Below are 288,358 nucleotides of genomic sequence, written 5' to 3'. Positions count from 1 at the left end.
TCCTTCGAACCAAATGCCAGCTTGCTAAACATTTAGCCATGGAGCCGGATGTTGTGAGGTAATTAATGTTGTTCAAATGTACAATGTTAACTTATACATCTGTCGAAATTATAATGAATTAGGCCTACGGCTAAATTCACCGTATAGCGATAAAGTCCATCTGTGTGGTGTAGTGGTTAATGTGATCAGCTGCCACCCCCGGAGGCCCGGGTTCGATTCCACGCCCTGCCACGAAATTTGAAACTTGGTACGAGGGTTGGAACGTGATCCACTCAGCCTCGGGGAGTCAACTGACTAGAGGTGGGGGGGGGGGGGGGGAGGGGAGCGTCGATTCCCTCCTCAGCCATCCTCGAAGCGGTTTCCCGTGATTTCCCACTCATCCTAGGCAAATGCCGGGATGGCACCTAACTTAAGGCCACAACAGCTTCCTTCCCATGCCCTTACAAGGGCCTTGTTCAGCATAGCAGGTGATGCCACCTGGACGGTGTACTGGTCCTCCTCTCCAGTTGTACCCTCCGACCTAAAGTCTCACACTGGAGGACACTGCCCTTGAGGCGGTAGAGGTAGGATCCCTCGCTGAGTCCGAGGGAAAAACCAATCCTGGAAGGTAAACGGATTAAGAAAGAAAGAAAGAAAGAAAGAAAGAAAGAAAGAAAGAAAGAAAAACGATAATTCCTTCTACAACAATATTAATGTCTGGTTCACCCAATGTCGTTGTATAGAGATTTCACTGTATACCAATTAAGTACAAGTTGCAGATATTCCATTATTGAGCAGTTTTTCAGGTTAGTCGTCACTTTATACAGAATAGCAAGGGAATTTTCAGAGTTAACAATCAGGTAAAAAAAAAATACTGTCGCATACGAGCTCCAACAAAACTACTGGTTACTGTAAGTGTCAAGCGATTTATGGCCCACCCTTTATTAGTGCTTCTCGTCTTTCAGTCAACAATGAGAATATTAATAATTACTATCTTTATATCTCTAGACGGAGGCGGCTCAGACAAAGGAAGAAGGTGCCCGACACAAAGTATCTAGGCGCTCGCTGGACGACAATGGCGTGTCTTCTCAGCACGTCCAACAAGAGGTACCTGGCGGAGTGGCTGACTGGGGACACACTCCGTGTGCCAAGAAGATCTTCTGTGACGTCATGATTCACCAGAGTACGGACAACGTGATCCTCATGGAGAAGAAGATGGCAACACTGCTGTCACTGTGAGTAGATTTCAAATCCACAAAATAAACATGGTGTCAAATTTTATTTTGGGAAAATCAAATGATGGCTTTCAGTAAATGAAACTCATATCGATATCAACTGAGCTCGATAGTTGCAGTCACTTAAGTACGGCCATTATCCAGTATTCGGGGGATAGCGGGTTCGAACCTCACTGTCGGCAGCTCTGAAAATGATTTTCCGTGGTTTACCATTTTCACACCAGGCGAATGCTGGGGCTGTACCTTATTAAGGCCACGGCCGCTTCCTTCCCACTCCTAGCCCCTTCCTATCTCATCGCCGCCATAAGATCTGTCTGTGTAGGTGCGACGTAAAGCAACTTGTAAAAAATTGATATCGATTAATTTGTTAGCATCTAACGAATAATTATCGAGAGACATCTGTATGCGAACTGGAGTCGACAAGTGTAGGATTCAGTGCAACGAAAGGGCGAAACTGACTCAGGGCTAGGAAACTACCACGAATGAAATAATCGGTTCTCTGGCGATGAGACGAGGCCTCTTTGATAAAAGAGCCTTCTATATGTCTCTCAGTCATGGCCATCCATCAACAGTTCACATCACAGCCTGCAAGATCACATCAACCCTCTGTCTCTATCGCTCCTCTTTGAAAATATGTCTCTCAGGCATGGTCATCCATCAACACTTCACATCACAGCCTGCAATATCACATCGACCATCTGTACTCTATCGCTCCTCTTTGAAAATATGTCTCTCAGGCAAGGTCATCCATCAATACTTCACATTACAGCCTGCAAGATCACATCAACCCTCTGTCTCTATCGCTCCTCTTTGAAAATATGTCTCTCAGTCATGGCCATCCATCAATACTTCACATCACAGCCTGCAATATCACATCAACCCTCTGTCTCTATCGCTCCTCTTTGAAAATATGTCTCTCAGCCATGGCCATCCATCAGTACTTCACATCACAGCCTGCAAGATCACATCGACCATCTGTACTCTAACACTTCTCTTTGATAATATTTCTCCCAGTCATGGCCATCCATCAGTACTGTACTTCACAGCCTGCAAGATCACATCGACCATCTGTACTCTAACACTTCTCTTTGATAATATTTCTCCCAGTCATGGCCATGCATCAATACTGTACTTCACAGCCTGCAAGATCACATCGACCATCTGTACTCTAACGCAGCTCTTTGATAATATATTGTGTTTGTCATGGCCATCCACCAGTACTTCACATCACAGCCTGGAAGATCACATCGACCATCTGTACTCTAACACTTCTCTTTGATAAGATGTCTCTCAGTCATGGCCATCCATCAATATTTCACATCACAGCCTGCAATATCACATCGACCATCTGTACTCTAACACTTCTCTTTGATAATATGTCTCTCAGTCGTGGCCATGCATCAGTACTTCACATCGCACCCTGCAAGATCACATCGACCATCTGTACTCTAACACTTCTCTTTGATAATATGTCTCTCAGTCGTGGCCATCCACCAGTACTTCACATCACAGCCTGCAAGGTCACATCGACCATCTGTACTCTAACGCTTCTCTTTGATAATATGTCTCTCAGTCGTGGCCATCCACCAGTACTTCACATCACAGCCTGCAAGATCACATCGACCATCTGTACTCTAACGCAGCTCTTTGATAATATGTCTCTCAGTCATGGCCATCCACCAGTACTTCACATCACAGCCTGCAAGATCACATCGACCATCTGTACTCTAACGCTTCTCTTTGATAATATGTCTCTCAGTCGTGGCCATGCACCAGTACTTCACATCACAGCCTGCAAGATCACATCGACCATCTGTACTCTAACGCTTCTCTTTGATAATATGTCTCTCAGTCGTGGCCATCCACCAGTACTTCACATCACAGCCTGCAAGATCACATCGACCATCTGTACTCTAACGCAGCTCTTTGATAATATGTCTCTCAGTCGTGGCCATCCACCAGTACTTCACATCACAGCCTGCAAGATCACATCGACCATCTGTACTCTAACGCTTCTCTTTGATAATATGTCTCTCAGTCGTGGCCATGCACCAGTACTTCACATCACAGCCTGCAAGATCACATCGACCATCTGTACTCTAACGCTTCTCTTTGATAATATGTCTCTCAGTCGTGGCCATCCACCAGTACTTCACATCACAGCCTGCAAGATCACATCGACCATCTGTACTCTAACGCAGCTCTTTGATAATATGTCTCTCAGTCGTGGCCATCCACCAGTACTTCACATCACAGCCTGCAAGATCACATCGACCATTTGTACTCTAACGCAGCTCTTTGATAATATGTCTCTCAGTCGTGGCCATCCATCAGTACTTCACATCACAGCCTGGAAGATCACATCGACCATCTGTACTCTAACACTTCTCTTTGATAAGATGTCTCTCAGTCATGGCCATCCATCAATATTTCACATCACAGCCTGCAAGATCACATCGACTATCTGTACTCTAACGCAGCTCTTTGATAATATGTCTCTGTCATGGCCATCTACCAATACTGTACTTCACATCACAGCCTGCAAGTTCACATCGACCATCTGTACTCTAACGCTTCTCTTTGATAATATGTCTCTCAGCCATGGCCATCCAACACTACTTCACATCACAGCCTGCAAGATCACATCGACCATCTGTACTCTAACGCAGCTCTTTGATAATATGTCTCCCAGTCATGGCCATGCACCAGTACTTCACACCACAGCCTACAAGATCACATCGACCATCTGTATTCTAACACTTCTCTTTGATAATATGTCTCCCAGTCATGGCCATCCACCAGTACTTCACATCACAGCCTACAAGATCACATCGACCCTCTGGATTCTATCGCTCCTCTTCGAAAACATGTCTCTCAGCCAAGGCCATTCAACAATACTTCACATCACAGCCTGCAATATCACATCGACCGTCAGTACTCTAACACTTCTCTTGATAATATGTCTCCCAGTCATGGCCATCCATCAGTACTTCACATCACAACCTCCTCGGTTTCTAGGTAACATGGCGTCACACATTTTGTATCGCTAATTTTGTGACACAAATCTTCAGATGATCCTCAGTTATAAGAAATATTTATGTAAAAAAACAAAACATTATGGCAATAATAAACATGGGGAATTTAATGGAAATTAAATGTCCAATTTGTACTTCTTTCTGGTACTTTTTCATTAAGGACTGTTTTGCCTTTCAGCGTTCAGTCTGCAAGCCTCTGTAAATTAACTCTGTGCTTCCACAATCCTCTATGTGCAGCCAGCTATGTTCTCTCATGTACTCACACACTTCTTATCATTATGGAGAGTAGATATATCTAATATCGCCAATCTTAAAATTGCCGAGTTTGTGTTTTTTAATCTCTAAAACGTGTTCAGCAGAATATTACACATACTGTATTTTAATCTGATTTTGGCATATATTAAACTTCACTTGAAGTAAGTAAAAAGTTTCAAGTACATCGGCTGCTGGATTGACCATCAATTAAAATTTAAATCTACGAATCAGATTTGTTAAGTGCGGTGTTTGGTCTATCCTCCCAAATGGAGTAGAATCACGGACTCTTAAAATACGTATGCAGCGCAAACTCGAATCTTTTGAGATGTGAGTATGTCTGTCCGCCTCTGTGGTGTAGTGGTTAGTGTGATTACCTGCCACTCCCGAAGGCCCACGTTTGATTCCCGGCTCTGCCACGAAATTTAAAATAATTGGTACGGGGACTGGAACGGGGTCCACTCTGACTCAGGAAGTCAACAGAGTGGATGGTTTTCGATTCCCACTTCACCCATCCTCGAAGTGGTTTTCTGTGGTTTCCCACTTCTTCTCCAGGCAAATACAGGGATGGTACCTAACTTAAGGCCACGGCCGCTTCCTTTTCTCTCCCATGTATATCCTCTATCCCTTCCAAACTTCCCATGCCCCCACAAGGCCCCTGTTCAGCATAACAGGTGAGACCGCCTGGGCGACGTACTGGTCCTCCTTCCCAGTTCATCCCCTACCCAAACTCTCACGCTCCAGGACACTGTCCATGAGGTGGAGGAGGTAGTATCCCTCGACGGTAAACGAATTAAGAAAGAAAGATTATGTCTGCGTATGATGAAAACACCCTGGACAGCGCGGATTACGAACCAAGAAGTTCAATACAAAGTACAGTATGATCAAAATGAAAACAGCATATAAGAAAAACAACATAATCTTGGTCACGTTCTTATGCATTAAATATGTTAATTGCCTCAGTTTATAATGGAAGGAAGGATTGGGGGAAGGAGAACAAATGGCTAAAGAGGAATTTCCTGGCACTCCAATATTTTACAATGGGCAGGTCTGAAACTACAATAGCTTTTTTTAGAACAGCTCAGGACAGAAATGCAGGTGCCATAATCCCCATCCTTCATTAAGGAGTCGGCACTAGAAAAGAAACTCCACTGGACCAGAATTAAGTGAATTTCATAGTTTACTTAAGATTGATAATTTCCTTTTACATCGAGCTTTGTTCGAGGAGAACAACGTTAATAATTATGACGAATTCAGTTAGTAAGATTGTGTTTGCTATGATATTGGTTCAATGGTTTACTTCAATTATTGAAAAGAACTGATCTACCACTGTGGTGTTGTGGTTAGTGTGATTAGCTGCCACCCGAGCAGGCCCGGGTTCGATTTCCGGCTCTGCAACGAAATTGGAAAAGTGTAACGAGGACTGGAACGGCGTCCACTCAGCCTCGGGAGGTCAACTGGGTAGAGGGGATTCACTTCCCACCTCCGCCATCCTCGAAGTGGTTTTCCGTATTTTCCCACTTCTTATCCAGGCAAATGCCAGGATGGTACCTACTGTAACTTAAGGCCACTGCAGCTTCCTTCCTTCCTTCCTTCCTTCCTTCCTTCCTTCCTTCCTTCCTTCCTTCCTTCCTTCCTTCCTTCCTTGCCTATCCCTTCCAACCTTCCCATCCCCTACCAAGACCCCTATTTAGCATAGCAGGTGAGGCCACCTAGGCGAGGTACTGGTCATCCTGCCCCAGTTTCGTCCGCGACCAATGTCTAACGTTCCAGGACACTGCCCCTTAGGCGATAGAGGTGGGGTCCCTCTCTGAGTCCGAGGGAAAAACCAACCCTAGACGGGAAACGGACTAAGAAAGAAAGAAAGAAAGAAAGAAAGAAAGAAAGAAAGAAAGAACTGATCCAATTCTTGTACTTTCCGTCGGTAGTTTGTGGGGTACGAGTCGCCTACATTTTATTATTATTATTATTATTATTATTATTATTATTATTATTATTATTATTATTATTATTATTAATCATCGTACTCATTTCTGAGTGTCGTTATTTACACGATATAAGAAGATAAATCAGAAAGAATCCGCTGTGTTACGCAGGAATTTCGCTCGATCACAAATTCAATTTGTCTCACTACTCTATTTTGCAGAACTGGGAGTAAGTAAAGCCTTGTTTATGAGAAAGTCCACACACTCTACTGTCACATTTCCTACATTAAGTCTTCTTCCCTGTCGATATCATTTTAATCAGTGGAATGCTATTTTCGTAGCATAATAAAATTGCTGAATTTCCTATCCGAAGATATTAGAGCGCAGAATCTGCTTATCCTCTGGAGGTCACAATTAGTGAAACTTGCGTTGCAACCCCGAGGCACAAACTGGGTCTTATATACAACCCACTCACTTGTAACAGGGTCTGTATTCTATCCATTCTTCATCTCTTGTTTGATTCCTATCTGGATGGTATTAACTTTACAAGACCTGGAAATTATTTCATGATTCTTCTCTTTCTTTAGCCAGAACCTCGACTTTCGAAAGGTCATACCTTATTCTATCCCATGCAAGGAGTGATAAACTAGTTATTTTAAACATCCACTACCATATCAGCTTTCCTGAAGCTTGATTCAACGTATACTTGATTGTACTACTATACTTGAAGTAAACGCTGCCTCCCTACAGCCTTTACCACCAAGCAAACCATTTACAAGTGTTCATGATTTCACTATTGCCCCTTTATGTTATCCAGTGACCGAGCAAGTAGTTGTGCGGTTTGGGTCACGTAACTATCAGCTTACATTCGGGAGATAGTGGCTTAGAACCCCACTCTCGGCAGCCCTGAAGATGGTTTTACGTGGTTTCCCATTTTCACACCAGGACAGTGCTGGGGCTGTACCTTAATTAAAGTCACGGTCACTTCCTTCCGACATTTAGCCATCTCCTATCTCATCCTCGCCTTAAGACCTCTCTGTATCGGTACGACGTAAAGCAGCTTGTTAAAAAAAAAAAAAATCAGTGAAAATTCAATGTACACTATAAATAATAAGGGGCAGAACTTTCTACCTTACGGGGCCCTATATGCATTTGAATGTAATGCTATATTCTACCACAAACTATAACTACAATCTAATCGTCAGTGTAGATGCAAAGGACTGTCTGCGGGGTAACCAATATTCGACACCAGAATCCCTCAGTCTGGGCAACATCTTTTAAGCAAATATTCTGTCATATGTATTCCCGATGTGTACCAGTCAAAACTTTCGCATAAACAGACCCATATGCCTCAAATGGTAGCAGGAGCCGCCGCTGATTGAGCAATATTGAGCTCCGCTGTGGGCCATACAATTGCAGCTGAGAGGATCCGGGTCACCACTCTCTCTCCATTGAACTTGACCGGCCAGGCCCCGTCCGCTCTCGCGTGTATACACTTTCTCTGACCCGGTCCGAGTTTCACTCACTGCATTCCTCCGTTCATAGTACCATTACAGTATGGTGCACGCAACCGTCTGCTCCGTAAGTGCCCCGGGCGGGAAATCCTGCAGGAAGAAATCTGTGACTTTGGACGGGTGGTCCAGCTGAGTCTGGCACTGTCGCCGTGCGAGACTTCTTTCGCACTTGACTCCGAGATTCGATTTCTGTGTGACCGGGACAGTGGCGGCCGGTGGACTCTCAGGCCGGGGGGGGGGGGGGAGGGAGTGGCGGCCCCAGTACTTTTTTTCAACAAATCTTTGTTTGCTACTGACCAGTACCACTGCACTCATTCAAGTCTTCCGCGCGGAAACAAACTAATTCACTGCTGCCAACCCTCACAAAACGCAGGATGCAAGCCAGAGGTCCAATTTGAATCAAAATTCCTGGTCTCAAATGTTACATTTCAATATAATTATTTATCATTTTGCTTCTTAAAATGTAACTAATAGTGCAAACAAGGCCATAAATTATTATTTAGCTGACGAATGCTCGTATAGGGGTTTGTGAGCACATCTTCACTGCTACGGACTCTGCCCAAGTGAAAGCCTCTTTCCGCACCCTTCCACCCCCGGAAACCATCGTCCTGCGCGCTTCCCCTTTACATCTCAACCCCTTCACCCACACTATGTCCTCGGACGGAAGCTCGGGAGTCCGTGCCTTACCTTCAACCTGATAAGATTTACCAGTGAACCGCAAGCTGAAAGTCAGTTAGTCAGTCACCTAAGTTTGATATTGCCGAACAATCTTCCTTATTGATTACAATTTACAGTTTTACAAGGAAATGTAATTTTCTTAGCATTATTTGACTTCAGAAGTCGAGAAAAAATTAAAGAACCTTTTCGTTCTAAATAGGAAGACCGAGCTCGATCGCTGCAGTCGCTTAAGTGCGACCAGTATCCAGTATTCGGGAGGTAGTGGGTTCGAACCCCACTGTCGGCAGCCCTGAAGATGGTTTTCCGTGGTTTCCCATTTTCACACCAGGCAAATGCTGGGGCTGCACCTTAATTGAGGCCACGGCCGCTTCCTTCCCACTCCTAGCCCCTCCCTATCCCATCGTCGCCATAAGACCTATCTGTGTCGGTGCGACGTAAAGCAACTAGCAAAAAAAAAAAAAAAAAAAAAAAAAGTAGGAAGAACATCGACCGGGAGTCCTTAAGGACCGGCCGCTACTGAATGAGTTCCGGACCCATATCTATGTATTGACTTCTTTTACATGTGCAGAATGTGTCCTGAAAATTTGGCCTTTGTTCTTTTTTGTATTTTTACAACTTGCTTTACGTCGCATCGACACAGATAGGTCTTACGGCGACGATGGGATAGGAAAGGCCTAGGAGTGGGAAGGAAGCGGCCGTGGCCTTAATTAAGGTACAGCCAATATCCAGTAATCGGGAGATAGCGGTTTCGAGCCCCACTGTCGGCAGCCCTGAAGATGGTTTTCCGTGGCTTCCCATTTTCACCTCAATTAAGGCCACGGCCGCTTCCTTCCAATTGCCCGGCCTTTCCTATCCCATCGTCGCCGTAAGACATATCTATGTCGATGCGACGTAAAGCAAATAGCAAATATATATATATAAGGTACAGCCCCGTCCGTCCCCGCTATATAGGGGGCAACGCGTCCGTCTGTCACCCGACGGCCCCGGGTTCGATTCCCAGCCGGTTCAGGGGTTTTTAATTGTAAATGATTAATAGCCCTGGCCTGGGGACTGGGTATTTGTGTCGTCCTTAACGTTCCTTTCCTCACATTGAACACTCTACACTTCCGCAATTACACTTACACAGAGGTTCCTATCATATGATGAAAGTAGTGGCAAAAGATCTTGCAGTGGTCGGCGCCACGAACAAATAAAAAGATAAAGGTACAGCCCCAGCATTTGCCTCGTGTGAAAATGGGAAACCACGGAAAACCATCTTACGAACTGCCCACTGTGGGATTCGAACCCACTATCTCCCGAATGTAAGCTGATAGCTACGTGACCACTTGCTCGGTACCGTATTGTTATCGATATACTGTATATATAAATGAATGAATGTTTGTATGTATATCTCGAATGGACTCAAAAACTACTGGAGCGATCTGGCTGAAATTTTCACAATTTGTTCTTATTACCCCTGGGAGGGTTTAGGAAGTGGTTTGAACGAAATCTGATGGGTAGTTCGGCATAGGGGGTGAGAAGGGTGTAGAAAAGAAAATAGGGGAAGGTAAGTAAACCGCATGACAAGTCTGATCAGCGAGTTGCCTAACCAACAGTATGTAAAGATTATGATGTGTTTCTTAAAACTTGTCTTCTTTTTCTTATTCTATAAATGGTATATAAAAATGAAAAGTCCAAGTTCTGTCCCTATGGCATAGAGGGTGAGAAGGAGTGAAGAAAGAAAATGTCGAAAATGACAGAGAATGCGGGTGTTTGTGTGTGTATGTTTTAGCATAGCTTTCGTCCGGCTCCATGGCTAAATGGATAGCGTGCTGGCCTTTGGTCACAGGGGTCCCGGGTTCGATTCCCCGCAGGATCGGGAATTTTAACCATCATTGGTTAATTTCGGTGGCACGGGGGGCTAGGTGTATGTGTCGTCTTCATCATCATTTCATCCTTATAACGACACGCAGGTCGCCTACGACGTTAAATCAAAAGACCTTCACCTGGCGAGCCGAACATGTTCTCGGACACTCCCGGCACGCCATTTCATTTCAGCACAGCTCTCAACCGAACTAGATACATGAAATATAACTTACTATCCGAAAAAATTACTGTAGGGGCAAGAAACCCCTAGCACCCCTAAAGGAAGGGGTAAAATGTAATAATCCGAAAATTGACGGATATTAGTGGCGAGTTCGTAATATTTGGGGGTAGCTGAGATGAACCGTGACACTCTGGATGTCGTTTGAGCCAATGGTGATGGGGATTTAAAGGGGTGCAAGAAATGTCCAAAGCGACCGAGATCATGGATGTTCGTGTGCATATCCCAGCTCTCAACCAAACATGATACTCATATGACTTACTGTTTGGGAAAGAAAACTGTAGGATAAGACACCCCTACGGGCGGGGGGTTGAAAGGGGGTCAAATATTAAAATAATAGAAAACGACCAATATTAAAAGTGAAATAATATAAGTTAATAAATATAATTTTTCTTTTGCATTTAGTTAAACGGTTTAGAAAAATCTAACGCGGTTGAATTAATAAACGCGGGTGAAGCCGCGGGCACCTGTTAGTAATTAATAATAATGTTATTGGATTTACGTCCCACTAACTAATTTTATGGCCTTCGGAGACGTCAAGGTGCTGGAATTTAGTCCCGCAGGAGTTCTTTTACGTGCCAGTAAATCTACCGACACGAGGCACCTTCAAGTACCACCGTACCGAGCCAGGATCGAACCTGCCGAGTTGGGTTCAGAAGGCCAGCGCCTCAACCGTCTGAGGCACTCAGCCCGGCACCGTATTGTTACACTCTGTATTTCAGACATGACCGTTCTTAGAATTCGTTTTTTTTTTCTTTTACGTTGCGCCAACACAGATAGGTCTTATAGTGACGATGGGACAGGAAAGGGCTAGGGATGGTACAGAAGTGGCTGTAGCCTTAATTAAGAAAATGCGAAGCCACGGAAAACCATCTTCAGGGCTGTCCACAGTGGGATTCGAACCCACTATCGTCAGAATACAAGGTCACAGCTGCGTGACCCTAACCGCACGGCCATCTCACTCGGTAATTCGATCTTACATTACTCTCAAAGGAGGAGAGGTTGAGAGGACATTATATTTTCTCTCAGTCTAATGATGGAATGCGAGGATATAGACGTGTTATTGCTGCTTCTTACAGAAAAGCCAATTTTGTTTTGAAGTGCATTAAATAGATAAAGGCTGGGCTTCTTGAAAAATGCATATTATTTAATCAGGATCGTGGGTTTGTCTGGATAATAGGTACTCCACTTCCGGTAAAGCGAGAAGTAGAAAAGTAGTTTCATTAACATAGGATTTTATCCGGATAAAGTGTACATCTAGGCAAAATTAGTGTCATCGTTTGTTTAAAGATTGACAAACCAACATCATGAAAGTGTCCTACCGGTGATGGTGCAAGCAAAATGGAACTGTGCCAAATACAGTGTTACGTGCAATGAGCAATTGAGCAAGAAGTGGGATGGCGAACAGATAAAAGAGGCTAAACTGTATTAGCAATTCGCATGGGGACACACTGGACATTTGATTCGTACAAATTATTACTCGAATATGTTTATAACCGATATTGTTCTGCTCATTGACGAAGGTAACGTGTGACAAAGAGATCACTTTTTAAAACTTTTCTTTACAGTGCTAATATTCAGGAACCTGATTAAATAATATGCCTTTTTCAAGAAGGAATACTGAAGGAACGTCTAAGTTCGTTTCAACAGTCATCAAAATCAAATATAACAATATGTTCATCTGTTTCCTCGTGATGTCGTAACAAGCAATCAATAAAACAACTGAATCTATCTCTGAAATTTTTCTTCGCTAAATTCAAGAAAAAGACGAAGTCATCAAAATCTTAAGCTTCACACTTTAAGATTTTAAACCTGTTCCGTCTCCGAAATGACTTGATTTCGCAATTTTTCCACGTGTCTTCCTCACGTTCTTCTACTTGTTGATTGGTACAAGGCAGAAGTTGATTTTCGCTTTGAGGTTGTAATACACTGACTGACAGAGCAAATGCAACACCAAGAAGGAGTGGTCAGAACTTTATGCCAATTGCAGGGTAGACTGACGTCACTGAGGTATGCTCATGATGTGAAATGCGCCGCTGTGCTGCGCACGTAGCGAACGATAAATGGGACACGGCGTTGGCGAATGGTCCACTTCGTACCGTGATTTCTCAGCCGACAGTCATTGTAGAACGTGTTGTCGTGTGCCACAGGACACGTGTATAGCTAAGAATGCCAGGCCGCCGTCAACGGAGGCATTTCCAGCAGACAGACGACTTTACGAGGGGTATGGTGATCGGGCTGAGAAGGGCAGGTTGGTCGCTTCGTCAAATCGCAGCCGATACCCATAGGGATGTGTCCACGGTGCAGCGCCTGTGGCGAAGATGGTTGGCGCAGGGACATGTGGCACGTGCAAGGGGTCCAGGCGCAGCCCGAGTGACGTCAGCACGCGAGGATCGGCGCATCCGCCGCCAAACGGTGGCAGCCCCGCACGCCACGTCAACCGCCATTCTTCAGCATGTTCAAGACACCCTGGCTGTTCCAATATCGACCAGAACAATTTCCCGTCGAGTGGTTGAAGGAGGCCTGCACTCCCGGCGTCCGCTCAGAAGACTACCATTGACTCCACAGTATAGACGTGCACGCCTGGCATGGTGCCCGGCTAGAGCGACTTGGATGAGGGAATGGCGGAACGTCGTGTTCTCCGATGAGTCACGCTTCTGTTCTGTCAGTGATAGTCACCGCAGACGAGTGTGGCGTCGGCGTGGAGAAAGGTCAAATCCGGCAGTAACTGTGGAGCACCCTACCGCTAGACAACGCGGCATCATGGTTTGGGGCGCTATTGCGTATGATTCCACGTCACCTCTAGTGCGTATTCAAGGCACGTTAAATGCCCACCGCTACGTGCAGCATGTGCTGCGGCCGGTGGCACTCCCGTACCTTCAGGGGCTGCCCAATGCTCTGTTTCAGCAGGATAATGCCCGCCCACACACCGCTCGCATCTCCCAACAGGCTCTACGAGGTGTACAGATGCTTCCGTGGCCAGCGTACTCTCCGGATCTCTCACCAATCGAACACGTGTGGGATCTCATTGGACGCCGTTTGCAAACTCTGCCCCAGCCTCGTACGGACGACCAACTGTGGCAAACGGTTGACAGAGAATGGAGAACCATCCCTCAGGACACCATCCACACTCTTATTGACTCTGTACCTCGACGTGTTTCTGCGTGCATCGCTGCTCGCGGTGGTCCTACATCCTACTGAGTCGATGCCGTGCGCATTGTGTAACCTGCATATCGGTTTGAAATAAACATCAATTATTCGTCCGTGCCGTCTCTGTTTTTTCCCCAACTTTCATCCCTTTCGAACCACTCCTTCTTGGTGTTGCATTTGCTCTGTCAGTCAGTGTACGTTCTTGATACATGATTGTACCTATTATTTTATAGTTATGTATAGTGTTCATATATTTTTCATATTCAGTTGTTGTCGGATATGTAATTGATGTAAGTGATCCAAGATGTGAGGCAGGAAAAATTCTGTTACAAGCGAATTTCTGTTCTCTTTCTTATGGTAGATGATACGACCTATAATTCTGACCCATAAAAGTAGAGTTGACATATTCATTGCTTTCTAAACCTTTAGAACAGTATGTTTTTTTGTTTGTTTTAGTAGTAGTATTTATTCACTCATTATGTAGTTTACATATTTACAGGACTCTGTTTCTTATATACATAACTCTTCTAATAACATTATTAATTGAGAAAAATTAATCTTGTAACTAAACCATATATATTACAGAAGTAGTAGTATTATTCTTAACATATTAATATTTAAAATAAATTGAACTTCTAACTTTCTCTTGCACACATTAAATAAATTATTATTATTATTATTATTATTATTATTATTATTATTATTATTATTATTATTATTATTGTTACCGTGTTTTAGCGGTAGTTATACGTAAAAGAAGGTGCGGGTGTGAATGGGTTTCAAGCTACGAAATTATAGTGCATGTAAAATTAATTTAAAATTTAACAAAGTTATATTTTCTTTTCAAAAACAAAGCAATAACAGACATGGCAGGTACAATGTAGCAAAACAAGGGGAGTTACAATATTTACAGGTTTTGGGCTTCACGCCCTGACTTCAGCGATCAGCTCAGTTTTACCACAAACACAAGTTTTAACAGAGGGGCAGAAAACCCCATTCATCCCTAGGAGCCCCTCGCTCCGAATTACACAGAAAAGCCTCCATGAGGCATATGACACTCCATTTCCAAAAGAGCGATCCGCTCTCAAAATTTAAGCCTCTCAAAGGCCACACCAAACTCTACCTTCAAGCTGTCCACTAAGGACGTATTCACAGGGGTAAAATACCCAACCTACTGAGGTCTATTACATGAAAAGAAGGTTGATTACCTGACCTCTAAAATAACAATTTGAGAGGAGGCTAACCGCACTCCTGATACACTTTGTTTAAGACCTACTTGGCACTAGGCCGTTAATACAAGGGCTAATCCCATACTACAGAGGTGACTTAAGGAAATAACAATTTACATTACATCACGGAAGAATGGGTTTGAGAAAATAAGTTCACCTCAAAACAATATGAGTGGGAACTCGAGAGGGTTAGCACTCTCTATCCCAGTATGTAGTTTAGAAGATAGGATAGGTACCAGTAGTCTTTACATTTTAAAGGAAGGTTACATGGTGGAAGGCCTAGAACCCGCCCCGAAAGTTAAACTGCTGAGCAAGCAAAGAAAGAAGTTATTACTTGGCCATTACCTTGTTGTAGACGCCGCCGAAGAAAGAGGCGCTTCCCGCCTCCTGCTATGTACTTAATACACTGAAAGATGGAACAGAAGTGGCCCCGAGACCCTAAAATCAGCAGTTTATATCCTCTCGCGGAAGATTCTAGGCGTTAGGGGAAAGAAAACACCCTCCCACAAAATTTTTATTGGCTAGGGAAAAGAAACCCCTACATAGAGGAAGAAGAAACACATTATTGGTGGAAAATTAATTAAAGAAATTCGGGATTGGCTAGATCCAAAATAAGGGGAAAAAGAGGGGTATACAGCCAACTTAAACAATGACAGAAAGAAATTTAACAAAGAACAAACTCTTGAAATAAAAATTTCTCCAACAAAATAGTTCTTTGACTCCGCACTAGGTCGCACTATTGTTGATCTTCAGTAGTGTCCTCTAGAAGAGAAAGTTCACACTTCTTACTTCAAGCGAAACAAAAACACATCAAAAATGACACAGTTCACAAACTCAAAAATTTCCAGGTAGTGACATCTTCTGAAAAATTAGTAGATTAATAGTGTAGATAAAAGTTCAGACTTCCTCCAGAAGAGGAGTTTCAACTGGCGCAACTTTTAAATAAACCGAGTAGAGGTGTACCGCCCGGTACAGACCTCCCCCCCCCCCCAAAAGTTCCTCCAGGGGTGACACATGAAATCAGTTTGAAACAAGTTCCAAGTTATAAGGTGAATATGAAAATAGATTACAAGATTCTCAGAATGTTGTGTGATTCAGTTTCACAATTTGTTGTTGCAGGTGAAGCGAAGTCTTTCAGTTTGTAGAAGTTGAATTTTTGAAGATAAACTTTTAATACTTGAAAGTGATGAAAAATTTGGCAATGTCCACCAAATATTGTTTTTGAATTCCCAAGTGTAATCATTACTTATAGTAACTGTTCATGTAGTTGATGTCGATGAAGTGAGGTGGCCAGACCGGCCGTTGCAGCTTGCGTCCAAAGGAGGCCGCTCGGACCCCTCAAGTACCCTGAGATACCGCTCGCCCGCACAATGAGGGGAGCAGAGGAGTTGAAACACGCCGCGCCCGCGGTGAACATATACAGGCTGCGGGCAAGTAGCAGGTCGTGCGCCGCACATCAGCCTTGGCCGGGAGGAGAGCTCCGGCTCGCCGGGCACATGTCGTCTTCGCTGGAGAGGAGGGGGCCCATCCCCCTCCCCAGTTGCTGCACGGCGCTGCGTGGCTGCGGGGGCACTGAAACATTAAAGCTAGGCGGCAGAATTGTGTTGGACCATCATGTTTCTTTGAGGGCACAGACTTGTAGAGAGATTGAGGGGCCAGCGGCGTGCAGATATTCATGGTATTCATTAAGCCACTGTGTAGAGTGGAGCAGGAGACGGGAGCGTGGTAATGGCCGTGGCAAAGACAGGATGGCAGTTTAATGGGTCGGGGCAGGTTTCACAAACATGCTTACATAAGAAACAAAATCCTATAGAAGGGGCAGAATGCCTAGAATTTGGAAACTCAAAAAAAATATAACCTTCATATTCCTTTCAAAATAATATGAAGCAAGTTAACACGTAAATTACACCGGTTTCACCTGTGACAGGTGAACCCTAAATATCCTCTCGGTGGCTGGATTGCTAACTAACAACGTAACTGGCGTAAGAAAATCGAGAATGATACAAGGCCCATGAAATCTGGGGGCAAGCTTGCCCGCGGGAACAAAATTCTTGACCATTACTTGGTCGCCTACCTTCAAAGGGGTGGGTCTCCGTCCACGATCATACCTTTCCCTAACCTTTTCATGAGACACTTTAAGATTGGCTTTAGCCTTCTTCCAAAGATTTTTAATGCTGTCCGGATCTATTGTCTCGGGTAGAATGTCATTCAGAGACCAGAGGTTAGAGAGCGGCGAGTTGGGAACAAACTTAAACATCAAAGAAGCTGGAGTAAACTTGTGAGATTCATGAACCGCCGAATTCAAAGCAAAAGCTATCCAATGCAGGGACGTGTCCCACCTGGACGGATCTTCATGATGATAGGCAATGAGTGCGGACCTGAGATTACGGTTAACCCGTTCAGCCAGAGATGGTTGAGGGTAATAAGCAGAAGTAGTTACATGAGAGATGGACAAGTCAAAACAGAATTTACGAAATAAATTTGATGTGAACGCCTTAGCATTATCAGATACAATATATTGACACGGACCAAAAGAAGCAAAAATAGAATTTAAGCAGGTAATGGTAGACTGAGCGGTAGCCAGTTTAGTCGGAAATAACCAAGAAAATCTTGTAAAACCATCTACACATACAAAGATGAACTTATTAGCATTACCCTTTGACTGGGGGAAGGGTCCTACATAATCGATATACAGGCGTTCCATGGGGCGCGACGCTTGATGCGAAGACAAAAGGCCTACCTTGGTGGACATGGTGGGTTTACTAAGCAAACAAGATTTACAAGCTTTTACAAGTTCACGGATTTCACCGTCCATACCTTTCCAGATGAACATTTCACGAATCTTTTCACGAGTTTTAAAGATACCCAGGTGCCCCCCCCAATGGGGTCTCATGATAGTATTTGAAGATCATAGGCACAAGAACCGCTGGAACGACAACCTTCATCATCTTATCATGCCTCGAAGGGCAACATAAAACACCATTCCTCAGAACATAAGGGATAACATGTTCCCCAGAAGAAAGGGTTTCCATTATCGGAGCCAGCGTCGGATCTTCACGTTGGTATTTCTCGATATCCCTAAAAAGCATGGGGGCATCTGTTAAGATGGCATTAACCTCAGATAGTATGGACTCGGGAGGTGATGAACTGTCGGCCGGTTCCTGGGTCTCGACGTCGTTAGAAAACATACGGCTGAGTCCATCAGCCACAACATTTTCAGTACCTCTGATATGCCGTACATCGAATTGGAAGGCAGAAATACGGATGGCCCAACGGGCTATACGACCTGTACGACGCGGCCTACCTAAGACCCAGCTTAAGGCTTGATTATCTGTCTCCAGATCGAATTTGACGTGTTCCAGATAGAGACGGAACTTTTCTAAGGCGAATAAGACTGCCAAACCTTCAAGCTCATATATGGAGTACTTTGCTTCTTGAGCTGACAATGTCCTAGACGCATAGGCGATGGGTCGCCTCCCTCGTTCAGTCTCTTGAAGAAGGACTGCAGCTACCGCCGACGACGACGCGTCGGTTTGGACGATGAATTTCTTCGAGAAATCAGGCATAGCAAGTACAGGGGCATTACAGAGAGCTAATTTAAGGTCTTCAAAAGCGGCTTGTTGAGAAGGTCCCCACTCAAATTTGATGCCTTTCCTACGTAGAAGGTTTAGGGGCGCCGCTCTATTAGCAAAATTAGGAATGAACTTCCTGAAGAAATTCACCATACCGATGAACCTGGCGATACCTTTAATGTCCTTGGGAGGTTTAAAATCACGGATGGCCTGTGTTCTAGAATGATCGACTGCTACTCCATCGGGTGACACAATATGCCCTAGGAATGACATAGAGGGCTTAGCAAAGGCAACCTTGGACAACTTAACAGTTAACCCAGCCTTACGAAGGCGATCGAGAACTTCTCGCAGATGATCTAGATGTTCTTCAAAAGTCTCTGAAAATACGACGACATCATCTAAGTAGTGATATAAGTACTCGAATTTGATGTCGGAGAAGACCCTATCTAGCAGCCTAGTGAGTACAGCTGCTCCCGTAGGGAGCCCGAAAGGCACGCGGTTGTATTCATATAAATTCCAGTCCGTGGCAAACGCTGTAAGATGTTTAGACTCTTCGGCAAGGGGAATTTGATTATAGGCCTGATTTAAGTCCAAGATGGTGAAGAACTTGGCCTTACGAAACCATGAAAAACAAGAATGAAGGTCGGGAAGGGGCACAGATTGCAACACCACCTTCCGATTGAGAGCCCTGTAATCAATGACAGGCCTGAAGCCTCCTTGGGGTTTCGGGACTAGAAAAATAGGCGAAGAATACGCTGACTTAGAGGGCCTAATAATACCATCCTTCAACATCTGATCGATGATTTCTTTCAGAGCTTTCATTTTAGGAGGAGACAGCCTATAAGGTGGAAAGCGAACAGGAATCGAATCCGTGACCTCAATTTTGTATTCAATAAGGTCAGTAACACCAAGAGTATCAGAGAACACCTCGGGAAACGACTGACACAATTTGCGAATACTATCAGCCTGCTCCTCAGGTAGATGTCTAAGGTCTAACAACATCTCATCCTGGGTAGGCGAAATAGATGAACATGATGCAGAATTACACTTTAATAGAGGGATTTTACAATTAGAGGCAAATTTGAATGTGCACGACTTACTCTGAAGATCGAGCACAAGACCAGTGTGCGACATGAAGTCCGCTCCCAGTATGATGGGGCAAGACAAATGCTTGGCCACAAACAATTTGATTTTCCATGTAAATTTAAAAACACGAATTTTGACATGTAAGGAACCTAGAATTTCTAATGGAGATGAATTAGCCGAAACATATTTAACAGGAGATGAGTCATAGTCAGGGAGTTTACAAACAGATTTCAATTTAGGATACCAATCAGCCGAAATAATGGAACAAACACTGCCTGAATCTAAGAGAGCTGTTATAGGCTCGTTATTTAACTCAATCTTAAGAAAAGGAACAGGTGCGGGGGTATCCGCCGCAATCCTAAGACACTCTCTGGGGCATTCAAAAAAAGAATTTGAAGATTGCTCATTCCCTGAATTCTCGACCTTTTTGCCCGGGGCTGAGCCTTGGAAAGCAGAATTAGTCGACTCAGCCGAAGCCGCTAGTCACTTTTTATTATTGGCATAGGTGGAATTTGCACCAGAAGTTGAGCAGGAGGGGGTGCTATTTGAGTTTGGGCAATTCTTGGCGATATGTGAGAAAGCCCCACATTTAAAGCAGCCTTGTGATGAACCAGCTCCATTCCTAGTCCCACTTGGCTTGATCAGTGGACACTTGTTGCGCAGATGGTCAGGCGACCCGCAAGCATAACATTTACGGGGATTGACTGGTCGGCGAGGTGGAGGCCGAGTGTTACTAAAGGAAGGCGGGGGTTCTTTCGCGACACGCAAAGAATCGGCGTATCTAACTCCTTCCGCTGAGACGGCCAATGCTTCAAGTTCAGAGAAGGTTTGCGGACACGCCGCGAAACACAAATATGACCTGTAGGATGGCGAAATACCTTCTACAATAGCCTGCACAATCTGATCTTCAGGAAAGTGCAGAGCAAACACCCTAGTGTAGAATTTGATATCTTGTATGAAATCAGCCAAGTTTTCATCCAAGCGCTGTACACGGTAATAGTACTTCTGAATCAGGGAGGACCTGGCCCTAGCCGGGATGAAGTTAGCTAGCAAATGGGCATGGAAATCCTCAATAGATGATTGCTCGGCAATGGCTCTTACGATTTTATCAGAAAGAATACCAATAGCATACGGATAGATAATTTGCAAAATTTGACATGGCGAAAGAGAAAAAACAAGAGCATGATCCTGAAATTCCACTAGAAATCTTAAAAATGAAATTACATCACTGGTGGTGTTGACGGAAAACTTAGAGATACCTCTAAGCAACATTGCCAATGGATGAGGCAAGCTACTGAACCCAGGTGACATAGTCGTTAAAGGTTTCAATGGCAAAGAAGTTAATTCAGAGCGGATGTTACCCAATGACGCACGGCGTTCAGATTCGTTGTTCGATGGGGCAGAGATAGTTTGAGCAGCAACGGTTATCCTATTGACTTCTCCCTGAGGAGGCTCTTCATCACTACCTACATTCACTGTGGCGGGTTGATCAGTTTTGGGAGGAACTTCGCCGGTTAGCAATTGAGTGACCTTATTAGACAATTCCGAAATAGTTTCAAGGAGCGTATTAGCGTCCTTCCTCTGAACGTCATTCACCTTTAGAGATAACAGATCATTAACTCTATTTACAAAGTGATACAGCCTGCCTTGCACACGCTTAATTTGATTAGGAGACGGATCGTTTTCATCAAAAAAGCTGACTACAGATGCTAGCCCAGTAATATTCTCGACGATCGTGGAAAGAGAATCATCAATTTCTTTCTCTCCCAAATTGGGGATGGAAATGGGCAAATCAAGGGACTCTCTAAGCTTGTTGGTGTCGATTGCAACCGTGCCTCCAGATTGCACATTTCTGATAGTTAACTCGTAGATCAACTCCTCTTTGCGCAAATAGTTAAGGAGGAGAACGTCGCGAGGGCCGGGCATGATGACAGAACAATTTTGAAAAACTCAAAAAATTCCAGCAACTGAGAAAATTGTTAGAGTTCGAATCAAAGCAATGTTTAGCCGTCAAAAGGGGCTAAATTGAGACCCATTCAACCACGCTCTGCTACCACTTGTTACCGTGTTTTAGAGGTAGTTATGCGTAAAAGAAGGTGCGGGTGTGAATGGGTTTCAAGCTACGAAATTATAGTGCATGTAAAATTAATTTAAAATTTAACAAAGTTATATTTTCTTTTCAAAAACAAAGCAATAACAGACATGGCAGGTACAATGTAGCAAAACAAGGGGAGTTACAATATTTACAGGTTTTGGGCTTCACGCCCTGACTTCAGCGATCAGCTCAGTTTTACCACAAACACAAGTTTTAACAGAGGGGCAGAAAACCCCATTCATCCCTAGGAGCCCCTCGCTCCGAATTACACAGAAAAGCCTCCATGAGGCATATGACACTCCATTTCCAAAAGAGCGATCCGCTCTCAAAATTTAAGCCTCTCAAAGGCCACACCAAACTCTACCTTCAAGCTGTCCACTAAGGACGTATTCACAGGGGTAAAATACCCAACCTACTGAGGTCTATTACATGAAAAGAAGGTTGATTACCTGACCTCTAAAATAACAATTTGAGAGGAGGCTAACCGCACTCCTGATACACTTTGTTTAAGACCTACTTGGCACTAGGCCGTTAATACAAGGGCTAATCCCATACTACAGAGGTGACTTAAGGAAATAACAATTTACATTACATCACGGAAGAATGGGTTTGAGAAAATAAGTTCACCTCAAAACAATATGAGTGGGAACTCGAGAGGGTTAGCACTCTCTATCCCAGTATGTAGTTTAGAAGATAGGATAGGTACCAGTAGTCTTTACATTTTAAAGGAAGGTTACATGGTGGAAGGCCTAGAACCCGCCCCGAAAGTTAAACTGCTGAGCAAGCAAAGAAAGAAGTTATTACTTGGCCATTACCTTGTTGTAGACGCCGCCGAAGAAAGAGGCGCTTCCCGCCTCCTGCTATGTACTTAATACACTGAAAGATGGAACAGAAGTGGCCCCGAGACCCTAAAATCAGCAGTTTATATCCTCTCGCGGAAGATTCTAGGCGTTAGGGGAAAGAAAACACCCTCCCACAAAATTTTTATTGGCTAGGGAAAAGAAACCCCTACATAGAGGAAGAAGAAACACATTATTGGTGGAAAATTAATTAAAGAAATTCGGGATTGGCTAGATCCAAAATAAGGGGAAAAAGAGGGGTATACAGCCAACTTAAACAATGACAGAAAGAAATTTAACAAAGAACAAACTCTTGAAATAAAAATTTCTCCAACAAAATAGTTCTTTGACTCCGCACTAGGTCGCACTATTGTTGATCTTCAGTAGTGTCCTCTAGAAGAGAAAGTTCACACTTCTTACTTCAAGCGAAACAAAAACACATCAAAAATGACACAGTTCACAAACTCAAAAATTTCCAGGTAGTGACATCTTCTGAAAAATTAGTAGATTAATAGTGTAGATAAAAGTTCAGACTTCCTCCAGAAGAGGAGTTTCAACTGGCGCAACTTTTAAATAAACCGAGTAGAGGTGTACCGCCCGGTACAATTATTATTATTATTATTATTATTATTATTATTATTATTATTATTATACATAACAAAATCACACCAACCTCAACAGAGTCGAGTAGATACCAGTAAAATACCACGTAAGGTGAAACCTTGTGTGTGGTAATTTAGAAGATTCATTACATAGAGAGAAATATATTTTTAAATGATGCCTGAAGTACGAGTATGGGTATGAGTGAATGACGGATATAATCAACAGCACACGGTGGAGCATCGAATAGAAATTTAATATGGCGACGTGATAGTCTCATTTAGTTATTTCTTCAATAACAGTTTTATTATCCCTGACAAAGGATTTAAGACACTTCAGACTCATTTTCTGACTTAATGAAGTAGTTTGTAAAGAACCGGAAAGGATATTAAAGAATTTTGGAATGAAGTACAAGAAATTGCACTTTTTTATGCTAACTTTGGGTTTGTATAACATACAACGGTGGTTCATCTTACTGCGTGTTGAATATTCATGTTTAATGTTCTCAATTATATTTTTGCTTTTGTTAATATATTTGTATATTTCAAGGGCATAGAGCTGTTTTACATTAAATATCTTTGCTTCAGCATATAATTTACTACTTGGGTATAATCTTCCCTTTTGGTACATTATTCGTAATATAAGGTTTTGAACAACCTGTATTTTATTGATTACATATTTGTATGCTCCTCCCCATGCTAATATTCCGTACATTTTCTTAGCATGGTTTTTCTTAATCTTTTCCGTAATTTAGTTAGTTATTTCATTGTTTTGTATGAAAAATATTCAAATATTCAAAAACTATAAATAAAGAATTATACGATATTATATTATACGTATATTATATTTTCTTCCACAGCTTTAGCTCACATCCTGATGGGCCACGGGTTGTATGTAATTATTACATAATGTATTGTTATTCAATACATCATTTAGCTCTCACACAACAAAACTTTTAATAAAAATGAGTGAAGTACAATATACTTAGTAGATAATCTTGACCTATTATTATTATTATTATTATTATTATTATTATTATTATTATTATTATTATTATTATTATTATTATTATTATTATTATTATTATTCTGTTCCAGCATTCAGCACAACGATGAAGCGGTATCGTTCCACCTGAATGATGTGATGGACGCTGTCAAAAGGAGGGATTGCTCCGCCTTCACGTGCTCAAACAGCTAGATACGTTCGTTACCTGAGACTCAAACAAGATATTATTATCTTCAATACAATATTCACAGTATTATCGAACCTAACCCCGTGGTTAAAACAAGCACTAAATACAGCAAGCGGATTGGTGCAATAACGCCGAGGATAGGACAGAGGACTTCAGCATTACCAGCATCACCGTCTTTTCGAGACAGAACTAATGTGGCCGCAAAAGAACTCTGATGAAATGACACGTATGCATGCTAAATACTTTTAAGATCGTATCCATCTGCAGCGCTAAGTGGCAGTAAAAGAAAGACACATATCTTTAATATAAGTATTTTAATATACTGAGGATTTATATGTTCTGGTCTTTGAGACTTAACTATCTTTTTGTGGACCAGGTAAGTCTATCGTAATAACCACCCCTCAAGTCATCCTTTACGGCATGCTTCTAGCTTTCACCAGTTGTACTTCCTCTTTAAACAATAATCACTACCACCGCCTTCTAATTTTCATTTCCACGACGATTCCGGCAAGTCCCACTGAGTCACCACCGATGTCACGATCAAAAATTAAGAGGGCCGTGGATCGAGCGAAACGGGAATGAAATATGAATTACGCTGTAACAATACGGCAGTTACAACTTACAAGCGTAAATTCTCAATCAATCAATCAATCATGATAATAATGGTATTGGCTTTACGTCCCACTAACTACTTTTACGGGTTTTGGAGACGTCAATCAATCAATCAATCAATCAATCAATCAATCAATCAATCAATCAATCAATCAATCAATCAATCAATCAATCAATCAATCAATTAATCAATCAAATCGTCTGAATTGAGGGCTGTCACCCAGGTGCCAGATTCCCTATCAGTTGTTTATCTAGCCTTGTCTTAAACGTTTTCAAACATTTACCGAACATTTCCCTTGATAAATTATTCAAATCCTACACTCGTCGTCCTATAAGTGAATATTTTCCCCAATTTGTCCTCTTGAATTCCAACTTTATCTTCATATTATGATCTTTCCGACTTTTAAAAGCTTTATTCAAGCTTATTCGTCTACTAATGTCATTCCATGCCATCTCTCCACGGACAGCTCGGAACACTCCACTTAGCCGAGCAGCTCGTAACCTCACTACCTTGTCGTTACCTCACAATTCACAAGAAATTCGCATCATAATAATTATCATCATCATTATGTATTATGTGTTGTTCATCTTTTCAGTACCAGCCTTTTCATTCTACTTCAAAACAAGTCGAGTTCGGTTCTTTATCTATTGTTCAGACTCAACGTTGTCTACGCAACCTCTCATGTTCCTTTTTCTAAAGGTTTTAATACCAGTGTTCCCAGACTGCCGCTTTATCCAAAGCATTGCTATTCACTTCAAGGAACTATTAACCTAATCATCAACATCATCATATCGTGATCAGATCCAGAGGACCGTGGGCCGCTGCATCTCCACAGTATCTCCACCATGGTTCAACTCCCAGTCAGAATATGCGAGTGTAAAACGAAAGCTAAAGGTTTCCACCTATTCAATACTGTTTGTTGTAACCTTGAAAAAAAGTTACATATATTTGTTGAAACTAGTTTCGGCCTTACCAGAGAGCATCATAAGTCAAAATAGTCCGACTCGTTGGCTGAATGGTCAGCGTAGATGGTCCCGGGTTCGATTCCCGGCCGGGTCGGGGATTTTAACCTTCATTCGTCAATTCTAATGGCCCGGGGGCTGGGTGTTTGTGCTATCCCCAACATCCCTGCAACTCACACACCACACATAACACTATCTTCCACCACAATAACACGCAGTTACCTACACATGGCAGATGCCGCCCACCCTCATCGGAGGGTCTGCCTTACAAGGACTGTACTCGGCTAGAAATAGCCACCACCAAATTAATTAAAAAGTCAAAATCAAAATCAAGCAGGATGTTTCATTTTATCTATATTCATGTCTTACCTTAACTTCGATTTTGACTGATGATGGTCTCTGGCAAGACTGAAACTAGTTTCAACAAATATATGTAACTTTTTAAGGTTACAAGAAACAGTATTTAATAGGTGGAAACCTTCAGCATTTGTCATCATCGTCATCATCCGTTTACCCTCCAGGTTCGGCTTTCCCCTCGGACTCAGCGAGGGATCCCACCTCTACCGCCTCAAGGGCAGTGTCCTGGAGCTTCAGACTCCTGGTCGGGGGATACAACTGGGGAGAATGACCAGTACCTCGCCCAGGCGGCCTCACCTGCTAAGCTGAACAGGGGCCTTGTGGAGGGATGGGAAGATTGGAAGGGATAGGCAAGGAGGAGGGGAGGAAGCGGCCGTGGCCTTAAGTTAGGTACCATCCCGGCATTCGCCTGGAGGAGAAGTGGGAAACCACGGAAAACCACTTCCAGGATGGCTGAGGTGGGAATCGAACCCACCTCTACTCAGTTGACCTCACGAGGCTGAGTGGACCCCGTTCCAGCCCTCGTACCACTTTTCAAATTTCGTGGCAGAGCCGGGAATCGAACCCGGACCTCCGGGGGTGGCAGCTAATCATGCTAACCACTACACCACAGAGGCGGACTTCAGCATTTGTTCTACACTATATTGCTCTTCAGTACGGATTAATATGAAATGTATTACCTATGACAGTATATACGAGTTTAAAACTATTCGTGACCCTGATGTTTTTGCAATTCCACGTAGAAATAGATCCTGTAGCTTACAGTATGGTCATATAAATCTCTAAGCCTACGCGATTGTTTATTTAAACGGTCATACTCGTACTCTTTGGTCAACCGAGCTCGATAGCTGCAGTCGCTTAAGTGCGGCCAGTGTCCAGTATTCGGGAGATAGTGGGTTCGAACCCCACTGTCGGCAGCCCTGAAGATGGTTTTCCGTGGTTTCTCATTTTCACACCAGGAAAATGCTGGGCCTGTACCTTAATTAAGGCCACGGTCGCTTCCTTTTTCACTCCTAGCCCCTTCCTGTCCCATCATCGCCATAAGATCTATCTGTGTCGGTGCGACGTAAAGTAACTTGCAAAACTCTTTGGTCACACAAGTGTTATATCGCTGTCAGTCTTTTCTTCTTTCTTTTTGAGCGCAAGATTAAACTTGGTCCGTTGTCTGCGCAACCTCTCATGTTCCTTTTTCTAAAGGTTTTAATGCCACTGTTCCCAGACTGCCGCTTTATCCAAAGCATTGCTATTCACTTCACGGAACTATTAACCTAATCATCAACATCATCATATCGTGATCAGATCCAGAGGACCGTGGGCCGCTACATCTCCACAATATCTCCACCATGGTTCAACTCCCAGTCAGAATATGCGGACTTAACCAATGGTGGTTAAAATTTCCGAGGCTGCCGGGAATCGAAGCCGGGTCCACTATGACCAAAGCCCAGCACGCTAACCATTTAGTCATGGAGCTGGACAAAGGACAGATTAAAGCGAGGAGCCTGGCACAATTAAGTAGAAGCAATGCTAGGACTCAGCTGAGGGCCCCGTGGTCGCCAACCCACGCTACCAAGTTAAAAAGTTCTTGGGACTTTCAGGGTAACAGATACAGAGTTATTTATGGAGTTCACAGTCGCTAGTTGGTATTTTCTAGATTAAGAGGCGAGTCGGGAACACCTGGTAAGCGAGTCACACACATACGGTCAAGTGAAAAGGTTTCTTACAAAGATCATTGACCGACCTGGTTTGAGTAGAGCAACCAGCCTACACGAGAGTGAGTCTCCTCTCTCACTTCACAAGGCAATAAACAATGAGCAGATTCCTTCATCTTCATATAAAACCTACTTCCCATAACCAGTGAGAGATATGCGATTATTCCAACTCGTACCAGCATAAATTCCATTTTAAAAGTAACAGCCTGTTGCACATTTCTTCGTCTTCTTCTTCCAGGCCTTTTCACAATTACTTGTGGTGGGCACTACATTTGCGTTTACTCCAGTTTTACGGTTTGATGACTTTCCTGACGCCAACTTTACGTTCTTAAGTTGCTTTACGTCGCACCGACACAGATAGCCTAGGTCTTATGGCGACGATGGGGTAGGAAAGGGCTAGGAGTGGGAAGGAAACGGCCAATGCCTTAAATAAGGTACAGCCCCAGCATTTGCCTGGCGTAAAAATGTGAAACCACGGAAAACCACCTTCAGGGCTGCCGGCAGTTCGGTTCGAACCCACTATCTCTCGAATAGAAGTTCACAGCTGCGCGCTCCTAACCGCACGACCAACTATTGAATGTTTCTCGGGTGGCTAGTAGACTGATGTGTTGTACGTAAGACGACCACCCCGCCCTCGAAGTAGAAGAATTAACCAGCTGAGGCTAAAATGCCCGACCAGGCTGACAATCGAACTAAGAACCGTCTGAACCGGAGGTCACTACGTGGATCGTTTAGCCAGGGCGCCGAGCAGTTTGAACAGATTCCTACTGTAAATTGATTAATTGGTGGTGTACTCCTTTATACAAAGCTACAAACGCAAGCCCCTCTGTATAGGAAGTAGGGTAAAGGGAGATATATTCGGGATACAAATTTCAATCTCATGAACTTCTCTTTCCAGACTATGCATTTCATCATTACTATTAGTTCCCTGAGTTCTCAACAGATGTCTCATGGTACTTGCAGTAGTCTTCATCGCTTTAGCGGACACATGGTACTTGTTCAAAGGTTTATCACGAACTTACCTGTACCACAAACATACCTCCCTCTGTTCTATATAGTAAGACTCAGAATTTCGTAGCTAAGACCCTACTATTTCTTCTTCTTCTTCTTCTTCTTAATCTGTTTACCTCCAGGGTCGGTTTTTCCCTCGGACTCAGCGATCGCCTCACGAGCAGTGTTCTGGAGCTTCAGGCTCTGGGTCGGGGATACATCTGAGGAGGATGACCAGTACCTCGCCCAGGTGACCTCACCTGCTACGCCGAACAGGGGCCGTGCAGGGGGATGGGAAGATTGGAAGGGATAGACAAGGAAGGGGGAAGGAAGCTGCCGTGGCCATAAGTTAGGTACCATCCAGGCATTTGCCTGGGAAACCAAGGAAAACTACTTCCACGATGGCTGAGGTGGGAATCGAACCCACCTCTACTCATTTGACATCCCGAGGCTGAGTGGACCCCATTCCAGCCCTCGTACTACTTTTCAAATTTCGTGGCAGAGCCGGGGATCGAACCCGGGCCTCCGGGGGTGGCAGCTAATCACACTAACCACTACACCATAGAGGCGGACCCCTATTATTTAACGTGTAAAAGGTTTAGACTTTTTCTTTCCTGAATCTATATGTAAACCCTCGCCTGGCTCGGAGAGAATACGCCCGACATTCTTGCCCTAGATCTAGAGGCACTTCACTTTTTCCTTAAAACAGCCTCAGCAGTTGCCTTAGGTGGTGATGATGATTACTGTTTTAAGAAAAAGTACAATGCGCAACTATTCTCTATTAACATTAATCTGGGAAGGGGGGATGGAAGAGGCCCAATACTTCGAAAAATGAAGGTATCGGCCAAGCAAATAAGAGGACCACGAAGGGCGTGAAAATGAAAGATTCCCTCGGCCTCGGAGACCCAATACCGTCGGGGTCGGGAAAGAACAAGAGTTAAACATGAGAGGTCGTGTAGGATAGATGAAAGCGAGGAGCCTGGCACAAGTAAGTGAAAGCAATGTCATTGCTCAGCTAAGAGTCCTGAGGTCGCCAACACACACTCCCATGTTTTGACCCCTTAGGTCCTCTTACGACAGGCAGGGGATACCATGGGTGGGTCTTATTCTACCACCTCCAACGATAGGGGGGGGTGTTGTCTTAGGACACCCTCTTCCTCCCTTCATCTCTTCGATGGCAAGAGCTTTCTGTACTAGATGCTGTTCCTTACGTCTTCTCACGTGGTCGTACCAGAGGGGCTGTTTTCTCCTCTATCTTGCCAACCTTAAAAGATCCTCGCGCATAGCAATCTCAATCAATCAATCAATCAATCAATCAATCAATCAATCAATCAATCAATCAATCAATCAATCAATCAATCAATCAATCAATCAATCAATCAATCAATCAATCAATCACCACTGATCTGCATTTAGGGCAGTCGCCCAGGTGGTGTTGTTTATCTAGTCTTTTCTTAAATAATTGCAAAGTAATTGGAAATTTATTAAACATCTCCCCTGGTAAATTATTCCAATCCCAAACTTCTCTTACTATAAACGAACATTTGTCCCAATTTGGCCTCTTGAATTCCAATTATCTTCATATTGTGATATTTCCTACATTTAAAAACATCACTCACACTTATTCGTTTACTAACGTCATTCCACGTCTTCTCTCCACTGACAGCTCAGAACATAACACTTAGTAGACCAGCTCGTGTCCTTTCTCCCAAGTCTTCCCAGCCCAAACTTTGCAACATTTCCGTAACGCTATTTTTTCGAAAATCGCCCAGAACAAATCCTGCTGCTTTTCTTAGAATATTTTCCAACGTTCGAATCAGGTAATCCTGGTGAGGGTCCCATACACTGGAATCATACTCTAATTGGGCTCTTATTTTTCGTTGATAAACTGTGTATTTGCCATAAGATTAAAAGGAGAGTAGATTGAATGAAAACCAATGTGATTTCAGACCACAGAGGGGCTGTCAGGACCAGATTTTCAGAATGCGTCAAGTATCTGAAAAATGCTACGTGAGGAATCAACCAACAGTGACTGTATGTTTCGTAGATCTAGATAAGGTACATGAAAGAGTACCAAGGATCATATGTCAGCCGTACTGGGGGATTATGAGGTTAGGGGTAGCTTATTGCAGGTAATCAGAGGCGTGTTGGGAATCGGGCCGTAGTGAGAAGTGAATGAGATCTGGGATCAAAGTAATTGCAGAAGCTAGACATGGCTGTATTCTTTCACCCTTATTGCTCATAGTTTACATGGATTATTTTATGAAAGAGATATAAAATGATAGTGAGGGTGTTAGTACAAAGAAATATCTTTATTGTAGAAATGTAAATGAGAAGGCGTATAAGTCACTGGTAAAATTTAATCTCAGGAAACACGGTCAAAACTAAAATGAGCCTGGGGTTATATAGTCGAACCTCGATATCTCGAACCTCCATTACTCAAATTTTCAGTATCTCGAAGTAACTTAAATTTCCCGGCCATTTGTCCTATTCTTCACGTGTAGTTACTCTAAATTCGGTTACACAAATTTCTATATTTCTGGAAGCAACCATTTCCTCCCTTGAAACAAAAAATACCCTGTAACTCGAATTTTGTACAACATTAACTGTCTAATACGGCATTAGTGGTTTGTGAGGAACAGTTAACAAGTAGAGAAAGGGTTACGTGATGCTGGAAGCTAATATGACGGGAACCGAAAAACTAAAACTTCTAGTGATCGGAAAATCGGTTAAGCCTGGCTGTTTCTGGGGTGTGAATTAATTACCGGTCACGTACGAAAGCAAATACCGAAGTCGCGGATGACAAGCTCCATTTACGAATCTCGGCTGCGTGCTATTGACGAGAAGTTCCAACGCGAAGGGAGGAAAGGTTAACACTAACAAACAGAAAAGACTAACGGATGTTTTCCAAAGGTATTAACGGAGGTATGTGTCTTGTTTCACTACTGTATCCAGTCTTCTAAACGTTACTATAATAAGGGTTTTAATTAAAGTGATGTCCAATTCGTTGTCTGAATGGTCAGCGTACTGGCCTTCGGTTCATAAAGTCCCGGGGTCGATTCCCGGACGGTTTGGGGATTTCAACCTTCTTTGATTAATTCCAGTGGCCCGGGGGCTAGGTGTTTGTTCTATCCCCAACATCCCTGCAACTCACACACCACACATAACACTATCCTCCACCACAATAACACGCAGTTACCTACACATGACAGATGCCGCCCACCCTGATAGGAGGGTCTGCCTTTCAAGAACTGCACTCGGCTAGAAATAGCCACACGAAATTAAATTAAAGTGATGCCGTAAAATAGATTTCGTTTGTATATTTTTAATAATAAATAATAGTTTTATTGCAGCCAAATGGCCATGTAAGTAAGTACATTAATTCTAACATTTCCACATAGGTCTCATTCTTCTGAACAGAATTTAGTCAATGATTTCCCTCTATTTGGACATGTCAAGACGTGGTATCTATCACATTCACGATCGCACAATTTACACATGCATCCGAATTCAGGTTCATGAAATGTTTTGGTTTTGCAAAGCTTAAAGTGAAAGCCATACGCGGGGATGGATGGAAGCGAACTACGAATTAAGACATATTTGTATATTTTTAAATACTGTTAAAAATAATGTATTCAGTATAAGCCCATAGATATATATGATTCAATTATGTGCTACACATGCTCAAAAGGGGCATTCTCTATATCTCGATGTTTCGATAACTCGAAATAAAATTTAGCTCCCTTCGAGATATCGAGGTTCCACTGTAGTTATAAAATTATGATAAACCATAACATCATAATGAAGGTGCTTGTTCGTGTGTGGGGCATGCATGCAGGACATTCATACAACCGAATTATGTTGATATTCAGAGTGGAGTATAGGAAAAAATCTTACATTAAAATACAGAACAAGAACAGTACGATCAAGGTCAACAGTTTTACAGCGAATGGTATGTTCAGTTTACAATCTAAATTCCAACTTTCGAGGCTTCTTAGAAAATAGATTCAGCAGATCTGTTGATTTTTCACTTATGTACCTGTGAATGTTTATTGTCAGTTTCTGTATAATATGTAAAATTTTCATGTGGGGAACCCCCAGTAACACACCCCCGACTACACCCCTGGTGAAGAGGACCAGCATCGACCCATGCTCCTTGCCTCTCAACACACAGGCATTGTAAGCTCCATCAGGAACGGTGATTAGGACGGGGGGGGGGGGGGGCAGTCGCCCCACTCCTTGTGGGGAAAACATATTTTTACTCCATTTTAGCCGGCTGAAACTAGGAATTATAGGAACAATTTTTTTAAAAACTTTTACAAGACCTGTAGTCTTATTAGCTAATTCGTTCCTTATTTTCTTTAATTATTAACAAAATTATTAACGGTAATACGCACAAGTGGTGTAGTGGTTAGTGTGATTAGCTGCCACCCCCGGAGGCCCGGGTTCGATTCCCGGCTCTGCCACGAAATTTGAAAAAGTGGTACACGGGCTGGAACGGGGTCCACTCAGCCTCGGGAGGTCAGCTGAGTAGAGGGGGGTTCGATTCCCTCCTCAGCCATCCTGGAAGTGGTTTTCCGTGGTTTCCCACTCCTCCTCCAGGCAAATGCCGGGATGGTACCTAACTTAAGGCCATGGCCGCTTCCTTCCCTCTTCCTTGTCTATCCTTTCCAAACTTCCCACCCCCCACAAGGCCCCTGTTCAGCGTAGCAGGTAACGCCACCTGGACGAGATACTGGTCATCCTCCCCAGTTGTATCCCCAGACCCAGAGTCTGAGGCTCCAGGACACTGCCCTTGGGGCGGTAGAGGTGGGATCCCTCGCTCAGTCCGAGGGAAAAACCGACCCTGGAGGGAAAACAGATTACGAACGAACGAATACGCACAAAACGTCGTTTGTCGCGGCTAACCGATTTGTATAGCGCCACAGCAACTAGTGGAAACTTTGCATGTGTTGTGAGGAAGGGTAGGAGGTGTTTGGTTTTTTTTTTTTTTTTATTACTGCACCCGCTCACCTCATCAGGGTACATTACTAAGATCATGGGCACTGAGGTATGATTCACCCGCTTGCCGCGCGCATTCGTCAGTCTGGCAGTCTCTTTAGTGTGTAGTCAAATACTAAATTATTTTTAATTCTACAATCACGCCATACTTCTATTTAATTGTAATACATGTGTAACTTTGTTGAAAGTTTCATTGTATGGTATTGAATCCAAATCTAAAAAATCTTTTATTACCGTACTTAAGTCCGACACGTTGGCTGAATGGTCCGCGTACTGGTCTTCAGTTCAGAGGATCGCGGGTTCGATTCCCGGCCCGGTCTGGGATTTTAACCATCATTGATTAATTCCAGTAGCCCGGGGGCTGGATGTTTGTGTGGTCCCGAACATCCCTGCAACTCACACACACCACGCACATAACACTACTCTCCACCACAATAACACGCAGTTATCTACACATTGTAGATGCCGCCCACACTCATCGGAGGGTCTGCCTTACAAGAGCTGCACTCGGCTAGAAGTAGCCATACGAATTATTATTACCGCACTTAAGTTGGTAAAAAGTCAACCTTTATCTCTCTCTGAAAATTCGCTCAGAGAGCATCAACAAACTTATCAATTTGTAACTTGTTCAGTTCTGATGTATATAAACCCACTTTACCCCACTCTACCCGCTATATACCACAAACCCGCGTACTTTTTGTTGTCTGTATATTTTTGCCGCCCCCCCCCCCCCGCCCCCTTCCTCCCACACACACTTTTAATTCCCAATTGCTGCTACTGAGCTCTATAACCTTAAAACAGATTACAATGTGCAAAATAGACATTTTAGGCACCATAAAATTCCTATCAAATGTTCGAATTTTATTAAATAACATTAAAGGTAAAGATAGCCTGAAATACGAGTTGTAATAATACATACAAATCCTGGATCCAGCCATGGCATCGAACAAAGGGGGGGAGTATTGTAAAACTTGTCGTTGTCGTGAAAGCAGAAGCCAACTTGTCTAGTTTTAAGGTGGACATGTGTCCTCGTCATATTAACTTGAGATAACTTTCTCCTCGCTGAGGGGGCGGGTCCGTAACGGTCCTGCTCACCGGAAATGAAAGTTACAAGAATAACGAATATGCTAGAAGAATGCTACGGATGTGTCTGCAGTGTTCACAAAGACTCAACTTGTGTTTATATAATTATATTGTTTTTTAATTTATCTCAGATGTACATTTATTAACAAATAAATAAGTTCGTTTTCCTTGTGTTCATTATTGTTTACCCACACGGTAAGTATAAGCAAGAAAATTATAAATAAGTGTACTTACATTTTCACGAATACATGAACAATGGGTAATCTTAAGTTATAATACGAAGGTTGATCAAAAAGTAAGGCTACAAAGCCTACAGTGAAACGTATACATTTTATTTCATACAACCAATACAGCCAACTGATAATACATACATTAGGTTATTTTCGCCATAGTCTCCATATCGTTTCTGGTACTTGTCGCTTTGTGGGATGAGTTTGAATATTCCCTCCTGGTAAAAATCCTGTCCTTGCCACGTTGTCGCGAAGCGTTTCACCTCCTCGCCATACGCCGTAACGTGATCCTCCTGTTGTCCCGAATCAGCTCCTCCACGTGAACTTTGTTCAAATCTGTTGATGACGTGCTGGGTCGGCTACTGCGATCCTCGTCGGTGACCTTTTCTCTACCGGTCGCAAACTCTCAACTCCGTTCTGCGACATGATGACGAGACATTACAGTCTCTCCGTTAACCTTTACCAGCTTCCGGTGAATTTCAGCAGCAGTTACATGTTTTGCCCACAAAAATCGAATAACTGACCAGATTTCTTCGCGAGACCAATTTTCCAAACAAGTCGCCATTTGTGTTACTCGACGTTAGCCCTTGACGGGGCGTACTACCACTGCCTTCGTAATATAGGTACAGGCCGTACTGTAGAAAGCGCGATCAGCTGATCAATTGAGGCGAGCTAAGAGAATGTTACAAATTGTACTTATGAATATAATTCATAAGGATTGCTATTTGTTTTACGTCGCGATGACACAGATAAGTCTTATGGCGACGATGGGGTAGGAAAGGCTTAGGAATGGGAAGGAAGCGGCCGTGGCTTTAATTAAGGTACAGCCCCAGCATTTGCCTGGTGTGTAAATAGGAAACCACGGAACATCATCTTCAGGGCTGCCGGCAGTGGGGTTCGAACCACTATCTCCCGGATGCAAGTTCACAGCTGCGCGATCCTAACCGCACGGCCAACTTGCCCGGTCATAAGGATTGGGGGCATTCTTTGGATAACTGTGACTGTTGAAAGACAGAAATTTATACTTAAGTATATTCATGTTTGTTCTTAAAATGTATCACATCAGGATTTACGTAAACAGCTGTTATTAAGATAACGAGACCTTATAGTTTAGGTTAGTGTGGTATCTTCTCGTGGTGAGTAATATAAATTCAAGGGCGTAATGCCTGAAATGAAATGAAAATCCACAGCCTGCTTCCAGTCATTCGACCGGGTCAGGACTCGTGGAATTTATTAATTTAACTGTTATCGCATAACACGTTTTTCTGTAAATATAATGCGTTGCAGATTTAAATACTGTGTGTGAAAGTTCGCAGTTGCCATAATGTTAAGAACTTGTGAGTACCACAGCAAAAATACAATTATACAATACTAGCTGATGTACCCGTGCTTCGCTACGGAATTTTACATTGTATACAGAATTCTAGGTTAGCTAATGCGCACGTTGTGAGCAAGACTATAATAACTTGCATAGCTCTTAACGTTACCCTAGAAACGCGACGGGGAATTCACCAAACTTCTCATATGAATACTGGGTGAGGGAATTGCCATTGTAATAGAAGGCCCGCTTGTCTACCATCAGTCACAATCAGTTTGGGTAGTTTTCATTATAATGCCAAACAATCACTCTCAACCTGCTTTTCTACATCCTCAGAAAGACTATCTTAGTGGTTTTCCCAACTGAAATGAGCATAGGTCATTACAATGACGTCAGTAGGAATGGCGCGAATAAAAGCAATGCTTTCATATGAAATACTCGATCAACTGAAAAACCACACATTTTCCCACTTTTAACGAATAGCACTGCACTGCCGATCTAACTGTCCAAAGTTCCAGAGCTGGGATGACCAAGCCGCAGACAGCCGTGATCCGTGAACACTCGTCTTTTTTAGGCGGGGGGGGGGGGGGGTCGAATAGTGGAGAGTACCAGGGCAATGACTATGCCCATTTACTAATCAGTTTCCTAGGAGTACCCGATGAGTGGGAAAATCTCAATTCATTACACTGGCGGCGGAAAATTCTATCTGATTTGGAGGCAAATTTTTCCTCCAAGCCAGAGGTGAAACCCACACTTCACAGCTAATTTAGAATAAAATGAATGTAGAATTTAATAAAAGTGAAGAGGAAGAAGCTTTTCTTAAGAAACGGGTCTTTTCAGGGTTGAATTTTGAGTTATTTAGTGAACTGTGGTGCTACAATCTGGAATGGGCTTAAATAGTAATTCTAGACCAGGTCATACTACTACTGCTACTACTACTACTAAAGTGTGCCTCTGCCGTAAGTGTGTACACTGCTCATTCAAAACAGCGCATCAGAACGCTAAGAACTTGTGCGTAGCACGGCGAAAATACAACTATACAAGTAAACAGACATGAATATTTTTATCCTCTTCGTATGGGGGCAGGCTACCTTTATGATAAACGAAAATCGCAAGAGAAAAAGTACCTGTTGCGAAGAATAAAGGTGTATGTTTCACTAATTTTCCAAAGCTGATGATGAGTTCTACTTTTGACTTGCTTGTTACACAGATTTACAGCAGAGCGTTTTATTGGCGATACAGAACAAGTATAAAAGTGGACAGTAATCAATCGAACCTACATATGGTTATTTCTTGGGTTCGTAATGTTGAGTACGCGCTGCCTTTTCTCCCCAAAATTAATGCGAGTAAAAACCATTCCTCGGCAGTTTCCGTGAATGTGGGAAGTAACTGATTGATCTGGCTGATGAGTGCATTAATATTTGGGAAAACATGGGCTATTCCTAAACAAAAAACGATACAAATGTTTGTATAGAAGAAAGGGCTCAAGATAGTCTTCGAACGATAGTGCCAGAAGTGTCAAACAACAACAACAACAACAACAAAAACAAGAAAGCCACTGTATTTATGGCCATTTAGAGATATGAAAGTAACGTTTATTATTGCACGTTTGTTGTCTCCATATTTGTATTAATGCATAATAATTATTTGTTGGGTACATTGACGAGTAAAACACTGAAGCTTTGACCGCGTAGATCGCACTTCAAACCTACTTCTCCTAAAATTACTTACGAGTTATGATGCGATTACAGGTTTTAGTGATCTCACCTGTAATATTAATACAACATTTGTAAATATTTCATAATTACAAAAGGTACAGACGCATCACGTCCTTGCATTACACGGGTCGGATGGAGGAAACAGTTCGCCTCTTTGTGTGACGTCATCGGAGGTACAATACGGGGTCTGTACATCACGAAGGCAATGGCTTCATACATCGAGTATGAGTAGTTCAGACGAACTACCTGATCTTTTTTTTTTTTTTTTTGCTAGGGGCTTTACGTCGCACCGACACAGATAGGTCTTATGGCGACGATGGGATAGGAAAGGCCTAGGAGTTGGAAGGAAGCGGCCGTGGCCTTAATTAAGGTACAGCCCCAGCATTTGCCTGGTGTGAAAATGGGAAACCACGGAAAACCATTTTCAGGGCTGCCGGTAGTGGGATTCGAACCTACTATCTCCCGGATGCAAGCTCACAGCCGCGCGCCTCTACACGCACGGCCAACTCGCCCGGTAACTACCTGATCTGAACTGAACTATCTGAAGAACATTTCTGTCACTGCCTTCGTGAAGTGTTTCTGTATGTTTATTTTTACCCACTGCAGCTTCACACGGTGGTGAATACCATCAACACGTTTTTCTTCATTAATAAGAAAAGAGCTGCAGGACATTAGCTCTAATAGCGCTTCGTTTTATATCATGATTCCAGAGTAGAAAATATGCAGCATTTCTTATTTTTCCACCGCTAACTCGTACCATCTATCGGCCAAGTTAAGAGTTACATATAATGTATCACGGCCGACTTGATGCGTCCCTCTAGCTAGCTGGAGCGCAGTGAGGGATCCAGTCGGCCGAGACTGTACAAGTTATACAACAGTGAAGACATGATTCATAAATTTAGTATTGGTCTATGTGTTTACATTCAAATGTCACTCTTCACATACCTAAAATCACTATTATTGAGGACCCTTTGGATTATCTAAGGCGTTGGAAATCCATCAAAGATCTCCCATGGTAAACTATTCCAATCCCTAACTCCTCTCTCTATAAACAAATATTTGCCCCAATTTGTCATCCTGAATTCCAACTTCATCTGGGTCAGTAAATGCAGAGTGGGTCCCGGCCCGTAAGTGCCCATGGCTGGCCCGTGGTCCAACAGCTCTGCACTCTGACCGGCCAACCGAGCAGAGGAGGGGTGGCCACGGCTCTACCGTGGCTCTACGCCTCTGCATTCGGAAGACGGGACAGGGCTGGACCTCACGGCTGGCCCCAACGTCGGCTGTCCTGAGAATGGTTTTCTGTGGTTTTCCATTCTCCTGCACTAAGGCGAATGCCTGGACAGTTCCTAGCTCAGGCCATGGATGCCAACTCCCTCACCTTCTCCGTGCATCTCCTTCACCGTAACAAATGGTCTGCTCCATGGACCATGTCATCCTGCGCTGCCCTCTTCATGCTTACTCCGGAAGCCCCAGCGACCTGTTTCATCTTACAGAAAGTGCTGTAGAGTGGCTGAAACACTTGGACCTGGACTTATAATTTTGTAGTTACAATCACCATACGATTAAATGAATAACCGTAACAAATCTCCCGGCCTGAGAGACGGCGTCACCGTCTAAGAGGCCCGCCTCCCCCTTCAGGGGAGGAATGAAAACATTTTAGTATTAGTGACTTCATTTTCACATTATGATCTTTCCCACTTTCACGCCATCTTATCATTGACATTGCGCTTAGTCGAGCAGCTCGTCTCCTTTCTCCCAAGTTTTCCCAGCGCGAAGTTTCCCAACATTTTCCTTAACACTACTCTTTTATCGTGAATTAACCAGATTTAAAAAAATTATTTCACGTCGCTCCGACGTCCGACTCGTTGGCTGAATGGTCAGCATACTGGCCTTCGGTTCAGAGGCTCCCGGGTTCAATTCCCGACCGGGTCTGGAATTTTAACCTTGATTGGTTAATTCCAATGGCTCGGGGGCTGGGTGTTTATGCTGTTCCCAACATCCCTGTAACTCAAACACCATACTTAACACTATCCTCCACCACAATAACACGTAGTTACCTACACATGGCAGATGCCGCCCGCCCTCATCGGAGGGTCTGCCTTACAAAGGGTGCACTCGGCTAGACATAGCCACACGGAATTTAATTTAATTTGTCGCACCGACACACATAGTTCTTATGGCAATGATGGGACAGGAAAGGGCTAGGAGTGGGAAGGAAGCGATCGTGACCTTAATTAAGGTACAGCACCAGCATTTGCCTGGTGTGAAAATGGGGAATCACGGAAAACCATCTTCAGGGCTGCTGACAGTGGGGTTCGAACCCACTATCTCCCGAATACTGGATACTGGTCGCACTTAAGCGACTGCAGCTATCGAGCTCGGTAGTGACTGAATAACTCAGAGAATTAGAGTAGGCGAAGCTTTATCTGACCCTGTAATAATTAAGAGGGGAATTCCTCAAGGCAGAATTATTGGACCTTCATGTTTTCTTATATACAGTATATATAAATGATATGAGTAAAGAAGTGGAGTCAGAGATAAGGCTTTTTGAGGATGGTGTTATTCTGTATAGAGTAATAAATAAGTTACAAGATTGTAATCAACTGCAAAATGACCTCGATAATGTTGTGAGATGGGCGGTAGTCAATGGTATGATGATAAACGGGGTTAAAAGTCAGGTTGTGAGTTTGACAAATAGGAAAAGTCCTCTCAGTTTTAATTACTTTGTTGATGGGGTGAAATTTCCTTTTGGGGATCATTGTTCATTGGCGGTAATCACATAAATGGGATTGTAAATAAAGGGTACAGATCTCTGCACATGGATATGAGGGTATTTAGGGGTTGTGGGAGAGGGCATACAAATCTCTGGTAAGACCCAAAATATAGTATGGTTACAGTGTTTGGGACCCCTTACCAGGGGGCGGTAGAATAACACCCACGGTATCCCCTGCCTGTCGTAAGAGGCGACTAAAAGGGGCCCAGGGGCTCAGAACTTGGGAGTGTGGGTTGTCGACCACAGGGCCCTTAGCTGAGTTCTGGCATTGCTGCCACTTATTTGTGCCAGGCTCCTCACTTTCATCTATCCTATCCGACCTTCCTTGGTCAACTCTTGTTCTTTTCCGAACTCGACGGTATTAGAGCAGTCGAGGCCTAGAGAGAGTCTTTCATTTTCACGCCCTTCGTGGCCCTTGCCTTCCTCTGGCCGATACCTTCCATTTGTTTTTCTCTGATCAGTGCTATATAGAGGATGGTTGCCTAGTTCCTCTTAAAACAATAATCACCATCACCACCAGCCGTGACCACTTGTAGGCCGAAGCTTCTCTGCAGCCACCGACTGTGTTCTGGGATCGATGTTCAATTGACGAGGCTCTGAGAGCTTGCTACACCTGTCAGATACTGCGGTGTTGTAAAATGTTGTGCTGGTCATGAGGTTGTCTTCTCCTTGTCAGCCAGTAGCGGCCGGCTCTTAAGGACTCCCAGACGGTGTCCTCCCTAGAAAACGAAAAGTTTATTTTTTAAATTTTCTCTCAACATTTGAAGTCAAATATTGAACTCGAATAACGCTAAGAAAATTACATTTCATCATGAAATTCTCATTAACAAAGAAGATTGTTCGACAATAAGTTATCAAACTTAGGTGACTGACTTTCAGCGCGCAGTTCACTGGTAAATGTTTCCAGGTTGAAGGCAAGACACGGACTTTCGAGCATCCGTCCGAGGACATAGTGTCGGTGAGGGGGTTAAGATGTATGGGGGAAGCGCACCGGTGGACGGTTTCGTGGGGGAGAGGAAGGGTATGGGAAGAGGCGTTACTTGAGCAGAGTCCGTAGCAATAAAGATGACCTCACAAGACCTCTATACGAGCATGCGCCAGCCAAATTTCCATGCTTGCATACAAGTAAATTAAATAATAATTTATAACCTTGTTTGCTCTATTATTTATATGTTAGGAAGATAAATTATTATATTGAATTATATTGAAATGTAGCATTTGAGACCAGGAGTTTTGATTCGTGTTTTGTGAGGATTGGCAGCAATGAATTAGCTTGTTTCCGCGCGGAAGACTTGAATGAGTGCGGTGGTACTGGTCAGTAGCAAAGAAAGATTTGTGGGAAAAAATACTGTGGCCAACCCCCCCCCCCCCTACCCGGCCTGAGAGTCTACCGGCCACCACTGTGCGCAATAATACGTAGGTACCATTAATGGTATACAGTTTCGAAAAATGTTGCTCCAGTCGTGTACTAAGTTCAAGATTATTTCAGTTAAATACCTAAGTTTTACAAATAAATATTTTTGGCAATAAAGAGGAGAAATAGGAAATCGGTCGAGTACCTTGGCGGTTGTGAAGACTTAGTTTTATAACTTCAACTTCTACATGGTCCCAATCCCTATACACATGAAATATTTTGAATTATATCATATTTGACACCTACGACATCCGAAGTTCTTGTAAAATTATAAATTCGTACGTCAAAGGGTTTGAAGGGATGAATAATGTTGTCAAACGTCTTCACCCTCTAGGCAAAATCCCTTAGGGATGTAGGCCTATTGTTTATTGTACTGTTGTATTGTGTATTGTGTTATTATTTAAAATCTAAAACGTATAGGAGCGTTATATTGTCGTAGTTATTTGTCTTGCCTGTCCTTTTCAATGCCGCCCCCGCTGTGTAGGGGTAGCGTGCCTGCCTCTTACCCGGAGGCCCCAGGTTCGATTCCCGGCCAGGTCAGGGATTTTTACCTGCATCTGAGGGGTGCTTCGAGGCCCACTCAGCCTACGTGATTACAATTGAGGAGTTATCTGATGGTGAGGTGGCGGCTCCGGTCTTGAAAGCCAAGAATAACGGCCGAGAGACTCCGTCGTGCTGACCACACGACACCTCGTAATCTGCAGGCCTTCGGGCTGAGCAGCGGTCGCTTGGTAGGCCGTGGCTCTTCGGGGCTGTTGCGCCATGGGGTTTGGTTTTTGGTTTGGTTTTGTCCTTTTCAATAGTTTTATGAACAATTAATAGGAAGCGTGTTATGGCTCAATGGTATGATGGTAAATGGGATGAAAAGTCAAGTTGTAAGTTTCCCCAAGAGGAAAAGTGATGATGGGGTGATATTACCCCATGGGTAACACTGTAAGTACCTACATGTTAATACGAAGTATAAGGAATGATCTTGATTGGGGTAATCACCAGGGTTGCCAGATGTCCCGGATTTTACGGGACAGTACCGTATTCGTGTTAAATGTCCCGCGTCCCGGACAGGTGGTGGTGTGAGTTCGTAGATTTTTTAAATTTTTTTAAATTTCACTGTTTGCAGTTCTCGGCTTGTCCATCCTGGCGAATAAGACGCGTAATAGCGGACAGCCACCTGTGGTAGTCCGAGGCCACTCCATGTTCGTGTGAAATTGTCAGCTCTGAGAAATATAATAACAAGAGAAAAGCACAAAACGTGCATAGATGTTCTGCATATAGCAATTTAGTCGCTACAAAGTTGTGTTAGTGATATACGGCTCTGGTGACACAATAGCGCATGATACCGATCGCTCTGTTTATCGCACTGTTCACAAACACACGATACTTCGTCCGCAGTGTGGAGACCCTTTTTCTTGCATACGCGATAGTAGAACCCGTGCACTGCAAATCGCGTCAGCGTGTGACGTAGATCGTAGTCCGCACCTTTCCAGTCTGTAGACATCATTGCTTCGGTCGAGTAGAATTCCAGCCATATCTCTTTTTTTCTTGTTCTGAAGTTCTTCTAAGATTTCCTGATGCCGGACTGAGTGGCTCAGACGGTTGAGGCGCTGGCCTTCTGACCCCAACATGGCAGGTTCGATCCTGGCTCAGTCCGGTGGTATATGAAGGTGCTCAAATACGTCAGCCTCGTGTCGGTAGATTTACTGGCACGTAAAAGAACTCCTGCGGGACTAAATTCCGGCACCTCGGCGTCTCCGAAAACCGTAAAAGAGTAGTTAGTGGGACGTAAAACAAATAACATTATTATTATTAAGATTTCCTGATATGCCTTTTTGGATGGTAGGGGCATTTTCTGCCTTAATTTTGTATGAAGAAATGTTGTATGACGAGCTCGTATGTTAGTCTAAAGGGAGTGAATTTCGATACACATAATAGTCTCTTAAGATATATTGCTTTGATCTGCTCGATGTCTTTGAGATTTGATTTGGTGAGATGTGTCCATATTAATTCTAGTCCGTAAGTCACTATGGGCATTATCTTGGTGTTGAAGATCTTTATGGCAGTAGGTACAGAGAGTCTGCGCAGGAGTTGGATGTCATTGATGACCATTATGGCTGCGGTATGGTCTGCTGCCATTTCTTGATGGATACAGTACTTTTGTATCCATCTCTTGGCACAGGCCAGAGTAAAGTGTAGCTTTCACCGAAGTCCCAGTCTCATCCATGGCTGTGACAATATGGAAGCTGCTGGGGTATGGGTGGTGCTGTGTAATGACATTCAGAGCACGACTAGTGCATCTGAGTGTTATGAAAGATGTTGCTCATAGGGTCAGTCGTGCTGCAATAGCACTTTCTGACCCAGTGAGGAAAGCAATGGCAAACTACCTCACTCCTCGTCTTGCCTAGTACGCCTCATTTTGGTGCTGCCATTGGTTTTTGCGGTTTCCTTATAACCGCATAACCTTTGGTGGTGCTATTTGAGGATCCAACCAGCCTCTGGGCTGATGACCTAACAGACAGACATGGCTGCAGTTGCTCTATTCCTGATGTACTTAGTGTAGGTCGTTCCAGTGGTCTGTAGTGTCATTCCGAGATAGTTAAATTTCTTTGCTATTTTGATTGGTTCCTGGTTTGGAGTGAAGAACAGTTGGTCTTGGGTCGTTATTTTCCCTACCTTCCTAAATATCATATGGACTGTCTTTTGCTCATTGATCTCTAACGTACATACCTCGAGTAGTACCCCGAGGTTTGATGAGCCTAGTGCCATGTCGTCCGCATAAGCGTAGAAAGTGACCTGTTCCTTTAGATTTCCGAAGCACTGGATAACGTCTGATGTTGCAAGATTGAACAGTAGGGGGCTGGTGCTGTGAGAAATATTATGTTTTGTTGACTTGATTAGGTCTGAGCTGTTAATTTCTGTAATTTTTCTTCAATGACATACAGAGATTCTTATGAAATTTCTAAGAATGAAAAAAAAAAAACTGTTAACAGCACTTCAGAGAAATGAAAATATCTTGAAATTGAAAGAACTGTTATGAATAAGTAAATAAACTAAGTATTTCCCTATTGTTTTACGTCGCACCGACAGAGGCAGGTCTTACGGTGACGATGGAGTAGACAGGCCACAGCCCCAACATTTGCCTAGTGTACAATGAGAAATCACGGTAAACCATCTTTAGGGCTGCCGACAGTGGGGTTCGAACCCATCGTTTCCCGAATACAAACTCATAGCTACATGACCAAAACCGCACGGCCAACTTGCTGGGTATCTACTGTAAGTTTTAAGTCTGTGTGTATAAATGTTAAGGCATGCATTAGTAAACTGCAACATAATAATAAACGTATCCTTACCGAGCTTGATAGCTGCAGTCGCTTAAGTGCGGCCAGTATCCAGTATTCGGGAGATAGTGGGTTCGAATACCACTGTCGGCGGCCCTGAAGATGGTTTTCCGTGGTTTCCCATTTTCACACCGGGCAAATGCCGGGGCTGTACCTTAATAAAGGCCAAGGCCACTTCCTTCTCAGTCCTAGCCCTTTCCTGTCCCATCGTCGCCATAAGACCTACCTGCGTCGGTGCGACGTAAAGCAAAGGGGGAAAAAAAATCATCTGAGACTAAGTTTATAACTTGTAGAATACGAGCCCGTTGATTTCCTTGATCGCACATCTGTCCCGTATTTTGATTTCGAGTATCTGGCAACCTTGCCTAATTACATTAACGAGGTTGTTAAGAAAAGTTACAGATCTTTCCACGTGGTTATGAGAGTATCTAGGGGTTGTAGTAAGGATGTAAAGGAGACGGCGTGTAAGTCTCTGGTAAGACCCCATAATAGAGTTCCAGTGTATGGGACCCTCACCAGGACTACTTGATACCAGAACTGGGCAAGATTGAAAGAAAAGCAGCTCGATTTGTTCTGGTCGATTTCTGACAAAGGAGTAGTGTTACGAAAATGTTGCAAAGTTTGAGCTGGGAAGACTTGGAAGTAAGGAGACGAGCTGCTCGACTAAGTGGTATGTTGCGAGCTGTCAGTGGAGAGATGGCGTGGAATAACATTAGTAAACGAATAAGTTTGAGTGGTGTTATTTAAAGTGGGAAAGATCACAATATGAAGATAAAGTTGGAATTTAAGAGGACAAAATGGGGCAAATTATCGTTTATAGGAAGAGGAGTTAGGGATTGGAATAATTTGCCAAGGAAGAAAGATGTTCACTACATTTCCAAATTCTTTGCACTTATTTAAGAAATGACTAGATAAACAACAGATAGGGAATCTGCAACCTAGGCGACTGCCTTCAATTCAGATCAGTGGCGATTTATTTATTTATTTATTTATTTATTTATTGATTGATTGATTGATTGATTGATTGATTGATTGATTGATTGATTGATTGATTGATTGATTGATTGATTGATTGATTGATTGATTGATTGATTGATTGAGAAAAGAAAAACGCTAGACGTATATGTACCAGACACTGAGGATCTCGGAAAGAGGTATGGGATTGAAAAAATGGGAAGTCATTGCGCATATGATTGGCGCTAGAGGAGCAATTCCTAAGGAGACGATGGACTCAGTGTTGCCAACTTAGCGGATTTTCCGCTAAATCTGGCGGAATTAGAAGACTGCCGGCGGAGAAATATATCATTTAGCGCACAGCGGATTTTTTGGCGGAATTCTAGATTTATTATAGCGGAATTTAGTGGTTTATCCATTTTACGGTTTTTCTAAATTTTGTACTCCAGTCTGTCTCCAAGCTATTCCGTATTTCTTATCAGGAGCTAGCAATCACATTAGGAAAACATGTTATTTGGATTTGATGTTATGAGATCATGTTGTCATAAATTTGTAATGCGTGGGGAAAGGGTACTTATCTCTTAGTTGACGAATGACGATAGATAATGAAACTGTGAGAGAGTAGCATTTATATTTATGCTATGAAGGTAGACCGTTTAATGAACTGGCCTGTTCTGTGTGTGGCCCTTGAGGTAGGGGATTATTATTATTCCTCTTTTTTGCTAGTGGCTTTACGTCGCACCGACACAGATAGGTCTTGCGGCGACGATAGGGTAGGAAAGGCCTAGGAGTTGGAAGGGAAGCGGCCATGGCCATAATTATGGTACAGCCTGGTGTGAAAATAGTAAACCACGGAAAACCATCTTCAGGGCTGGCGACAGTGGAATTCGAACCCACTATCTCCCGGATGCAATCTTATAGCCGCGCGCCTCTAACTGCACGGACAACTCGCCCGGGTTGCTCATTTTTATTGCTCATTATTTGAGATCGGATTTCTTGGCGGAATTTTAGCGGATTTTTAGTAGTATTTAGCGGATCTTGAAAATATAAGTTGGCAACACTTGCTGGACTTCTTCAGAATGAAAAACTCCCGGTCATCATCATCCAGAGAAAAATCGTTGGTGATTGTTAGAAATCATTTGTACTCCCTGGCCTGAAATACCAAGTATTGGGTTTTTATTTTCCAATAAAATCAGAAAGAAAGTCCGTTTGATGGTTGAAAATTTCAGTTTTGATTCATTACTTAAACTCCGTTTGTATCTAAACAACAGATAAAAGTAATTCAATATTATTCAAATGAACTGTAGGGGTAGCGTGCCTGTCTCTTACCCAGAGGCCCCGGGTTCGATTCCCGGCCAGGTCAGAAATTTTTACCTGGATCTGAGGGCTGGTTCGAGGTCCATTCAGACTACGTGATTACAATATTATTGAGGTGCTATCTGACGGTGAGATACCGGCCCCGGTCTAGAAAGCCGAGAGGATTCGTCGTGCTGACCACACGACATCTCGTAATCTTCAGGTCTTCGGACTCAGCAGCGGTCGCTTCGGGGCCCTTGCGCCATGGGGTTGAATTCCTAACAGAGGGCAGCTATCAGGTACATTATCTCTCTTCACATTTTCAGTGTAAAATTGCGTGCACATTCCATAAAAAAAAAATGAAAATCCACAGCCTGTTTTCCAGTCATTCGACCGGGACAGGAATGGAATTAATGAAGCTCAATCAATCAATCAATCAATCAATCAATCAATCAATCAATCAATCAATCTATTGATCTGCATTTAGGGCAGTCGCCCAGGTGGCAGATTCCCTATCTGTTGCTTTCCTAGCCTTTTCCAAAATGATTTCAAACCGGGCGAGTTGGCAGTGCGCGTAGAAGCGCGCGGCTGTGAGCTTGCATCCGGGAGATAGTAGGTTCGAATCCCACTATCGGCAGCCCTGAAGATGGTTTTCCGTGGTTTCCCATTTTCACACCAGGAAAATGCTGGGGCTGTACCTTAATTAAGGCCACGGCCGCTTCCTTCCAACTCCTAGGCCTTCCCTATCCCATCGTCGCCATAAGACCTATCTGTGTCGGTGCGACGTAAAGCCCCTAGCAAAAAAAAAAAATATCACAGGGAAAACAGGAGTACCCGCAGAAAAACCTGTCCCGCCTCCGCTTTATCCAGCACAAATCTCACGAGGAGAGACCTGGATTTGAACCACGGAACCCAGCGGTGAGAGGCCGGCGTGCTGCCGCCTGTGCCACGGAGGCTCTGCACATTCAGTGTGCTTTTCAAATCAGACCGCACTTTAATATTTCCTCTATGAATTTCCTGGCATTCTGCCAACCAATCTTTCGCGTATCACAAGTGGTACGGCACATTGAAAAATCTCTGATTTAACTTATAACCAGAGTTCCTACATTATTATTGGGATATCATATATGTACTTATCGGGGACGTACGTTAGGGCCTGCAGTGCAGGCGGGTCCGGGTCTTTAAGGGGCCCCGCAGATTACTCGCACAAAAAGATTGATAATATACCCTAGCCTAATGCCACTCTGCATGGAAATGGTCTGTGCGGTTTTGTAGAATTAGTTTAAATACTGTAGTTTGATTTTTACAATTTGTACGTAGAGGAATTGTCATTCGGTCGCATCTAGCAACAGCTTATTGTGTTGAGTGTCACACAACACAGCTGTAAAAAGTCGTCTTTTGTCGTCTCTTGTAACATGTTAGCAGTATAGCAAGGGGGTTCTAAACCACCTCGTCAGCATTTTTTGTGTTGAGTCAGCACCCGAGGTCATTGACCCCTAGTAGTGTATCTATGCGCGTTCTCATCCGAGGTCATTCACCCCTAGTATAGTAGTAGTGCAATGCCGATTCGCGGATTTAGCATAAGAGAGCGAGCCTAACCTCACAGACGCCATCTTGGAGGGGCTTAACCTCGCTTTTACGGTTAGTTGTCCTTCCCGACGTCGATTTTGCATAAGAGAGCAAGCTTACCTCACAGTCGCATTCTTGGAGGCGCCTAACCTCACTTTTACGGGCAGATGCCCTTCCTGACGGCAACAGTTGCCATCTTGGAGGGGCCTAACCTCACTTTAACGGCTAGATGCCCTTCCCGACGCCATCTTGAGTATTAGGGAAATGGGGGATTCGCATAAGAGAGCACACCTGACCTCATGGAGGGGCCTAACTACGCAGGGCCTAGTTTTACGGTCAGATGCCCTTTGCGCCGCCATTTTGGAGGGGCCTAACTACACAGGACACAGTTTTACGGTCAGATGATCTTTCCGTCGCTATTTTGATCCATCCACCAGAGGGCGGACATATGGCCTTACCTAGTTTTATGGCCAGATGCCCTCCCGACGTCATCTTGGAAAGACCTCCACCACATTATTTACAAATAATTACAGCAATGAAAACTGATACCAAAAAATCGCATTACTTAGGAAATGACACAAACATTTTACTTTTATCACACATTTATTCGACTACAGAGTACAGTGCCAATATGAAGTTGACCGAGCTCGATAGCAGCAGTCGCTTAAGTGCGGCCTGTATCCAGCAGTCGGGAGATAGTGGGTTCGAGCCCCACTGTCGGCAGCCCTGAAGATGGTTTTCCGTGGTTTCCCATTTTCACACCAGGCAAATGCCGGGGCTGTACCTTAATTAAGGCCACGGCCGCTTCCTTCCACTTCCTAGTCATTTCCTATCCCATCGTCGCCATAAGACATATAGATAGATAGATAAAATGTCTTTATAGGCGTAGTTAAGGCCATTGGGCCTTCTCTTACACTAAACCAATTAGTATACATTAAAGTCATAAGTAATACTACCGTAATTAATACTAGAAGACACAATTAAACCACAATCAAAATACAACTGAAATAAAATTCCACCACAGTAGGACATACATACAACAGCAACGATAATAATAATTATGATAATAATAATAATGGTGACACGTGGTCATATTTTCTTAAACTGCATATATATCTCACACACGCATTTTGAGCGCGCTGTAGCCTTAGGGAAAATTGCGGCCTGACGTCATTGAAGACAACATCACAATAGTCAAAATGTGGCATTACAAGGGCTTCAATTAATCTCTTTTTAAGCTTTAATGGAAATATATGTTTATATTTATATAAAGAATGTAAAGATGAGTAAACTTTTTGACAGATATGTAAGACATGTGCAGACCAAGTCATGCGTTCGTCCATGATAACACCGAGATTCTTCACTTGTGATACAAAAGGAATTGGAACATCCTGCAGGATTACTCCTGGCAACGGACGTTTACTTATACTTGTTATTTGACTTTGATGGCCAAGAAGGATTACTTGCGACTTTGTAGGGTTCAATTTCAGGCCGTGCGCAGCAGACCAATCACTAACAGACCGTAAGTCAATATTTAGTAAGTCGATATTTTCCTGGAGGTCTCGTGCTGTAGAGTCGGTGTAGAGTTGAAGGTCGTCAGCGTACATATGGTATTTGCAGTGTCTTAAATTGGATGATATGTCATTCACAAAGAGTGCGAAAAGAAGAGGACCAAGTACAGAGCCTTGAGGGACTCCTCTCTTCACGTGGCGCCACGAGGAAACGATTCCATTATTACCTTTCACACATTGTTGACGTCCGTGAAGATAAGAATGCATCCAAGCAATCGTACTCTGAGAAAAATGTAGAGCCTTCAGTTTTACAAGTAAAATGTCAATGTCTACGCTGTCGAAAGCTTTACTGTAATCTAGTAGTACCAGAACTGTGAATCGTCCTCTGTCTATTGCTTGTCTAACATCCTCAGTCACCTTAAGTAAGGCTGTAGTTGTACTATGTCCTTGTCGGAAACCGGACTGGAGAGGATTAAGGAGATTGTGCGTTCGAAGGTACTAAGACATTTGTGTATGAACTACATATTCTAAGATTTTTGATAAAGCTGATAAAATACAGATTGGACGATAGTCTCCCTCGTTCGAAGGCGTTTTACTTTTCGGAAGAGGTAGCACAATAGCCTTCTTCCAGAGAGTTGGATATGTGGAGTATAGAAGAGAGGAATTGATTATACGAGTTAAGGTTGGTAATATACAATCAAGAATTAGTTTGACCATGTCAGTCCCTATGTCATCAATTCCTTTTGCTTTCGTGCTTATTCTGAGGACTGCTTTTCTGACTTGGAGGGGCGTCACGTGACTGAAATAGAATTTCTCTCTGTCAGGAGTAGGGTGTGTACCATAATAATTCATAAGTCTCTGTTTGTCGTCATGTCGTACTGCGGAGCAGTTAGCAGTAAAGTACTCGTTAAGAGTCTCGAGAGGTACTGTAATTTTTCTGTGTGGGTGCGACGTAAAGCAAAAAAAAAAAAGTTGGAGTAACAATCACTTAGCTCAGTTTCCAAAGGGGTCTCTTCACATGAAATTAATAACAGGCTTATCAGTTGTGCGGTTTGACATTTTTCAAAATTTCAATTTTGCTCCTAAATATTTTGTGTTGTAATCGAATACATTATTGTAACAGAGACTTCAGTATCGGTTACAGACTATAGTTCTATAGTTACTGAAAACTGAAGCAAATTGAAGTTAAGTACCAACATCTAAGTGGTTCATGGCTGGCAGTTCAGCAGCTCGCCGTTGAAAAAAAAAATGAAATGGCGTATGGTTTTTAGTGCCGGGAGTGTCCGAAGACAAGTTCGGCTCGCCAGATGCAGGTCTTTTGATTTGACGCCCTCAGGTGACCTGAGCGTCGTGATGAGGATGAAATGATGATGAAGACGACACATACACCCAGCCCCGGTGCCAGCGAAATTAACCAATTATGGTTCAAATCCTGACCCTGCCGAGAATCGAATCCGGGACCCCTGTGACCAAAGGCTAGCACGCTAACCATTTAGCTATGGAGCCGGACAACACGCCGTTAAAACTTGGAGACAGTCAAATAAAACCTATTAAAATATTTTTTTAATTATCTTACAATAATGAATAATGTCTTTGTTTGTGTAACGACAATATATTGCATTACTTTTACCTGCTGTAGTTAAATTTATATTAAGTTACTCATAGGTTTTACATTTTATATGAGGGGGTCCGAATGTTTATTTTGGTAGGCGGGCCCGTATTGCATTAATTACTCCCCTGATACTTATATACATACTGCTACTACAACTCATACACAGATCTTTGCTTACATTTTGGTGTCTACGCGTAATACTTGAGCTATTCAGAACAGTTTCATCAACCACCTGCTTTCTGAGAAGACCATTTCATTAGCATCTGTATGCCACCACAGTGCTGCTAGCCACACTGGAGATAACACCCCCAACATTCCTTAGCACCCCTAACGGTACCACGGCTATTAACCTACATTTCGTGAGGGTTAACAAAAAAAGGCATATCATTCCTCAACATCGCAAAAAATCCTTTTATGTTCGAAGGACTTGAAAGTCTAAAGAACACCAATTCTTCTTCGAACATTTTTCTCCATTCCGTTGTAGCCGTACAATATGTATACTTCCAAATAAACCGAGCTCGATAGCTGCAGTCGCTTAAGTGCGGCCAGTATCCAGTAATCGGGAGATAGTGGGTTCGAGCCCCACTGTCGGCAGCCCTGAAGATGGTTTTCCGTGGTTTCCCATTTTCACACCAGGCAAATGCCGGGGTTGTACCTTAGTTAAGGCCACGGCCGTTTCCTTCCAATTCCTAGGTTTTTCCTATCCCATCGTCGCCGTAAGACCTATCTGTGTCGATGCGACGTAAAGCAAATAACAAAAAAAAAAAAAAAAACACAAAAAACAACTTCCAAATAAATACAACTTTAAATTGATAACATTATTTATGGCACAATTGAGTTGGCAGAAGCTGAAAAGCATTAAGTCAAAATTACACTACTTTTTTTTCAGTCAGTAATGGGAGGCCCAATTTTGAAGTCAGAATTTGACAGAGCTTTAAGAGACCTAAATAGGAACAAGGCACCAGCAACTGATGATATACTCTCAGAATTACTGACCGCATTAGGAGAAACCAGCATGGGGTGGTTATTCCATTTTGTGTGAAAGTTGTATGATACAGGGGAAAGACTATCCGATTTTAGACAGGATATTGTTATATCTATTCCCAAGAAATCAGGTGCTGACAAGTGTGAAAACTACTGCACCATTAGTTTAGTATCTCACGCTTGCTTACAGAAAAATGGAAAAACAAGCTAAAACTGAGTTGGAAGTAGATCAGTTTGGCTTCAGAAGAAGCACGTGAAGCAATCCTGACTTTACGTCTGATCTTAGAGGATCGAATTAAGAAAGACAAGCCTACGTACATGGCGTTCGTAGATCTAGAAAAGGCATTCGATAATGTTGATTGGACCAAGGTATTTGAAATTCTGAAGGTGATCGGGATCAGGTACAGAGAAGGGAATTATCTACAAAAATAAATCTACAGTGATACTGATAAGAATCGAAGGCTACGAAAAAGAAACAACAATCCAGAAAGGAGTGAAGCAAGGCTGCAGTTTGCTCCTCCTTTTCAATGTTTATATAGAACAGGCGATAAAGAGGAAGTTGAATAAGGAATAACTATCCGAGGTGTCCGGCTCCATGGCTAAATGGTTCCCGGGTTCGATTCCAGCCAGGGTCGGGAATTTTAACCATAAGTGGTTAATTCTCCTGGCACAGGGGCTGGGTGTGTGTTTCGTCTTCATCATATCATCCCCATCACGACGCTTAGGTTGCCTACGGGAGTCAAATCAAAAGACCAGCACCTGGCGAGCCGAAGTCCCGGCACTAAAAGCCATAGGTCACTTCATTTTACTATCCAAGGAGAGGAAATCAAAACTCAGAGATTTGCCGATGATACTGCTGTTTTATGTGAGTCTAGAATAACTGCTGAATGGTATGCAGAGGGAGTACAAGATGAAAAGAAATCCCAAACAAAAGTAATGGAGTGCAGTCGAATGGAGTCAGGTGATGCAGGAAATATTAGATTAGGAAATGAAGTCTTAAAGGAAGAAGAAGATGAATATTGTTACTTGGGTAGTAAAATAACTAACGATGGCAGAAATAAGGAGGACATAAAATGCAGACTAGCACATGCAAGGAAGGCCTTTCTTTTTTTTCTTTTTTAAAGAAATTTGCTCACTTCAAACAATGATATAGGAATTAGAAAAATGTTTTTGAAGACTTTCGTGTGGAACGTGGGCATTGTATGGAAGAGAACTAGCTCAGAAAAAAAGAGAATAGAAGCCTTTGAAATGTGGTGTTACAGAAGAATGCTGAAGATGAGATAGGGAGATCGAATCAGAAATGAAGAGATACTGAATCGAATTGGAGAGAGGAGTACGATTTGGCGAAATTTGACCAGAAGAAGAGATAGAATGATAGGGCACATCTTAAGACACCCGGGACTTGTTCAGTCGGTTTTTGAGGGAAGTGTAGGTGGTAAGAACGATAGGGGTAGTTCAAGGTATGAATAGACAAACAGATTAGAGTAGATATAGGATGTAGAAATGAAAAGGTTAGCACTGGAGAGGGTGGTATGGAGGGTTGCATCAAACCAATCTATGGAACTGATGGCTCAGAGAGAGAGAGAGAGATTCTGAAATATTGAATCAATGGCCTTCGAATGGCGTAAGAAAAAAAATAAGTCAGCCTTCTCTTTACACCAGAAAACCACCGCTACGTGTAGCGCGATAGAAGGAGGTAAGCACGAAATCGATGTCTTGCTGCCTTCAGCGCCGTATTCCTCGCTTAATGTTCGCCACACTGCAAGAATTCTGCATGTTACATTATTTCGCAGAATTGCCTGGTTACACAGACATTGTTTACTTTAGAGAACCTAATTACAGGAAGCGTGTGTTACTTGGGTATTATGTCTTCCAAAAGAAAAGGACAAGACAATCTTCACAAGAAAAATACAGTATCATAAAACACCAAAACCAAACCCCATGGCGAAACAGCCCCAAAGGGCCATGGCCTACCAGACGCCCGAAGGCCTGCATGTTATGCGGTGTCGTGAGGTCAGCACAACGAATCTTCTCGGCCATTATTCTAGGTTTTCTAGAGCGTGCCTGCTATCTCACTGTCAACTGTAATCATGCAGGCTGAGTAGACCTCGAACCAGCCCTCAGACCGACCAGGAATCGAACCCGAGGCCTCAGGTAAGAGGCAAGCAAGCTACTCCTACATTGAGGGACAGGAAAAATAATATACAGTCGAAATCGGGTATAACGTCTCCGAAGGGACCACCAATTATCGACGTTATAGGCGATAGTAACTGATTTTTTGTGGCTAAAATGCCATATCTATAAGAGTAACCTGCACACTTAGATGGTTAATTCACAGAAAGTTAAAACTTCGAAAGACATAAATGAAATAAATACTGTATTTGTGGAGAGGGACTGAGAGAATGTTCTAATGTTTGCACAGTAGGCTACGTACAGCAATAGTATGTCAGCAAAATATAAAATAAGAAGTAAGGAAGGATGTAGCAACAATGTAAACTGATCAATAATATCACACATGGTCTTGGCTAATAGATGGCTGACGTCTGTTTTGTCATACTATTCGTGACCTTTCTTTAGTATTAAACATTTTTCCTTTCTTATGTGCCATCTTAAAAGCGATGCTTACCTCGACCATTTAAACAGACAGACTGGGTTGAAATCTACAATCTACTGAAAACAACGGTTTGAAAATAAGCTTTACATTGTTGTCAGCGTCATTGTTTAGTACGAAAGGACCAAATATTCAAAATAATTTTTAATATAGGTGATAAACATTAAATACTACTTTGGCAGAGAAGTGTATTGAATTTAGAATTCAATAATGTAAGAGTATTACAGGTAGTATTGTTAAAAGAGATTTTAATAAGAATGTTAGGGGTTGTTATGTTGATCATTTGTGTGTTGATTGGGGTGGCCTTTCTTACTTTATTAGAGCGGAAGGTTTTAGGTTATATTCAAATTCGTAAAGGGCCTAATAAAGTAGGGTTTATTGGGTTGCCACAACCTTTTGCTGATGCAATTAAGTTATTTTCTAAAGAGGGAACATATCCTGTAGCATCATCATCATCTGTTTACCCTCCAGGTTCGGCTTTTCCCTCGGACTCAGCGAGGGATCCCACCTCTACCACCTCAAGGGCAGTGTCCTGGAGCTTCAGACTCTTGGTCGGGGGATACAACTGGGGAGTATGACCAGTACCTCGCCCAGGCGGCCTCACCTGCTATGGTGAACAGGGGCCTTGTAGGAGGATGGGAAGATTGGAAGGGATAGGCAAGGATGAGGGAAGGAAGCGGCCGTGGCCTTAAGTTAGGTACCATCCCCGCATTCGCCTGGAGGTGAAGTGGGAAACCACGGAAAACCACTTCGAGGATGGCTGAGGTGGGAATCGAACCCACCTCTACTCAGTTGACCTCCCGAGGCTGAGTGGACCCCGTTCCAGCCCTCGTACCACTTTTCAAATTTCGTGGCAGAGCCGGGAATCGAACCCGGACCTCCGGGGGTGGCAGCTAATCACGCTAACCACTACACCACAGAGGCGGCTTCCTGTAGCATCAAATTATTTAATATATTATTTCTCTCCTGTTTTTAGATTATTTTTGGCTTTAGTGACTTGAATAATTTATCCTTTTTTAACAACTTTATTTACTTTTAATTTGGGAATTTTTTTTTTAGTATGTACGAGTTTAGGAGTATACACTGTAATGATTGCGGGGTGATCATCTAATTCTAATTATGCATTATTAGGAGGGTTGCGGGCTGTTGCCCAAACAATTTCTTATGAGGTGAGATTGGCATTGATTTTGTTAAGATTTATATTTTTAGTAGATAATTATTGTTTAATAAGATTTATGAGTCTTCAGGGCTATGTGTGATTTATATTTTTAACCTTACCTCTTATGTTAGCATGATTTTCATCGTGTTTGGCGGAAACTAATCGAACTCCCTTTGATTTTGCAGAAGGGGAATCGGAGTTGGTAACGCGTAACAAATAAAAATCAACATTGGACTTATAATCCACACATTTCTCCGAAAATGTGACAGAAATAAGCAGTTTTATAGGATATGATGTAATAAGCGATTTTTTTAAATACAGTGCGTATATAGGATTTAGACGGAACCGTTAGATTTCGCTGTTATATCCAATAGGTCGCCAAAAGCGTTGTCGCAATAAACGGTTTCGACTGTATATGATTAGGCTAAATACCGAACGTGAATGCTTTTAGCTGGTAATTTTTTATTGGGCCCGCCTCTGCGGTGTAATGGTTAGTGTAATTAGCTGCCACACCCAGAGACCAGGGTTCGATTCCCGGCTCTGTCACAAAATTTGAAAAAGTGGTGCGAGGGCTAGAACAGATCCACTCAGCCTTGGGATGTCAAATGAGTAGAGGTGGGTTCGATTCCCACCTCGGCCATCTTGGAAGTGTTTTTCCGTGGTTTCCCACTTCTCCTCCAGGCAAATGCCGGGATGGTACCTAACTTCAGGCCACGGCCGCTTCCTTTCCTCTTCCTTGTCTCCACCTTCCAATCTTCCCCCTCGCCCACAAGGCCCCTGTTCAGTATAGCCGGCGAGGAACTGGTCATTCTCCCCAGCTGTATCCACCGACCCAATGTCTCACGCTCCTGGACACTGCCTTTGAGGCGGTAGAGGTGGGATCCCTCGCTGAGTCCGAGGGAAAAACCAACCCTGGAGGGTAAACAGATTAAGAAAGAAAGAATTTTTATTTATTTTATTGGGCTTCCAATAACATAATCAATCCGGAGCCTCTCTACACATATCCTCCTTGCCTCACCCCGTTTTGGGCGGCCCTGTCGCAAGGTGTGAGCCCCTGAGGGTAATTACTCAGTGTCACTGTCTGTGGAGACAGGTTAAAGTCCTTGTACACGAAGAGAGAGCAAGGGCACTAAATGGAAAATGGTGGTACTTGTACTTTCGATACTTCCCCATTCATAAGAGCACTTTCACAATAATCTGGTGTTAGACAATGGGCCTCATCTTGAACATTGTTCCTTATGGCGCATGCAACATGAGTGATCCCCTGTGCGGGACAATGGAGGAGCATGTGGGGTGTAACGGCATGTAGCGACAACAGACTATATAAAGAGAGGCAGCAGCCCGTGAGCTGGCTTATAGTGACAAGTGAGTTCTACGAGAGCACTTTGACTGTGAGCGCGGCCTGTGAACCTGTGACAGAAAGGTAAGAGTGTGGTCAGTTTTAATTAGCAGTGCTACTCAGCCTCCTTTCTTTCGTTCTTGTATTTGCCGGGCTGAGTAGCTCAGAGGGTAGAGCGCAGGCTTTCTGAGCCCGACTTGGCAGGTTCGATCCTGGCTCATTACGGTGCGGTGGTATTTGAAGGTGCTCAAATACGTCAGAACCCCTGCGGAGAAAAATTCCGGTATCTTAGTGTCTCTGAAAACAGTAAAAATAGTTAATAGTGCGTAAAAAGATTATTTATTTATTTATTTATTTATTTATTTATTTATTTATTTATTTATTTATTTATTTATTTATTTATTTATTTATTTTGCACACTTTAAGGTAATGATATTAAAGGAATTGTACAAATTATGGAAAATCAAATCACAATAAACCTTAATTTACACTATATTTTTACGCAGAATTTGAACCCATAAATTTCCGAACAATTGCAGTTATGGCAATGACACGGCTTTCGGCATGGTCTTGCAGATGTTGGTGTTGACATCCAACTTCTACAGTCCTTCCACCAGAGTTTTAGGTATAGCAACTGTACTTGAAAGGCTGATGGTACAATATTACCACATCTTCATAGTTCCATAGTCTTTGAATATGCTCGACCAGTGGTGCATACTTGTGGATTTTCTCGGTATATTTTTCATGGAGATTCCTGATGTTCAGGACAGCTATTTTGATCACAGTAACGCGTTTTGTTTCCTTCTCTAACACCACTATATCCGGTCTGTTGTGGGTAGTCGTCTCAACCCCCCGCCAAACCCCATGGCACTACAGCCCTTGAAGGACCTTGGCCTACCAAGTGACCGCTGCTCAGCTCGAAGGCCTGCAGATTGCGAGGTGTCGTATGGTCAGCACGACGAATCCTCTCGGCCGTTATTCTTGGCTTCCGAGACCGGGGCCGCTATCTCAACGTCAGATAGCTCCTCAATTCTAATCACGTAGGCTGAGTGGACCTCGAACCATCCCTCAGGTCCAGGTAAAAATCCCTGACCTGGCCGGAGCCTCCGGGTGAGGCAGACACGCTTACCCCTACACCACGGGGCCGGCGGGTAGTCGTCTTATCTGTGATAATTGTTCGCTCCCAGTAGATTTTGATCACGTCATTTTCGACTGTACTTTAATTCCTTTTAACAACTTGCTTTACGTCGGACCGACACAGATAGCTCTTATGGCGATGATGGGAAGGGAAAGGGCTACGAGTGAGAAGGAAGCGACCGTGGCCTTAATTGAATCGTTTGTTTCAGAAACGACACTTCTCCAACGTACCAAATTCTTCAGAAAACAGGAAAAACTGTCTGTAGTGTGTAATGTCATTTCTATCCTTCCGATATTTATTATGCTTATTCTACTGTTGAAATGACTATGACAGATAGGTTGTTTGTATGAATTAGTCCAATACGTTCCTTCACAGACTTTGTTGAAAGTGGTGGAGACGTGCTGTTTCTGCAACAAACACCATTAATGAGAATATAAGGAAGTGTAAGATTGATTTTAACGTCATTTCAATTTCAAAAAGAACTTTATTAAATAAAGTACAAATTTTGTACTGAGGAAATACAGTGTTTAAACCCATTATTTAATAGTTATTTCTAAGACTTACTTATTTGCACATATTATGATTAGACCACATTGTATAGAAAAATAAACAGAAGAATACTCCTTTCATGTCCCTTTCCAAAGTTCAGAATATAAATAAAACAAAACAACACAATATAATACAAGTAACATGTAAGTTTCTTATCTTTGAACAATGCTTCTTACTTCTATTGCGCTGATGTTGTCCATGCAAACAGTTAATTATAAAACTCATGGTGTTCTTCTGGTATATAAGATTCCAACTTCTTTATGTCTGCTAATTTCTTTTCATTTAATGGAACACAGCCTTGTGGATAAGTAAGTCTAGTTGGTAACACAGGGAGACGGGTTGCAGAAATAAGCAACTTGAAAGTATGAACGCACTATCCATCAATACAGTATTTTCCTAAGACATGATTTGCCTCATACTGAAACTCCATAAACTGATTTATATGAAACGCGACTTTTGCATCTCTTTTCACACCTCTTCCTAGCGACTCAAGTGAAGTAAAAACAACACCTCTCCAGGATAAGTGTTCTTTCTACACAAAATGGAAACTTTCATTCGCGACTGACAGGCATAGATATATGGTAGAAGTGTTTTTTCTGCACAAAATGGTAGCCCTTCATGCATTAATCATGGCTGTATTAATAACTCATATAGTGTCAAAAAGTGGAGAAGTGCTGTTTCTGCAACAAACGATTCAATTAAGGTACAGCCCCAGCATTTTCCTGGCGTGAAAATGAGAAACTATGGAAAACTTCTTTAGGGCTGCCGACAGTAGGGTTGGAATCCATTATCTTCCAAATACTGGATACTGGCCGCACTTACGCGACTGCAGCTATCGAGCACGGTAGTCTCTAATAAAGGCAACGCCTTGCCCCTCTTAGCCATTTGCTATATCATCGTCGGCATAAGACCTATCTGTGTCGCTGGGACGTAAAACAAATGTTAAAAAATAAAATAAAAGGTGCAGTCAATTCATCCTCAACTAATATCGTACATTTTTAATAACTTTACTGGTATCACGGTGTTTGTTACGGCCAGATATTTACTATTAAATAAACCGTTTCTTAATTTTCTGTTGTTTGCGGAAAGTTACTCTTTTAAAAGGGTGTTTTCAATCACGACAAAGTAAAACTTTAAAAATTTGTTGTTGTTGTTGTTGTTCGGGTCATCAGTACATAGACTGGATTGATGCAGCTCTCCATGCCACCCTATCCTATGCTAACCTTTTCATTTCTACGTAACTATTACGTTTTTTCTGCACAAAATGGTAGCCCTTCATGCATTAATCATGGCTGTATTAATAACTCATATAGTGTCAAAAAGTGGAGAAGTGCTGTTTCTGCAACAAACGATTCAATTAAGGTGCATCTTACATCTACTCTAATCTGTCATATGCAGGCCCTGTTCTACCTTTGCCATTCTTACCGCCTGCCAAACCGAACCCCACGGCACTTAACGCCCTTGAAAGGGCTTTGGCCTGCCCAGCGACCGCTGCTCAGCCCGAAGGCCTGCAGATTACGACGGACCGTGTGGTCAGCAGGACGCATCCTCTCGGCCGTTATTCTGGGCTTTCGAGACCGGGACCTCCGGGCGAGAGGCAGGCACGCTACCCCTACAATAAGGGGCCAGCTCTTACCGCCTGCACTTCCCACAAAACTAACTGGTTGGATTTTACAATTGCTTAACTTATTACCGGCACAGGTAGGACGTATGGCGACGAGGGGACAGGAAAGTGCTGGGAGTGGGAATGAAGCGACCGTGGCCTTGATTAAAATACAGCCTCCAGCATTTGCCTGGAGTGAACATGGGAATCCGCTGAAAACTATTTTTTTTTTTTTTGCAAATTGCTTTACGTCGCACCAACACAGATAGGTCTTATGGCGACGATTGGACAGGAAAGGGCCAGGAATGGTTAGGAAGCGGCCGTGGCCTTAATTAATATATAGCCCCCGCATTTTCCTGGAGCGAAAATGGGAAACCACGGAAAACCTTCTTCAGGTCTGTCGACAGCGGGGTTCGAACCCACTATCTCCCGAATACTGGCCGCACTTAAGCGACTACAGCTATCGAGCTCGGTGAAAACTATCTTCAAGGCCGCCGGCAATGAGTGGAATCTACTATCTCTCGAATGCAAGCTAACAGCTACGCGGCCCTAACCGCGCATCTGAGTTCATCTAGGCCACTTTGTGTGATAATCCCCAATGAATGTGCTGCATTCCGTAAAGTAGAAGCATTTTTTATTTTTTCGTACGAGTAGTTATTTTTATTTTATTCCAAGTTGTAACATTATGTCTACTAGCGTTTTCTTTTATTTTTATTTTTTATTCTTGTGGTCACACACATTATGTGTGCTGATGTTCTTGTGAATATATAAATATATAAACAAGTCCTGGGTGTCTTAAGATTTAAGACATGTCCTATAATTATATCTCTACTTTTGGTCAAATGTTGCCATTCTCCTGTCATCAGTTCGATTCAGTATCTCTTCATTCGTGATTCGGTCTATCTACTGTATCTCACCTTCAGCATTCTTCTGTAACACCACATTTCAAAAGCTTCTGTTCTCTTCTTTTCTGAGCTAGTTACTGTCCATGTTTCACTTCCGTACAACACCACGCTTCTTTCTAATTCCTATATCAATGCCCGAAGTGAACACATTTCTTTATGAAAAAAGTTACAAACCCACAAGGAAATACAAAAATACTAAATTGAAGGTCCTAAATAGTGGATCTTGCTATTTTTCTGAAAATCTACCCTAGAGGAAAATACATTTTAAAAAATTATTTCTCTGCTCTGGCAGTTAAAAGAAAATTACTGGGAAAAATCTGGAAAAAATTACGATTTGATGTGCAAAATTAAGGTGGTTAGTGTGCATATTTCTTTTTATCATAGGGTACGCTATTATCAAGTGTTATGGCAATAAGTATAAATTCGGTAGGAAGGAACTGGGATGAGCGTGAGAAAGTTTACCAGTCGTCTCACGTATGATACCACTTGAGTGTTAATTGTTGTCCTTCCGTTCCCCAGCTACTGAGTTCGATCCTGACTGAGATCGTGGTTAAGAAAAAAGTTCAAGTCGTTTGTTTCCAGCATATTAAAGAACTCCAGAGGGACAAAATTTATACACCACCGTCTCTTAAAAACTATAGCAACTGAAGAGACTTTAAAAATAAATACAGTTATTATCGTTTCTGTGGAACATTAGTAGAATGCCGGCGTCTGGATCCCAAGACTGCGACCAACTGGTATTCGTAAATTGTGTTAACTGGTATGTTCCAAGCTGTCAGAGGAGAGATGGCGTGGAATTACATTAGTAGACGAATACGCTTGAGGAAAGGTCATAATAGGAAGATAAAGTTGGAATTCAGGACGATGAATTGGGGTATTAGGGATTCGAATCAATTATCAAGGGAAGTGTTCGATAAATTTCCACGTTCTTTGAAATCATTTAAGAAAGATCGACGGAAGAAGGGAACCAGGGAGGAGGACTTCTTGGTTGGATAACGCTCGCAGATGGTGCGACATGACGTCGAGGGGATCTTGAGGGATGTCGTATCGAAAGACATCGCCGACATCCGCAACGGATAGACCACTAAGAAGAGGAAGAAAAAGAAGAAAAATGAAAAGAAGAAGCAACTTATAAGGAATCTGTCACCTGGGCGACAGCCCAAAATGAAGATGAATGTTGATGGATTTATTTATTCGAGTCAGAGAGGTGGTGATTTTTGTTTTAAGAGGAAGTGCAACTAGGTAATCATCCTCTCTGAACAAATAAAGTGGAAAAGAAATTTAAAATACAAAATCATTTATTCAACGAAGGAATTTCGAAATAAAGTACAAAACAAAACAAAACAAAAAAAGGGTTCACTCAAAATGTCTACCATGCGCCTGAATGCACGCCTGAACACGACGCCTCATTGATTGTCGGGCATGTTCGAACACTCCAGGCATTCGAAGGCAACCTTGTTCCACACGCTGGCGAAGTACTGCAATGTCTGTAACGGCAGCCTGACTCCAAACTTAATCCTAAATACAAACTATCCCCATATTGCAGCTAATAACTAAATCAGGCGCAGCTCGTAAACGATCGACCGTAGGACATATGTTCATAGGGACCTTTGTGTTGTTTTGGTGTGTACTGTCCACTCCCGGATTACTTGTCACATGTTTAAGAACACTCTGTATTAAACTTTCTTCAGCTTATCCCAGGTATTACCGAGCTCGATAGCTGCAGTCGCTTAAGTGCGGCCAGTATCCAGTATTCGGGAAATAGTAGGTTCGAACCCCACTGTCGGCAGCCCTGAAAATGGTTTTCCGTGATTTCCCATTTTCACACCAGGCAAATGCTGGGGCTGTACCTTAATTAAGGCCACGGCCGCTTCCTTCCCACTCCTAGCCCTTTCCTGTCCCATCGTCGCCACAAGACCTATCTGTGTCGGTGCGACGTAAAGCAACTAGCAAATATATATATCCCAGGTATTTTTGGGTTCACTGGAGTCGCCCGGCTCATTTAGGGTTTTAAGGCCGGGTGCCTTTCCTATTACCGTGTGATCTTTCAGGTGAAAATTCCAACCCGAAATTGAGCCTCGACCATCCGAATGGAAAGCCATTATGATTAAAATGCTTCCCTCCCAAAATGTTTTTCTTCTCCTTCTTACTCTGCTTACCCTCCAGGGTTGGTATTTCCCTCGGACTCAACGATGGATCCCACCTCTACCGCCTCAAGGGCAGCGTCCTAGAGCTGAACAGAGGCCTTGTAGGGGAATGGGAAGATCGGAAGGGATGGACAAGGAAGAGGGAAGGAAGCGGCCGTGGGCGTAAGTTAGTACTACCCCGGCATTTTCCTGAAGGAGAAAAGGGAAACTACGGAAAACCACTTCGAGGATGGCTGAGGTGGGAATCGAACCTCCTCTACTCAGCTGATCCCCGAGGCTGAGTGCACCCCGTTCCAGCCCTCGTACCACTTCAAATTTCATGGCAGAGCCCAGAATCGAACCCGGGCCTCCGGCGGTGGCACCTAATCACATTAACCAGTACACCACAGAGGCGGCAAATATTAATTAGCTGTAATTTACCGGCATGCATCCCGAAAATATACCATATAACAATTTCAGGTTATCCACAAGACAATAACTTTATATCTTCTGGATATATTGTCTTACATAATCATACTTTCTCGACTATTTTCTACGTTGAAGAATCTAGGATACCACTTCATGCATGCCATCGCTACTACTTACTACGTGACGCGTCAACGTTTGTCACTTTTCCTTCCTTACATAATTTTACTATTCTCACTGGCTGAAGAACTCTTCAGTAACTTAACAGAAATGCAAAAAATTCAAGCTCCGTTACAGTTCTAGGTATCTTCTTTTATCAAAATATTGTAATATGAAAACGTGATTGCCAATTTTACTTTTTATTGAACAAATACTGGAGGATGTAATAGTTATGTAGAAATGAAAAGGTTAGCACAGGATAGGGTAGCATGGAGAGCAGCATCAAACCAGTTTGTGTGTGGACTGGTGACCCTAATAACAATGACAAACTACCCTTAGGCAGGAAAATATAGCAAAACTGCATGTAGTTAAAATAAAGAAAGAAAAGCCCACATGAGTAGCCAGATACAAGGAGTGTATAGAATAGGATATTTTGAAGATGGTTTCAGAACAGCAGCCCAAAATGGAAGGACAACACAGCCTACCATGGAGACAATGAAAAAACTACTACTACTACTAAACGTTTTCATTCCTCCCCTGAAGGGGGAGGCGGGCCTCCTAGACGGTGACGTGGTCTCTCAGGCCGGGAGATTTGTTACGGTGAAGGAGATGTGCGGAGAAGGTGAGGGGGTGGGCGACCGTGGCCTATACTACGAACTGTTCCGACATTCGCCTTAGTGCAGGAGAATGGAAAACCACGGAAAACCATTCTCAGGACAGCCGACGGGTGGGGCCAGGCGTGAAGTCCGGCACTGTGCCCCAGACCCGTCTCCCGAATGCAGAGGCGTAGAGCCACGCTAGAGCCGTGGCCAACTTCCCTCTGCTCGGTTGGCCGGTCAGAGTACAGAGCATATGGAGCAACAACCCACTCTGCATCTACCGACGATGGAAAAAAAATTTAAACATTATGTTTTCATTGAATGGAATTGAATTCGATTAGGAGGTATCTCCAGATCTTTTCTCGAAGGTCTTTTCCCTTTATCAATTTGTGTGAGATTTAAATGTTGTTCAGATTACAACCTCTGAATTACTACAGTCAGGCTCCTTAAAGTCAAAATCTGTTGTCAGAAAAACGGACATAACATAGAATGCTGTCACAGCCAAACATGGAATCAATAAACCATCCTCAATAGAGTAAATAATGGTAACAGGCTGAATAGCGAGAGCCTCTCTGGCTCAGGCAGCAACGCGCCGGCCTCTCACCACTGGGTTCCGTGGTTCAAATCACTCCATGTGAGATTTATGCTGGAAATCAATCAATCAATCGCTACTGATCTGCATTTAGGGCAGTTGCCCAGGTGGCAGATTCCCTATCTGTTGTTTTCCTAGCCTTTCCTTAAATGATTGCAAAGAAATTGGAAATTTATTGAACATCTCCCTTGGTAAGTTATTCCAATCCCTAACTCCCCTTCCTATAAACGAACATTTGCCCCAATTTGTCCTCTTGAATTCCAACTTTATCTTCATACTGTGATCTTTCCAACTTTTAAAGACACCACCCAAACTTGTTCTTCTACTGATGTCCTCCCACGCCATCTCTCCACTGACAGCTCGGAACATACAACTGAGTCGAGCAGCTCGTCTCCTTTCTCCCAAGTCTTCCAAGCCCAAACTTTGCAACATTTTTGTAACGCTACCCTTTTGCCGGAAATCACTCAGAACAAATCGAGCTGCTTTTCTTTAGATTTTTTCCAGTTCTTGAATCAAGTAATCTTGGTAAGGGTCCCATACGCTGGAACCATACTCTAATTGACGTCTTACCAGAGACTTATATGGCCTCTCCTTTACATCTTTACTAAAACCCCTAAATACCCTCATAACCATGTGTAGAGATCTGTACCTTTATTTACGATCATATTTATGTGATTACCCCAATGAAGATCTTTCCTTATATTAACACCTAGGTACTTACAATGATCCCCAAAAGGAACTTTCACCCCATCAACGCAGTAATTAAAAGCGGAGGAGGGAGACGTTTTTCTCCTGGTACTCCGGATTTCCTTGTTATCTTTCATTCCACCAACACTCTCGAATAGTATTTCATTTCATCTGTCAGTCATAAATCATTGTCCCAGAGGAATGCGACAGGGTTCAGCAGCCGGCACAACTCTTATCCTTGCAGCTAGATGAGGGCTTCATTCATTTCATTCCTGACCCTGTTTAATCTGGAAACAGGCTGTGGATTTTCACTTTAATGCTGAATACCGAGATAAGCAAAAAACCAGAAACATGTTTTTTCTCCCCCCCCCCCCCCCAATTTTTCTTTATGTTGCACCGTCACAGATAGGTCTTATGGCGATGAAGGGACAGGAAAGGGCTAGGAGTAGAAATAAATCATCCGTGGCATTAATATTAAGGTACAGCCCCCAGCGTTTGCCTGGCGTGAAAATGGTAAACCACGGAAAACCATTTTCAGGACTGCCGACAGTAGAGTTCGAGCCCACTATTTCCCGAACGCCAGCTCACAGCTGCGCGACCATAACCGCACGGCCAAGTCACTCGGTCCAGAAACATGTTAATGTGTCATTAGGCAGATACAATAGCACTGGCACAGCAGCAAGCAAAATGCTCTTCTCATGCACTTGGAAGCAGAATAAGAAAAATGCTAGTGAATAATGAAGGGTTACAATAAACTTTCGAAAACTTGTGCGCAGTAACAAGTCAATGCTACTTAGACAGCACTGCGAAGTTTATACACAACGTTTATAGCACACCAGATATTAGCAACTTTATCTTCAAAAACACCTTGGTCTAAACAAAGGGGGACCAAGGGACCAAGGGGGATGTTTTCATTCCCCTCCCCGAAGGGGAGGGGCGGGCCACCTAGAAGGTAACGCCTTCTCTCTGGCCAGGAGATTTGGCGGGGTTCGGGGATTTGGAATGGTTTGATGTTAGAAAGGGGGAGTGTGAGGTTTTTGTGAAGTGGTGGTGTTTGGCCTTTTGGCTAAGGGTGCAGTACCTGTTTTTGTGCTTTTTATTGAGTTACAATACATGTTAGGTTTACAATACAAATGAGATTACAAGTACATATATAGAGATTACAATACGGTTTTACATAAAGTGCTGGTATTGTTGCGGGTTGGACGGGGTGCTGAGGTAGAGTTGCGATGTTAGGAAGTGGAGGGTTGTTGTGATGTTTGTAATGGAAGTGGCTAATAGTCGGAGAAGGTCTAGTATTGGGAGGGGTGGTAACAAAGGGGGAAAAAGAGGGTGAATTACTTGTAACTAGAGTTGTGGAGTAATTGAGTGAAAGTAATCGAATTACTTGTAACCATTACATTCTTAGTAATTTTTACTTGTAATCGTTACTTTTAACAAAAAGTAATTTTTACTTGTAATCGTTACTTTTAACAAAAAGTAATTTTTACTTGTAATTTACTTCGTAAAATGAAATTGTTCTTTCTTTCTTAATCTGTTTACCCTCTAGGGTTGGTTTTTCCTTCGGATTCAGCGAGGGCTCCCACCTCTACCGCCTCAAGGGCAATGTTTTGGAGCGTGAGACTTTGGGTCGGGGGATACAACTGGGAATGAGGACCAGTACCTCGTCCAGGCGACCTCACCTACTATGCTGAACAGGGGCCTTGTGCGGGGATGGGAAGATCGCAAGGGATAGAAAAGTAGGAGGAAAGGAAGCGGCCGTGGCCTTAATTAAGTACCATCTCGGCATTTGCCTGGAGGAGAAGTTGGAAACCACGGAAAACCGCTTCGAGGATGGCTGAGGTGACTCAGTTGACTTCCCGAGGCCGAGTAGACCCCGTAACAGTTTTCAAATTTCGTAGCAAAGCCGGGAATTAGCGTGGCAGCTAATGACGCTAACCACTACACCACAGAGGCGGACAAATAAAATTGTAATCGTTATATTTTAGTAATTGATATACATCGCATGGAAACAGAAATCTGACAAAAATTATGACGGAGATATCTTTTTCTGTTCAACTACAGCAGAACCAGCAGTTTCACCAGTTCCGAATGAGGTACAGCACTTTCTTACCTCTCCAGTATTTTCAAAGACTTACCAACGATGTTCTTCAAATTAAACACAGGTGTTCTTTCAAGTGACCCTGTAGGGCAGCCATTCCCAAACTGGGGTCGTGACGATAATTCGAGGGGTCCGCAATAGTAATTTAAGTTGTATTTAAGGAGCAAACTTTTATTGTACACATACAATTCATGGATCATTATTCTAAACTTAGGAACTTATGTCTTCACTGTTGTATAACTACAGCATACGTATTCTTGGCCGATAAATGGTACAAGTTGGCAGTATCTTGTGAAGACCTTGTATCACATTTCCACGTCTCTGATCGACTTTTGGGTCCATGACATCCCCTATACCCTACAATTTCTAGAAAGGTGGTGGTGGTGGTGGTGGTGGTGGTGGTGATTATTGTTTTAAGAGGAAGTACAACTGGACAACCGTCCTGTATATAACACTAATCAGAGAGACAAAATGGAAGGGATCCGATACGTCGAAAAATGAAGGTATCGGCCAAAGAAAGACAAGGGCCCCGAAGGGCGCGAAAATGAAAGACACCCTACGCCTCGAGTGCGCTAATACCGTCGGGGTCGGAAAAGAACAAAAGTTGACCAAGGGAGGTCGGGTGGGATAGATGGAAGTGAGGAGACTAACACAAGTAAGTGGAAGCAATGCCAGAACTCAGCTGAGGGCCTCGTGGTCACCAGCCCACGCTCCCAAGTTAAGAGTCCCAGGGGACCCGTTTAGTCGCCTCTTACGATAGGCAGGGGATATCGTGGGTGTTATTCTACTGCGCTCAGTGCTTTTCGTTACAACATACCTGTGTGAGTGTACCTTTTCTGCTCTCACGCAAATGAAAACGAAGTACAAAAACGGAACTAATGTTGAGGCTGATTTTCGATTCGGGTGACTACGCTTGTAAAGCGCTTGTTTTTTTTTTTTTTTTTTTTTTTTTTGAAAACCGCAGCATCCGTCCTATTGATCCAACAACTGTACGAATAGGCCTATTGAATTTTCTCACGTAAGTTTCTAGATCCAGAATGTTGTAATTATTAACCAAGTGTCACAATGTTGTATCATTTCTATGCATATATAAAGTATCCTTATGTAAATTAAGTTACATTTAAATTTAAAGGAAATATATATTAGTCCTAAATTATACGAATACAATCAAACATGGTAACATTACAAAATTCTGTTTTTTGCTCACTGAATTCAGTAGTGTTCGCCTCTGTAGTGTAGTGGTTAGTGTGATTAGCTGCCACTCCCGGAGGCCCGGGTTCGATTCCCGGTTCTGCCACAAAATTTGAAAAGTGGTACGAGGGCTGGAACGGGGTCCACTCAGGCTCGGAAGGTCAACTGAGTAGAGGGGGGTTCGATTCCCTCCTCAGCCATCCTCGAAGTGGTTTTCCGTGGTTTCCCCACTTATCCTACAGGCAAATGCCTGTATGGTACCTAATTTAAGGCCACGGCCGCTTCCTTCCCTCTTCCTTGTCTATCCCTTCCAATCTTCCCATCCCCAGACAAGGCCCCTGTTTAGCATAGCAGGTGAGGCCGCCTGGGCGAGGTACTGGTCATTCTCCCCAGTTGTATCCCCAGACCCAAAGTCTCACGCTCCAGGACACTGTCCTTGAGGCGGTAGAGGTGGGATCCCTCGCTGAGTCCGAGGAAAAAACCAACCCTGGAGGGTAAACAGATTAAGAAGAAGAATAATTCAGTATTATGTTCTTTGGCTAGGGGGTCCTTGGACATGTATGCTAAGGGGCCTCACACACAAAAAGTTTGGGAAACCCTACTGTAGGGCATTATTTTCAGTAAATGCTATTTGATTTACGTCGCACCGACACAGATCGGTCTTATGGCGACAATGGGGGACAGGAAAGGCCTAGACATGGGAAGGAAGCGGCCATGGCCTTAATTAAGGTACAGCCCCAGCATTTGTCTGGTATGAAAATGGGAAACCACGGAAAACCATCTTCAGGGCTGCCAACAGTGGGGTTCGAACCCACTATCTCCCGGATGCGAGCTCACAGCTGTGCGCCCCGAACCGCACGGCCAACTCGCCCGGTTTCAGTAAATGCAAAGATGCACTTCCCGCTTATGACGTCGAGGATTAGCGATGATTTTAAGAACAAATTAATTTATTTGCAAAGTAAATCGAAAATCATTTTTCAAAGTCATTAAATTAAATAAAAATGATGGGGAAAAAAGATCATTAGCCACTTAATGCCTCTGTGCTAAAAAAATAGTATACAAAATGAAGCAATTCATTCCTTTCCCTTGCAAACTTTTGTAGTATTCCAGCCTTAAGTGAAAAGAATCAATGATTTCTTTAAGACTAACATTCTGTAAAGTAATTTTACAGATTAGCGTTTTGAAAAAGTAATTTGTAATCGCAGTTAAGTAAAATATTTCTCAAGTAACTGTAATCGAAGCCCAATTACTTTTTCTTGTACTCTCCCCATCACTGCGTGTAACCAGAGATGGGCTCAACGACATTTCAGAATATCGGTGACAGGCGTATCTGTGACACACTTTTATCTACAATGAAATGGCGTATGTTTTTTTTTTTTTTAGTGCCGGGAGTGTCCGAGGGCATGTTCGGCTCGCCAAGTGCAGGTTTTTCGATTTGATTCCCGTAGGCGACCTGCGTGTCGTGATGAAGATGTAATGATGATGAAGATGACACATACATCCAGCCCCCGTGCCGGAGAAATTAACCAATGATTGTTAAAATTCCCGACCCTGCCGGGAAACGAACCCGGGGCTCCTGTGACCAAAGGCCAGCACGCTAACCATTTACCCATGGAGCCGGACACTTATCTGTGATTCAGTCACAGGAAGCACGAGCATATGATTATCGTCACAGTCACTCTTTGGTCGCGGACAGCCAGTATGGAAATAATAATAGTATAGAATTTCGCACAATGTGCATGGAGTAGTTAATTTTCACAGAACTTTCTTAGAGAGGAACCGCGTCGATTACACCACAGTACGTGATATCTGTCACATAGCCGTCCGCATAGTTCACACAGACACTGTATATCCGGGACGTGGAACTTCTTCATGCTACACACTCTATGGTGAAACCCATGAACTGCAAGGCGAGTAACTACATGTCGAAGCTCGTAGTTCGAGTCCATCCAATCAGTCGACATCATTGCTTCGGTCGCATGAAAATCGTCCCATATTTCGTTCCGTTTCCCTTGCAGCACCACATCCAGGATATTTTTCCCTCTAGTTGGTTCCATCACTTTCTGAATCAGCAGTCCTTCCCATATTAACTTATTTGTCATTGGTTGGCCATGCTTCCTGTCGTTCGCATTTCCTTCCCAATTGACACCTGGTAAATTCAGATCTCCCGCTACAATCACATTCCTTTCCATGTCGTTTCCCACATAGCTTTGCTGAATAGTCCTGTATATGGAAGGAATCTTTGTATTAAGTTCATATATTTTTATTATTTTATTTTTAAACCTACATTTAAATATTGTAAAATAATTGGTATCCCGGAGACACGCCACGGGTAATCACATTCCGCTTGTTAATTTATTGCGCATCATGTTAACCACCTTTTCCCTATGCATTTTTAAAACTTCTAATTATAAATTTGAATATTATTTTTCCCATTTCTAATGTCCCAAATCTTCCGAAAAATACTACCCGACTACGTCATCATATCAACTATAGACGTATTTCCATTATTGCACGAGCTGCATTGTTTCTTTACATCATTCACGGCCGACTGGATCCCTCGCTGCGCTCCTTATAGCGGCCTTGACAATCGCTCGTGAAGCCCAGCATAAAGGAAATTTTCACTGTAATGCCGCTGGAGCGCTGGCCTACTACCCACTGACAGGAAGCTGTATACCGCCGCATTTCCAGTTTTATTTGTATAGTTTTGCTGTCGTAAATGTTGGCAACAATGTGTTCGCAATGAGGTGGTTGTTTGCTTGATATTGAGATCTGACAGTTATGCGCTAGTGAGTTTATTCTTTATTGTGTAGTGTGGTATTTATATTTTTTAAATTGTGTTTACAAATCTTGGAATTTGTGACATTCTTATGCACCTTTTCGTACTTCGAGCAGAAATTTTATGGAAACACAAACAAAGTGATTTCTCGCTGTAACTTCGTCCTGAACAAGGATTTTAATTTATGCGCTAATTCGTTTTTTAATGGTGTGGTGATTCGCTTTTCTTTAACTGTGTTAGGAAATATTCGAATATATATTGCTGTGTGCCTTTTTTGTATTCCGAACAGAAAAAAAGAGCAAAGGGACACGATCATTTCACGAATTCTCTGTAGATCAGGACAACACTACGGAGTGGCTAAAAGCAGGTAGCACTCTCATGTTAGTTTTCCGTTTCTATTTCGGGTATTTACCTTCTTTCTTTCTTTCTTTCTTTCTTTCTTTCTTTCTTTCTTACCCCTCCAGGGTTGGTTTTTCTCTCGGACTTAGTGAGGGATCCCACCTCTACCACCTCAAGGGTAGTATCCTGGAGTGTGAGACTGCGGGTCGGGGGATACAACTGGGAAGGATGACCAGTACCTCGCCCAGGTGGCCGCAACTTCTATGCTGAACAGGGGTCTTGTGTTGGGGATGGGAAGATTGTAAGGCATAGACAAGCAAGAGGGAAGGCAGCAGCCGTGGCCTTAAGTTAATTACCATCCTGGCATTTGCTTGGAGGAGAAGTGGGAAACTATGGAAAACCACTTTGAGGATGTCTGAGGTGGGAATCGATACCCCCCTCCACACAGTTGACCTCCCAAGGCTGAGTGGACCCCGTTCCAGCCAACGTACCACTTTTGAAATTTTGTAGTAGATCCAGGAATCGAACCCGGGCCTCCGGGAGTGGCAGCTAATCACGCTAATTAGGTATTTTACCCATGAATTTTCTTTCATAGAATAATCCTTTAGGCGGTGTCGTGTTTGCCATATGACAGCAACACATTTTTATCCAAGATAATCTGAACTTCAACATTTAAACATTGATAGGCCTAAGTAAGAATCACTACTGCTATGACGGTAAGGCCAACGTATGAAGTGTTGTTACCTGAGCAATGGGGCCGATGACCTAGATATTAGGCCCCTTTAGACAACAAGCATCATCATCATCGAGCAGAGAACAGCTTACAATTTATTTACTCAAAACACTTTCCTCTCACTGATTTTTTTTATTTAAAATTCTTCTTATTATTATTTTTTCGCTATTTGTTTTACTTCGCACTGACACACATAGGTCTTATGACGCCGCTGGAATAGGAAAGGGCTAGCAGTGGGAAGGAACCGGCCGTGGCCTTAATTAAGGTACAGCCTGATGTGAACATGGGAAACCACAGAAAACCATCTCCAGGGCTGCCGGCAGTGGGATTCGAACCAACTATCTCCCGGATGAAAGATCACAGCTGCACGCCGCGCGGCCAACTTGTTCCACCCTACTGTATTTCAAGTAAAAATTATTGTCTGAATTTAGCACGGCCAACTTGCCCGGTATTTAATATTCTAGTGAAAGGTATGAATGAAATGTAATCTGAAACTATATATATTGAAATTAAAATTTAAACATGTTTGAGTCAAAATATTTATGTTATGCATACAACGAATATGGAAAGAGTAAGATTTTTATGTTTTGTGCAGCCCCCTTCCTGAGAGCAGAGCTTGAAGAATTTTAAAACTCTAATTAAACGATGACTCTTAATCTCAATATTAACATCAGAAGACAAAAGTATTGTGGTAAGTTCTGCTATGTATCTAAATGCCATGATAATAAAATCGATTACGATTATTCCTCACAATTAAGGAACGTCAGTTGGACTGCTTCATCCAGCGCAGTTTCATTTCACGACGTTTTTTGGCACATATCAATGAAAGTAGCCTTTAGGATTAATCATTTTAACAATATTAGTCAATGTAACATACTATTTTATTCCCTAAATTAAGATACATCGGCAATCAGAGTCAATATCAGAACGTCAGCTGGAGTAAGTCATCTCCCCGCAGTTTCATTTCACGACATCATTTTGGCAAATATCAACGAAAGTAACCCTTAGGATTAATCATTTTAACAGTATTAACCTATGTAACATTCTCCATAACTCTAAATCACGATAAATCGGCAATCAAAGTCAATATATTTTCCATAAAGAAGTATGCATTTCTACTGCAAATAGGTCAGCTGCCAGCGCCACGTGTCGAGCTGTGTAACTACTCCGATTACAGTGCGTGGACCCGATGCATCCAATCGCCACCACTGAGATCGCCACTCATCGGCAGCCATTCGGATGCATATCGAGCAGGCAGTGGTGCCAGGCTTGGCCGGTACGCCGGTAGAAGCGTTGGGACGCCATCTATTTGTATGGTCGATGAGGGGGGGGAGTGACGAACAAAAGCTTAGACCGTCCACCAGGGTTGCCACCTATAGTACTTTAGTACTAGATCTAATATTTCATGATCATTTTTAGTACGTTAGTTCTTTTAATGGAAATCTAGTACCTTTTACGGAGGTAAGAGCATGCATTATTCTACTGCAGCAAAAGAAAAAAAAAAAAGAAAAAAAAAGTTTCCTTCTAGGAACCTTATTTTTGATAAGAAAGAAACTGAAAAGAAGTTTTAGAGCCAAGTGCCTGTCTTTTCATGTTCAAGTTTGCGTACAGATTTTTAAGACGGTCGATTTTCGCGATCCTATTTTAAGAAATCTGTCCATGGCGAGCCTGAGAATCCCATTAGCTATATATTTCCGGAATGTATTTACAGAAAATGTTAATGAAGTTAGATAGGAAATGGTGGTTAGCTAAGTCCACAGAAACTTAAAAGCTTTTCAGACTGTTGAACACACAACCTTCACGTAAATATTACACTATGACATAGCTGTAAAAATACCTGTAATAACACACTGTTAAACAATATGTATAGCCTAATATATGTACTGGTACCGTAACTGAGTCGACAGCGTCTTCCTTCTAAACAAAGAAGACCACAGAATCGCTGAAAGAAAACTAAGAATTTATGAAATTTTGGAACTCTGTTTTTGAAATTAAAAATCCTGTAGGTGACTACATTTTTCCAAATTTGACGAATTTTGTGAAGGCAGTGTTCTGTTTACTACATTTTTCTGTTGCAACAGAACGGGTTTTTTCTGCTGTTACTATCAATAAGATCAAACTGAGAAACAAACTCCAATCCTGTATGTTGAATGCGCTCCTACTGACAAAACATTCGCCTGCCCATAATTTTCACATTTCAAAACATTTTATTGCTTTGGCAATATTTTCCAAGAATTAAGAGAAGAGCAAAATGTGAAGATCAAAACTGGTAAGTTCAGTTCTCATTTAATAAATGTGTATTATTGATAACTATGCTTTGCTTTCTATAACATACTGCCTTTATACATAATCCTACTCCATTGTAAATAAATGATTTAGTTTTTTTTTTTTTTTTAATAATCTAGTACCTTTTTAGGGGAAAATTTAGTACGAAAATTGTTTGCCCGGTGGCAACTCTGTCGTCCACTCGTGAGACATCTATCGGCAATGTTTCATTACATCCCTGTTAGCGCAGCAATCAGCGTTCTTGGCTCTTATGTAACAACACCAAGGATCATTTAAAGGATCATATAAGAGAAATAGATCCGTCACTCCTGTATAATAAAGTTGGCTGAGAAAACAGGTCATGGAAGGTACAGTGGTCACTTTCTCTCTGCCAACATAAGGAAATAAATCCCACGATAGTACCTCGTAGTAAACACGATGATGATAGTTGTTACTTTGTTGAAATTTTAATTGTGATGGAGATAATGATTGTATTTCGGTAGGAAAGTTGTATCTAAAGCTTCTCTCGTGTCTTTTACTTGAAAAGTAAATTGCAATTACCGTATTTGTATGTTGGCAATACTGTTATAACGCTAGCTTGTATCGTTGTTTCACCGTTCGCATTTTAATGTAAATTTACATCTATTAAGTGATAAATGCAACATTGATTACTGAAAAAGGTTAATGCAATTCATATGAAACCCCAAAACGCCCATACTTGCCTCAATCACGATCTAACATAACCTCATTCTTTCTTTCGTTCGTTCGTTGAACCCTTCCCACGACTTTTATGTATGGGAATGGAAAACACGAGAAGGAAAGGATGAAAGTAAAACACAGCATAATGCACACAGTTTATATTTTGAATTTATTTATTCCAAACAGCAGGTAAGAAGCACAATCACACAGACGTTTACGCGCAACAGCTAGGTAGTTCAATGTGAAGTACGTTCATGATCATAATACTATTTCTTCACACTAAGAACGCGCATAATTATAATTTCACACCATACTCTCAAAAAACTGGATCAAAAATCTCGTTCAATGCGAAAGAATCTCAACAAATTTTACATACCGTACGACCAAGGTCCCTTCGCGCGCAACGATAACGGTGTTGTGAATTTGCTGTACCACGCAACTGAATGTGTAATGCCAACCTCTGCCTTCTAAATTAACCCTCTAAAAGAGAATTTTAGTTTTCATTGGTTGGCGGAGATCGATTGACCCATCTCAGAACTGCTTCGGACGCTCCCTATGAAGTGTCACCCCCTGAGCAATATTTTTATGAGTAAATTGAACATATTTATTGATGTAGAAAATTGTTTCTTATACAGATCAGAAAACATACGTTGGATTTGGGACATATATTTTGTGGATTTATCATATAAAACCATCATACTCATAATGTTATAATAAACAGTTTATTTTAAATTCAGATTCAAACATTTTTAATGTATATATATTGTACCCGGACCAGCGGTGTTCTCATGGTCATTATATCGTGGGACGGCGCTGGTTTTAAATTTTTGTAGGTTCCTATCCTATGGAACTATGAAATAGTGAATATGTATTTGGTGTGCTTTTCTACTCTAAAAGGGAGGCTCGGTATGTTTGCAATCGCACGGGGTCATATATTGAAAGACGATTGTGTAATGCGTGTCCACCGTACGGGGTGAAATGATGATTGTTGTTGAAAGGGGTCTAACATACAAGTCATCGGCCGCTAATGGTACGAAATGTAATGACAATTTGAAATTCATCTACTGACCAGAATTCAAAGCTCAGTGAGGAAGAATAAATATGAATATAAAATAATCAGCGGATCCAACTCAAATATTAAAGGTTAAAATAATCCCAAAATAAATCTACTGACTAGAATTCAAAGAGACGACGATGAACTTAAAATAATCAGTGGATCCGACCTGCAATGTCCCACTTTCCCAGAAACTAACTTAAAACAATGGTATATAGCCTACTGATCACGGGGCTGCTTCCAAAAGACAATTCTGAATCGATGGTGCTTGGGGTCCAAAACCTAAGTTAACGGCCCCTCATAATGGTACTTATCGCTAGTAAAGTAGAACTATGGTATATCTCATGTAGCAGTACCAATCACAAGTAACGTAGGCTCAGTGTTCCTCACATTATGGTACTACACAGATAACGCAGACCTATGGTGTTTCTCACATAACGGCGCCACTCATAGGCAACTCAAACCTATGGTTTTCCTCCAATAGTGGTATTAATCACAGGGACCTGTACTATCCCGTGGTATTCCTCACATAGTTGGTAGTAATCCCAGGCAATGCAGACCCACAGCGTCACTCATATAATGGTACGGTACGAATCGCAGGCAACGCCCAGACAGACACATGGTGTTTCTCGTAACGCAGACCCATGATGTCCATAACCAGATCCTGAAACACCCCAGTGGGGTTAGCCTCTTTTTATCTCCTTGGGGTGTCCCAATCGAACCTGAGCAGAGGGGAGCCTCCGTCATAGTGGCGGATTACTATACACGGGTACTGTAACCTCATAGATCCACCCACACACCCATGGAATTCCTCACATAGTGGTACTAATTACAAGGAAAGTCGACATGGTGTTCCTCGTGTATTGGTACTAATCGCAGGTAATCTCATGGTTCAAAATTCTGCATCCCTTGGTCGGCCCATTTAGTTGCCTCTTACAAAAGGCTTGGGATACCGTGGTATCCCCCACCCACAGGGGTTGTGCCTTTGGTCTGCAAGAGCTATATTATTTCGCTCAAGTCCACTGGCAAGCCGGTTAGGACATCCCTATCCGCCAGATGGGAGTATCACCTCTCCCACTGCTACAACAGCATAGTAGGTTTGTGCTGTGGGGTGAAAGATGCGAAAGATATTACATCTATTTATGTATATAATTGGCTGTTACACATATGAAGACTGAACATTTAACTTTGTCACACGTTTATTCGACAGCCAATAAGATGTTGACGTAGAAACAATCAGTCAACTCAGTTTAGAACAAGCTCTCTCTACGAAAAGTTAATATCAGGACGAATAGAAATGCACAGTGTGACGACTTCTGCTGGTTGATAAGCTCACTGGACAAAAAAATTAGCCACCCCTAAAGAAATCATTAAGAGTCTCATATAATACCATGTAACTCAGTCTCTGGACTTGATAATCGCCTGGATTCAGTTAGGAAGTGAGTCCACATGATTGTGCAGCTACATCGCATCCAGGTTGCTAAGGATCTGATCAAACAATTCCACCAAATTGTGGGGATGCCGATATTGGTATTTTACCCACTGCTCCAACATGACAAATTTTCAATGGGGTTCAAGTCAGGTTATTTTGCAGACTAATCGAGATGTAATAGGGTGGGGGAGTGTACATAAAACCAGTCACATATGCGTCCAGCCCGACGAATTTTGCTGTTGTCATCTTGAAAAATCAGAGTATCAATAGCATACTCATTATACAGATAAATACAGTAGAATCAAATTTATTGTCATTTAACAATGTACATTGTAATAGAGAAAAGTCCGACAATCCATTAAAATTATGCTCTTGAAAGTCATGACCATGCATATCCTTCATCCACAGTCTAATATATACAGTCACGAATCTCTGATGATATTTTTCATCCGAGGTGATGACAGCGCTCCAAGCGGCGAGGTAGAGGCAACTTGCTAGCAGACAACAGGGAACGAATTACCACTACAGTCTAAAATGGTCATAACTTCTGAACCATTCAAGCAAATAATGTCCTGACAAGTGAAATAGTGGAGGAGGTCAAGCAATTTATTTCAATGAGGAGTTTGAGGATAATATCAAAATATTTATTTAATCTTAAGGCATTATTTTTCTTACTGTGGACTATAACATAAAATCGCTTCTAGAGGGCAACCAGTTCGAAATAGGTATATACCATCGGGGACTTTTTTGTGGAGGTTTCTATGCTCTACAATTCGTATGCTTACACTTGGGGTTTATCGTTGACAGTTCAGACAGCGTAAGCCAAGAAAGCAAGTGACCGACCGACATCGAACCTGCCAAGTTTGGCTAAGAAGGCCAGCGATCTACCATGGTCAAAATAACGTGGTCAGGACATTATTTGCATGAACGGTTCAGAAGTTATGACCATTTTAGATTGTAGTGGTAATTCGTTCCCTGTTGTCTGCTAGCAAGTTGCCTCTACCTCGCCGCTAGAGGTGCTAGTGTCGCTCCAGGTGTCAAGTTGATGAACCTTCCTCTTATTAGAGCTTCGCAACTGTGCTTCATCCCCTTGGAATATACACTGTATTAATTATTTCATGCTATACCACAAGGCCTGCAATATATTTACACATCTTTACTAATTTATATGGAGATGCACAAATTTTTCTTCAAATTCCTGTATACTGTAAATGCTGTTTCCCATCAGCCAGCCTTTTAGAGTCTTTTGAAAGGATTTCACAGACATATCTCTTAATTCCAATGAGAGCTTGTTAAAGAGTACTGTATCATTCCTATGTAGTTATGATTTTTTTGTGTTTTCTTTAATCTAATTTAATCTAACATGAGCAGAGTCTTTATCATTTCTTCTTCTTGTATTATGTTCATGTACCTCTTTTCTTAATGGGTAAATAATGAGATATTCTCTAATCTCCATTATGCATTAGTAAGCATATATTGAAGGAAGAGTCATTATTCCCAGTTCTTGGAAAATGGCCCTATATGATTGCATATCAGAAATTCCCTGTATGCACGTTTTTCACTGGCTTGTTGCTGTCCTTGCTAGTTGTATTGCTTAGAGTACAGAAAATTTCTTCATTTTCTTTTTTTATCTGCTGTTATGAGAGTAATATCATTTGCACAGACTACAGACTTGCCTGATTAAGTTCCCAGGAAAGTCATTAATATACAAGAAACAGGAATCGCCCGACTACTGACCGTCGGACTACTTCTGTTGTTACTTGGAATAACTCTGAGTGTTGATTGCCAACCGTTAACGTTTGGCTTTTATTTGTGAGGACAAATTTAATTAATGAGAGTTCCAGACCCATAACACCATAATGTTTAAATTTAGAAATTAGTATCCCATGTGATACTGCAACAAAAGCTTTACTAAGATCAATAAGTGTGGCACCAGTAATTGTGTGTTCCTCAAAATTATTTATTATTACAAATATTATACATTCTACAGCTTTAGTTGTTGATTTTCCATCGCTGAAACCAAGCATTTATTAAGTTGTTGTTCTCAAAGTATTTTCATACAATATTTTAGATAAGATTGGAACAAGTGGTAGGTGGTTGGTAGCTGACTGAACTATTTCTATCCCCTTTCTTGTAACCTGGAGATATTAATGTAATGTTCAGACAGTCTAGAAAACCTCCCCTCCTTGAATACCCAGTTTATGAGTGTAGTTAGAAAGAGCACTATTAAATCAATAATTTCTTTTAAAAGGGAGTTGGAGATATCATAATAATCTTCTGTTTTAGAATTACTAAGTTCTGTAACTATTTTTTAATATCACCCAGTGTAACTTCTTCTCGTGTGAACTATGATTTGACAATTAAATTACCTCGCTGGTGCTGCTGGTTACCTAAAATATCCATGACTGTAGGCATAGTTGTAGGTTGAGTCTTGTCCCTCTCTATAGACTGATTACCAGGATTGGCAATATTTTGAATTGAGTTCACAAAAAAGAAATATTCATGACATCAGGTTCAATGGGGACTGGTTCCTTTCTTATCTTCCTGTTTATTTCCTTATTTATAACTTCTCAGGCAGCTTTACACTTATTTTTAGAGTTTCTAATATAGTTTTTTATTGGCCCTAACTTTTACTAATTTAATTTCCCTTCTGTATATTTGCTTTACGTTGTTGTACCTATACTTATCTTCTGAACTGTTGTTCTTACATTTCTTATAAAGGGGTATCATTAGTTTCCTAATGGCTGAAGTATAGGAAGTATACCACTTAAACCCATGTTTGCTTGTATTGTTTGTCTTATTTATTATCTTACTTCTTTTGGGGCAGGAAGCTATAAATCTTTCAAATGCTTACCAAAAAAAAAAAAAAAAATTCCTTTATTTTTAAAGGAGATTCCAAATACCAATTTTCATGACTGTAACATCGTCAGTTTTTGAGATATATGTATCCTCATTTTTCACCTTTCTTTCATCCCTCTTAAGAGCATTTTCCAAAAACAAAAAAGTATGTGTTTTGTTATTTTTAAAGCAGATTACAAATACCAATGTTCACATTTTTAAACTGTTAAGTTTTTGAGATATAGATGTACAAATTTTAAAAATTCATCCCCCTTTAAACCCCCTTAGCAATGGAATATCCAAAACTCCTCCCTTAGTGGACACCTACGTTTGTTTGTTTGTGCAACCCTTGTCCCTTTTCTCTACGGGGTCGGGTATGAGGTGAGGTTAGATGAATCTGTTGTGGCAGGTTTTCATGACCGGATGCCCTTCCTGATGTCAGTCTCATCAGAGGAGTTAATGAGATGAAATGAATGACGTGATATATGATAGTAGGAAGCGAGAGGGTGAAACCTGGTGCCGGCACATAACCTACTCATGTCGAATAGCACCAAGGAGTCTGCTCAACGCTTAACGTCCCATTCCGACGGACAATTCACCATCAACAGCATCATATGCCCTCATTCTATATGAGCACTGCAGAGAGGTTTGGAATTTAATCCAGGCTTTTGGCACGCAAACTAGTGATTAGAAATTGTATACCACCACCTCTCCTACCCTACCGGCCAACATTCTGATGGTGAACATTTTTTTGACCAACGGGACTCGAACTGGCTAACCTCGGTTTCAGACCGTTTAGACTTCAACGCCTTAATGATCATGGTCACCAGGCGGGCTTTAGTGGGCACCTACATTGTAATATAAATGTATGACCAAACTTTTATTTCTTTATGCCCACAAGTTTTGGCTCGGCGATGATGATTCAGTCAGTCAGGACATGTTATTTTATATGTACAGAATGAAAGTGATTCCTTTTTCAAGAAAAAATTTAAAGCTAAGCACATGCATGTGTTGTGACAAAATATTAAAAGTCCACATTAGTTTCCAATAATTTACTATGATCAAGATCCTGTTGTCCCTGTGCTATACTAGAATTTTCTTTATTATCCAAGTTATCATCATGATGAATTAAACTATGCTTCCTTACTATTGTTCTTGGGCTCCTTGATGCATTCCCTTGATTTGCTAATTGATAAATAATTAACTACAGCCTTGTATATTTTTTGCCATTCTTCTAAAAATGTGTCACCTGAGGGGTTGGTTATCTTTAAATTTGATCACCCATTGATCTAGCAATGTTGGTTTGCCCCATTTTTTATTATTATTCTCTCTAATTCTCAGTGGCACATTCAAATTCTCAATCAAATTTCCTATTCTGTCACACACTTGATGTTGACTGAAAGGCAACACCTGGTCATTCAGAATGATTAAATACACATGCTGGTTCATGGTAGTGGTCACCTCAATGAGCAGGCTCAATCCATGATAACCTCAAAAACATTACAGACCCACTTCCGGCTTGAACCTGACCTTGCACATATCCAGGATGGAATGCTTCATTTGGGCTTCCGTGCACTCGACGAAGTGTGTCATTGGAATAGAGGCAAAAACGTGATTCTTCAGACCACATTACATTCCGCCAGTCAGCTACTGTCCACATTTGATGATTTCTTGCCCACTGAAGACATACAGTTTTATGTGCCTGTATGAGCAATGGTCTCTTGCGAGGTGACCGACTCCAAATGTTCATTGCATGCAGTTTTCGTCGCAATCTTCTCTCACTAACAGGTTGAAATGGACCGTCATACACTGACTACAGCAATTCTTGTCAGGTTTGGAAACAATTTTGATTCACAAGTCGTGAAACGCTTCTCCGGTTCCTCTCAGTCAGCACCTTTTTCCAAGCACAATTCTGACATCATGTTTCGTGGCCACGTGTAGTACACCACTGTTTGTAGATGCGTTGAACAGTCTGTTACGAAACACCAACAAATCCATCAACTTCATGCACCGTATGGCCATGGGCACGGTCAAACATGATTACCCGTTTTTGCCACTCTGTCACGTCCTTACATCTACTCAAGTTGACGTACACTGCCTGCTTGTAACATCAATGTCTCACTAATCACTACTGCCTTATGATCACGTAGAGGCAGTGCACGTGCAGTTGAGCATGGGACTCGTTTGCTGCGCCATCTGTGCGTGCGCACTAGGGTGACTAATTTTATTTCCGGTGAGCTTATGTTCCTTCATTATGCGGCACTGGTGTAGACAGATACTTAGATACAGTGTTGCCAGAAGTAGGGACTTTTCCCTATGCATAGGTACTTTTACTCATGAATTTTGTGTAGGGAATTTTCAACACAAATTTTTCAAAATGTAGGTAAAATGAAATGGCGTATGGCTTTTATTGCTGGGAAATCCCAGGACAGGTTCAGCTCGCCAGGTGCAGGTCTTTTGATTTGACTCCCGTAGGCGACTTGCACGTCGTGATGAGAATGAAATGCTGATGAAGACAACACATACACCCAGCCCCTGTGCCAGGGAAATTAACCAATGATGGTTAAAATTCCTGACCCTGCCGGGCATCGAACCCGGGACCCCTGTGACCAAAGGCCAGCACGTTAACCATTTAGCCATGGAGCCGGACCAAAATATAGGTACTTTTCTGTATTAAAATATTTTTATCAGTGGGTAAATTTACTAACATTCTGGCATTAATGCGTTTTTTAAACAACTTCCTGAAACTTATTTTCTGTATGTAGAATATGTATTAGATAGTATGTGGAAAAGTTGTCATGTCATACTTGCTGGATGTGAATCCCCAGAGTTGAAAGAGTGTATTTCTTTGTCTATTAATTTAATTTGGCACCATATATCACCTGAAGAACAGTAAAGCCCATTTACACCAGAAAAGATACATGAAAATAGGGGACAATATTTAAAGACTGAAAAATCATGGATAAATAAATGGCTGGAGGAAAATTAATTTTGGGGTTGGCTGACTCATCAAGAAAACATTTAAAGCCAAGCGCATGCATGTGTTGTGACAAAATATTAAATGCCAGTAAAATTGAAAAGGTGAAGCACAAGAGCACCGTAGGGCATATTAAAAATGGAAAGAAACTGAAAGGTATGACTAAATTAACTCAAATATTCCCTTTCAATTAAATATAAGCAGCCAGCCATTGCTGAGTTAAGATTAACCTTGTCAGCTGTGGTACATAATTTTGTTTTCAATATCCATGGAACATAGAATTGAACTGGCTCAGACACTTTTTTCAAATTTAAAAGTTTGCGCTGGTTTGGTAATGCAACGCAGTAGATCGAGTATAGTCAAGATTATTCTGAGTAGGCTTAAACATTTACTGGTAATGGCAGACGAAAGACATGTCAGAGGCATTTGTGCATTTGTTGGATTATGTCATAGATGATGTACATATATGTTTGCTGGGGATTGTTAAAGTAGATCCAGTTGGCATGACTCCAAATATTTTCTTTCATGTCAGGGAGTAAGTGTATGTCATTTTATATTGGGTCCTTATAGGCCTACTACAAGTTACTGATTTAATTTTCAACAGTTAGCAGAAGGAAACAATTATTAACCCTCCACTGCATGAATTATTTTTAGATTCCATTTCATGAAGAAAATTTCAACCTTTAAGGTTCAGCTTACGTTCAGTGTTTTATATATACCGGTACAAACAATTCTTAACTGAAGCTAATACCTTATCAATGAATTGTTTAAAATTACATAAATAATTACCCTAGCCTACATAGAATTAAATCCATGCCCATATACGAGGATCAGAAACTTATGACAACACTATCCAGTATAGGGTAAAACACAATTTTTGGAAATATTTTGATGTAGGTCCATTTACAGGGTTATTACAAATGATCGAAGCGATTTCATAAATTCACTGTAGCTCCATGAATTGACATATGGTCACAAATCTCCACAGTCGTGTAGAAAACCTCAAAAAGTTTTGGTCTGCTGAAGTTGCACTTCAGATTTCTGCCACGAAAGCGCAGCAGCAGTGAGCAGTGCACAGTGAGAAAAGATGGCGACAGGAGCTGAGAAATCGTTTGTTGTGCTTGAAATGCACTCACATCAGACTGTCGTAACAGTGCAACAACACTTCCGGACGAAGTACCACAAAGATCCACCAACTACTAACTCCATTCGGCGATGGTATAAGTGCAGTTTAAAGCTTCTGGATGCTTCTGTAATGGGAAATCAGCCTGCAGTTACTGAAGAAACAGTTGATCGCATGTGGGCAAATTTCACGCGTAGCCCACAGAAGTCGACGGAGAGAGCAAAAAGAGAGCTGAATGTACAACAGCCGACCATGTGGAAAATCTTACAGAAACGACTATAAGGCAGGAAGCCTTACCGCCAGTGGCGGCTCGTTTGGGAGGCGCTAAGGCGCGCGCCCCCCACGGGGTTCCATTAAATTCGGGAATTTTAATCTTAAATGTTAACAAGGGAAATATTTTATATTTTACTATACGATTCTAATCAAGGGCGCGAGTTGTACTGTACTGCGGCCCGATACGCTGCTGGCCCTGCGCAGGAGGGCGCTCTCTCATAGCGGACCAAATACTCCGAGTCTCGCTTGACTGGCCTTGAGGGAGCCAATCAGAGCCAGGGTGGAGATGTGCTGTTCCAGCGGAGATTCCGGCGCGTTTCTGCCGCGGCCTATCGTTGTAGCCAACTTACCCGAAACATTGGTGATTTTATTTCTTATTAACAGGGGTCAGTTTGTGCCATTTCTCTCCCAAAAATAGGAACTACTTTACTCAGGCACTTACCTGAGTTAAATGTGTCGGTATATATTTAAAATAGTCTTGTAATTTTTAGGACTATTAACTAACGAAACGAGTAACGATTGTAACTATTGTCTTCTCGCACTTGACTCATGTTGGCCGTACTCACTGGAGAGCGCGATGTTTAGCTTTGTGCTGATGAATGATCTCGTGAGGTGACTGTGAAAAGGGGAAATTAGGAGAAAGGTTGTGATATATATGTAGGCGTAGTGTTATGTTTGCACGTCGTACAGTATGATTACCGTCGAACATATTAAAGAACTAACGTTTTCTTCTCTTTCTATCGAGTAGAAAGTCGAACTGAAGGAGTGTGGTAGACTTCTTGTTGAAAAAATCGGAGGCCAAGAAAAATGACAATGAAAATAGGGCTTTCCAAAGACAAATTAATTCTCGTGACTATATAACAAACCGAGCTCGATAGCTGCAGTCGCTTAAGTGCGGCCAGTATCCAGTATTCGGGAGATAGTAGGTTCGAAGCCCACTGTCGGCAGCCCTGAAAATGGTCTTCCGTGGTTTCCCATTTTCACACCAGGCAAATGCTGGGGTTGTACCGTAATTAAGGCCACGGCCGCTTCCTTCCCACTCCTTGCCCTTTCCTGTCCCATCGTTGCCGTAAGACCTATCTGTGTCGGTGCGACGTAAAACAACTAGCAAAAAAAAAAAAAAAAACTATATAACAAGAACTCGCGGATATGTGGAAGTGATATCTCAGAAACCTTTTACTGCTTTCCTTGCCTGCTATTCTCCCGTTCTAGGAAAGGAGATAAATGGATCACCACAGGGGTGATATCAATAGTACCATGGACTTTGAAATGCTTGGTAAAGTCAATGTCGTGTCTTGTTTAAGTGAACACTACACTGAAACTATTCGTAAACATTATTCGATAGTGGACAAGAACAGGCAGATAATAATAATAATAATAATAATAATAATAATAATAATAATAATAATCAACATCATAATCAAAACAATTGCATATGCATTGCGCCGTATAGCGTTCGAAGTGTGTATCTTGATAACATGGTTTGAAGAACTTGAGATATTTGTGGAATTATGAAAGTAAGGCGCGCCCCCCACTGCTGATATCCACGAGCCGCCACTGCTTACCGCTTACAATTGCTACAAGTCCTGACTCCCGATGACAAAGTCAAAAGCCTTGAATTTTTGGCGTGGTTGCAATAGTGTATGGAAGAGGATGAGTTTAGTACGAAACTTGTCTTCAGTGATGAAGCAACATTTTTTGTTATTGGTGCAGTGAACAGACACAATGTGTGAATCTTCGGGGGTAGAAAATCCTCACACTATCGTGCAGCACATTCGAAATTCACCGAAAGTGAATGTGTTTTTTGCAGTTTCACGGTTTAAAGTGTACGCCTCCCCCCCCTTTTTTTTTCAAAAAATCTGTTACAGAACACGTGTATCTGGACATGCTGGAAAATTGGCTCATGCCACAACTGGAGGGCAGCGCGAACTTCATCTTCTAACAGGATGGTGCTCCATCCCACTTCCATGGTGATGTTCGTCAATTCTTAAACATGAGATTGCCAAACCGATGGGTCAGTCGTGGTGGAGCTGATGATCAGAAATTCATGTCATGGCCTCCACGCTCTCCGGACCTAACCACATGCAATTTCTTTGTGTAGGGTTACGTGAAAGACTCAGTGTTTACACCTCCTCTCCCAACAAGAATAAAACTGCCAGAACTGTGAGCTTGCATCAACTGTGCTCTCGAATCTACTGATAGGGACATGCTGCGCCGAGTGTGGGACGAACTTGATTATAGGCTTGATGTCTGCAGAATTACTAAAGGGGCAAGGGGCACATATCGAACATTTGTAAATGTCCCAAAATGAAAAGACTTTTTGAGTTTTTCTATGTGTGTGCAAAGCCGTGTGACAATATGTCAAATAATAAAGTTATTGTAGAGCTTTGGAATCACTCAAATCATTTGCAATAACCCTGTATTTCAGACCCTCTACAATGAATACTGTCACTGTTTTTAAAACTCAAACTTACCAGTACATTCTGAAATATAGCTACTTTTGACTTAGGACCGATGACCTTCGATGTTAGGCCCCTTAAAACAACAAGCATCATCATCAAGCAAGCATCACTTTTGACTTATACTCTTTATCCTCGGCACGAAAGATGTACCGTATGCGGAGTATTATCACTCTTTAGAGACAAACAATAAAGTGTCTATCAATTTGTTGGGTATGTGACATTAGCAGTACCGGTAAGAATGTAATTAACAACAGTTCTTCATTCACAATCGTCTGGTCCTCATATATGGCCATGGATTTAATTTTATGTAGGCCCAGGTTAGGGTAATTGTTTATGTAATTTTAAACAATTCATTGATAAGATGAAAATCGCAACACAGGATTGACCGGATTTTGAACCCCAGCCCTCCGGCAGGGAAGTCTGCTTCTAAGCCACTGAGCTAATCTTATCCCCAGTTATGTTTTTAAACAGCTCATGGTGTGCATTATTATTATTATGTGCGTATGGACCCAATGGATCACGCAAAGCTCTAACGATTCTGTTTTCTGAGTTGCCAAACAGCTCTCATCCTTTCTCCGTGGATCCTTTTTCGTTCTTCTGTCCACTTTGCTCCAGTCTTCTTTTTCACTTCGTTCTCTGGTTGCACTTTCCATCCATTAATTTTTTTCCTATAAAGGTTTCTGTCCGCGGTTTTTTTGGGTTTATCTGGGCTTTTTCCAGATCCTTCTTCACTTCTAGTACCCATGGAATATTTTTTAGATGTTCTATGTAGGTGAGAATCTTGTGTGTCAGTCTACTTGCCGGCAATCTGTGGACGTGCCCATAGAATTTCAGACGTCTTTTACGGATGTCTGCTGCAATGTTGGAATGCTCTTCTGTCTCTTTGCGTGACCTCAGTCTATATCCATCTTCTGTTTTTCGGGGGCCGAGAATTTTCCTCAGGATTCTTCTTTCTTCTTTTAAAATATTTTCTAGGTCACCTTTCCCGTTTAGTGTAAGGGTCTCGCTGGCATATAAGACTTCGGGCTTTATTACTGTATTATAGTGTCTGATCTTTGCATGGCGGGACAAGCACTTTTTATTGTATATGTTGTGAACCCTACCGTAGGCTTTCCGAAATTTTTGTAGGCGAATTTTCTGGGCAGCCTTCTCGCCTCCCATTGGTTCAAGTATTTCTCCCAAGTACTTGAAGTGTGGTACTCGGTTGATTTGCCCATGTGTCGTGTTCAAATTTTGGATGTCGAGTTTAGAGCAGAAGAACTTGGTCTTTTCAAAGGAAATTTGTAGGCCAACCTTTCCAGCACATTCGCTAAGGGTTTCAATTTGTTTAACGGCTGTGAATACATCATCTGTAAGTATGGCCAGGTCATCTGCAAAAGCGAGGCATGATATCTCAATACCGTCTTTGGGTCATCCTAGTCGTATGGGGCGCCAGTATCCCATGTCTTTCAATAACTTTTCCCACTCGCGGATGACTTTGTCTAGGACGAGGTTGAAAAGAAGCGGAGATAAGCTGTCACCTTGTCGGACGCCAGTTTTAATCGGAAATGGTTCAGAGATCTCCCCCATGAATTTAACTTTGGAGATAGTGTCAGTGAGTGTTGCCTTGATGAGGTTGAGGGTCTTGGAATCAAGCCCCAGTTCCTCAAGAATAACGAAGAGAGACTGTCGATCAACCGAGTCGTTCGCTTTCCTGAAGTCAACAAAAATGCAGATGACCGGTTTGTTCCTCAATGCTTTGTATTTAAGCGTTGCCTTCAAGTTGAATATTTGTTCTGCACACGAGCGACCAGGGCGGAAGCCTGCTTGATATTCGCCAATACTTTGTTCAAGTTGTTCTTGTGTTCTCTTCAAAAGGCAAGCTGAAAGAATTTTGTAAGTCACTTGGAGAAGAGAAATGCCCCTGTAATAGTTTACGTCAGTCTTATCTCCCTTTTTGTGTAATGGGTGGATGAGGGCGCACTTCCAGTCCTGAGGTAATTCTTCCGATTGCCAGATATCTGTAATGATTTGAGTGAGCTCCTTGAGGGAGTTAGGTCCAAGATTTTTCAGAAGTTCCGCAATGATGCCATCTTCTCCGGAGGTCCTATTGTTTTTAAGTTTGAGGATGTGGCCGCGGATTTCTTCCTCTGTCGGTGGTGGAGATTCTGGGAGAGTGTGCCTTGGGGGTTCTTGAGGGAATCTTGTGAGGGGCTCTGGACAGTTGAGGAGATCAGCGAAGTAAAGTGCTAATTCCTGACAATTATCCTGATTACTGAATGCAAGTTTTCCATCTGATCTTTTGAAAGCCAGGTTTTGAGGAGCATACCCACGGACTTGTCCTCCGAATTCTCTGTAGAAATCTCGTACATTGTAGTTACGAAAGTTAACATATTGGGGTCAGGTTATTTCAAATTAGGATTACTACCAATACTCTATGCTCATAAACAAAATACCGGGCACTAAAATTCAAAGTAGAGAAAAATGTAACATAGTAGGGAAAACATAGGGACATTTCAGCAGCTCTGTATTAATAGGTAGAACTTACATCAAATACAGGATAATGTGACTTAGTAATGCGGAAGTCTTTCTGTCTGCTGGAATAATTTTATTTTTTTAAGTGATGTGAATATCCTTCAACGTCAGTGTCTTGCAAATAACTCGTAGACAATTATTTTGATTATATTTGTGTATTTAACTTTCGCTTTGTTGATATTATCATTCCTCTTCAGCAGTCTTGGGTGACGTTCTACTTCTATACCTTCAGTGCGAATCAAATGTTATTTTCCAATAATAAATTTTAACAATCTTCTCGCGTCTTTCTTTGTCACCGCCTTCTATGCTTCTTTCTCCTCAAGTACCTGACGAAAACATTATTCCTTTATTGACATTTAGGAATGCTTTGATGTTTTATCACTGACGTTCTCACAGCTAAGACTCCATTTTTGTTCCAATCAGACTTCATTGAGAACAGTGAAATGGCACAGTTAGTGTTACTCCTGTGATGTGCAGTCCTCAATTCACACCTTATTTGTAGCAGTATCTTTATGTAACTTATTTGTTATAGAACATACCAATGAGAGTGTTAAATGTAATGCAACAGAGATTTTACTGTAAATTTTAGACATAAGTTTACATGTAATGAGGCTTTGTGACTTAATAGCACTGAGCTCAAGCTAGCAGCTTGATCCTAGCTAACTCCAGTAGTATTCAAACATGCTCAAGACATGACGCTACATCATCAACACACGACGACAGCTTCTTCGATTTCGCTAGCGGATGTATACTCCATCGCAGCACCTCAAAACTTTTGCTCGTCCGGGTGGCCTTCATCTATATACTCGCTACCCCGCCGACCTCAAGACAAACGTATAGGCTGGCACCTAGTTGGAGGTCAGCCTTCCCAACATCACCATGCATACCTGTCTTATCAGAGGTGTTGATCCCGCTCTCACCGATACTGCCCTCTATTATGAACTCCGCTCAACCGGCGCCCCCATCGACGATGTCTGTAGGCTGTTGGACGGCACTACTGGACTACGGTCATCTCAGGTTCTTCTGTATATCCCTAGAGTGGACGATGTGGCCCGTCTCCTCGACACCGGCGTTACTATCTACCAACGCTTGTACCAAGCGGAGCCTACTCTTCCGAACATCACCGCCCAACTCAACGTAGATCCTGCTACCCTGCTCGCCGAAGTTGATTCTCCACCCGGGACATCGCAATAACAATCATTGCCCCCTTTTCCCACTTCCCCCACGACTACCACTACCACAACCACTACCACCACCACCACCACCACCATCACCACCACCACCACCACCACCACCATGGCTTCAGTTTCTACCCCTTCCCATATTCCCCCCACTATTGTAACAACCTGCCATCCTTCGTCCATAATGCTATCATCCCTCCCTCTTACTTCACTTCCCACACAACCTAACCCCCAGCAACCCCCTACGAATGTCTTGGATTCCCCCGCAGCACCGCCTTCCCCGCCATTTTCACACGATGACGCCGCAGCAACTGCCGAGTCTTCACCATCGCCCACGCAGCTACCACCATCATCCACAGCTATGCCTAGCTGTGTACTTCGCGGCATCGACCCTACAATCTCAGCACGAGAAATACTCCGGGAACTTCATGCAGCTGGTGTCCCCGCCCGCTGTGCGTCCAGGATCCAGAATGCCTCTGGTCCTACACATCTTGTCCGACTACACCTTCCAACTGCCGACGATGTACAACAGCTTATTCACAACGGAGCAACTATCTACCGCCATCAGTATAAAGTGGAACCCTCTCATTCACCACCCCTATCCCCTCGCCATTCCCCTCCAAACATGTCTCGTCGCCTCCGGCCAGCCCCTCCTCCCTTCGAACCTCGTCAACCAGTCTGTCCGCCCCTTCCACCGACAAGTATTTTCTCTCCACCCCTTCTGACGTTAGAACTCCTTCATCTCCTCACTACCTCCCTTTGCAATCTCACTGCTACCCTCCAACTTCTAATCTTTCATCTCCATCCAAGTACACCACTCTAACCTCCACACCTCGCGCATAGCCCGTCTGTATTGGCAAATCTGTCCCCAAAGCTCTAAATAACCTCCACGTCCTTTATTCTACCCTCCTTACTTATTCATACCGCTTATTACCCATCTCCCTCTTCTTTCACTTCTTCCCAACCCCTTCTAATCTTCTGGCCAGAGAAAGGGCATTACCCTTTAGGTGGCCCGCCCCACCCCTTCAGGGTGGAGAATGAAAGCATTGAAAGTAAGTAAAGTAAGTAACATGCTCAAATACACTAGCCTCGTGTCAGTACATTTACTGGCTCATAGGGGACACTATTGTAGGATAAAATTCAGACATGTTGGTTCTCTAAAAACTGTCTTTTGACCCTAAAGCTGGTTGGATAAAAAAATAGTACTACACCACGGGAGGTTATGCGGTTATAAGTAAACTGCAAAAACTGGAGGTGGCTACAAAAGGGGGCATATTAGGCAAGATGAGGAGTGAGGTAGTTTGACGTTGCATTCATCACCGAGCTAGATTATGCCATTACAGCACGAACCAGACCTATGCTTAGCACCTTTAACCTCCAGGTGCGCTAGTCGTGCTCCAAGTGTCATTACTCTGGGCGTCCCATACCTCGGGCCATAAATAGGACTCTACTGTATTTGCTTACATATCCTATCTGATCTGGCAATACTGCTTTAATCAGCTGTCTCTGAACACGTGGTTTTAAATGGGATCTGATGTGACTTAATTCGGAATTTATCGTTTAAATAAATGATTTAACACCGTATTTTTCATTATTGTGGTGTTTCAGGACTGTTCATTCTGTTTACTGATCGATGACTGTGTTTATGTGAGATCTGTGTTTCATGCAAATGAAGATATGGTGTTCCGCTCCTTGTTTTGAAAGTAATACGTGAAAAATACATAGGAAATATTTAGTAGAGAAATAATGACATTACTTCTGAAATTGGTTCGTCATTATCTTAACGAATATCTCGAACGTGTAATGTCTCGTTGAGCCAAGTGATCTTGCTTTAATTCACCATGACATCAAACTCAATTGCAGTTATCAGTTATAACCTTAAAAAATCAAGATATTTTACTCACGGTAGCTACCGTGGTTTTACTGTTACCGCACTTCACCATCAGTCAGTCCGGATATGCTTGCATGTAAAGGAAAATTAAATTTGGTATCAAGTCCTGAGCATGTTCAGTACAGCACCCAAAGTCCACAAGAAGGTTAAGTATTCAAACATTCTTGAAATATTTCTCTCATGAAATAAATGGCTTGGCTTTTACTGCCGGGAGTGTCCGAGGACATGTTCGACTCGCCTGGTGCAGGTCTTTTGATTTGACACCTGTCATGGTGGTGGTGATGATGATGATGATATGATTATGAAGACGACACATACACGACATACACCCAGCCCCCGTACCAGAGAAATTAACCAATGATGGTTAAAATTCCCGACCCTGGCGGGAATTGAACCCGGGACCCTGCGACCAAAGGCCAGCACGCTAACCATTTAGCCATGGAGGGGGACATTTCTCCCCATAATGCTCCTTGTACACTAAGATTTATGACAACTTCCTCTACATGAGAAAACATCAATAACTGTTCATTTGATATGAGTGGTATGAGTTACTGGGGTACTACAGTATATTCTTGTAGAATTTTTAGGGCTGAAAATGCCTTTTGCCTTCTCTATATTGTTTTGCAGAGAATCAATACATGCTGTACAGTCTGTCACTTTGCTTGCATATTTAACAACATAACGATAGAAATGATGAATTACATTCATTTTTGAATTGGTGAAAGAAGCTATTGGTTCATCTTCCCAACTTGATAATGGTGACTGATCAAAGGTAAGCTTGCTGAAAATTTTTTCCTGAGCTGTACTTATGATTTTGGCATTTTCTTTGACAACAGCTTTTGCCATGACTCTAATCTGACTGAAAAATAATGTTAAGGGCACTTCAACTTCAGACTGGCAGTTATACCACCTTTAGGTCTCAGGGCATTGCTTAGCAGGACATATGCTGATTGTAATATGTGCAAATGCAAAAAATCCACTGTTGAAGGGTGATCATCACAGTTCATGGATTGCAGGATACCAAAGTGCCTTTCCAAGGGACTTGGTTTAATTTCTTGTAAGCACATAAGAAAAACCATAGCTCCGCAAATATTATGCATGTTCTATTGGGCATTTAAGTGTCACACGCATGGATTCAAGAGTTCTCTCAGAGGTGAATGTATTGTTTATTGCTTTTAAAATCTCACTCATTTCACACATTTTGTTAGGAGTTTTGGCATGCAATGCATCAAAAACATCATTGAGGTCCATCGTTAAAATTTCTGTGGCTTCACTTCCTTCAAAACGATTAGTGTAACTGTCTCTATAAAAAATGTATTACATTTGTCATAGCCCTGATGAATAACTGGAATACCAAACGATCATTCATTTTCTGAAAACTGTTAGGATTGATATGCGATGAGGTTATTTTTGGACATATCCACAAACCTGCAGACTCCTGGAGGGAATATTTTTCATAAACTAGCCTGTAGTAGTTAATGCTGATACTGTACCCTTGATAGATAGAACTTTCCTTGGGAAGAAAATAGTTTCTAATGCACTTCAGGAGGTGCTGATAGGATTGAGAATGCTTACCACAGTACTGCCACTGCATAAGTTAAAGTGACAAATGACATGCAACTAGCGATAGATAAAGGACAAATGACTATACTTGTTCTCTTGGACTTAAGCAAAGCCTTCGATTGTGTAAATAGAGACATATTACTCGCTAAACTTAAGGCACTGAAATTTTCTTACAGCACTTTAACCTGGGTACACTCCTATCTTAGTGATCGCCAGCAGCGCGTTTCAGTGGGAAACGATACATCTTCGTGGCAAACCACTAAGATGGGCGTGGCTCAGGGAGGAGTATTGTCACCACTTTTGTTCTCACTGTACATGAACGTCTTATCTGAGACGCTGACCAACTGTAAATATCACCTGTATGCAGATGATATTCAGTTATATATTCACACAAAGCCTAATGACTTAAACAATTCAATCACTAAGTTAAACGAAGACTTAGCAAATGTTAATGACTGGACTAGCAGACATGGCCTGAAAATGAACCCATCAAAATCACAGGCCATCATAATTGGCATGTATAAATCTCATGCTAAAATACAAAACAAGTCTATACCCAGTGTTATGCTCAGTGGAATACCAGTAACATTTAGCAATCATGTAAAGAACCTTGGAGTAGTATTCGATAAATATTTAAGTTGGTCGGAACATGTCACAAAAATTTGTCAAAGAGTATTCTACTCATTACATTCTACAAAAAGGATGAGGGACTTCCTCCCAAGAAACACAAGAAAATTATTAGTACAGAGTCTAATATTTCCAATATTTGACTACGGAGATGTAGTTTATAATAGTATGAGCAAAACACTTTCATGTCGACTACAGCGAGCCTACAATGCTTGTGCCCGATTCGTATTAAATATCCCAATCCAAACTCATATTAGCCCTTTCCTATCTCAGCTGTCGTGGCTAAGATTGACTGAACGACGTAAATACCATGCTGTTTCCCTTCTCCACAGTGTTCTGCAAACAAGCAAACCAGACTATCTTAGAACAGACTTTAAATACCTCTCCCCTTCCGATAGAGTTCCCTCAAGGTCATCCACACGTTCCCTCTTGTCCATTCCCATTCACCACAGTAACTCGTATAACAACTCATTCATACCTGCTACCATACGTTCCTGGAACTCAATCCCAGCTGAAATTAGAGGCATAGGCAATCTGAAGTTATTTAAAAGGAAATGTTTAATGTGGTACACAAATATGTAGAAAGTAGATTTTACTAACGTAAGAATTTAATAATTAGCTCTTAATTATCAACAAGGATACAAAATTATAGAGGTTAAGTAAATTAATTTTAGTGATTTTTAGAAATATATGTAAAAATGATTTTATGTACATTATTCTGTAAATTGTATAAAGCTGTTGTATAATATGGTTTGGCATAATAGCAGGCTTCATAGCCTGAGCCCCGCCATATAAGAAAGGCAATAAACTAAACTGAAGTTAAAATCACAGGAATAGAACCAGCTTTTGAAATTTGAAATTAAACTGAAGTTATTTAGTTTACCACAGATATCAAGATTTTGCCAAGCTTTCTTGTTTGTCTGACTCCAGTTGCACACAAATCCAACAATGTCAATCCCAACTTTTTCTAGTTGAATAATTATTTTTGACTATATCACCAGGTGTGTAATTACGACTTGCATATATTGCAATAGCTTGTACCTAGTGGTACAAACATAAATACTAGGACATGTGGGGTATTCAGCCCAAAGGCTGGTTTGATCCTCTACAGCTCCACCAACAGCTGTCATAGAAGCCTAGGTGTCACTGAAGAGGCATACTAGGGAAATGAGGGGTGAGGTAGTTTCCTGTTGCTTTCCTCACTGAGTCAGAAGTTGCTATTACATATCAGTCTGCCATGTCCACTGAAATGCATGCACCAACCCACCCTATGAGCGATATTTTCACACCATTCATAACAGGGACTGGCTGCATAAGGAACGGTGTTACTAGAATCGCACATACCTTGGTCACTTTCATATTGTCAAAGCCAAGGATGAGACTGAGACAGGTCAATGAAAGTAACAAATTTATTCTAGCCCATACCAGAAGACATAGTGCACTGTAAACACTACATCCTGCCAGCAAAGGCATACTAGGACATGATTTGCAATATTTGCTTGTTGATCTTCTGGTGTGAGCTCATCAAAGTCCACATATCCATCTATTTTTAAAGTGCCATTAAACTGTATTTTTCCTTTTAGTTTCACATCGTCAAATATTAATATTTCTAACCTGGTCTTGTCGCCTTCATCATCATCATCATCATAAGTGTTAAAGGCTTGTGAAATGGCATGACTGAATGATTACTGATACCGTAGGAATACTTTCAACAGACTGTGAAGATGTGATGGTGATGAGAGTGGCAGAAGGTCATGCTGTCTATGATGCCTGTAAATTTTCAGTGGTTTAATTTTCAATAGAATGCTTCCAGTAGAAGTTCCTCATCATAACGCATGCCTTTTGAATTTTTAGTACGTATTCTCTTCTTCAATATGGTATCAGTTATCTTCTTTTTCCTACTTAGTGTTTCATTAGAAATGTTCATCTGTTTATTAGGAGATTTAATTTCTTGAAGCTCCCTTTCTGGTTCAGAATTATTTTTCTTTTCTTCTTTTAATCTTCTGTTAAAAAAAACCTTCCTGGTTGCTTAGTTGTACTTCCTCTTAAAACTAATCACCACCACCACCACCACCACCATCTGGAGGTGCTTAATTATCTTTTTCTAAGATGAAATCCCGTTGATTATCAGCACTAACCTGTAATTTATCATCAGGACTAGGGCATACAGAGCTAATACTTTTTTTTTTTTGCTAGTTGCTTTACATCGCGACACAGATAGGTCTTACGGCGACGATGGGACAGGGAAAGGCTAGGAGTGTGAAGGAAGCGGCCGTGGCCTTAATTAAGGTACAGCCTGCCTGGAGTGAAAATGGGAAACCACGGAAAACAATCTTCAGAGCTGCCGACAGTGGGGTTCTAACCTACTGTCTCCCGAATACTGGATACTGGCCGCACTTAGCGACTGCAGCTATCGAGCTCGGTAGAGCTAGAGGGAGTCTAGTATGGAATAATCATCAGTGGAAGGAACATCTAATTTGGTAGACTGGCGTCAAATTGAAAAACCTGCACCAGGCCTCATTGGAGGCTACATGCCATTAATTACTATTATCCTAAAAGTTTGGGCTACCTTATTGTAACATCGTGTATAGAGGCGTAGCTCCCAAAAGGCTAAAAAAAGCCACAACCTCGAATTTGGGCTGAAAATATCCGCCATGGTGAGTTCTCAAATCGTGCTTATTTTGGCAAAAATCAGATTCGGGTAAGGGCTCGAAAAGTGGTGTGGAACAAAAGTAAGGAAATTATTTTTGTAAGACTTCTTTCATTCCTTTCCTTCTATTCTTAAATTTTTTTGCCAGTTTGTTTAAAATTCAACAGGGTCTAAATTCGACCAAATGGAGGGAAAAAATCTTTCGATTAGATCCAGGTAGACGGGAATCGAGCGCGGGGCCTCGGGGAAGAGGAAAGCACGCTACTCCTATACTGTGGGACCGGCAAGATAATAATATATATGGAGAATTAGGCTAAATACTGTACGTGAATGCTTTCAGCATTTTTTTAAAATAGGGACCGCCGGTGTGGTGTAGTAGTTAGTGTGATTAGCTGTCACCCCCGGAGGCCTGGGTTCGATTCCCGGCCCGGCCACGAAATTAGAAAAGTGGTACGATCGCTGGAAGTGGTCCACTCAGCCTTGGGAGGTCAACTGAGTAGAGAGGGAGGGAGTTCGATTACCTCCTCAGCCATCCTCGAAGTGATTTGCTGTGGTTTTCCACTTCTCCTCCAGGGAAATGCCGGGATGGTACCTAACTCAAGGCCACGGCCGCTTCCTTCCCCATTTCCTGCACATCCCTTCCAATCTTCACATCCAGTTGTATCCCCGACCAAATGTCGCCCTTGAGGCTGTCCCTTGCTAAGTCCGGGGAGAAAACCAACCCTGGAAGGTAAACGGATTGAATAAAAAAATATAGGGCTTCCAATAATACCAGGTGGCTCACGGACGCCGTACTTTCTACTTATAAATGTCCCGCATGCATAAGTGATGTGTGGGGTGTCTACCAACTGATTTTAACAGGGGAACTACTGCCAGCGGGCAGGTTACGTCAGAATATGAAGAGATAAGAAAGAGTCACACTCACAACATGTTACTCAGCGCTGCTGGTCGAATGCACCCCTTGCATTAGTAAACATCGTTTTCGACCACATAGTTCTCAGCTGGTGTATGCTAGAGACGCACTATATTTGCTGTCTGCATATCGGCAGTAGCTAGTGTGATCAGCAGTGGTGAATACACAGACATTATTTTAATCTGAACAATCTGGTTGGAATGCAACAGAAGCTCCAAACAGACGTATGCCTTCTACATACGTACTTCACCGAACAGTATTAGTTTGTGTTTCATACATGCAACTCTTCCATCGAGTTGAATGTCTACACGTGTATAAATAAATAAGTTATTAGATTTCCTTTTTACAACTTTGGCGTGTCTACAAACAGTAGCGGCGATTAGGGGGTGCGGCGAGGAGGGACAGTCGCTCCCCCCCCCCCCTCCTCCACTTTGTGGAGTACACATTACATTTTTTTTCCACTTTAGTCAGCTGGAACTAGGAATTGTTTTAAAAAGCTGTTTGTACAAACCTTGTTATCTTATCTGCTAATTCATTCGTTTATTTTCTTTAATTATTAACATAATTATTGACGGAAATACGCACAAAATGCTATTCGTCGCCGCTAACCAATTTGTATAGCACTACGGCAAGTAATGGAGACTTTGCCTGTGCTGTGAGGAAGGGTAGTAGGGGTATATATTTTTTGCCGAGGTCGTGGCCACTGAGTTATAATTCACCCACTTGTCGCGCGCATTCATCAGTCTGGCAGCCTCTTTAGTGTCTGTTAGTTTCTTAGTGAGTATTCAAATACGAAATTATTTTTAATTGCATAATCATGCCGTACTTCTATGTAATTATACCGGGCGAGGTGGCGATGGGGTTACGGGCGTGCAGCTCTGAGTTTGCACTCGGGAGATAGTAGTTTCGAATCCCACTGTCAGCAGCCCTGAAGATGGTTGTCCGTGGTTTCCCATTTTCACACCAGGCAAGTGCTGGGGCTGTACCTTAATTAAAGCCACGGTCGCTTCCTTTCCCACCGAGCTCGATAGCTGCAGTCGCTTAAGTCCGGCCAGTATCCAGTATTCGGGAGATAGTAGGTTCGAACCCCACTGTCGGCAGCCCTGAAAATGGTTTTCCGTGCTTTCCCATTTTCACACCAGGCAAATGCTGGAGCTGTACCTTAATTAAGGCCACGGCCGCTTCCTTCCCACTCCTAGCCTTTTCCTGTCCCATCGTCACCGTAAGACCTATCTGTGTCGGTGCGACGTAAAACAACTAGCAAAATAGCTTCCTTTCCACGCGTAGCCCTTTTCTGTCTCATCGTTGCCATAAATCCTATCTATGTCGGTGCGACGTAAAGCCAATTGTAAAAGAAAAAAAAAATCAGTTGTAATCGTATATCAATAGGAGCTAATACCAACGTTCCTAAGTTATTTCTTTGTGTTATGTTATTTATTAAGTAAATGCCCTGTAGTATGTTTGTGAGACCTGGTGAAAATTTTATTATACAGCATTGAATCAAAATCTCAGAAAAACTATTATTACGGATAGGCCTAATCCACGGTGCTGATTAATTACATTTACTTATAAAAAAGCATAATACAAACGAAATAATTTAGTCCGGTGAATGTAAAGTTGGTATTCTCTCGCGTTGAAATTACATTTTACAATTAAATATATCTGTTTTTTACAATTGACTTTATGTCGCACCGACACACATAGAACTTATGGGAAGGAACCAAACGTGGCCTTAATTACGGTACAGCCTCAGCGTTTGCCTGGTATGAAAATGGGATACCACGGAAAACCATCTTCAGTGGTGTCGACAATGGGATTCGAAACCACTATCTCCCGAGTGCAAGCTCACAACTGCGCGCCCGTAACCCCACGGCCAGATCGCCCTGTACAATTACATAGATGTACGGCATGATTATGCAATTAATAATCATTTAGTATTTGAATATACACTAAGAAACTAACAGACAATAAAGAGACTGCCAAACTGACGAATGCGCGCGGCAAGCGGGTGAATTATAACTCCGTGGCCACGACCTCGGCAAAAATTTGTACCCCTACTACCCTTCCTCACAGCACATGCAACGTCTCCACTACTTGCCGTAGCGCTATACAATAAAGGAAAGATTTAGCATATAAGGCAACAAGGCTTGTACAAATAGCTTTTTTAAAAATAATTCCTAGTTCCAGCTGGCTAAAATGGAATAAATGTCATATTTACTCTACAAAGTGCGGGTGGGAGCGACTGTCCCTCCTCACCCCACCCCTTAACCGCCGCTACTGTTTGTAGATGCCGTAAATGAAATCTAATAACTTATTAATTTAGACACGTGTAGACATTCAACTCGATAAAAGAGATGATTGCATGGAACAAAAACGAATACTGTTCGGCGAAATGTGTGTGTAGAAGGCGTACGTCTGTTTGGAGCTTCTGTTGCATTCCGACCAGGTTGTCCAGTTTAAAATTATGTCTATATATTCACCGCTGCTGATCACACTAGCCATTGCCGATATGCAGACAGCAAATATAGTGCGGCTCTAGCATACACCAGCCTAGAACTATGCGGTCGAAAGCGATGTTTACGAATGCAAGGGATGCATTCGACTGGCAGCGCTGAGTAACATGCTGCGTGTGTGACTCTGTTTCTTAAATCTTCATATTCTGACGTAACCTGCCAGCTGGCAGTAGTTCCCCTGTTAAAATCAGTTGTTAGATACCCCACACATCACTTATGCATGCGGGACATTTATAAGTAGAAAATACGGCGTCCGTGAGCCACCTGGTATAATTAATCCGGAGCTTCCCTGAACCTCTCCTCCTAGCCTCAACCTCTTGTAGGCGTCCGCCTCCGTAGCGCAATGGTTAGCACTATTACCTGCCGTCCTCTGGGGCCCGTGTTCGATTCCCGGCACTGTCGGAAATTTAAGAATGGCAGGAGGGTTGTTATGTGGTTAAAATAGTACATGCAGCTCACCTCTATTAGGGATGTGCCTGAAAAGAGTTGCATCACCTCAGGGCAAGGACACGAGTTTGCATTTTACTCCTTTTGGGTAGCCCTGTTGCAAGGTGTGAACCCCTGAGTGTAATTACGCATTGTCACTGTCTGTGGAGACAGGTTAAAGTCCTTCTACACGAAGAGAGAGCAAGGGCACAAAATGGTGGTACTTGTACTTCCGATACTTCCCCATTCATAAGAACACTTTCACAATAATCTGGTGTTAGACAATGGGCCTCATCTTGAACATTGTTCCTTACGGCTCACGCAACATGAGTGATCCTCTGTACGGGACAAAGGAGGAGCATGTGGGGTGTAACGGCATGTAGCGACAACAGACTATATAAAGAGAGGCAGCAGCCCGTGAGCTGGCTTATAGTGACAAGTGAATTCTCCGAGAGCACTTCGTGAGTGCGGCCTGTGTGAGACAGAAAGGTAAGAGTATGGTCAGTTTTAACCCTTTCAGTCCTGAATTTTCTTTTAAATAAAATAAAAATATGTGATTTAATTTTTGAATTCAGGAGAGTGTTTTGATCATATTTTGTTCGAAATTTTTTTTGATGTGACCTACAGTTTCAGAGATAATTAATGTGCACAATTGTGTACATCGGGACTCAAGCATCATAAAATTTCATATGAAACTTACACAGCATAAGTCAAATGAGTCAAATATTCGCTAGTTCTTGAACATAACTACAATGAACAATATACAGAAACTAGGAAACAATGTTTGAACACATATTTAAAGTTTTGTGTGGAACTGCAGAAAGCACTTTCTGTCCTTTTTGAGACAGAGATGCACTTTACACTTCCTACATTGAATCCTTGAACTGTCCGTGCATTTTGGAAATTTGTAGCGATTTGGAGCTCCATTATCACGCAGAGGTAAATGATCAATGGAATCATACTGTATTTCCTGAGCAGGGCGTCATTCTCCTCTTCTTCTTTGTACAATTTGCAGTCTGAAGCAGCTCCATCTCCAGAACGACGTCCCCTCTTTCTTCCCAGAAACCCTTTTCTGCTACCCTGATACGGAAGGAAAGAAGGTCCAGTTGCTGTCTCTTCTGAAATTCCCAGTTTTCTGCATCTCGTCTATAATCAAGCCAACCTTGAACGATCACAAAATCAACCGCATGAAAAATCATATGCAAAGTCCATTTGCGGGGTCTGATAAAAATCCTATAGTAGCTTATTAGCTGATCAACTCCTCCAATGCCATGATTATATCTTCTCACTATTTCAGGCCTTTCCACTGTGACATATTTATTGTTCTTTTTGTCCCATCGTTGAACTTCATAACAGTACCTTTGCCAATAAAAATTGAACACAATTCGACTGGTCTATTGTCTACCCATTTACACATTGTAAAATCATCAGCACTAGCAATTTCTCTCACAAAAAACCTCTGGTCTGTTTCATTATAGTTTTATCATCTGAAAATAGGATGCTTCTTCCAAACCTGTTTCGCCGCACAGTTCCTGCCGCATAGATACCCATTGATTTCAAAGCTTGAAAAAGGTTCTACGATGAAAAAATATCAAAGTATAATTTGTGACCTTTTCCATTTGACAATTGTTTCGATAGTTCCAAAACAACAGCAGGGCTTAATCCAAACTTTTTACAGGAAGGGGAATTTAGTTCCGTTGTGGCTCCTTGATACAAAATAAAATCATGAACAAGTCCACTTTTTTCCACACAACATGAACATCCTTATTTCCCATGGGTTGGGTTTTTCCTTGACATATTGCTTTGAAGAAAACTTCCCCGTGAAAGGAATCATGCCTGCCAGGAATCAGACGGCCAGACAATGTGAAAACCAAATAAAATTTCTATTTCGTCAGCTGTTGTATGTTTGAAGTATGATTTTCCTTGCTGCAATGCATACATGTTGGTATTTATTGCCAGGCAACTAAATATATCTTCAGATACATATCTCTTGAAGTAATGTATTGGTGACAACAATTCCTGTTCTTTAGGTGTCAACAAAATTCTGGCATAAGCGTCACACGATTCGGTGTGGTTTCCACTGCCTAGAACGTTTTCAGATTCCTCCAGAGATTCGTCTTCCTGAGCATCTTTCGGGATTGTGTCAGCAGATACGTCATCTCTACTCACTTTGTCAGCTCCAACACCTTTTATTTTTAGGTGATCTTTTCTTTGTATAAGTGGTATATCATCATCCTCAACTTCATCTCCAGATAGTCCTAAATCACAGAGTCCTCACCGTTTTGCAATATATCTAAAATAGAGTCCCAGTCTTTCCCCACGGTAAGATATTTTTTTCTTCGTACAGAACTATTTTTACTTGTAGTAGGCTTAGCCATATTTGTAGGCCAACTGCACAAAACCTGAATGAGGAATATATAGAAAGGTCAATTGTGACCAACAGCCATTGGTATTTCTGAAATAAAAAGAAAGATAACACCGAAAACTAATACAACTTCGCACAAGAACGAAAGCATATGTTCACTGGTTATTTACATCACTACAGTCCGGTTGTACACAATTGTGTACATTATATTTACCGAATAAAATGAAGTAATAAGGAATCTAATTATATTCTTAAAACTGCACTAAACACTACATAAGTATCCATAGAAACAAGATATCACTTTACAAAGGCGGTAAACAAACGAAAATCTTCGGAATTACAACACAGAGCAGAAGCAGTAATGGCCATAGGAAACCAGACACCTCCAAAGAGAAAAAATACTAAGCAGTTCAGAAACAAGTTGCTCGAATGCAAAAGTAATTTCAGTATTACTAAAATACAAGTACCTAAGCATGTAAAAACTGCCTGGATGCTCATAACATTGCTTATAAGCGAACTATAGAGGTTGAAACTTAATGTACACAATTGTGACCAGCAGGTCTGAAAGGGAGCAGTGCTACTCAGCTTCTTTTCTTTCTTTTCGTTCTTATACTTGCCGGGCTGAGTAGGTCAGACGGTAGAGCGCTGGCTTTCTGAGCCCAACTCGGCAGGTTCAATCCTGGCTCAGTCTGGTGGTATTTGAAGCCTCGTGTCGGTAGATTACTGGCACGTTAAAGAACTCCTGCGGGACAAAATTTCGGCACATCGACGTCTCCGAAAGCTGTAAAAGTTGGCAATGGGACGTAAAACATCATTATTATGATTATTATATTGCGGATCGTAGAGGAGCAGTTACCAGCGAGTGGCTGCGTGGTTTGGGGCATCTAGCTGTCAACATGCATTCGGGAGATGGTGGGTTCGAATCCCACTGTCAGCAGCCATGAAGATGGTTTTCTGTGGTTTCCCCATTTTCACATCAGGCAGATGCTGGGGTTGTACCACTAGTTTCTGTCAATATTTCACTTCAGACGGTCTTTGAAAACATATTTCTAATTCCTGTATCATTGTTCGTAGTGAGCAAATTTCTTTACGAAAACACAAAAACGACAAACCCAGAAAGAAATACTGAAGTGAATTTCCTAACTAGTGGCCTTTTCTATTAATTTCTCTGCTCTGTCAGTAAAAAGAAACACAATTACTAGATAAACTTGGCATGAATTTACAATGTGATATCCAAAATCAAGGTGGTTAATGTACACAATTTTCTTTATCACGGGGTACGCTATTATTATATACATATTATATACATATTATATACTATACATCCGAAAGGAAAAAGTGGGGATGGGGGTGAGAAAGTTTACCAGCCCTCCCTGCCACTTTATACCATTCAGCAGATGAACTCTACACTACAAAATCTAAACGAACAACCTAGCACAAAGACACATAAAGACCGCCAAAAGAACTGAGCACAATACATCACACAGCTGATAGCACGTGGTTACAGTAAACAACAAATCGACAACACTGCCAGTACCTGCATGAAACACAGATTGCACATAAACACAGTCATCGGTCAGTACACAGAATGCACAGTCCCGAAACATCACAATAACGAACACACAGTTTTAATCGATGGTTATGAATTTCATGTTTTTGGTCCGTATTGAACTGAGAATAATATATAAGTAATAATAATAATAACGTTATTATTATTATTACTTATATATTACACAGTTTTAAATCGTTTATTTAAACGATAAATTAAGATCAATCAAAGGCATTTATGTTGACAGTTGGGCTTCAATGAGAATTGATGGTAGGATGAGTTCTAGGTTCAGAGTACTTATAGACAAAAATATAGTGTTCCTTGTTTTGAAAAAAAAAAAAAAAAAAAACGTAGGAAATATTTTACATTTAGTAATGGTTCATTGACATTACTTCTGTAATTGGTTCATCAGTATCTTAACGAATATCTTCTGGTTTTCCTCTATGCATTCCCACACTTAATCTGTCCACCTTTTTCGGGGTCTTCCTCGTGGTCTCTTTCCTGTTAACTTCTCTGAAGAAGCCTTTTTTGGCACCCTCTCTTCCCAGTCCTCTAAGTTTTAATTACTGTGTTGATGGGGTGAAAGTTCCTTATGGGTATCACTGTAAGTACCGAGGTGTTAATATAAGGAACGACCTCCATTGGGGTAATCACAAATAGGATTGTAAATAAAGGGTATAGATCTCTGCACATGCTTATGAGGGTATTTAGGGGTTATAGTAAGGATGTAAAGGAAAGGAGTGTAAGTCTCTGGTAAAAGCCCAACTAGATCATAGTTCCCGTGTATGGGACCCTCACCAGGATTACTTGATTCGAGAACTGGAAAAATCCAAAGAAAAGCAGCTTGCTTTGTTCTGGGTGATTTCCAACAAAAGAGTAGTGTTACAAAAATCTTGCTAAGTTTGGACTGAGAAGACTTGGGAGAAAGGAGATTAGCTGCTCGACTAAGTGGTGTCCAGTGCACCAGCCATGAGGCCGCTCGGAATTGGCACATAAGGATACGAGGGAACATCACACAACACATTTACTCTACAAGGAGGTGTTTCACACAACTAAGGCTTTATTCACTATGCAATCGACCACGTATTTGAAGATGTTCCCTCCTAGCCTTACTATCAAGAGTTACAACAACTAGCTGGTAAACCACCTTTCAACGCAAAGTTCCCGTGGCCAAATTTTAAAGATATATATACTAATGTAACTAATTTCATGAAGCCCCATTTTATTGAGATTTTAACGTACTGGCAACAAAAATAAATTAAACAATTGGCTACCAGATTTTAGGATAGTAATTTAAAAATTCAAGAAGAGTGTTTTGAGGCAACATAATTACATAATACCAACAGATTTATGGTTCGCCATTCAACAGATAGAGATACTAGTGAAATGAAATAGACGTTTTATTAGTTTTTAAGACTCTTACATGAAACAACTCAAAGAAAATTTTGTTTGTTAAATGATAATTATTGTACTCTTTTAATCATCAGTGTAACAAATTAAACAAATTGGCTGCTAGATTTTAAGACAGCGAATTTGTAAATGTTCGAGAAGAGTGTTTTAATTCATCGGATAGGGTTATACTAGTGAAGTGAAACAATAATCCATGGATCGAAACTAGTATTGTAATTTAGATGTTAATAAATTAATTTTACAACAAAATAGTATTGATTAAGTAGGAAAAACACTCTGTAATTGTAAGTGGTATGATTCAAGCTGTCGGTGGAGAGATGGCATGGAATGACATTAGTAGATGAAGTTTGTGCGGTGTTTTTAAAAGTTGGAAAGATCACAATATCAAGATAAAGTTGGAAGTCAAGACAACAAATTGGGGCAAATATTTGTTTTCAGACAGGAGAGATAGGGATTGGAATAATTTACCAAGGGAGATGTTCAATCAATTTCCAAATTCTTTGCAATCATTTAAGAAAAGGCTAGGAAAACAACAGATAGGGATTCAGCCATCTGGGTAACTGATGGCATAAAGGACCATGTACTTGATCAAGAATTTGCACAGAACCATGAAATGGACTTGGTGAAGTTAATTGTGAAGAGTTAGGTCAATTCCAGAATGCAACATGAATGTGCTATGGAAGAGGACAAAAGAGACAGAAAGAAAGTAAGAAGTGTTTTGAACAAGGGCATATTGTTTAATCATCAGCAATTTAGAACAATATTGTTAAACATCCAGTTCTCAAGTTTTCACAGCATTCCTGATCTTCATCCTGGAGAAGAATGGTGTATGACTTACATGTAAATATTTGTTTCCTGCATTGTATCAGACATTTATGTATTCACTGGCTGCAGCTGTTTTGGTTAGAAATTGTTAAATTATTAAGGATAGTTTTGTGAATGGTATATCTCATAAGCCTTCATTAACTCAGTTATGGTTTGCTATAGCCTGAGCATTTAAAAGTGTTGAACAATTTATGGTATGTGTGTGCATGTGTGCCTATTCATATGATAGTGGCTGATAACCTAGATGTTAGAGCCTCTAAAACAATAATGCATAACTGTATGGTACGTCTATAAACTACATGTGGAGGTCTGTGAATAAGTGTGATGCTGGTGGTGATAGCTGTTCTTAAGAGCAGACCCCTAGAGGTTATCAGCTGTTTTATTATTATTATTATTATTATTATTATTATTATTATTATTATTATTATTATTATTATACAATCTTCCTGCAACAGCTGCAGGTTGCCCAAAGACAAAGAGTACCTTAACAACAATAATGGATATAGATACAGTAGATAATGTGATCGTATGATGTTAAGTGTAGGCAATCAGTGAGGCATGTCAAACATTTGTTTGAGGTCCGCAAGCATGGTTCTTGAAAATCATGATGGACTTCTTGAGGGTGGTAATCGCGATGTTATAGATGAAATCTCTATTCAGCCCAATGGTATTGCAGGAGTTGACAAAAAATGTAGGTATGGTTCCTCGAGCACCTAACATCAAGCCGATTACAGAGATGGATGAGAGCTTATACTTTCGCTTATAGAAGTCCACTGTTTCATCATAAATTCTTCTTTTTTTCTGCATCGACCTCTTCCGGCTGGTTTTCGTTGGTCTCAAATCTAATTGTTGGATCAATGATGAAACCTTCAGAACAGGATGGCTTAAAAGCAATAATGTCAATGCATCGGTTGCTTCCACTGTTGGAGAGACCATGTACTTCTTCATAGACATCATAACCTTGTCCTCTCAAAGAGTTAGCTATCATTGATCTGGCTACATTATGGCGTGAGATGCGTAGTAATTCACCATGTGGACAGGGTCCCAGGACATGTGGAAGAGTTTTAAACTCTCTGTGGCAATGCCAACAGAGGCTGTTGCCCTGGGATCTGCCAGGTACAGTACGCACAGCAGAAACATTGGCGTTCATTTTTATTGCATCACGCCATTCACTGCAAGACAATCCTTTATGATCACGAATCCATGTATTTGCTGGAGTATACTGTTTAAACAGGACTACACCTTTGCCTTTATGCTCTTTCTCGCTCCAGTTGTCAAAAGCTCTTCTTCTCAATTCAAGTCGAACTTTCTTTGTATCTACAAAACAATGCCTTTTGTCTCAAATAGATTCCGTTTCTGCTACATTCAATGTGGCGAGGCTCGTGCTGATTTCTTGACACAAGTTTCTCTTTGAGTGTAAAAAAAATGTTATTGGAAGATTTCAAAATTTTGCATGCATTAATATGTTGCAGATATATTTCCCATGATACACAAAATAAACCCAGAACTTTAAATTTCATTTCAGTGTATATCAAATCATTCAGGACATACATGGGAAGTTGCAAAATTTCCTTTAATGCTCCCCTAACCATAATATCGGTGTCATTTATAAATTTGACTGGAATCTTCTGTGGTGGTACTGTCTGAAATTTATATACCAAACTGGGACAGATTGAAGTATTTATGATTACAAATTTTTGATCGGAATGCACAAGCGGTGATGAAATGAGGAGCTCTAGGGTGTTTTTGAGCTTATTTAGGACCTCGACGGACTGGAAAGTAATTTCATTGGAGAAATTTTCACCCAAATACTTACTAAATTCTCCTTTCTTCAGACTTAGTATCCGTTTTTCATCTGCCATGAATAGTTTTTCTTCTGATACGTGACCATGTTTGATGCATATTCCTTTACATTTTCCAATATTGATGTTAAGTCCAGTTTCTTGTGGTTGATGTATGGCCACACAAGCAAATACTAAAGCTGACCCAGAATCTTTTCCAACAATAACTACATCATCAGCAAAACTTGTTACTGTTAGAGCTTCACGATCTGGATTCAACTGAAAGCCACATTGGGTAGATATCGACGTTTCGCTAAGGTCATCCAGAATATGATTGATGGCGAGATTAAACAGGATTGGCGACAGAGCAGAGCCTTGCATAACTCCCCTGCTTGTTTTGCTTCCTTGCGTCTGAATTTGTGTAACAACTTCAAGTGATCCTCATGCTAACACGGAAACTAAAGATGTCAACACATTACCGCATGAATTTAAGCAGAAAATGATGCAGGGGCGAAGTAGATTTTTAAAAAAATTGACAGACGAGCAATTTAACCATGTCTCATTTAAATGAGCATGACCAACGTTGTCAAAGGCTTTCTGTATATCTAAGAATATAGTAGTCAGATTGGCCTGTTTGTTTTTGGCTTCACGGAAAAAAGAGTCGAGTATCGCATTGTTGACATGCGTTCCAGAGGAGTTAGTAAATCCTCGTTGATTTGGGTTTAAGACAACATGTTCACGAAGACGCCTGTCAAGGACCCACTCAACTATTCTGAACAGATTGTGATAGGTCTCCAGTTCTTAATATTGAGTGTATCTCCACCTTTATGGATTAGAACAGTCCTGGATTTTTTGAAGATAGAAGGTACAACCCCACTTTTCAACATACGTGTGGCAATGTGAGATATTATGTCGACTGCAATACTGTCTTTGATAACTCTGATGAGGACGTGGTCTGGGCCGGGTGATGTGTCTACGGCTATATGATTAACAGCAAAGCTGATTTCATCTGGGCTTATAGTGTCATTAAATAAAATGTTAATTTGTTCCCTATCAATATCACTTGTATGAGATGGGTATTTGGATCAAATCATGTCATTAGGTTGCCCGAGAATTTCAGGGAAATAATGGAATATTTCATCCGAAGGAATTTTACAGTTTCAGCATTGGAATTTAAAACAGATCTAATAGCCTTTCTGCGCTGATTGTAAAAGTGGTACTGGGTAAGCTGATATTTGTATTTTTCACAGCGTTTTATTCGGTCCCATTTTGTTGCCTGTTCAGGATTGGTTGTCTGTTTATATTCCCTCTGGTTGTCTGTGGTTTGTTTATTTTTCCTATACTGGTGTATTTCAGTGACGGATGTTTGGGGCCAGGGAGCAGATCAATCGCAGAAGCTAAGAACTCACACCAAATGTTAATCTCATGGTTAAATTGCTCGTCTGTCAAATTTTTAAAAAATCTACTTCGCCCCTGCATCATTTTCTGCTTAAATTCATGCGGTAATGTGTTAACATCTTTAGTTTCCGTGTTAGCATGAGGATCACTTGAACGATTGTTTTGACATTTTGAGAGGGATCAACCCTCTGTCGATTTCTAGAAACTAAAATTTGATGGTGAATATCAGGATGAGCTCTGCTGATGTGTATTTTGACCCCACGAGAACTGGAGTAATGACATCCGCAGTGTGGACACTGATAATTTATATTGTCAGATGCCTGATTTGAAGAATTCGCAGTGTGTCTAGCTGATAAACTTGGATGAAGAGTTTGAGATGCCTGAGGAATTCCTAAATTAACATGCAACTGTTCACTATCTACCAATGATGAGTCCTGAGATAGTGGCTCGTGAGCTCTTGCTATGTGTATGTTAATGCCCCTCTTTGTAAACTTTCTGTGACATATCTTGCATTTAATAAATGCAGGCACAGCACTTGAAGTGCTTGATACTTCCCGAGAATTTACCATGCTCTGGAGTGTTTGGCTAATCTGTAATAATACTGTTTTTGAATGATAGATCTTACCGAGTCAGATAGTTCTTTCCACTGCTAATACAAAGGTAAACAGCTGATGTGAAGTGTCAGAATAATAATGCTTATATATCGTCATATGTTCAACGACAGTGGTATAGAAATCGACCAACGAAGCCGTCATAGAAGGTACCCCACAATGATATCACAGAGGTTGTACATTGGTAATGTAACAGAGGAAAATCGGATGCAGATCATTAAAATAATCTATATGATATCATAAAGGTTTTACCACAATACTACCATGCAGTTAATTACATTGTAAGATTTGTTATATAAATCCAATATATCCAATCAAATGTCCAAATGCAGCACCTAACTTAAATTGTTCGTATCGTATGCAAGCAGATTAGACTGTTTAGCCACAAATGATATGGTCATGAGATGATACAATTCTTACTCATAAGGATCTAAAGACTGCCATAATATTGTCCTAAACGGAGACTGTCTTAGTTAATCTTCAAAATATTCGTGACTAACTAACCAATGAAAGTTTTCATTCCCCTCCCTGAGGGGGAGGAGCGGGCCACCTAGAAGGTAACGCCTTCTCTCTGGCCAGGAGATTCGGCGGGGTTTGTGGGTTTAATGGAGTAGGAGTACGGGTTAGGGTGATTTGGCATGGTGGAGGAGGTGGGAGGAATTTTCCTCTGGCTGTGTGCTTTATTTACAACTTGGGTCTTTTACAATTTTGTCAGACTTTTGCAACGTTTCATATTACTATTTACAAATTACGATTTCAACTGGTGAATTCGAGTAATGGTATATACAATGACGTGAGCTAAGAGTTTTCACATACACGTAACACAGATGTTGAATATTAAAATATGACACCAACTTGATAGTTATGCTTACATGAATACTGTATGTACAATGAGAAGGGGTAATAGGAATTTACATTATATGAGTAGAACCCATCTTTTAATGGGACTATTTACAATGTGATACCAATTATAGAGTTATATAGAATACCACAGCAACCATTCGATGAACGTAAACAAACAACACGTGTACTAACCTATAAGTATACGAAAACACATCTAAAAACGCAGAAAACGACACAAGCCACCATGTAAACCACAAAACAGGTAATTGAAAATATCATCAAGACCAGAAAATCTATAATAAACATGAATATTCACCGTAATGAAATGTCAAAATATCAAGATCAGGAAGTGTGTTCTGACTACCAAGTCACCGCCTTCTGTTGAGCAATTCAATTTACCTTTGACGATAATTATGTGTAATGGAGCCGTTTACGTTATTATAGGTCACGTTTCTTGATTTATACGGCTAAACCACCATAACATCGGCATTATTATAAATGCAGCTTATTTGTATGTTTTGTTAAGTGTATTATTTCCAGAACAGTAAAAATATTTGAAAAACAACTTTTCAGGCAAATATTACGGAGAAGAATTAAACTTATGAAATTAGAAGACAAGTGACTAAAACAGATTAACCTTGTAAGGCCTATTCACGCCATCGTGTCGCTTAACTGATATTTAAACACATCAAAATATCACTTACACTTTCCATACTAAAAGGAAAGGAAATATTCCGAGGGAACTGTATTTATCACCATCTTTAGTTTAAATCAATTCATCATAAGGAGCATACTTAAATCGGGATTTTAAAACACCCCGTAACGCTGTTCTTAAGGAATACCGCCTTGTTTTGCTACGTACAGATCAGCTGATCAGAGCCACCGAGCTTTTGATGCTCGTGCCACGCTTGGCCGGTAGAAACGTAGGAGCTCGCTGTAGATTTGTATGGTCGAAGGGAAAATAAGGAAACAAATGACGAACGAAAGCTTAGACCGTCGTGAGACATCTGTCGGCAGTGCTTCATTACATCTGTATTATCGCAGCAATCAGTGATCTTAATGTTACAAATTATAATACTTTTCTGGAGTACATTGAACCTATTCATTGATGTAGAAATTTTCTTTCTATACAGCCAAAAAAACATACATTGGATTTCGGACATGTATTTTATGGATTTATCATATAAATCTGTCATACTCGTAGTATTGTGACAAACTAAGTATTTTAAATTCTGAATCGAACGTTTACGCAGTAATATTGTGCCCTTTCAAGCGCAACCGATGCGTGTGATCTTTTGACACCAGTGGTGTCTTCATGATCAGTATATCGTGAAACAACGCTGGTATTCAATTTTTGGAAGTTCCCATGGAACTAGGAGATAAAGGATTGTAATAATGATGTGTTGCGACTGGAATCGTGGAGAGTCGCTTCCGAATAATGCAGCAGATACGTATGCACGTGGAGAGCGAATATGTTCTGTTAATGTAAGTTCGTTTCGCTTTATAACCAGATCACTGTACTGCTCTCCTGGAGTTATAAACTCTATACGTTGCCTACGAGATATACAAGGCCGGGACATAGCTATTTTACGTCAGCCACAAACGAAAAAGGAGTACACGTCTCGTTTCTATATCAAGGAAAGTCCACGAGTATCTCTGTTAAATCTAAAAAAATATACGGATGAGAAAATTAAATACCAGATTACAGAAAATATTCTGTAAATTGAGAAGTAGGATAAAATCAGAAAAAAAGTTTTACGGTATCTGAACTTGACCCAAAAGCAAACCAAATTGAAAAGCATGCTAAAATTGATCATTTAGGAGCTTTCTTCCTGTTATAACGAATTTAATTTTCTTCTCCTTTCTTCATCCGTTTACCCTCCAGGGTCGGTTTTTTCCCTCGGATACAGCGAGGGATCCCACCTCTACCGCTCAAGGGTAGTGTCCTGGAGCACCAGACTTTGGGTCGGGGGATACAGCTGGGGAGGATGACCAGTACCTCGCCCAGGCAGCCTCACCTACCATGCTGAACAGGAACCTTGTGGAGGGATGGGAAGATTTGAAAGGACAGGCAGGGAAGAGGGAAGGAAGCGGCCGTGGCCTTATGTTAGGTACTATCCTGGCATTTGCCTGGAGGAGAAGTGGGGAAACCACAGAAAACCACTTCGAGGATGGATGGCTGAGGTGGGAATCGAACCCACCTCTACTCAGTTGACCTCCCGAGGCTGAGTGGACCCCGTTCCAGCCCTCGTACCACTTTTCAAATTTCGTGGTAGGGCCGGGAATCGAACCCGGACCTCCGGGGGTGACAACTAATCGCACTAACCACTACACCACAGAGCGAACACAAATTTAATTTTACGGGAAGAAAAAGAGAAATACGGTGAAACGACGCTAAATATTTGTGTAACGGGCATAACATCGCACATCAAACAGCGGCTTCAATACGAATGTCAAAATATCAGATGTGCGGAGGAAAAGATTGGATCGCTGATAATTGGATAAAGGGCGATTAAACCCAAAGTTATTTATGACCGCAATCTCGATCCGCTTATCGGATACTTTGAGGCACAAGTAAAGGAATCGGTAAGAAGTGACAAACTCGCTATCAGATTTCTCTGCTTTTTTCGTGAATTACTTATTTCGTTTAAGCATATTGTAAGAAATACGTTGTAGAAAATAAGTCAAACAATTGCTCTTGGTCTACCTTTGATCTCATATCTGTTTGCTGCATTCTGAAATTACTAGTTTTAATGAATTTTTATAGTTTCTCATATTCGGACGTGTTGTAATGAGCAGGCGAGACAGAACAGTAAAGAGAACTCTAGCGGCACTTGCCGGAAGTATCTCGAGGACGAGTCTAGTGTGCTGTAATTGATGGCATTGCTTCCACTTATAGTCCTCTCCGTGTAAGGACGTACCCTAAGGGTGCAACCTTACCCTTTCTCCCCTGTAATATTAAGGTATTGATTTATAGTTACTTTTCTTGCTGTTGGGTCTTTTTCAGTGTCGGTAACCATACAGTTTAGGGACCCTACTTGCCGATACGACGTCTTACATTTACCGTTAATCTGGCACGTTGGCAACGTTCAATCACTGCTCTAGCGTGAATTGCGTGTTGCCACCGCATCGCCGTTAAAGTCACTAATGATATATTTGCGAGAATATTTAAAGTATAGTCCTCTCCGTGTAAGGACGTACCCTAAGGGTGCAACCTTACCCTTTCTCCCCTGTAATATTAAGGTATTGATTTATAGTTACTTTTCTTGCTGTTGGGTCTTTTTCAGTGTCGGTAACCATACAGTTTAGGGACCCTACTTGCCGATACGACGTCTTACATTTACCGTTAATCTGGCACGTTGGCAACGTTCAATCACTGCTCTAGCGTGAATTGCGTGTTGCCACCGCATCGCCGTTAAAGTCACTAATGATATATTTGCGAGAATATTTAAAGTATATTTTCTTTTTCTGTGGGATTGTAAATATATTTGGCTAATACCAGGTAAGTAGAATTGTGGCATGTTCGGATAATGCATTTAATAACATTGTTTGTGTGAAATGATGAAAGTGCTCAAATACGCTAGTCTCATGTCTAGATCTACCGGTACATGAAATAACTCTTGCGGGACGAAATTTTGGCAGCAGAACTTGTAACATTATTATTTTCAAATCCGCAGTGAACTTGAAAGCTGACCTAAATTCCGTTCACGGAGCTTGGCACATTAGTATTCCTATATGTTTCCTGATAAGCTTGAAGATATAACCAGCCTGCAGGCTGAAAATATGCCCAATAATCTCCCTCCTTACTGGTTACCGGTATTGAAGAGAGAAGGAAATGTTCGCGCAAAAGAAAGGGAAGTCATTGGATGTCTGGAACTTTCGAAAATCACACTGCAAAGACTTATTAAATAAACTGCATCGTTTAACATGCCCCGCTTTTCAAGAATATGGTTATAGTACGCCTACTGTATATCAAAATAAAGACAGATAATTTGAGTGAGAAAGTGTGTTTATTTCCTTAATTCCTCATTGAGCGTGGAAATCGACGAGATATTCATAATTATCTTGATTTATTTCATCTTATCTTTTATCATTTACCGGGGTAGGGAAACATTCATTATCGGTGTTTACATTGAGGTTAGTTTTTTATGGTATGTCTAGTGATTTTAATATGTAACCAGGCACCTTGGCAGCAATGATCAGCCATTACAAAAAAGAGAAAAGAAGAGCATCGGGCGGCGATATTTACTTTCTGGGGTATTTCCTTACGTGGCGATTACTATATATTTTCTTTTTCTGTGGGATTGTAAATATATTTGGCTAATACCAGGTAAGTAGAATTGTGGCATGTTCGGATAATGCATTTAATAACATTGTTTGTGTGAAATGATGAAAGTGCTCAAATACGCTAGTCTCATGTCTAGATCTACCGGTACATGAAATAACTCTTGCGGGACGAAATTTTGGCAGCAGAACTTGTAACATTATTATTTTCAAATCCGCAGTGAACTTGAAAGCTGACCTAAATTCCGTTCACGGAGCTTGGCACATTAGTATTCCTATATGTTTCCTGATAAGCTTGAAGATATAACCAGCCTGCAGGCTGAAAATATGCCCAATAATCTCCCTCCTTACTGGTTACCGGTATTGAAGAGAGAAGGAAATGTTCGCGCAAAAGAAAGGGAAGTCATTGGATGTCTGGAACTTTCGAAAATCACACTGCAAAGACTTATTAAATAAACTGCATCGTTTAACATGCCCCGCTTTTCAAGAATATGGTTATAGTACGCCTACTGTATATCAAAATAAAGACAGATAATTTGAGTGAGAAAGTGTGTTTATTTCCTTAATTCCTCATTGAGCGTGGAAATCGACGAGATATTCATAATTATCTTGATTTATTTCATCTTATCTTTTATCATTTACCGGGGTAGGGAAACATTCATTATCGGTGTTTACATTGAGGTTAGTTTTTTATGGTATGTCTAGTGATTTTAATATGTAACCAGGCACCTTGGCAGCAATGATCAGCCATTACAAAAAAGAGAAAAGAAGAGCATCGGGCGGCGATATTTACTTTCTGGGGTATTTCCTTACGTGGCGATTACTATATATTTTCTTTTTCTGTGGGATTGTAAATATATTTGGCTAATACCAGGTAAGTAGAATTGTGGCATGTTCGGATAATGCATTTAATAACATTGTTTGTGTGAAATGATGAAAGTGCTCAAATACGCTAGTCTCATGTCTAGATCTACCGGTACATGAAATAACTCTTGCGGGACGAAATTTTGGCAGCAGAACTTGTAACATTATTATTTTCAAATCCGCAGTGAACTTGAAAGCTGACCTAAATTCCGTTCACGGAGCTTGGCACATTAGTATTCCTATATGTTTCCTGATAAGCTTGAAGATATAACCAGCCTGCAGGCTGAAAATATGCCCAATAATCTCCCTCCTTACTGGTTACCGGTATTGAAGAGAGAAGGAAATGTTCGCGCAAAAGAAAGGGAAGTCATTGGATGTCTGGAACTTTCGAAAATCACACTGCAAAGACTTATTAAATAAACTGCATCGTTTAACATGCCCCGCTTTTCAAGAATATGGTTATAGTACGCCTACTGTATATCAAAATAAAGACAGATAATTTGAGTGAGAAAGTGTGTTTATTTCCTTAATTCCTCATTGAGCGTGGAAATCGACGAGATATTCATAATTATCTTGATTTATTTCATCTTATCTTTTATCATTTACCGGGGTAGGGAAACATTCATTATCGGTGTTTACATTGAGGTTAGTTTTTTATGGTATGTCTAGTGATTTTAATATGTAACCAGGCACCTTGGCAGCAATGATCAGCCATTACAAAAAAGAGAAAAGAAGAGCATCGGGCGGCGATATTTACTTTCTGGGGTATTTCCTTACGTGGCGATTACTATACTTGTGCCAGGCTCCTCACTTTCATCTATCCTGTCCGACCTCCCTTGGTCAACTCTTGTTCTTTTCCGACCCCGACGCTATTAGGTTTGCGAAGGCTAGGGAGTCTTTCATTTTCACGCCCTTCGTGGCCCTTGTCTCCCTTTACCGAAATCTTCATTTTTCGAAGTGTCGGACCTCTTCCTCTTTTTTCCTCGGTTTAGTGTTAGATAGAAGATATTTACCCATTTGTACTTCCTCTAATAGCAATAATCACCACCATCACCACCACCACCCTCTAATAAACGTTCCCAAACCTTTTCTTTATCATCTCCCATTCATCTATCAATTACTACGGCAAGTTGTTTCGAGTTGAACCTCACATTGCAATTTTCTTTTATTATTTCTTCCTATTTTTAATATATTTTTATTTGGCTTTATTCTTTTTAATGTTTTAAATTATTCTCAAACTTATATATCTACTTTGAATTTGACGAAATTAAATCCTACACTGTTTTCCTAAGACTTCAATTACGTCACCTTTTACGCTTCGGCCTGAGAAACAAATGCCTACAAGACCTGTCAAGCAACGACTCTACATAAGTGCATACTTGACCTGCTTGTGAACTTCAACTACATTTGTTTTCGGCGCAAGACAATGATGTTCTGTTTACTCTCTTGACTGCGATCATTGTGTTTTGGACATTAACTGAATTGCTACGATATGAATCAATGTTAATTTTTTGCCTGTGTTCAATGTATTAGTTGTTTTAAGATCTTTATATCTTGCCCTACTTTACTATTTGGCTGATGATGACACTTGCAATGTGTGGAAACCGGTCCCAATAAACAAGTTGTGACTTCTTTTTAGTTCAACTTACAACGAAGTATTGAAAGGTGGATCCTTCTAATATTGTACATCTTCTTAGCTTTATATTGTTGTGAATTTTGTAAGACAAATAGTTGCCAAGAAATTATCCCAATTTCGAGATATGGAGAAAGTATCGCACTTTATTTCAAAACCTCATATTGCACAAATGAGTTTTTTTTTTTTTTTTTTTTTTTTTTTTTTTTTTTTTTTGAGTGGTTAGTTTTTGACAGTTTAGAAATGGAGTTGACTGAATTTTAAGAAAGCATGTATGGGTGAAAAAGTTCGTACAACTTGATGAAGCACTAGTGAAAATCGAGTGTGCTGTGGATGGTGAATACTCTCTCCAGAAGCCGGAGAACTTAATACTCGAATAGTGGAACAGTCTGTCATAAAAGTTTTCGGCCATGAAGAAACTTGCTACAGCGCTATTTACTTTGTTTGGGTCATCATACGCCTGCAAGCAGCTATTTTCTACAGTGGACGTTATGAAGACAAGTTATGAACCTAACAAAAATGACAAAGCTACTAAGTATTTTTGCAGTATTCGCAAAATACGACCATGAAACATGCAATACATGCAATTGGTATTTTACAATATAGGCTAAATATGTAATATCATATTATGAAACATAATTTGGAATTAGGGATGGAAGTCGGTGGTGGCGGTGGTGAGTAGGGACGGGGGTTGTATCCATTACAAACGAAAATAACAGACCTTAAATGGCAGACTAGTTGGAAAAGGTTCGCCATCCCTGGAATGAAGATGTATGTAGACTATACATTGAAAATGTTAAACATTTTGATAATGGGTCTTCCTTAAAATATCACGTTCTACATATCACGACAGTCTCCAAAATGAGTCTGCTGAGTTCACAGGGACCAACGATCTTTCTGTCTTCCCTTCGATACGTTACAGTATGTTCTTTGTGTTGAAAGACATGCAGTGATTGATGGTCCAACTGTATGTGACATTAAAACAACAAGTCTGATGAATTACACCATTCATACGGTCAATGTAGCCAGCAGAACGGAGACCGTTTAGAAGTAAACACGAGCACATGGACTCGAGAAGAAATTGCACTATCAACTAGAGTTTTAACAATTTATTAGATCTATAAGTTGTAGGCAGTCCGCCTCTATGATGCAGCGGTTAGTATGATTAGTTATCACCCGCGGAGTCCCGGGTTCGATTCCAGGCTCTGCCACGAAATTTGAAAAGTGGTATGAGAACTGTAGTGTCATGGGGTTTAGTATTATTAATATCAACAACATATTAATACTTAAAATAAATCGAACTTGTAACTATCTCTTTCATATATTAAATATTATTATTATTATTATTATTATTATTATTATTATTATTATTATTATTATTATTATTATTATTATTATTATTATTATTATTATACATAACAAAATCACAGCAACCTCAACAGTTGAGTCAGGATATCAGTAAAATACCACGTAAGGCGAAACCTTGTGTGTGGTAATTTAAAATATTAATTATATAGAGTATGGGTATGAGTGAATGTTAGGTATGACAGCACATGGCGGAGCATCGAATAGAAATTGAATATGACGTGATATTTTCATTTAGTTATTTCTTCAATAACAGTTTTATTATCCATGACAAAAGATTTAAGACGCTTCACACTCATTTTTCTGGCTAATCAAGTAGTTTGTGAAGAACCTTTAAAGGTCATTAAAGAATTTTGGAATGAAGTACAAAAAATTGCGTTTTGTAATGCTAAGTTTGGGTTTGTATAAGATACAACTGTGGTACATCTTACTGCGTGTTGAATATTTATGTTTTCTCAATTATATTTTTGTTTTTGTCAATATATTTGTATATTTCAAAGGCATAGAGCTGCTTTACATTAAACATGTTTGCTTCAGCATATACTGTAATTGACTACTTGGGTATAAACTTTCTTTCTGGTACATTATTCGCAATATAAGGTTTTGAACAACCTGCATTTTATTGATTACATTTTTGTAGGCTCCTCCTCATGCCAATATTCCGTAGCTAAGAGGTTTTTTTTTTTTTTTTTTTTTTTTTGCTATTTGTTTTACGTCGCACCGACACAGATAGGTCTTATGGCGACGATGGGACAGGAAAGGCCTAGGAATGGGAAGGAAGCGGCCGTGGCCTTAATTAAGGTACAGTCCCAGCATTTGCCTGGTGTGAAAATGGGAAACCACGATAAACCATCTTCAGGGCTGCCGACAGTGGGGTTCCAACCCACTATCTCACGGATGCGAGCTCACAGCTGCGGGCTCCTAACCACACGGCCAACTCGCGCGGTATAGCTAAGAATAGACTGAACTAAAGCGTAATAAACCTCTCGTAACAATTTCATATTGGGTATGTATTTTAAATTGTGAAATATAAAAAATAGTTCTTCTGACTTTATTTCTTAAATCGATAACGTGACTTTTCCATTTCATGTTCGCATCAATTATTCTATTCTTTATTCAAATAGTTATTTCATTCCTGCCCGGTAAGGGGCAGGCGGGCCACCAGCTAAACATGTAGCTCTTTGGCCGGTGAGTACATAAAAGTTGAATTTTGGAACACATACATAGAAGTATGCCTCGTACATACTGAAAACAAAACATAATCAAATACAGATTGAAACAGAGAAAATTTAAAACATAAACAAGTATAGAACAAGGAAATATTATGTGATTTCTTCCATGTCAGTCTATTTTTCATTGATTTCGGTTGGCACACAAAGTATAAACGAACAACACATCGTACTGAGAGAGAAATGTCTTCAGTTCATCTGCATCAATTAATAATCCCAAATACTTAACATTACTTACTTTATACATTTTGTAGCAGTTACAATTTCATTTACAGTTGATGTTGGGTACAGTTAATTTATTAAAATCGTCCCTTGTGTCTGTTATTGAAAAATTCATAAAATTTGACTTTTTAATGTTTAATTTAGTTGAGAAACAATTAACAAACAAGGATATTTCATGTTTTCTTTCGTTCAGTTAACTGGTCCAGTTACAGTCATCTTCCCTTTTCACCACCAACGAATTTCAACAGGTTGGTCGCACTTCTAGTACTACAACGAATTCTGCCATACCTAACGTGAAGTGCAGTGAAGATATAAAATTAAGAAATTACGTGGAAAAGTTCGGTGAAGAGGTCTACTGACGGAACAGTTCTCTTTGGTAAAGCGTCTGAAGTTAAGATAGCGGCAGTAAAGTGATTTGATGTGAATGTATATTGAAAGTTTTAATTTACTGGCCGGGCTGAGTGGCTCAGACGGTTGAGGCGCTGGCCTTCTGACCCCAGCTTGGCAGATTCGATCCTGGCTCAGTTCGGTGGTGAGTAGGAATGTAGCGATTAAAAGCAATGTTATCATTATAAAATACTCGATCAAATGAAAAACCGCACATTTTCTCACTTTCAACGAACAGTACTATGCTGCTGATCGAACAGTCCAAAGTTCCAGTGCTGGAAGCAAACAGCTGCGAACACTCCTCTGTCATTATTTCGTTAAATGTGCACACTGCTCATTCTAATCAGTGCCTCAGAGTTTGGATTGAACAGCTGGAATGCTATGATGAACCAGTGTGTTACGTACCAGAAGTATAGAAAATTTATGAACCAGAAGAAAGGAATGGCGAGTTAAAGAAGAGGGATCTAACTCTCCACCTATTACTCCTGAAACTTTTAGTGATACTTCTTTGTACGGGGTTGAGGAGAAAGGAGAGAGCTAGCCCGGTTCCGGTAATACTGTCAACTGAATGGAAATGAAAATAATATGAATTGAATCGATAGTATGATCGATCGATAGGAACACGCAGTAGTGATTACATCCCTTCATACAAGATTGGCATCAGAAAGGCACCCGGCCGTAAAACAGGGCCAAATCCACATGTGCGACACAGTTCGCACCCGCGACCTCCACATATGTCGGGAAAAACGGTAGAAGAAGATATTTTATACGTTTGTTTAGATAAATACTTGAAGAGCCTCATGAAAAAATGCCTTCTGGTTGTATCGTTTACCAATTTTTTAAACATTGTAATTGAGCCTCTGTGGACTGCGTTTTAACAATCAATCTCATTTTCATTGCTAGTAGATCTTCATTTGCCGGCTAGTATTGAGCCCATCAATCAGCGACTTATTGTCCGGCTCTATGGCTAAATGGTTAGCGTGCTGTTCTTTAGTCACAGGGGTCCCGGGTTCGATTCCCGGCAGCGCCGGGAATTTTAACCATCATTGGTTAATTTCGCTGGCACGGGGGCTGGGTGTATGTGGCGTCTTCATCATCTTTCATCCCCATCACGACGCGCAGGTCGCCTGCGGGAGTCAAATCAAAAGGCCTGCATCTGGCGAGCCAAACTTGTCTTCGGACACTCCCGGCACTAAAAGCCATACGCCATTCTTTTTTAGCGCCCTATTTCGCTCTTCTGAGTTCTGACTCCACCAAGCCATGAGGACTTCACAATCCTCCTGACACTATCGCGATCATTGATGTTATCCTCCGCAATGTCTATCTCTCTCAGATCTTTCTCAACACATCGTTTAGCATTGTTGTTACTGATGGGCGGCATTGTCAACAAAGATATTATGGCAGTTTCTTTTAACAATAAAAAATGCAGGTCATGAAAACTGTCTATAAAGCCCAATAGATTAGTTTTAATTATGTGTCTTTTTCCCCCCTCAAAATTCTAGAAACAGTTCTGCTGTCATGAAACTTTGTTGAGAACTCAATAGATTTGTACAAAAATGCCGGGCTGAGTGGCTCAGACGGTTGAGGCGCTGGCCTTCTGACCCCAACTTGGCAAGTTCGATCCAGGTTCAGTGCGGTGGTATATGAAGGTGCTCAAATACGTCAGCCTCGTGCTGGTAGATTTACTGGCACGTAAAACAACTTCCACGAGACTAAATCCCGGCACCTCTGCGTCTCAGAAAACCGTAAATGTAGTTAAGTGGGACGTAAAGCCAATAACATTATTGTTATAGATTTGTAGAATGTGCACTCAATTCCTATGTCCACCTTTACAGCAGGATGTTGTTTCTCTACTCTGATTTGTCTAAAGCATTTGTACAATCGACAATCAAGATCGTCTCAATAATCCAGCTATGCTTTGTGTTCATCGTGAGATAACCAATTCCATTGAGATTGATCACATTGCCAGTAAGTTCATTCGCTAGAGTCCTGTACATGCACTTCAACACTTTTTCTTGTATACCAGAGGAATTAATCTTTCACCTATTTCAATTCATAGACTAAAATTGAAAATTAAGATAAGGCAGCATGAGTCCTCAACGTAATACACTATAATTATGTTTATTTACTACTAGTGAAAGATACCGGTACCTATAGTGTTTAAGTACAGTAGCCTATGTTTTTTTTTTGCTAGGGGCTTTACGTCGCACCGACACAGATAGGTCTTATGGCGACGATGGGATAGGAAAGGCCTAGGAGTTGGAAGGAATCGGCCGTGGCCTTAATTAAGGTACAGCCCCAGCATTTGCCTGGTGTGAAAATGGGAAACCACGGAAAACCATCTTCAGGGCTGCCGATAGTGGGATTCGAACCTACTATCTCCCGGATTCAAGCTCACAGCCGCACGCCTCTACGCGCACGATCAACTCGCCCGGTAGCCTATGTTCTATGTGCGTACAATATTTCTTTCTTATCATGAAAATGGTGCCCCCAAGTGAATTTACGAAACTCGGCACATAGGCTCTATGACTCATCGAGTTTATTGGCATCTGGTTCTCTTGGGATCAAATTCCAAGATCCAGAAATCTCATGAAATCTGGGTAGTAATTGAAGGATCGTTGGCAAATAACTTGAAATTTTACGTGACCTGTCGTTAGGGCTGTTGTCCAGGTAGCAGATTCCCTATTAGTTGTTTATCAAGTCTTTATTTTTACGTCGCGCCAATACAGATAGGTCTATGGCGACGATGTAGTGGTGTTCCAGACCAATCATTTCTGTAAGTACATGTCTTACATCCTCAGAAAGTAAAAGTCGTCATATGCTGATGATATGGTCTTAACCTCAAAATCAAAAGAAGATCTTCAGGAAAACTTGAATCAGTTAGCAATATGGGCCCAAAACAACGATCTTGAAATAAACCTTAAGAAAACAATGGCAATGATCTTTAGAAAGGGCGGAAGAACAGCCAAGGATGACATTCTTTATCTCAGAGATGAGCCATTGATTCAAACCTGTCACTTCAAATACCTGGGAAATACTCTTCAGACACAAGGGAAAATATTCACACGTCACGTGAAAGATAGGGTGATAGGTATGTGCTGTCAGATCAATGAATGACATTAGTCATCTCAGGGACATGTCTCTGCAATCGGCACTGAGACTCTTTAAAGCGAAAATTACACCTACCGCAACGTTGGATATAATATGGGATAATTTAAGCAAAAGTAATCTGAAAGGCTTACTTGTTTGAGAAAGTGAAAGCTACTGCTTTGCCTATCGCAATACACCCCTTCGAGGTTGACATATGAACTAGCAGGAGAACCTTTCTTTATCGAAGAACTTCGACTGGATCACCAACTACCGTCCACAAGACAGTACAACGAGGTACTACAACAGGGCCTCTCAAATGCCCTAAATCTCACGCGTGCAAATCGAGGCGCAAGAGCTCCATGCACTGTGCATTGGTCCCGCTCGATTCGCCTCGGACCAACGCTTTGTCTCTGGGCTACTCGGCTAAGCTCGGCTCAACTCGGCTCGGATGTAGAACGCTACGGAGCAAGTGAGGAACAGGGAGAGAGGTGGAGCGAGCGAGACAGGCGTGGGGAAAGAGAGAGAGACAGCGCTATAGCTCCAAATCGAGGAGTGGGGGTCTGCACTCTGATCAACCAAGCGAAATCGTCTTTTGCACCGTGCACAGTGCATGCACCTGGTGCATGCACTCTGAGAGGCCCTGTACTACAAGAACTACTAAACAAAAAAGAAGGAGATCCCAATTGATTTCTACTCCACAACGGCTGTGACGTCACCAGAATGGAAGGGCCCTGCCTATGAAATAACGCACACAGTGACCCGTTTCGCGGTGCACGGTTTTCACCATAGGTTTGTGAAACAGAGATGTTCCATGTGCCCACACCAAAGTGCATTTGTAAATTATGTAAAAAGGCATAGGCCTATGTTAAATATCACGCTCTTGTGTGTTCTAAGAGGTTGTCGTCGATAACACAATTATGTAAATAGTTTTATGTAATGCACATTGTGCGTACTTATCCTTAATAATAATTATGGTGACGATGGGATAGGAAAGGGCTAGGAGTGGAACAGAAGCAGCCATGGTTTTAATTACGGTACAGCCCCAGCATTTGCCTGGTGTGAAAATGGGAAACTGTTGAAAACTCCACTCAACCTTATTCGTCTACTAATGTCATTCAAAGGCATCTCTCCACTTACAGCTCAAAACATTCCGCTTAGTCGAGCTGTTCATCTACTTCCAAGTCTTTCCAACTCAAAGTTAGCAACATTTTTTCGTAACATTACCCTACTTTTTTTTTTTTTTTTTCAGTTCTTTCCGGTCATCCTGGTGAGGGTCCCATATACTGGAACTAACATCTCATTGGGAGTCTTACCAGTGACTTTTCTTTACATCCTTACTACAAACCCGAAATACCCTTATAACCAAGTGACTAGATCTATAACAGGGCCTCTAAGGGTGCATGCACCAGTGCATTGCGCAGCGCAAGGTGCAAAAGACGACTTGGCTAAGTTGACCAGGGTGCAGACCCCCAACTCGTTGATTTTGAGCAATAGCGCTATCTCTCTCTTTCCCTACGCCTATCTCGCTCGTTCCTCCTGTCACCCTCTTCCTCGCTTGTTCTGCAGCGCTCCACCACCTGAGCAGAATTGAGCCGAGCTTAGCCCAGTCTCCCCGAGACAAAACGGCTAAAACGAACTGAGCCGAGTCGGACCGATGCATGGTGTACAGAACCTCTGCGCCTCAGTTTGCACGCTTGAGATTTTGCGTGTTTGAGAGGCCCTGATCTATAACCTTTATTTACAATGCCATTTATGTGATTATCCCAATGAAGATTTTTCCTTATGTATTTTTCTCTGGATCTTTATTTTAAAGGCGGACTCCTTGCTTACTCCGTTGAAACTATTAAAAAAGTAATTGAATTGACATATTTTAGTTTATCAGCAAGTATCGCGGTGTTCTTTACAGTGCGGCTTATAAAATGCTAATTTTTTCCCCTAGATGTGGAGGACCGGCACACTTCTCCTGGCGCTGTTAGCTATTGTAGCAGTAGAGGTGGATGCCAGTCAGGAGACAGCGGTTGATGATGGGCCTAACCACGTGTCGCGCACAGGCAAGGCGGGAATCTACTCTGCAACCAAGAGTGTTCTGGCCGAGATAGCGCGAGAGTTAGTCGCTCGCACTGCCACCAACAGTCAGGTGAGTTATTTCAGTTCTTCGAGCACACCTAAGTGCAAGCTGCGCTGGGCCTAAGCTGCGCCACTCGAGGACTATGTGGATACTAATTTTAATTCAAATTTCTATCCACAGAACTTTGAATATTAACAGCTCGCAAACCATTTTATTTTATTTTGTTTTATTTTATTTTATTTTGTTTTATTTTATTATTTTATTTTATTTTATTTTTTATTTTATTTTTTATTTTACTTTTTATTTTATTTTATTTTAAATTGCAATGGGACTTTTAAGAAGGGTCCTTCAACATTAAAAGCAGTTGAATGTGCCATCAAAGACATATTCAATAATTTTGAGAACAAAACAAGTCACAGGTGCTAGATTAATTGACCTGACAAAAGCTTTCGATTGTGCCTCACATGAAATCTTAATTCAGAAGCTCAGTTATTATGGAGTAAGTGGCCAAGAACTGAAATGAATGGCATCTTACCTTCATCAAAGGAAACAGATGGTGGTAATAAGCGATAAGAAATCTGATAATACCAATATAAATGGTCCGTTATTGGACATTATAAATTTTCCAGCTAACTCATTCCTGGTTGCCAGCGTTTCGCCCTCGTGTGCTAGGATGGGCTCATCAGTTGGTACCTAGCACACCTACCAAGACGCATGGCCTAAGCAGTGGCCTCCACGGTATGCACTAGCCATGCGTCTGATAGGTGTGCTAGTTACCAACTGATGAGCCCAGCCTAGCACACGAGGGCGAAATGCTGGCAACCAGGAATGAGTTAGCTGGAAAATTTATTATGTCCAATAACGGACCATTTATATTGGTATTATAAATTTACTCATTCGGAACAAATATTACAGATTCCCTATGGGAATCAACATCTGTATTAAGAAATCTGATATCGAAACTGTTAAAGCAGGTGTTCTACAGGGGCCGTTTTTGGTCTATATTAATGATCTAGCATGTAATGTTCCCTGCACTTGATGGTGGAAGCAATAAACTAAAGAAAAACGTTTGACGATAAATGCAAATAATGAATGTTACATAATAACACTAATAAACAGGCATTCACGTTCTTCAAATTAGAGGGTCAAAACACATTAGAGATATGTTTTGTATTATGTGTCAATTAGAGTTCCTTGGCTGAATGGTCAGTATAATGGCCTTCTGTTCAGAGAGTCACTGAGCTCGATTCCCGGCTGGGCCGGGGATTTTAACTGATGTGGTCATTCCTCTAGCTCTGGGACTGGGTATTTGTACTCAATGTAATTCACATCTTTTTATTTATACACACCACACTACCCACCACCACAGAAACACACAATAGTGAATACGTCCCTTCATGTAAGGTTGGTGTCAGGAGGGGCATCCGGCAGTAAAACTGGTATAAATCCACTCAAAAGTTCCGACTCCAAGATATTAGGGAAAAGGAGGAGGAGGAGGAAGAAGAAGTTGATGATGAACTGTCAATAGGCGTGTACATTTTTTGTTTCGAAGTACATAATTTTGGTGCAGCCTACATTATAATTTTGTAAAGAAAGTACACCCTTTGTGAAAACATACTTGCTTTTGTGTTTGTAAGTGTTTTCTTCTGAGACCCATTTTTGAACCTTTCCTGCCCAGCCCCCTCGGATGTTTTTTGGAACTTTTTGATTTTTTTGAGGATCTGGCTTTTGAGCCTAAGTTGGCGTGTTTGATCCGGCTCACTCCGGTGAAATTGAAGGCGTTCGATTACCGACACATAGAAGAGTTTTGTCAGAAAGCCAGCGCTCTATCCTGAGGCACCCAGACCGGCATAAAGACATACATACTTGTATGTGTATATATAAACATGGCGCAACAACTCCAAAGGTTCATGGCCTACCAAGCAACTGCTGCTCAGCCCGAAGGCCTGCAAATTACAAGGTGTCATGTGGTCAGCACGACAAATCCTCTCAGTTGTTATTCTTGGCTTTCTAGACCGGGGCCATCATCTCAACGTCAGATAACTCCTCATAACATAGGATGAGTGGGCCTCGAACCAGCCCCCAAATCCAGGTAAAAATCACTGTCCTGGCCAGGAATCGACCCCGGGGCCTCCGGGTAAGAGGAGGGCATGCTACCCCTACACCGCAAGGCCAACACTCATACATATATGCTGGTATTAATTTATTTGAATCAGAAGCACCTTACATATGTGTAAAATAAGTTAAGCAGATTAATTACAGCTACAAATACCTGCAGTCAAATATCTTTGCCCAGAAATGGGCCACTCAGATAGCACTGTCATGACCCTCCATCAGTTCTTGTGTTGTGCAAGAAAACTGGACACAGTTCACATGTGCACAAATGCCACATTGTTTGAGTCTGCCCACACTCACAGAGCTGTGATCCTTCCAGGCATCCCCATTTATGAAGATCAACTCTGCACCTTCCAAAGCCACTCCCAAGTCTGTTGAGGGACCTCCAGATTTCCCATTCAGTGACACGGCCTGCAGGAAGACTTCCTTTTGCCTTCATCCATTCTGACACAGGTGGGGAAGCTGGTGACCAAAGAGAGGGTGAGCGTGACCTCACAGCACACATCAGGAAGAGCTATGATTGGTTTTAAGCATCCACTAATAGTTCTTCATGACTCATCCAAAGCAGCATCAATTTTCTGGCATGAGCGTGCCTATACCAACAGGGATGTCATCTCAGCAACAATCCTCCTGTGGGTGGGGGCAGTAGAATAACACCTACGGTATTCCCTGCCTGTCGTAAGAGGCTACTATGAGGGAACCCAGGGGCTCTTAAGTTGGGAGTGTGGGTTGGTGACCACGGGGCCCTTAGCTAAATCCTGGCATCGCTTCCACTTACTTTTGCGGGGCTCCTCACTTTCATCTATGTCCGACTTTCCTTGAACTCTCATTCTTTCCCGACTCCAGCGGTATTGAGTTTTCGAGATCTAGGGATTCTTTCATTTTCACGCTCTTCGTGGCTCTTGTCTTTCTTTAGCCAGTTATTTATTTATTTATTTATTTATTTATTTATTTATTTATTTATTTATTTATTTATCGTATGGCATATTATATACATATATATAGAAACAAGAAAGCAAGTTCATTATATTTTAATGTCCAAAGATGTTATCCATTCTAGAGCCTCTGTATTGGCCTCTAGAAAATCAAACCAATCTCCAGGGTAGGCTCTTCTGCTACACTCCTTTACAATGTGTTCGATGGTTTGAAAAGGAGCACCACAGTCACACTCGGGGGGTTGTATTTTCCCCCATTTTTACAGGGATGCAGCACAGACACCATGACCACATCGAATCCTATTAAGGATGGTCCAAGTTCTTCTTGGGAGGTCAGACCTTGAATTAGGTGGGAAGAAAGGCCAGAGATGTTCACCTGTTTTTGAGATCCAATCTTCCTTCCATTGGGCATAGGGGTTGAAATTGTTTTCTGTGAGCTTCTGAGCGAACTTAACTGGCGGATGTCTAGATTTCAAGCGGTTCCTCTGAAGGTCAGGAATATTGGAGTGGATGGGCAAGTCAGGGTTCTCATTTATCTTGGAGTATTCTCTCAACAGTGCTTGTGCTCTACGGAATGAAGGAGGCATGATGTTGCTCAAGACAGGAAGCCAGTGGGTGGTAGTTGATCTTATTACACCTGAAATAATCCTCATTGTGTTGTTGAGCTGAGTGTCCACAAGTTTCACTTGGCAGCTGTTGATCCACACAGGAGCACAATATTCTGCTGCAGAGAAAACTAAACCAAGGGCGGAACATCTCAAGGTAGTTGCAGAAGCACCCCAGGTTGTACCACACAACTTCTGCAGAATGTTGTTACGACTCCTAATCTTTGCTGATGTATTTACTAGATGTTGCCGGAAGGAGAGTGTCCGATCTAATGTTATACCTAAGTACTTTGGGTAATTATTGTGTCTGAGGACCTTACCATTAAGACACTTGGAGAGTACAGTTTGCCATTTTGTTATTTAGATGAAAGCAGGACACCTCAGTTTTGCTAGTGTTTGGTTGGAGTCTCCATTTCCGAAAATAGTCACTAAGAATGGAAAGGTCATCAGTTAAAATGTTCTCCGTTTCTTTCAGGTTACTATGACTTGTAGTTAAAGCTATATCGTCAGTATAGCAAAATTTTCTAGATTTCGTTGGTGGCAAATCTGATATATACAGATTGAACAGGAGAGGAGCCAAGACTGATCCTTGAGGGAGACCATTTTTCAATCTTCTCAACTTGCTAGTCCTATTCCCTAGAACAACCTGAAAGAGTCTATTATTCAGCATGTTTCCAATTAATTGTACCATGGTTTTGCATGGTAATACCTGAAGAAGTTTATACAGAAGCCCTTCTCTCCAAACCGTGTCATAAGCAGCAGAAAGATCCAGAAAAACAGCAGAGGTTTTCAACTGTTGCTGAAATCCTGCTTCAATGCATGTTGTGAGTGCAAGGACTTGGTCACAACAGCTACGATTCTGCCTAAAACCAGCTTGGTCAATAGGAATATGTTGATTAATTACAATGCTAATTCTGTTATATAGTAGTCTTTCAAGGAGTTTATAGCAATAACTGAGGAGGTCTGTAGCTTTGTGGTATATCTTTTGGTTTGCCAGGTTTCAATATGGCAAGGATTTTAGTCATCTTAAACTCCTTAGGAAGAGCATCTGTCTGAAGTATGTGGGTAAAGAAGCACGTCAACCACCTTCTCGCATTCCGTCCCATATTTACGATAAATTCAGGATTTATTCCATCAAAACCTGGTGCCTTACCAACTTTCATGTCCTTTAATGCTGTATCAACCTCATCAATCGTGAAGGCTACAGAGTACTCAGAAGAAGTTGGAGAGGTACGTTTAAGTAGCCTTAGGTTCTTTTTCACTGTTTTTGTATGTTTTTTTTTTTTAGTAACCCTTAAAGTTAAAACAATATGGGAGGCTATTTTGTTTGGTGAGATAGTTGACTTCTCTCTACCTCCTGTTGAGTTTCCTCCAAGTTTTCTCAGTAGGCTCCAGGCTTCTCTACTGGAATGAGAGAAATCCAAGTTACTAACTGTTTCCTGTCCATTTCTGTCTACGATTTTCATCCAGACTCTGTAATAGCTCCTCACCAGTCATATGGGCACCTGTTTCAAGAAAATATTTGTTTAGGTCATCACTCTGTTCATTCCATCCAGGAACGTATTCTTTCCTGTAGCCTCTTGGGATGTGCTTTTTCGCTACAGATTTCACAAGCCCTACAAAACTCTGATAATTATCACTGGTTGCCGGAATCCATCTGATGAATTTGTCCAGCTCTTCAGAGAATTTCGTCCAGTTTGCCTTTTTAAAGTTCCAGCGTGGGCGTGGGAAAGATCTAATTAAGGGAACAGAGATGCCCATCTCAAGGAAGATTGGTCTGTGTTGACTATTTGGGAAGTCCCCCAAAACTTCTCTCATCATGGGTAGAGGGTTGCCAACAGAATCACATGTGACAAAACAGAGGTCTGGGTTGGACTCTCGCTTCCAAGCAGCAGATCTAAACGTGCCTTTGTCTTTTGCACCAAATATAAGATGTACATTTTGGTCTTCTGACCATTCTACTAAAGCTATGCCACAATCATCGTTTCTTGCATATTTCCAAGTTTCATGATGGCTGTTGAAGTCACCAGCATAGATAGTTGGATGACTTGCATCTGGAAGAGCTGGGGTTGGTCAGCAGATGGCTGGAGGTTTGTAGATATTTACGATGGTTACATCTTGCAGTTTTATTGTTACAGTATGAATATTATTAATTGTACTAGATGATATGAATTCAACCTGCTCCAAGTTGTTACGGGCATATGTAGCAATACCATATACATTGTCAAAGGTAGCACCAATAATACTATAACCATAAATCTTCCCTCTCTTGCTTAGCGCATCTTCTGTAGCAGCATGTGTTTCTTGAATGAGTACCAGATCAATGTCATTATTACGTAGCAATTTTGACAGAACATCACACTTAGATCTACTGATACCTTCAATATTCAGTTGGCAAATTTTAATACCATGTCCATGCTTTCGAGCTTTAGCCAATATCTTCATTTTTCGAAGTGTTGGGTCCCTTCCATTTTTCCCTCTCTTCTTCTTCTATGGCTGTTTTACGGCCGTTCCTGACGCCAACCCTATTTCGAGAGATGTGATCACTATTGCGTGTTTCTGTGGTGTTAGGTAGAGTAGTGTGTTGTCTGAATATCATGAGGAAAGTGTTGGGGCAAACAGAAACTCCCAGTCCCCAAGCCAGAAAAATTAATCAGATGCGATTAAAATCCCCAACCTGGCCGGGAATCAAACTCGGGACTCTCTGAACTCAAGGCCTCAATGCTGACCATTCAGCCAATGAGTTGGACTCTCATTTTTCCCCTCTGATTAGTATTAATAGAGGATGGTTGCTGAGTGGAACTTCCTCTTAAAACAATAATCACCACCACCACCACCACCTCTCAGCAGCAGAGCAACACAAAGACAAGACGGTCATACACAATGTCTGAAGGTGGAGAGCTTGGTCATTTTATGAAGGATGTCAGTTCTTGTAGGGATGTTTTGTTTATTGTTCAAACAGTGTCTTTTAGGACAGGGTGCAATGTAAAATTACCCCTAGATATTTTGGGATAAAGCAATGTTTCAGCTGAACTTCTCATCTAATGATAACCTTGCCTACCAACAGAGTTTTTTACAGAGATCGGATTTGTAAGCGAAAATGACAGTGTTCCGGCTGCTGAAATATCTGCTGACTGGCAACCCTCACCCGAGACGTATCTCAGGTGTTGGTTTTCTAAACTCATTCACATATGCCACTACTCACCGATTTGTTTGTGTTTCAGATACTCAGTTTGAACCTTACCAACTTGCTGATCCTGGTGGTACTCAAAGCCTTGCTGTTCGGTGCTGGACTCTTCTCGTTTGGCATGCTGAAGGGTGGGCGTAGTGCAGAAGTGCCTCAGTCACCCTATCCCACGTTCAACGAGTCTGAATTACTCTTACTTCTATCTTACTTGGTAGGAGATGCAGATCACAAGTATGGTTGTCTCCATCGCGTGGCTTGTGAAGAGCCACATCAAGCTAGTCAGTACGTGGCAGGAGCCGGTATGCTGATCAAGGGTGCCAAGGTCTTCAGCAAGTGAGTAAAAAATATTTTACATCCATTTGAAAACAGACTTGATAGTCTTTGAGATCTATGTCGTGTTAACGAGATAATCTTTTGTGTAAACTTTATATTTCATTAAGTCTTTGTTCTGCTTCCTCAGAAAACGACAAGGGTTGCGATGTTCAGAACTATAAAAGACCGGGACATTTACCACATTCTCACTCACTCTCTCACTCACTCACTCACTCACTCACTCACTCACTCACTCACTCACTCACTCACTCACTCACTCACTCAGATGGAAAATGTATACACATTATGGGAGATATAAAATGATGACATCAAATGATTTCACCCATTCTAATGCCTAGAAAATGGTTTTTGTTATCAAGGCAGAAATCACATTGTGTTTAGATGTGGTCACACGGTCATTGATGTCACTTCCAACACCAGAGTTAATATAAATGTAGCGGTTGGCAAGGAAAAACATTTTTCTTTCTTCATTTGCATCAGAACAATGCAATATGGAAGCATATAAAATGAACATTTTATGTAGTACATTAAAATACATAGTATAATACAAATTTAACAACAAAACTCGGAGTTACAATATGTCGACCTAGTACTGCGCTACTTGCAGTCACGTTCGTACTATACTTTAAATCTTCCTGGATGCAGGTTACAGGAGCCAAAGGGCATTGAATAAGATGGCTCACAATCTGGATTTCTTCACTTGCACATAGTGCAGTATCGCTTTCTCCCAGATATTGTCATTTCTGTAAATTTCGCATGTTTACAGTCCTGTTCAAAGTGAGTTTAAGGTCTTCCAGGTTTTTCAGTTAAACTCATGACTTGGAGGGAGTTGTTGTTTCAATAGTAACCATGCAGACAGTTCTGTAGATTGGGTGCTCCAGATTTCTATTTTGATTCTTTCTAAGCTTTTGTTGATAATTGGAGTATTTGGGAAGACACTCCCTTGAGATTTTAGTTTCTCATGTGATCGAACATATCCATACAGAGGGTGCTTTTAGTTTAGTATGGCCTTAGTTTTCTCCTGACATGCTGCAACTTCCCTTCTAATCAAAAGAGGAACTATTCCAACCAGTTGTTGATCTGAGGAATCCTGTAATGATCCTGCACGATTCATTTAGAACTGTATCTACCAAATTGGTGAGCATGGATCAGCAGCATACAGGGCAGGCATATTCACCAGCGGAGAAACATAAAGGTAAAGCAGTTGTCTGCAAAGTTTGTGGATGTGCACTCCATCTTGAGTTGACCAGGTTTCACATCATGTTGTTCATGCAGCAGCTTTTTGTTTTGTGTTTGGGCAATGGTTCTTGTAAGTGAGGCTACGATCGTAGGAAAAAAATTAAATGTACAGCCAAAACTGGTTAGTACGTTTTTGTGGGGACTGAAAAAACAAGTCATAAAGAGGGAATGTGCTAAAAAAATTAAAAAACAATTATGCTGTTAAATTTAAGGTTATGTTTGAACGTAAATATAATTACGATGAAAACAAAGAAACAATTATTTACAATGATAATTAATGTAATAATAAAGAAATAATACATTTTAAGAACACCAACATAGTAAAACATCAAGGAAAAATGTTCTTAGAGATGCGAACAACACACATTGCTTACAATTATGTTTAATGTTGTCATTAATGCTTCACGGCCCGTACTTAAAGACATGATACTGTATAGGCTTTTGGGCTTATGCCGTGTCAAGAAAATAAGGTGAAATTCTTAATGTTTCGCAAGGAACTGTTCCCTGCGTCCTCAGAAGAAATCTCGACTGTCCACGAGAAAGGCTTCTTAAATAATGACACTTTAAATTTGGAACGTTATAATAGAAGTGGAAAATGGTACGTTCATTCGCCACCAGGTGGCCCCCAGGACATGGCAACGCTAGCAGTCGAAGTGGAAGCACACCGAAACATCACAATCAGTCTAAGCGGTTCACATAACGTGTTTGCGTAACACATGACATTGGCAGGTGTATGGCATAGACGCAAGCCTGGAATGAAACATTTGGCGACAAGGAACGTACGAATTTGGAAAACACTGAGACAATAGTGAAGGGTCCAGGAAGGGAACTACCTACGTAAATCCTTAATGGCTGGCAACCAGGTATTACTTAAATTACGTATTTCCACAGCTTCCCGTATAATCCTGGACCTGTAGTGTCTAGTGTGGGTAAGAGCTCGAGCATCTTGGAACATGACATCATGACCCGATGATAGAGCGTGCTCAGCTATGGCCAATTTGTCTGGTTGGTTGAGACAAATATTACGTTCATGTCCTTTGATACGGGTACCAATGGACCGGTATGTTTGGCCGATGTATGCCTTACCGCAAGTACAGGGAATTTCGTACACCCCAGGATGTAAAAGTGGGGACAATTTGTCTTTGGTTTTACTCAGACTGTGAGCAATTTTAGTGGCGGTGCCAAACACGGTTTTTATATTGTGTTTGCGGAGGACCTTGGTAATTTGATGTGTGGTGTTGTGAATGTAAGGCAAGTAGGCAGGTCCCTTCACTTCTTCCTTCTGTGAGCTTTGCTTGTGGAGTCCTTGTTCACTAAAGTGCCGATTGACTCGGTCACGTCTCCCATTGAACACCTGTTCCCTGAGGACATTACCAAGGTATTTTACCACTGCATGACGTCCAGCTATTTCTTGTGGGGTGGGAATTTTTATGAACAGACAGACGAAGTGGCTACGAGAAGTTCACTTTTGCCTGTAGTGGCTAATTTCTTTATGGAGCATTTTGTGGAGGAGGCTATTGCTTCGGCGCCCATCAAGCCTATGATATGGTGGAGATATGTTGATGATGCATTTGTGGTCTGGACAGAAGATCCTGAGAAACTTCATCTATTCCTAAACCACCTAAATCAGCAACATCCGTCAATAAAATTTACTATGGAGATGGAGTCAGACGGATGCCTTCCTTTTTTCCACTTCTGTTATAACGTTCCAAATTTAAAGTGTCATTGTTTAAGAAGCCTTTCTCGTGGACAGTTGAGATTTCTTCTGAGGACACAGGGCACAGTTCCCTGCGAAACGTTAAGAATTTCACCTTATTTTCTTGACACGGCATAAGCCCAAAAGCCTATACAGTATCATGTCTTTGTCTAACATTTGGATGATTTGCACACGTTTCATGTGTGGATTAGCATCCGCATCAATAAACTTCAATTTTTCATAATTTATAAACTGTCTAGCTTTCTTCTTCTCCATAACTGAATGTCATGCAGACCACTATGAGTAAGTATAGTAGGCCTAATTTATTCACACAATTCACTTACGAACATAAAATTAAGCACCAACATGTCAGCGTATACGTACATAGTGTAGGCCTCATTTACATACGTTGTTACACAATGCACTTACGACTGTAAAATTAAGCACCAACATGTCACACGAGCTACTGTTGCGCAATCCAAACAAACATACGCCCAGATCAAGGACTGGCTTGAGACTGACGCTCCCTGCAGCTGTAGGCCGACACGCTAGGGCCTTGAAATTCAGTTTTCCACCAAATCCTTACCCAGGCCAGTCGTCGCTGGTTCATCGTGCGCACAACTTGGCCGGGAACGCTAATTTAAATTCCTTATGGTGGGAATTACAAACGTACTAAAGAGTGACGTAAATGTGCTATCCAGGTTTCTGTAACGTATATTTAATAGAACATGGACTGGGACTTTGGAATAATGCGTAATAATAGAGAGGGACGTCTTAACCAATTTCAACTGTATATCATTTCTCTACAAAAGCATACAAAATTGCTTTATTATCAAAATTATAAAGGAATTTTACGGTACTTTATTACATAGCAATGGATTATAAACTGAAACCATTGCTTACGATGCATCTTAAACATCAGATGTCCTGAAATTATATCCATTGATGAGCTATGGAGAACAACAAACCAAGTTCCAGTCGCAGTGGAAATCAAGAGGAGGAAATGGAAAAGGATAGGTCATACTTTGAGAAAGCCAGCGGGATCTATAGAACGCACAGCCTTGGAATGGAATCTGCAAGGGGCACGGAGGAGAGGTCGTCCTAGGAAGACCTGGAGGAGAACTGTAGAGGAGGAGGCTCTTGAAGCAGGGAAGACTTGGAAGGAAGTTAAAGCATTGGCAAGTCGATGACCACAATGGAGACGTTTCACGGATGTCCTATGTTCCAGTGGGAATGAGAGGAATTAAGTCAAGTAAGTAAGTTACTCCATAGTTGCCAATCTCCTTGGCACTTGGGAAAGATAACAGTGCTAGCCAGTTGGCATACCTGAAGCTGACTGACAGATCACAGATGTTGCCCCTGAAGCAGAGCACAGATCCACAGAATAATCACAGGGAGGTAAGGGGAAGTTCATAGTGACAGACTGGATGGAGAGAGAGGTTCACTGTATGGATTCATATAGTTAATATACAGTAACCTAAGTCACCTGTAACCAGGAGAGTTGGAAGTGTGGTTAGGGACGCACGGCTGTGAGCTTGCATCCGGGAGATAGTGGGTTCAAATCCCACTGTCAGCAGCCCTGAAAATGGTTTTCCATGGTTTCCCATTTTTACATGAGGCAAATTCTGGGGCTGTACCTTAATTAAGGCCACGGCCACTTCCTTCCAACTCCTAGGCCTTTCCTATCCCATTCTCGCCATAAGACCTATCTGTGTCGGTGCAACGTAAAGCCACTAGCAAAAAAAAAAAAATCTCCTGTACAGTCTTTTCTTTTTTTTTTTTGTTTTTTTTTTGCTATTTGCTTATGTCTTATGGCGACGACGGGATAGGAAAGGCCTAGGAATGGGAAGGAAGCGGCCGTGGCCTTAATTAAGGTACAGCCCCGGCATTTTGCCTGGTGTGAAAATGGGAAACCACGGAAAACCATCTTCAGGGCTGCCGACAGTGGGGCTCGAACCCACTATCTCCCGATTACTGGATACTGGCCGCACTTAAGCAACTGCAGCTATAGAGCTCAGTCCTGTATAGTCTAAGCTAAGGTTCACTACACAGATATTCATGTCAAAAAGAGGAATATACTATGCCGAAAGGCAAGAAAGAACACCAAGAGAAAATTTTACAGGTTTTGCAGGTACCCTATTCCATCTCTTTTCTAATTTTGACTGATCTGAGACTCAGATTTGTTATACCTCATACAACTGACTGGCAGAGGGTGCTGGAAGAAAGAACGTAGAATAAAAGAGAAATCTAGACTGAGTTCTACTTGACCAAGACCGTAATGAATGCAGCATAGATGGACGTGAATCTTCGGCTGTATACGGCTTCCATCATAAAATGTGCAAGACAAAATCATATCATAATCCAAACTCAAATTGTATCTGCAAACTGTGTGACAGAATTTGTGAACATTACAATGTTCTTAAATGTATAAAATGAGAAAAAACTATCATAGACAACTGAACGAACTGAAATGCATACTATCTTTTGTACAGATAAGCTTATTCTGCACAAATTGTGCGCATTAATAAATAAATGAATGAATTAATTAATCTTTATGCCTTTGAGGAGCTGCCTGGCCGAGGCGGTAAAGGCGTGCTCAGTTCGCCCGGAAGGACATGGGTTCGAATCCCCGTCAGGAAGTCGTAAAATTTAAGAAACAAGATTTCCACTTCCGGAGGTGCATGTGGCCCTGAGGTTCACTCAGCCTACACCAAAAATGAGTACCAGCTTAATTCCTGGGGGCAAAGGTGGCCGGGCGTAAAGCTAACCACTCTACCCCATCACATGCCGAGGTTAACAATGGTGGAAGCCTTTACCTTCCACTCCTCCAAGGGCCTTCATGGCCTGTACAGAGGTGACTTTGCTTATGCCTTTGCTGGTGAGATGTAGTGTTTACAGTGCACTATGTCGTCTTGTATGGGTTAGAATAAATTTGTTACTTTCATTGATCTGTCTCAGTCTCATCCTTGGCTTTGACACTGTGGAAGTGACTGAGGTATGAGCGATGCTAGTAATGCTATTTACCGAGCTCGATAGCTGCAGTCGCTTAAGTGCGGCCAGTATCCAGTATTCGGGAGATAGTAGGTTCGAACCCCACTGTCGGCAGCCCTGAAAATGGTTTTCCGTGGTTTCCCATTTTCACACCAGGCAAATGCTGGGGCTGTACCTTAATTAAGGCCACGGCCGCTTCCTTCCCACGCCCTGCCCTTCCCTGTCCCGTCGTCGCCATAAGACCTATCTGTGTCGGCGCGACGTAAAGCAACTAGCAAAAAAAAAAAAGTAATGCTATTCCCTATGCAGGCGGTCCCTATTATGAATGGTGTGAAAATATCGCTCATAGGGTCAGTTGGTGCATACATTACAGTGGGCTTGGCAGACTGATATGTAATAGCAACTTCTGGCTCACGAAGGAAAGCAACAGGAAACTACCTCACCCCTCATTTCCCTAGTACGCCTCTTCAGTGACGCCTAGGCTGTTTATGACAGCTGTTGGCGGACCTGTGGAGGATCAAACCAGCCTTCGGGCTGAATACCCAACTTACAACATACAGTTAATCTTTTTGACTTTCTGTTCTAAACAAATGTGTGAATGAATATTTTTCGACTTGATGACTCTGAACATTATATCAGTGATGGGAAGAGTACAAGAAAAAAGTAATCGGGCTGAATTACAATTACTTGAGAAATGTTTTACTCAAATTACGATTAGGGCCTATAAATAACTTTTTTCAACAAGTCTATGTATATAAAATAAGAGTTTTGTCTGCACATTGCTCAAAATTTTAAAAGGATGGTATTTCTGTATCGGTTGTGTCCATAGTAACAAGGAAATGCACTTTTTAATTTTCCATAATTTCTGTCTGTCTGTCTGTCTGTCTGTCTGTCTGTACATGCATCACGAGAAAAATACTGAAGAGAATTTAATGAAAATTGGTATGTAAAGTCCAGGAATACGTCGCTACAATCTAGGCCATAAATCATCTTATTCACGCTGAGAGAAATAGTAGTTTAGGGGAAGGCCTAAAATTTAATTACAAATATTTATGTTATTAGTTGTCCTATCTTAATAAAAATCGGTATGCAATGTTCGGGAATAAGTCGCTACAATTTAGGCCTATCATTTAATTCTCAAATATTTGTATTTTTAGTGGTCCTATCGGCAAATACTACATAATTAAAGTTATATAGTATTAAATTTCCAATCATTTATGTCTTATACATTTTTTTTTTTTTTTTTGCTAGTTGTTTTACGTCGCACCGACACAGATAGGTCTTACAGCGACGATGGGACAGGAAAGGGCTAGGAGTGGGAAGGAAGCGGCCGTGGCCTTAAGTAAGGTACAGCCCCAGCATTTGCCTGGTGTGAAAATGGGAAACCACGGAAAACCATTTTCAGGGCTGCCGACAGTGGGGTTCGAACCTACTATCTCCCGAATACTGGATACTGCAAGTGATAAAAATCATTGTTATCCGTATTGAAGATACTGAATGTAGGATGCTAAAAGGTTTGTTTTTTCCACCTATTCAATACATATAAATTTTATAAATTAGGAATTTATTATTGATTCCACTTGATAATAAATTCCTAATTTAGATAATAAATTCCTAATTTATAAAATTTATAGGTATTGAATAGGTGGAAAAAACAAACCTTTTAGCATCCTACATACTGGATACTGTCCGCACTTAAGCGACTGCAGCTATCGAGCTCGGTTTATACATTTTTACCGTACTGGCTATGGTAACAGAGATATTCATGAATTTGGATTTTTGTTGCTAAGTCCATATCAGCACCGAGTCATGAGAAAATGGGTAAAGAGAATTTAATGAAAATCAGTATGTTAAATTGCAGAATTATAAAAAACTAATTAAAAAAAAATACTCCTGGTTCCTTGGATCAATATCCTCAGGTGTTTTTTTTTAATTTTTTAAAAATGTCCACACCGTGGGTAGTAATAAGGGCTTAAGTGACACTCGGCATTGACTCACATTAGCGCTCATAGTGGTAGAAAAAGCAAACTGCTAATCTAATCGACCGGATAATGATAATTAAGAAAAGGATTGTAATTTTTAGGAATAAATAAAGAATATATTCTGAGACTTTATTATATTTTATTTAAGTTATCTGAAATTCGTAGCTCATATCCCTAGGATATTTTTAACATTGAGTTGCTTGCCTGGGAAGGGCTAGAACTGTGGATTTTTCAGCTAGTTTATTCAAAATTAGTTTCAGCAGACTGAATAACCGAACAGTTTTAAATTACCTGAGTCAAAACTGAAAATAGATGGCTTCAGATATCACAAATTACTAGAATGTAATGATTACAATTTTATTTCAAAAATTAAATTACAAGTAAAACTCACTTGTTGTAGCCTGATGTTTATTTATTTATTCGTCAAAAGTCTCTCCAGAGTTCTCCACATTCAACAGACACTATGCATGAAATGAATAAACGAATGGCTCCATGAATGAATGAATTAATTAATGAATTAATCAATTGGAGCCCTGCAAGTGAAGGAGACGTGTATGCGGGAGTGCTGAGTGCTGGTTGCCTAAGCAAAATGGGGCATAGATATAGAACTCTACTTTTTGTAAGAAGTAACGATTTTAAGTAAAAGTTACTAAGACTCTAATCGTTACAAGTAATCCGATTACTTTGGCTCAATTACTTCTCAACTCTGATTATACCATAGTTACTAAGATGTTTAATGTTACAGGGTGATACCATACAACCCCCGCTATGAGACGATAGTGGCAGATGTGAAGAAAGCAGCTGAGTATGGGTTGAACGGTGGGATATGTGAACAACGCTACTCCTGTTCGAAATCTTGATGATCTACAAACCACATTAAATGTCTCTTCACTTCTTCTTAATGGTGACATTGTGTACTTCTGACCATGTGATAAAAAAAAAATAAAGGCTGTTATGCAATGTTCCCTTCTCCTTTTGTCTTATTTACTACATTCCTACATACCCTTACAGTAAGTAACTTTGTGTCTGTAAGGACAATATTGCTGTTGGTTAGTAGAGAAGTGCAAGGGAAATGGCAATCCTAAATGTCTTTCCATCCCCAATTTTTTAGGACAATCCCCGATATAAGACAAATATCCCGAGGTACATTAGTCTCCGAATTCAATAATAATTCATACACAATGAAACGTAGCCAAAATTAAAATTAAAAAATTGTTTTACAAATTGTCATCTGTTGGAAAAATAACTGCTTTGAATTGTGACATGCGCAACAAATGACAAGCGAGGGGGAAGTGATAGTTTAGTTTATTGCCTTTCTTATATGGTTGGGCTCAGGCTATGAAGCCTGCTATTATGCCAAACCATATTATACAACACCATAATACAATTTATAGAATAATGTATATAAAATCATTAAATACACATACTTATAAAAACCACTAAAATTAATTTACTTTGTATACTTATTGATTTTTGTTGATGATATTGATTATATAGTGAAGTTAAGCAGTATCATATGCATTATATTTAGTTTACTTGCTAGTTCATTAATTAAATAGTTTTCTTAGGTATTTAGGTGCATATTGTAAGCGAAGTGTTAGATATAACTTAGTCTGTTATAGGTCATTTAGGTTAGGCCTAGTTACGTATCGTGTGTGACATGGCGAAGAGAGTTCATTTAGCTGACAATATCAATGGATATCTTGACAATTATTCAAGTGATGATGTTTCTTTGACTGGATTAGAAAGTGTAAATGACGATAATAATCCAGCACCTCCAGTAAGAAATGTGTATTTTATTCAAAATGGCTGACATTTTTACTGATACATCACTTTACACAATTTAATCCATCCTTAGATCTAATGCACATAGAATCTTAATATTTACCATGCTAGTAAACAATAATATGACCTTTCTACTAACATCATTACCAATTTGTACATTGAACACAATTTCTCAGAATTACCGTACTTCAAAACTTTCAAAATCTGAAACTTGTAACTTTGTTTCTGCATTTGTTATTTTTTTTTTTTCATTGAACCCTTCTGGTTTAGGGGCATGACTTACATGCAGTGATAATAAGTGATATATATATATACTCTATAAATTTACAAACTTTCATGTTGATATCTTTATTGGTGTGCCTTGCATGTAATTTTAAAAGATATGGCTGACAGTTTTCACACATCCATTAACTGAGAGCTTGAAAGCGAAAGGGTTAAGAACTAAATTTTACTTAAAAAAAAAAAATGTTAGTGAGATCTACCGGATCATGGGAGACTACTGGCAAAAATGAGTGCAATTGGACTAGACAAAAGAGTGACTGAATGGGTTGCTATATTTCTAGAAAATAGATCTCAGAGAATTAGAGTAGGTGTAATAATTAAGAGGGGAATTCCTCAAGACAGTATTATCGGACCTTCATGTTTATATATATAAATATATATAATATATATAAATGATATGAGTAAAGGAGTGGAATCGGAGGTAAGGCTTTTTGCGGATGATGTTATTCTCTATAGAGTGATAAATAAGTTACAAGATTGTGAGCAACTGCAACGTGACCTGGAAAATGTTGTGAGATGGACAGCAGGCAATGGTATGTTGATAAACGGGGTTAAAAGTCAGGTTGTGAGTTTCACAAATAGAAAAAGTCCTCTCAGTTTTAATTACTGTGTTGATGGGGTGAAAGTTCCTTTTGGGGATCATTGTAAGTATCTAGGTGTTAATATAAGGAAAGATCTTCATTGGGGTAATCACATAAATGGGATTGTAAATAAAGGGTACAGATCTCTGCACATGGTTATGAGGGTGTTTAGGGGTTGTAGTAAGGATGTAAAGGAGAGGGCATATAAGTCTCTGGTAAGACCCCAACTAGAGTATGATTCCAGTGTATGGGACCCTCACCAGGATTACCTGATTCAAGAACTGGAAAAAATCCAAAGAAAAGCAGCTCGATTTGTTCTGGGTGATTTCCGACAAAAGAGTAGCGTTACAAAAATGTTGCAATGTTTGGGTTGGGAAGAATTGAGAGAAAGAAGAAGAGCTGCTCGACTAAGTGGTATGTAATACCAATATAAATGGTCCGTTATTGGACATTATAAATTTTCCAGCTAACTCATTCCTGTTTGCCAGCGTTTCGCCCCCGTGTGCTAGGCTGTGCTCATCAGTTGGTACCTAGCACACCTACCAAGACGCTGGCTAGTGCATACCGTGGAGGCCACTGCGTAGGCTAATTGTAGTCACCGGCAGTGCCAATGCACTGTGAGAGACATGTCTCCTTATCAAAAATTGATGCCTGCTTGGCCATCAGATGATATAGATGTTGATTCCCATAGGGAATCTGAAGTATTTGTCCCGAATGAGTAAATTTATAATACCAATATAAATGGTCCGTTATTGGACATTATAAACTTTCCAGCTAACTCATTCCTGTTTGCCAGTGTTTCGCCCCCGTGTGCTAGGCTGGGCTCATCAGTTGGTACCTAGTACACCTACCAAGACGCTGGCTAGTGCATACCGTGGAAGCCACTACGTAGGCTAATTGTAGCCACCGGCAGTGCCAATGCACTATGAGAGACTTTGTCTCCGTATCAAAAATTGATGCCTGCTTGGCCATCAGATGATATAGATGTTGATTCCCATAGGGAATCTGAAGTATTTGTCCCAAATGAGTAAATTTATAATACCAATATAAATACCAATATAATACCAATATATAAATACCAATATATAAATATATTCATTTATAGGAAGGGGAGTTAGGGATTGGAAACTTACCAAGGGAGACGTTCAATAAATTTCCAATTTCTTTGAAATCATTTAGGAAAAGGCTAGGAAAGCAACAGATAGGGAATCTGCCAGCTGGGCGACTGCCCTAAATGCAGATCAGTATTGATTGATTTCCTTTTAAATAGCCTCAGATTGCCTATGCCTCTAATTTCAGCTGGGATTGAGTTCCATGAATGTATGATAGCAGGTATGAATGAGTTGTACAGGTTACTTGATGGATGGGAATGGACAAGACGGATCGTGTGGATGACCTTGAGGGAGCTCTATAGGAAGGGAAGAGAGATTTAAAGTCTGTTCTAAGATAGTCTGGTTTGCTTGTTTGCAGAACACTGTGGAGAAGGGAAACAGCATGGTATTTACATCATTCAGTCAATCTTAGCCATGACAGCTGAGAGAGGAAAGGGCTAATATGAGTTTGTATTGGGATATTTAATACGAATCGAGCACAAGCATTGTAGGCTCGCTGTAGTCGACATGAAAATGTTTTGCTCACACTCTTTTAAATTACATCTCTGTAGGCAAATATTGGGGATATTAGACTCTGAACTGCCTCTGTGGCTCAGGCAGCAGTATGCCGGTCTCTCACCACTGGGTTCCATGGTTCAAATCCCAGTCACTCCATGTGAGATTTCTGCTGGACAAAGAGGAGGCAGGACACGTTTTTCTCCAGGTACTCCGGTTTTCCCTGTCATCTTTCATTTCACTTCATTAATCATTCATTAATCATTGCTCCAGAGTAGTGCGACAGGCTTCGGCAGTCGGCACAATTCCCATCCTCGCTGCTTCATTCATTCCATTCCTGACCCAGTCAAATGACTGAAACATGCTGTGGATTTTCATTAGACTCTGAACTAATAATCTTCTTGTGCTTCTTGGAAGTAAGTCCCTCATCCTTTTGCAGAATGTAATGAATAGAATATTCTTTGACAAATTCTTGTGATTTGTTCCGACTAACTTAAATATTTACTGAATTCTACTCAAAGGTTCTTTATATGTTTGCTAAATGTTATTGGTATTCCACTGAGTGTAACACTGGGTATAGATGTGTTTTTTAGTTTTGCATGAGATTTGTTTGTTGTTTGAGTCATCAGTCCATAGACTGGTTTGATGCAGCTCTCCATGCCACCCTATCCTGTGCTAACCTTTTCATTTCTACGTAACTATTGCATCCTACATCTGCTCTAATCTGTTTGTCATATTCATACCTTGGTCTACCCCTACCGTTCTTGCCACCTATACTTCCTTCAAAAACCAACTGAACAAGTCCTGGGTGTCTTAAGATGTGTCCTATCATTCTATCTCTTCTTCTTGTCAAATTTAGCCAAATCGATCTCCTCTCACCAATTCGATTCAGTATCTCTTCATTCGTGATTCGATCTATCCATCTCACCTTCAGCATTCTTCTGTAACACCACATTTCAAAAGCTTCTATTCTCTTTCTTTCTGAGCTAGTTATCGTCCATGTTTCACTTCCATACAATGCCACGCTCCACACAAAAGTCTTCAAAAACATCTTTCTAATTCCGATATCAATGTTTGAAGTGAGCAAATTTCTTTTCTTAAGAAAGCTCTTCCTTGCTTGTGCCAGTCTGCATTTTATGTCCTCCTTACTTCTGCCATCGTTGGTTATTTTACTACCCAAGTAACAATATTCATCTACTTCCTTTAAGACTTTGTTTCCTAATCTAATATTTCCTACATCACCTGCCTTCGTTCGACTGCACTCCATTACTTTTGTTTTGGACTTATTTATTTTCATCTTGTACTCCTTACCTAAAACTTCATCCATACCATTCAGCAACTTCTCGAGATCTTCAGCAGTCTCAGATATAATAACAATATCATCCGCAAATCTCAAGGTTTTGATTTCCTCTCCTTGGACTGTGATTCCCTTTCCAAATTTCTCTTTGATTTCCCTTATTGCCTGTTCTATGTAAACATTGAAAAGGATAGGGGACAAACTGCAGCCTTGCCTCACTCTTTTCTGGATTGCTGCTTCTTTTTCAAAGCCCTCGATTCTTATCACTGCAGACTGATTTTTATACAGGTTGTAGATAATTCTTCGTTCTCGGTATCTGATCCCTATCATCTTCAGAATCATAAATAGCCTGGTCCAATCAACATTATCGAATGCCTTTTCTAGATCTACGAATGCCATGTACGTGGGCTTGTCCTTCTTGATTCGATCCTCTAAGATCAGACGTAAAGTCAGGATTGCTTCACGTGTTCCTACATTTCTTCTGAAGCCAAATTGATCTTCCCCCAACTCAGCTTCAACTTGTTTTTCCATTCTTCTGTAAATAATACGTGTTAAAATTTTGCAGGCATGAGATACTTAACTAATAGTGTGGTAGTTTTCACACCTGTCAGCACCGGCTTTCTTGGGAATAGGTATAACAACATTCTGCCGAAAATCGGATGGGACTTCTCCTGTCTCATACATCTTGCACACTAAATGAAATAACCTTACCATGCTGGTTTCTCCTAAGGCAGTCAGTAATTCAGAGGGAATATCATCAATTCCAGGTGCCTTGTTCCTATTTAGGTCACTCACAGCTCTGTCAAACTCTGACCTCAAAATTCGGTCTCCCATTTCATCAGCATCAACAGCCCCTTCATGTTCCAGAACGAAATTATCTACATCGTTACCTTGATACAACTGTTGGATATGCTCCTGCCATCTTTCTGCTTTGTCTTCTTTCCCTAGAAGTGGCTTTCCATCTGAGCTCTTAATATTCATGCACCTAGATTTCCTTTCTCCAAAGGTTTCCTTGATTTTCCTGTATGCAGCATCTACCTTTCCCAGGACCATACAGCCTTCGACATCCTTGCACTTCTCCTTCAGCCATTCTTCCTTAGCTACCTTGCACTTTCTATCCACTTCATTCTTTAATCGCCTGTATTCTTTTCTGCCCTCTTCATTTCTAGCATTCTTGTATTTTCGTCGTTCATCAATCAGGTCTAGTATCTCCTGAGTTATCCACTGATTCTTAGTTGATCTTTTCTTCCTTCCTAACATTTCTTCAGCAGCCCTACTGACTTCATTTTTCATGACTCTCCACTCTTCTTCTACTGTGTTTCCTTCGGCCTTTTCATTTAGTCCTTGTGCAACATGTTCCTTGAAACAATCCATCACACTCTTTTCCTTCAACTTGTCTAGATCCCATCTTTTTGCATTCTTTCCTTTCTTCAATTTCTTCAACTTCAGATGGCATTTCATGACCAACAAGTTGTGGTCAGAGTCCACGTCTGCTCCTGGGAAAGTTTTGTAATCCAACACCTGGTTTCTGAATCTCTGCCTAATCATAATGAAGTCTATTTGATACCTTCCAGTGTCTCCAGGTCTCGTCCACGTATACAGCCGTCGTTTGTGGTGTTTGAACCAAGTATTGGTGAGGACTAAATTATGGTCAGTGCAGAATTCAACCAGCCGACTTCCTCTTTCGTTCCTTTGTCCCAATCCAAATTCTCCTACTGTGCTACCTTCTCTTCCTTGGCCTACCACTGCGTTCCAGTCTCCCATCACAATTAGATTCTCGTCACCTTTGACATATTGTATTAAATCTTCTATCTCCTCATATATTCTTTCAATTTCTTCATCATCCGCTGAACTAGTAGGCATATAGACCTGCACTATTGTGGTGGGCATTGGTTTGGTGTCTATCTTGGCGACAATAATTCTTTCACTATGCTGGTCGTAGTAGCTTATCCGCTGCCCTATTTTCTTATTCATTATTAAACCAACTCCTGCATTACCCCTGTTTGATTTCGTGTTAATAATTCGGTAGTCGCCTGACCAAAAATCCTGTTCTTCCTGCCAACGTACTTCACTTATACCAACTACATCTAACTTTAGCCTATCCATCTCCCTTTTCAGATTCTCTAACCTACCACAACGATTCAAACTTCTAACATTCCACGCTCCGACTCGCAGAATGTCAGTATCCATCTTCCTGATGATCGCCCCCTCTCGTGTAGTCCCCACCCGGAGATCCGAATGGGGGACTAGTTTACCTCCGGAATATTTTACCCGGGAGGAAGCCATCATCAGTACATCATTCATACAGAGAGAGCTGCATGTCCTCGGGAGGTGGTTACGGCTGTAGTTTCCCGTTGCTTTCAGCCGTGTAGCAGTATCAACACAGCTAAGCCATGTTGAGTATTATTACAAGGCCGTATCAGTCAATCATCTAGACTGCCGCCCTTGCAACTACCGAAAGGCTGCTACCCCCCTTTCGATGAACCATTCGTTAGTCTGGTCTCTCAACAGATACCCATCCGATATGGTTGCACCTGCGGCTCGGCTATCTGCATCATTGGGACACGCAAGCCTCCCCACCGCGGCAAGGTCACATGGTTCGTAGAGGAGGGCATGAGATTTATACATACCAATTATGAAGGCCTGGGTGCACCCATGTCGAGTAAGTGTACCTGCTAAAACTCAAGAAATATTTGGCTGACGGACCACCTGCTATACATTGTAACCAACAAAACCTATTCTAACAGAAGGGGTGAGGGCGAGTACCTGGCGCCTTATAACTGGGACTACTCGGCTAATGTATGGCAACCCTGACAGGAAAGTCTCTGGCCCTTCAGGTTGGGGTTGCACATAGGGTTAATGGCTCTATTGCATAAAAAAAAAGGTTGTTACGAATATCTCACATTTGCCTCAGATGAATAAGAATGGATATAAAAATATGACGACCCTGCAATGGAAATCGGCTTTGTGAATAGGAACTTAGAGTGTAAGAACCCTGTATAAACCTGAATCCTTCAAAATCCCCAGTCAACAGCTGGAGAAGTATAGAGTGGGAATTGCTGCAATTCAAGAGACTAGATTATTAGGTAATGGGGTACAGGACATGGAGAAGTATACACTTTTTAAGAGTGATAAAGAAACTGGACCCCACAAATTTGGTACTGCATTTTGTGTCCAAAATTCACTGGTATCATTAGTGCTGCCCTTTGAACATGTGAATGAAAGACTATGCTATTTGAGGGTACATTCTAAACAGTTTAACATATCACTGGTGAACTGTCATACCCCACAAATGACAAGAATGATCACGTTAAAAACTCCTTTTATGAGGATTTGTTCGAACTGTGAATAAATTACCCAAACATGATGTCAAAATGATTTTGGGTGATTTCAATGCAAAAGCTGGAAAGGAAGAAATTTTTGTGCCAACAATAGGAAGGGAAGTTTGCGTGATGAAAGCAATGATAATGCCATTATACTAATCAATTTTGCTACATCCAGAAACATGAATGTGCGGAGTATCACCTTCCCACATAAGGAAGCATGGTATTCGTGTGACGGTAAGACTGCCAATCAGATAGAGCATGTACTAATTGATAACAGGCATAGAAGCTCCATAACTGATATCAGAGCTTACAGAGGAGCTGAGATATGATCTGATCACAATATGATCATTGCTTCTGTTAAAATTAAATTGAAAACCTCTTGCAAGTCACAGACTGAGGAAACATGACTCTGAGAAACTGAAGCAGGAAGATGAAAGACTAAAGTATAATGTGGAAATTGCAAACAGATTTGATATTCTGGGAGAAGATCCTACAGAAGACATTGATGAAACAAATGACAAAGTTTATGAACGAATGTGGAATAACGCGAAACACATCATGACAACAATAGCAATGAAAGTGATACTAAAAGGTGTTAGTAAGAAAAAGGAATAGCTGCAGTCTAATAAGAATGTAGGTATTGAGGAAATATACAGAGAAAACCAGAAAGAATGTAGTAAATTGATTCGTAGAAAGAAAAAAGTCTACCTGGGAGAACAAATAGAATCAATACAAGATGACTACAGAAACGGGAACATCCGCAATATGTATGGAACTGTCAACTCAATTAAAAAAGGATTTCAACCAAGAATGAGTTATTATGAGAGATAAGTCTAATTACTGTAAGCAATACTTCGATTCCTTGCTGAAATGTGATGACCCAGAAACTTGTATTGGTAAACCATCTAGTTCCCCATCAGAAGAACAAATACCAGAGCCATCATATCAAGAGGTATTACAAAGTATTAAACGTTTAAAAAAAACAAAGCTTCAGGTAGTGACAAGATTTCTGCTGAGCTTATTAAATACGGTGGGGAAAGATTACATAAATACATATATAAGATCATTCTAAGGAAATGGCATGATGAAGTTTTTCCAAAAGAATGGCAGGAATCACTTGTCCCAATTCATAAAGGAGGGGATAAAGAAGAACTTCAAAATTATCGTTGCATATCTCTTGTAAACATGGCCAACAACATTCTTTTATTCTTTTACCTTGTTTAAAACCATTTGCTGAAAATGTTATTGAGGATTATCAGAATGGTTTTCGTAGTAACAGATCCACTACAGACAACATATTTGCAATTAAGACTATTAATGATAAGGTGTGGTAACACAAGAAGTCGGTTCATTATCTCCTTATAGATTTCTTCAAGGCATATGTTTCAATCCATAGAGAAGGGCTGTGGAACATCATGGTGGAGTTTGGTTTTCCCATAAAATTAATTAACATGTGCAAACTGTGTATGGATGGTAATGTTAGCTGTGTTTTGCTCAAGGGCAGGAAATCAAGTTCCTTCCAGAATAAAACTGGTCTGAGACAAAGGGATGCACTATCTCCTCTGGAGAGATTATCAGGAAATTAGCTCTTGTACCTGCTGGCATCATATTGGGGAGACAACATAAAGTCATTGCATATGCAGATGATATGGTTCTTATTGCCCGCAATGAATTAGAAATTACAGTAGGCAGTTATTTGTGGAACTAGAGGAAATGGAAGCAAAAATTGTCTTATGGGTAAGTGATAAAAAAAAGACACATTACATGGTTGTACAGACACCAAATCATGAGGAGGTTGACAGATTGCCTTTGAAGATTGGGAAATATATGCTTAAAAGAGTAGAGGAGTTTAAATTCCTTGGTGTATTAATTGACGAGCAAAACCAAAGGCAACAGGAACACCAAGCTAGAATTAAGAATGCAAATAAGGCATTTTACTCTATGAGCCCTATATCAGGCTCCAAGTTTTTAACAAGGAATGCAAAAATGATTATCTACAATACAATTATTCGACCAGTACTTCTGGATGGTTCCAAGATATGGAGTATAACCAAACAAGAGCAGCAGCAGTTGCAAGTCTTCGAGAATAAAGTTTATAGAAAAATATTTGGCCTTGGCCCATGGTTTGATCCTATCTCTCAAAGCTGGCAGAAAAGATCTAATTATGAGATTTACATCCTCTCTCAACAACACACTATAGAGGGTGTGATAGCATCCAACAGACTGTACTGGGATGGACATGTACTGAGGATGCAGGATAACAGAGCACCAGTAGATCTATGCAAGGGATCACTCAATGGGAAAAGACCTTCAGGAAAATCCCAAAGCACCTGGAAGAAGGAGATCAACAAGGTGTGCCGGACCCTTGAAAAACTGGGAAGAGCAGGCTCAAGATCGAGAAGGATGGAAGAGGATTGTGAGATTGGCACAGGAACTTTATGTCCCTCAGAAGCCTATGGAGTGAGTGAGTGAGTGAGTGAGTGAGTGAGTGAGTGAGTGAGTGAGTGAGTGAGTGAGTGAGTGAGTGAGTAATTTTGATAGGTTCACTTTCAGGCCATGTCTGCTAGTTCAGTCTTTAACATTTCCTACGTCTTCGTTTAAGTGATTGAATCGTTTAAGTCATTCAGTTTTGTGTGAATGTATACTTGAATATCATCTGGATACAGGTGATATTTACAATTGGTCAACATCTCAGATAAGTCGTTCATATATAATAAGAACAGAAGAGGTGACAATACTCCACCCTGTGCCACGCCCAGCTTAGTGGTTTGCCACGAAGATGTATCATTTCCCACTGATACACGCTGCTGACAACCACCAAGATAGGATTGTACCCAGGTTAAAGTGCTGTAAGAAAATTTCAGCGTTTTTAAGTTTAGTGAGTAGTACGTCCAAGAGAACAAGTACAGTTATTTGTCCTTTATCACCAGTTGCATGCCATTTGTCACTTTAACTAATGCCGTGGTAGTACTGTAGTTTTGTCTGAACCCCGATTGATATTTGTCAAGTAAGTTGTAATGTATAAGATATTCAGTCATTTGCTTATGTACAGTACTATTTTCTCCAATTTTTTCCTAGTACAGGAATGATAATAACAGGACACTAATCTTTGGGACTGTTGGGTTGTTGTTTTTGGGAAAGGTCAGATGATTCCATGTTTCCAATTCAAAGGAAAGACTCCAGTCATGAGTAAGTTATTAATGGTATGAGAGACCGTTGGAAGTATGATGTATATGATTCTTTTTAAAAGAAACAGGTTGACTCCATCATGGCCGGTGGACCCCGACTTTATTTAACTGAAGACGCCCCTAACGTCACTGGGTGTCACATGAGAAAAGTAGAACTGTTCACCATTATTCTTACTTTTGAGGATATTCTGTTAATTGCTGCTTTGGTCTGTTCATCCATCCGAGAGGATCATGAGCTAAAATATAAATTTAGGTCAGTTAGTGATACATTACAGTTGATATCATATTAGAAAGAAAAATTATTACAGCGCAAATGAAATTAATATGAATCGATCATTTGTTTCAGAACAAAAGGTTAGATTACAATAGGAATCTTGACTGTTTAGTTAATGTCCCACAACAATGGACAATCACGGTCCTAGACAACATCACGATCTAGAGTAGGGCGGCATCAATCGTGACTGGTCAATCTTGTAGAATAACAAACATTATCAATGACTTTCAAATGCAGTCGTTAGCCTATTTCAAAATAGATCCCAATAAAGTGAAATTTTAAGCCCACAATATTCCAATAATTAAAAATATTCCAAGACACAGCAATAGTTACAATTAACACAGGTACATTATGTGAATATGACCACAATGTTCGATTTCGCCACATCTGTATATCATTTCATTTCATTGACACACAAGTCTTGCGTAATAATATTTTGCTTGCTTATGATAGTGTATAAGTGAACATAATTAATCCCTTCGTGACAGTTTTCACTCCATTTAAAAGGTAGAAAGGAAATATATACGGCTATATACATAAAATTATCATCGTTAAACTGAATGGATGAAAGATGATAGAACAATAGAGGTTAAACCCGGTTTTGACACGTACCCTACTCCTGTCGAATTGCACCAATGAGTCAGCTCAAGGTTAAACGTCTCCATTCGATGGACGAAACACCTGACGTCAACCTCATCAAAGAAGTTAATGAGATGAAATGAATGACGTGATATATGATAGGAAAGGGTGAAATCAGGTGCCGGCACATAGCCTACTCCTGTCGAATAGCACGAAGGTGTCTGCTCAAGGCTTTACGTCCCCATCCAACGGGCGAATTACCATCAACAGCGTATATGCCCTCACTCCACATGAACACTGCAGAGAGGTTTGGAATGAAATCCAGGCCATTGCACGCTATCTAGTGATTAAAAACCGCATAGGCCTACCACCACTTCTCCTACCCTGCCAGCCAGCATTCTGATGGTGATTTTTTTTCGACCAATGGGACTCGAACCTGCTAACCACGATGTCAGACAATAATACACTATAGACCTGATGCCTAAATGATCACGGCCACCAGGCGCGCTTTTACTTTCCACTAACTACTTTTACGATGTTGGGAGACACCGGAGGACCGAAGGGGTTCTTTTCCATGCCAGTAAATACATTGAATGAGGGTTTTTCTGAGGTCTCTAAAGGGATTTTCTCTTCATCGGACCAGTCAATGCTGGTCCCAAACGGGAGAGAGTGTTTAGCTCTTTGTCCGGCCACAGTCACCCCCAGGAAATTCCCCGGTAAGGCCTACTCATTTCTGGTGCAGGCAGAGTGAATTCCAGAGGAATGTGACTCTCCACATGTTGAAGTGTCATCTCTGAATTTCTTGGCTTCCTTACGGAGAACGAAATCCACTTCCTTTGCCATTCCTAACCTACCACCTCAGCTAGACCTACCAAAGAACATACAATGCATTTCATAAAATGTTATTATACTGTATTATTTTTAAATCTCCATTTTGGACGTTTAAGGACCCGGTTGACAATCTTTGCAGTATTTTTAGCCTTCTCTGCCTTCACTTCCTACCAGTATCTTTTCATTCTTTCTCCTACTCTTCTGTATAGGATCTCCCTTTTCTCACTAGTGTTTCCCCATTTTCCTGGAAACTGCGGAACTTTATGATGTAAACTTTCGGAACTCCCATCTTTGTCAAGTCCAACCTCACTTCTCAAAACCATTTTGTCTCAGTCTTCCTCTTCCTCAAGAATTCAAAGATTCTCTTTGTTAGTCTGTTACTGTGCATCCTCAAGAAGGGTCCATAGAACTGTAACGTTCTCTTCTTCATTTCAACCACTCCTTCTCTTTGTTAGATTTGAGCCTCCTCATTCCATTTTTTACATTTAGGCCTAGAATATTTCTTTCCTGGAGCGTCAGACATGGGGTCAGGGGGATACAACTTGGGAGGAGGACCAGGATCTCACCCAGGCGGCCTCACCTGCTATGCTGAACAGGGGCCTAGTGGGGTGATGGGAAGATTGGGATAGAGAAGGAAGAGAGAAGGAAGTGGCCATGGCCTTAACTTAGGTATCAGCCCGGCATTTGACTGGAGGAGAAGTGGGAAACCATGAAAAACCACTTCGAGGAAGGCTGAGGAGGGAATCAAACCCCCTCTACTCAGTTCACCTCCCGAGGCTAGTGGACGCCGTTCCAGCCCTCATACTACTTTTCAAATTTCGTGCCAGAGCCGGGAATCGAACCCGGGCCTACGGGAATGGCAGCTGATCACGCTAACCACTACACCACAGATGCAGACACATTATTATTATTTGTCCATACCTTGTCCCGTTTCTCTACGGGGTCGAGTATGAGGTGAGGTGAGATGAATCTGTCGTGGCGGGTTTTATATGACCGGGTGCCCTTCCTGACGTCAACCTCATCAGAGGAGTTAATGAAATGAAATGAATTGTGTGATATATGACAGTAGGAAGGGAGAGGGTGAAACCCTGTGCCGGCACATAGCCTACTCCTGTTGAATAGCATCAAGGGGTCTGCTCAGTCTTAACTTCCCCATCCGACGGACGAATCACCATCAAGAGCTTCATATGCCCTCACTTCATATGAGCATTGCGGAGAGGTTTGGAACTTAATCCAGGCTCTTGGCACGCAATCTAGTGATTAGAAATTGTATACCACCACCTTCCATACCCTGCCGGCCAACATTCTGATAGTGTAATTGTTTCGACCAACGGGACTCAAACCGGCTAACCACGGGGTCAAACCGTTTAGACTTCAACGCCTTAACGCTCTTGCCACCCGGCGAGCTATTATTATTATTATTATTATTATTACTATTATTATTATTATTATTATTATTATTATTATTATTATTATTATTATTATTATTATTATTATTATTACATAATTTGACTTTTTCGGCATAGATTATTTCATGTAAATAGATAATCAGCACGGACCCAGAATTACGGTCAGAAGTAGGCTTAAATGGCTAAATTTACTGCCATTGTAAACCAGGGTAAGAATATTTCTCTTTTGTTATGCAATGCATTGTTTGCAGTTTATGTTGCCAGGATTGTCATTTCAAATTTGAAATAACGTAGAAATTACGGTAATAATTGAGAATGGCAATAATGAATGAGATTGTTTACCGGCTCCCGCCATATCAGGTTTCTTCTTCGAGCTACAGGGTCCCGCCGTCCCCCACTACTTGCTTGTTCATTGTTCCTGACCGGCAAAGTAAGTCTCTACTCTCTGTTCTTCAGTGCTAAATCATAGGTGTAGTTTCTATGATGCACGGCATGAAACGCAGAAGTAACCCACCAGCTAACGTCAAGAAAGTGAAAAAAGAGGAGAATGAAGGGGAAACATTCTCCGAAACAGAAGCTGCACGGGTAAGTTGCAGGAGGCTTTGATTAAATGTGCACTGGTTTTTTTTTTTTTTAAATTGCGAAAAATATTTTCAGCAAATATTTCAGTATTGGATGGTTAATCAGCTGTCTTTTAAAACTTCTTTTCTACCTGTTCCATTTAAAATGTTTACAACCTACTGGTTATTATAATAGTGCCATAATAGATGTTGCTTGTCACATCAATTAGGGACAGGGTTCATTTTTAACGTACGAGGAGTAATATTCTTACTGATGAGTGCTACATATACCTTGAAAACCAAGAAATAAATATGTGCTATTCTTCATAGTACTTTAGCCACATTAACTTCTACTTTTAAAAAATGAAAGTTGATCTATGTAATGAATTTCTTAGAAATTGTAAGTTAATAATTTTATTTCCAGAAGTTTCACTCTTCGTTACCGTGAGGGCTGTACCTAATTGATTCCTCTATTAGAAGATAGGCGTAGTATCATAGAATACAAGTTAGAGTGTTCTCATTGTGCGATTTTAGAAATAATTGGGAAGGGGAAAAGTTTGCAACGCTTTTTTCAAAGTGATTACAGTGTATTTCATTTTTATCAATTTTTGAATTTTATTTGTGACTAAATCTTGTTACATTGTGACCAATTGTTGCGTGAACCATTGTAGGACCAGGTTAACTAATATAGCGTACTATGTCAGGGCGGGATTGGATGAAGTAATTATCTCCTTAATTTTTGTTAAACAAATCGGCACCTGTTCGGTCGGATTTACTCAATTACAATTAAAATGACTTTTTCAACGAATAAACAGTAAATTTAAAATAATACTTTACAGAACGCCAGTCTAAAAAGAGAAATCGCTGACACTTTTTTTTTTCGTATGATACGAACGTTTGCAAGGAAAAATATATTACTTAATACGTGTCTCTTCTTAGTATAGAGGCATTAAGGGAAACTAGATACGATATGTGCTTAATTTTAAGAACATCCGCAGCAGTAATATTGTAGGATACCGTACGTTTGATCTCTTTGGAAGTAGTGGAGAGGTAGGAAAGCGCCGGTGAAGTTGCTGGTTCTACTGGAGTAGGAATGAAAATGTTATCTTCCACACTTCATTTTCCCCCGTTTCCGCTTTCATGCGATGCATTACTAGAAGGTAACGATTACAATTTTATTCCAAGAAGTAAATTACGAGTAAACGTTACGTTTTATTTGTTAAGGCGTGATGCCTATAACAGGTCTGACACCGTGGATAGCCAGCCGGTTCGAATCGCGTTGGTCGAAAAAATGTTCATCATCAGAACGTTGGCTGGCAGAGTAGGGGAGGTGGTGGTATGCAATTTCTAATCTCTAGATTCGGTGCTAAAAGCCTGGATTAATCTCCAAACCTCTTCACAGTGTTCATAAGGAGTGGGTGCATATGCTGTTGGTGTTTCGTCCGTCAAATGGAGACGTAAAGCCTCGACAGGAGTAGGCTACGTGCCGGCATCGTATTTCACCCTCTCCCTTCCTATCATAATCACGTCATTTATCTCTGATGAGGTTGACGTCATGAAGGGCATCCGCTCGTACAAACTCGCCCTTCATACCCGAGCTCCTAGTGAAACGGAACAAGGGTTGGACCTACATTACATTTTGCAAAAAGTAACTATTCCATGTAAAACTTACCATAAAAAATGTTTGTTACAAGTAATTCGAATACCGTAGCCTTCTTTTATTCAATTACTTCCCAAGTCTGAATGCAAAAACAAACATTTCCACACGATTCGAAGGCGGCTGGTTTAAACGATAGCGTACATTGAACCACAGCGCTGCAGGGACAAATAATTTTGTCTTTACATTTTCTTGTTAATCCGTTCCTTTATCGAATTAAAAAAAAAAGAAAACTGTATGCAGCTAAGTCAAGGCAAGTAGGCCTACTGCAGTCTCGAAAGCCCGTTCGCTCTACCGCAGTCCAAGTCGCTGGGTTTAGCCGGCGCGAAAAAGATCAGCAGAGAAATTCAAGTCGCTTGGGTGATGGATGCACGCTTTCTCTTGGGGAGGCACGGTGGTAGTTGCTGGGCCCGCTCGAGATTCACAGCGTCTTACAGCGGCCGAACAGCTAGCTTGGGTGCATGTTAGTTAACACTCGAGAACACATTATCGTTGCTCGAGAAGTGTTCAGCGCCACACATCACAGGCTATAGCCACTTGCAGTCCGGCATCGCGGTGTAGGTTCGATTCCCGACCGAGTTAGGGGTTTTTAATAGTAAATTATTAATATTCCTGGCCTGGGGACTGCATGTTTGTGTCGTCCTTAACGTTCCTTTCCTCACATTCAACACTATACACTTCCGCAATTACAATTACACGCAGGTTCATAAGATATGGCGCAAGTAGTGGCGAAATATCTTTAGAGGTCGACGCCACGAACAAATAGCATTAAAAATGAACACTTGCACATAGTCTTTTAATAAAAAAATAGCCGTTTTATGAAATCAATTGTAATGAAAGTATTTTATTTTTGAATTTCGGCATGCATGAAAATTTAGGGCACGTGTAGAATGTTTTTCGAAGCACGCGGAAAAATATTTAGGTTGCCCAGCCTGATCACAAAACCAAGGACGAAGTACCCGGTAGCCTACCGGTAAGCTCAGTAAGGGAGTTAAACTGCAAAAACTTCGGCGACGGTAAAAGTCTGCTAAATTTTGCTCATTCAATATACGTCAAAAAAAAAACAACTATATTTCTGTTAAAACCATGACTGTATACTACTACGAAGCGTTAGCGGATGAAACTGTATGTACATTGTTTAAATTCGGCAACAGGTCAAGTTATGATGTTGCCGTCTGTACCGTGAATAGGGTGAATACCACTTTGAAATATGTACGAGTATATGGTTGAAAATATTATTATTCAAGTGAGTTATAATTTCGTTCCTTCATAGCTAAATTGCCTTATTCATTTATGTATTGTGTGATCCGTTTCTTTATGATATTTCCACTGAGTTATCGAGTGAGTTTATAAAATAGTAATGGCCGTAATGTTGGCTTTAGAGAGACTGGTGGGGCTGCGATTTCTCTTTATTAACATTTTTGCAGCTGGGGTAAGCAATGTGTTCACTGCACGCCACTGGCTTTAAAGTAGAAGAGAAGAAGCGTAATTCGCACTCCTGAGTCCTGACCGTCCTAGACGTGAATTTCTCTATGTAGTTTCCTGCTGTACCGTATCTACGGGCCTACGGGTAAATGATAATTTAGTGCGTGGAACAGTTAAATTTCAGTATCGAGTACTCCGTGGAATATTGAAGTTTAGGAGATAAATATAAGTTGCTGAAGAGATTTATTTATCTTCAAATAGAATTGAAAATGAAAACCTACAACCTGTTTTCCAGTCTTTGACCGGGTCAGGGATGAGATGAATGAAGCATATATAGGCTATTGGTACGATGGGGTCGCCACTCCCAAAGTGATTTATGAATGACTGATAAATGCTATGAAATGATAATGGAGAGTGTTGCAGGAATGAAAGATGACAGGGAAAACCGGAGTACCCGGAGAAAAACCTGTCCCGCCTCCGCTTTGTCCAGCACAAATCTCACATGGAGTGATCGGGATTTGAACCACGGTATCCAGGGGTGAGAGGCCGACGCGCTGCCGTCTGAACCACGGAGGCAATTAAAATATAATTGTTTGATGTTAATTTATTAAAGGAACGGTGGTTTTCAGCCTGCGTTTGACAGATGAAGTTGGCGGTTCTCATTAAATATAGCATAGATCAAAGAGGATGGTATAGACTAGACATCTCATCTCTCCAAGTGGGGTCGAGCTCTCAGTTGTACAAAAATGTGTACGGACGGCAGCAATCATACTCGTAAACAAAACTCTGAACTGTGTGAATTACATGGATGTATAGTTGACGGCACCACTGTTTTTAATTTCACCGTAAGCTAATTTTATTGATATAGATTCGAACAAAATAAAGAAAATCTGTTTGCATTGGACTTAAGTGGATAATTCCGGGTGGTTGGTACCATTGTATTTTCTTGGCACCGTACGTGATGTGTTGATCGAATATCCGACCAAACACGTGCGTGTTCATGTCACATTTAACTGAAGAATAATTAAACGATTAGTAAAGTACCTTCGTCTACCAATTCATTAATAAATACTGTTAAGTTCACGAAAGCTTTGCATTTGAAATGAAGTGATGTTGAATTTGATTTTGGTAAGTTGAGAAATGGCACCGATTACATCTGCTTTTGCCGTGTATCAGAGGAAACGTCTTCAGAGGCTTAAGAAGCGGACGGTAATTATGCTTTCAGTATATAAGAGATAAAGAATAGAATAATATAGTTTTTAAGAAATGACTTTTTTTTTCGTTGTATGTTCATTGTAAGCATGGTCGTATGTCGAACCTAACCTCTCAAAGTGTAACTTAACCTTTCTAAGTTGAACGTCTGACGTTCATAAATTCCGCACTTCATAACAGTTGCTAATTATCACCGTCCCACATTTTCACGATTCACTCCATCCCTTTTTAAACACAAATGACAATTTACATTAGGAGGCTGTAGGCTATTTAATTTTGATAGGCCTAAGGATTGATGGCGCTTATGAGTTTTCATATCATATATGAAATTTTCATACCATTGATTTTTAGAAAATCATAATGCTGTAGTTTCATTACAAGAAGTTAATGCCACCTCGGCATATTAACCCTTTCTGAAGCTGGAACATAAGCTGAAGGGAATGTTGTCAATTTTCAAAGCAATTAAAGTGCAGCGTACTGTAACTTTAATAGTAACTTGTGTCCTGTAACAACTTCATTTGTCACAGTCATTAAATATGGACCGGATTGATTACTGACTAATTTTCAGGATTGAATACCATTGTTGCCAAGCCCACCCACAATGACTTTTCTTCAGTTCTTTGTAAAAATTCTCCTTATCAATTTCCACTCTCTTTTATATATTTGCTTTACCAGTTTGTATAGAAAATCACTATGCTTAACTTAATTTTCTCCAGCACAGGTCTTTTATTTCCCTTTGATTAGGCCTATATTAAAATAAAACATTTCATCTTATTGCATGACTTCATTTCTTATCTTCTCTCCTATGGTCTGTCATCTCATAAAATGAATGTAACCGGGCGAGTTGGCCGTGTGGTCAGAGGCTTGCTTGGGTTCGAATCCCACTGTCGGCAGCCCTGAAGATGGTTTTCCATGGTTTCCCATTTTCACACCGGGCGAATGCTGGGGCTGTACCTTAATTAAGGCCACGGCCGCTTCTTTCCAACTCCTAGTTCCTATCCCATCGTTGCCATAAGACCTATGTGTGTCATCTGGACACATTTTATGAATGACTACAGAAACGTAAGATATTCTGCGCCCCAGGGGCTCTGAACTTTGGAGCGTGGGTTGGCAACCACGGGGCCCTTAGCTGAGTCCTGGCATTGCTTCCACTTACTTGTGCCAGGCTCCTCACTTTCATCTATCCTATTCGACCTCTCTTGGTCAACTCTTGTTCTTTTTTGACCCCGACGCTATTAGGTTTGCGAGGGCTAGGGAGTCTTTCATTTTCACGCCCTTCATGGCCCTTGTCTTCCTTTGACCGATATCTTCATTTTTCGAAGTGTCGGGTCGCTTCCAATTTTCTCTCTGATTAGTGTTATATAGAGGATGGTTGCCCAGTTGTACTTCCTCTTAAAACAATAATCACCACCACCACCACTAAGATATTCTGCCTACTAAAATTCAAGAAACACTGCAAAAGCAGGACACCAACTATAGGAAATCAATATCACCCAAAAAACGATTCGTCATCACTTTGAGATTAGTAAAAGACCATGGTATTCTTTTGTTTTTATTACATACTTTAATTTTCATTTAAAGAAAAAATGTGCGCAAGTCCAGTTAAAAGTAAACAAAAGCTACGTAAAAGGTACGTCGAGTACAAAAACAAGTTCAGGATTCTACCTGGATAGAAACTGGGAAAAACAGCCCAGTTCGTTTGCTAGGATAGATGCTTAGTGACTTCCCAGGGAGTCGAGCCAAGCCGAGCGCTCGGTGTGGCCACTTCCATTTGTTCTTGGGATTTCGTTTGCTTGGATGAATCATCCTAGCGACTATCCACCTTCTAGATGCTAAGCTAGCCACCTCTGGTGTGGACGTAGCCTAACTGCACAGCCAGCTCGCTTGGTGTAAGTTCGATCCCAGCTCAGCCCAATGGTATAGTCCCTGCCATGTAAGCTTATACACTAAGGGTACAAGTACAGTCTTACTCTTTCTCCCCTGTTAATACTGAAGGTAGTGGTTTATAGATATTTTCTAACTGTTGGGTTCGATTCAGTGTTGCTAACCATACAGTTTAGAGATCCTACTTGCCGATATGAGATCTTACAGTTAATGTTAATTTTGCAGGTTGGCACTATGCAGTCATAATTTTTTCATGACTTGCGAGTTTATACGATACTGCCACCGCCATATTACAATCTGTGACAATAAAGTTCGGTGAATAGTCATGTACTATCAACATAGATGAACAATGCATGACAGTGACCTTACTGTCCTTCGAAGTAGTCTCCTCCCGTAACTATGCACTGCTGAGATCGGCGATACATGTCCTGGAAACTTTGCAAGAAGGCTTCCTTTGGTATAGTGTTCAAAAGCCTCGTCACGTTTCATTGGATGTCAGGAATATCGTCAAATCTCTTTCCTTTCAAAGAGAGTTTGAGTCTTGGGAATAGGAAGAAGTCTGGAAGATTGAGATCTGGCAGGTCTGGGGGATGTTCAAGTTGCACCACCCTCCTTTTTTTTTTGCCATGAACTATTTCACGATATTGGCTGTGTGTGGGCGAGCATTGTCATGGACAAAAAACCATGAACCTTGTTGTGTGGACTGGGGTCGTACCATGCGTAGACGTTTCATGAAATGGGTCAAAATGTCAGTGTACCGTGCAGCATTCAACGTCGTTCCCTCAGGTAGAAATTCCTTGTGGATAATGCCTTGACTATCGAAAAAGGTGATGAGCATCGTTTTGATGCGAAACTTTTCAGCTCTGACTTTTTCTGACGAGGGGATCCTGGAGAACGACATTCCATGCTTTAAAAGAAATAAGTTTCATAATGATAGATCTGTATTGAACTGTGATTACAATAGAGTAAAATAATATATTATTATTGGTCCACCTTTTCAATACAAACTGAAAATTACATAGGGACTAGTTTCGACCTAGTAATAGGTCATCATCAGCCTGAAGTAAATTAAAGCGTAAATATCGAAGAAAACATAAACAATGTAAACACAAGTACAGTCTTTTTAAAGGTACATACCATGTGGGAAGTTGAGTAGAGATATATTAAAAATAATAACTCTTCCAATTGACGAAGCACTGAGCGGAAGTTATGTAAAGTTCGGTGCGCCGTATATTATAAAAGACCACTGTGCACTAAATGATGTAATAAAGAAGAATAGTAGGTTGAATGCTGGCTTCTTCTTAGCTGTTGTACATTCGAAGAAGATTACGTTGTATTTTATAAGGTATTGATAGACGTCAAAATACATGGATGTTGGCAAGGCTCTTCAGATTTTTGGAACAAGGCAATTGTTGCGCGTGGAGGCTTAGGAAACCAGAGAAGTGCTATATTATGTTAAAAAATAGAGATTCTTAAAAAAGTCCCGTGCGTCGTATAAATTGTGGAAATGGAAATCGAAAAAACTTTGTTCTTAAGCGATAATGTTGTTCATTCAGAGATCAATTGAAAATAAAGAATCGTAACATTGTCTTCTCAAGATGTTACTAGATGTTCTCAAGATGATACTAGGAGAAAGCTCTTCTGCTTCTGGAATCTTGAAGGACGATGGATGTTTCACGAGGTGGAATAATATATATGGAGTTAAATAAAGGTGGATATAAATTCGCAGTTCAATGCGGACCATAAATTTGATTCTGAATAAAAGACAGTAAGTTTTATTTTTATTTTTTATAAATATGTCAAAAGGAAAATTTAAGCGTGATGTGATGAGCTGAAGAGAGAAACGGAGGTAGGAAAGGATCAAAGGAAATTTTGAGGAGGTGAGGGAAGAAAAATGAAGGTAAGAGAAGAATATACTTTTTTTTTTTTTTTTTAAGGTGGGGCTGAGGGATGTGGGAAAATTTTTCCTTTGATCCTTACCTACCTCCGTTTCTCTCTTCAGCTAAATATATTAAAAAAAAAAAATTCTCGTACCTTTATTTTCCTTCCTTCACCTCCTCAAAAATTTCCTTTGATCCTTACCTACCTCCGTTTCTCTCTTCAGCTAAAAAAAAAAAAACAACAAAAAACAACTTACTGTCTTTTATTCAGAATCAAATTTATGGTCCGCATTGAACTGCGAATTTATATCCACCTTTATTTAACTCCATATATATTATTCCACCTCGTGAAACATCCATCGTCCTTCAAGATTCCAGAAGCAGAAGAGCTTTCTCCTAGTATCATCTTGAGAACATCTAGTAACATCTTGAGAAGACAATGTTACGATTCTTTATTTTCAATTGATCTCTGAATGAACAACATTATCGCTTAAGAACAAAGTTTTTTCGATTTCCATTTCCACAATTTATACGACGCACGGGACTTTTTTAAGAATCTCTATTTTTTAACATAATATAGCACTTCTCTGGTTTCCTAAGCCTCCACGCGCAACAATTGCCTTGTTCCAAAAATCTGAAGAGCCTTGCCAACATCCATGTATTTTGACGTCTATCAATACCTTATAAAATACAACGTAATCTTCTTCGAATGTACAACAGCTAAGAAGAAGCCAGCATTCAACCTACTATTCTTCTTTATTACATCATTTAGTGCACAGTGGTCTTTTATAATATACGGCGCACCGAACTTTACATAACTTCCGCTCAGTGCTTCGTCAATTGGAAGAGTTATTATTTTTAATATATCTCTACTCAACTTCCCACATGGTATGTACCTTTAAAAAGACTGTACTTGTGTTACATTGTTTATGTTTTCTTCGATATTTACGCTTTAATTTACTTCAGGCTGATGATGACCTATTACTAGGTCGAAACTAGTCCCTATGTAATTTTCATTTTGTATTGAAAAGGTGGACCAATAATAATATATTATTTTACTCTATTGTAATTCCATGCTTTGCCGCTTCATTTCAGGGTCGTACCTGAGACACCAGGTTTCATCCTCAGTGACAATACAGTTCAAGAAATTTTGTGTCGCATCCGCTGTTTCGACAAAATCCTGTGAAGCTTCTAAACGTGCCTGCTTCTGATCGTCCGTCAAGTGATGTGACACAAGACGAAAACACATTTTCCTCTTCCCTACCTTCTGGGTAATGATTTGTCGCACGAATTCAGGGTTAATCTGCAGTTCATCTGCTATCATGCGCACAGTTAATGGCTGATCGTTTGTAATTAATGTCCTCACCTTTTCAAGGTTTTTGTCATTGACGGCGATCGCCGGTTTTCCGCTATGGGGTTGTCAGAAACACTTTTCCGGCCTCCTCGAAAATGGGCGAACCACTCGTACACTTCAAGGACAGTGCTTGATCTTCATAAACACGTACCAGCATCGCATGCGTTTCTTTCGGTGTCTTGCCAAATTTAAAACAAAACTGTACATTGATCTTTTGGTCGTTCATGTTCCAGTTCGCAGTTCAGAACCAACCCACTAAACACGCAATGTGTCAAACAGGTTGTACACGGCACACACACAATGCCAAATTAGATGAAACAGAAACTGGAGCTAACATTGGTGGGATACATGTAAATAACCTTAGATATGCTGATGACACCACCCTGTTGGCAGAAAGTGAAGAACAACTTAGGTGTCTACTAATGAAGGTGAAAGAAGAAAGTGCAAAAGCTGGACTAAGGTTGAATATCAAGAAAACAAAGATCATGGCAACTAAACATATCACCTCCTGGCATATAAATAGTGAAACAATGGAGGTTGTTCCTAGTTTCATCTACTTGGGCTCCAAAATAACTGCTGACGGCGATTGCAGCCATGAAGTTAATAGACACTTGCTCCTTGGGAGGAAGGCAATGGACGACCTTGATAACATTTTCAAGAGTAGAGACGTAACTTTAAGAACGAAGATTCATATAGTGAAGGCTATGGTCTTCCCAATAGCAATGTACGGAAGCGAAACCTGGACAGTAAGAAAGGCTGAGCGTCGAAGAATAGACGCATTTGAACTATGGTGTTGGAGAAAACTCCTTAGAGTTCCGTGGACTGCGAAGAGATCTAATACGTCCATATTACAGGAAATCAACCCAGGCTGTTCACTGGAAGGTCACATACTCAGACAAAAACTGAAGTACTTCGGTCATATTATGAGAAAACATGATTCACTGGAAAAGACCTTAATGCTGGGGAAGACTGATGGTAACAGGAGAAGAGGGCGACAACGGATGAGGTGGATTGATGGCATCAAGGAAGCCACGGCTCTCAATTTAGAAAGACTTCGGAAAATAGTATATGACAGGAAGAAATGGCGCACTTTGTTCTATGGGGTCACGGAGAGTCGAAAGCGACTAAACGATTAACAACAACAACAACATTACCATCCTGGGAGAACACACAACCTAAATACTTGAAATTATCTACCTGTTCTAGCTTTGTATCAGCAATCTGACATTCAATTCTGTTGAATTTCTTACCTACTGACATCACTTTAGTCTTCAAAAGGCTAATTTTCATACCATACTCATTGCACCTATTTTCAAGTTCCAAGATATTAGACTGCAGGCTTTCGGCACAATCTGCCATTAAGACCAAGTCGTCAGTATAGGCCAGACTGCTTACTACATTTCCACCTAACTGAATCCCTCCCTGCCATTTTATACCTTTCAGCAGATGATCCATGTAAACTGCAAACAGCAAAGGTGAAAGATTACATCCTTGTCTAACCCCTGTAAGTATCCTGAACCAAGAACTCATTCTACCATCAATTCTCACTGAAGCCCAATCGTGAACATAAATACCTTTGATTTTAATAATCTACCTTTAATTCCATAGTCCCCCAGTATGGCAAACATTTTTTCGCTCGGTACCCTGTCATATGCTTTCTCTAGATCTACAAAACATAAACACAACTGCCTCTTCCTCTCGTTGCATTTTTCAATTACCTGCCGCATACTGAAAATCTGATCCTGACAGCCCCTCTGTGGTCTGAAACCACACTGGTTTTCATCCAACTTCCTCTCAACTACTGATCGCACCCTCCCTTCCAAGATGCCAGTGAATACTTTGCCTGGTATACTAATCAATGAGATACATCAATAGTTGTTGCAATCCTTCCTGTTCCCTTGCTTATAGATTGGTGCAATTACTGCTTTTATTCAATCTGAAGGTACCTTACCAACACTCCATGCTAATCTTACTATTCTATGAAGCCATTTCATCCCTGCCTTCCCACTATACTTCACCTTTCAGGTCGAATTTCATCTATTCCTGCTGCTTTATGACAATGGAGTTTATTTATCATCCTTTCCACTTCTTCAAGTGTAATTTCACCAACATCATTTTCCTCCTCATGAGCTTGGCTGTTCGCAACACGATGAGGAAGATTTTCTTTTATGTTGAGAAGATCTTCAAAATATTCCCTCCACCTCTCCAATGATTCCCTGGGATCTATTATGAGTTCACCTGAATTACTCAGAACACTGTTCATTTCCTTTTTTCCTCCCTTCCTAAGATTCTTTATTATTGTCCAGAAAAGTTTGCCTGCTGCTTGACCTAGCCTTTCTAGGTTATTACCAAAATCTTCCCATGACCTCTTTTTGGATTCAACAACTATTTGTTTCGCTCTGTTTCATCTACGTACAATTCCCTGTCTGCCTCGGCCCTTGTTTGGAGCCATTTCTGATAAGCCTTTTTTTTACGTTTACATTTACATCATTCCACCAAGATGTTCGCCTTTTCCCATCTTTACACACGGTTGTTCCTAAGCAGCCCCTTGCTATTTCTACTACAGCATCTCTGTATGTCACCCATTCTCTTTCTATATCCTGAACCTGCTTACTGTCTACTGTTCGAAACTTCTCACTAAGATCAAAGCTTCCCGAAAATGATTTCTGGAAAAAACAAACATCTTAAAACCCATTCAACAAGGCCAGTGCTTTGAGCATAAATCTAGTTCAGAAATGTATGAAGAGACCTAAAGCAGAGTCATGTGTTCTAAAGCTCAGATGCATGGTAGTATTTCAGTATAGACATACAAAGTAATTAATAAGAAAAATTATGTAGTTCTGTAGTATGTGTTAAATATTCTCAATCAGCTATGTATCTTAACATGACGAGATATGCAGAAAAACCACTCCTGATTTTTGACTTTTGAAAGTCTGAGAATCATTTCAATGATATTTATAAGTTGGTATTTACAGAAGGCAAACACTGAAGAATACGGTTATTGTAATGCGTATATCAAAATAAAGGCAGAAACATATAACATTAAATTGAGTGTGGGTGAGAGAGAGTATTTCCTTAATTCCTCACTGAGCTTGAAAACTGACTTAATTATGATTGTCTTGATTGATCATTTGCTTGGGTAAGGGAACCTCCATTTTTTATATATATTTATGCTGGGGTGAGTTTTTTGATGGCCGGGCTGAGTGGCTCAGATGGTTGAGGCCCTGGCCTTCTGACACCAACTTGGCAGGTTCGATCCTGGCTCAGTCCGGTGGTATTTGAAGGTGCTCAAATACATCAGCCTCGTGTCGGTAGATTTACTGGCACGTAAAAGAACTCCTCCGGGACAAAATTCCGTCACCTCGGTGTCTCCGAAAACCGTAAAAGAGTAGTTAGTGGGACGTAAAGCCAATAACATTATTATTATTATTATTATTATTATTATTATTATTATTATTATTATTATTATTATTATTATTATTATTATTAGTTTTTTGATGTTTATGTCTCGTGATTTCAATATGTAACTAGTTAAGTTGGCAGCAGAGATGAGCCGTTAAAAAAAAAAAGGGAGAATAGGGCGTCGATATTTGCTTTTTAGTGTACAGCTTTAGTGCCGAGTGCTATATTTGAAGATGCCTCATGTTTATAAACTGTGCTTGTCAGCAATGGGATGGAATGCAACGGCCCAGCTGCCACCCTAAACTGCCCATGTAGCATAACCCCAGCACTTCAGAGAACTTTCCTTACACTGTGCATTTTATCACATGATTGTTTTAACATTGTACTTCTTACATGTGATCTATCCTTTTTTTTTTTTTTTTTATTTATTCCAGAGGAAGGGGAAGCCACAGGTGAAGAACATTTCAAAGAGGCCAGTTCCGAGCACCAGCAACACCGAGGATTGGGACACAGATCAGGATACCATTATTATTCAGAATAACAATAGTCAGGAAGGGACATCTAATAATTTCAAGAAGGATTCTACAGAAATTGCAGGTGGTAGTAAGTATAAGAAAGATGCAAACCATCAAGACGTGGATTGGGGTTCTGACCATCCAACAGAAATCTTTGAAAAGTCTGCGAATGAAGAGTTCAGAGCGCCTATCAACACTGCCAAGCGTAAGGTTAAGGCAGTGGCAACATCTAGTGGACTTCAATCTCAGCGAAGGCAGGAGACACAGCCTTCACTACTCAGGAAAATGAGGGCAGAAGCCGAGGCTAAAAAGAGACGGAGGAGTGACAGGACTAGTATGCCTTATGAAGAAAGCGAAAGTGGTAGTGACAATGCCGAGCAGGAAGTAGAGAGTGAGGACGACGAAGAGAATAAAATTGCTGACCCTTCAAAAGATCCCAACATACCAGACAGCATTAAAGAAGGTGAAGAACTGTTCGCCTGGATGATAAGTCCTATTACCCAGAACTCATTTTTCGAGTAAGTGGCAATATACTTTAATACGCATTATAAGAGAATTTGAATTTGTTTTACTTGGCTTTTTTTCTTCTTAGTGCTTAGAAGTCCATAAATTAATAGAATTGCAAAAATGGGCACCATAACAAAGGCATCTCAAACTCAATATCCTAATGAGGCAAAATATGGTACCGCATTTACCCAAATATAAGATGACCTAAAAATTATCTTGATTTTCATGAAAAGATACTTTACGATTCATAAAAGTCCCATTCGTAAGTGTTATGAAACGAAACACTCGGGCATCACCTAATATTAACGTTGGAAACAAATACTAATAAAACACTGCCAATCTAATATAAGCAATTTTATTATAATGAAAAATAATCTTAATTATGTTTTTTGGTAGGAAATCAGTATGTGCAGCATAAGTTTAATAGCATCATACAGGATTTGAAATGTTACAAATCTTTTGTGGAATACCTTGTAGAAGAGGGATGTGTTCATTGCAACAGCTAGGGACCAACCCGCCGTCCCCCAGAAGTACATTTCCTTTACAAACTAATATAATTTATCATAAGCCATTCTTCATTACTCAAGCGTGCTGTAGTATTTCCATTGGCTGAGGTACAATCAGATAGGACGTCATTCCCCACAGTGAAGTGAATAGCATTTCCCGCACATAATAAAAATACAACTAAACGCAATCTGTATCGAAACAATGTACAGTACAGACCAATAACTTTGTCACTAGCAGGCATGATAAATTACATCAGTTTTTTGAATGCTTGCTCTCACCGTACGTAATGCTGGAGGCCTAAAGCCATTTCGCGGCCCTAACCTGGAGGCTTTGCTTGATTCCAGTCCAATGATTTTGTCAATAACCTAACCAATTCTGACCAATTGTTTTGTCACTAGCTGGACCTAACCAATCTAGACCAATCGTTTTGTCACTAGCTACTACTTATTTCCTCACTTTTATTTATTTATGTATAAATTACTAGTTAAATTAACTTATAATTTCGTCACTTATTATTATGTATTTTGCTGGCATATTATTGCTGTTCATGAGCCTCCGTGGCTCAGGCAACAGCGTGCTGGCCTCTCACTGCTGGATACCGTGGTTCAAATCCCGGTCACTCCATGTGAGATTTGTGCTGGACAAAGCGGAGGCGGGATAAGTTTTTCACTGGGTACTCCGGTTTTCCCTGTCATCTTTCATTCCAGCAACACTCTCCACTATCATTTTATTTCATCTGTGAGTCATTAATCATTGCCCCAGAGGAGTGCGACTGGCCTCGGCAGCCGGCTTCATTCATGTCCTTGCCGCAAGTTGGGGGCTTCGTTCATACCATCCCTGACCCGGTCATTGACTGGAAAACAGGTTGTAGGTTTTCATTTTCAATATTGCTGTTAATCCTGTGTAAACACTAGAAGAAAAATTCCTCTCAGCCCTAGTCCACAAGTACTGTATTGCAAATGCAGGGTTTTTCACTTATCTTTTTTGAAGTTTTCACTTTATTCTGTTAATTAACCATGTATGTATGTATGCAGCTTAAAACTTACAGATATGACATTTTTAGCGAAAAAACCAAACAAACCCTGGTTTATATGACTCGCCTGTAATGACTGGTAATAGGCAGTCCCTTCAGAGCCGTTATAACCGGTTTTGACTGTAATTAAAGGACAATTACACATATATACATATCTGGTGAGATGTTCCTTGCAGTCTTAATCCATTGCTGCAATGTTGCCATAGATGGTTTCTTCAGCATGCCTGAAGAAGTAAGGGGACAGTTACCATCAAGCAAGAATTCCTTGAGAGGTCAAAGGTTTATCCTTAAATGGTTTATTCACAACAACATTAACAGGTTATATGGGGTTGTATACTTTGTTAGTGGCTGGCCTGCGAGCGGATATGTTTCCTCCGTTTTATCAATATGTTAGTCCTAATATTTTATGTCACAAAGTATTTTAATATACATTTTAACTAAGTAAAAGTAGCTTATCTTTCTTTATTCTTTTTTATGGTACTAGAGGAGCATTTGCAGAAACATAACGGGAGGTTTGTTCCGCTCTGATTCAAAAAGTCCGGTCCTGCAACAATCGAGCAAACGTCCTCTACCCTGACGGCACATACATGGCTAAAATTTTAATATGTATACAATGATGAACATATCAAAGCAACCTATAAGGGTTGTCAAAATGTCAAAATGGACGTTAAGATGGTAGATTCCTAGTGGCAGCAACAATACAAGCAGTGACTAGGTTCATTTTATCAGTGGTTGATTCAGCTAATGAATCCATCCAGATTGATGATACACGCTGTAAGAGTGTAAGGATAGGAGGAATGAGTGGACAATTCAAGAGTGTTTTTAAAATATGTTCCATGTCTTACGTGTTGGGTTACAACAGGCATTATTATACAAAAAGCAGCAAAATGTACATATTGTGACTAGTGTTGAGGTTATACAGGAAAATGCTTAATGTTAATGTGATGAGATGTTGTATCTTGAGACTTGGGTAAGGTAGATTTTGATGTAAATACGCTGACAAAGGGAGTTAAGGCTCCTGAAACGTATACGTGTAAATTATTCAAATACTAATAATATATTGACAGGGCGGACCAAACAATCACCCAATCACCCGTTGTACATTATTGTTATTACTAGTGAATACGGACCAATTAAGGACCGATATGGTCAAGTTTGTCGACTTTTATTCCCATCAACAGCACTAACACAATAAACTGCCGAATTTCATAAAAGTTGGTTTCTTTCCAAAACTGTGCCCTTGTATGTGGAGATTTATTTACAAGCCTTTCAATGCACTTTTTAGCATACGAAAATGTTTTGGACACTATCAAATTTACACCATCCTTCAGAATCGGTTCAAAACAATCACACTCACCTCTGGTAATAATACAGCCCTTACACCAGGATTTCCCGTGAATGGAATTATATTAGGTCGCACACTATCCCCAGGCTTACACTTTTTTCACGTGAATGTACGTTCAACATCACCTTAGCTTCTGATGTAATATCTTCTTTACTTTCACTAGAAATACTAAGAAAGTCATCCATCATCCAAAGAATCAATAGAATCACTATCACTACTATCAGAAATACTAATGTCACTTAGAGATTCATCTTCGATGTAGTTCCTTATTTTGTTTTCAGACAAACATCTCTTCCATTTTGCGCTTGCCATTTCTTTTTACCTTGTCAGCTGGCCAGAGATTGTGTGTATAAAGTAGAGAAGATAAGGCATATTTTAAGCAAGAGACTTCATGAATACAGCTGGAAACACTCTTGCCCTCTGTTGAGAATGCTGGAGAACATTTTTCAAGGAAATTACAGTACCCGAGAAATGATTGGGCGATCGCGAAATGAACACTGCAGCTAAACGAGAATTTCTCGGGCAGTGATGTTATGGGCAAGCGTTCACCACCCAAGAATTTCTTGGGCGTGCCACTGAAGGGGTTAAATTGAATCTGTACATACTGTAGACCTCGTTCCAGGAGTAGACCTGGTTGTCCGTTCCACACTTCTTTCAGCCACTCCACCATAAGTTCAGTGGTTACCCAGCCTTTATCTTTACTTCTGAATATAATGCCATGTGGAAGCTTCTCCTTTGATAGTTTCTTCCTCTTCAATATTACATATGCTGGAAGCTTTCTTCCATCAGCCAGTACTGCCAACATCACTGTTATTCAAAGGTTTTCACTGCAGCTGGTTTTAATTAACACTGATTTCAAACATATTGGATCCACCGTAGTGTTGTAAGGTGTATCAAAGTACACTGTTGTTTTGCCTGCAATCGTGATTAGAGACAGGAAATAATTGTGCTGCTGCATACAAAGACGAATTACATGCCGCTTATATTCTACGAGCTTCTCCCTAAACATGTTCGGCAGCCTCTGTGCCATTGTGGTTCTTTTATGAAGTGCTGGGTCATGTCTCTGCATGAACCTTACAGTCCATCCTACACTCGTAAATTGCTGCCATGGTATCCGGCATAACGATGTTTCTTCGAAGGCATTCATTTTTAGAGTTTCATGCAAAATAGGATGAGCATTCTTTAGTTTCTCATGCACATATTCCAGGACTACTTCTTCCAGGTCTTTAAAACGGCCGTCCTTTGGTCCACGAAATGCCTTCAGTGTAGAATGGGCGTCTTTTAATTTTTCCTTTGATTACCTCAGCATCAAACGTAAACTTCTGTAACGTTGTAAGTTCGTGTTGCATGGCTGTTGTTTGTTTTCACAAATCTCGCCGCTGTAACTTTCAAGTTTGTATCGTAACTGCGATGCGGGACTGCAGTAGCTCTCCTCTCAATGTGATCACCCATGTCATTACCTTTTTGAAAAAACATGAATACTAAGGGAAGTTTGAGAAACACGGTCTGGCTCCATGGCTGAATGGTTAGCGTGCTGGCCTTTGGTCACAGGGGTCCCGGGCTCGATTCCTAGCAGGGTCGGGAATTTTAACCATAATTGGTTAATTTTGCTGGCACGGGGGCTGGGTGTATATGTTGTCCTGATCATTTCATTCTCATCACGACACGCAGTCGCCTACGGGCGTCAAATCAAAAGACCATCTGGTGAGCTGAACTTGTCCTCGGACACTCTCAGCACTGAAAGCCATACGCCATTTCATTTCATTTTGAGAAGCACGCATATGCACACACTGCTTTCAGTGTTGTCGAGACAGAGGACTTTAGCAAATTGGACCATGATTGTTTTTTGACACCCGAATCTGAAACTTAACCAAAGATATTAACCTCACTTACCTGTAAAGGAGAAGTAAGGTATTGATCCTGATATCGATGTTCTAATGAAAGAGGCTCACCAACAGTACCCGGGAAACTGGAACTGTAAAATGATGATGATGATGATGATGGATGTTCTACTGACAGGCATGTTGCCCGATGCTAAGGTTACGGCCAATTATGTTTATGTATGCGCAACAAGTAGATTTAGTAAGTCAACTGTACATTTCTCAGAGTAAATTAAAATATTCTTATTAGGAATGGATTTAGACGGGCTTTTCTTTCTTATAGTTTAGTGTGGAGTGAGAAGCTACCACTCTAGGGAGTGTTTGACGACAGATGGAGCTAGCCGCAACATTTAAATGATGTAATCTCTGGTTTGGATGATATTAGTAAAATTTAAGAGATGCTAATGTTGATAAATTGATTATATTTGTAGGTAATTGATAAGGCAAAGGCATTTTAATAGAATAGTGGAGTTCATTGCTCATTTTTGACATATTTTATTTATGACACATATTATACATTAAGAGATGGTTTGTTAAGAATAAGATTGGTGTTTAATAATAAGTAGATGGCTCCAAGAGATATTTGGTAGTGTGAAAATAGAAAACCCCTGAGGAAGAGGACAATAAGGTCCTCAGAAACATCTACGGATGTTAAGTGATAATTAGGGCCCGGATTCATTTGCACTAAAAACTCAAAAAATATGCATGCGCATATGCACTGAAAATGTTGAAAGTGTGCACTGGAAATAAAATAAAATACGTTTACCGAACATATTATTTAATTTTAACTCAGTGTTAAATTATAAACATATTTCATTCCCTGCAAAATGATGCATGGCAGTAGGTTATCAACAGTTTTTCAATGTTTTGAGGGGGCAATGATCTTCTGTTGTTGGACACAATTAATTTATACACTGAAAATGATTGTTCTACTTCGACGGACGTAACTGGGAAATACTTATACACTGGCACTGATCGCTCCAAACATTCTTCTGGCAAAGAGTGCCTGATTCCATTTACGTGGTTACTCATGGATTGAATCTTCTTGAGCCCTGCGTTTGAGTCCTATACTGCACTGAGTTTCCTTTTAACTTTTTCTCTAGTTGCACCAGGAATACCATTTAAAGAACTAATAGTGTTTTGAATCAACTGAAAGGATTCGTGTAGGGGTGAACCGTGAGTTTCTAGTCCCATCGTCTTGGAAAGTGACGAATACTGCAGATGGATGAAACTGATATCTTTATATACAGTTTCAGATTCAAATGCGCACTTTGCTTCATGAACACACGCAAAATGACTTATCATCAGTACTTTCAACCACGTCTTTCGCCGGACTGAGTGGCTCAGATGGTTCAGGTGCTGGCCTTCTGACCCCAAATTGGCAGGTTTGATCTTGGCTGAGTCCGGTGGTATTTGAAAGTGCTCAAATACGTCAGTCTCGTGTCATAGATTTAATGGCACTTAAAAGATCTCCTGCGAGAATAAATTCCGGCACCTCAGCGTCTTCGAAAACTGTAAAAGTAGTTAGTGGGATGTAAAGTAAATAACATTATAAACTACATCTTTCACTTGACCAAAGTTCTCCTGTAGAACGATACTGCAGATAACCTAGTTCCTCATCTTGTGAGAACAGCTTCCAGCGGAAGAGAAACCTGAGGCAGATGAGTTTTGTGCAACTGTTCACGAGCCGGTATCTTTTAGAAACAGTTTTTTTCTCCACTTGAAATTACTTTGTCGACAGATGGAAGGAGGATACATGTCTCTTTTGCAATACGATACAATCCACGGGCCAAACATGTGATATGGATGAGATTTGCGAAAAATACTCGTAGAGACTGACCAGCTTTCAACATACACAAAGCTGCATCTGTGACGTAAAGCGCACTTTGTGTAACAATAACTCACCAGGCGAGTTGGCCGTGTGGTTAGGAACGCGCAGCTGTGAACTTGCATCTGGGAGATAGTGGGTTCGAACCTCACTGTCGGCAGCCCTGAAAATGGTTTTCCGTGGTTTCCCATTTTCACAGCAGGTAAATGCTGGGGCCATACCTTAATTAAGGCCATGGCCGCTTCCTTCCCATTCCTAGGCCTTTCCTGTCCCATCATCGCCATAAGACCTGTCTGTTTCGGTGTGACGTAAAAGAAATAAAAAAAATAAAATAAAAACAGCAGTGACTCCGATTCACTAGGCCACAGAAGTCGTAGGAAATAGCTAACAAATCTTGCAACTGTAGCGCGGTTGTTATTTTCTAGCTCTTTGCACGAAAGTACATGAGGTTTACCAGGTTCTTCTGGACATAATTTACTCACTATGGAGTTTGCATTGTATCGGCCACACGAATGAGTTGTTTAATTTACTGATATCCAGACACCATATCAAATCCATGACAGAAGCATGCAGTTAAAGTTAATAGCTATTCGCTGCGTAAGGGTAGATTAATCTAGTATCTTCGATTAGCACAATATTTTCAAGAAACGAGCGTAGATGTGGATTATTCAATTTATGCACCGGAATGTTGATGCATATAAAAGCTTTAAAAATATCAGCCGAAAATGTACTAACTTCAGGCCGTGTTTTCACGTCGGTTAGACATAGCTGTATTCTTACTCTGTTCTTTTGATCTGAGATGTGAAGTTGTTTCTGAATGCTGTACAATCTGAATTTTGTAAATCGCATTTTACACTTTTTTCGCACACTTGACAGTACAGTAGATCACCGTCACTTGTATAGTCACAATTGCCTGTTATCTACTGTTTGATTAAAGAAGACTTCGAGTTCATATCGTTAGGCATTTTTACAGTTTAATCTGGTAAAACACTGCAATAGATCGTAATAAACGAAGAGAAAGTTAACAGATGAACGCACTTGTTTAAGCAAATCTTGGGAGGATACTGTAAGCAGAAAGGAATCTTAGAAAGAAGGAAACTGGTGTGAAAAGTGTCATTATCTGTCTACCTGCTTGAATTCCGACACGTAAAGCACTTTCCTTGATCAGGGAAGACTTCTCCTGTTGCCAAGGAATGTACAGCTTATAAAGTTGATTAGATTTTTCATTTCCTACAGAAATATTAGATAATCGATCACCCATAAGAGAAAAATATATCCGTATATGCATGAACGTTCAAAATATGCATTAATGTTAAAAATATTCACTTGCATATGTGCGATATGCATTTTAAAAAATCTGGGCCCTAGTGATAATAAATAATTAATTAAATAACTAAGTATTGACGAGGCTGAATTCAAATTTATTGAAGTACGAGTCATTTGTTTCTCAAAGTCATTTTTTTTTTCTACCGAGCTCAATAGCTGGAGTCGCTTAAGTGCGGCCAGTGCCCAGTATTCGGGAGATAGTGGGTTCGAACTCCACTGTAGGCAGCCCTGAAGATGTTTTTCCATGGTTTCCCACTTTCACACCAGGCAAATGCTGGGGCTGTACCTTAAGTAAGGCCACGGCCGCTTCCCTCCCACTCCTAGCTCTTTCCTGTCCCATCGTCGCCATAAGACCTATCTGTGTCAGTGCGACGTAAAGCAACTTGTTGCAAGGTCTTTTGAAACAAAAAAGCTATCCAGAACCAACATGACTTGATATTAATACCATCTGGTGAGTAAGAATAAACCTAAGTTTGAATTTGGCGACCATCTCTCAGAGAGATTACCACACTTCATGAAACAGCACACTATTTCCATGGGAGATGGTCTGCAGTTCTAGGGCTCAGGATAGTATATCGTTGGCTTACTTCTAAAATCTCATATCTCCCAATGCTCTTCTTACACATTATTTCCCTTAAGACTGGTCGCGCCTCCAAGCCTCGTGTGGATAATTATGCATCCCACCAGACCAATTTTCGTTGGCTTCATTTTCTTCTGCTAATGTTTTAGACTGAAGGAGTAAATTCTCCAGGCGAACATCATCCCTACAATAAGGTATGGTAAAGTCTATTTTCGTTTACACACTAGAATAGGAAAATGAGTACAACGAAAATTAATCTCATGGACTGCACATAAATATGTAGCTGGGAAGTGTGACCAGTCTTCAAGGAATAGAATGGGTAGAAAGAGCGTTGGGACATACAAGGTTTTAGAAGTAAGGTATCAATATTTTAATTTCCTTCACTTAAATTTTATGATTATTATTAGTTATTACACTGCATTTCTGCACCGTCACACTTTCAGTAACCTGTGTTGCCAGCTCTAGTCACGAATCACAGCTTTTAGCCTATGAGACATGATACATCTCTTGAAGAACGAGTTCCTATTATTCTTCAAAGTTTTTTTTTTTTTTTTTTTTTTTTTTTAAGAAGGAAGCCATACTTTCCAGTGTCGACTTAGTCAGACGAGACATAAACATTTTCCTGTCTGTCAAACACACAACAGTTTCAATATAAATTATAACATTATAAACATACAGTATTATTGTACCTTTCTGTTTTCTTACATAAATAAAGGATATGAGTACAGAACCGGAATCAGAGATAAGGCAGGTATTTTTTACATGTATGTTTGTCATCATCATCGTTGACCATCTCCAGTTGCCCGGGTGTAGTGTACGAGCCCCCTCCATCTTTGTCCAAGAACCACTCTTCTCTCATAATTTTCTCCCAATCTTGTCGTCTCTCCTCGACATCTTTCTTCACCATATCTGTCCTTTTTCCTCTGGGTCTGCCCACTGGTCTTTTTCCTTTTACTTCTCTTTCATATTCTCTTCTTACAGTCGTGCTTGCACTTGTCCTTCTTATATGGCCAGACCATTTCAATCTTGCTTTCTGAATCCTCTGTAGTAGGGAATCTCCTATTCGCACCTCCTCCCAGACTTTTTCATTCCTAAACTTATCCTTGCTGGTCTTCTGTATCATGGTACGTAGGAACTTCATTTCTGTAGCTTGGAGATTTGAGTTATCTTGTCTCATTAACATGGTAGTTTCCAAGCTATACGTGAGGATGGGTGTATAATAGGATTTATATAATGTCATCTTTGCTTTCAATGGTACTTGTTTATCCCAGCGCAGTTGCCTTACTTGGTGGTAAAATTGAGTTCACCGAGCTCGATAGCTGCAGTCGCTTAAGTGCGGCCAGTATCCAGTAATTGGGAGATAGTGGGTTCGAGCCCCACAGTCGGCAGCCCTGAAGATGGTTTTCCGTGGTTTCCCATTTTCATACCAGGCAAATGCCGCGGCTGTACCTTAATTAAGGCCACGGCCACTTCCTTCCACTTCCTAGGCCTTTCCTATCCCATCGTCGCTATAAGACATATCTGTGTCGGTGCGACGTAAAGCAAGTAGAAAAAAAAAATTGAGTTGCCTTGCTAATTCGACTGTCCACCTCATACTTTGCAAGTTTGTCTTTTGATACTATACTACCTAAGTACTTAAATGTTGGAACACTGTCCTGTTTGGTGTCATTCTGATTTGTGGTTTGTCATCTCCCCTCTGTAACTTTATCACCACCGTCTTAGCCTTGTCGAAATTTAAATCATACCTCTTTAACTCTTGACTCCATTTCTGCAGCTTTTTCTCCGCATCATTTTCGGTTTCACTCCAGATCACCACGCCGTCTGCGAAGATTAAAGCTTGCAAGTTCTGTTGCTCCTTCCATTTTAGAACCTTTATTATGGTGTCCATCACATGATAAATAAGATGAGTGACAAAGCACTGCCTTGCTGTACTCCTCCTCTCTTCGTTTCAAATCATTTGGACAGCCCATAACCCACTTGCACACAACTTCTGGTTTTATCATACAGCATCTTCACTTTTGCAATAAGACTGTTATGAACTCCCAGCTCTTTTAGGCATTTCCAGATATGCTCCCTTGGTACGCTATCATAAGCCTTTTCGATGTCTAGGAATAGTTAGAAAAAGTGGTTTCCGTTTTTCCCAGGCTTTTTCATTAACATCCTGGGCTGCGTTCACAAAATAGAGTTGGAATAGAGTAGAGTATAGCTGACTAACTTGTAAGGTTAACTCTGAGTAATGGTATTTCGTGAATGCTTGGAGTGAATACAGAGTAACGGAATATGGTTAATCAATTAAGGAAGGTTATTTATTTTACCATAACCTTATTTGCGAGAATTTAATGTCTAATTTCCAAGTGAGTTTCTTCATAGCAGCATGCTATATGAGTTGTTACTACTTTCCTCACCAAGTTGTGCCTTAAAGCAATATGCGTTATTCTTTATCTCGTAGGAACAGTCTGATTACATTGATCATGAATACCAATAGGTCTACATATCGGCTCCGCACTGGTGCTCGATAAGCCACTTAGGACAACTGGCTATGTAGATTATGTTGTTAACAACTACGACGAAACTGAATTTAAACAACATTTCAGATTGCCCGGATCAGCATTCGACATCTACTCAGAGTCATTGGCCCTAAACTTTCTAAACCCAAAATCGGTGAACGAGGAAAGACAGTTGCAAGACCCACGAAAGCAACTTCTGGTTGTAATTTGGCTCTTAGCACCTGATTCGTACAGATCCGTTTTGTGAGAGTTGTGGTGCACTGTGTGGTATTTCTGATCATATAATTAAATGGTCTCACTCAGAAGGTTAATGAATCAGCTGATCATTCATAACATGGGTATTTTTATAAAAATTCAATCATGTTATTTCCGCTGATTATTAAAATTGGTACCTATTTTTCCTGTTTTAAACGAAAATATCTCCTTTATTCAATACATAACACCCTTCTTTGTCAACAACTAGAAAATAATTTGAAGTCGTTGCATGTCGCATACTCGCATTTTAATAATTTTCACCGCCACCAATGAATGTATTACTGCGCATGTCGAGTTAAATCTACCCACCTATTTATGCGGAGTAAAAAGAGTATACTCTGAGTTAACTCGAATGCATTTTCTGAACACCTTCTGGAGTTAACTCTTTACTTTTGTGAACGGATAGAGTGAACTCTGAGTTTACTCGGAGTTGGAGATTAGTATTTTGTGAACGCAACCCTGACAGCAAAGATAAGGTCTGTAGTGTTGTTCTCCCAGGCCTGAAATCATATTTTTTCTTTTCCAAGGATCTACAATTTCTCTTAATCTACTCTCTATGATTTTATCCAGAATTTTGTGACCATGAGAGAGCAGAGTAATTCCACAGTAGTTGAACATGTATGTTTATAGTGTTATAATTTATATTGAAATTGTTGTGCGTTTGACAGACTGGAAGGTTTTTATGTCTCTCTTGAAGGACTTCCTGTAGTTGCTGCATAGTGTTTGGACTAAGATGATGCATTTTTCTTCCCAAAATGTCCCACAGGTGCTCAGGTGGGTTGAGATTCGGACTGCGTGCAGGCCATTGCATTCTTCTTCTTTTCTTCATGGGGCCTCTAAATTTAGTTCCTTATTAGCGTCGACCTGTAAGATCTTTTGCTACTATGTTTTTCCTTCATTCCCACCTAGATATATCTGCTCTCTTTACAAAGCTGCAGGTTGTTCTTATTGGGTCGATTCCTCTGCTTCATTGCATTTCCTACATATATTGTCTTTATTACTCCAGTTCTGTGCAGGTGTTTTTTCAGATGGCAGTGTCCTGTCAACAGTCCTACTACCCATCTTATATTTTCTCTGCTGAGTTTCAGCAGTTCTTTAGTATGCTTCTTATTTGGTTCTTTTATCACTTCCTTTGCAAGCCTGCATCCTGGAGTATTTCTCTAGTTCTTCATTTGTTTCTTTTGTACCCATTTTCCTATGTAGTGTTGGGCTTGTCCTTAGGAAATCCCACATACAGGTTCTGAGCCTACAAAATGTGTTTCTGCCCCTGTCCTGGCCAGTTTATCTGCTTTTTCATTTCCTTCTGTACCTGCAGGCCCTGGTACCCATATTATTTTGACATTGTTGTACTTTAAGAGCTTCAGGAAAAGTGAATGGCAATACCAGACAATTCTGGATATTATCCGGACTGCTTCCAGTGCCTTAATGGCTGCTTGGCTGTCTGTAAAAATGAAAATATTCTTATTCCTATAGTTCATTTTCAGATTTTCTTCAAGACATGTTGTGATAGCTATCTCTTCAGCTTGAAAGACTGTAGTGTGTTTGCCCAGGCTCATCTAAATTGATCTCTCAGGTCTTCCCCCATTGATCCCTTCTCCTTTTCCATCCAGTCTTTGAGCCATCAGTCCACTACACTATATCCTTTTTTCAGTATTCCATTTGTTGATGTCCCAGACTTTTTTAATTGTCTGGGTCTCAAACGGTTTTTCAAAGTTGTACTTTGGTATCATATTATCAGAAGAACTTCCTCTGCTATTACTCTGTTAATTTTCCCAGTGTCCTAGATTGGGTCTTTGTGCATTCCAGCACTCTGATTGTGCCAATCTATATGAACTCATTCTAGCCTGTCCTTTAATGTAATTGCGTAGTGATGAGGTCTAGTAAAGTATTCAAGGCTTCTGTCGGCATAGTTCTCATAGCCCCAGTTATGGCTATGCATGCCGTTCTCTGTAGGCTATCCAATCTACTGCCAACTTTTCTCTGACTTACTTTCTGCCACCAGATGGTTGCAGCATAGGCCATCAACAGTCTAATGATCGTTGTGTGTATATAGCTATATGTTTTACGTTGCACCGGCACAGATAGGTCTTATGGCGACAATGGGACAGGAAAGGCCTAGGAATGGGAAGGAAGTGGCCGTGGCCTTAATTAAGGTACAGCCCCAGCATTTGCCTGGTGTGAAAATGGGAAACCACGGAAAACCACCTTTAGGGCTGCGGACAGTGAGGCTCGAACCCACTATCTCCCGGATGCGAGTTCACAGCTGTGCGCTTGTAACCGCACGGCCAACTCGCCCGGTCATTGTGTATATCCACATTACCGTTGATGGTCTTAGGCCCCATGTCTTCCTGGCGGCTCTTTTATATGCATACAGCAAGTTCTAGGCCTGGGTTATGTTCCTTTCTATATGTGGATTCCTGGTTAGATTTTTATCTAAAACTACACCTAGGTGCAGTGCCTGTTCTTTCATATACATGTCTTGCCCAAAGAGCTTCAGTGATCTCCTTCCCTCTAATTTTCTCCTTCTTGTAAAAGGGACCAGAGTTATCTTGTTCTGGTTGACTGATAGTTGTTCCTCCCCTACACCAGTTCTTCACACGGTTAAGTGATCTTTGCATGAAGTCTTGGATAACACTCATCACCTTACCTTGTACCACCATCACTAGGTCATCTGCATGTCCTTGTATATAAAAACCCTGTTCGTTGAGCATAGCTATGATTTTGTTCACCACGAAGTTCCACAGTAGAGGCAAAAGAACTCCTCCCTGAGCACAGCCTCGGGTGGCCCTAACCGTCAGCGTTTCTTCAAACAGAGTTGCTTTTATCTTCCTTCCGTCTAACATGGATTTAATCCATTTGACGACGGTTTTACTCACTTTGCTCTTTTCCAATGCTTTGATCATAGAGTCATAGGTTGTATTGCTTTGCTGAAGGCTCCTTCTATATCTAGAAATGCCGCCAGTGCAATTTCTTTATATTCTAGGCTTTCCTCTAGTTTACAAACCAACTGGTGGAGTGCTACTTCAGTGGATCTGCCGGGTCTATATGCAAACTGATTTTCATGTAACGTTGAGTTCAGTTGCACCGTTCTTCTGATATATTTGTCCAGAATTTTGCCCATTGCTTTCAGCATGAAGGAGATTAAACATAATGGTCTGTATGCTTTGGCTTGGGCATAATTTGCCCTTCCAGGCTTAGGTATGAATACTGCTTTAGCTTCAGACCATGATTTTGGCACGTACCCTAAAGCTAGACTAGCTCTGAAAAGGTCCGTCAGGGCATAGACGAGTATCTCATGTCCTTCCTGTAGGAGTATCGGAAGTATCTCATCTGGCCCCGGAGCCTTTATAGGATGAAACGTATTGATTGCCCATTTTACATGGTTATGTTTTATTATTCTGTTGGCACAGTTCCAGTCTGCTCTTTGAGCTCCAGTCTCTGTTCCAACCGTTTCTTCTTCTATCATCTCCTCAGCCTCAGGAAAGTGACACGCCATTAGTATCTCCAGCGTGTCCCTCCCTGCCTGAGTAAATGACCCATCTGGTTTCTCCAGTGTCCCCACTTGATTTATATGGGCTGCTTTCAGAACCTTCTGGAGCCATGCTGTTTCAGTGTGTGATTCCACTTTCTCACAGAACAGTCTCCAAGATTTTCTTTTTTTCTTTCTGTATCTCTAGGTTATACTCAGTGAGTTCCCTATGATATACGTCCCACATACCATTTCTAGATGGTATTCTGTACAGCATCCTAAACTCTTTTTTCATTTTGGCTAGTATGTTGTTCCACCACCTTACTTTTTTGGTGTTACAGTGAAACCTCAGAATGCGAGTAACTTGGCTACGAGTGTTTTGCAAGATGAGCAAACATTTTAAATTAATTGTAACTTGATAAGTGAGTGAGGTTCTGCAATACGAGCGTCACGTGTGCCTACGTTTTCCCCTCCCCTGTTCGTTTGTTGAATGGATGAACGAGTGGTCCTGTAGTGGTGAAATACCTTTCAGAAAATAATCTGCTGCTCAAAGTCTTGCTCGTTATGGACAATGCTCCTGCTCATCCTCCAGGTCTTGAGGATGACTTACTGTAGGAATTCAAGTTCGTTAAGGTTAAGATGCTTCCTCCCAACAGTACTCCACTACTGCAGCCTATGGATTAGCAAGTCCTTTTGAACTTCAAGAAGCTATACACCAAAGCACTATTTCAGCGATGCTTCGAAGTGACCGAAGGAACAAACCTTACCCTCTGAGAGTTTAGAAGAAATCATTTCCCCGTCGTGAACTGCCTGAAGATCATTGATAAAGCCTGCGATGGAGTCACCAAGAGAACTCTCACTTCCGCTTAGGGAAAGCTGTGGCCTGACTGTGTTCTTGGACGTGACTTTGAGGGGATTGTTGGTGACAATGAGCCGCTGATTGTCGATGAAATTGTGTCCTTAGGGAAGACTATGGTGCTGAAGGTGAATGACGTGGACATTCAAGAGTTGGTGGAAGAACATCGCCAGGAATTGACCACCAACGAGCTGATGGATCTGCATCGTGAACAACAGGAGGAGGTTATGGAGATCTCGTCCGGGGAAGAGGAGAAGGAAAAGTCAATGGAATCTCTCACTTCAACTGAGATTCGAGAGAAGTGCAAAATGTGGGAAACAGTGCAAAATTTTGTAGAAAAACACCACCCAAATAAGGCTGTAGCAGTGCGAGCGATGAATTAGTTCAAAGACAATGCAGTGTCACATTTTTGTGAGCAGTTAAAGTCGGAAAACAAAGTGCGCTCTCTCGAAACTGAGAGGATTAAGCGCAGCGATATAACGCCGAGATCGAGCGACTAGGTGACGTGATTGTGGAAGAGTTATCCCTAGGTGACACCAAGCTAGAGGCGGCTGACGGCTGTGATAAAGTACGTGGCGCTGAGATCTATCCCTGGAGGACGATCGGCAGGAAACAGAATTACGTAGAGGCTCTGAAGATGGCCCATGAGACAGAGGCAGCGACTGCAGCGGCACGGCTGGAGGGACCCCTACTAGGAGACAGAGCACCGATGGAAGATGAACCGATGACCAATGAACGAGGATGCAACCTGACCAAGACACTCGTTTCGGCACGAAGCTCCGTGCCAATAGGAACATCAAATTCCGTACCCCGGAAGAAAAGGAAATTTAGCAGGGCTAAATCTGGGGTGAGCAAACCAGTCCCGGGCAGCACACCAGAGGACTACGAAGGCGTTCAAGCGCTGAAAGTAGACGCGGGTGTGGACGAAAGGAAAACCACCAATGTTCCGGCTGCCACGCGAGGACTTGCTGATCGTTATCAACGGAAACGAGGACACTGTCAACCGGACCCAGCGGATCCCCCATGGGAAGGTGGTGGCCAACTGAACAAACCGTATTGCAGCTTATCGTGGAGCAGCTCGGAATGAGCAGCCTTAAGGAGGGGGCAATGTAATGGTTATAGCATCCGCCATGCCATCTTGCTATGGGCCGGGCTTGTCACCGTATCGGCCCATCCCCTTACGCTCGACCGCGCCAATCATGAGGAACACTTGAGTGCTAGGCCGGCCTTCTCGCCTCCTTCCGCAGTCCCACAACAGAGGACTACGGAAATTACCGGAAGATTAATCTGGAGTCTTCCATCTCGTGAGGTTCTTGGCGCAGCTGTATAAGAGAGTAGTTGCTTGCCTGCAGTTAGTGAGTGAGTGAGAGTGAGATTGAGTTTGCTGGTGTGAGTTAGCAAAGAGTGCAGCCTGGGTTGAGGCATCAGTCTGATGGAGTATCTGTCTGTTGGAGCTGAGGACTCATTCCTGTTTCCCTGCCATCATGTGTGCGAGTCTCTTGAGGCCGGCTGCTGGAGAAGAACCTTGGGTGTTCTGGAGCAGCGCGAAGGGAACACTAGGTGCCGTTGTGTGCAGACTGCGAACAGAGTTCGATGGATTGAGTGAACAGCGGATACTATCCCCGAGCTGCGAGACTGACATTAAGGCTGTGGACTGTGACAGCGCTAACGGGTGTGACTGAGTGGCTGGGTGGGTGTAGTGTAAATAATCGAAGATTCTCTGTGTGTGTCATCGTAGCTGGAACACGAGAAACTAAGAAAGAGAGCGCGAACCGTGTAAGTGTGTATCCGTGTACTTGTGTAAATTGTAAGCTTGGCAACCATGTGTGTGTAAATATGTAATTGTAGTGCGTAGAAAATAAATCTTAGAAATAGGACGCTACCAGGTTCTGTACTCATTTATTCATTTAGTTACCCTGCCAACACGTTACAATATTTTGCGGCCAGTTTTATTTGCAATGTTTTGAAGTTCTGATATCTTGGTTTTTGCTTCTTTTATGCCAACTGCTAATAATAGTACATTGTCAGCAAATCCCAGGCAATTTGTTTTGATTTTTTGGCCAATTTTTATTTTTGGGGGACATTTCCTAAACCATTCCCTTATTGTCATTTCTAAAGCACAATTAAATAACAGTGGTGAGAGCCCATCTCCCTGCCATAGTCCAGTTTTAATTTCAAATGACTGATTTTTCACCCCTAAACCCCATTTTTGATTTGATGGTAGTGAGAGTCAATTTTATCATGTTTATTAATTTGGGGTGTAGTTCAAGGTGTCTTAAAATTTTATATTATATCTCAGTTTCTCAAATATATTGAAGTGTTGCAATTTTTTTTTTTTTTTTAAATTTACTCGTCAGTGTATAAAAGTGAAATAACATTTTGTACTTCGTTGCTTCCAGGACTGCCTGGGAGATGAAGCCCATGCACGTTCGACGACGGCCTACCCCTAACTACTACTGTGACCTTGTAACAACTAAAATGATCGACAATGCTCTGAGCAAGAACTACCTAGCGTATGGAAGAAATGTAGACATAACTCTTTATGCAAATGGGAAACGTAAGACACTCAATCCACAAGGCCGAGCAACACGCAAAGAAGTGTGGGACTTTTACAACAAGGGGTGTTCAGTACGTCTGCTGAATCCTCAGTCCTACTTTCCAGGACTAGGTGTTCTCCTTGCCACACTTCAGGAATACTTCTGTTCATATGTTGGAGCCAACATCTACCTTACACCTCCTGATTCTCAAGGCTTTGCTCCACACTATGATGACATTGAGGCTTTTGTCTTACAGGTCGAGGGAAAAAAGCAGTGGAAACTTTATAAACCGAGGTAAGTTTTTATGAAGTGTTTCATAACCTGGAATATTACACATAAGAATTTTATATGTTGCCCCAATACTGGATTTATTTGGATAATGTGTTGTAGAGGAAAGTGAGGTTATTGAAACACTGTTTTCATAGCTATTCTTCCCTTTTATAGTAACAGAACACACACATAAACAATTATACACACATAGACATGGGGTAAAAGAACATGCTTTAGGCAGGATCTCCAACATCCTCCCCAGCGTGGGCAGTCTCGAGAGGGTCGACGAGCTGTATTGGTCATGTTATCCTGGATTCACCTGGCTGATGTAGGGGTTGTCCTTACTCGTCCATTTCTTCCCTAGTTCCTTGATGTGAGCTCTCCTCAACTTCACCCTGGGCAGCGCATCGTCTTATAACAAAACAATGTCCCTTACTTGGAGATTCGGTTGCCTGCTATGAGGACATCTAACCTTGTGGTAGTTTTGCAGTTTTAAGAGGTAGTCTAGTACTCCTTCCGCTAATAATAATAATAATGTTATTTGCTTTACGTCCCACTAACTACTTTATAAGGTTTTCGGAGACGCCGAGGTGTCGGAATTTAGTCCCGCAGGAGTTCTTTTATGTGCCAGTAAATCTACCGACATGAGGCTGATGTATTTGAGCACCTTCAAATAGCACCAGACTGAGCCAGGATCGAACCTGCCAAGTTGGGGTCAGAAGGCCAGCGCCTGAACTGTCTGAGCCACTCAGCCTGGCACTCCTACTGCTGCCAGAAATCATCTGTGAATTATATCTTCATATGGAACCCATATTGAAGTATTTCTTTGTTTTTGCCTGTGGTTCAAGGGTTGTGTTCCTTTTTTCCGTTGAGGAAATGAAATGTTGTTGAGCCTTCGAAGTCATCTCCAGTTTGCATGATGGATTGTGAGTTTAGGGCAGATTTGATGTTCACCAAGACTGTATTTAAACCCCTCTTTGTCTGCTTGTGCTTGACCTAGCACCTTAACGATGGAACTGATACTCTGTTTCCTCTATCTTTATCACCAAATATTTTGTAGATTGTAATCATAGCAGAGGGTAAGGTTAGTGAAATACCTTTATCACAGCTATTTTTTCTTCCCTTGTATAGTAACAGGACACACACACACACCTAACTTAGACACAGAGTAAAAGAACACGTTAGGCAATATCCCCAACCTAATGGATGCATCCCAGTGTTATCCATAACATTTTAGTAACCCTGCTTAACATATTACTAAGTTGTAATTATTGGAGTTTTGAACGTTTGTAGGACGAGTTCTATCGAACAAATAGGAAAGCAAAAAGCTAAAAATGGTTCTACCTATTCAATACTTTTACTAATATAAAGACTACATTAAAGTTGGGACTAGTTTCAAACTTCCCATGAGATCATCTTCAGCCAGTTATTATGTACACTTGACAAGTCATGACATAGAAACAACGAACGTTAAAAATAGGTTGTACATGAAATTAAAATTAACAGTTTTAGTTGGTATATGTCGTCGGATTAAAATTACATAACAGTCCTGCTGAAACATGAAGCGACATCTCCTGAACTTGTACTGTGGTGCAGATTCACATGAATATTTGCATCCTAATACATGGCTAGCTCATGTGTGGGTTTCGTGATGTTGAAGGAACTGCATTGTTGGCCATAGGAACAAAATATAAATAAACTGATAACATCAGCATTATGACACAGTCAAATATTATTACTATAACTGCTTTCATGTTTCTCGTAAATATGATGCAAGAATGAATGACAAGTTTTGTTCTTTCACTGAACTTGCTGCAGCAGTGGAATGTATTTAAGAAAAGGAATCACTCGTAATTCTCTTGAAGTAATAATGAACAGAAAATTCAATCTCTTACCTTTCATTGAAGTTGTCTTGCTGTTCAAAGATCCCAAAAAGAATGACGACGTATTACGAGAAGTGTGGAAAGTAAATACGCGGAAAACGGAATACACGCACGCATATATGGCTACAGATGAAGTTGCTAGTAGATTGGACTTAACACGATATGCGGGATGACAAGGAGAGTCTGTCTTACCATGTATGAAACCTGTGAATCACATTTTGTAACACCCGTCCCATGATGCGCTAGCAGAGGTGCCAACTATTACGGATTGTCCGTAATGATTACGGATTTCACCTCACGATTACGGATTTACGGACAAAGGGAAAATGATTACGGAAAAGCTGACATTATAAGAAAAATAATGTTCTACGGAAAAAATAAAAGAAGGAAAACAGGCTCGAACGGATTGTACATTTCTCCTTAATCGTCCTCGTTTCAATCCTTTTGAGCTGGCAACGATACTTATTCTATCGTGACTTGCTCTTGCTGTCCATAAGCGTTGTAAAATTCATTATGAATGAAGGAGCTCATGCGCTGCTCTTCTTTACTATAAATCCTTCATTGATGTTGTATTTGCCGTGTTAAGTGTACCTGACAGTTGACAGAAAGAAGTGAGGCCTACATTAAGCACATCTGCACTGGAATTGCTTATGGTTAAGAACACAAAAATGTTATCACAGTGTGAAGGATGTTTCAAGAAAAACTACACTGAAAAGCAGCTGCTTCATGAGAAACTAGGTACAAGGAATGTTTTATAACAGAACTAACAGGTTGTGTGTACAAATGTTATTGTGTAACATGATATACTTTTGAATGGATTGCTAGAGGGAGGGACAAAATGGGTGCCATTATCGAGAAGGGAGGAGCACGCTTTGGACTTGACTCGAAATTTTTCTCTGGGGCGGAGGGTGATTACTGATAATCCACTTCAAAGGTTGGCACCTCTGCGCTAGGCACGTGCTTTGCACATTCTTGTAAACTAGCGCCACACACCCGGTGTGTGATCTGCACTGAAGGTGTTCATGGGTGCAGTTCATTTTCAATAAAAATCGTCCGGGTAACTCATTGGAACCTGAATAATCGTTTCAACTACAGGGACGGAAATCTCTTTTTCCTTTTGTCCCCTCAAGAATTATGCAGTATGTTTATTGAGAATCAAACACTACAAAGCTCTATTCGTCACAGATCAATGCCTAAGTGTTCATTAATGCTTTGAACACAAGGCATACAGTATTTGTAATGGGCTAACTGCTGGTTACTGATACTCAGTTCTCTTATCCGTTTTTTTTGAGTTCCCATGCTTTGAATTATGACATTTTCCTGTTCTGTACTTTTGGAACATAGAAGTTTCTCAGGTCCGCTACTAATAGACTGTGGTTACTGTCAAGGCTCTCGCTGGGTATTACTCTGACATCTGTTACCATTCTGCTCCTTTCTTCATCTGAGATGACATAATCAATTACAGTCTTTTGTAGTCCATCCCAACTGAATCATGTTATGTCATGGCTCTGTCTCTTCTCGAATGAACTATTTTCCACCACCAACCCATTCCTCATACAGAAGTCAAGGAGATGTTCATCTTCCATATTTCTTCCACCATATTCATGCGGTCCCATTATGTTCTCATATCCTGTTCTATCCGTCCCAATCTGTGCATTCAGATCCTCCTCACTCTCACTCTTTCATTCCACCAAGGTGTTTCCTTCTCCTTTATTTTCATACTTGTCTTTCCACAAACTTCGGTTGCTCCTATAATGATTACTCTCTTTGTACTTTTTCCAAATCATCAAGAAACTGGTTCTTATCCTCTTGACAACATCCAGTTTGAGGTGCATACACCTGTACCAAAGTTAGTTTTTCTTTCCCTAAATGCACAGTCACCTTTATTATTCTCTCACTGACATACTGAATGTCAGTGACTCCTTGTAGATCTCTACTCGTGATGAAACCAACATCATTTCTCATCTCTGTCATTTCCATGCCAATACAGTGTATACTGTTTTCTTGATTTTTTCATTCCTTTCCTTCTCCATTTGGTTTCACTCAGCCCCAGTATCATTAATTTCCTCCTTTCCACGAGGTCCACTAGTTCTTCACATTTTCCTGTGAGACTGAGTAAGGTGATGGTCCCAATCCGTGTTAGTCTCCTCCGAGATTTTTGCAAGACCCTGTCTATCATCAGGCCATAAACCATCATCCCTAACATGAGTCTGCTCTTGCTGGCGTCTTAATTTAGTTGATAAATGCGTTCCGAGGCTCTTATGTGTTCTGAAAGTAACTAAAAATAAGCTCTTTTAATGGCTTGCTAGGCCTAACGTATTTGAGGATTTTCTTTCATGGTTTACTCCCTTAGCCTTTGAGGATCCCTCCTCATCCCACAAGGCAGTTTGTTCCATCTGTACTACCCCCAGAGGAATGGGTTGCTTCCTCCGCCAGCTCTACCATACCGAATCATATTAATTGTTTTTGCTGCCGTTGAGGTCTTCGCTCGTTACCTTGAGCTGGAACCCCTTACCAGATGTTGCACACTGGGTCAGCGTGCTCTGGGACTCACGTAGGCAGGGGCGCCACTCCATGGGCAGGGCTGCCTCTAAGAGGCTCTCTACCTGTTACCTCTAATAATGGCACTACAATCTGAAATATACTACTCAAATAGAACCCACCACGAGAAGACCAAACCAATTGTTTTCAATAAAGGTATAATGCAGGGTTCTCTCTTATTGCCGGCGCTTTACAAAATTGCAACTGACCACATTTTCGGAACATTCATCAACAGAGTTCCAGGAAGAACATACATATTGTATAATGAACCATGCTTATCGCATGTTCCACGATTTGACATTTAATTATGTAAATAGCTTCCTTCAGTTTTGTGTGTCAGTCTAATGACGTCCAGTAGGGAGCAGCACACGCTATGTTTTTATCTGTGAGGTCGTTCGTTTTGCTGAGCGATAATTTTTACTCTGTGGAGCTCTTCTGCTGTTCTATGTGGGGCAGATACTAACAATGGCTGCTGCTATGTTTGGTGTGGCCTTTTTATGTTTTAAATATTCATTTAATGTGTTCAAGCCTGGACCTTTCACGCTAACTGCTATTCGATTTTACCATTGATAATCACAGGTACGTGATATTTGGTTTGTATTTAAATTTGGTGACGATTTATTCCCGTATGTTACGGTCGATGGCATACATCTTTCCGCTCCGTCATACGATGTGCTTTGAATAAATGTATTTGTGGTTTTGTTGTTATGATTGAAAAAGGGTCTCTGTGGTTATGATTTGGTGCACTGCGTGCTTTAATACTGCGTGATCCTCATGATGTGCCCCTTGTCTCGACCGCTGGAGATACCAATCCTGGTTGTACAAGGCGCAACATGCCAGTGATGTGAATAAAGTAATGTCCAATTCTGATCTTATGTGTAATTGCACGCCGCACGCAAACATTTGAGTACGTGAGACCCACTGGTAATGACCGTGGAGTCATAATTTATGGTTTGTATTTGACTACGAAATCTGAACGGCCGTTCGTGTTTTATTTTCCCGATACCCTCATTGTGTGTGAGTGAATGTGGTATGCATGTGAGTTCGAATGTGTGGGAGAGGAAAGGTTGGTATGCCGATTGACCTGTTGTATTTGTCTTTCAAATTCTGCGCCTTGTTTGGTTTTCAGCGCAGAATTATATTTATTTATTATTCATGGCTGATGCTCAGCTTGAGTACCCGCCATGTTGGTTTCATATTTGCGCATGGGCGTACCTATTGTGTTCTTTGGGTCTTGTCTTGGCTTTGATTGGTCCATGGAGGCTGTGCTCAGTCTCATCTGTCGTTATTCTTATCTGCCTTTTGTTCTCCGGCACTGCTTATTGTTGTGCGAACGTTTCGCATTGTCAGTTGCCTGATGTGATTAGGATGCAGTGCCTTGGATATTTGAATCTTGGTAAAACGGGCGACCTGGTTGAATAGTTTATGATGAAAGGAAGCTGCTGGTATTGTAATAGCGATGTGTCAAGGAGCAGTGTGCATTTTAAATTACGTATCAATATTTTTGAAGAGTATTAGTGAGTTTTCACGCCATGTTTCAACTATGTGAAAAAGAACAAGGTATGTCCATCAGTATTTCGATTAATTCCCCTATTTATTTCGTGTGATTTTCTTTTCTTGGTTTAATCTTTTTTCTCTTATATTTATTTAATAAATCCCCTGGTTTAAACCATTTCTTCTTTTATTTCAAATAGATGTAGTCTTGCCCTTGTTCCCTGATTACAAGGGGGGGTTTTCAGCTCAGGGTTATGTATGTGCCTTGCCCAGTCGACACGATCCGGGCCTCAAATATTGTTCCCCATGAATATTTCACTAAGGTATTGCTTGGATCGCTGATTTATGTAGTGATAGATGGGGAGGGTGTGGCTCAATAATGCTGGGCCTTAACTGAGCAACGTTGGGAGCAGGTGGTAAAAAACCGGCTGCTACGCAGGTGCAGCGTTGTGTGTCACTAGTGTTGCCGGATCGACCGTTCTGAGTCACAGGTTGTATAACTCCTGCAGAGACAAACCGCTACGTTGGAGTAAACTATCGCAGTGCTACTGTATTTGTTGCTAAATTAACGATGGGAAAATTAATAATAACGTTATTTGCTTTTCATCCCACTAACTACTTTTATGGTTTTTCGGAGACGCCGAGGTGCCGGAATTTTGTCACGCAGGAATTCTTTTACATGCCTATAAATCTACCGACATAAGGGTGATGTATTTGAACACCTACAAATACCACCGGACTGAACCAGGATCGAACCTGTCAAGTTGGGGTCAGAAGGCCAGCGTCTCAACTGTCTGAGCATTCAGCCCAGCAGTGGGAAAACTTAAGAGTAAACTAGATGCATTAGCATCAACTCCACTACTGCAACCACACCAGAAATTTAATGTATTATCAACCTGTATTTGCCCATCTTTGATCTGCACTACACCTGCACATCGAAAACCTGCGAGGTTCCTAACTGATACTGACAAACTTATCAAAAGCACTTTGAAAGAAGTTTTTCAGTTTCCAATAGATACTCCAGACAGCATATTATACTTTGGTTAAAAAGTGTAAAGGATTCTAGTCTTTTCAAGTGCGGTTAGGAGGCTTATCTACAGCACATTAATGCATGCCAAGTTCTCTATCGATCCAACAATGTACACATTAACCATACCAGAGACCTCCAAGCAGAGAAGTGCTTAGAAAAACTTGGCCTACTCCTGAATATTGAATAACCATCAGTCAAGGCCTCACTTCTACAACAACTCCGTGAGAAAGAATTCGATGCCTGGTGTGCCTTACCGCAAAAGCATAAGGATGTTATACTCCAAATGGGGGAAGCAGAAATAAATGTTTTTCTCTCTCTCTATGTTATCTAAAAAAAGTGGCACAAAATCGGGAGGTTGTGGGTTTGGATCCAACTGGCGTCCAGTTGACCATATTTGTTCTGTACTTAATGTCTCTTCAACACGTACTATATGTACGTAGTACGATCTAATAGGTTGAAAGTCGATTTCGGTGACAGTGCAGTCTTGAAATTAAGTATCCATTGAACCAGTTTGTTTGCCCTATCTTAGTCTTCACATTACACACTTTTCATACATGGCTTTGATCATTTGTACTTCTTTTTTAATATCAATGCATCCCAGACCAGTTAATATGGTATCTATAAAAGAAACATATACCAATTATCATTATATACTGTATGACATTTATTCAAATTTGCTTCTATTATATCTAACAGTACCAGCCTCCGTGGCTTAGGTGGCAGCGCGCCGGTCTCTCACCGCTGGATACCGTGGTTCAAATCCCGGTCACTCCATGTGAGATTTGTGCTGGACAAAGCAGAGGTGGGACAGGTTTTTCTCCGGGTACTCTGGTTTACCCTGTCATCTTTCATTCCAGCAACACTCTCCATGAACATTTCATTGCATCTGTCATTCATTAATCACTTCTCCAGAGGAGTGCGACAGGCTTCGGCAGCCGGCACAATTCCTATCCTCGCCACTAGATGAGGCCTGACCCGGTCGAATGACTGGAAAGAGGCATGGATTTTCATATCTAACAGTACTACCTCTGATGCTGGAGTATCACCCTGTTCGTCATGTCTGGTCTAAATTTTGAACTGGGAGCAGTATCTAGATGCACATTGACAGAGTTTATAAATTTTAATTCCAAACCTTGCTCTCTGGGAAGGATTGTATTGCACGAATCGGAGCCTGCCTCAAAATTTCATGAGAATCTCATCAATATCTATATCTCCATTAAGATTATAAATTTTCTGAAACTCCATTGGTAAAAATGAAATAATCTGTCCGATCTTTCTTAGACAGGTTAATTTTGTATACATTTTCATTTCAGTCTTAAGAGTGTGTGTTGTTGATTATAGGCCTGGAGAAGAACTACCAAGAGAGTCTAGTAAAGATTACCGACCTGAGGATCTTCAGGAGGATCCTGCAATGGACTTGATTCTCAATGAGGGAGAAATGCTTTACTTCCCACGAGGGTGGATCCACCAAGCTTACACTGTCCCTGGATATAAGTCTCTCCACATCACTGTATCTTGTTACCAGCACCAGTCATGGATTGATCTCTTTGAGAAGGTAAATATAATATGCGTGATGTTATATGATGCCTGTCTATAAGAGGACGGTTGCCCAGTTGTACTTCCCCTTAAAAGAATCACCACCACCACTACCACCTGTCTATAAAATATTTGTTTTTCGTGAAAAGGAATGATATTACAGGAATCCTTTATCCTCACCCTACCATTGAGACCATGGGCACCATTAGGGAACTAAAGTGGGACCACCTGTTTCATCCAGTTTGAAGTTCAGATAGGGTACTTGTTTTGTAGTCTTGATAACCTAAATCGAATGCTTGCAGTTCGAGGATAATGATGCCATAACAATTACAAGGGCTTTGAATGGGCATGCATCTAACAAGCAAACTTTTAGGGAATTTAAACAGTTGCCAGGTAGCTGGGTGAAATCGTAGAAACAAGTGGGTTCTACTTTGAAGGGTTGTAAATTCATTTTAAAGTAATTTATCTTTATATTTGAATCACCTTGTATATTTCAGGTGGTTACAATTATACTCTACTTACTTGACTATCTCTAAAAAGGAGCTATCACATGAACAGTAACTTAACATGAACATTGCCTAGGACCTGCAAAACAGAAACAACAATCATGGAATGTGGCCTCCGGAGAGGCCTGGTGCAGGTCTCTTGATTTGACTCCCGTAGGCGACCTGCTTGTCGTGATGAGGATGAAACGATGAAGAAGGCACATACACCCAGTCCCCGTTCCAGGGGAATTAACCAATTATGGTTAAAATTCCTGAACTGCCGGGAATCGAACCCGGGATCCCTGTGACCAAAGGCCAGCACACTAACCATTTAGCTACGGAGCAGGACAGAGAAACAATGAAACACTTTCATTGCCGTGCCTTATCCTACAATATGCCTGAAGACATAGTCTAACAGACAACTATGTGTGCTTGAAATGCCACCCATCTGAGTCCAGGACAGTTATGATAACTTCCTGCACGAAGCATCTCTCGAGCGTGCCTGATACAGTTGAACCTTGATTATCAATTCTGGAAACTACTTTTTTTTTTTTTTTGCGTCGCACCGACACAGATAGGTCTTATGGCGACGATGGGATGGGCAAGGTCTAGGAATTGGAAGGAAGCGGCCGTGGCCTTGATTACGGTACAGCCCGAGCATTTGCCTGGTGTGAAAATGGGAAACCATGGAATACCATCTTCAGGGTTGCCGACAGTGGGATTCAAACCCACTATATCCCGGATGCAAACTCTCAGCCGCGCGCCCCTTACTCCACAGCCAACTCGCCTGGTAAACTACGTTTTATAATACTAATATAAATGGTCCGTTATTGGACATCATAAATTTTCCTGCTAACTCATTCCTGGTTGCCAGCGTTTTGCCCCCGTGTGCTAAGTTGGGTTCATCAGTTGGTACATAGCACACCCACCAAGACGCATGGCTAGTGCATACCGTGGAGGCCACTGCATAGGCTACTTGGAACCACCGGCAGTGCTAATGCACTATGAGAGACTCTGTCTCATTACCAAATATTGATGCCTGCTTGGCCATCAGATGATATAGATGTTGATTACCACAGGGAACCTGAAATATTTGTCCTGAATAAGTACATTTATAATACCAATATAAATGGTCCGTTATTGGACATTATAAATTTTCCAGCTAACTCATTCCTGGTTGCCACCGTTTCGCCCCCGTGTGCTAAGTTGGGCTCATCAGTTGGTACATAGCACACCTACCAAGACGCATGGCTAGTGCATACCGTGGAGGCCACTGCATAGGCTACTTGGAACCACCGGCAGTGCTAATGCACTATGAGAGACTCTGTCTCATTACCAAAAACTGATGCCTACTTGGCCATCAGATGATATAGATGTTGATTCCCATAGAGCAGGGCCTCTCAAACGCCCAGACTCTCACGCGTGCAGAGCGAGGTGCATAGGCTCTGTGCACTGTGCATCGGTACGCTTCGCCTCAACTCGGCTTGACTCGGATGGTGTAGTGTGCTGAGAGCGACGAAGCGTTTGGTGGTAGACGACGTGTTTATCAGTGAAATAGACAAGCGCACGACAACAACATAATGGAGCAACCTGTTTCGAAGAAAGCAAAGACTTCCGAAAGTCCATTTCAATCGAACTGGGAACTTTCGTATTTTTTTTTTTTATTGTTTATTTGTCGTGACGATAACGCCAAATGCTTAATCTGTGGGACGATAATTACGTGCGTAAGAAAATCATCTATTGAAAGACACTACAACAGACTACATTCGGAAAATTATTGTGAAATCATAGGAGACATCAGAGAGAAAGAATTAAGGAAGTTGAAACAGCTTGAAGAAGAGCATTCTATATCCACAAATGAGTTTTGTTCCAGTACTGTAGCATTTTCATTTTGGTTACGGGTTCTGCATTTTTTAAAAATTATGTTTACATTCCTCTCAAACATGTATGTGTATTTCTAATTCACTTTTTTAATTTTTTTAATAACACTGGTAACCTTGTCCCATACAACTGTGCATCTCCGCTCACCACACGTAAACATTTCGCAGTGGGGGAGAAACAGCAGTGAAGGTGAGGAACGCGGAGACAGGCCGAACGGGGAGACAGGTGTAGGGAGAGAGGAGTGGGGGGTCTGCACTCTGGTCAACCAAGCGAAGTCGTCTTTTGCACCGTGCACAGTGCATGCACCACGCGCATGCACCCTGAGAGGCCCTGCCATAGAGAATGGTCCGTTATTGGGCGTTATCATATTTTCCATCTAAGTCATTCCTGGTTGCCAGCGTTTTCGTTCCCGTGTGCTAAGTTTGGCTCATCAGTTGGTACATAACATACCCACCAAGACGCACGGCTAGTGCATACTTTGGAGGCCACTGCGTAGGCTATTTGAAGCCACCGGCAGTGAAATTCGGGACAATTAACTTGGGGAAGAAACTTAATGGTAGAGATAAATGAGTATTCTTTTCATCTGCCAGGGTTTACCCTGAACAGCATGTGATTATATTGTTAACAAGTTCCCTCTCAGTGATGAAGTACTGAAACTTGCAAAGGTTGCAGATGTTTTGAAAATTGAAGATACCCAGTTTTCTTCTGTACAATTCTTTATAGAAAGATTTCCATTGTTGCTGCCGAGGAAGGTCAGTGAGTCAGTTTAGGATGCAATAAATCTACTTCAGAACCAATTTCTAGCTCTTCAGATTGATGACTGTGCTACTGTTGAGAGTTAGAATCTGACAGATGACACCGAATGGGCTCGCTTGATGAACATTCGTGGAGCTGATGGTGTTCCTAAGTATGATAGGATATCCAGGCTAATGCTTTCTGTTCTGACTCTGCCGCACAGCAATGCTGAGTGTGAACGTGTTTTCAGCTTGGTGAAAAAGAACCAGATTCAGTTTAGGTCCTCAATGTCAAATGAAATTCTGGATTCTATTTCTGTTTTTAAAACCAAAAATACTGGTCCATGTTACTTGAGTAGTTTTTCTCCAGAATTTCAGATGAAAGCAAAGAGAGCAACTCGTCTCTATCTGTCCCATGTTATCCCCGCTCCACTGAGCGAGGGAGGTAGGTACCCAATGCCGAACGTCCGCATCGAAGTAGACACGGACCGTGACACTCCCGCTGTCGGCGACGGATGAAGCCGCCCCTTACAGAGTATGTACGAGACTCGCCTGAGCTCGCAACAGCGGGCTCGGCAGGAGTTTCAGTCTGTGATGGATAATAGCCTGCATACTGTGAGCTTAACAGAATTTTGTAAATAAGTGTAAATGTTTAGTTTAATTTTGACGGTGACGTTCATATTGCGACCCACAAGTTTAAAGTGCAAAAAAACACTGTTTTGTATACTGTGTGAGCCCAAATTATCTGCAGTGATGGAAAAAAATATTTTCCTGTGAATTTCATCTAAAATGTGCGACCTGAACATGAAACCACCATATTTAATTTATGTCAGACTCTCATATGCTCAAAATTTTGTGACGCCATATGGCATCATTGGGCACACGCGATGCAAGTCCTCATGAAATGTTCTTCAAATTGTGAACCTGAAATACAATCATAATACCATTTGTATAAATGCTCCATTGTTAAAACCGGTTCTCCTGGCTATAAAATAGTACTTTTACCAACATACACTTCAAAATCGTAGACAATACCACTAAAACCAGCTCGAGCAAAAACTTTTACACCCCATTTATGAGGCTTATTTATCATGTATTGTTTCAATGAACTTCACCCTTTGAACGGTATTATAATTTCATCCACAGAATTGTACTCCTCGGGCTCAATATCAGCGAATCTACCTCTGATGGCATCAATAAAAGGCCTGACTTTGAAACGTTTATCATACTCTGGATGATCACGTGACTTCATATTATCATCGTTGATGTGGAAGAAGTTTCTGAGTTTGTCAAACCTATTGCGGTATATAATGTCAGCAATTGGGGGGAATCTGGTTGCTTGTGCCCAGTACGTTCTGTAACTTGGCATCCTGACTATGCCTGACAGAATGTGAATTCCCAGAAATTGCTCTATTTTATTCTTATTTGTGTTCAGTGAGGATCCAGTTTTCTGAACACAGTATAAATTTGAGTTGCCTACAAAATTGTCTATGAGAGAAGCTGTACAAAATTGTTTGAAATATTCATATGGAGTCATTTCACCTGGTGGAACAGAGTGATTCACTGTGCACTCTGTATAAATAGGTTCTAAGTTTTTACACCGCAACCTTGAGTCCCTCTGCCTCTCATTGGGTACTGGTGAGCCAGAAGTAGATGTTTTTGCCTGAAGTCGATGAGCCAACGGTATTTCATCTTCATGCAGATTAGGTTCAACATTTACTTCAAAATTCAGCCCCACTTCCGGAATAGTATTTGGCACTGGTTCTGCAACTGTATTTGGTTGTTGTTACTTCTTCCTTGTGATCATCATTACTGATATCAACGTCAGATACGTCACCTTCCAGAAGAAGAATGACCTCTTTCTCAGATAAAAGTTTTCACTTAATGGATTCATCTAGAAAAATAAAGTGAATAAATAGTACACAACAATTTGAAATGCAACTTCTAACAAAAATTTATTATGATATAATTTGGAAGAGTAGGCTACTTATTTCAGTTGTGCTGTTTATTGGCAGGTTTTCTTACATTTTATGATCAAAATATACTGTTAAACGTTTACATAATATCACAAAACAACCAGTAATAATGAGAAAGGCCGCTGAATAAAAATCTAATTGCCTCATATAAACATAACCTAAGACATGGCTCCTGCCCACTGATGCCATATGGCATCATACATATTTACACACAGAGAAAACCTGTCAAGCTTAACATAACAACAAATTACATACAGAATAATTATATTACATCCTTTATCTCCAAAATAACACAATTTGAAACAAAAATAAATAGTACTTACAATAAAACATGTTATAATGCAGTACGGTGTGAAGGAGTCTCCAATTCCAAGTCGACATGATCATGGAACATGCATAAGTCTTCGGCGATGTTCAACTACTGAACTGCTCCAGTGCTACCAATCAACTCCTAACACCACAACGTATCCTACCATAATGTAATATGGCATTCAAGATAATTTTCAAAGCACAGAAAAAAAATTAAATGTCATGATGCCATATGGCATCATTGGGCTGGAGAGGGTTAAGTGAAAACAGGTGAGCACTCATCAAGATGTAACTTAGTGTAAGTATTTAATTTCAGAGGTGATCATAACATGTATTTGACTTGTATTAGTATTGTTTGTAATCTTCCCCCTTGCCGTCCTTTTTCACCATGTCTCAAGAATTTGTGTCGCATGCGCTCATTGTTAACATTTTTTCGCTTTAGGATCTTCTGGATGTCTGTTAGTTTTCGAAACATACTCTACAAACGTATGTACAAATGTACAAGAAAACTGCATAATGATGTCAAGTACGTAAATATTAAAGTGTGTACTACACTCTACAAATAGTTGCATCGAATAGCTGTAGTAACCTTCTTCGTGTAATGCCTTTCCCACTACTTTCAGGAGTTACCCCTGTTTTCATATATTTGAGTAATTACTCGAGAAATTGTAATGATCACTTTGCCCTTCCTCAAATGTCACTAATCATCATCATCATTTCCCAGCTCCAGTTTCCTGGTTGTGGTGTACAAGCGCTCGCCATCTCCTTCTGTCTTCATATATCTTCTGTTCCAGTACATCCTCCCATTTGTGTCCTCTCTCCTCCACATCTGATCTTACAGTCTCTATCCAGCATTTTCTTGGTCTTCCCTGTGGTCTTTCTTCCTATGAGATTCAGGTCAAAATATTTTCTGGCAGGGGTTTCCCTGTTCATTCTCATCATGTGCCCATACCACTTAAGTCCACGTTTCTTTGTTTCTTTATGACACTGGTAATAGGAACCTTGATACCAGCTACTTTTGGTACGAAGTAAGTGTGGTACATGATTGTTCTTGCTTTTTGTGGTATTTTGCAGTCCTAGAGAAGATTTCTGACTTGACTGTAGAAGTTTGATGCTTTCTGTGTCCTGCTGAGTATTTTCTGCCTAACAGTGTTTCCTTTCGAGATTGTGCTTCAGAGGTACTTGAAGTGGGAAGCTGATTCGATTTTCACTCCTTCCAGAAATATGTTTGAGCTTGTTCCTTCCTTGTTGAGGGTCGTTTCCACTGTCAATGTTTCGCTCATCTTCAGTCCAAAATTTTTTAATTTATTGTTCCATTCGTTAAGCTTCTTCTGGACTTCAGCTTCTGTCTCTCCCCATAAAAGTACATCATCATCAAATACCAGGGCGTTTGGTTCACTGCATTTTCTTGATAGATTTTATGACCTTGTTCATTACTATTACGAACAGCAGTGGTGATAGGGCACTTCCTTGTTGGACACCTCTCTTTGTTTCAAATCATTCTGATCATCCGTTGCCTATCTGGACACAGCTGTAGCACTTCTGGTATAGCATCTTGACCTTTTCATTTAGGTACAAAGGTCGATCAAATATAAACGGGATTTTTGTTCCTGAACATCAACAGCTGGTAGCACTGGCCCCGCGCTTCTGCTACGCTTAGGTAGGACCATTAGGAGTGGGCAGAGTGTGCTGTTAGATATTCCTGCCTTTTCGTCAGTAACGCTCACAATGTCGGAGCAACAGGTGCACCCCTCCACTGCGCAACGCAAAATTATAAAATTTCTTGCTCGTGAAGGAGTTACAGCGGTGGAAATATTACTGCACTTGCAATTTTTTATAGTTTTGAAACTTCTGCGGATAATTTTCTTGCAGATAAACAAGTGTTTACAGTATAGCATAATGTGTGTAAATTTTAGGTGTACATTCAGGAAAATAACTACAAAGCCAGTCCTGAAGTGGGACTGAATCTGCAGTGAAGTAGTCTTTTATAAGACATGTATTGGGATGATGCATAAGTTAATGGGGTATTCTTTTGGGTTGGCAACAGTGCGGCGTGAAGGGATTGCTTATGGTTATTCCGTTGTTTTAACTGAGTTTGGAGTTCATGTGTTGTGAAACACAGGTTTTCTTGATTATGAACGTATTATTTGTGTATATTTCAGACAAACGGATATAGAATGTCCAGTTGAGAAAAGTGAGCATTTCAGACACATTTTACTCTTTGAGTTTCACCAAGGATCCAGTGCAGCAGGAGCTGCAAGAACAATTTGTGAAGTGTGCGGGAATGAAGCAGTTGCTGAAAAACAGCACAAAAATGGTTTTCCTGCTTTCGAGCAGGACGGTTTGACTTGTCTAATGATCCACGTTCTGGAAGACTTTCAGATTTTGACAAAAATCGCTTGAATGAGTTGCTCCATGAGTATCCTCATCAAACAACGCGGGAAATGACACAATTTTTTGAATGTGATCACTCAACTATTGTACGCATTTGCGTTCGATTGGTAAGGTAGAGAAATTGAAGACAAAGACAACAACCAGTCTTATTGCTCCATGATAATATTCATCCGCATACAGCACAATTGACCAAAGGTGTAATTGCTGAACTTGGCTGGGAACCTCTTCCTCATCCTCCATATTTCCCTGACCTTGCCCCCTCAGATTTCCATCTTTTCCACTCTCTTTCTAACCACCTTCAGGGGCAATGTTCCCTGACGAAACTTCTCTTGACCAATGGCTAACAGATTTCTTCCAGTCAAAACCAAAACAGTTCTGCAGGCGAGGCATTCAACTGCTACCAGAACGTTGGCAGAAGGTCATAGAGAGTGGAGGTGAATACACCGAGTGATTGTGACAGTGAAATAAAATATAAGAACCGCACAAACATATGCATCGACCCAATACACTGCCTGCACATTGCTCAAAACGGTAAGTGATCTCACCAGGTATTCTATTTGTCATGATGGCAGTGTATGAAGATGTGGACATTGTCCTTGTCCTTTTGTGTTTTCACCTTTTTCCTCGTCTCTTCCCGCACTGACCAGCCCCCCCCACCGTGACTTGTACTGGGATTAGTTTCTTATCATGCACGTAACTTAGTTTTGTATTTATTTGTTTGTATAATGTTGGTTGTGTGCATTTCAGCTAATGCCTGCTGCTCTTCAGTCGGCCTCAGAGGACATCGAGTTCCGTCGGGGTCTACCCTTGGGCTACCTCCACGCGATGGGCGTGGCCCACAGCGATCTCAACACGCCAATCCGCAATTCGTTTCTGGCCGATTACACCTATCTCTCGAAGCGGTTCATGAAATTCTTCCAGGTCGACGCCGCTATCGATCAGATTGGACGACAGTTTATGCATGATGCTCTCCCTCCCATGCTGGGATCAGGTTTGTTTATCTTTTCTTTGTTAGCCATTCTTCTACCACCTTTTGTTTTATAGTTTTCAGTTATGAAATAAAAATTAACTCAGCCGTAGTATCCTCTGTTATGCTGGAATCTCGCTTTAATTGGTAGATAGTATCACTGTCAGAATGTCAGAATTAGTTATATATTAAACCAAAATAATAACCAACATTAAGAATCCTCCAAAATATTTGAAAGTTGGGGAACAATAAATAGAGATCGTCACGGATTTCAAATACCTTGGTGAATGGATCAGTTGGAATGGTCTTGAGAAGAAAGCAATGGAATCTTGATGATCCAAAACAGAAATAGCCTTCCAGCTTACGAAAGACACCTATAAAAAAAAAAGCCCTCTCCTGGAATTCCAAGATCAGACATTTTAATACAGTAGTCTAGCCTGAAGCCCTTTATGCTGCAGAAACACTGTCTATAACAACATATGGTCAAAGAGAAAAGTTGGGGATAAAGGAAAGGAAAATACTGCGAAAAATTCTAGGCCCCGAACTCCATAATAACAAACTTTTAACACATCAGCAATGAAATCCTCTGTAGGAGAACAAAGGATTTCCGACACAATAAGGAAAAGGAGAATTGACTTCTATGGCTACATCCTAAGAATGGACCCGAAAAGGATAACTAAAAGAATCTTAGACTATTTCCGCAATAAGAAAACCAAGCTGAACTGGTTTAAGGAAACTGAGAAGGACCTATGAGAGTTGCAGATTACAGAAGAGATGCTTGTAGATGGATCTGCGAAAAAAATAACCAAAGGTAAAATAGAGGTTCCAGGTCAGGGTGAAGCCCAAACGACTATACAGAATTTCTGAAGAAGAGAGGAAGGCAAGATCTGAAAGGAGGAAAAAGTACTGCGAGGACAGGAAAACATGACTCACTAACCATTGATAGATCTATCGTACCCCAAAGAGGGTGAAATGGACAAGAAGAAAACAGTTTCGGCAAATTCGTTTGTCTGTTCTACTGGATCGATTTGCTTCATTTTTGTTTTATTCTCTCCGGAATTATCTGATGGTGAATTATGAGACACTGATAGGTGTCTAAGTTCAGCCAACTTTGAGTAATCATAAGATAAAATCATTAAATGATCACTCCAATAATTGCAGATGATGGCTTACCCTAACCCGCAATACATTCTGTACTTAGCAGTTTGCTAAGTGACTAACACTTTCATTAATATTCTGATATATGATTTTCCTCGTTAGCAATGTGACTGCATGCAGCCATGTTTGATTACTACCTGTCAAACCAGAGAGAACAGTGGAACCTGTGGAATTCCCTGTCTTATATTAGGATCAAACCAGTAATAGGCAATCCCAAAACCTCCCATGGCTTTATGTATGTAAGGTGCAACATTTGTTCTGGTGTCGATAACATAATTGTGTACGATAATATTAAAATACTAAATTTGTGTTACTTAAGAAGGAGCAGTTTCGATTCTTGCCTGATGAAAGTCCAGTGACTGTACAGTGCCATGAGGGAAGAGCCGAAAACCTGTTTGGCAATCCAATAGAAAAAATTAAAAAAATAAACATCTAACCCTGGACATAATGTAGACGCTTTGCAAGTACGAACATTTGACGAAACTCGTTTCATCTTCAATTAGAGCTGATGAAATGCGCTCTGTCTCCTTCCGATTGTTGTGGACACTCTGCTTTATGATTTCTGAGGATTCTCTACACAGTACCACCAGAATGCGATGTTAAGATGGTTCCTTATGCAAGTTCACCACCGATTGCTTTTCCAGTACAGTACTTCCTCAAATTACCACAATGACGGGACGTTAACATCAAGATTCGTCAGTATGCCGTAGCCATCCTTTCGTGAGATACAGTTTCTTGAAAAACGCGTGATCGAGGATTTAGCGTTGATGGGACAGAAATTTCTGGACGGTTGATCCGGGAAATCGTTTCTTTGAGGAACGGATAATGCAGGATTTTTACAACGCAATTTTCTTAGGATGCTCGCGGGACCACGAAATTTGAACGAATAATACGGGAAAACGTAGTTTCCGGAAACGTATAATTGAGGTTCTACTGTAGATTTAATCAGGATGTTTTACAACTTATTGATATGTTTTTAGGCAATTGCCATCATGTGTATAAGTTTATAATGATGTTTTATGTCAACCTCTTGAGATGTATGTAGGCAATCCTAATGATGATTGTTATCAGATTCCCCTTGATTTGATTAACTACAAGAAATGATGATGACTCCAAGGGAGTCGAAACCGGTCTTCGCTTAATAAATTTAATATATTTTACAATGTGTTGAATGGTGGAACATCCCTCAAACTCTATTATATGAGGGCATTTTTCGTTGCGTATCTGTGTGGGGGTACAGTGAAAACTATATTTACCATTCCTAAAGATTACAGGAGAGCATTAGAAGGTGTGAAAAACACGATAGAACAAGTATGAAAGCCTTTTCCGCAGAGGCTTCTAAATAGCAACAGTGCATTGAAAGGTGTGAAAAATACCAGACAACAAATATGAGCTACGAACGTACTAAAGAGCAACATAAATTTTCTATCCAGGTTTCTTTAGAGAGTGCTTAATAAGACATGGACTTGAACTTGGGAATAATAGCGTGATAACCAGGGTAATGTGCTAAATAGGGATGTCTTAACCGGTTTCGACAGTAGTGTTCCACCGATCAGTTCTAATTTATTGTAAATGGATTTACATTAGTACCGGTTTCGGCCTTCCATGGCCATCATCAGCTAGTACATAATTATGTTAGAGCCATTAGACAAAATCACAAAGATGTTATGTTAGATTATCCGGATGTCTTTGTGATTTTGTCTAATGGCTGTAATATAATAATGTACTAGCTGATGATGGCCATGGAAGGCCGAAACCGGTACTAATGTAAATCCATTTACAATAAATTAGAATTGATCGGTGGAACACATTTCTTGTCTATACATTGAATCCAATCAATACGGAAAATGAAACTTATAAATAATAGTATGTCTTTAGGCTGGAAGTTGTGTAACGGTTAGTGTAATTAGTACCGAGCTCGATAGCTGCAGTCGCTTAAGTGTGCCCAGTATCCAGTATTCGGGAGATAGTGGGTTCAAACCCCACTGTCGGCAGCCCTGAAGATGGTTTTCAGTGTTTTCCCATTTTCACACCAGGCAAATGCTGGGGCTGCACCTTAATTAAGGCCACAGACACTTCCTTCCCACTCCTAGCCCTTTCCTGTCCATCGTTGCCGTAAGACCTATCTGTGTCGGTGCGACTTAAAGCAACTTGCAAGAAAGTGTAATTAGCTGCCATCCTCGGGGCCCGGATTCAATTCTCGGTACTGCCAGAAATTTAAGAATGGTAGGATGTCTGGTAATTGGTGGACTGGTACATGCAGCTCACCTCCATTGGGGGTGTGCCTGAAAAGAGCTGCACCACCTCGGGATGGGGACACGAGTTTAATTTTTATTTGCTGGAAGTTTGTGTTGGAGATATTATTTATATATATATGTAATAGTGCGTACTTAAATCAAAATTAGGTGCAAAAAAGCGTGTATATTCAGGGTATTTAACACGTTGAGTGCCAGACCGATTTTTAATAGGATTGCTGTGAGCTAATAACATCGAGTTACTCCCTGGTGCCAAAACGTTCACAGGCTCGATGCTCGGTTGTATTTACCTTTTCCTTTGCAGGGACGCGTTATATGCTGTTGATTATGAGAGATGTGTTACCTTGTGTTCATACTGGAGCCGTAAAAATGTACGATCCCAGAATTTAGGTCAGGAAATGTTTGTAAATGACACTCCTCCGATTTTAGGTTAGGAAATTTTTGTATGGAATTTAGTTATATAAAGTAGTGAAAAATCATGTGAATTTGGTAAATTGGGATGTAACAGAATAATATTATAAGAAGAATTAATAGTTACCGAATACTGAACAAGTATATCATTTTGTTTGTATAACTTTTAATTTGAGTAAGAGGACCTAGCAGCGATGATTGTGCAACATGGGAAACCAGTGACTATATCGTTGAAGACGGTCATAATCGTTGCAACAGCTGGCTTGGAAACCCGGAGTACAGTGGGGATGTGTATGCTGAAGACAGTAATTCATCAATGTGGATGAAGGTGCGAGATCGCTATTTGCTCTGTACTGGGTTCAAAATCACTATATACTCCATCCACATCATTGTCCGACTTGCTCGATTTACTCGTTACGACTTAAAAAGAAAAGGAAACTCACAGCACTGCACACTTACATAAACAGTCTGTGAGCGAGATAGACAATGACTTTTGTCACCCTACAAAGCACTCTTGACGTACCCATATTGGGTCGCACCACAGCAGAAATTGAGGAATGGAAGATGGACTATGCACGTACATAAATAGACGACCAGCAGATGGCAGGAAGAGACTTTATACAGCTTTGAAACACATACTTACTGCGCATCCAAATGGGTTCGCACAGTTCTCGATTTTAGAACGAACGGTTAAATTGAAATAATAAATATGGTAGTTCAACCTATTCAATACAAGTAAATAAGAGATGTAGAGTTTACATTCTTATTTAATTAAAAGTGGAAATGGTACCGGTTTCGAACGTACGACCCCATATTGGGACGTGAAGTTCAAAAACTTGACTACTCTCACGTACCCAAATGGGGTCGCTTGGCACTCAACGTGTGAAGGTTATTTACTGTGTACTCTTAGGTTGCCCAAATATTCCTTTTTTAAACGTTTAGTTTAGAGGTTAATTTATATTTATTTCAAATCCCCTTCTCAAAACCAAAACCAACTTCAATGGCAACTTTACAATAAGCTGTAAAAAATAATTGTATTATAATGCTATTCAGTAGCAGCTATTGACTTGAATATTCAGAAAATCTTTAATGTTGTGGATGAACTACTGTAGATGGTGTGCGTGATCTTTTTTTCTTTGTATGGTTTAATATCACTCAGCGGTAGTCCTGAATCTCCATGTTGAGTTGTTTGAAGTCGTTTTTTGCGATTTATGTTGTACGACTGCACAAAGACTAAATTTGAAAATGCATCAGCATAAAACAGTATTGAACAAACGGCAGCAATTACCTTATTATCCAAATATTGTCGTTGATTGCTGCTTGTTTCCGAGTATACAGATTTGTCTTCATACAATCCTCTAGCACTGTGCTTGTACTTTTGATGTCTGAACAAGCCAATTCTGTAGATCATTCCATGTTAAGAAAACAGTACTGCTCTTATGGAACTACAAGGTGTGAACACACCCCCTGTTAGACACCCATAATTTCTTTTGATAGGGGATTGTTATAATATACTTTATATTGTATTATGAAACCAAGAAAAAAGGATGAGGCATTTTTTCGTCCATGCATTATTAGAATAACTACTTATGCTCCAAAGGGGCACCATGGGGTCTTGTGCCTGAGGAAAGTTCACCATAAAGGAAATGGCGATGATGCTATGTGTCCCTCGTATGGCACATATGCCCAGTCCACCGAAATCGATGGCCAATAATAGAGGCGTTGTGGACTGTTCATGCATGCTTTCTCAAGAACTGCAAAATTAGAGACATGGTTCTCCCATTTAATATTTAAGTTTGAACCAAGTTTCTGATGAAAATCTTCAAGTTTCTTGATGTCACGGCAGTACATGGTGCAAGTTTCACATCCATAGAGCAGTGATGAGTTTGGTATGGGCTGTTAAGTCTTTATTTCCAAAGACCCACTTGGATAGCGGAACAAATGCCAAATCCGAATATAAGTTAGCCACAAATCTAAGATGAAAAATATCCTGGGTTGAGAGAAAAGGGAAGAAATCAACAAGAAAGTCCCTAGACAGATGAGTACGGTACAAGTAATGACCTTTGACGGATCTGTACTGTAATTAGACTCCAGTTGGTTTCTGCCCAGTCCTAACCCTTTCCTATTCCATTGTTAACAAAAACCTGGCTGTGTGACTATGACATGAATCTGCTTAAAAAAAGAAAAAAGATGGGTGTTCATTATCTTTAACACCTTGAGTGCCAGACCGAAATTTATAGGATTGCCGTGTAGTGCCGTGAGCTAATAACACCGAGTTACTCCCTGGTGCCAGAACGTTCACAGGCTTAACCAAGCAAGTGATCGCTGAAATGAGGATATATATTTATGATATATTAGGTTGAATTATTGTGTATATTAGGTAAAATATTGTGACCCAATATGGAGTCGTATTGGTCGTTACGAATTGTACACGTACACGCGCCCACATATTGGGTCAGACTTACACAGTAGTTACTGTTCAGACACTCGGCCATACTTACCTTTTCCTTTGCAGGAACGCGTTATATGCCGTTGATTATGAGAGACGTGTTAGCTTGTTCATGCTGGAGCCGTACTAAAGAACGATCCCCAATTTTAGGTCAGGAAATGTTTGTAAATGACTATGTTCTGATTTTAGGTTAGGAAATTTTTGCATAAAAATTATTATATAAAGTAGTGAAAATCATGTGAATTTGGTTAATTAGGATGAAAGAGAATTTGTAGTTTGGGAATATTGAATACATATGTAATTATGTTTGTATAACTTTTAACATGGCTAAGAGAACCTAGCAGTGATGATTGTGCTACATGGGAAACCAGTGTCTGTATCGTTGAAGACGGCTGAAGTTGCTCAAAAGTGTTGCAACAGGTGGCTTGGAAACCCGGAGTACAATGGGGAAATGTATGCTGAAGGTTGTAATTTATCAGTGTGGATGAACGTGCGAGACCGCTATTTGCTCTGTACTGGGTTCAAAATCACTGTAACTGTATACTTTGTATACATCATCATTGTCTGACTTGTTCAGTATGGCGTCCAGACTATCTGCACTAAGTCTTCTACTGCTTGATTTACTCACAGTGACTTAAAGGAGAAAGAAACTCGCAAAAAGAAACTCGCAGCACAGAACGCTTACTACATAAACAATCCGTGTGTGAGATAGACAATGTCTTTGTCACCCTACAAAACACTCTTGACGTACCCATATGGGGTCGCGCCACAATATGAATTGATGAATACAAGGTGGACTTTGCACATACTTAAATAGACAGCCAACAGATGGTAGGAAGAGACCTTATACAGCTTCGAAACACACACTTACTGTGCACCCAAATGGGTTCACACATTTCTCGATTTCAAACGAACGTACGACCCCATGTGGGGAAGTGAAGTTCAAAAACTTGACTACTCTCACGTACCCAAGTGGGGTCGCTTGGCACTCAACATGTTAATATTTCAACACTTCTGAGTGTAATTTCCAAAGCAGTACAGTCATGTGTTCATTATCTTTTTTTACACTTACTGTCTAGTGTTTGAATATTTTTTGCTAATAGCTTTGATGAACGCAGAAATTAAACTTTTAGTATATATGTAATATTTAATTTTTGAACTAATTTTTTTAAAAATTGACATTCTTAGATGGTCAGTCTATATTTATTGTTCTTAGAAGTTTGTTGGTTGGAAAAATTGGTTTTGTCTTTCCTGCGAAGAAGTGCTTGCTTAGATTTAAAAATATTATGATTCACATTTCAGAAGAGATGAGCCGATCCATTTATGGCGAAAAGTTGGTGGAAGCCAATGATGGAAAGATCCTTGTTGGCCGGAAACTAAACAAGGATATGAAGATAAAGTTAATGAGGGCTTCTGTTCTGAGGTGAGTACTTCAACTCACAGGTAGCTTGACGCAAGTGTAATAGACTATTATAACTTGGAAACAGTATTCTTTAACCCATGGGTAAATAATGCAAATATCGTTTATTATTGTTGTTATTCTTCTTATTATTATTACTTGTGAGGTGTGGCTATGAAGTTGTTTACATTAGGATTATTATTATTTACGTAGTTATGTCCGGACTTAATTTGGTGTAAATAACGATATGTGTGAGGTTATGTCATGAAACATCTGTTGTATATGTATTAATATGAGCTTAATTAATGTAAGAACATGTAATTAATAGTATATCATTTATTATTACCTGCATATATGATGTATAATCCACTGCAATATTGTGCAACACACTGTAATATCCTGAATAATGTATCTGGCACTAGATAGTTATAGAAAATTCTTTACATTGTAACTAGGCTATTGGAGACTCTCGAATTTACGAGACAGTATGTTGTAATAGATAAGTGAAATTAAAAATCCACCTTTTCAATTCTAATATTAAACTATATAAGTTATAACATTTACTTGGAACTAGTTTCGACGCTGGTGAGTGTCATCTTCAGCCAAATATGAGAACAGGCAGTTATAAATAAACATATCATTATATCAGTGCACATACAAACACTCTTAAAATGGGACTTATGATGCCCCCAAAAGTATCAGGAGAAAACTTCAAATAATCACAATTTCAAAGTCACGATTAGAACGACACTTCTTGATCTATATTCTATGTCTACGGCGTGTACACAGGCAGCCAAACTCAACGCATCCCAACCATGACAGCAATAACACACACACTTAGTTTAGTATTAGTATTGAAAAGGTGGATTTTTAATTTTACTTATTATTCTCGGTTCAATACGGACTTGAAGATGAAATTCTTAAATTTAAAAAAAAGTTGTCATATTCTTCTAGAAGCCTGGCCAGACAACGAATATAAAGGGGGACTCTTGATGGTAGAGTGGAATTGTTTTTATGAACTCTTGTTGTGATTCTGTCGACATACTACTGTAGCAGTCAAATGTTTGTCAAGTGTCCAGTCTTATTCTTATTCTTCGTAGTAGGCAGTTGTTCAAAATGGTGGTTGACTGATGTGTATATAACATATGAGGCGTCTAGTATCAAAACCGGCCAAGTCACTCAAGGCATATTTTTCAATATGGACGAAAATCCTGTAGAGACAAAGCAATGATGGTCAGAAAAGATTTTTTTTCACAGTTATATCCTTAATGGTTTAATATTTAAGTTCTGTTGTTTTGAGAAATCTAACTCATAATTAACCCATCTTTTTTGTTAATTTAAATTTTGACTTGGCCGTTTCTGTTGCAATTTTGTACAATTTCACAAGGTATGAAAGTAAATCTTTCAGTTCTCCACTCGGAACAATATCCACGTTACAGCACACAACAATGACAAAATACGAGCACACCGGAAATAGGATTGCTTTGGCGCCAATGACGGTAAGAAGCCCGCGAATACGTAAATCAGTGTTGCAAACGAACAAAAAACAAAATATAATGACTTCAAAGAATATACATTACAAGGAACGATTTTGCCTACTGGTATTATCACATTGTTGCTTAATGTAACAACACAAGATTCCAGACAATAATGCTGCATCATAAAGATTGTTGCTCGTTCCTTGACTTGGCCGGTTTTGAATTCACTGGCTGCATGACTTGGCCGATTCTGTTGCACGACCGAGAATTCAGTGCTCTATAACATGAAGACATGGACGATTTTAAAGCATATTCTTGTTTCACCTGATAGTGCTATACTTCTACTTCAAATTGATAACCTTAACTCATTTTCGTAAATTTTGTGACTTGGCCGGTTTTGATACTAGACGCCTCATATGTATATAGTGTGGAAATAAAATAGTGTATGCAACTGACAACTGACAGCATCGCGTGTGTGCATCTTTGTGGATACATCAAGCAGTCATCGTAATAACTTTGACGTCATGCCATCTTTCCTGTCGTTCTCTCCTCACTCCTTGTTCTCTGCTTGTCCCCTGGTGGGCAATAGTTTTACATTAGTGCACGGCAAATCCCGGGCTCCCATGGCGTCTAAAATTCTTTCTTTGGTACCTTCTTTTTTGAGATTATACTAATCTTCTGCTTTATCTATTTAACTCCCTGTTTGTTGTCGCCGAACTATTGTAATGCACATGTAACAATACACACCCTTTGACACTCCATATGATTTATCAAACTTGGCTGAACAAGAGAATGAGCTTAGGTAACGGCGGGAATCTTGGAGAGTATGGGCAATTTCTGCTTTGGTATTAATGCTATTACCATTTTAAATAATAATTAAGGCCGCATTATATAAGCATTAGAAGAAAAAATTATGTTAAGAACGAACGTTTGGGTGTCAAAAAACCTCTCCTAAAGAAAGTATTACCGATATAGGAATAACTCAAATATTCTCATGTAATTGACACGAATAATATCCTGAGTTGGTCCTTTACTATCAAATTAGAATCTCTTTGCTACTAAATTATTTTAACATGTTCCCTGCGGCAGTGAATTTTGATGACTTAATTTTATTTCGTATTGGCCCACCGGCGACCCGAAGCTGTCTTTAGTTATCAGTTCAGGCCACCGGTGACCTGACGAATTTGACTTTGGTTAGTCACTACTATGAAATCCAGAACAGTGCTGGAGCACTTGTGTGCGTTATTGTTGAGGAGTTTTCCGATTCAACAAGTGCGTGAACCAGAAATGACCCCGGAAGTAAATATTAGTTTCCCCTTCATGGATGTGTTTTAATGGGAATATGGTAGGCGTATGTTAAATTATTTTCATATTATGCTTAGTAACAAAATAATACCATAAAAGACGAGGCTGTACGTAGGGTCGTCATCCAATGCTGAAGAGAAATCACAGTCACTGTCATAACTTTCTTCCAAATAATTCATCCGGGATCCAGTGCCGTCCTAAACCTCTTTCTTTTCTGTGCCACCGGTGTGTCAGAATGTGAAGGCTCTATGCCTGAAAACAAAGGATGTGATCTTGCTTGTAAATATTATCTACGGAAGGTAATAAACATAGCAATAACTACTCCAATAAATAAATATTTGAAAACATATATCCGCTTACCTGAGAGCAATGTAGAAAGGAATAGGTTACAAGAGATGTCAGAAGGGTGGTGCTCTTCGTATTAAACAACAATCTGCCATCTGAATGCAGCAAGATTGTAGGCTTCATTCACCGTAACCGCGCAATCGATTCCCGCCTAAAAATATAGGTTAGACAATAATTTGGACACAGGGTGACCGGAAGCGGCATGAATTGAAGATGCAAAAAAATTCCTTCGTGTCACCGGTTGGCCGATCGAAACTAGCAGTATGCCTCGATCCTGTACTTCAATAATAACCGTATGTTGCTGTTGGTTATCGGAAATTTGTAACTAGGACATAGTTACTTACTCCGATATTTTACGAAGTTCGCACCGACAGATAAGAGTAACATTTTTCGGGACACATTATGACCCGAACCGCGAGGAACGATTTTAAAGGGCTTTTATTTAATAAAACAGAATGTACTGTCGCAGAATTTGTTTCCATATGTTGACAGCATACGAAGCTCCTAGGCACGTGCATGGGCACAAAAGGCAGAAATGATGTCTTGTAAAGTATGGGTTATTCCTTGTATCTTTTTTTTTTTTTTAGATAGATAAATAATGTTTAAGCTTAAAGTTATTAATCCTTTAACATGTCAGACTAATATAGGTTTATACAAAGGAACTGTTCGCGTTGGTGTTGTTCATGACAATATTCACTTTGCTATTTACATTTTATAATTTACTAGTTTCTTAGAACAGTATCAAAATATGCAACAATTGGCTAGTTACATAGATTTGTACACCTAATTGCACGTCTTATTTAGTTCAGTGTCCTGCTGTCTCTACATTTTTTGGTAATCTGTTGTAGTGTATAAAACTAGAAAATCACAATACCTATTGTTATTACTACCATGTTTTACTTTTCAGAAGTCTAGACTCTAGCATGTTAACGATGCAAGTACTACAAAAGTTACCTGGCTCATAGGTTTGAGTGCTGGCTCCTAGATTTAAAAACATTTGTCATGGCCTGTTGTACATGGTTGCTAAATGCAAAGTGCATATCTGTCAGCTCTCCCGACTTCATCGGAAGTTTCCCAATTTCATCGGAAGACTCCCAATTTTTTTACATTACGTCCCAATCAGTTATTTGTTTCTCACGAATCAAGTCAGTGACTGCAGAACTTATACGCCGTACGGCTCTACTTCTAAATTGACGTTTTAGCAGATTTTGGCTCTGTCTGGTGGTTATGCGCTGAAGCATAGACATCCAACCAATCCCAAGCTGCCATTCATATCGATTTATATCGGCAGAGCACGATCTCGAAACTTAGTTGCCAACTCTAATATTTACATTCGCCACGTGGTTAACCTATCTCACTCAACGTGTATGGTATTCGGTACGGTTCGCGATCTTTTGCATTTTCCTTGAGTAATTAGTGTGTTCTTCATATTGTGGGAGGGTTCTAGTGACTGAGATCAGTGGAATGCTCCCTTTGTAGGCCATAACCTCCTTTCTGTGCCAGCCATTAGCCGTTAGTGATGTGTTATTTCCTCATTCTCTTTTATTGTTAATAATATATTCTCTTTTAGTGCCAGATATTGTTAGAAAGTGTATTTCTTGTGAATTTGTTTTCAATCCATATTCATTCGTTTTTCTGAGTACTGTATTGCAGTTTAAAAGGGCTTTTTATCGCGGTTGTATTGCATTAGCTGTTCCCGCGGCAGTAGCGCGCTGGCAACAGAGGGAAGGCGATGCTCATTTGTTTTGCGAAACTTCAATTTAGAAGTAAGGCCGTGCGGAGTATAAAATATGTTTTGAAACTCCCACCGTTTCAGAATGTCGCTTCGTTGGCCAAATAAAGATTTTTTATTTTATTGGTCAGTGAGTGATGAAAGTTCTCTTACTGGTTGCTGTGAGTGGCTTAGGTTGTGGCTTTTATTAGCTGCTGTGTGGCCTGAAGTACTGTTCTCATTAGTGGCTTTAACTCTTTCCCGCCCTTAGCGCCCAAAAGCGCCCGCCTCTTCACTTTGCCTTCCAGTCCTTAGCGCCCAAAAGCGCCTGGCTGCATACTTTTGGCAGTGTAGTGTTTGTAAGGCATTTATGAACACACAGTACAATCTACAAGGCTTAGGAAATCTGTCTTGATGTTGCCTAGCCAACGATCTTGAACTTCTGTGGGCACGGGTCAGTTGTTTTGTTGGTAAACATGGCGGGATTGAATACTGCGGATATTGAAACCGAGCTGCATGTAGGTGAAGAAAGTGACACAGAATCGTTGAGTAGGGGTTGAGGTGAATATTTAGTGAGTGAATAACATATCAACAAAGATAATTTTAGTGTTAACAGTGATATAAGTGAAAACATATCGTGAAATCGGACCTGATGGCGATGCTGTGGCGATTCAGGTAACACAAACATTACGTTTCGTTAACTCCGACTGATTATGTGGATGATGATGATCCTGTCCATAATTTGGAAAGTGTATTATGAGAAATAGCTTATTTTTTACATATGTTAGGAGGAAACAAAGTATTCATTGACATAGCCTATTCCATATATATATATTACGGTATATATCAATGCAGCATTTCAAACAAGCATATTCTGGTAAAATAGATACGGAATGCAAAGACACTTGCTCAGAGGAAATGAAAGCTTATATACATGGGCATCATTCCACTTCGAGAATCACGTGATTATTGTTTTGGAGGGATTAAAACAATGTGAGATTGTGTGACAAATACAGGCTACCTGTATGTCGAGTATCACCGGTAGGGGGCGTTAGAGGTTTGAACCAATAACCTTATGACTCTATGAATAGAGAAATGGATGTGATGTTTTCTAATAGTATAAATTTTTTTAATACATTGTGGTCAGTAGTTTTTAATCATATATATATATTATTTCAGTGGTATAGATCCCTTTTGCAATGCTCACAAGTAAACGATCGTGACAAATGGAGAATTTAAAAGAAAGAGAATAGACATTAGCAGTGACGAATTGCACTCTCCTTTCATAAATATCGATAATTTATTAAAAAACAAAAAGAGTTTAAAAAATTGTACGAAGTGTGCGATTTGCAAATACTATTGCTGTAGAAAAATATGCACCATCATTGCTGTCCACTTCACATTTTGGCCGATGGGACACCTGTTTTATGTCATTATAGAATGCTGTAATTATCAGTTAAGAAAAGAATGATAGTAAAAAAAAAAAAAATACTTCCGGAACATTCGTCAGTATAATAAGGCACTTGCATTCACTTCCGTTCAAGTGGATACCACAAATGTTAAAAAATCAAAGATTACATTTAGTGCTAACTAAGACTGTCTAATATTGTACTGATTTGTGTATTCATCAGGGGGCTACTCCACCACATAGGCCTACTTTATGAACATCAAGATTTCTCGCATGGTCCCCTAGTTATATTGAACTTTTACTGAAACAATGTGCTTTGCTTCAATTTTTCCTAAATAATAGGTTGAAACCTGGGGATAAAGAGAGTAAAAATGTGGGTGGGGAAGGATTAAAATGAAAAGTGAATATTCAAAAATGTTTCTCAAATGTGCATTGCGTTGGGTTTTTGTTTGCAGGGGTCAGGATTGTTGTGTTCAGGAGGTTAATCACTGTGGCTTGAATAATTTCCAAGTGTTAGTATAATGTACCGTATTGGTTATCATTACGATAGGGCATGCTGTGTTCATTCAAGCTTTGATGTTCTGGTACTGCTTCCTCATCTGGGATGTAGGAAAGAGAAAAAGCGTAGAAAAATGCAATGAAGCGATACCTGAAGTAGCATAGAGGAGAAGAGGAGAGACCTTCCTTAATGCTTGCCAGGACCCTCCAACCTGCCCCAAGAAGTATTCTACTTTTTTTTACACTGGTGGCCATAATTCTGTAAACTTTTTAGATTCTTACTGTATTATCACAACGTGTATTTATTAGAGGTTGAACAACATTTAGTACACTGTTAGTAACTGATAGGCTAATTTTGATCTGTAGTAAAGATAAACGGTCTTCTGTACTTGCAGATAATTGGGTGCTGTAGGAAAGGAGGAAATTAATTTTGGCATATTTTACTAATCACTATGTGAAAATCACTACTGGCACTTTTACGTAATAAACAATTATGGCATTGCTTAAATTGTTGTTTGTTTTCCTGAGTATATTAGGTACAAGGCTGAGCAAAAATTAAATCATGAAGTTCTAAAAACACATAACACAATGATCACAGTCAAAAAGAGTACGTAGAATAATTAACACTATTTCATGTCGAAGCAATTCCAGTTGATGTTCATAACACAATGATCACAGTCAAAAGAGTAAATAGAACAACACTATTTCTTGCCAAAACAATTCCAGTTGAAGTTCATAAGCAGTCTTGTTGTGCTGCATTCACATATGAAGACGTATTAAAGGTCAATAATGAGTTAACGGACTTGTACTAAGATGAAAACTTGAAGGATAACTCGTTATGAAATTGAACTTGTGATGTGCAGTTATGTAAAGTTATTGCTAGGCAAGGTCTTGTAGGCATTTGCTTTTTCGGCCAAAGAGTGGAAAGTGATTTAATTGAAGTCTAAGGAATACAGTGTAGGACTTAATTTCAACAATTCAGTGGGGTACATTCGGCCCTGACTCAATTTGTATGGATGACAGTGCACAACCTTATCAAACAGCACAGGTGGAGGAGCTCTTGGAACGAGAGGCTATTCAGTGAAGGGACTAGCCTCCCCGTTACCCGCCCCTGCCCCCCCACCTTAAATCCCATCGAATACATGTGGGACGTGTTAGGCAGATGTATTGCAGCATGTCAAAGGCACCAATGACAAACCAACAGTTCTCAGCTGTGCTGGTGGAGGGATGATGGAAAGCACTACCACAAGAACTCCTTAGCAATCTTGTAGCCAGTATAGGAACACGCTGTCCTTGGTGATCACACAGCCTTTTAAGAACCATGTTCCTTCTTTTGTGATGTCCAGGAGACCATCATGAGTCGCAGTGACTTAACGTGTAATTTATTGTCTCTGTATAAAAGTGTTATTTCTGTTCATCTCATTGCATATTCCTTTCAGTTGCCTACTGTACCATACTGTAACAATTCTTATGTACGGTTCAAGTTTCATCGAGCTATGTTACTTGGCAGTGACACTACGTGCGAAAATTACTTTCGTCCTTAATTTTTGCACCGCATTGTAGAATTGTGTTACTGTCAATGATTTATATGAGTTTCAAATAGCTGCATACACCATGAGGACAAATTATGCTGGCTCTCCTGTGCAAATGCTTTATTTTTTGGATTACTGTACTGTTTGCATTTTTTAGATGCCTTGTACTTGCAACCAGTTAACTTATGATTAAGGATTTTAAATACTGTATTTGTCTTCAGAATAAAGTGTCCTTTCTGATTATTCTGTTTTCTCACCTTCATTGAGTGCATAAGCATTTTAGGAATTCAAATTACAAACAAATTCCTGCAGTTGCGGCTTGTATGGTGCCTGCGTGTAGAGCATGTGCCGGTAATGCTGTGAGATGGAGCTAGTATTTTACTGGTACATGCATATTTTATTGTTCTGACTTATTCGGTTCTTACTTTTCTTCCTGTTATTCCAGACTTGTCAGCGAAGATGATACCAGTGATAAGGTACAGCTGTATCACTCTGGGAAAAACTCTCTCATTTACCATGAGGGAGAAGAACATAGGTTGGAGGTGGATGTCGATGAAGCCCTGATGGTGGAATACCTTTTACACGTTTATCCACGCTATACAGCAATCCGCAATTTGCCCACTGCGAAGGTTGCTGTTATGCGTAAGGTAAGTTTTATGAATTTAGAACATTTTTTCTGCAGTAATGATGCCAGGGAGAGATTAAATTTAGGCTGTTTTGTGATATGGTTTATGAACTTCATCATAATCATCATCATCATCTTACAGTTCCAGTTTCTCCAGGTACTGTTGGCGAACGTCTTCCATTCTGTTTTGTTGAGATACATTCCGTTGTTAATGACGTCCTCCATTGTCCTTCTCCGATCTGCAATGTCCATCTTTACGACGTCCGTGCAGTGGGTTCTTGGTCTTCCCACCATCCGTTTTCTGCCACATGTCTCTCCATGTTTAACATAAGCTGTCCTTGTTGGCTCCATTCTCATTACATGCCCACAAACCACCTCAATCTGGACATGCTGACCCGATTTAACAATGATGTCTAACCACGTCAAACCATAACTTGTCCAGTTTTGTTTTCTGAATTGTGGACCTAAGGAACTTCATGCCTGCAACCTTGATGAGTCCTTCTTAGTAAGGGTGCATGTTTCAATACCATAGGTTAAGATTGATATGAAGTGCTGTTTGAATGTCACCTGCTTTGATTTTATTTGTACTGTATTTTGTGATCCTACAAAAGTGTTTGTACTTGCTGGTAAAAGTGAGAATTCTTCTGTACTCTCTATTTGCCACCTCCTCTGTGGTGAGATATTACACTGCCGAGATATGCAAAGTTATCCATACTTTCTAGTGGATGGTTTCCTAGCATGATGTTTGCTGGTCGTCCCTCTCTGTTTATTGCCATCACTACTGTTTTGGATTAGCTTATCTTGAGATTGAATTCATGGAACTTAACCTTCCATTCATTGAATCTCAACTGTACTTGTTCCTCAGTTTCTCCCCAGATCATACAGTAAAACCTCATTAATTCAAAGTCTTTGGGACGCAAAAATTGGTCTTCGAATTAAGTGATTTTGAATTAACCACTAGCTTGTAATTAAAAAATGCCAACCCTAGCCACGTCACAAAAGACCCGTTACTGCATGCAATTAACCTGCCACCCGGCAGCCCCGGGTTTGATTTCCGCCCGGGTCAGGGTTTTTTAATTGTAAATGATTAATATCCATGGCCTGGGAACTGGGCGTTTGTGTCGTCCTTAACGTTCCTTTCCTCACATTCAATACTTTACACTTCCGCCATTTACAAAATACACACAGGTTCCTCACACGCAGTGCAAATAGGGGAAAAAGATCTTTTTAGGCCGACGCCCCGAACAAATTTCATTAAAAAAATACTTAGATGAATCACTGGCAAACACGCAACGAAAGAAAAAACACGCGATTCAAAGATGAGGAGAAATTTTGCTGGCTCACCTGTGCAAGTGCTTTATTCTTTGGATTACTGTACTGTTTGCATTTTTTAGATACCTTGTACTTGCATGGAATGTGCCAGATGCCCTTAAAACATCGTGGCTCATTGAACTTTCCTATGACAAGGGGAGGAAGTCTCTTGCTTCCGTGTGCATAGCAACACAGTATAATGACCCCCCCGCCCATGTACAATTACCCGGCTGGCACTTCTCTCCTCGGCATTAAAAGAAAACTGCAGTTTAATCAGCATTGACAGTATCGCTCGGTGCTTATGAATTGATTATATGAGCCATGCTTTTTTGCCAACTGTCGGTATCGCAAGAGTTCGCGGATTCTGGTTCTCCGCACACTGCCTGCTACGTGATATTGAGGCATTCCTTAAAACCTTGAATACAAATGAATTACGATTTTATGTGAACTTAGCAAATGTGAAGCACACTATAGACACACCGAAGTGACTGAAAGTACGGAAGGCTACCCCAGCACGTTCCGGAAGACGCGTCCTATCATGACGCGGATAAATTTTGAATTTAAATTACTCTGTAAAACACTGTTTTTAAAAAATGTAAAGGTAGTTTTGAATTAAAAGTCTGAATTTCAATAATGAGACCGACATTGTTCTTCGAACGATGAATTATCCGTAAACAATGTAAATAACATACAAAAGTGTAGCTTATGTTTCTGGGAACGAGAGCTTCTTCGAATTGGGCAGGATTTTGAATTATCGAGGTTCTGCTCTAACATCATCAGCAAAAGCCATTACATTTAGTTCACCAGAGGTTTTCTTCATGTTCTTCATTATGTCTTATCCATGATGGTGATGAACAATAATGGGTTTAGTAAAATGTTTGTTATTAAAAATATTAACATCAAGGTTGATTTGAAGTGAAACTGGGAGCAGCAGAAGAGACAAACATGAAAATGCACAAGAACAAGGACAAACTCAACATCCGTTTATTTCTTATCATTCCTATGTGGTGGAAAAAAAAACCATTGAAGTTTAAAAAAAAAGTCACTTTTGAATATTATTGTTTAATGGGCAAAGCTCGGCTAGCGGCCATGATCGTTAACTTGTCAAGTCTTTAACCCCTATGCGCCCGTAAGCGGACTGGTACGCGCTCGAGCGGCTGGGCCAGAACTCCACAAGCGGACTGGTACGCCGGGATGGAAGGTCGCATATTGGATACATTTGTGACATCTGTTGGCATTTTCCGGAAAAATTTCCAATTCAAATCTGTTTTTGGTGTCTCAAAGTGTCACCAGAGTACTCTCGTATGCAACTTTGGCAAAGAGAATTGATTAAAATATCAATCGAGAAATCTCTATTCTGTTGTTGACAAGATGGCTGACTGAGAAGGAAGTTGCTTGTTCGCACGAAATGCTCAGTAAAAGCCAAAATCAAAGCATATTTGATGTTTTAGGCTCTGATTTGAGCAGTATTAGTGAGGAAGAAGTTATTAGTGATCCTGTGCATGAATGAAAACGAAATATATTACCAGAGATCTTTCCGTAGTAATATCGTACGACATGGAACGCCGAATGAACTTTCTCCCGCCCCTCAAGATCCGATTGCGACTGCCGGATTTGAACCTACGATCTTGGTACCTAGATGTGAACACTTTACCACGGATCCTCTTAATAATAATAATAATAATAATAATAATAATAATAATAATAATAATAATAATAATAATAATACACCGATCGAGACATACGGCTGTAAGTTCGTATTTGGGATATAAGTTCGAATCTCTTCATTCACTTAATCGTGATTTGTTTCCCATTAATTCCTTATTTCCAAATCAGGCAAATGTTAGGCTCATGTCGTAATGGTTTCCTATTATTTCCTTATTTCAAATCAGGCAAATGTTAGGCTCGTGCCGCATAATTAAGGCCATAACACACACTAAAGAACTTCTAAGGTGAGATAAGGTAATGAAAAATTTAAGATTTCAAAGGGATTTTTTGTGTTATATTTCTGTATTGTTCTGTTTTTGGTGTCATGAGCAATAGTGTGGAATTTCTCAATAATATACAACAGGTCCCGTGATAATACGCGCAGTCGATCACCCACTATACTGTTTTAACCGAAAGCTTGCAACACCCAGGTTGCATACCAAAAAGTTGGCGGTTTCCTAGCAATGTCAGAGCAAAGGGCGGGTGGATGCATATGGGTTAAGTTATGCATCTGTGGTTATCTGGTTTGAGCACCGTTGTGGAAAAATAATTCACCATCAGAATGTTGGCCACAAGGGTAGGGAGTGTGGAGATATACAATTTCTAAAGACTGAATTGAATTCTAAAGCTCTCCACAATGTTGATGTGGAGTGAGGGCACGTGATGCTGTTGATAGTGATTTGTCCATCGAATGGGGACGTTGAACCTTGAGCAGACCCCTTAGTGTTATTCGACAGAAGTAGGCTACGTGCCAACAATGGGTTTCACCCTCTCCCTACATCATCATAATTACCACCTCACACCCAGAGGGTCAGGTCACCTGTTGGTTTCAAACACAGATATATACTGTAGAGACGTGCCAAGTCTCCCGTTATGAGCGGGAGACTCCCGATTTTTCATCGTTCCTCCCGATCTCCCGATCGCCGGGTCCGATCTCCCGATTTTCAGAGCAATATCCGTAATTTTCGTATTATTTTAAACTCCCGCGTATTTCCTCGTTCTATCGATATATGGCTGAGTATGGCTGGTCGATAGTAGTTCTAATAATGAAACCAGATGGCAGTACGGGGCACGGTGGCTAGTCATGTGCTGCTCTTTGATCTATAATACAGTCATTCTCTTTGCAAGCGAGTCAAGCGAGTAACATTCTCTTTGGAGTAACCTAACCTCAGAAGTAGCACACCATAGTTGTTTTACCCGTAGAAGTGCTCGTGTTGTGCCTTAATATTTGTTTTGGCCAAAATGTCAAAAAAGAAATATGATGCAGTGTTTAAAAGTGCTTATAGGGAAGAGTTTCCGTGTTTGAGTGAATCCAGAAAGGGACCAACGTTCACATTCTGTACTATATGTAGGTGTGAATTTTCAGTTGCACATGGTGGGAAATGCGATATACTCAAGCATATGCAAACGAAAAAACATAAGGAGAGTGTCCAGTGTGTAGAAAGAAACCAGAAACTGAACTTTTCATGTAAAAACCAAGATGTAAATCCTGTGACGAATGCCGAGGCGTTATTACGTCATTTATAGTAGAACATAACCTGCCTGTAAATTGTGCCGATCACGCCGGGCCTTTGTTTCGCAAAATGTTTCCTGATTCGGAAATCGCTAAACGATATGGGTGTGCTAGAACGAAAACAGCGGCTATCATTACAGAAATGTGCATGGAAGAAAGGAAGAAAATTGTATCACATTTGCAGGTGAATGCATTTTCTGTTGCTACTGATGGTAGCAATAAAAGCGACTTGAAGATATATCCCATTGTTGTAACATTTTTTAGGCCTGAACTCAATGAAATTCAGAGTTGTCTACTCTCTGTGCCTAATTTAGAAGGGGATGCTACTGGAGCTAACATTGCCAATCTTTTGCTCTCAACTTTTCGGGAATTCTGCATTCCATTAAAAAACTGCCTAGCTCTTGGTGCTGATAATGCTCCAGTAATGGTAGGATTAAAGAATGGTGTGGCAGGATGTTTGAAGCGGGAAAATAGTAACATAATCATCGTAGGCTGCTCTTGTCACCTAATTAATCTTGCTGCCGAGAAGGGTGCGGCGTGCTTGCCCGTAAATGTAGATGAAAGTATAATTGATATATTTTATTATCTGGAAAGGAGTGCAAAGAGGAAAGAAAAGTTCAGAGAATTTCAGACTTTACACAACAGGAAAATTCTGAAGCATGTGCCTACTTGATGGTTATCACTAAGAAGGTGTTTAGATAGGATTTTGCTTCAGTGGGACCCTTTGGTTACATTATTCAGGAGCGAAATTGTGAGTAAGGATTCTCAGATGGGAACTTTGAAGACTTACAAAATTCCTAAGCGCAGTTTAAGTGCAGATGTGTCTTGTTTGTCTGAAAACATTAAGGAATGTCATAACATTTCACCTCACTCCTCAGTTAAAAGGAAAACCCAGTCATCAGTTTCACTAAAAAAAAATGAAACTACTGATCACACTAAGAGCCATGCATTGTCACGTGAAGAACGACTTTTCATGTTCCTTTCATCAAATTTACATAAATCTTTTTGCCATTTTTTCTCAAGTTTTATGGGTATCTTTGAGAATCCAAACGTAGCTCTTCAGTCAAGTATGCCGCACATCCACTTATTGAGGTCAGTTTTGGAGGAACTATTGAAGAATGTGATGGCAAGGTTTGTGAAACCAGACGTTATTAAAAGATCCTCCTCTCTCCTTGATGTAGATTATCATACTCCAGCAAATCAAAAGGATGATTTGCGATTTGATGATAGGGAACTCTGCGTTTGTTTTAGTGAACACCTTGAAGTCTGAGGAAAAGTGCGTATTCTTTAAGTCTGTTAGAAAGTGTTTCTCTGCATCGTGTGACTACATGGTTCACAAATTTCCATTCAAAGATGAAGTTTTAATTAATGCAGAAGTTGCAAATATTTCTGCTATAAGTAAGGCATCATTTTCTAGCCTTAGATTTTTCATTAACAAGTGTCCGAACATTTTGACTAGTGAAACGGAACATTTGGATAAAGAAACTGATATTCTGCACTCCCAGTTCTGTAACTTTCAGCTCGAAGAAACAGACCTGGCAAAAGGAAGAATTGATGCTCAATGGGCATTGGTAGGTCAGATGAAATCAGCTGATGGTGTACTTAAATATGACAGACTCTCTAAGGTGATGCTTGCTATTTTATCAATTCCACATAGCAATGCAGAATGTGAAAGGATTTTTAGCAGAGTCACAAAGACAAAAACACAGTTCAGATCCTTGCTGTCTGAACAAACTTTGGAGAAACTTTTAACCTTGAAATCAGTTCAGCAAGGCAAGTGCTTTGAGCAAAAATTTAGTTCCGAGTTTCTGAAGAGGGCTAAGTCAGCTACTGGTGTGTTGAACAACAATTAGTCATAATGTGAGTGATCACCATGTTGAAGGATGAGAAGTCACATGTTTCTACAGTTCAGGTATGTCCAGTATTTAGTATTCACATGTAAATGATGAAAAAAAAATATATGGGCAAATAGAATTGTTAATGTATTGAATTATAATGAATTTGTACATGTTTTGCCATCAGTGATGTGTCGTAATACGTCGCGATTCGCTGCGAAATTTCTCCTGATTTTTCACATTTGAAAGTTGGCATGTCTGACTGTAGATTAGATTGGCAATGAGCAGCAGGATTCTGAAGCCGGAAGCGTGCGACCGCCACCATCTTACCTCGCTACACTCCTGATGCATTAATGTATAATAGCAGCCGAAACAGCAAAAAATTAAAATAATTAAAAGCACATTGAAATAGTAATAATAATACTGATTAATTAGACCTATTAGGTCCTGTATTTTACTGTTCAAAATACTTTGTATATCAATTTACAATGCTTAAAACAGCCAGCCTCCTAAGACCAATCTATGGTCGGATCTATTTCCATCATTCACACATATTTTCAAGAAAAGTGATGAAATTATGCTAAAAACGCGATAAACATGTGTGTCCATTGTATTTAGATCTAAAGCATGTGAACATTGAAAACAAATTTCTTTCATACAAATGGGCTGTGGCTTCATTAGGTATGTTCCCTTTCATGACTGATCGTAAACCATTACATGTATTCTCTCTAAAATACATATCAGTAAGTTTTCACACACGAACAACATCTTTTGTAGGAAAATAGAGATTACCTCTATTCTTCAAACAAATGAATAAGATAAGGTTTTTCCTTTTGTACAGCTACTTCCTTACAAGTATCGCATTGTAGAGAATTGACTAAAATCTTTACCACAAATACTGAGATACAGTGGTTGATCATATTATTAGGGCCACTAGGTGAAAGTTGTATTTTTGAAACTTGATAAGACATACACAATTAAACTTCACTGATATACATTTAATTAATCTAAAATTGACTTTTGACAAACATATTACACAATTTTACATTTGAAATATTAATGAAAATCATGAAAACTAAGGAAACTAGGAAAATCCAATATTTTGTAACACCTCCCTTCGCAGCAATTACCACTTCGACTCTATCTGGCATACTACAAATGCATCTGAGGCAGCTTTTTTTAACTTCATCATCATGATGCCACACATTGATTAGTCTTTTGATCAGCTGGATCTTATTCGTGACATTATGAGCACAAATTTTCCTCTTCATTAGCCTCCAAAGGTTCTCGATCGGGTTGAGGTCAGGAGAATTGCCAGGCCAGTCCAGAACCTTCATTTTGTTGTCCAGAAGGAACTTTGTCACACTTTTAGCCTTGTGACACGGTGCAGAGTCATGCATAAACACAAATTTGCCATCTGGGAACCATTCACAAACTTGTGGAAGTATCCGTTTTTCCAGAAAATTAATGTACTGGTGTTGGTTCATGGTTCCTTCGACAATATACAGGCGGCCGGTTCCATTACTACTGATGACGGACCACACCATGACACTTAACGGTCTTGACTATGTAGTCACTATTGTATTTCTCACCGTTGCGCCTTCTCATAAATACAGACCTGTCATCAAGGATGTGTATTGATGACTCATCCGAGAAGCAAACCTGAAAAAAAATGTAGTTTTGTATTAAAACCTGTTTACGCCAAGTGCGGTTGAGCATAACAGGGAGGAAGTAAACGGCTTACCCTTTTCCATTCATCAGCAGTCCAATTTCGATGTTGTTTTGCCCAAAATAGTCGCTTCTTCATCATGGTTGGTGTCAGTAATGGTTTCTTTGCTGGACGATGACAAGCGAAACCCAGCTCTTTGACCCTCCGACGAGCTGTCATTGAAGATACGTTGATCCCCGCTTGTCGAATCTTTGTTGAAATGACTTTCATTGAAGCTTTTCTACGTTTAATGACGATATTTGTTAACAGGCGCTCTGCTCGTGGAGAAGTGATTCTTTTGCGGCCACATTTACCCACACGCTTAGGTGACAAATTCGTGCTTTGGTCAAGTTTTTACTTAATTATGTCCACTGTTGACTTTGAAACAGAAGTTATAGATGCTATTTTTCTATGAGAATAATCAGTATTCTTTAAAAGTGTTTTAATTTCCGAAATTTTACAGGGAGAAATGTCTTTAGCTTTCCCCATGTTTGTTTTCTAAATACCCGTATTTTTAAGTATATACTGAACTACAATTAATTGTATTCTACTCTTGTCACTTCACTGTATCACATAGAGTGAAAAATTTACACAAGGGATGCAAGGAAACAAATCTACAATAAATCACGTGTGTTACTCCAACAACAGTCAGCAGGGAACTGTAACACAATTGGCGCCTTTCTCAATTCTTGACCAGAGTTTTCATTATTAGGCTTCTTAATGTAGGGCTGATTGTTGAATTTAACTACGGAAATGTGTAATTAATAATATCCACCCATTAAAATGCGCAATAAGTAAACACTTACAAGAGAATAGTGATCCAAACATAAATTCTTCAATTTTTACCTAGTGGCCCTAATAATATGATCAACCACTGTATATTCAATAATATTCTATGATAATAAACCTATCGATTTATGCAAGCTTACTAATCCTTCCACTCTGATTTTAACAGTAATTTTGACATCCTTACAACATATCCTTAAAGAATAGAAGAGACCAAGATCACTTATTTAATTACTAATATAACCAAAACAAAAACTCAACCTATAACCAAGTGTATTATCATTATTATTATTATTATTATTATTATTATTATTATTATTATTATTATCTTCGTCTTCACTCCATCACAAAGGGGCTAGTGGCAACAAATATACATCAGTAGGAAGTTATCTCTATCTCCTTCATAATTAGGCATCTTTAATAGTTCATTTAATAGCATTAATAACTAGACAAGTGTTCATGAGCACATGTGAGCCACTTACCCGTGTGTTGAAACTGCTGTTCCTTCGTTCTTCTTTCTTCGTGAATAGGAAAAGCCACAACCAAACAATACGTAGGTATTCACCGTTCTACCACACAGTTGTTTGCCAAAAGTAAAAGTGAAATGTGCATAAAAACAACATAAACCAAAACTGCACATAACACAGTAACATACATGTTTACAGCGGGTCTGTAGTGACCTAAGATGGAGGTGGCCGCAAGTTTCCAGCTTCAGTTGCACCAATGCTACGAGGTACAGTGCTACCTTTCTATTTACTACCGTATTTACTCGTGTATTAGACCCCCTCGCCTATTAGACCCCCCCAGCTTTTTGAGACCAAGAGAATGGAAAAAAATAAATCTCGCATATTAGACCCCGTAACGAAATTCAGCTGAGACCAATAAACGATTCCACTTCGTAGCGGGTACTGCAAGCTGTACTGCAGCTCTGATGACGTCGTACAAATGTGTGTACAAGTTTGCGCACATTTTCTTGAGCCCTCAGCTGCCTTTTGCCAGATCGGCACAATCGGAGCTGACAGCTTTATCTGCGACAGCCACTACAGCAGTATGGTACAAGCATCACAGAATATTGTCCGAGTTCGTAGGTGGATTAGCGTAAACGGAGAAATAGGCCTACTACTTTTTTATTCTCGACTTTCCAACTACAGACTATCACAGTACGTGTGTCTGTGTCTTGGAAAATTGCCAACATGTCAGAAAATACGGTGGCGAGTATTCCTCCGTAGACTCGCAATCGGCCATCAGTGAATGAATTGAGACTTAAAATGTCCCGTAAAAGCTGATATAATCAGTACTTGTGACGCAAATGGCGGTTTATGAAAATATGCTTTGAATTCTTAACCTTATATATGTCAATATGACGAACTTTGTTACTGTTAGTTCCATTGCCGGCTGGTTGGCCTCCCTGCAGGAAGAGAGGCGGAAGTGAAACTCTCCATTCACCGCAGCTTTCTACACTAAGAGAGCTCAAGGTTCGTCCGTCCGACCCGCCCGATTCAAGCTCACACCAAAATCAATCGTGTGATACGTCTGTCTTATAGTTAAGAGATGTCTATTTCCGTAGCTTTAGCACTATTAGCTGCCGTTCCCGGGGCCCTGAGTTCGATTTCTTATTTAAGTTAATAACAACAGCGCTTTTCAAATTTCCAAAGTGACCCACGAGGTGAACTATCAAGTGAAATAGAATGTACTCTCTCACTCATGTCTAGAGAACAACCAGACCAACATAGGAATAACTGAAATATATGAATTACACTATCATAAGAGATTCTGTGGCTATTAAACTGATTACCGGTACCTAATTCTAAAAAGTAACAGCTGTTCGTATTCATGCTACTGGCCATTGTGAGTGCTGCTGGCTGCACCGCGCTGAAATGCTTGGTGGGACGGGCTATATGCCGAGATTACCCGAGCAGGTCCGGGTACAGCCGATTATGGCTGCACGTCATTGCCTAGACACAAGTGAGCACGCACGGACGCCTACAGTAGTACAGCTTGCTTACATCACGAAGGTAGTGGTATCGGTACAATAACGGCGCAAAAACGTACTATTAACAACTTTCTTTTGATAGTGGCGTGTGTCTAGTTAAGTTGCCTGTTGTTAAGTGAGTTTTGCTTCAAATCATGGAGGTAAATAGTACGAAACATAAGAAATGTAGTTTCACCGCAGCTTTCAAATTAAACGCTGTGAATTTAGCGGAAAAACAAGGGGTGAAGTCAGCGGCCAGGACATTTAATGTGCAACCAAACATGATCAGATATTGGCGCAAGCAAAAAGAGAAACTGGAAGCAGCAAATAAAAGTTTGCGAACTTTTCGTGGGACCAAAACGGGCAAATATCCTGAGATCGATATCAAAGTACTAGAATATATAACAGAGTTGAGAAATGATGGTTTTGCTGTAACTCATGATATGATACAGCTTAAAGCACTTGAAGTGGCAAGAACATTGAATCTCAGTCGGCAACAGTTCAAAGCCAGCAGGGGTTGGGCTACACGTTTCATGAGGAGAAATGGTCTGAGTTTGAGAAGACGAACAACTATTTGCCAGAGACTACCTCACGATTATACGGATAAAGTCATCTCTTTTCATCGTTACATCATTCAGCAAAGGAAATTAAAGAACTACTTGCTTTCTCAGATTGGCAACGCAGATCAAACTCCGATCTATTTCGACATGCCCCGAAACACTACTATTCATGAAAAAGGTGCTTCTAGTGTCGTAATGCGTACAAGTGGTGCTGAGAAAATGAGATGTACAGTCATGCTTTGCGTAACTGCCGATGGTAGGAAGCTTCCTCCATACATAATATTTAAACGGAAGACCCTACCAAAGGGAAAATTTCCGAGCGGTATTCATGTTCGAGTACATGAGAAAGGTTGGATGACAGCAGACCTGGTTCAAGACTGGCTGAAAACCGTGTGGAGTCGTCGTCCTGGAGCACTACTGCAGCAGAAAGCCTTAATTGTGTTAGATAGCTTTAGGGGTCATTTGTTAGATGCCATTAAGGACAAACTGAAATCCCTAAAGACGGATCTCGCAATCATCCCTGGAGGACTAACATCAATACTCCAGCCTCTAGATGTGTCCATTAACAAGCCATTTAAGGGTCACATGAAAAGGCTTTATTCGGAATGGATGGCTTCTGCTACACATAAATTCACACCAACTGGGAGAATACAGAGACCATCTCTAGAAACCATATGTGAATGGGTTCTCACTGCGTGGGCTCTTATCAAGAACGAAACTATTGTGAAAAGTTTCAAAAAAACTGGGATCTCAAATGCTCTCGATGGGAGTGAAGACGACGTCACGTGGGATGGTAACGTCAGCAGCGGGGAAGATGACGACACAGAGGATGGTTCAGATGAAAGCAGTGGTTAGGATTGCTATAACCTGAACATTATAGCTTGTAAATAGACTTTTTGCCTACCGATACGGTTTGCGATCTGGAACATTTTCATCAGTAATTTGTGTTTTTGAAATTGTTATATTACTTCTAGTCTTCATCTCTCTAGGATAGCATAGTTCACAGCATTAGTGCAATAACGTAGTTTTTTATGCGTTTAATAGTTTATTGTAGCTGTAGTTTTATTGATATTTGTGTGTTGTTTAGTGTATCTAGTTCTGTGTGTACCATGTCTCGTTTATTCCGGGAAATACACGTGGCAAGAAAGTTACTTGAGTCTCGGATCAGTGGAGTGTTTCTTTTGTACACCATAACCTCCCTTAACTGTAAGTACCGTAATTTGTTATTTCCTCACTCTCTTTTATTCTTGTATTCTCATTTTAGTGCCTGATGTTGTTAGTAAGTGTATATTTTGTGAATTTATTTTACCTCATGAATAATTATCTTTTGGAGTACAGTATTACATTTTATGCGGGCTGTGCGCCGCGGTCGTATTGCATCAGCTGAGCGTTGGTAACGTAGGTACGACGATGCTCGCGTGTTTCCCGAACTATCAAATACAACTGACAGTGACAAATCACTGGCCATTAAGTTCTTTTTCATTATTTTGTGTTAACATTGCTTAATACGGTAAATAAAAGTGATTGATTATATTTAAAATATATGTAGGCCTAAAAGTCATGTTCACCATTGTCTTTTTAAATTTATAAATTTTCGAACGAAAATAGCCAGTAAAACGCAGAATACATTCATAAGTTTATTAAAGAATAGTGTAGAATGTTTACGTGTACAATTTATAGCCTAGAAGTCATGTGTTCACTGCACGAAATTTGACGTTATCGCATATTGGACCCCCCTTCGCATTTTTTGACTGTAAAAGTGGAAAAGAAAGGGGTCTAATACGCGAGTAAATACGGTATATGTCTGTGGTTTCAGATAGGAAGATGTGCTTTAAGCCTTTCTCTTCACATGTTCATACCATCTATCCTATTCTGCAATGGTTTCACTTGCTCAAGTTCTCTAACCTTCTCATTTGCTATCTTATCTATTTTTGTTACTCCTAGTCTAGTTCAAGTTGAAAATATTTAAAAGCAAATTCAATAATTCAATTTAAGGATCTGCCTGTTTAGTACATGATGTTACCTGTAATTAGTACATATTTTGTCCCCTAGGCGACATCAGCTAGAATGCCAGATATAAAAATGAATTTAAAAAAATGGTGAGACACAAGCTAAGAATGATGAGATAGAAATATAACATTTAAATCTGAATGATAAATTGTGAATAATAAAATAGAAATTTTAAGTCCTCTTTTAGTTAAGCTAGGTTAGTTTTTCATGATTTTTAATAATAATTGAGCATTGTCATAATGTTCTCACCTGGAATCGCTTTGACATCAGTCCCAACTACTTCTTTCTTTATCTGTAATGACATAGTCATTGACCGTCTTGCTCTGTCCATCCCAGCTGTATCGGGTAATCTTGGGACTGACTCTTGTTGAACGAACTGCTTTTTACTGCCATAACGTGGGCACATACTGGGCACTGAATTTTGAAAACATATGTAAAGATAAGTGGTGTTTCGTGTTCCTGTTTCTCCATACAGTACAGTATATGACTTCTCACTCCATTCATTTCTGTTACCTGTAGTGTTAGTTTATGCCTCATGTGTTTGACAAATATTGAACGTTATTGAATATTTATTTTTCAGGTGGCGCTTGCTACTCTCCTGTATAACCACGGGACATTGCTGGTGTCAAAATAAGGAGACTAAAGTTGTGTATATTACTTGTTTAAAACTTGCTGATTTATACATTTATAAGTGATAGACTTAATCTGGTAGATCATGGCTCGTTTCCATTGTTTTTAGTACAGTTTTAAGTACAGATTAAAATCAAAGATCATTCTTGTAAGTGGACATGGCTGAGTTCCATTCTTACAATTTTAGTTAAGTGTTAGTTTGTGGAAAATGAAAGATCATTTTTCCAAGTGGACATAATTTAGTTTCCTGCGGCAATGTTTTATTATCATACTTGTTAGTGTTTTTGTGGACTGAAAGCATTATCCTGTGATGTGAGGAGCAGTGTTCAATAGGGAACCTGCCTGTTCCTGATGCCCAGTATTTAGTTTCTAAATACACATGGGTGAAATGTGTATGTTATGGTAAAAGTAATGAAAAGATTAATTTGCATACAGGTTATTATTCATAATCACCACTTACATTGGCAAGTTGGATGAATATACTTGAATTTATTGCTTTTACTGGTGATTTTACAAAATTTGCAAAACTAGTTGGCTTCTTTAATAAATAGTGTAATGAAAATATCATTAAAAACCAAACCTAACTCTGAAAATAAAGGCACAACTCTTAGAATATGTAAAAAAGGAACTTACATTTTTCAGAACTTCCAGATATTATTTTTTTGTAGATATTAACTCTCAAAGTGAATCCAGAAATATCATAAATTGGCTTAATCATTACAGAGTCAACAGAAACTAGATTTTGCCTAATGGTAAATTTTTTTGCCTCAGAAACTGGTGCTTGGACATAATCGAACAGTTGCATGTGTCCGTTGTTAATTTGAAAGATCTTTCTATAAGTTTCCAGTTTATTACCATTCATCATCAGTCATCATCAATGTCCCACTCCATTACCATTACCATAATGTAATGGCAATTATATAAAACATCCAGTAAATGTGATAAATTTGAAATCACTGATCAAATTTACCACATACAGAGGATATAATACATAATTGGATTCATTACTTTTGCCGCAACATATACACTTCACATTGAAATTGGAGAAACCAGTGTTAGAGCCAGAACTGTGAACGAGTGTGTGAAACGTGTGCATTTTAAGTTAATCTTCTGTCATTGTGTGGTGTTGTAATTAAAGTTATCATTGCTATTTAGCCACTTATATGGCAGCCTTTTACTTGTCTTTATCTACAAAACAAATTTTAATTGTGGGAAAAACTCAGAAATAAAAAAAGTACCATAATTAAGAAATCAGAAAACAAGTACGAATTTGGTAACATCTGTGCAATATCGTAATATCAGAACAAAAGTTTAAATTGTTCAGCTGTTGTAATGATGATTTGATAGTTTTGTTGGTATGAAAATAAAGGAATGTGCCTTGAGAATGCAATACTTTTTGCTAGTTAAAAAAAAAAAAAAACATGTTACATGATATAACCATTGTTTATGTGAATCATAATAATTGTTGACTAAGTCCAGTTTCCCAGGTATTGTGTACAAGCCCCCTCCATTGCTGTCTATCCATGAACCATTCTTCTTTCACAACCATCTCCCAGTCTTGTCCTCTCTATTCTACATCCTTCTTCACTAAATCAATCCATTTTTCTCAAGGTTCGCCCACTGGTCTTTTTCTTTTTACTTCTGTTTCATTATCTGTTCTGCAGTCCTATTGGCATTCAATCCTTTTACATCGCCAGACCACTTCAGTCTTGCCTTCTGGACCCTCTGTAGTAGTCTCCTATTTTCATTTCTCAGATTTTTTCATTTCTGATTTTGTTTTTGCTGGTCTTCTCAATTTTGGTGCTTAGGAGCATCATTTCTGTTGCTTGGAGTTTCATGTTGTCCTTTCTTGTTAAATGTGGTAGTTTCCAGACCATAAGTGAGGCTGGGGATACAGTGTCTCTTGGTTTTTGGGCAGTAATTGATTATCCCACTGCAGCTGTCTTTCTTGGTGGTAAAAATGTGTTGCCATGCTGCTTTCGTTATTCACCTCATTTAGTTTATCTTTTGACTCTATATTATCCGAATACAGTAAAACCTCGCTAAGACGTTTCGGCAGGGGACAAGGAAAGAGTATGTGTTAAGCGAGAAAACGTACTACTGAATACACGGATGAAAACTATCCAACAGGGATATGGAAACACCAGATGCGATTTTTTTCTGATATGATGGCGTTTTACGTCGTGTATCCCGATACATTGAAAACTATATCTACCGTTTCTAAAGATGAGGGGAGAATATTAAAAAGTCTGAACAACACAAGAGAATAAATCTGTGGCTTGGTTCTAAAAGAGCCAATGTCATTTTTTATCGAAATTGAGATATTAAATGATACAAACGTGTTTTATCCTGGCTTGCAACATGTTAAAAGGGCCAATGTCTCTGTTAAGTAAACAAACAGTTAACGTTTAATTAAATAAGCCCTTGCCAATAATATTAGATTACCAATAAAGATTAGAGACCTGGCAATTTTTGAAGAATACGATAGAAAAGATTAGCGCTTAATAAGGTGACTTCCACAAAGAAAGTATGAAGTTATTTAAAGTTAGTTGTTAGAAAAAAATAATTGCAGAACTATAATCAAAACTTCAAATGCTCATAGCTCAGAAACAGGTTTTTTTGACATTGGCCCTTTTAGAACCAAGCCACAGAAATATGAAAACCTTTTCTGCTGGGGATTATAAAATAACTGTGCACTGAAAGGTGTTAGAAAACACTAAACAACAAATATGAAAACATTTGTTTTGCCCGTAAAAATATCCAAGTATTATTGCAGATCACATTCTTTCTAAAGCAAATGTTAGTAGAAGACTTTTATTTTGAACCAGTGGGTTATTAAACTTTATTTTCTGGTCACACTCTTCGACAGTGAATTGGAGGTTTCACTCAACCTCGACCAAGTGCGACTGCGACTTTGGCCGCCATTTGGAATCGACAAAACTTCAATTAGACTAACTCGAATGATTGAGTCGAAACTCGAAGGTGCGAGTTTCAACATTCACGCTACCTCTGCATGCTTAAAGATGCGGGTGCCAGTCCACTTTCTGATAGATTTTAATCTTGTCTTCATTAGTAAGAAATTTCACGACCTTTTCCGAATCCGTAAGTAGGCTGTCACAAGACAAATATGCACCACACTTAACACGATTATGTTCCTAAAGAAGTAGGCTATCAGGCGACAAATATTCGCTACCCTTCACTGTATCAACACAAAATAAATTTCTAATTTTTGAATGGAATGCGAAATACAAGCACAAACAGGCTCACTGTGTTGTTCAGCATTATCGCTGCTAACCGGCAAGCAAAACTGAACATTCCTGAGGCCAGCGGCCTGTTCCCCAAAGTTGCAACTTATCCTGTGAAGTTCAGGAATTCAAGGTCTTTTCCCGTTGTCACCCAACTGTGGTGAGGGCTCTTTATTACCCGAGTTGGAAATCACGTTCCTTTCACAAGGGATGAGAAATAACATTTCCAGGGCTAGGGAAAATGTGATCGTACTAAGCGGTAATGGCAAAAATTTGAGGTGTTCTTGAACAGATTTAATACGATGAGAATCGGGATTTCAAATTTATAACATGCAAAGGGGGAAAACGTGTTAATGAGGAATGCACTAATGAGGTTTCATTGTATTTAAATTCTGGAACGCTGTAAAGCTTTATGTCATGAACTTTGGGTCTTTAATTCATCATCATCATCATGAAACAGCTCCACTTTCCCAGGTCTGGTGAATAAGCAGTCTCTGTTTACTTCTGTCCATGTAGAGGTTTTCTTCCATAATCTGCTGCAAATCCAGACCTTGTCCAGTTAGATCATTTCTAATTTGATCGATCCATGTCTTCCTTGGCTGACCTCTTGAACTTTTGCTTTCGAGTTCCTTCTCAAACTCAAACTACACTCTAGCTGTTCTTTGTGGGTCCATTTTTTTGAGATGACCAAACGATTTCAGTCTGGCTTCGATACAGATCTCACTAAGGGATTTTTTTCTCTTGGACAAGATGGTGTATCGCATAATTTCTTATTTTGTCCCTCCTCGTTTTCTGAATTATAGTTCTTAAAAACTTCATTTCCACTGCTTGAAGTTTGCTGATATTTCTGTTGGTTTGGAGGCAGGTTTTCCTAGACTGTATGTGGTAACTGGTACCAGAAAGCTTCCATATGTGACAATAGATGGTACTACATATGAATGTCTGACCGAGGGTCTAGGGGCCAGTACCAAACCAGGCTAACTAATGAAGAACTAACGGTTGTGGGCAGAGTAGTTCAGGTTTGATGAAACCTGTGTGTAATAAATGACTCACAAATTTATTACAACGCTGCTGCCTTGCAGATTGTGTACAGACTATCAAAGGCTAAGGGAGTTTACCCTGACAGAAAAACCTTGTTAGACCCAGCAAGCCAGGAAGGGGAGAAAGAACTGGCAGATTAATTTCAACAGTAAAATGAGCCTCGGTCGTTTAGTTTTTTAAGTGCTGAGTTACCGATTGACTGTTTTATGCCTCAGTTTGTAAGTTATCAGCTTATTAGCTGAAAATGTTTATAAATGTTTGTTCTTTATAAATCTAGATGCAAATGGAAGATCCTACACTTATGTTCAGTATTAATTTGAGAGAAAACAAAATTACAATTTATGTGCTCATGCGTACATCATCTTTATACAAAGTAAAGAGCTCAAAATAAAATTATTTCCTAAAATCTGTAGGCAACTACAGTAATACATGTAACTCCTAACAAGTACATAAGTTGACATTTTAAAAATACTGCCTAAACCTGGAAAGTGGTGACAGCTGAATGTTTTCCACCAGTTGTTTGTGATACCGATTTGCTTCATGAACAACCAGCTGCACTGGCACAAAAGTTTTTAAAAAATCCATGATTTTGGGGTTGTCATCAAACACTACTTGGCTCCCAGAGTCTGTCACAGTTACTTGAAAGTCTGGTGGAGAAAAGTCATCCGTCCACTGCAAAAGAGTGACGAAATAGCTTTTGAACTCGCCGTATTTATCTTCTTTCATTTAGAGGGATGCTCTGTTTGTTTCTCACTTACTTTCAGCACACTCTGTATCATTCTCACTTTCAAAATCGCTTAACAATTCATTAAAATCATCATCTTCTTCATCACTTTCCACTGTGGTTAATAACTGAAAGATTCTTTGATCCGAAATAACATCGCTGCGAGAGTAACTAGCTTGTTCCGCCATGCTTGTTTACATCATAGATGAACTCCACAGATCTCTACAAAAGGCTGTGTAAGTTGCTTCCCGAAGCTATAAGCCGTGATCAATTAGTTCTACATAATGCCAAGCAGATGGCAGGACATGCTAGAGATTGAATTAACACTTGAGAGTGACATGTAATTAATGTAATTAACTTGAGAGTGAACTGGGAAACTAAAAAAAAATTTTAATTTCTTGTGCACCATCTATAGACGGGCGTAGCAGTGCTGGACTGGCCGCGTCAGCCCGTCTATAGGTGGTCATAGCACTCATCGGGTTAATTGAATCAGCATAATTATAGTGTTTTGAAATAATGTATTTTTACCTACTCAAGTCAGAAACATCATACATAAAAATTACATATAACAAAATTATATTAGAGTTATAATATATATATTAAAAAAAAATAACATTTGCCCATTGAAGTGCAACATCCAATGCATGAGGTGTGGGGATAATTAATTCCTCGGTGGAGCAGTATGAAGGACAAAGAGGACAGTTGCACGTGTGCTTAACGGTCTGTAAATCTCCACAGTCATATGGGTTGATAGATGTAGAGAAACCGCATTTCTGCAAGGTGGTCCAGTTCTCAGGTGGTTGAGTGATTTCCAGATTGACCAGTTTTTTCATGTCCTGGACCATAATTGAATTCTGGTTTTCTTTGGTGGACATTTTAAGAAATCTCTTCCTCGACATAAGCCTTTCTTCAGCATCTTGATGACCATATAGAGGGCGAGACTGTAGATGAGCAGCCTTGTATCTCTCCACATTTGCAGCTACTTCCCTTCTGGTGTCATGGGTGGGGGGCAATGCCTGTCAGGAGATCAAGTTTAACAACAGGTATAGGTTTTAACCCATTCGATTCATTTGACGTGACGTTCATGTGAGCATTGGCAAGGCCTTAAACTCAAATGACGAGACATTCACGCGCCGCCTCCGAGTCGTATGTTCTAGCTTATAATTTTGATCACCCATGCAAGGGTTTCCCATATTCAAACTTCTATGAATGGAACAGGAATGTGGTTTGTATACATCTCTCCTAAGAACTTGGACTGTTATTTATTGTCCAATTGTAGCCTCTGAAAGCACAAACATTTCATGAGGTGACAGTCATTCTCTTAGCCATGGTTCCAGGCGTAATATAAGCAAGTGACAGCCATGCTATTGCTGAGTTAATTGAAAGAGTTTTAGATTTGGAGATAACATTGAAGGGGAGATTTGCACAGGAAACAGATATTTATGCTAAGGAACAATTATCGGACCCACATGAAAAAAGACAGTGAAAAGTGGTTTGACATTAATTAGGGTGAAATTAAGGCCTACTTCACCCCTCTGCATTCTGATGTCCCAGGTTCGTAAGCCTCGCATCCTATTGGAACAAAGACAAATGCATTGAGACACCAATTTTTCGAGAGACAATGAGCAGTGTGAAGTGCCTCACCCGAATGTTTTGAGATTCACTACACAAAATCTTTGTTCTAACATTATTGTTGTCGAGTACAATTATTTTGAATGTTTCACTGAAAACTGCGTAAAAATTCTGGTTGCTGTTCCACTTATGGCATTTATTTCAGAGCGATGCACAGTAGCTTACTCGTGTTCAGGATGCTTTCTAAGCAAGTGGGGCCATTAAATCTGAAGCGATTGGATTAAGCCCCCTGTAAGCAACCTACATGTATCATTAGGGCCCTTGACCACTTCGTTTACATGGGCTAGCATACTCTGCTGCAGAATAACACAAAGCAAGTGCGGTGGTCTTCACTGGAGGTGGGTGTGCTACCCAGGCAGGGCCTGTTATCTTTTGAACAGTGTTGTTCCTTACACTTGCTTTTAGCTTTGTGTTCAGGCAGTGAGAGTATGATCCAGAGTGACTCATCTAAGTAATTTGGATTTGCAATGTTTTCTAAATGTACTCCTTGCCATAACACCTCTAATTTCCTAGATGTCTGTTTTTGCTTTAGGTGGAAAGCAGTGTGTTGCGTCTTTGGTGGATGTGGTTGATCATTGGTGTAAATATTGAACAAGGTGGGCGCTAAGACACTGCCTTGTGGTAAGCTATTCTTTGCAATCTCCAACGGCTCCTTCTCTTTGAAAACTGACAAAGAATCTTCGATTTAGGAGCAGTTCGCCAATGACGTTCATCTGCTTATAGTCTGTTGCAAGGCTGTAAAGCTGTTGCGGAAGGGTTATATGAGTGCCGTGAGGTCTGTAAAGGCCACTGCCATGATTCTTTTGGCCTTCAAATCCGCCTTCTATAAATTGCATGCCATGAATCTCGTGTTAAATCCGTATTGACGGTTGAACTTCTTACAAAATTGTAACAAAACTATTTTAATCCTAGTCAGTACTATAAATTTTACGTCCAATTAAGATGAAACTTCACACATAGGTAGACATGTTTCAACCCGGTATTGGGTCATCCTCAGTAAGTCATGTATAAAGAATTAAAAACATAGGAAACACACAAAATGAAATATTAGTTAAAAAGTTTTAAATAGCATGATGAAGGTTATAAAACTGTGAAATGTTCATCGTTAAAACAGTCTTGAGCTGGAGGTCTTCCCGTTTTGGTTCAACTGGTATCTTTTAAAGTTAAAAACTTCATCACTGATCTGTATTGAACTATTAATTACAGTGCTAAAAAGAGAAAAGTGTTCCACCTATTCAATTCAATAATATTGTTGCACAAATTAATGTAGCAACATACTTAATGTGTTATGGGACCAGTTTCGACATATGTCCATGTCATCATCAGCCAACACAAAAATGGCAAGAAGTCAACACAATTGTAACACTTATGACGCTTTTCATGAATTAAAAATAGAAGTTCATGTAGAGGTTCTTGAGTACTCTTGCTGTAGATCTTGAGGTTGGTAAGGAATGGTTGCAGAAAACCTTAGATGGCAAAAGACCTAGAGGCAGACCTCGAAGGAGATGGATCGAACAAGTCAAACAAGATTTAGAACATAGAGGAGTGTATTGGAGCCAAGTACAGGAAGAAGAATGGTTCCTGAATCCATTGAAGTGGCGAGCGCTCATACACCGCACCTGGGAAACTGGAGACCTAACTGATGATGATGATGAGTTACTTCTGCTATAAACCATTACAGGTACAATCTTTTTATGGGTGTAAGAAGTAACATTGCACAGTTTCTGGTTAGGCAAGTTAAAAAAAAAAAAAAAAAAAAGTGCCAAACAATTCCGTGTTACACTGGGAAATTTCAGTTTTTAGTGTTTGAGCCAAATCATCAATGCTACACTGGGAAATGTCAGTTTTTAGTGTACATGTTGAGATTTGTGCGAGCATGTTGCATGCATATCTGAAGAGTGCGTATAATTCTCAGGTCTATAGCAAATGTTAGACTTGATGAGAACTGCAACCTTGGCATATACAATGGCATTTGATTTGAATATGTTGAAAGTTCCAAGAGAACTGAGTGGCCAACAGCCAAGCTGATTTGAACCTGCCAGCCATGAGGCGATCCTGTGATTCTCCCTCTGGTTCAACTATCTGAAGATCAAAAACATTTAAGCTCTTGAGGCTTTTCCAATCGTGAAATTACCAGCGTTTCGCCCCAGTGTAGCAGTGGGCTCATCAGTTGGATTGCTCCACCTTCCCAAGACTCTGGCGGCTAGTGCACCGTTGAGACACCACTGCAAGCCTCTTATGTAGGACAATGCAGTGACGGTGCTCGTAAATATCCTTGACTAGCTTCCTACAGAATGTTGCATTTCAAAGTTGATGAAAAAGTGGTGTACAACAGGTTCAGTTTGTCGAAACAGAAAAGGCTTTTTTTAATCTGAAGATAAACTTTGAGATACTCGGATGCAGTTGAAAGCAACTTCCAGAAAATCACTAATTGTCTAGCGCAGGCAATGATCACATCCATGGGGTCATCAGCCCGCAAAGTGACCAGACTGCTGAAATTTCAACTACCGGTATATAAAATAAAGTTTCTGCAGCAATTTCACCAGACAGATTTTGCTGCAAGAATAAGAATTTAAAAAATCCTCTTCTGCAAAGTGTGCCAAGTTAAATTAAGTGCTATAAAGCGTTTTAATGTCCAGCAGCATAGCAACACTGATACATACAAAAATGCTGGGATAAGTGGGGGATAAGAAGTATGCATTTTTTTCTTCTATATTTTACTTCAATGAAATATTTTGTGCCTACGGCAGCTGTCGGCATATTCGTAATGCCGACAATACAATAAATAAGACGATTTTCATTGTTGCCATTGATGCTTTCACGGCCCGTACTTATAGACATGTTACTGTATAGGCTTTTGGGCTTATGCTGTGTCAAGAAAATAAGGTGAAATTCTTTACGTTTCGCAGAGAACTGTGCTCTGCGTCCTCAGAAGAAATCTCGACTGTCCACGAGAAAGGCTTCTTAAACAAGAAACCCCAAAGCCTATACAGTATCATGTCTACGACTTTCATTGGTTTGCAGGAACAGTGATGTCTGTCACCATTATCTTTGGTACCGACCACAGTTTTATGACTGATAATGAAGTTATGATAGAAACTAGTGGAATCAAAAGAACTAGTTGGTAAGGAACTAGTAAGAATTAGACATGATATAGGCTTTTGGGGCTTATGCTATGTCGAGAAAATAAGGTGGAATTCTTTACGTTTCGCAGAGAAGCCTTTCTCGTGGACAGTCGAGATTTTCTTCTGATGACGCAGAGTACAGTTCTCTGTGAAACGTAAAGAATTTCACTTTATTTTCTTGACACGGCATAAGCCCAAAAGTTTGTATCATGTCTATAAGTATGGGCTGTGAAAGCATCAATGGCAGAATTAGTAATGGGATTGTATAATGAATTGTATTTTTAATATAAAAGAACTAGTGGAAAAAAAGATATCACTTTTCCCTTTGTGAAAATCAAATTATCATAAATATGTCTCTTGGTCATGGCCATCCATTAACAGCTGCTAATTTCAGATGGCCACCACCCGTAAGAAATAGCCTGCGCGGTTGCTAGAGTTACACTTCTGTCACACTATCTTCCGTAACGTAAATTTTCTGATGTTCCTCAGCCATAAGACATATTTATGTCAACAATCGTTGGAAGTACGTATGTGATATTTTCCAAATTTAACTATTTTTAAGAGAATATTTGGCCAATTTTTAGGTCCTAAACATCGGAAGCCTAGTCATCACCATTCAGTGTTCACAATCGCATTTCATTTGTCTCATGCTAATGCCTTATTTTATGCTTCTCAGTGTATAACTCCATATCTGTCTATCCTTACATTTCCCAAATTTATACTTATTCCTGTTACTTCGATTATCGAAGTATTCATTTATTTTTTGGTCAAGTTTTGGCGATGTGGATTTATATCATTTCGGTCCCTCCAAACCAGAGATATTGTGTGATATGTTCATTAGAAGTGTATTATTAGTAGGGCTCGGAAGTTGAGGAGAAATCCTTTTTTTCTCTCGAGTGTCCCAAGACGAGGCCCAACATAATATACCTATGTTTATTCTGGGTCATTGTAGGCCAGAAAATGGTGGGTTTTATTTGACCTTGATTGCCTTTTTAGCCTTTTTAGGTTTTAAGCGGCCTCTTTTGCAACTTGCCTTCTTTCAACTACATTTTTACTGCCCTTTCTCAATTCGAATCATGATAAGTTCATCCATCACCTCTTAAATATCTAGTAAATACATATATTTGAACCATATCTGAAAAGAGAGGGAAACGAAATGAAATGAAGTAAAAAAAAAATGAAACTTGCACTTGAAGAAAACCCCCCATGGTATCAAATTATGTGCAAGATAAGTGAAATAGTGAAAGGAGAAAGTTTCGATGTGAGTGTGTTTCCTTAAAGTATGAACCATTAACGTCTGTTCATGTAGAGAGAAAAATTCCTCAATATTTCGCAACGTTCTGTCTAAAAACCGACGATCCTTTACGCGCAAGAACCTGGACTTGATTATTGTAATACACCGCAAAACCAACTGAGGTAACATTTCCGAACTCCATATTCTGTAATCCTAGTGTGGTTATGCCAAATATGATTCTAGTTATACTAATTTAATTTTTTTTTTGTCTTCAAGATGTCCGTTGCAGGTTCGCCGAATTCATTCTAGGTGGAAAAAATATTTCATTCTAAATTCTGCAAGTACTTTTTTTTTTTAACAAACACGCAATTCCCTTCTTTAAATTATATTAATCTAAATTTATATAATGACTGAAAGAAGTATTTCACTCATTTTTGCACTGTATATGTATACCACAGAATTTTGCATTTTTAAACATCATATTCCTTCGTCAAATACATAATTAAAACTAAAGTGATGAATGAATTTGGATCGCATTTTTACGTCCTTTTTGCCCTAATGATTAAGTGATATGAGGTAACCTGCATCCTTCATGCAAAGAACACAGTGTTTTTGAGTGCTTTCTCAAGAATTGCAGACTTAACACTGAAAGACATCAGGGTTTTTTAATGAATGATGACATCCATTTTGTTAGTAATGCCCTTAATCATCGAGATATGCCTGTTGGTAAGGAGTTGTATGTTTGTCCTCTGACACTCAAGTCTTGATCCATGCCCTCAGCAGTTGCTGTTCGTTCTGTTGCTCCTAGGATTTGCTGTACTTGCCTTGTCTCTTGTTCTCATCTTTTTGACGACCAACAACGTATTCAATATAGCTGAGGTACCCATCTTTATCAAGGTCATCCTCTGCCAGTACTCGGTCGATGAGCTCTGGAAAACATTATCAATACATTAGTTTGAAACATTCTGTGGGGCTGATTATTTATTAATATAATAAGCAGACATTAGATTTGTTCACAAATGCATATTTTGTTTGCCGATATGTAGACCACCAAAACCGACTAGGAAGTGCGTTTCAAGGTAAAATTGGTTGAATTATTCATAGTGTATATACATGCATATTTGCATTTATGAGGCACATAGAATGGCAAAGGCAGTTTCCAAACCACGTTATCAGCACTGCTCCAATGTTGCCAATGCTCCACTGCCACAAGAACTGCTGTTGCAATATGATCACAGTACATATTGCTTGTAAATTGTAATACTACGAAAAGCACATAAATTAAGCATACACACGTAAGCAGATGTACAAAGATAGGAAACAATCGGAGTCCATTTACTAACAACATCAGATACGGGGAAAAACAAGGATGAGGAAATAACACATCACTCACCTATGTTGTTGTTCGGGTCATCGGTCCATAGACTGGTTTGATGCAGCTCTCCATGCAACCCTATCCGGTGCTAACCTTGTCATTTCTACATAACTACTACCTCTACTCTAATCTCTTTTGTCATATCCATGTCTTAGTCTACCCCTACCGTTTTTACCGCCTACACTTCCCTCAAAAACTAACTGAAAAAGTCTTGGGTGTCTTTCTCTTCTTCTTCTTCTTCTTCTTCTTCTTCTTGTCAAATTTCATCAAATTGTTATCACTTCCGTACAATGCCACACACTGAGAAATGTATTTCTAATTCGTAACTTATATCAGTGTTCGAAGTGAGGAAATTTCTTTCTTAAGAAAGACTTTCCTTGCTTATGCTAGTCTGCATTTGATGTCGTTCTTATTTCTGGCATTGTTAATTATTCTAATACGCAAGTAACAATATTCATCTACTTCCTTTAAGACTTCATTTCCTAACCTAATCTTTCCTGCATCATCTGACATTCCATTACTTTTGTTTTGGACTTATTTATTTTCATCTTCTACTCCTTCCCCAAGACTCTGTCCATACCATTCAGCAATTTCTCCAGGTCTTCTGCAGACTCAAATAACATAAAAATATAATTGGCAAATGTCAGGGTTTGGATTTTCTCTTCTTGGGTTGTTATTTCCTTTCCAAATTCCTCTTTGATTTCCTTTACCGACTGATCTATATAAACATTGAAAAGGAGAGGGGCGAGCTGCGGCCTTGCCTCACTCCCTTCTGGATTGCTACTTTTTCAAAGACCTTGATTCCTATCATTGCGGACTGATTTTTATATAAATTGTAGATAACTCTTCTTTTTTGGTATTTGGTCCCAATCACCTTTAGAATCTCACCTACTCGCCACTAAATCTAGAGGTGTTTCCACTCGTGCCAGATTTTTTGCCTTGATCTTAGCCTCCATTGGTCAATACTTTTTTGACCATGATTGTATTAGGTTTGCCAGGCCTGGGTAATCTTTTTAAAAGGGGGTGATTACCAAATTTCCTATTACAACAATAATCACCACCATCAATGGAACACTATTCTTCTATTGCTCATTTTGGCTATACCGTTCCATACAGTCCAACAATCTTGTGGTAGGTTATCAGCAGTAGCTGTGGAGTAAGTGGTCAATAGGCCTACACATTCCATGCTGTAATAAACAACAATTAATTTATTGTAGATAGCATTGTGTAATGAACACTGCAAGTGAGGAGAACAATGAAGTCGCTGGCATCTTTGTAAGATTTGTTCTCTCCAGTATTTGCGAGTGCAGATTTTGGTCTGTTCATGAATATTGGCAAGACCAAGCTGACTGCATTTTCGAAAACACGTAAGCAGGCCTTCCTGCACATCAATAACCCAATTGTTCAGCAAGTGTCTTCCATCAAATAACTTGGGGCTATAGTGACTGAGCATTGCGATTGCAAGAATTAAATCTTATCCAGGATTGGGCAAGCCAGAAGTTCGTTCAACAGTATGAGGGCCCTATTCACCAGTAGAGATCTCAACCTTAGGCTCCGAGTTTGGATGTTGTGATGTTATGTTTTCCCTGCTCTTCTGTAGTGATTTCGAAGGCTGAACGCTCAGTCCTTTGCTGGAGAGGCAGATTGAAGCCTTGGAATTGTATAGAAGAATGCTTCGAATATCCTGAGTAGAAAAGAACACCAATGAGGAGGTGCTCAACTTGTTATTCAAAAAAAGAGCTTCTAACAACCATCAATAAATGGAAGCTCAGATACATCATGAGAAATGAATGATATGAACTTCTCAAACTCATCATCGAGGGGGAAATTGAAGGGAAGCGATCTGTGGGGAGACGGAGACATTCCTGGCTTTAAGACTTTTGCCGCCGGTATGGACAAATTTATATTGAAATCTTTTGAGCCGCTGCTTCACGAGTTATCAATGTTCGAAGTGAGGAAATTTCTTAAGAAAGACTCCTTGCTTGTGCTAGTGTGCATTTGATGCCGTTCTTATTTCTGGCATTGTTAATTATTCTAATACGCAAGTAACAATATTCATCTATTCAGTCCTTTGCTGGAGAGGCAGATTGAAGCCTTGGAATTGTATAGAAGAATGCTTCGAATATCCTTATTTCACTTATTTCTCAGGACTGTCCGCGTGTAAACACCAGCATCAAACTAAGCCTTTCAAAGGACCATGATTCTTCTGTTATTTTCATAATTGAACACCAAACATGCATCATATGCATTTGGTGTAGTATTTGTCACTATCAAACATTAACAACATTCTCTCTATGTGGTATGTCATTCTTGAAGTACTGCTATCCATCAAACATGCAATTTGCTGGAACTGCCCATTACTCTCACACATGCCAGCAGTGTGGCACTGGCTAACAAGCATCAACAGTTTGACCCCAAACTGTGGCATACTTCACTGCCTCCTACTTCATGTCCTGTAATATTGCACTGGTGTCTGGTTGGTCTGGAGCAGCTATACCTGCACCAATATAAGCATAATGGTAAACCCGTCCTGTGATACTCGAATATTCATTGATGGCTCCTTAATGGTTTTCACATGTTTATGAACAGCAGTGGACTTGCTTTTCAGTTTCCGTTCCTGATTGTTGGTGTAATATTTGAAACGTTTGAGGATGAAAATTTGCATCTTGCGAAAATGGTACCCGAAGCTACTGTCGCATTAATTCTGTGATTCCTTTTGTTTTAGTAAAAGTAAGAAGATTTTCACATGAAAGAAATATTAATCTTTTAAGAAATTTGTTCTACATGGATAAAAAAATGCTAATTTTCTGTTTTTAACTTGTAGCATTGTATTCTGGAACACTTGTCTGTTCATAAAAAATCCACAGTTCTAGCCCTTCAGACAAGTAACTCAATGCTGGAAACATCCTAGGAATATAAGCTACGAATTTTGGGTAAATAAAATATAATAAAGCATGATAATATATTCTTTACTTATTCTTAAAAATTACAATCCTTTTCTTAATCGTTATCCGGTCAATTAGATTAGCAGTTTGCCTTTTTCTACCACTACGAGCGCTAATGTGAGTCAATGCAGAGTTTCACTTAAGCCCTTATAACTATATTCGGTGTGGACATTTCTCAAACCATCTAAACAACGCCTGAGGCTACTGAACCAAGGAACACATTACGGAAATAATTGTGTAATTAAGTTAATTTGTCTAGGATTTGAATAAAGAAGAAAATCAGTAAAGAAAGCGATTTTAGGCTGTTTTTCCGGAACTGCATTTAGGCCGGAAGTGATTTTCGATTTTTTTAAAGTTTGATAGAGCTATCCAAGACTCGCAATTTGGAACTTTTTCGGGCCCTTTGGCCCTTTAATTTTCGGAAAAATTGAGGAAATTGCTTAATTTTACGTTTTTTATAGTATGGGGACCCCTACTTTGCTAAGAAATGTTTTCACACTGTCGGCAGCCCTGAAGGTGGTTTTCCGTGGTTTCCCATTTTCACACCAGGCAAATGCTGGGGCTGTACCTTAATTAAGGCCAAGGCCGCTTCCTCCCAACTTCAGTCTTATCCCTTTCCTATCCCGTCGTCGCCATACGACCTACCTGTGTCGGTGCGACGTAAAACCAGTAGCAAAAAAAATGTTTTCAATATTTAAAAAATTAGAAATATTTTGATTTTTTTGTGGAGTTAGATTAAAAACAGTATTCTGAACAGCTTGAAACAAGAAATGGAAACCTACGTGGAGAAAAAAAACCTTTTTTTATGCAATGATAGGCTCATAAAGGTGTGCCTGTGCCCCTTAATTATGGACATCAAAGGTTAAATATCGTGACATTTCACTAACTTCACAGGAAAGGATAAAGAAGCTGCTCAGGTGCAAATGTTATTTCTTTTAAGGCAAGTCGATAGACTGTTCTGATTCTGGTAAACTATGGTGAGAACCAGTACGATACGGAGTGCGGCGGACGGCTTAAGGTTGAAATGTTGTTATCACTTACAATTGTTTGTCGCTGGGTTATCCTTGCAAATACAATACTATCATATATAGCTTAATTCCTGTAAAACCTACACATACAATAACCCATAAAAAGACATGACCAAAACAAGTCATACGATAAAAACCTCAAAATCGCCGTTTTTGCATTTACGATAGTTTTCCTCTGACGTCGAGAATTGAAGACCTCGCTGGAATAAGGATGTAAGCAACAAATCGATAGAGGAAAATTATTTTTGAGGTTTATTTCATGGTAATCCCTACTTGAACCGATTCCATATGCAAGTGCACAAATGAGTTCGTCTATAAAAACAATAATTCATCATTAAAATGTAAGGTTTTAAATATAATGTGTGAATTGGAAGTGATGCAATTATAAAACAATCTGCAAGTATGTCTTACGTTTGTATATAACAAGAAAAATCCTGTACATGCACTTCGAACAAAAATGATAACAAATAATGTTAGTGTAATAATAAAAATAGCAACTATAACAATATTTCAAAATGTATATATGATTTCGTCTATGGCCTTTTATAATGTTGAAAACATGTGTTAACACACAGTTGTCTCCATACTACGAGAAACGTAAAATGAAGCAATTTCCTGAATTGTGCCGAAAAGTTGAAGGACTAAACGGCCCGAAAATATTTCAAATTGTGAGTCTTGGATAGCTCTATCGAACTTTAGCATGATTAACTGCCAGGCCCGGGTTCGATTCCCGGCTCTTCCACGTAATTTGAAAATTGGTACGAGGGCTGGAACGGGGTCCACTCAACCCCGGGAGGTCAACTGAGTAGAGGAGGGTTCGATTCCCATCTCAGCCATCCTGGAAGTGGCTTTCCGTGATTTCCTACTTCTTCTCCAGGCAAATGCTGGGATGGCTTCTTCCTTTTCTATCCCTTCCAATCTTCCCATCCGCCCACAAGGTCCCTGTTCAGCATAGCAGGTGTGGCGGCCTGGGATATGTACTGGTCCTCCTGCCCAGTTGTATCCACGACACAAAGTCTCCCGCTCAAGGACACTGGCCTTGAGGCGGTAGAGTTGGGATCCCTCGCTGAGTCCGAGGGAAGAACCAACGCTGGAGGGTAAACAGAAGAAGAAGGAGACTTTATATTTTATTTACCTGTAATTTGTAGCTCATATCCGTTTTCAACATTCAGTTGCTTGCCTGAAAGGTCAGAACTGTGGATGTTTAAATTATCTATTACACCTAGTGATGAACCAACACAAGCGCTGATGTTCCGTACTTACACCACGGAGAACGAAGTTCTGCTGGCTGTAGGGTACACCAGCTTGAAGTTCAAATTAAGACGTAAGATAACACCACAGCCTAGAGACGTGATAATGCACCCTATTTCCACTGAAATATCACTTTTCAAATATTTGTTGGTTACATCCTTATTGTGGGGAGCTCTTCAATTAAGACCACGACAAATACGAATACCTTCTCAATCTTAGCCAACTACTTTCCCAGCGTTGTTGAAACCCTACCCGAGTTAGTGCATCGAGAGAGAAAATAATGAGGACAAATCTTGAGCAATAGTAATTATATGAACAGTTTTAGTGGACTTACCGATGTAGTAGACTAGGTCATCCTCCTGGGTGTTCTCTGTAGGATCTGCAGTGCTGTCTGTTAATTCAGGGTTATTATGTACTGTGTGCTGAATCGCTTGCAGGATTTCGAGTCCGTCCAACTTGGTGTTGTTATCAAAGTCATGTAACCTATGAGAAAATATCACATGTCATTTAATAGATTACTCTTTGGTATTGTCCGGTCCATACCTAAATGGTTAGCGTGCTGGCCTTGGTCACAGGGGTCCCGGGTTCGATTCCCGGCTGGGTCGAGAATTTTAACCTTCATTGGTTAATTCAGCTGGCACGGGGGCTGAGTGTATGTGCCGTAGGTGTCATATGTCTCGTCTTCATCATCATTTCATCCTCATCACGACGCGCAGGTTGCTTACGGGTGTCAAATCTGAAGACCTGCACCTGGTGAGCCGAACATGTCCTCGGACACTCTCGGCTCTAAAAGCCACACGCCATTTCATTTTAGTGTTATTTAAAATTAATGTTTATGCATAACAATGAGCAGTCTGTGATCGGAGGTATGCAATTCGCTGCAAGAGCACGTTACATGCTTCTGTCTGTGACTAAATTGGCCTAAACTTTATAAACTTTAATCTGAAGGGAATCTGTTCTCCTAGAAGATCTAGGAAATGGTGACTAAATCATCTGAAAGACATTGTATCCATCAACGTGTCCCCTAACGACGGTTTTGGTTGTCAGAAGTAGGGATCGACATGTAGAAAAGTGGAACTTGCATCACGGGATAATCTGTATGGTAAGGAGAAGGAAAAAGAACCAGTTCATATGAAAAAAATTAAGTTTTGGATAACGCTGAATTATTAAAATAATCTTAGCAGGTGTTGGTTGCTATTATTTCATGGAAAATATAACAACAGTGAGCACCAAACAAGAGTTTACGGCACACTCAAGGGTTAGCTACCTGGTAGGAGCCAACAGCTTTTTTGTCCCACCCTCTGTCCTGTAAGGCTCAGTCGTTAGTAGAGCTCTATTCTTATGCTTGTGAGGCACATGATTTACTTGACGCGCTCAGTGATGGTAACAGGTATAGTCTGTCCAAATACAGTAGAGACAACACGCGACACTTACGGATTTAGCCTTGTTAAAATGGGAGACAATTCGACGGTGGCGCTCCTAGTGACTTGACCTGAAAAGTCGCGCTAAATTCAAATATCTATGGAAATGCATATACGAAAATGTATACATAAATTACGTCTAGAAAGAAAGTACTATTTAGATACTAACTTCGAAGTTGCTAAAGCAATTCTGGATAAATGAATGAAGAATTATTTAAAAGGTTATTATTTAAAGACTGAAATTAGACATATAAACAAGATGTGAAATGGGCTGCTGTGAAATGGATTGATCTTTCATTTATGCATTACATTTTTGCTTTAGCATTCCTGCCTGAACTTTTACGGTTAGATTTCTCTTTTTCCTCATTTAAAAACATTGTATCATCATATTAAGACACTTGTCAATAAAAATATCGGCACATTCCTTACACACATGATGCAATGAATTAACTTTAAAAGCTGGACAATTTTCCTCTTAACATGAAGCCTACTAACAGAAAGAAAATCTAGAAAATCCCGGTTTTAATCTGAGAAGAGGGATAAAAGAAATACAAGTATGAAAATGTTGTCGATAGTGATGCTTTGAGGAATATTTACGTACAATTAGAGTAAAAATGTAACAAACACTTGGCTGTATAGTCGAGGATTTAAGTCGCTGGCCTGGAAATGATCTGAACAGATCTTATAATTCTTATATACGCGTTAACGTCCCTTCTTTTTTGTACACCTTGTCCAAATAACTTCTGTGACATTTCAAAACCCACAGATCACACCTACAACACATCGGTATTGAAGGTTAACTGCAGCACTATACAAAAAATATGCGTATTATATTTTAAGCCAGTTAAAATATGGGTCGAGCAGGTCAGAAGATTATGAAGTACTGTAAAAATCTCTTTGTCACTGGAAGAATATATATGCAAACACAATATTACATTTTCTTGTCACGAGAGAGGCGAAAGAAAGACCGCGCATTCTTTTCTACTTCATAGTTACTGCAGCCAAACACAGCACATACCTTTCTCCTCATGTTGAGAGGAGACATCAAGGAATGACACACGCTACTATTTAATTATGTCAACTCACTGAAAACGCATAAATAACACCAAAAAAATCACACACAAATACACGTGCTCTTATGACAGAATCACTAGTTCTCAGGTCTACCTGCTAGAGAGAGCTCTAATACCTGTCCCTCGATATCTCGGCGAGTGTCGCGTATTGTCTCTACTGTATTTGGTCTGTCCTATACATCGGCAAGCTATGCGTTTTGCTTAAACTTTAGGGGTACGGCCCATTAGAACCCCTAGAATTTGTTACTCTTGCTACATAACGGAAGAACGGGCTAGTCGACGCTTCCTAATAACCAAATTAATTTGCATTCTAAACTATTACTGGCTAAATCTTCTTCATATTCTTGGAGTTTTCCCCAGTTTATTGGGGAGATTTAGCCCAGTTGTATGACCAGATACCCTTCACTACTCCAACTATGAGAAGGGATGTATTCACTATTACGTGTTTCTGTGCATTCACACGAATACAAACAGTCCGCGATCCAGAGGAATGAACTGTACACCGTTAAAAATCGACAACCCGGCCGAGAATCGAACCTGGACCCCTCTGAACCGATGACCGTTCAGTCAATGAGCCGGACTCATTTCCGATAAATTTGTCTGTAAATATTGGGGATTCACTTACTTGAAATAATGGAATTCAAGTTCTTCAGGTGACATGTTCTTCGTCTCTTCTTTAGATACCCACTCGCCCAAGTCCTCGCGTATGTGGCTGTAAACAATAGACAGTATGTGTGATAATAATAATAATAATAATAATAATAATAATAATAATAATAATAATACAAATTATTGTCACTAACGTAACATTTGTATTACAAATCTAGCAGATTACCAGTCGAATTAATTGTGAGATACATAGTTCTTTACAGAACAAAATGAGGCGTTGACATGGAAAATGTAGTTTAGCTATAGTAATGTCTTATTTTAAGGCCTTCTCTTCCATCTAGCCAGGCACTGAAATGTACGTATATTACATTGTATTACTTTACACTAGATTAAATACAAATTAAATTAATAGTAGTAATAATCATAATAATAATAAACTAAAAGGAAGCCGTCGCTATAGAAGATCTAGGAGATGGTGAACGAATCGTCTGAAAGAGGACAGAATATCCGTTAACAGGTTCCCGAACGACAGTTTTGATTGAGAAGTAGCGATCGACATATAGAAAAAGTGGATTCTGCAGTACGGGATAGTCGGTATACTAAAAAGAAGGAAAAAGTACTGCTTAATATAAAAAAAAATCTTTGTATAACATGTGGAAATATTAAAATAAATCTAGACAGGTGGTGGTGGTGATTATTATTTTATGGAAAATATAACAGCAGTGAGCACCAAACAAGAGTTTACGGCACACTCAAGGGAGGCAACAGCTTCTTTGTCCCACTCTCTGTCCGCCGTGGTGTAAAGATGGAACATCAGTGAAGATGATGAACAGTGCTTGTGTAGGCTAGGTTCATCATCAGGTGTAATAGATCATTTAAACATCCACATTCCTTCAGGAAAGCAACTGAATGTTCAAAACATTCTACGGATATGAGCTACGAATGTTAGGTAAATGAAATATAAAGTCTTCTTTTTCTTCTGTTTACCCTCCAGGGTTGGTTTTTCCCTCGGACTCAGCGAGGGATCCTACCTCCACCGCCTCAAGGGCAGTGTCCTAATAATAATAATAATAGCAATAATAATAATGAGTGATTAGATTACATTAAGAAATACATTGAGATTAAATTAATATTAAATAAATTATATATAATGAAATGAGAAATTCTTAAAATTAATATCCTACAATCATGCAAAAAAGAGGTAGTATAGAAAATGTATTAACATTTGAAAAAAGTTAAGAATTTTAAACTAATCTTTTACCGGGACATCCATGACAATAGAATGGTTGTGAGTAGCAGCATCAAGTTTACAGATGATCCTTACTGGTGCATAAAACGTCTCCAAAGTGCTTTCTTGAAAGTGCGAATAGCGCTTAACCCTCTGATACTTTCGGGAAAGAGGTTTCCACTCACGGCAGGCAATTACTGTGAATGATTTATCGTAGATCGCAGTTCTATGGGTAGGTAAAGCAAGGATGGAATTATTAGTAGATCTGGTGAAGACTCTGATAAGAAGAGAGGTGAAGAATGAGGGAATTTATGGAGAGAAATGACGAATTTCTAGTCGGGGCCAAGGTAGGTGGTTATATGAAGTAGTTACATGGTCACAGTACCGTAGGTTACAGACGTTGTAATCTGCTCAATAACTTGCACCCAGCGTCTCTATAAAACGCATCACAATAGTCGAAATGAGGTAAAACCACAGGTAAGTGCCAAAAATGGATTTTACGTTCTTTTTGCGAAGAAGTTAGTAAGAACCAAGGCCAACACCATAGAGAAGGTAGGTAGTCCATAGGTAATTAGAACAGCTTGAAAATTTTTCCATAGATCGATCCTGTGTTTACCAGGCTTTTGGAACAGAGAACGTACTAACTGCTTTTGGCAATTACTACCTTTCACATGTCAACGCCTCATCAATGAATGTTACTTCAGTAAGCAATCTTTCACAGGAATATAGTGGGCTGCCTAACTAAGGCAGGAAATTCGTATTCAGATGACCCGGAAAGATCTGAGTTCGATTCCTCGTTAAGAAATAGAACATTTGGAAACAAGTCTTGTACATCTCCTGTATCCAGCACGATGACATTGTTGCTACACCACCATCACAAAAAAAATGTACAGAATGTTGGAGTATTACGCATCCTAAATTTTAATGTTGAAAATATTCTTTAGCAGACAAGGTAGGGGTTCTCATTCTACGAAAAACGTCAAATTAAGCAGTTTCCTCAATTGCGCCGAAAGTTGAAGGGCTAAAGGGCCTGGAAAGGTTTCAAATTGTGAGTCTTAAATAGCTCTATCAAACTAAAAAGCAAAATTCGAAAATCACTTCCTACCTAAATGCAATTCCCAAAAAACAGCCTAAAATCGCTTGTTTATTTACCCATTTTCTTTCTGATTCAAATCCTAGCCAAATTAACGTATTCACATAATTCTTTCTGTAGTGGTTTCTTGGTTCAATACCCTCAGGTTTTTTTTTCATTTTTTGAAAAATGTCCACACCGAATGTATTTGTAAGGGCTTAAGTGAAACTCTGCACTGACTCACATTAGCGCTCGTAGTGGTAGAAAAAGGCAAACTATTAATCTAATCAACCGGATAAGAACGATTAAGAAAAGGATTGTAATTTTAGGAATAAATGAAGAGTATTTTCTCATACTTTATTATATTTTATTCATCTAAAATTCGTACCTCATATCACTAGGATGTTCTCAACATTGAGTTGCTTGCCTGAAGGGATAGAACTGGGGATATTTGGGAAAAGGCAACTTTCAAACGAATATTTACCACAGTTTGTCTTCTGTGGTCGTCCTTCTACTTTACTTGGAATGCTCTCTTACACGTGCATGGACGACTGATTTAGGACCGAACTGCTCAAGTTACGGGTTACAATTTAAGGCTTAGTGAATGGGCAAGCTAAATCGCTTGCGAACAACAACCTATCTAATGTACAAATGAGGATTGGTTGATTCATCATCGTGTGATTATAAAGCACCTTGCCAGACCACATCCTCGAATGTTCTTCTACACCCTTTGCTAGAGGACTATCAGAGTTGCATCGACTCATTCCAGAAGCAGAAAATTATCTCAAGGATCTGGATGTCCAGTAGACCACATCTATGTATTTTCTTTTTCTTTTCTTTTTTTTTTTTTTTTTTTTTGGGATGGAGGTCCGTTTGTAATATTAGTATCATCAATTTCTTGACACCATTGTAACCATGACAACCAGTGTTCGTGATGTATGCATTCTATAGATCATTCCATGTTAAGAAAACAGTATTTCTCTTATGACAACAGGGTTTCCATATCGAACGGCTCTGCTGAACGGCATCACGGGAAAACGGTGGCACATAAATTTGTGAAATTCAGTACTTAAGTTCAAGATAAAAAGCGGAAGAAACTATGCTGAAAATTTGTTTTATGAACTTTTTGGGCGGGGAGGTGTTTCAGGGGCTATTCTTGGTTTGTACAGAATCAGAGGTAAACTACGGCAGATAAAAATCATCAGCTTTGAAGTGTAAGGCAAAGTGGGGGAGAAAATAGAAACATAATATTTTTTATTGAATCGAGGGGTGAGGGATGCATTTAATTGCATTTAATAAATTTCCTCAGGCAACGCGGGGTACTATAGTGCTGCCATATCACTCACAAAAACAACAGTGATAATTAAATGCGGTCGTAAATATAAGTGGTAAAATTAAAATGCGCTGAAGAAGGAACATTTAAATAACAGAATCAAGCACAAATAAAACACACGGCCATTTTTTTATCAGTACAAGTTATGGTATGCCGTATTGCTGCACATCTCAATACCAAAATCTTCAGTAAGAACTTCTGTACCATACGAAAATAATGCTTTTTTTTGCTAGTTGCTTTACGTCGCACCGACACAGCTAGGTCTTATGGCGACGATGGGACAGGAAAGGCCTAGGAATGGGAAGAAAGCGGTCATGGCTTTAATTTAAGGTACAGCTCCAGCATGTGCCTGGTGTGAAAATGGGAAAGCACGGAAAACCATTTTCAAGGCTGCGGACAGAGGGGTTCGAACCCACTATCTCCCGGATGCGAGCTCACAGCTGCGCACTCCTAACCGCACGGCCAACTCGCCCGGTACGAAAATAATAGAACATACACAAATACTGTGCAATATACAACCAACTCTTACTCAATACAAGAAAAGTACGCACTGATTTGAAGCCTAAAAACAAAGATGCAACAAATAAATAGTGTAGATGACTTCACTACAGAAGTGAGCTGCCGGCGGTTCACAGAGCGAGGGACTACACGAGGCTTGTACCAGAGCAACACAGAAGAAGGCAACGAAGCGATGGCTGTTCCTGCCATTGCGCATCCTCCCCACGAATATATTTATGAAAATAAGAAAATGTTATATAGTTATATTAATAACTCACCTGTCTTTCGTAATACATTACTATGTACAGTGCAATATCCCTTAATCACGATGAATTATGGATGTCTCAGAGGGGGTGTAGGTTCATAAGAGCAATACTGTTTTCTTAACGTGGAATTAGCTATAGGTCAGTAGCGTCATCTAGTGGCGTTTAATGAGTACGGTAAGTCTACATTAAAGAGGGCCGACAAATATACTAACATCTTATAAATCACTTCCTTGCCATTTGAATTTCTCTTGCTGTGTACAAATTTACAACATTGAAAATTCTCAGCCTGTTTCCAGTCATTCGACCTGGTCATTAATGGAATGAATGAAGCCCCCATCTAGCGGCGACGATAGGATTTGTGCCGGCTGCCGAAGCCTGTCGCACTCCTATGGGGCAATGATTAATGACTGAGAGATGAGATGAAATGATGTTTGCGAGTGTTGCTGCAGTGAAAGATGACAGGGAAAACCGGAGTACCTGAGAAAAACCTGTCCCACCTCCGCTTTGTCCAGCACAGATCTCACAAGGAGTGACCGGGATTTGAACCACGGAACCCAGCGGTGAGAGGCGGGCGCGCTGCCACCTGAGCCGCAACAACGTAAAGTCGGACATGTTGCAGCAGCTGTAGCAAACAGTTTCCTGTAGCCCCTGCGACATTCGGCAATATGTCTGACTTCGCACTGTTGCGGGTAGCCGTTTTGTGCATCACAATGAAAGCGGACTAAGTAGACCACCCGTTCTACTGCGGAGTATTTATCTAACACACCCGGTATATGGCACATAATCCTGTTTATTTCTTCTCTCTAGCCTCCAGGGTCTCCCTGACAAGTTTCTTTAACATCCTCGCAAGAGAAATGGTGTAAAATGAAGTACTTACTCTGCATCTCGGAGGAGGTCTGTATCTTGGGTCAGTTTAGGCACATCGGTTGAAGCAGGTCGCTGAGGGCGGTAATGGGTGTGACTAGACACCTGTCCGCGAGGGTGATGAGGGCCCCTTGGATCCTGGCTGCCTACCAGGGAAAGAAGTGCCGTCAGCAGTACCACAACACCACCTGGAACGACACAGGTATTATAGAGACAACTAGAAAAATCTTAGTACCGGGGTAACTAAGCCAGTGGATCATACAACCAATTGCCGGCCTTGCGTACATTAAGGCGATTGTTGTCTAGCCAGAATATTGAAGTGTCAGGCCAACTGACACGGGTTAGTTTTCTACATAGGCCTACGTTTGTATCGACTGTTGCAGTGTTTATATCTGAAAGTTGGGCACTACACAAGATAGAAATCGACCGCCTGGAAATATTTGTAATATTGTGCTTGTGTAGAATGATTAAAATCTCGAAGAAGGTTGTTGTTATTGTTGTTGTTATTATTTGGGTCATCAGTCCATAGACTGGTTTTGATGCAGCGCTCCATGCTACCCTATCCTGTGCTAACCTTTTCATTTCTACGCAACTACTAGATCCGACATCTACTCTAATCTGTTCACCATATTCATGCTTCGCTGTACCCCTACCATTCTTACCGCCTGCACTTCCCTCAACTGAACAAGTCCTGGGCATTTTAAGATGTGTCGTATCATTCTGTCTCCTCTTCTGGTAAAATTTAGTCAAATCGTTATCCTTTAGCCAGTTCGATTCATTATCTTTTCATTCATGATTCGATCTACCCATCTCACTTTCAACATTCTTTATGTAAGACCACATTTCAAAAGCTTCTATTCTCTTCCTTTCTGTGTTAGTTATTGTCCATGTTTCACTCCGTACAATGCCACGCTCCAGATGAAAGTCTTCAAAGACATTACTTTCTATATCAACATTCGAAGCACCGGGCGAGTTGGCCGTGCGCGTAGAGGCGCGCGGCTGTGAGCTTGCATCCGGGAGATAGTAGGTTCGAATCCCACTATCGGCAGCCCTGAAAATGGTTTTCCGTGGTTTCCCATTTTCACACCAGGCAAATGCTGGGGCTGTACCTTAATTAAGGCCACGGCCGCTTCCTTCCAACTCCTAGGCCTTCCCTATCCCATCGTCGCCATAAGACCTATCTGTGTCGGTGCGACGTAAAGCCCCTAGCAAAAAAAAAACATTCGAAGTGAGCATTTTTTTTCCTTAAGAAAGGCCTACCTTGCTTGTGTGTTTAAAGACTCGCATAGCGAACCATCCTGTTTTCCTATCAGGACAACGCTATGAAGAAGAAGAAGAAGAAGAAGAAGAAGAAGAAGAAGAAGAAGGTAACCTTCCTGTGGTTCGAATTACGCATAAAACTGGAGGTCCTGTGGTTATGCTCACGGCATGCAGAACAACAAATTTGCTTTTGCATTTTTAGTAAGCCTGTCTCTTCTGGTAGTAAAAAAATATCCGAATACCAACAAGAGGTTGTGTTCGTAGGCGTGTTTATACATCTAAAAGATGACGTTGATTCAAATTCCCCGCAAATCGCATTAGCGTGGCGATAGTAGCGGCCCCATGACGCTGCACATCAGGTTTGCTTTAAACTGTGCGAGAGCGTTAGTGTTATCTGTGAGATTGGACGGGATGACTGTGATTGGGTCAAGAATGCCTTTACGATGACGAAGAGGTCGGTATCAACAACTCACTGCGGTTGAACGAGGGCTACGTGAAGGCGGATTTTCCTTCAAAGGTACGCTCGCAAGAAGACCGGGCTCCGGACGTCCCCGTGGCTCCACCGAGAGGGAGGACCGCCGTATTCGGCGTCTGGCTGTGACGCAACGAACTTTTGTAAATCGGTTTTTGAAGGACGGCTCCGAACCAGATGCCCTTCGGCCTGCATTCCACTTTCCCCAAACCACCGCCGTCTGCGACTTCAGTGGTGCCTAGCGAGAGCTTATTGGAGGATGGAGTGGAGGTCCGTTGTGTTTTCTGATGAAAGCCAGTTCTGCCTTGGTACCAGTGATTGCCGTGTGTTGGTTAGAAGGAGGCCAGGTGAGCGCCTACATTCCACTCGTCTGCGGCGTCGACAAGCTGGACATACACCGGTAGTTTTGGTCTGGAGAGCAATTTCCTATGACAGCAGGAGCACTCTCGTGGTTATTCCACGCACCCTGACTGCAGACGTATACGTCCGTCTGGTGATTCGATCTGTTGTGCTCTCATCCATGAACAGCATTCCCGGGGGTGTCTTCCAACAGGATAATGCACGCCCCCATGCCGCTGTTGTAACCCAACGTGTTCTACAGAGTGTCGACATGTTACCTTGGCCTGCTCGATTCCCCGATCTGTCCCCAATCGAGCACGTATGGGACATAATTGGACGACAACTCCAGCGTCATCCATAACCGGCATTAACCGTCCCTACATTGACGGACGAAGTGTAACAAGCATTGAACTCCATCCATCAAGCTGACATCCCGCACCTATACGACACTATGCATGCCTGCATTTAACAGTCAGGCGATTACACCGGTTATTAATGGACCAGCATGGCACATTTTTCTCGCACGGGGATTAAACATATAGTCTCGACCTTTAATAAATTAAATATGTTGCCTCGGCAAATATATTGCCATAATTTCAATATTCTACATTCCTAATTTCATGATGTTTCGCTATTTTTTCCGTCAGTATACATGTGGAGGTATAATAAGCTCTGTAACTTAGTCAAATTCTAGGAAATACGTCAAAAGTCTATGCTTGTCGAATTATTAAAAATACATCCAAGAGGGGTTTTTGGGATGCATACAAGTACATTATATTTTAAATTATTCTTGTAACATTTTGCTAGTTGGAATATGTTTAGTATCTTGTATTCTTGACAACTAAATTCATGTATTTCTTATGATCGTAATAAATAAATACTTTCTCTCCAGTTGGTTATCCGTGATTGGAAGAGAAGAGGAATATTCATTCATTCATTCATATATGGTACCGTACTTTCAAAGCTACACCTGTCAAAAACCACTCAGAACTTATAAAAACTACCATATTATAAAGATGGTATCTGAAAGGCCCCAACTCCCCTCCTTGTGGAGGACATGTGTAAGGTGGTATCATTACATATGCACATAAAGAGTAGTGGACATACGGCGCGCTCTGTACTTAACAATTACAAGCTCGTATATCTCAATAGGGGGGGAGGGGGGTTACTCTCTAATGACGCTCCCCTGGGGGTGAGTTCCCCCTGCCTACAGGGGAGGCCTGGCTCAGGAATGTTCGCACTCAATATTCAATAGTTGGAGGGTTCATAGCTGTCAGAACAAACCGACTTGATTCATCCGCCCAGTCACCGCCTGCGTGACGTCAACACTCAGAGAACTGACCGCCATCGACACGGTTTTCATCTTGAAGCGTTGGTGTCCACAATAAGGCGGCGTGCTACGGTATGCTCTCAGCTGGATTTCCTAATGACGACAGTCCAGTCATTCCGGAGTGAATAAGCTACTGAAAATCCACAACCCTTTTCCAGTCATTCGACCGTGCCAGGAACTGAAAGAATGAAGCCCCGTCTAGCGGCGAGGATTGGAATTGTGTCGGCTGCCGAAGCCTTTCGCACTCCTTGGCAATGATTAATAATTGACAGGTGAAATGATAATGAAGAGCGTTGCTGGGGTGAAACATGACAGGGAAAACCGGAGTATCCGGAGAAAAACCTGTCCCGCCTCCGCTTTGTCCAGCACAAATCTCACATGGAGTGACCGGTATTTGAACCACAGAATCCAGCAGTGCCGCCTGAGCCACGGAGGCTCTTCAAATGAATAATTAAAATAAGCGATAGCTATATGTGTCTACGCGTCGCGCTATAGATATGATGTACATGATTTCAGCTGTAATTGGGACTTTCATCAATTAGCATAGCGAACCCGAAAGCTGCGGATTCAACGGTAACACAGGTCACTCATTTTCGATTATTTTTTCTTGTCACTTCCCTCCCTCCCTCCCTCCCACCCTCCCAGGATTTTATTTCCACGTAACACGTCGCGTGTGTACCAAGTTTTTTTGAGAGCTATGCTGGAACATACACACATCCATAAGCTTGGTCATTTTGGATATTTTCTTTTTTATCCCTTCTCACCGTCCACGCCGATGGTTAATGAACGTGGAATTAAATGTCATCTGGTGTGTCACTTCATCTCAGCGTCCCCGAAAAGTATGGATTCACCGGGCGAGTTGGCCGTGCGCGTAGAGGCGTGCGGCTGTGAGCTTGCATCCGGGAGATAGTAGGTTCGAATCCCACTATCGGCAGCCCTGAAGATGGTTTTCTGTGGTTTCCCATTTTCACACCAGGAAAATGCTGGGGCTGTACCTTAATTACGACCACGGCCGCTTCCTTCCAACTCCTAGGCCTTTCCTATCCCATCGTCGCCATAAGACGTATCTGTGTCGGTGCGACGTAAAGCCCATAGCAAAAAAAGTATGGATTCAACGCTAATATAGGTCGTTTTCGATTATTTTTTACAAGCCAATCTCTTCCCAACCCCGGCCTCTAAGAGTGCTGGCGCTGTCTTACCCCCACAGTATTTTTCGTATGGGTACCAAATTTGATTGAAGTTGAAGGGTTGGTGATGGTCACTTGCTGTTTTTAATCCTTTAGCTCGCCGATGTCTATACGTAAAGACAATGCTCCTTAACTTTGTACAACCCGCTCCCGGAATGTATTGCGTTCTAGGGACAAGTTAGTTATTTGATTTTAGGATCAGTGAAAATTGACTGAACGTCAGTGCCTGATGATTCACCGGCAGGTAATTCCGGAGGAAAAAAAATGAAACAAGTTGGTTTAGGAGAAAAGCCGAATGGACTGGAGTATTTTTAATAAACTTGTTTAATATATCGATAATTTTTATTGACTGTTTATATAAATATGGTGTTGGACAATCGTTACAGAGTTAACAGCATTATTCTGTTATTTTGAGAAGCAAAGGTTTTAAAAATTATTCCTAAAGTAAATTAATACATTTGTCACCAATCGATAAATCATTCCCCTCGCACCGAACAGAAGGCGATGTACGACGAAGTCTCCTCTGCAGTAACTTCCACGATATTTCTCCTTCAAAAAGGGAATGGAACTTTTACAGATGTTCCTTTTGACATAAGTACGTCTTATGGCTGGAGGTCATCTGAAAATCTGCGTCACGAAATTAGTGATACGCAATGTTACCTAGCAACCGTGGAGACTGTGATGTGAAGTATTGATGGATGGCCATGACTGTCGAGGAGTACAGATGGGCGATGTGATCTTGCAGGCTGTGATGTGAAGTATTGATGGATGGCCATGACTGTCGAGACATATTTTCGAAGAGGGGAGTTAGAGTACAGATGGGCGATGTGATCTTGCAGGCTGTGATGTGAAGTATTGATGGATGGCCATGACTGTCGAGGAGTACAGATGGGCGATGTGATCTTGCAGGCTGTGATGTGAAGTATTGATGGATGGCCATGACTGTCGAGACATATTTTCGAAGAGGGGCGTTAGAGTACAGATGGGCGATGTGATCTTGCAGGCTGTGATGTGAAGTATTGATGGATGGCCATGACTGTCGAGACATATTTTCGAAGAGGGGCGTTAGAATACAGATGGACGATGTGATCTTGCAGGCTGTGATGTGAACTATTGATGGATGGCCATGACTGTCGAGACATATTTTCGAAGAGGGGAGTTAGAGTACAGATGGGCGATGTGATCTTGCAGGCTGTGATGTGAAGTATTGATGGATGGCCATGACTGTCGAGACATATTTTCGAAGAGGGGCGTTAGAATACAGATGGACGATGTGATCTTGCAGGCTGTGATGTGAAGTATTGGAAGATATATATTTATGATCATTTGATTTCCCCAAGGAATACATTGTTTACGTATCGATATTTTCAGGTTGATCGATCGTGTTTGTTTCTTAGCGTATAGTCGGGCCAATAATATCACCTCAGTAGAGTTCATATATTAGGCTACCGGTAGATTTCAGATTTGACACACTGGAAAGCAGGTGGAAAATTAATGACATCAAATTCCTATATAACATAGTTAATAACTTGGTGGACAGTTCTGAGCTTCTATCCAAGATTAATTAATTGTACCTGTTACGGACTTTTCCGTGGTAGGTAGAGGTGAAAGAAGGTGCGGGTGTGAATGGGTTTCAAGCTGCGAAATTATAGTGCAATGTAAAATTAATTTAAAAGTTAACAAGGTTATATTTTCTTTTCGAAAACAAAGAAATAACAAGCATGGCAGGTACAAAGTAGCAATTCAAAAGGGGTTAGTTACAATATTTACAGAATTTGGGCTTCGCGCCCTGACTTCACAATGCTTGGGCAATCAGCTCAGTTTTACCTCAAACACAAGTTTTAACAGAGGGGGAGAAAACCCCATTTATACCTAGGAGCCCTTGCTCCAAATTACACTGAAAAACCTCCATGAGGCATACAACCCAGAATTTTCAAAAGAGCCACTCGCTCTCAAAATTTAAGCCTCTCCCAGGCCACACCAAACTCCACCTTCAAGTTGTCCTCAACGGACATAAAGACAGGGGTAAAATACCCAATCTACTGAGGTCTATTAAAAGAAAAGCAGGTTAATTAAATGACCTCTAAAATAACAATTTGAGAGGAGGCGAACTAGCACTCCTAATACACTTTGATTAAGACCTACTTGGCACTAGGCCGTTAATACAAGGGCTAATCCCATGCTAAAGAGGTGACTTAAGAAAAGAACAATTTGTTTTACATTAACGAAGAATAGGTTGAGAAAATAAGTTCACCTCAAGACAATGTGAGTGGGAGCTCGAGAGGGTTAGCACTCTCTATCCCAATATGTCGTTTTACAAGAGAATAGATGAAAAGAGAAGTTACATTTTAGGAAAAGGTTACATGGTTGAACGCTTAGAACCCGCCCCGAAAGTTAAACTGCTGAGCTAGCAAGGAAAGAAGTTATTAATCGGCCATTACCTTGTGTTGAACGGCTGGAGAAGAAAGAGGCGCTTCCCGCCCCCTGCTATGTACTTAACACACTGAAAGATGGAACAGAAGTGGCCGAGAGACCCAAAAATCAGCAGTTTAAATACGCTCGCGGAAGTTTCTAGGCGTTAGGGGAAAGAAAACACCCTCCCACAAACTCTTTATTGGATAGGACCCCGCAACAGATTCAAGTTGGGGGAAGATACATCTGATTGGATAGAAATTAATTGAAGAAATTCGGGATTGGATACATTCATAACAAGGGGAAGAAAGGGGTAAATATTGCCAACTTAAACAATGATAGAAAGAAATTTAACAAAGAACAAACTCTTGAAATTAAATTTTCTCCAAAAAAATAGTTCTTTGACTCCGCACTAGGTTGCACTATTGTAGATCTTCAGTAGTGTCCTCTAGAAGAGAAAGTTCACACTTCTTACTTCAAGCGAAACAAAAACACATCAAAAATGACACAGTTCAAAAACTCAAAATTTTCCACGTGGTGACATCTTCTGAGACGGTAGAAAATTAATATTGTCAATAAAGTTCAGACTTCCTCCAGCAGAGGAGTTTCTACAGGCGCACATTTTAAATTAGCGGAGTGGAGGTGTACCGCCCGGTACAGTACCATGTGCTAATTCTTGTCAACACCCAACTTTTGGGAATAATTTTATCAGAACAGAAGAACACAGTAATCCGCAGCTCGTATCTTCATATAGTTATGAACGTAGAATCCGGATGTTGAGGCATTAATGGGTTAGAATGTAAACTTACTCATGAGTGTAACAAGTATATACTAACCCGGTTAACAATCGTGTTATGAGGTTTCCATAAACATTAGGGGTTCGGCCTCTTAAAAGCCCCTGACAGTCATGTTGATCTTGTTACACTACGGAACAGTGAGCTAGATGACATTTTTACATATCACACTATTGACACACAGGGAAGAGATTATAGTTTAGATGTAACATACATTTTAAGATATGTCACTTCTATAAGATAATTTGTTCGGTAATTCTTAACTTCACTCAAGAATATGTCATGTTTATCTGTTGTTGTTTTGCCGTAGTGTTAGAAAATAAAATGTTTAGTACACTTAGTAGGATAGGATATTTAGCGTTTTGTTAAATATCTTTATAGAGTATCTTTGATGGGTACGTTGTAAATGGGACTAGTCCCTGGTGTATATGACCGCTTTACGTAACTAACTAACTAACTAAAGAAAGAAAGAAAGAAAGAAAGAAAGAAAGAAAGAAAGAAAGAAAGAAAGGAAAAAGAAAGGAAGAAACTCTGCGTGAACTGTGAACACACCGGATATATCGACAATGTCACGGAAGACCTAAAACAATCTGGTAATACATAGATACTATACACGATAGGACCACATACAGAAAAAAATATCCAGAAATGGTTGATTGCTATAGTAAACACCCAAGAACGGGAGATGAAAAGGGAGTTCTCTGCCAAACAAAGACAACAGATAAACAAGGGCATGAAAACTTGCACCCAAAAACGAAATGAAGGAAAATCTGATCCTAAATAGATCGTGAAACTAAAAACTAAAAACTAAAAACAAAAAACAAAAACACAAAAACTAAAAAACTAAAAAACTAAAAAACTAAAAAACTAAAAACTAAAAACAAAAAAACAAAAACAAAAACAAAAACAAAAATAAAATAAAATAAAATAAAATAAAATAAAATAAAATAAAATAAAATAAAATAAAATAAAATAACTAAAATAAAATAAAAAATATTGTTTTTGAGGTCGGAACACTATTAGGAGTAGTTAAGAGGGCAGTCTGCCTCGGAGGTGTAGTGGTTAGTGTGATCAGCTGCTACCCCCGGAGGCCCGGGTTCGATTCACGGCTCTGCCATGAAATTTGAAAAGTGGTACAAGGACTGGAACGAGGTCCACTCAGTCTCGGGAGGTCAACTGAGTAGAGGAGGATTCGATTCCCACCTCAGCCATTGTGGAAGTAGTTTTCCTTGGTTTCCCAGTTCTCCTCCAGGCAAATGCCGGGATGGTACCTAACTTAATGTCACGGCCGCTTCCTCCCCACCTTCCTTGTCTATCCCTTCCCAATCTTCCCATCCCCCTGCAAGGCCCCTGTTCAGCATAGCAGCTGAGGCCGCCTGGGCGAGGTACTTGTCATCCTCCCCAGCTGTATCGCCCGACCCAGAATATGAAGCTCCAGGACACTGCCCTTGAGGCTGTGGAGGTGGGATCCCTCGCTGAGCCCGAGGGAAAACCGACCCTGGAGGGTAAACAGATAAAGAAGAAGAAGAAGAAGAAGAAGAAGAAGAAGAAGAAGAAGAAGAAGAAGAAGAAGTTAGGAGGGCCATCGTAACTACAATCATGTAAATTGTTTAAATTTGCCAGTATGAAACCAGATATATTATTTTTAAGTTTTGGTTCAACATAAAGGGGGATGGATTAAGTGGAGACAACTGACTAGTGAATATTATTATTATTATTATTATTATTATTATTATTATTATTATTATTATTATTATTATTATTATTAATAATAATGAACATACTAAATAAACACTTCCTCCTCTATCACTGGTTGTCATTGATTAGAAGGGAGAAGAATTCTATTCTCCCCTACATTTAACGTTTATGATAATATGATTTCGTTTAGAAGGAAACCTGGAAATTCTCTGCCACACTGTGTTGTGATGAAGATAAAGAGGATAAATAAGCGTACCACAAAAGCTATTGGGCACCGGGATAACTGGTTGGTCACTTTACCTACAGTTCTGTTAAAGTTGTTACACGGACAGATTGTAAACGGGGAGAAATTCAGTTTCACTAAGAGGAGAAGTCCTGTCAGTTTTAATTACTGTGTTGATGGATTGAACGTACCTCAAGGAGATCACTGTAAGTACTTGGATGGTAATGTAAGGAAATATTTTTTATTTTTAAAATTCGTCGCACCGACACAGATAGATCTTAACTAAGGTACAGCTCGAGCATTTGTCTGGTGTGAAGATGGGAAACCACAGAAAACCATCTTTACGGTTGCCGACAGTGAGGTTGGAACCTACTATCGCCCGAATGGGAAGCTTACAGCTGCGCCACCCTTACTGCACCGCCGACTCGCTTGGTGAAAGATCTTCAGTGGGGTAATCACATCAATGGTGTTGTAAATAATGGTTACAGGTATCTTCTTATGTTTATGAGGGTTTTTATGTGAGTTTTAGAAAGGGTGTAAAGGGGGAGGAGGTTATAAATCTCTGGTAATTAGAGTATGATTCTAGTGTTTGGGATCCTCACCAGGATTACTTGTTTCTAGAACTGGAAAATATGCAGGAGAAAGCAACACGGTTTGTTTTGGGTAATTTCCGACAAAATAGTATTGTGACGAGAATATTACAAACTTTGGTCTAGAAACACATTTTCCTTCTTCCTTTCTTTTTTTTATAGATCTTCATCACAACACAATGTCGCAGAGTGTTTCCAGGTTTCTTTCTAAACGACAGGAGTTAGGAGACGAACTACTCGATTGAGCGGTATATTCAGACCTGTTAGTGGAAAGAGTCATGAAATGACATTAGGTGAGAAAGGTTGAATTGAGGTTAGAAATGTAGGAGAAAATATAAGAAGATAGAGCTGGGGTTCAAGGGGAAAAATTGAGGCAAATATTCATTTATAGGAGGAGAAATTGGGGATTGGAATATTTTACCAAAGAAGTTGTTCGATACATTTTCAACTTCTTTGAAATAAAAAGATAAGGCTGCTAGAAGGAAACCATAATTGAATTTCATCGATTGGAAATGTTAAAAACATTTAAACTCCTAAATCTTTAGGCTTTTTCAATTGTGAAATTACCAGCGTTTCGCCCCAGTTTAGCAGTGGGCTCATCAGTTGGAGCGCTGCACCTTTTCAAGATACTGGCGCTAGCGCGCCGTTGAGACACCACTGCAAGCCTCTTATGTAGGACAATACAGTGAAATCGTTGAAGAAAATACTAGGTAAACAACTGATAGATAATCTGGGGACCAGAAGGACACGAACATGGTTATGTGCCGTGTATAATGCCTACATGAATAAGCCAGCTTGGGGGAGAGTTGAGCAGTCGACTAGAAAAGCCCTGTTACATAAGTAGAACAGATCATCCGCATAAAGTAAAAAGTAGATTGCAGAAAACTAACTGTGGTAAATATTCGTTTGTAAATCAGGGAACTGATGATTGAAATGCAGCTGTATTAGAGCCTTTTTCCAAAAAATGTAAGATGCTTCAAGAATAGACTCCAGAGTACTGCAAAATTGTGTGTAAATTTCTATGTGATGGTGCCATGTTTTAATTCACTGCTCAACCCACTGTAAATTTTAGTATTAAGGTAGCTGAATTATTTAATGTATGTGTGAATTTGTGTATGAACGTGCTGTACTTACAAGGCTAAGATAACAGTAACTGGAGCGCTCAGTGTACTGTAAGTGAAATGAAATAGCGTATGGCTTTTAGTGCCGGGAGTGTCCGAGGGCATGTTCGGCTCACCAGGTGCAGGTCTTTCTATTTGACTCCCGTAGGCGACCTGCGCGTCGTGATGAGGATGAAGTGATGATGAAGACGACATATGCACTCAGCCCCCGTGCCGGCGAAATTAACCAATTATGGTTAAAATTCCCGACCCTGCCGGGAATCGAACCCGGGACCCCTGCGACCAAAGGCCAGCACCTAACCATTTAGCCATGGAGCCGGACAATCTACTGTAGTTCACGGTGTAAAATTTTGAAATACTTAAGGTGACACTCCGGAGATAAAAATATATTTTTAACCTAATGTATGGATTTTCACGAAACTTTGTGGGTATGTCACCTACATAAAAGTAGAGATATCACGAACATTTCTTTCGTATACAATTAATAGTCTTTCCAAAATAACTTTTTTTGAAACTTTTAATTCCATTTTTTCATGAAATTTAATTAACACGTTCATGTAAATTCATAATTATGTAGATAATACTTCTTTAAAAAGCACTACATATCGATTATTCTGTACATAATTTATATGAGGAGATATATCGTAGTAAAGTTTTTGTAATTTTTACGTCCTAAAATTGTGGACTTTAAAGTCCCTACTACGTGAAAAATTCTGCAATAAAAAATTACACACTCAAGTCTCTTAATATATCTATGATACATGTACCATGCAAATTTTGTTACATTTGGCAGCATATTATGGGAGAAAAATGGGATTTAAATGTTTTTTTTGCTATTGGCTTTACGTCGCACTAACTACTTTTACGCTTTTTCGGAAACGCCGAGGTGCCGGAATATCACACCACTGCAAGTGATCATTATCACCCAGATATTTCCCAGTTACGATGCATTTGTTAATAATAATAATAATAATAATAATAATAATAATAATAATAATAATAATAATAATAATAATAAAAATGAAATGAAAACTACAACCTGTTTTCCAGTCATTGACTGGGTCAGGGATGTAATGAATGAAACATATATAGGCTGTTATTACAATGGGGTCGCCACTCCCAAGGTGATTAATTAATGACTGAGAAATGCTATGAAATGATAATGGAGAGTGTTGCTGGAATGAAAGATGACAGAGAAAACCGGAGTACCCGGAGAAAAACTTGTCCCGCCTCCGCTTTGTCCAGCACAAATCTCACATGGAATGACCGGGATTTGAACCACGGTTTCCAGCGATGAGAGGCCGACGCGATGCCGTCTGAGCCACGGAGGCTAATAATAATAATAATAATAATAATAATAATAATAATAATAATAATAATAATAATAATAATAATAACCTGCCACATCAGTAGTAGTTGATAGATGAGGAGCGAGTGTTTGGCCTCCCATCCGCCAACTTATTACATACGTAAGAGCCCGATCTCTTTGTGAGGGGCGCTCGGAATAGAAGTTTCTGTCATGTAAAAGGTTACTCTGTTAGGGGATGGGGAGGTTGATGGTGTCCCCCACCCCCTTGTGGGCGTGATGACGTTCTGATGGCGCAGCAATGAATAATCCAAATCATTTGTCGCCAATCTGTCATCTCCGACACAGATGTTCTCCGGTCCCCATTGTGCTTGTAACAACTGGCTAGTGGGTAATCCCGAAAGCTGAGCGGAGTGAGCACTTGATTCAAACACCGTTATTGAAAAGGGGAGAGCACGCATTAGGGCACGCACCCTATGCCCCGTCCACTCCCCTCATGATAGCGCGCACAGTTGTGATCTCAAGAGGGACCATCGTGACGGAATGTACCAAAACACCTGCAGGTCGCTCCGCATCACTTGTCTTACCAACCCTATGTATGTTTTAATGTTGACACCATTTCTTAACAAAGTAGGGGTCGCCATACTACGAAAAACGTAAAATTAAACTATTTCCTCAATTATACCGAAAGTTGAAGGGCTAAAGTGCCCGGAATGTTTCAAATTCTGAGTCTTGGATAGCTTCATCAAACTAAAAACAAATATCGAAAAATCACTTCCGGCGTAAATGCAGTTCTGGAAAAACAGCCTACTTGTTTTCAAATCGTAGCCACATTAAGTTGCCTGCTGTCATTTCTTGATGGATACAGTACTTTTGCATCCATCTCTTGGCACAGGCCAGAGTAAAGTGTAGCTTCCACCGAAGTCCCAGTCACATCCATGGCTGTGACAATATGGAAGTTGCTGGGGTATGGGTAGTGCTGAGTAATGACATTCAGAGCATGACTAGTGTTATGAAAGATGCTGCTCACAGGGTCAGTCGTGCTGCAATAGTACTTTCTGACCCAGTGAGGAAAGCAATGGCAAACTACCTCACTCCTCATCTTGCCTAGTACGCCTCATTCTGGTGCTGCCATTGGTTTTTGGGGTTTCCTTATAACCGCATAACCTTTGGTGGTGCTATTTGAGGATCCAACCAGCCTCTGGGCTGATGACCTAACAGACAGCCACATTAACTTATTTACATAATTTTTTCTGTATTGTGTTCCTTAGTTCAATACCCTCAGGCTTTTTTATTTTCTGAAAAATGTCCGCACTGAATGTAGCTATAAGAGCTTATGTGAAACTCTGCAAAGACTCACATTAGCGCTCGTAGTGGTAGAAAAAGGGAAACTGCTAATCTAATCGACCGGATAACGATAATTAAGAAAAAGATTGTAATTTTTAGGAATAAATACAGAATATATCCTCATACTTTATTATATTTAATCGTACCTGAAATTCTTTGCTCATATCCCCAGAATGTCTTCAACATTGAGTTCTTTGACTGAAGGGCTGCAACTGCGGATTTTTTTTTTTTTTTTTACATCTCTGATTTTGTTGTTTGGGTCATGAGTCCATAGACTGGTTTGATGCAGCTCATTACAAGTTATGAATCTCATTATAAAACCGTATTGGATTTCAGAATAAGAAGTTATTTCGTCGCCGTAAGACCTATCTGTGTCGGTGCGACGTAAAACAAGTAGCAAAAAAAAAAAAAAAAAAAGTTATTATATTAATAAAACTACCTTTCCAATACACAATAGTCCTTTATATTTAGGATAAAATCATTCATACAAATTACAAGTAGGACATGTTTCGCTCAATCTTAGTGAGCATCATCAGCTAAAGGTGCCCGACTCGTTGGCTGAACGGTCAACGTACTGGCCTTCGGTTCAGACGGTCGGGTCGGGGATTTTAACCTTAATTGGTTAATTCCAATGGCACGGGGGCTGGGTGTATGTGTTGTCTTCATCATCATTTCATCCTAATCACGACGCGCAGGTCACCTACGGGTGTCAAATAGAAAGACCTGTACCTGGCGAGCCGAACCCGTCTTGGGATATCCCGGCACTAAAATGTCTAATATTACATTGATAAAATACGAATTTTAACAATTTAATTGTAATATTGTAATATTAATATTTTAACAATGTAATATTAGACGTTTTTTCGTTATATATACCGGGATCAGGGCCCTGACCCACCATGGATTATCTTAGCTGATGATGCTCACTAAGATTGAGCGAAACATGTCCTACTTGCAATTTCTATTAATGGTTTTATCCTAAATATAAAGGACTATTGTGTATTGGAAAGGTGGTTTTATTAATATAATAACTTCTTATTGATGCAGCTCTCCATGACTCCCTAACCTGTGCTAAACTTTTCAGTTCTACGTAACTATTACATCCTGCATCTACTCTAACCTGCTTGCCATATTCACACCTTAGTCTTCCCCTACCGTTTTTACCGTCTACATTTCCTTCAAAAGCCAACTGAACAAATTCTGGGTGTCCTAAGATGTGTCCTATCATTTTATCTCTTCTTATCGTAAAATTTATCCAAATTCAGTATCTCTTCACTTGTGATTCGATCTACGTATCTCGCCTTTATCTATTTTCTGTAACGCCACATTTCAAAAGCTTCTATTCTGTTTCTTTCTGTGAGAATTATCATCCAAGTTTCACTTCCACACAATGCCACGCTCCAGACGAAAGTCTTCAAACCATCTTTCTAATTCCTATATCAATGTTTGAAGTGAGCAGATTTATTTTCTTAAAAAAAAAAAAAAGTTATACCTTGCTCGTGCTAGTCTACATTTTATGTCCTCCTTACTTCTGCCACCGTTAGTTATTTTACTACCGAAATTACAATATTCATCTACTTCATTTCCTAATCTAATATTTCCTGCCTCACCTGACTCCGTTCGACTGCACTCCATTACTTTTGTTTTAATAAATAATAATAATCATAATAATGTTATTTGCTTTACGTCCCACTAACTACTTTTACGGTTTTTAGAGACGCCGAAGTGCCGGAATTTAGTCCCGCAGGAGTTCTTTTACCTGCCAGTAAATGTACCGACAGGAGGCTGACGTATTTGAGCACCTTCAAATACAACCGGACTGAGCCACGATCGAACCTGCCAAGTTGGGGTCAGAAGGCCAGAGCTTCAACCGTCTGAGCCACTCAGCCCGGCTTGATTTGGTTTTAGACTTATTTACTTTCATCTTGTACCATTCAGCAATTTTTCCAGATCTTCTGTAGTCTGAGTTAAAATAACAATATCATCGGTAAATTTCAGAATTTTGAATTCCTCTCCTTGGATTGTGATTCCCTTTTCAAATTCCTCTGTGATTTCCTTAACCGTCTGTTCTTTATAACAATGGTAAGGAGAGAGCGGGGGGAGGGGGGTGTTTGATGGCAAACTGCAGTCTTGCCTCCCTCCTTTCTGGATTGCTGCTTAATTTCAAAGCCCTCGATTGTTCAATCAGTTTACATTTTAAGCTGTTACTACCTAAACATCCGAAGTCTAGATGATGAGGTTAAGTCCTGACGTTGCCTAAGGTGACACCTGATTGTGTTCTTCTTCCATTATGGGGCATTTAATTTGAAATCGGATAGCAAGAATATGAGTATTCTTAAACATTTTGATGTAATATCTTAGAAAAATAAATTTGTTGGAAATATTAATTCCCGCACATTATCCGCTGTGCATTTTCCTGAACCTGAAATTTTTACAGAAATATTGTGAAGAAGCTATTAAAGATAGAACACAGTAATATCTTTCATAGGATTTTCATTATTTATTAACATGCTTTGACCGGTCATTGCACGTGATATTTGTGCTGGACAAAGCGGAGGTTGGACAGGTTTTTCTACAGGTACTCCGGTTTTCATCTTTCATTCCAGCAACATCATTTCATTTCATCTGTCATTCATTAATCATTGCCCCAGAGGAGTGCGACTGGCTTCGGCAGCCGGCACAATTTCTATCCTCGCCGCTAGATGGGGACTTCATTCATTTCATTCCTGATCCGGTCGAACGACTAGAAACAGGCTGTGGAATTTCATTAACATGTTTTGAAACCATATTTATAACATTTAACAGACTTCCCCACATTAAACATTATTCTGGAAGGCACTCAGGTTTTCTCTTCGAAGCAGGAGACGAACTACTTTCACAAAAGTTTGGGGGTCTATTTGTAATTGTAGGGAAGTGTTCAGTTTTCGAAACTCGCGCCTAAAATTACACAACCCTAAACGATCTGGAATTTTTGTACACGCCGGTGGAATAGGCGGGTAACAAGTATACTCTACCCTACACTAAGTTTATGTTACGAGTCTTGCATAAACTTTAAAAGTACGGCCCATCAGAACCCCTAGAATTTATGTTACCCCCTTGAAGAGTAAGCACTTGCTTCTTGCGTGAGCTCGATCTCACCATAGTAATTCTTTATTATTCTTTTTATTCGTATATCGTGCGCCCGGCGCACCTCATAAATTTGACACTGCAGATTTATTAATCTGCAGAAACGATCTGAGTCACTTTAAAAAATATCAGTTATGAGGAAGACACTGAATCTCTGGAGGTAGTCATCATTGTGTACAGAAAAGATTGCGGTCCGTGGATGTAAGTTTGAAAACATTGGACCGAATTAATGCAGCTCCAGCTCAGTTCCAAAGTTAGCTATTAGCTGTTTCTGGCACATTTTTTTTGTTCTGTATTATGTTGCCATGTGAAAATTACTTTGTTTCCTTGTTTGGCACTAGAGGAATTATGACCACTATGTTAATTTTGAGTGCCGGCTAGGTCAGGGATTTTTACCTGGATCTGAGGGCTGGTTCGAGGTCCACTCAGCCTACGTGATTACAATTGAGGAGCTATCTGACTGTGAGATAGCGGCCCCGGTCTAGAAAGCCAAGAATAACGGCCGAGAGGATTCGTCGTACTGACCACACGACACCTCGTAATTTGCAGGTCTTCGGGCTGAGCAGTGTTCGCTTGGTAGGCCATGGCCCTACAGGGCTGTAGTGCCATGGGGGGGAGAGTATGTTAATTTTGACATTTTTAAAAACTACGTACTTAAGATGACTTTGTCTACATTCATTATGATTTGAGGTGAATTATTATCTTATACTCCCACTGACTGCAGGAAGGACCTAAATCCATCACTGCTTTAGATGATGATGATGTTTGTTGTTTAAAGTGGCCTAACAGGTAGGTCATCGGCTCCTCATGGTACGAGGGGAACGAAATTAAAACTGAAACTTCAAAATGTATCCACTGACTAGAATCTAAAAAGAATGATGATGAAAAATGGTCGTGACAACCATCACAGAAACACGGAATAGTGATTACATCCCTCCATATAGGGTTGGCGTCAGGAAGGGCATCCGGCCGTACAACAGGGCCAAATCCACATGTGCGATTCAGTTCGCACCCACAACCCCACAGGCATGGGAAAAAGCGGTAACAAAAGAAGAAGAAAAAAGATGAAAAATGGTCGTGAATCAAAAACAATCAGTGGATCCAATATACAATGCCTTAATTACTGGGATGATGCTTATTATCTAAAGGGGTCCAAAATCCAAGTCGGGGCCGATGACCTTCGATGTTAGGCCCCTTAAAACAACAAGCATCATCATCATCATCATCATCATCATCATCATCATCATCATCATCATCAAATCCAAGTCACCGGCCTCTCAAAATGGCACTAATTTCTGGTAAAGCAGAACCGTGGTGTTCCTCCTATAGTGGTACTAATCACGGGTAATGTAGACTCATGGTATGTACACATAATGGCACCACTCACAGGTAACATAAACCCATGGTGTTTCGCACTTAGTGCTTCTAATCCTGGCTAATGTAAACCCACGGTGTATCACACATTATGGTAACACCCACAGGCAAACACATACCCATGGTGTTCCACAAATAATGGTACTACTCTCACGCAACGCAGACCCATGGTTTTCCTCACGCAGTTGTACTAATCACAGGCGCCAGCCAAACGCGTGGTGTTTCTCACATAGTGGTACTAATCACAGGCAAGGCAGACCCATGGTTTTCCTCACACAGTTGTACTAATCACAGGCGCCAGCCAAACGCATGGTTTTCCTCACATAGTGGTACTAATCACAGGCAACTTAGACCCATGGTGTTTCTCATGAAGTGGTACTACTCATAGTTAACGCAGACCCATTCTGAACACAGTGGAACCGACCAGTGGAATACACATGAAGACACTTATGACAAGCAACGCCCAGACCCGAAGTGTTCCTCGCATAATGGTACTGTTCCTATATAACGTAGACCCTTGGTTTTCCTCGCAAGGTGGTACTTATCGCAAGTAACGTCGACTCATGGTGTTCCGCACATAATGGTACTGATCACCAAGTGGTCTCATGCTTCTAATGTCATCATCCCTTGATCGCCCCTTTTAGTCGCTTCTTACGACAGGCAGAGGATATTGTGGATCTATTCTTCGTCTGCGTTCCCCACCCACAGAGGGCACCGCTTTAATTGAAATAGCAAATGTTAACAAGGACATTTTGGACGGGTATTTTGGGGTACTATTTCCAGAGAAATTAACTGTATACATATGGGAAAATTCAAATTATCAAATATATATCTCAAAACTGTATTGAAGGGACTGAGGTCCTTGCTGTAACCATCGATTCAAATGTAATACATTTTGAGTTTTTACATAGACCAACACGGATCTGTTTATTATTATTATTATTATTATTATTATTATTATTATTATTATTATTATTATAGATAAAACCTCTGTGTGTATGCTTAATATTAAATATATTATTTTAACAGTCAATAATATATTTAATTATCAAATAACAATAGCAGAAATGAGAAAACATAAAGGTGATTGACCTAACTATTGTGTACTTATCTTTGGGATGCTGGATCACTTCCATATGGCATATGGAACTGAGTTTTCCCGAAGACTAAGTGCCACAGTTAGTAAATATTCTAAACAAGGACTTGTAATATGAACCCTATGAGTTATGTCATGTATTATCAATGAAATACTTTTGTTTACGAGTTTCTACTCACCTGTTACAAAGCTTTGATCTCCACACAACATGCTGTTCGTCAGTGGGATGCTGGAGCCGTCAATACTAAATTGTGGCGCTATGACGCAGGCGCCAGGCGCCGGTCTCGTGTTAGTTGGCCTCATCTCCGCTGGGAGGCGTGTGACGTGTAACTAGGGGATTTGGCTGTGTAACAAGTAAAAGGGTTTAATTTTAAATGGATGATAATGTCTTTATTGCAAGTCCTTTTACACAAATAAATTGAATTTGAGTTCTATATAAAAGTGTTAAAATGTTTTAAAAAATAAAACAAACGCTGTGTGATCTTTAAGTCAATTTTGGGAACATTCAGGTGCAATAAAAGTGTGAATCTGATTGTAGAAGCGTGGCCCTCACTGCGGGCTGAGGGATTGCCATTCGAGCCTCGTGCGGGGGTTTATCAGCGTTTATAAATGGGCTTATTGTGTGCTACCTGTTGATGTCTATGATGATGGTTGTTTTTAAACGGGCCTACATCTAGGTCATTGGCCCCTAATGGTACGAAATCAGACGAAACGGAATGACAATTTAAAATTCAAAAATTCATCCACTCACCAGAACTTTAATTTTTTTAATAGCGTGTGGCCTCCGAAGAGGCCGATTGCAGGTCTTTCGAGTTGACGCCGCATAGGCGACCTGCGCGTCTATGAGAATGGGGCCCTACCTGTTATGAATACTAATGTTGAAGACGGCACACACACCCAGCCCCCGAGCCAATGGAATTAACCAATGAAGGTTAAAATCCCCGACCCGGCCGGGAATTGAACCCGGGACCCTCGGGACCAAAGGCCAGCACGCTAACCATTTAGCCATGGAGCCGGACGACCAGAACTCAAAACTTGATGATGAAGAATGGATGGATATGAATTTAAAATGATCAGCGCATCCACCTCACAATATTGAAAGTTAAAAACAATTCCAAAATCAATCCACTGATTAGAATTAAAAAAGCTGACGATGAACACTGATTATGAACTTAAAAGAATCAATGATTCTGACCCGCAATGACCCACTTTCCCAGAAACTAACCTAAAACAATGATATATACTGACCAAGGGGCTGCTTCTAAAGTACAATCCTGAATCGATGATACTTGTTGTCTAAAGGGGTCCAAAATCCAGATCACCCCCTTTGGGTGGGGGTCGCAGATGAAGAGTACACCCACGGTATCCCCTGTCTGTCGTAAGAGGCGACTAAAAAGGGCCCCAGGGGATCTCAACTTGGAAGCGTGGGTTGGCGACCACGGGGCCCTTAGCTGAGTCCTGGCATTGCTTCCACTTAGTTGTGCCAGGCTCCTAACTTTCATCTATCCTGTCCGACCTCCCTTGGTCAACCCTTGTTCTTTTCCTACCCCGACGGTATTTGAGTATTCGAGGCCAAGTGAATCATTTTCACGCCCTTCGCG

The 288,358-nt window shown here is 40.6% G+C and overlaps 4 protein-coding genes across 5 annotated transcripts in view; 3 read left to right on the top strand and 1 right to left on the bottom strand.

The window, feature by feature from the left end:
* The window catches only part of LOC136883526 (uncharacterized), a 104,669-nt gene extending 79,557 nt beyond the window's left edge, over positions 1-25,112 (top strand). Inside the window, exons 3-4 of the mRNA XM_067155891.2 lie at positions 988-1,214; positions 24,370-25,112. Coding sequence (XP_067011992.2) covers positions 988-1,214; positions 24,370-24,469 — 327 coding nt within the window. The 3' untranslated portion in view covers positions 24,470-25,112. The remainder of the gene's footprint in view (positions 1-987; positions 1,215-24,369) is intronic.
* A 79,582-nt stretch (positions 25,113-104,694) lies between these two features.
* Positions 104,695-146,304, top strand: LOC136883275 (uncharacterized). Of its 2 annotated transcripts, none has more exons than XM_067155492.2 (4): positions 104,695-104,816; positions 130,123-130,320; positions 137,131-137,426; positions 146,080-146,304. In XM_067155492.2, the coding sequence occupies exons 2-4, from the start codon at positions 130,123-130,125 to the stop codon at positions 146,192-146,194; spliced, it is 609 nt and encodes a 202-aa protein (XP_067011593.1). In that variant the 5' UTR covers positions 104,695-104,816; the 3' UTR covers positions 146,195-146,304. The 2 variants fall into 2 exon arrangements, with proteins under 2 accessions (XP_067011593.1, XP_067011592.2); XM_067155491.2 differs by lacking the exon at positions 104,695-104,816 and adding an exon at positions 116,389-116,594.
* Positions 146,305-165,072: 18,768 nt separating this feature from the next.
* On the top strand, positions 165,073-242,503 carry NO66 (Bifunctional lysine-specific demethylase and histidyl-hydroxylase NO66). The gene is made up of 8 exons (XM_067155743.2): positions 165,073-165,344; positions 174,302-174,900; positions 192,875-193,306; positions 201,572-201,785; positions 210,293-210,536; positions 218,088-218,208; positions 226,907-227,108; positions 241,069-242,503. Exons 1-8 carry the CDS (start codon positions 165,276-165,278, stop codon positions 241,120-241,122), a joined length of 1,935 nt encoding a protein of 644 aa, XP_067011844.2. The 5' UTR covers positions 165,073-165,275; the 3' UTR covers positions 241,123-242,503.
* A 10,267-nt stretch (positions 242,504-252,770) lies between these two features.
* On the bottom strand, positions 252,771-286,982 carry LOC136883311 (multiple coagulation factor deficiency protein 2 homolog). Its single transcript, XM_067155550.2, has 5 exons — positions 286,937-286,982; positions 267,096-267,270; positions 261,838-261,924; positions 259,053-259,201; positions 252,771-253,048 (listed from the first exon to the last, which is right to left on the bottom strand). The coding sequence occupies exons 1-5, from the start codon at positions 286,965-286,967 to the stop codon at positions 252,924-252,926; spliced, it is 567 nt and encodes a 188-aa protein (XP_067011651.2). The 5' UTR covers positions 286,968-286,982; the 3' UTR covers positions 252,771-252,923.
* Between the last annotated feature and the right edge of the window lie 1,376 nt (positions 286,983-288,358).

Source organism: Anabrus simplex, chromosome 11 (assembly GCF_040414725.1).
Source record: "Anabrus simplex isolate iqAnaSimp1 chromosome 11, ASM4041472v1, whole genome shotgun sequence".
NCBI lineage: Eukaryota > Metazoa > Arthropoda > Insecta > Orthoptera > Tettigoniidae > Anabrus > Anabrus simplex.
This window is presented reverse-complemented; position numbering and strand designations above follow the sequence as displayed.

What these genes read in the sequence shown, in the direction of transcription:
- LOC136883275 (XM_067155491.2), top strand. Translation starts at nt 116,505, where the DNA reads ATGATGTGTTGCGACTGGAATCGTGGAGAGTCGCTTCCGAATAATGCA. An exon ending in GCACTGCCACCAACAGTCAG is followed by an intron (nt 130,321 to 137,130) that starts GTGAGTTATTTC and finishes TTTGTGTTTCAG; the next exon opens with ATACTCAGTTTGAACCTTAC. An exon ending in GGTGCCAAGGTCTTCAGCAA is followed by an intron (nt 137,427 to 146,079) that starts GTGAGTAAAAAA and finishes TTAATGTTACAG; the next exon opens with GGTGATACCATACAACCCCC.
- NO66 (XM_067155743.2), top strand. Translation starts at nt 165,276, where the DNA reads ATGGCACCGATTACATCTGCTTTTGCCGTGTATCAGAGGAAACGTCTT. An exon ending in ACCCAGAACTCATTTTTCGA is followed by an intron (nt 174,901 to 192,874) that starts GTAAGTGGCAAT and finishes CGTTGCTTCCAG; the next exon opens with GACTGCCTGGGAGATGAAGC. An exon ending in ATGAGGGCTTCTGTTCTGAG is followed by an intron (nt 218,209 to 226,906) that starts GTGAGTACTTCA and finishes CTGTTATTCCAG; the next exon opens with ACTTGTCAGCGAAGATGATA.
- LOC136883311 (XM_067155550.2), bottom strand. Translation starts at nt 286,967, where the DNA reads ATGTTGTGTGGAGATCAAAGCTTTGTAACAG. An exon ending in AGATCAAAGCTTTGTAACAG is followed by an intron (nt 267,271 to 286,936) that starts GTGAGTAGAAAC and finishes GTGTCGTTCCAG; the next exon opens with GTGGTGTTGTGGTACTGCTG. An exon ending in GACCTCCTCCGAGATGCAGA is followed by an intron (nt 261,925 to 267,095) that starts GTAAGTACTTCA and finishes TATTGTTTACAG; the next exon opens with CCACATACGCGAGGACTTGG.